The sequence below is a fragment of the Megascapheus bottae genome, chromosome 13 (genome assembly GCF_031878675.1).
Source record: "Megascapheus bottae isolate mThoBot1 chromosome 13, mThoBot2.hap1, whole genome shotgun sequence".
In the NCBI taxonomy this organism is placed as follows: domain Eukaryota; kingdom Metazoa; phylum Chordata; class Mammalia; order Rodentia; family Geomyidae; genus Megascapheus; species Megascapheus bottae.
In genome coordinates, this window is record NC_143521.1 from 59,264,467 (window position 1) to 59,546,060 (window position 281,594).

The window sequence follows — 281,594 nt, forward strand, 5'->3', positions numbered from 1 at the left end:
AATTCCATTACTACATGACACAAGAGCAAAAAGATACCGGAGTGAATGCCTAACTGGGTAGAGAAGGCTTTCCCGAAAAACAACACAAGACACCAAGCGAGTGCGAGAGGGTGGTGCTGTAACGCGGTGAGCCCATGTCCTGCAGGCTGTTCCTTGCACAGATGTTCCTGACAATGTGTTAGACTACAGGCTTGTTTTATTTATTTTCTCTGGTAAAACCAGTTTCCTCAGCTCAGAGCAGTCAGGGTAGCACCACTGATACGCTCCTTCAGCCTAAAGGACAATGCAGGAGTAGCTGCCAGGCAGGCTTCAATGCCTGTGAAGGTCCCTGCAGAGTTCTGGAAGCATCTACAGCATGGCAGATGGGTCAGGGGCATGATGAAAAAGTAACTTCAATGGGGAGTGCCACCTTTATTCACTTTGATGATGTAGGACTGAGTCAAACATCTCCAGAGGTCCCTGCCCCTTCCCCTGCAAGCCCCCCTGTCAGGTACAGGGAATGGCACATGTAGGCAGGAATTTGCAGGATGTACAAAGCACTCAGAGACCCACTGTGGACTTCCCTCTCCCCCTCTCCTCTTGAGACACATGCATTGACTAAGTATGGTCTATATCATTCCCCTCCAGGGCCTGGGTCACACTCAACATCCTTTGCCCTTCTGTTTCTGTGTGGCCAAGAGCTGTCTCTGTTCATAGCATCCCAGGAAGATGCCTTATTGGAGCTGGAGCTGCAGTGCGGAGCCCTGTTGGGAGCCAGAGTGGAATCAAACTGTACCTTGATTTGCATCAGACAATTGCTTTATTGTCTTATTGGTTTCTGGCCTTATTCTGTTTAAATGACCTGAGATTCACCATATGAATGTAACACCTGGAAGTTCCCTGGTTTCAAGAAGGGATATAAGCCTGGAGTTAAGAATAAACGGGGCTGCAGTTTTTACCTGGGCTGCAGACCTCCCGGACCCCATGTGTTTGTCTCTCTTCTATTTTTTCCAGTCCCTGCCCCCTATTTCAGGAACCCCAATTTGCTGCCGGTAGGCTCTGGCACAGCCCAACCATTAGTGGTGTTCTCCATCATGACCCAGAGCTGCAGTGAGTTACAGTGCAGTACATGGCAACACTGGGGTTCTTTGAGCCCCAGTTGTCTTCCTGTAAAAATGGGACTAAAAAGCTGCTTCTGGCCGGGAGTTTGGCCTAGTGGTAGGGTGCTTGCCTAGCGTGCACGAAGGCCCGGGTTCGATTCCTCGGTATCACATACATAGAAAAAAAAGCCAGAAGTGGTGCTGAGGCTCCAGTGGTAGAGCTCTAGCCTTGAGAAAGTCCAAGGACAGTGCTCAGGCCCTGAACTCACGCCCAGGACTGGGGGAAAAAATAAAAAATAAAAAGCTGCTTCTGAGCCAGGAGCGTGGCCTAGGAGTAGAGTGCTCGCCTAGCATGCATGAAGACCCGAATTTGATTCCTCAGTACCATAGACATAGAAAAAGCTGGAAGACGGGGCCGGGAGTTTGGCCTAGTGTTTAAAGTGCTTGCCTAGCATGCACGAAGACCTGGGTTTGATTCCTTGGTACCACGTACATAGAAAAAAAGCCGGAAGTGGTGCTTAGGCTCAAGTGGTAGAGCTCTAACCTTGAGAAAGTCCAAGGACAGTGCTCAGGCCCTGAGCTCAAGCCCAGGACTGGCAAAAAAAAAAAAAAAAAAAAAAAAAAAAGCTGGAAGAGGTGCTGTGGCTCAAGTGGTAGAGCTCTAGCATTGAGAAAGCCCAAGAACAGTGCTCAGGCCCTGTGCTCAAGGCCAGAAGTGGTTAAAAAAAAGTCAAACTGTTCTCCAAGCAAATTAACTCCAATGCTCAGCTCAGCACCTCAAATACGAGAAGCGCTTCGTCAATGGTACCGCTACCTCTGCCTGCCAGCCTGAGGTGTGCCTGGCGAGCACGGCGGAAGCTCTGGGCCTTCTCTATGCCTGGAATTAACCTACCACCTCCAATCATGGTTTTGCAACCCGGCTGCTGAGAGAGGTGGGCAGCTGTGCCAGCAGGCCCCGAGTCTGTGAGGGAGGTTGGGCTTTGAACAGGCATCAGTATTGGCTATCCATTCAGCCAGAAGGACTCATCACCCAGGATCCCACCATCCAGCTCAGGTGCCCCAACACACGTTAGCCACTAAAGTGGTTCCAAAAACAAAGTTCTATATTATTCCACCAGACACTAGAATACCATTTTCTCACACAGCTCCCTACTTTCCACTTCCCAGGCAGGAGAGACATGCTTCTCCCTCCACCCCCAGGTCCCTAGGTCAGGGGGACAGGTGGAAGAATTCCAGCCACAGGCAGCAGGGTAGCACGTTCTGCGGGATGGCTGAGAGCCCCAGAGGCGCTGCATGCCAAGCCCAACTGAAATGCACTGACCCCATGCCCCAGGTGCACCCAAAAGGAAGGACCTGCCCAGCCAGCTGCAGACACCTGGCTTCTGACACCCACAGGGCCTGCTGTCCCAGTGTTCCCCACTGTCCCCTGGGGTCACAGCCTCCCAGTCTGTAAACCCCACTCACTTGGTAAACCACAGACCCCAGGACGTGACAGGGGCGAGAGGCCCCAGAGGCTCTCCCTCCTTGAACAGGAGCTCACTGCTGTGCACAGGGGCCGCCCTGGATCTGGGCCTCACTTAAAAAATCTTCTTCCTCAGTATGTGCAGGAGGGTTAGAGACACAGTCCTGCTGGCCCTGACACCCAGCTGCAATTGTTGGCACAAAAACACCCAGCGTGGCCTAGTAGTAGCGCGCTAACTAGCACGCATAAAGCCCGGGGTTCAATTCCTTGGTACCACATACATGGAAAAGGTTGGACTTGGCACTGTGGCTCAAGTAGCAGAGTGCTAGCCTTGAGCAAAATGTTTCCAAGGACAGTGCCCAGGCCCTGAGTTCAAGCCCTAGGACTGGCAAAAAAAAAAGGAAAACAAAAAAACAATAAAAAAATGCAGGCTGATGGCTTTGCCACACAACACGACCAACTGCAATTCTCTCACAGAAACTGGGGAACAGGGAAGACTACAGCTGAGCTGGGCATTGCCCAGGCCTTGGGCATGTAGGTGGCACATCTCCACCCCATAGCCTCGCTTTCTCAGAGCCCTCTCATCCCTTTCCTTTGTGGTATCATAAGAAGCTCCCGGGCCCAAGCTCCAGGGCCCAATTGCCTCGGATGCTGCACTGCCAGCATGCCAACTCGAGTGTCTCCATACTAGATCGTATGCCCACCGGGGGCAGGTTCACAGCATGCCCTTAGCTCTGGCCCCCGCTGGCTCAATAACCATTTGTGAACTGGGACTCTGGAATAGGGGCTCTGAACCAAGATGGCCTGGGTTGGGTCCCGATGTGACTCTGATGTGAGCCCTGGCAAGTCCCTTGGTGGCCTGAGGCCTAGAAGAGGGGAAGACTAGCTCTTTACGGTTCCTGTGAGCCGCTCCCCACCTGGCCACTGGCATAAAGGTCACCTGATTTATTCGGAGGCAAGTAGCCTCTCTTGGAGCCTGTGTGTTCGCATTCCTGTGAGGTCTGGGGCCAGCCCAGCCCCTATCCAATAACCCCAGGTTAGTCTGTTCCCAGTCCACTGCAGTGTAGATATAGTACGGACCAGACCGTGTGTCCCTAGAGCCCAAGCCGGGCTCAGTCCTGGATCTTGGGTTCCTAGGAAGTATCCCAGGGCAGTCAACCAGTCCATGGAGTCTATGGCCAAGTCCAGCCTGCTGGGTGGGGCTGCTGTCTGTGGGGGAGGCCCGGTGTTGGGGGGCCTGCCTCCTGCTGACCCGCACACAGGCCCAGCTCCATCTGCCTGGCCTGGGGCTCTGGTCCCGCTGGCTGCTTCTGTTCTTCAGCTCTGTGGGGCAGCTGTCACCTGGGCCCGGCGTAGCCGTATGGCAGCTTCAGCAACAGGCTCTGGTGGCTGGGCAGCACGTGCGTGTGGTAGTGCTCCACCAGGCTGCCCACGCTCGTGAACAGGACCTCGGCCTCCAGGTAGAACTTGGAGTCCTACAGAGGCAGAAGACAGCACAGTCAGGCTCCCTGCGGCGGGCACGCCAGAGTCTCCCTACTCCAGGCCCCGTTTGTAAGAAGAGACAGTCAGCAGTGACAGTGGCATAGGTGACCCTGCCTGCTCCTCCCACAAATACCCGCACAAGCCCCAGCTCCTCAGGCTCCAACACAGAGCCAGGGGCCCGCGCCAGCCACTTTGCCCCTCTAGGGTCACAGAGAAAAGGGAGAGGCAGGGGTGGGAGAGGGGCAGCATGGGGCTGGCGTGCATTCTGGAGATGCCAGCGTCAGCCACCCATCGCTCACATCCTACTAAGGAATCTGGCCTGGCCCCTTGCGAAGCGCAGAGACTCCGTCAACCCTCACCTTCTCAAAGATTCGGTAGTTCCTCACTTTGTTAGAAGATTCATCCCACACAACCAGGACCTGCAGGGAGGGAAGTGTGGGCCAGACGGGAGGCTGGGTGAAGGAGCTCAGAGGCGGGAGGCAGAAGGGGCTGAGTGCTGGGGCCCTCGGGGGCAGGCAAGGCTCCAGAACCCCAGCCAGCATGACCTGAAGGGAAACCCTTGGCCCTGGGGCTCCCGGCCCTCTGCCTCCAATGAGACATAAACAGCAGAAGCAGGTGCCAGGGCCACCTGGAACCGCCACAAACACACGTGGCAGAGTGTGACCGGTGAGATCACACGCTGCACGCTCAGAAGGACCTGGCAGCGCCAGTGGGTCTCTTGCTGCTCCCACTGCTGGGCCCCTCTGAGAGGGGCCTCCTGGTCCCCACCTTGCGGATGACACCCCGCTCTGAGACTAGGCCGGGGTGTGTGGAAAGCCCAGATCACAGCGGCGCCGGCACCTACCTTCCCGGACTTGGTGGACGAGTTTCGGATGCAGTAGAGCCCATCCTGGGGCTCTCCCCGGGGACTCGTGGCTTTGAACAACCTAAAATAAAACAGCCATGCTGCATGGTCCAAAAAGAAATGTACTCTTTACCTGACTTACACAACTGTAACTCCTCAGTACATCACAGTAGTGAGAACAATGACAATGCCATGACTGCATCCAGGCCACGAGCCACTCTGGGTCTCAGGCTGGCTGTCCTGATGCCAGATGGCCCGTGGGAGCAGACAGCTGGACCACTGCTCTTAGGTTTCCTGCTGCAGTTAGAGCCGTGTGCTTGAGCCAGCAACTGCCCAACACCAAAGCAAGTAAAGGGGACAGAGGGGCAAAGAACTCAGCAGCCCATCTCTGCTGGTCCAAGAGGACTTTACTGACCTTTCCACTTCGCAGGATTCTGTAGTGTTGACAAACACAGAGTTGGGCAGCGGCACCTGGGAAGTCAACCGTGATCAGAGCCAAGGCCTGAGGGACCTGACGGGCCCGCCACACACCGCCGCCGCCCAGCCAGCCACTATGCACTCTGGGGTCCTGAGCTCTGAATGTCTTGGCCCCCTCAGCTCTAGGCTTCTGGGGGCTCCTTGCTCAGGTTGGCCACCACGGGCCACCCTGTGGCTCTCCCACTCCCCGGATGTGGTCTGGCCCTCCACTCAGCCTTGCCTTCTCATAATCCTCGTCCGAGTCCTCATTGCCAGTGTTAGCCTGTGAGGGCTGTCGAGGTTTCTCAAAGGAGAAACTCCTGAAACTCTGCCCATCAGGAGGTGATCGCCTGGCATGGGGGAAAAAAGAGGAAGGTAAGACCACGTCACCCCATGCCAACCTCCACTCCCTCTGAGCATCATGGAGCCGTGCCAGGTTCAGCCTCAGCACCCATGGGGGTTTGCAGCTCTGGTTACTGTGACTGTACAGGCTCTGCACAGTGCTCACTGTTCTGGGGCAGGAATCAAGTAACACCAGAACCAAGTAGGAAGTCAGGGGCACCATACTGGCATGGGAGACACAGGGCACCTGAGCCCAGGTGTTATCACATAGTGGACAAATGTACTAGACTCTGCTGCTGACCAGCCTGGAGGGTCTGGTCAAGCCACACGCCTTCCTGAGCCATTGGAGTAGTCACAAACAGAGGCTGAACAGTGCACTCCACTCAGGGACACCCCTTGAGAGCACTGCACTACCACTGGGCGGGGGTGGAGGGGACTTCCCCAGATCCAAGAGCTTCCAAGAAGCCTGAGGACCGGGAAGCTCTGCCAGGATGGGTGTAGGTGAGGCTAGACCCAGGTTTGGCAGAATGGCTGCGGGCAACTTTCAGCTCCTCTGTGGCCCCTCATGAAACAAAAACACAAGTGTTTCCCCAGACGCTTCCCAGCCAGCGGCAGTGAGTTCCCAGCAGTGGGTTCCAAGATGCCACCAGAAGAGGAGGTGCTGTAGCCACCATTGGGATGCATTGGTCAGCACACCACAGGAGGCTGATCCTGTGGCTCACCTGCCACTCAAGCCACGCAGCTCCCCGTGGGGTGCCGTGTCAGGAGGAGCCATGGGGGAAACGCCCCTCCCCCTCCCCCCGCAGCTCTTGGAATAAGGGAAACGTGCTTGGAGCAGCCTCAGGCCTGAGTCACAGACATGTCCACATTCCAACCCAGAAGGACACAAAGGCAGCCTTGCTGGTCCTGGAGACAAGGCAAGACGGGTCCTCAGATGCATGCTGGCTCAGTGACTCACCACCCCCATGCCCTCACCACAAGGGCTCTAGGGCCCCGTGTGACCCTGGAGGCGCTTAGCCTGCCAAGTAGTGGCTCCAGAGGGTCAGATCCCGGAACACCGTGGCCAGGGCCTCTGAAGTAGCTACTGACTCTGGTCCTCTGCCCACAGGCCTCACCAGACGTCGCCTGCAGCCCTGGTTCAGTCCAGGGACGGGAGACTATCCCCGAGGCAGGTGCTGAGGCAGCACCTGATGGAATGACACAGCTCAGAATGCATAGGGTACTATTTGTCGTGGGGTGGGGGGCGGTGGAGGCTGGGTTTGCACCAGGCTCTGTGGCCAGACTCACTGGAGATGGGGGAGCGGTGGCTTCTCTGGTCTGGGCAGCACTGCAGGCCTGGGTGAGGCCTCAACCATGGGCAACTTCAGCACAGGGGGTCTTGGGGCCACCGGGGGTGGCAAGAGTCCAGGCTTGGCTGCTTCCTTCTGGGGGAGCTCTTCCACCATCTTCAGGAACTTGGGCTTGCTGGCAGGCACGGGTGGGGGCTCAGATGTTGGTGGTCCCCGGGGAGACAGGTGGAAAGACTTGAGCTTGTCACAATTCCTGGTGGCAGTGGCAGTGGTCACAGAGCTGGCTGCGTGGCTGGAGGTCCAGGGCTCTGGGCTGGAGCTTACACTCTCCCGGAAGCAAGGGGGTTTTCGGGGACCAGGCCCCATTGGAACACTGTTCAGTGGGGGGTCACTCATCCTTCTTGAGGTAGCAGGCCCCCGGAGGGCAGGCTCGGCCCGCCACAGGCACAGTGGGTCCCTCTTCATGTTCTCAGGGGCAAGGCTAGCATCTGGGAGGCCATGCTTAGGAGGTGGGGGTGGCAGCAGGGGGTCTGGGCCCTTGGAGGTGAAGGAGTGGGCACGCGGCAAGTCTGAGAAGGCTGGCTTCCTGGGTGTGGGCACTGGAGGGGGAGGGTAGGCCGGCGGGTGGGTCAGGGAGTCTGCAGAGCACAGAGAAGTCAGTGTCATCAGGAGGCTGGAGCCACAGTACCCACCACAGGCAGCGGTCTGCAGATGCCAACCCAGAGCGCAGGGTACAGCACCCTCCGCCTGCTCCCCATCCGCTTCTCTGGGCCTAGAACACCCCTGCCATCTGGTACCGCCCCGCCCCACACCACAGAGCATGCTGGGCCACATTCCCCTACCCTCAGGCTCCGGGGAGTCGGGCTCCAGGTATGAGTCGTCCTCGTCTTCGTGTTCATAATCTGTGGGGAGCGGGCAGAAGGTGAGCGCCAAGATGGCCAGGCCAGCTGAGCACAGGACAGGTGACCCAGCCACTGTGCCTCGGCACAATGGCAGGGCATGCAGTGCTCAGGAGACAGAGCGGGAGGAGGAGGCAGCAGGACTTGAAAACAGAGCTGTCAGGCGGGAAGAAGGGCGCACTGCTGGACCCACGCGGGCCTTACCTTCATTGTCCGTGGGGTATGGAGATAGGCTGATGTCCACAGGCCGCTCAACTGAACCGTAGAAGCTGTCTGTGTCTGAGCTCGAGTCGCTGGAACAGAGAAGGTGACAAAGGACAGGTGGTGAGCTCCAGAGCTGGGATGCCCCCAGCACTTGTGTAAAGACCTAGGCACACATGGGACACTCCAGCAGACACACACGTGTGAAGCACAGACAGACAACCTCAGACACGAGGGTAAGCCCAGGACACACATAAGACACAACTGGACTGACATGCCAACTAGAATGTGTGGACATGGATAAACACAGATGACCAAGTACACAAACACCTGTGCACACGCATAGTAACACACCAACACCTACATGTGGAGGAACAGGACAAGGCCACCCTCCCTGCTCCTGGTGTTTTCTTTTTTCCCCAGTCCTGGGCTTGAGCTCAGGGCCTGAGCACTGTCCTTGGACTTTCTCAAGACTAGAGCTCTACCACTTGAGCCACAGCACCACTTCCGGCTTTTTCTGTGTATGGGGTACCCAGGAATCGAACCTGGGTCTTTGTGCATGCTAGGCAAGCACTCTAGTCCTAGGCCACACTCCCAGCCCCAGTGGTTCTTCTAACTCATCCCTCCTGGACCTGTCCCCCTGACGGAGAGGACGGGATGGTTTACGAGCCCTCCTAGAGGGCCCCGGTGCTAAGACACCTCACAGGTGAGCATCTGGGCCATTCTTCCGAGTGGCTCATTCTGCTCTCGGCCCTAAAACACAGGCTGGGTGCCAGCAACACAGAGGCAGAGCCCTGAGCTACTCCCTGAAGCACATGTGAACCTGAAGCAGGAGCTAGAAGAAAGGCGAGGGGCGGAGGGAGAGAGCAGTGCACACAGACGCACGCATCACTGCACGCACACGCACAGCCCCGGAGCCGTGAGGTGCTCACAGAGCAAGCCAGAAGCCCCGGGCTCACCTGGTGTCCAGGGGCAGCTCCTTCTTCTCGTGGAGGTAGCTGATCTCCCTGCGCAGCAAGGCCATCCAGCTCTGGGGGTCATCGGGGGCCTCAGTGGGCATGGGGCTGCCGGGGCAACCTCCTCCCTCACGTCCCCCCCGCCCTCCGTGGCCAGCGCGGGGGGGCCCCCAGCGGGGCTGGGCCCAGCCTGCCTCCGCTATGGCCTCACCCTGACAGAGCCTTCTGGTGGGTGTAAGGCGCCAGTCTCTGGGTGGCATCCACACAGCTGCCACCCCAGCCACATCACCTCCGGGCCTAGCTGTGACAGCATCAGCCATGGCCTAGAGCTGACAGAGGCCTGAGCCTGGGCCCGGGGACCCCACGGCAGCCACGGCCCTGTGGAGCCTGGATTACCTTGCGCTCGTCCTCAGAGGAGGCAGAGAAGAACCATGTTCGATGCTTCTTGCTGATATGGACAATTTTGAAGGGAAAGACATTGTTGGACGTGGTCTCCTCAGCTGCCCGCATCACCCTGAGGGTATGAGGCCCGTGGTCACACCCGGTGCGTGCCCACAGGCCCGTGTCCTGGGTGCTCTGGGAAACACCTGCTGATGCTCCAGCAGGGGGCGTGGGTGCTCCAGGCAGCTGGCAGCGGGGGCAGGGCAGGGGCGAGCAGTATGCGGGGTGAAGAGAGATCACGCCCCCACCCCCACTGCTCCATGTGGGCCCACATCTGCCTCTGTGCCAACCACACGTGTGTTCAGAGGAATGCCTGACTGCTCTATGGGCTGCAGCCCAGCCAGAATTCACAGCTGGCAGAGAGGTTTCACTGGAGAAGAGCCCTGCTGGCCAGATACTTAGGCAGGTGTGTCTACCTGGCCCATCAGAGTCATCTGCAGTGCCGAGGGCCAGCTGGCCTGCTGGACCGTCCTGGGGCACAGCCCTTTGTCACCACCAGACAAGCGCATGCATTGGCTGGCACATATTGAGGGCCATGTATCCAGGGAAAGGGAGCACCTCTCCACAAGAGATGCCAGAACTCTCACCAGCTAGCCTAACACAGGACCTTCAAGTCTGCTCCCAACCTCAACCAGTGATTTCACTAGCCTGGGAGCCCAGAGTCTGGGGAGGGCCAGAGTAAGAGCCTGAGCTGGCTGGGCTCTGAGAGTGCCCAAGAAAGAGGACGTGGTAGGTGAAGGAGCAGGGTGGGAAGGGAAGAGGAGCTCAGAGCTCCCTAGGTAGTAGCTGAATGGGGATTCTGGAAGCACATTCCTAGACTTTGGAGAAGCCCCAGGAAGAGCCTAGCGAGAACTTCACCACAGCTCTGGAGGCAGAGCATGCAGTAAGGCTAGGCAGGAGAGGCCAAGCATGGGAGGGCAGAGGCTGGACACACCTGTGCTGGAGCGCCAGGAGCTGGGCAGCCTGGCCCAGCCACGAGGTGCGGGAGGCAGCAAGTGCTGGCAGGCGGGCGGGACACTCACCGGTTGTATCCACTGAGCGAGAAGGCGCCCTGTGGGGAGGCGGACGTACTGCTCTTGAAGTAGTAGATGCAGCGCTTGTGGATGATCACAAACCGTAGGGGCCCTGCGGCAGGCGGCATGGCAGGGGTTAGCCACAGGCAGGGCAAGGCAGACCCCATCTGGCGACCCTCCTCCGAGGACCTGGACAACTGGGCCCCAGGACTTCTGTCCATGAGAAAGGCTTGTGTGGAAGAGCAGGCTGCCAACTGCTGCCCCTCCCCAGAGGTTGACGGCAGAGCCAGAGCACATGAACTCTACATCACGGCAGGCCTGGCCACTCAGAGGGAACAGACAGATTTGGGGCACTGTGGAGCCACGGTGGCTTGCTGGATACTTTCAGGAGGCTTCTTCCACCCAGGCCCGCACAGCAGGGCAAAGAGGACTGAGATGCCAGAGCTGGCACATGACAGCCATGGAGGTGAAGCCCTCCCAGGCCTGGGGGCACCCGGGAAGCTTTGTATCCCAGCCCAGTAGAGTCCAGACCCAGGCAAAAGCCCACAGTGCAGCTGAAGGCCTCTCAGCGACACAGCTCAGGGCTGGAGTAGTCTGCTAGCTTGATATGCAGGCATGCAGGGTCCCCTCCTCTCTCCAGCTGGTCCTGCACCATCACAGCCTGTGTCTTATGTGTCTCCAGAGGCCCAGCAGGCTCCCGGCTGGTCACAGAATTTCACCTAGTACATACGACCACTCACTGACCACTCACAGGTCAGGCGAGGGCTGCACTAGACAGCGACCTTGAGGTACAGGATGAAGCTTCCACAGACAGCTGGTCGACACTGTGTCCATCCTGTCCCTACCTAGCTACACTAGCCAGGACCTTGAAGCTGTCCTGTGGGCTAGAGAGGGTGGCCTCCGGTCCCAGGTGTGACAGCTACCAGAGTCAGAAGGGGAACTAAAGAGGGCCCACCCCAGGAGAACAGAGGCTCAGAGCTGATGCAACAGCCAGGAAGGCCGGGCAGAGCGGTGGAGCGGTGGAGACGTGGGCCCAGAGCTCGCCCCTCTGCCCCCTCCGTGGCCGCTTTGTGATCACCATAGCCCGAAGACTCACATTTGAGCAGCTGCAGCTGGGTGCCACCCTTCTTGTGCAGATAGCCAGACTTGGCCACGCCCCCAGGCATGGTCAGCAGGTTCTGAGCGCCGATGGCCTTCATGGGGACAGGCCAGTGCATCTCCTCGGCCGCCATGAAGCTGCAATCAAAGAGGAGATACAGCTGAGCCTGGGGTGGGGATGGGAAGAGTTGAACTGGGGACTTCAGGGGATAATGCCAAGGTCCAGAGGAGCACACAGAGGGCCAGGGCAGAAGAGGGTGAGGAGACCCCTTTCTAGACATCTTCGAGGACAGACCCCACAGGCCGCTTGCTCCACTCCTGGTCCCTCAGCAACACGGCTGGCCCCCAGGATGCTGAGTGCCTCCCCATCCAGCAGGCCTGGGGATGGTAATCAGTGAACCCAAGAACTCCAGCCTGGTGCCTGTCTTTTTGCTGTAACTATTCCACGTCTCAAGGCCAGGCAAGCCCAGGAGGGGGGGCTTCCGGAAGGTGGCAGGCCCTGGGCCCCTTCCGGCCCACTCCGACCCTCAGTGCAGAATAAGGGGCACAGTTCCTAGGTGCCTGTCCTCAGCGGCCTCTGTCACCCACTCAGGTCCTGCACCAAGGCAGCAGGAGAGCAGAAAGCCAAGAGCCCCAGCTCCCAGGGCCGGCCTTTTGGAGGCTTCCCAGGCTCCAGAGCTGCAGAATGGAGGACAGAGAAGCCCCAGCCTGGCCCACCAGGACCCTTGTCAAGGGGCCACAGGGACCATCTGGCAGGTTTCCTGCCGTCCACCTCATAAGCCTAGACCATCGCTGTAAGAGCTGGGCAGACCCACAGCGCATTGTTCCTGGGGAAGAGAGAGGACCCTGTGCCAGGCCTGCAGTCAGCTGGCCCCATCAGCTCCAGCCTGGTGTCCACCAGGCCCTCACTCTCCTGGCATCTGAGTGACATCGCCCCTGCCCACACTAAGATCCCCCCGCCACATCCCTCTTTCAGGATCCAGGGTAAGAGCCCCTTCCGTGAGGCCCCCACGGCCCAGGCACATCTGCCCCCCCCAGGATGTTAAGCCCCACATCTGTGCCTCTTCCCACCCCATGCTGGCCAGGTCCATGCTGCATCCTGAGCTCCAGGCCAGCCAGAACTACACAGTGAGAACAAGGCTCAAAGCAAAGAGAAAAAAAAAAAAGCCACTCCCTCTGGACAAGCAGCACTCAGCACTCCACAGTGCTGGGCTAAGTCACCCACCCAGGATGCTGCGGCTGCCCCCTGGCCGGGTCATCACCTAGCAGGTCCACACTGGGGAGGGTGGGGTGGAGATAGGCCACAGGTCCCCAACCACAGACACAGGTTTGGAACAAAGGCTGGGCCCGGCCCCTCCCTGGAGAGAGGCCAGGGAGAGTCTGGAGGGGGTGGGCTGGGCAGAGGGTCAGGAGGAGGGCGCCCATGCCCAGGACCTCTGGTGGGAGGGGACAAAAAAGGGCCCCCACCGGCCCGCAGCCCCCTCCACGGGTCCGCAGCCCCCCACACGGGCCTGTAGACGCCCCCACCGGCCCGCAGCCCCCTCCACCCGCCCGCAGCCCCCTCCACGGGCCCGCAGCCCCCTCCACGGATCCGCAGCCCCCTCCACGGGCCCGCAGCCCCCTCCACGGGTCCGCAGCCCCCTCCACGGGTCCGCAGCCCCCTCCACGGGTCCGCAACCCCCTCCACCGGCCCGCAGCCCCCTCCACGGGTCCGCAGCCCCCCACACGGGCCTGTAGATGCCCCCACCGGCCCGCAGCCCCCTCCACCGGCCCGCAGCCCCCTCCACGGGTCCGCAGCCCCCCACACGGGCCTGTAGATGCCCCCACCGGCCCGCAGCCCCCTCCACCGGCCCGCAGCCCCCTCCACGGGTCCGCAGCCCCCTCCACCGGCCCGCAGCCCCCTCCACGGGTCCGCAGCCCCCTCCACGGGCCCGCAGCCCCCTCCACGGGTCCGCAGCGCCCTCCACCGGCCCGCAGCCCCCCACCGGCCCCCGGCCCACGCCCGCCTTTGTTCCGGTGGCCGGAGCCGAGGCTCGGGACTTGGTCCGGGCGGCCCCGGGAGCGGGTCTGGCCGGAGGCCGGGCCGGGGGCGGGGGCTCCAGGGCGGTACTCACGGCGTCCAGGCGGCAGGCACGGCCGGCTTCCGGGAGGCGGCCAGCGCCCTCCGCCCCTGCGGGCAGCGGCACGGCCCCGCGCCCGCCAACGCCGCCGCCTCGTCCCGGGCGGCCCCGTCCCGCCGGCCCCAGCTCCGGGGCCGGGGACCCGCGCCCGCCTTGCCCGCCATGCCCGCCCGGCCGCCTCGCCTGCCCCGCCTGCCCCGGCCCGCCGAGCCCGCCCCGGCCACCGGCTCCGCCCCTCGGGCGGGGCGCCTGGCTCTCACCTGCCCCAGACAGCCTCCCCGGGCCCCGACAGCCTCCCCGGGTCCAGACAGCCTCCCCGGGTCCAGACAGCCTCCCCCTGCCCCAGACAGCCTCCCCGGGTCCAGACAGCCTCCCCTGCCCCAGACAGCCTCCCCTGCCCCAGACAGCCTCCCCAGGTCCAGACAGCCTCCCCTGCCGCAGACAGCCTCCCAGGGTCCAGACAGCCTCCCCTGCCCCAGACAGCCTCCCCAGGTCCAGACAGCATCCCCCTGCCCCAGACAGCCTCCCCGGGTCCAGACAGCCTCTCTGGGTCCAGACAGCCTCCCCTGCCCCAGACAGCCTCCCCGGGTCCAGACAGCCTCCCCAGGTCCAGACAGCCTCCCCAGGTCCAGACAGCCTCCCCTGCCCCAGACAGCCTCCCCAGGTCCAGACAGCCTCCCCCTGCCCCAGACAGCCTCCCCGGGTCCAGACAGCCTCCCCTGCCCCAGACAGCCTCCCCAGGTCCAGACAGCATCCCCCTGCCCCAGACAGCCTCCCCGGGTCCAGACAGCCTCTCTGGGTCCAGACAGCCTCCCCTGCCCCAGACAGCCTCCCCGGGTCCAGACAGCCTCCCCAGGTCCAGACAGCCTCCCCGGGTCCAGACAGCCTCCCCCTGCCCCAGACAGCCTCCCCGGGTCCAGACAGCCTCCCCGGGTCCAGACAGCCTCCCCTGCCCCAGACAGCCTCCCCAGGTCCAGACAGCCTCCCCTGCCCCAGACAGCCTCCCCGGGTCCAGACAGCCTCCCCGGGTCCAGACAGCCTCCCCGGGTCCAGACAGCCTCCCCAGGTCCAGACAGCCTCCTCAGGTCCAGACAGCACCCCCCTGCCTCAGACAGCCTCCCCGGGTCCAGACAGCCTCCCCTGCCCCAGACAGCACCCCCCTGCCCCAGACAGCCTCCCCGGGTCCAGACAGCCTCCCCGGGTCCAGACAGCCTCCCCTGCCCCAGACAGCCTCCCCAGGTCCAGACAGCCTCCCCTGCCCCAGACAGCCTCCCCAGGTCCAGACAGCCTCCCTAGGTCCAGACAGCCTCCCCGGGTCCAGACAGCCTCCCCAGGTCCAGACAGCCTCCCTCTGCCCCAGACAGGCTCCCCAGGTCCAGACAGCCTCCCCTGCCCCAGACAGCCTCCCCTGCCCCAGACAGCCTCCCCAGGTCCAGACAGTCTCCCCCTGCCCCAGACAGCCTTCCCGGGTCCAGACAGCCTCCCCTGCCCCAGACAGCCTCCCCAGGTCCAGACAGCATCCCCCTGCCCCAGACAGCCTCCCCGGGTCCAGACAGCCTCCCCCTGCCCCAGACAGCCTCCCCGGGTCCAGACAGCCTCTGCAGGTCCAGACAGCCTCCCCAGGTCCAGACAGCTTCCCCAGGCCCAGACAGCCTCCCCAGGTCCAGACAGACTCCCCAGGCCCAGACAGGCTCCCCAGGTCCAGACAGGCTCCCCAGGTCCAGACAGACTCCCCCGCCTACCTCTAGGTCCCAGACCTGGCACACCCCTGTCAAGGAGAAGCCCCCAGGCTGGATGGCAAGGGAACCAACCTTCCGGGCTAGGCTGAGCTGCGGGGCCAGGGGGCAGGAGGCAGGGGCCTTGCCATGGCTCTGACTGTCAGTTAGGTGGCACCCAGCCGCTCCAGCTGGAGGCTGGTGGGGAAGACTTGGGCTAAGACCTCCAGCACAGGCCAGCTGTCTGGGTGCCTTGCATCTTGTTTCTCCGCAGCTCTGGCCACCTGTGTGCCTCTGTGCCTCTGTCTCCAGCGCACTGTGCTGGCCCTCTCCTGGAATCCTTCCAGCCCCCAGGAGCCTCCATCCCTCCTCTTCTCACACCTTCCAGCCATCACCCTCCAGCTGAGTCATCCTCTACCAGGATGACCCTCGGAGCTCCCACCCTGTTCTAATCTCTTGGCCTCCTATGCAGATCTAACCCAGGCCTTCATGTCTTCTCTTTTGTTGAAACAGGGTCTAGCTATGGAGCTCAGGCTGCCCTCTACCCTCCATCCTCCTACCTCAGCCTCCCCAGTGGTGGGATTACACGCATGTGCCAGCCCACCTGGCAACAGCCTTTATTGGCTTGGACCCCTGGATTTTTCTCTCCTCCTGCGTTTCACTGTGTACCAGCCAGACTCATTGCCCCAAACCTACCAAGCACCTTTGGCATAGGCTGTGCCAGCAGTGAACCAGCTACTGCTACAAGCTCCAGAAAACATAAAAGACATCACGAGCAGTAAAAACTAAACAATAAGCTGGGCGCAATGGCTCATGCTAGCTACTCAGAAGGCTGAGGACTGAGGATCCCGGTTCAAAGCCAGCCCCAGCACAAAAGGAACTGAGATTCTTATCTCCAATTCTCCAATTAACCTCTAGAAAATGGGAAGTGGGGCTGTGGCTCGAGGATAGGGTGTTAGCCTTGAGCTGAAGAGTTCAGGGACAGTGCCCAGGCCAAGTTCAAGCCCCATGTCCCACCAAAAAACAAACAATAGATTGAAACCAATATCCTAGCAAACTGACTCCAGCTATATCAAGACTAGGATTTATCTGAGCATTTAAATGCAATTATTGCAATATACCATCCTGATAAAATAAAAACAAAACCCTTATGATCATCTCAATAGATAGCAGGAAAGCGGCTGAGAAATTCCTTCAGTCCTTCATGAGGCTCCATAAACAAGGAAACTTTCTATGCCCAGTGTGGTGGTAACCCCACCAGGACAGGACACCGCGAATGAGAGGATGATGGTTCAAGGCCAGTCATGGAAAAGGACTTTAACCAGCACTTACCTTTCCCTGACAGCCATCTCTGCCCACCTCTCCCAATCATCTCCCATCCCCTTCCTCCATGCCCCAAACACACCTTGCTGAGGTAAGGAAGAGAGGACCTGTGACCTAGATGCTGTTAAAACCACTCTTGCCTCAGCCAAAAATAAGATTGTGCTCCCACCCCCATCTCTGCACAAAGAGCCCCTCCCCTGTTCCCATGCCACCCTCTGCCCTGATGGCCCTGCTCAGGTTTCAGTGGGATAGAGCTTACCCTTCCGCTCTTTCCTTTACTCATACTCCCAGTACTTGAAATATGTCCTTACACCTAGACCAGGCAAAAAAATGTTGCAGCCCCTTCTCTGACGACAGCGAGTGGTGCAGATCTGCCATCTCTGCTGTGGCACCAGGCATGAAATGAGATGGAGGCCAGGGGAGAGCCCTGCGGGAGGGGGCCCCTGCTGGCCCCTGCACCAGGAGGTAAGGCGAGGTGCCACCGCCTAGGTCCCTAGTGTTGGGCCAGGCTGGAGTTGGCACCTGAGGGTTAGGGGATGCTGGGTCGTGATGACCACAGAGCTCCTGGGAAATTTCTGCCAGGCTCATTGACTCCTGGGCTGCCTGTGCCCACGAAAACCAAAGGGAACCTTCAGGGTCTTCTGGCTGGGCTGCATCCATGGCTCTTCCCTAGGCTATGATTAAAGTCTATCCTTTCACTCTGGGGAACTGTGCAATCCTCCAACCAGTTCCCTGGGTAGCCTCAAGTCTCCTTCCTGGAAGGCAGCATCTTAATCTGTGAGGCCACGGTGGCAGGAGCCTGGAGGAGGAGGGAGCTGAGAGTGAATCTCACCAACTTTTCTTTTCTTTTTTTTTTTTTTGCCAATCCTTAGGCTTGAACTCAGGGCCTGAGCCCTGCTCTTGGGCTTTCTCAAGGCTAGAGCTCTATCACTTGAGCCACAGCTCCACTCATACACTTTCTGTGTATGAGTATGAGTGCTGAGGAATTGAACCTGGGTCTTCATACATGCTAGGCAAGCTCTCTACCACTAGGCCACACTCCTGGCCCCGACCCACTTTTCATTGTCAAGTCCACTCCTCAGAGTGCCCAGCTCCCACAACAATGCAGCCCTTCCCGGGACCCGGGGAACTCTGCCCTGCAGCTGGGAGTCTGCACCTCGCCTGGGGCTTTGAACTCACAGGGGTCTGCAGCAGGGTGAGTGGATCTGGCGATGACCCTCCCAGAAGCCTGTGCTCACTGTGCTGCTCACATGTGGACCTGCATTTGCATACATGTGCTTACACATGAGTGCACACGCTAGGGAAAGCACACCCGCACCCAGCATTCAGCTCTGCCTCCGCGTGCACCTCCTCTCAGGGTTGACATTGAGTCAAGGAACCCCCGGGTCAGAAGCTACAGGTAGCCCAGTCAGCTTCCACCGACGCAAGCTCTGCAGCTTTTGCATGCCCTGGCTTCACCCATGCATGAGCGCCTAATGCCACTGCCTGTGCACACCAGCAGGACACACGTGGGAACACGGGGCTGGCCTGAGCACCCCCAGATGTGTGTGCTGTGAGCGCCTACAAGTGCAAGCAAGGGCAGGGGGTGCCAGTGCTGTCCACAGGGCCCTGGCTGTGGGGAGGAAGTGGTGCCTGGGTGACCACAGCGTCACACAGGGACTGGCCTGAACTCTGGCCAGGCTGGCCCTGTGTGGCTATGGGCAAGGGAGGGCGGGAAGGCACAGTACAAAGTGCAAGAAGGCTCTGTCCCTACACACACACACACGCTTCCTCATGACACCCTCTCCTGAATGTACAGTACTATATACACACGTGAACTCACGGACATGCACGTTACATGCGTGTGCATGGACGTTCACACCTTATACCTCCATGTGCATCCGTGTATATATGTGTACTCACATAACCACACATACACTCACACCACTTGCACATGCTCACGCCCTCCACGGCCTCTAAGTGGCCCCACAGTGCTGGCTGCAATCCTGCACAGCCCACTGCCAAGCTCTGCCTGCAGGGCCCACGTGAGCAAAGAACTCCACTTGACACAGGCCAGGAGAGACAGGGCCAGCCCAGGCCACTGCCCCAGGCCCTAGCTTCAGATCCTCACCCACATCACAGAGGAAGGCATCAAGGGACGAGGACATAGAACAAGTCCCCCGAGACCACGCAGCAGCCAATGTCCAGGACTATGGAGCACTTCCCGCTGCCCCGCCCAGCCCAGCAGCCCCTTCCCCACCTGGGCACAGGCTGGCGAAGGGGAGGAAACACCCCGCAGTGCCACCGGGGCTGCTGGCCCCCAGCGGCACAGATGCTCCTGTGCTAGTTTCCTTTCCCCTCCGTCTTCTTCCCAGAATCGTTCTCTGTAGAGAATCAAAACCAAGTTCTCCTAGAAAGGCCCAGTGACCGGCCACGCCAGAGGCCTCCCGAGGGCCGCTCACCTGACAGTCTGGGAACTGAGGTCATCCATTCTGTGCCAGGCAGCAGGGACCACACTCGCCCCCCCCACACACACTCATACACACTCACACACACTCATATACAGCGTGTGCACACAGGACCCAACTCAAGACTGTCCCAGGCAAAGCACGGAAAAGAAAGGGCTCAGCACCCTGGGGCCCCTCCCCGCAGCCCCCCCTCCCCCGTCGGCTGGACTCCCTCCCCACAGCCCCCCTCTGCTGGGCTCCCTCCCTCTGGAGCCAGAGTCCACGCACAAGCCCAGGCCCAGGTCCTGTAAAGCCCCACTGCCAGCTCTGCTGGAACCAGGCTAGTACCACCTCCAGCTTGTCGCCCAGCTGCCCCCACTGACCTGATAGCACTGACCCAACACATGGCTCTCCTGTCTGGTGACCCACTGGGGACAGGTGTCCAGGGACCCGGGGAAGCCATACAGCTCAGACGCTGTCAGGAGGGGCTGCCGTCGGCATGTCTTGAGGCCGGTGAGCCCCAGGCCCTGCTGCCCGCGCTGCTGCCCTGTCCTGCTGCTGCTGCAGGGGGGCGGGGGGGGGCCTTGGCCTTCTACAGCTTCCTCCCTGTCGGAGACTTCCTGTTGCCCGGAGCCCTGGGCCGCCCTAAGGAGCAAAGGCTTCCTGCTTCTTCCTGCTTCTGGCCAGAAAGGGCTTGAAGGCTGCACCTGGCAGATTCAGCTGCTGGGTTTTGACACCCCCCACCACTCCTGTCCCCTATGGGGTCAGAGATCATGATGCTTCTGGCTCCAGGGCTCTCTGCTGGCCCGCCATGGTCACCTCTGCATCTGTAGCCTTGTGCCAGCAAACCACAAAGGCCCTCACAGCCTTTGAGAGGCGGAGGCCAGCTGAAGGCAGGATGGCCACAGGGAGCTCCTCAGGGCTCTGCCTACTGCTCGGGGCCCAGTGGGTTTCAAGGTGGCCACCTCTTGGTGCTCTGACACCCAGGGAACAGGGCCAGGGTCCAGTGCGAACAGCGGCTCTCCCGCCTACCCCAGCGCCTTTGCCAGAAGCCACTGTGAGGCCTCGTTGACAAGACATAACTGCCACCCCAGTCCCTCCCTGGGCTTCTCCAACCCTCAAGCCTAGCCCTTCCCACCCCGGGGCCCCTGCCAGGCACCTGGGGAAGGAGGACTGAGGACTCCAACCAGCCGCCTGGCCTTGCCTCTGCCTCTCCCGAGGGCCAGGAGGAGCCGACGGGACCCTCAGGGAGAGGCAGCTGGGGAGTCAGCCCCTGAGGGTGGCAGAGACCACACACCACAGAGCTGTGGGAGCCACGAGACTACACCAGCCAGCCCTACTCCCTAGAGGTGGAAGTAGGGAGAGGGGTAGACTCCTGTGCCCACCACTGTGCCAGGGAGCGGGGGTGCCAGGGTGAAGGGCTCATGGCCTAGAGGAGAGGAATGGCTGCCCATGCAGGAAAGGCCATGCTCACCCTCGGCGTAGGGAGTCTTGGGCTGCTCTGTGCCCTGGGCAGGCTCCAGCTCCAAATGCCTTTGCCCTCCCTCTCCAGACACACCTTCCACCCCTGCCAGTAACCATGGCAACGACAGGAGCCAGCTCCCGAGGAGGGAGCGTGCACGGTCCACTGTTTCCGCACTCCTGGACACCGCTCGGGGGCCCCAGGTAGACACCAGGCAGCGGGTACTTACCAGGTGCTGGGCGCCGGACAGAGAGCCAAGGGTCAGCCTGAAAAAGGAGGAAGCGCTTTGGTGTGGGGTGGGAAGGCAGCCCGCCCAGGATGAATCAGACTCCGGCCTGTGTGGCCGCTGCAGAGGGCCTCAGGCTGGCCAGGCCCAGCGCCTCTGCCACTGCAGCCAGCAGCATCTCTGTGCCCACAGCCCACGAGCCTGGCCCTGCTGTTACCTACACCCAACTCAGGGAGGGACGGAGGCTTAGAGCCAGCGGCAGTGTGGGACCAGGACCTGCCTCCCAGCACCCAGGACCCCTCAAGCACTCAAGGACTAGGTGCCAAGGGGAACCCTCCAGACCCAGAGAGGGTGCAGAGCTCACAGAAGGGTGGAGCACCCCCACTGGGGAACTCTGAGGCTCTCAAAACAAGATGTTTTACAGCAGCCCCACCCACAGGGCCATGAATGAGAAGGCCCGTGTGCCAGGAAGGCCCTGACACTTTCCCGCCTCATAGGAAGGGCTGAGAGGTTCCAGAGCTCGGTCTGGGCAATGTACTGGTAGCCTGGAGACAGGGGCATGTGACTGTCACCTCCCAAGAGATGTCATTCTAGCTACTCAGGAGGCTGAGATCTGAGGATCAGGGTTCAAAGCCATCCTGCGCACTAAAGACCTTAAAACTCTCATCTCCAATCAACCACTGGAAAACTGGAAGTGGCGCTGTGGCTCAAGGGTAGGATGGCAGCCTGGAGCTGAAGAGCTCAGGGACAACGCCCAGGCCCAGAGCCCAAACCCCATGACCAATAACAACAAAAAAGATTCACCAGTGTCCAGGAGACATGACCTTATTTAGAAAAGAGATTCTAGCAGATTTAGTTTCATCCTGGATTAGCCAGATGGACCCGAAGCACATGACAAGCAGCCCTGTAAGACAACAGCATAGAAAAGACCATACAAGGGGCCGGGAGTGTGGCCTAGTGGTAGAGTGCTTGCCTAGCATGCACGAAGACCCGTGTTCGATTCCTCGGTACCACATACATAGAAAAAAGCTGGAAGTGGTGCTGAGGCTCAAGTGGTAGAGCTGTAGCCTTGAGAAAGTCCAAGGACAGTGCTCAGGTCCTGAGTTCAAACTCACACCCACACCCACCCACCCACCCACACACACCCAAAGAAATGTTGGCACACAAAAATCAGCCAGGGTCCGTAGAAGATGTGGTGTGTTGGGGCTCAGAGGCCACGTCACGCAGTCACGTCCAGTCATGCAGTGTCAAGGACAAAGGGAATCAAGAGGTTCAGGAAGAGGTCTCACAGGCATGCCCACGTGGCGCTGGCTGTCCAGGGCAGCGCCCATGCTGAGGTGTGGGGTAGGTTTTGAGGTCTGGGACACTCCATCGCCACAGGGCATTCACAATGCCCACACCGTCCTGGGTGCCCCACCAGGGCCTTCCTCACTCCTCCTGGCTTCTCCATCCCCAGTGAGTGGGTCTGACCTGGGTGGTCAGCTGGGGGTGAGGCTGGGCTATCAGAAGCCCCCTCCCCCACAGAACTCTGTCTGCTCAGGAAGGGGCAGTCTACTGCCTGCAGCAATCAGATGGGTGGTGTCCAGCTAGTGGTCAGCCTGGAGAGGGGGTGGGGCTAGGACAGGGAGGGGCCAGACGGCAGGGCAGGGCAGGCTGGCATGGGGCCTACCGCAGCCACAGCCAGCAGAGGTGGCTCAGGATTCACACTTCAGTTCATCATAAACACTGACAAGTTTCCACCCTGAGAGCAAGTTCTACAGATCACGAGTGTGGCAGGGTCCAGCGCAGGCCCCAGCAGCGGTCCGCCCAGCCCCTGTCCACAGCAGGCGCTGCACAGGGCACCGGGCTTGGCTGGGATGAGACCTGGGCCATGCCAACCCCTCACTCTCGCACATGGCTGTTGTCATATAGGTGAGGAGGGTGCACCAGAGGGCTTCCCCGCCAGGTCACATCCCCCCAATGCTGGAGTTCCACTGACTGCACCAGGCTTTCCCCCACCCCTGTGTCTCTGCCCTCCCCCACCCAGACTCCTGGCCTTCCTGCAAGACCCTCCTGCCCCCAGTGCCAGCTCCGGGGACAGGGACCTCTGTGAGTCCAGTGCCTGGTGCGGGCACAGGTCCTGTTCCCCCAGGACCTCAGTTCACAGAGTGCATTCGCCAATGAAGCAATGTTCCTCACCAGACGCCCGTGGCTCACAGCCAGCCATCCTGGCTGCTGAGGGGCTGGGATCTGAGGGTCGAGGCTAAAGCTAGCCATGGAAGAAAAGTCTGTAAGGCCCACACCAATTAACCAGCAAAAAGCCAGAGGGGGAGGGAGGCTCACGTGGTAGAGTGCCAGCGTTAAGCAAAAGAGCCAAGTGAGAAAGCAAGACTCGGAGTTCAAGTCCCAGTACTAGCACACACAAAAAAAAAGAAAAGCAAAAACTTACGGCCTTCCTCACCCCAAGTACGCCCTCTTGTTTATCCCAGGGGCGCTGTCTTTACCTGGGAGAGGCCTGTGGGGGGTGCAGAAGCCATGGCGCAGGCCCAGTGCTCACTCCGGGCCCAGGCTTTTGGAGCTGCACACCTCTGACCCGACGTGAGGAGGGGTACAGGCGGCTTCCGTCACGGTCAGGGCCCAGCTGACCCACGGCCACACAAGGAAGCACAGGGAGCTGGATGTCCCCAATCCAGCCCCTGGGCCACGCATGCGTATAGGTGCCCACGGGGTCGTGAAGGACATCGGCCCCCGGTGGCCAGGCCGGGGCCCCTGCAACCTCTCCATGTGGAAGCCTGCAGACCTGGGCCTGCGAGTGTGAGGATGCTGACCCCGGCCCCAACTGGGACCAGCCAGGCTCTTCCTGCCAAGCCTGGCTTTGAGGGGTGAAGGACACAGGACGGAGAAGGTCTAGGGTGCTCCTCAAGCCTCAGTTTCCCTTGGGAGCAAGGGAAGTCTCAGGAGCAGGAGGTCAGCACTGCAGCAGAGACCCGAGTGACTGGAGGCATGCAGCGTCCTGGAAGAGGAGCCGCCTCTCCTCTCCTGATCCCCAAGACCTGGGGTGCAGGGAGGTGGACACAGCACTGCCACCTACAGACCAATACTGCATCCTGCACCCCAGTGTGACTCCTGTCACCCTCCACCTGGGGTTCCAGTCTAGAAGGAAGCAGCCACAGTCACAGCCATGTGACATCCGCTCTACCACACGCAGTGACACGTCAGTTGGTGTCCATGGGAATGAGCCCCGCAGGGGGTTACACGGGGAGTGTCTTACACAGCAAACATAGCTTGTACAAAGGCACTGGGGTTAGGGGCACGATGACACTCACCTTCAGACACAGGGATAGAGTGGGGTCCTGGGAGCGCAGGAATGGTGTCACGCCCAGCTAAGGGGGACGGGGCCTCAGACCCGCCAGGATCTGGGCCTGGCTGAGCACCTGCTGCGTCCCGGCACCAGGCTGGCTACACGAGCCCTCCCTACAGCAGCCACTGAGGACACGGCCACGTCCCGTGGCTGGCTGTGGCACCCAGCATATCAGTATTTATAAACTGTCCTCAAACATGGTGCTGTTGATGAATGTGTAACATGCGTGCGTTGTGTTCTGTTATTTTGCTCCATTGCCTTTGGTTACGTTGGTGGGGGCAGTTTTGGGGGTTGAGCTAGAAACCTGCAATTCCACTTACACCTCCCTTGTAACTGGGACGACAGGCATAAACCACTAGGCCTGGGTCTAAGACTGGGTCTTGCTGGGTGCTGGTGGCTCACACTTATAATCTCAGCTACTCAGGAGACTGAGATCTGAAGCCAGCCTGGGTAGGGAAGTCCATGTGACTCTAATAATCACCTGAGAACTGGAGGTGGAGCTGTGGTTCAAAGCAGGAGTATGCAGCCCTGCAAAAGAGCTCCAAGACAGTCCCCAGGCCCCAAGTTCAAGCCCCACAGCTAACGATAACACCACCAAAGATTGGGTTTTGCCAGGTACTGGTGGTACACGCCTGTAATCCTAGCTTCTCAGGAGGCTGAGAATCTGAGGAGCATAGTTCAAAGCCGGCCCAGGCACGAAAGACCATGAGAGTCTTAACTCCAATGAACCACAGAAAACTGGAACTGGCACTGTGGTTCAACGTGATAAAGCACTAGCCTTGAGATCAAGAGCTCAGGGACAGTGCCCAGGCCTACAGTTCAAGTCCCATGACCCCCTCAAAAAAAAGACTGGGTGTTGGAGTGCCAGTGGCTCATGCCTAAATCCTGAGTACTCAGGGTCTCTGTTCAAAGCCCCTGGTAGACAAATATAAGAAGCTCTTTTTTTTTTTTTTCCAGTCCTGGACTTGAGCTCAGGGCCTGAGCGCTGTCCTTGGACTTTTCTCAAGGCTAGAGCTCTACCACTTGAGCCTCAGCACCATTCCGGCTTTTTTTTTTTTTTTTTTTTGTGTATGTATGTGGTACCGAGGAATCGAACCCTGGCCTTTGTGCATGCTAGGCAAGCACTCTACCACTAGGCCAAACTCCTGGCCCTAAGAAGCTCTTATCTCCAGTTAGCTAGCAAAAAGACAAGCCAAAGTGCAGGTGTGGCTCAAGCGGTAGAATGTTAGCCTTGAGTTAAAAAACTAAGGAAGGCTGGGAGTTTGACCTAGTGGTAGAGTGCCTGCCTAGCATGCACAAAGACCCGGGTTCGATTCCTCGGTACCACATACATAGAAAAAAGCCAGAAGTGGTGCTGAGGCTCAAGTGGTAGAGCTCTAGCCTTGAGAAAGTCCAAGGACAGTGCTCAGGCCCTGAGCTCAAGCCCAGGACTGGAGAAAACAAAAACAAAAACTAAGGGAGAGCACAAGGCTCTACGTTCAAGCTCCAGTGCCAGTAATAATTGAACCTATTTTAATGTGGGGTCTCAGGCATCTCTCCCACCCACCTTGGCCTGGCCTCAAACCTGGGGCCTTCCAATTTCTGCCTCCTGAGCAGATAGGGTCCTAGACGTGAACCACTGCACCTGGCCTCTTGGTCACTCCGCCAGTACTAGAGGCCCAGTCTAAGGACGTGCGCGCGCTAAGCAGATGCCCCACTCTGAGCTGCATCCACAGGCTCTTTTGATTGGGTTTCAGTCTGCTGCCCAGGCTGGCCCCACACTCCTGGGCTCAAGCGAGCCTCTCACTTCACCACAGGCACTGCCACCCAGGGACTCCTGGGTACCTCTCAGCTTTTTGTTTTGGCCCATCCCGGGTCTTGAACTCGAGGCCTGGCACTGCCCTGGAGCCTTCTCAAGGATAGCGCTCAATCACCTGGTCCACAGAACCTCTGCCTTGGGCACCTCTTAGGTGTCCCTTCTAGGTTACCTCCTGCCTGTCACCAATTTGCCCCTGGAGGTACCCACAGGCCTCGAGAGGCCACAGGTGACAGGCCAGCCCCTCTGACCTGCTCAGGCCCGGGAAGCCGGCAGAGGACTTCCCCAGAGAGGACGGAGGGAGGGAGAGAAAGCGGCCCAGGAGGAAGCTGGGGCAGTACAGGAAGAGGTGCAGGAAAGGGGCGTAGGCCAGACCCCGAGATGAGGAAACGAGAGCAGCCTGGGCACCCCAGGATTGCCCAGGCCTGGGCTGGACTTGATGACTCGTGCTGGCCGCTGGCCCGGCCCGGCCCCTCACACAGCTCCACTGTTCCAGGTCCAGCTACCCAGGGTCTGGCCGTGAGCCCTGTGGGCGGTGGGCAGGCAAGAAGGGAGCCCAGTTCCTGCCTCCCAGCTGGGCCCTCTGCACCCACTCCCTGCCCGCCCCTCTGCGCACACCTTCTCCTCCCAGACAATCCCTCTCCACCCTGCACCAGGCCTAAGCCCCGGGACTGATGCTGCCCCTGGCCTGCTGTGCTTGCCCTGCCTCCCACCTCCCCACACCCATCCCAAGGCCCAGGCCACTTGTCTGAGTGCCAGGGATGTCAGGCGGTGCCGGGTGGGTGCACAGCTCATTTCCAGGGCCAGCCCTTCCTCAGCCGGGCCCTGAGCAGCTGCCAAGGGCTTCAGGGAGGGCTCAGCCCTACATCCAGTGGCCCTCAGGCCACAGTGCTCGGAGCAGGACCCGCCCCTCCTCACAACTGGGGGACCAGCTCAGTTCCCAAGTCCCCAGACCAGGTGTGGCAAGGCCCCCGTGCTCCCGTGAGGACCGCTGACGCCTCACTGGTGCCACTGGAGAGGCAAGGAGCAGTGGCCAGGGAGCCATTCACAGGGAGTGGTGGCCCTCTGGGGACCAAAGTTCCAAGGAAAGGTGGGTGGGAGGCAGCTGGCCAGAGGCTGAGGCGGCCCAGACGCAGAGACACGAGGCCCACCGTGGACACCCCTGACCGCCACTGTGGACATGGAGCCCCTCGCCTGTCCCCACACACAGGTGGAGGAGCACCCCACGTGATCCCCACACAGGTGGAGGAGCACCCCACGTGATCCCCACACAGGTGGAGGAGCACCCCACGTGATCCCCACACAGGCGGAGGAGCACCCCACGTGATCACCACACAGGTGGAGCACCCCACATGATCACCACACAGGTGGAGGAGCACCCCACGTGATCCCCACACAGGCGGATGAGCATCCCACGTGATCACCACACAGGTGGAGGAGCACCCCACGTGATCCCCACACAGGTGGAGGAGCACCCCACGTGATCCCCACACAGGAGGAGGAGCACCCCACGTGATCCCCACACAGGTGGAGGAGCACCCCACGTGATCCCCACACAGGAGGAGGAGCATCCCACGTGATCCCCACACAGGTGGAGGAGCACCCCACGTGATCCCCACACAGGTGGAGGAGCACCCCACGTGATCCCCACACAGGTGGAGGAGCACCCCACGTGATCCCCACACAGGTGGAGGAGCACCCCACGTGATCCCCACACAGGTGGAGGAGCACCCCACGTGATCCCCACACAGGTGGAGGAGCACCCCACGTGATCCCCACACAGGTGGAGGAGCACCCCACGTGATCCCCACACAGGAGGAGGAGCACCCCACGTGATCCCCACACAGGTGGAGGAGCACCCCACGTGATCCACACACAGGTGGAGGAGCACCCCACGTGATCCCCACACAGGAGGAGGAGCATCCCACGTGATCCCCACACAGGTGGAGGAGCACCCCACGTGATCACCACACAGGCGGAGGAGCACCCCACGTGATCCCCACACAGGAGGAGGAGCACCCCACGTGACCACCACATAGGTGGAGGAGCACCCCACGTGATCCCCACGCAGGTGGAGGAGCACCCCACGTGATCCCCACACAGGTGGAGGAGCACCCCACGTGATCCCCACACAGGTGGAGGAGCACCCCACGTGATCCCCACACAGGTGGAGGAGCACCCCACGTGATCCCCACACAGGTGGAGGAGCACCCCACGTGATCCCCACACAGGAGGAGGAGCACCCCACGTGATCCCCACACAGGTGGAGGAGCACCCCACGTGATCCCCACACAGGTGGAGGAGCACCCCACGTGATCCCCACACAGGAGGAGGAGCATCCCACGTGATCCCCACACAGGTGGAGGAGCACCCCACGTGATCACCACACAGGCGGAGGAGCACCCCACGTGATCCCCACACAGGCGGAGGAGCACCCCACGTGATCCCCACACAGGCGGAGGAGCACCCCACGTGATCCCCACACAGGTGGAGGAGCACCCCACATGATCCCCACACAGGAGGAGGAGCACCCCACGTGACCACCACATAGGTGGAGGAGCACCCCACGTGATCCCCACACAGGAGGAGGAGCACCCCACGTGATCCCCACACAGGCGGAGGAGCACCCCACGTGACCCCCACACAGGCGGAGCACCCCACATGATCCCCACACAGGAGGAGGAGCACCCCACGTGATCCCCACACAGGTGGAGGAGCACCCCACGTGATCCCCACACAGGTGGAGGAGCACCCCACGTGACCCCCACACAGGTGGAGGAGCACCCCACGTGATCACCACACAGGCGGAGGAGCACCCCACGTGACCCCCACACAGGCGGAGGAACACCCCACGTGATCACCACACAGGCGGAGCACCCCACATGATCCCCACACAGGAGGAGGAGCACCCCACGTGACCACCACATAGGTGGAGGAGCACCCCACGTGATCCCCACGCAGGTGGAGGAGCACCCCACGTGATCCCCACACAGGTGGAGGAGCACCCCACGTGATCCCCACACAGGTGGAGGAGCACCCCACGTGATCCCCACACAGGTGGAGGAGCACCCCACGTGATCCCCACACAGGTGGAGGAGCACCCCACGTGATCCCCACACAGGAGGAGGAGCACCCCACGTGATCCCCACACAGGTGGAGGAGCACCCCACGTGATCCCCACACAGGTGGAGGAGCACCCCACGTGATCCCCACACAGGAGGAGGAGCATCCCACGTGATCCCCACACAGGTGGAGGAGCACCCCACGTGATCCCCACACAGGTGGAGGAGCACCCCACGTGATCCCCACACAGGAGGAGGAGCATCCCACGTGATCCCCACACAGGTGGAGGAGCACCCCACGTGATCACCACACAGGCGGAGGAGCACCCCACGTGATCCCCACACAGGAGGAGGAGCACCCCACGTGACCACCACATAGGTGGAGGAGCACCCCACGTGATCCCCACGCAGGTGGAGGAGCACCCCACGTGATCACCACACAGGTGGAGGAGCACCCCACGTGATCCCCACACAGGTGGAGGAGCACCCCACGTGATCCCCACACAGGAGGAGGAGCACCCCACGTGATCCCCACACAGGAGGAGGAGCACCCCACGTGATCCCCACACAGGCGGAGGAGCACCCCACGTGACCCCCACACAGGCGGAGCACCCCACATGATCCCCACACAGGAGGAGGAGCACCCCACGTGATCCCCACACAGGTGGAGGAGCACCCCACGTGATCCCCACACAGGTGGAGGAGCACCCCACGTGACCCCCACACAGGTGGAGGAGCACCCCACGTGATCACCACACAGGCGGAGGAGCACCCCACGTGACCCCCACACAGGCGGAGGAACACCCCACGTGATCACCACACAGGCGGAGCACCCCACATGATCCCCACACAGGAGGAGGAGCACCCCACGTGACCACCACATAGGTGGAGGAGCACCCCACGTGATCCCCACGCAGGTGGAGCACCCCCACGTACAGTACACACATGTGCTGACCCTCCTGTGCCCTGACACAAATGCTGAGCACCCCTCACGTGCCCTGCTCTGTATGGAGAGCGCCCTGACATGCCTATGACGCTGGACCGCTGTCCTGTCCTGCCCAGCATGGCCTAGTGGAGCCTACTGGGCTCCGGCACCCCCCTGGCTTCAGAGGTGGCAACAGAGGCGCATTACTGCCTCCCCTGAGGGGCTCTGTCCAGTCCTCCCGCCTGGCTGACTGCCACTGGTCACGGCCAGAGCCAGGCTCAGGTGCCTCCTATCTACGAGGAGCTGGGCGCTGAGCTCCTCCAGAAAGGGGCTTCCCTTCCTGGCCTTGAATAGGAGGGGAGGAAGCAGCCGGGCTAGGCCAGAAGAGCTCCCGGAGGGGCCCTGGCTGCCTCCCCTGCAGGGCACCTGGTCCTGTGCAGGCAGCTTCCTCCCCTCTCGTCCACAAGAGCCCCCCCCCCCCCCCCCCGCCAGCTCTCCCAGAACCCCAACCCCACCCCCACCGGGGCTGCCTCAGATGCCGGCTCCTGGGCACTCAAGCCGTAGTAGCCAGGAGCATCCTGTGGCAGGTGGCTGGGAGAAGCCAGGAATCCAGGTCCACCACACATCTGTGTGTGTGTGCGTGCGTGTGTGTCTGTGCGTGTGTGTGTGCACGCACACATGTGCCAGTCCTGGGTCTGGGTGCCGTCCTTGAGTTTTAGAGCGCAAGGTTAGCATTCTACCACTTTGAGCTATAGTTCCACCTCAGGCTTTTGGCAGATAATTGGAGGGTAAGAGTCTCCAGGGCTTTCCTGCCTGGGCTGGCTTTGAATGGAGAGCCTCAGCTCTCAGGCTTCTGATAGGGTTACAGGCGTGAGCCATGGCCAACTAACACACTCTCTTTTTCTTTGTCTTTTTCTTCTTCTTTTTTTTTTTTTTTTGGGTCGGTTGTGTGCTTGAACTCTGGGCCTGGGCATTGTCCTGCGTTCCTCAGCTCAAGGCTAGCACTCCACCACTTGAGCCACAGTGCCACTTGTGGTTTGCTGGTGGTTAACTGGAGATAAAAGTCTCATGAAGTGGGGCCGGGAGTTTGGCCTAGTGGTTAAAGTGCTTGCCTAGCATGCATGAAGACCCGGGTTCAATTCCTCAGTACGACATACATAGAAAAAAAGCCAGAAATGGTGCTGAGGCTCAAGTGGTAGAGCTCTAGCCTTGAGAAAGTCCAAGGACAGTGCTCAGGCCCTGAGCTCAAGCCCAGGACTGGCAAAAAAAAAAAAAAAGTCTCATGAAGTTTATGCACCCAGGCTGGCTTTGAACCTTGATCCTCAGGTCTCAGCCTCCTGAGTAGCTAGCATTCCAGGTAACACACATCTTCTGCAAAGAGCCACCACCTTCCCTTTAGGGTGTGGCCACATAGACACCTAAGTGCTCAGCAGTTCTTCCTCCCACCAGAAGAGAATCCCCATCTGTGTCACTGCACCCCTGCAGGCCCAGGGGGGGCAGCCACCCTGGTAGATGGGTTGTGTCGGGGTCCTTCGTCCCCGGTCCCTCTCGACTAGCAGGAGGGATGGGGAAAAGCACGCCCCGACCAGGCCGAGCCACGAGAGGAGCGGCCCACTGTCCTCCCGCACTCAGCCTTCCTTCCCCGGAGCACGAACAGAGACGCCACGCAGCTTCATCAAGGCAGGAAAATCTCTCTCCAAAAACCCCCTCCTGAGGAAGTCCCTCCAGCTGATATCCCCTCACTCCAGGTCCCAGCAGAGAGGGATCAACAATAACACATCTGTAACCAATCGTAATCAAGACTTGGCCCTGCCTGGTGTGCCTACCTTGTCTCAGCAGAAAGTGGTTAGACACGGCGTGACTCGGCCCCCGACAGGGTTGTGAGGGGGGGACGACTCCACACGAGACTCCAGCTTGACAACTGCTATCCCATGGCTGGAGGCTCGCCAGCCTGGCAGGCAGCTTCCAGGACGATACTGAGAGTGCAGTGTGCCAACATCAAAGTGCCGGGCAGTGTCTGCCAGGAAGGCCCTTTCAGCTTGTAGGAATGGCCTGGCCCTCCCACCCAGTGCATGGCCTCTGGCACTGCCAGGTGGGTACCCACACAAGGGCCTCTGCATCCTGAGCCCAGAGGTCTGTGTGTATATCAAGGAGCAAGCCAGCCAGGGCTTCGTGGAGACACGGCCAGGAGAGGAGGGGGTCAGGAGTGGCCCAAGGGGGCCCCCAGAACTCTAAGGGGGTGGCCGCTTTTGTCTATTGTAAAAATCGCTCTGTGACCTGTGGCCTGGCCTCTCCTGCAGCCAAGGCCTGGTTCTGGGCCCGGCACACAGCTCCAGCATGTATGGGTTTATGAAGAGAGGTCCACCACTGTCCCATAGGCAGAAGCAAAGGTGAGCAATCAAACCCTGGTCAGGCCCCAAGGGCACTGTGGACACTGCCCACAGGGAGGCAAAGCCAGGGCCCACTTGGGGCTCCAGGACCTGAGTGGGGGAGGGGAGGGAAGTGGGGAGAGGAGAGTGGGAAGGAGAGGGGAAGGGAAGAGAGGAGTAGGAGAGGGAGGAAGCTTTGTCCTCCTCTCACCTTGGTGGCAGCCCATACCTGACTCAAGGGCTGTGGGGGCAGTGGCATCTCGACACCTCCACAGTGGTGACACAATGAGTTACAACATTGGAGAGAGAAACTCTGAAATATGGAGCCACTGACCATGCAGGGCCAGGGGCGGGGGGCAGGGGGGGCATCCAGGGCTAGGTCCTGAGGTCACAGCCTTGAGAGGCCCTGCAAGGCCGGGATGCCCACAACCAGGGCTTTTTGACACTTGACATTGCCATTAACCCGGAGCAGATCCAATTCCATCTTACAATGAGGGCGCCGCAGCTGGGACAGGCAGCTCCCCTCTGGCTCCTCAGAGACACCAGCTGCTGGAGTCCTGGAGTACAGGCAGCTCCCTCTGGAAAGCCTGGGCCACAAAGCCTGTCCACGCTGGCTAGTAATGAGAGCAGACCCCACCACAGGTCATAGCATGAATACAGCCCACCTGGCCTGAACCCCAGGCCAAGGACCTGGCTTCTTCTGCAGGCCCAAGCAGGCAGAATCCCCAGGCCCCAGCCAGAGCCTGGGGCAGGCAGGCTTGCACCCGGCGGCCCCACCCAGGCTCAGCAGGTACATAGTAAACATCTGATTCACAGGAAGCAGAGGACACTTCTTGGAATTAGAGTCTGGCCAGAGGGGATGGGAGCAGGGAGGCCACAGGGTCCTCTACTGGCCCCTTGGAGCCCGCTGACCTCCTAGCCAGTGTCTCAGGTGCCCACCCCACGCTTCTCCCAGAGGCCAATTGGCAGGGGTCAGTCGGGTATGCCTAGAACCCGCCGTGATCACCCATGTGGGCTGCAGGGCAATGAGACAGGGGTGGGGTCACAGTGCCTGGGGAGAAGGAAAGAGGTGGGAAGGGAGAGCAGATACCCCACTGCCCTCACCCCGAATCCCTGCTGGCCCTGGCTGTCCTTCTGTGTCATGCATATTGTCCTTGGGCTTCCTGGTCCCCGGCCTGGGGCCTGCGATCCCTGGCTCACGAGTGTCAGGACATCGCTAACCGGAGGTGAGCATCCAGCACCAGGAGGGAGGCGTTGCTTGGGGCTTCATCCCATCTGCCCTCTGGGCATGAGCAATGAAGTGAAAAGGAAGGGGAAGGTGAGCCCCTGGATACTCAGATAGGGCCGAGAAGGACCTGTGAGGAGGCCACATCCTCAGGAGAGTCGCCAGGAACTGAAGGGCCCCTTTCCTCGGGACCCGAGCCCCTCTGTGCCTTTACCACACCTGGCACATAGGCCACGCTGGTCACCGGATGGCCATTCTTCCCTGCCAGCCTTTGGCTCAGCTTGTCTCTACCTCGTGGCCATCAGCCCCTCTCACAGATTACTTCTGACTGCAAAGTACACCTTTCTTTTTTTTTTTTTTTTGCCAGTGCAGGGACTTGAACTCAGGGTAAGAGCAGTGTCCTTGAGCCTCTTTGTACTCAAGGCTAGCACTCTACCATTTGAGCCACAGCACCACTTCTGGCTTTTTCTGAGTAATATATTGGAGAGTCTCAGGACTTTCCTGCCTGGGCTGGCTTTGAACCAGGATCCCACACCTCAGTCTCCTCAGTAGCTAGGATGACAGGCGTGAGGCACCGTGCCCGGTGCAGAGGGCACTTTCCCAATCTCCTAGGCAACCCACCCCCTGTCGCTTTGCCCTGATGCCAGTCAAACCACCTGGGTTATAAAAGAGCCATCTCTGCACATGCCCAGGGCCACCAGCCAGCTACGCAGTGAGGAGAGCAGGGGCCGCCTCCGTCACTGCCCTTTGGCGTCCTCGGATGCCTTTGAGAAAAGTCTCAGGGAATCCCAGCTGCTCTTGATGGGCACAGGCCTTTGCCCAGGAGACCAATTTTGGCAGGAACTTGGACAACTGCCCTTTGCCCCTGGCCTCTCCGGGTCTGGCCCTGCCCCCACCACAACCCCAAGCAGAGGCAGCCCAGCAGACTTTGTCTGCCCAGGACACTCAGCCCTCCTGAGGACCAGAACAGCACCCCCGAAGCCCGAGTGGCTGCGGTCCATGCGACCAGCACCCCTCGAAGCAGTGCCCATGCCAAGAAGAAGGCAGCTCACTCCTCTCTCACCTCAGGCTCCCAGGCTGCCGGGAGGGGGAGACTCCGGCCAGGGTCACGCAGCTAGGAGGTGGTGGCCACCACATCTGACCCCGGGACCCCAGCCTAGGCTATGTTCTTCCTTTGGTCCCAGTTGTAACCACGGCTGGCCGTTTCAACCGTCTGGACCTACAAGTGTGTGAGCCTCGGTGTGGGGGTGTCGGATGTGTGGGGTTGACTCAGCACCCCACTTCCTCAGGCGGGCCTGGAATACACCTCCCGCGCCTCCCCGCCTTCCCAGGCCAGCCCTGGGGCCCTTCCTTGACGGGGGAGTCTGGGGCGGCCCCCATCCATGAGGATGGACCCACCTGTCGGCGCTGGTCCGTCCCGGGCCGTCCAGGCCACAGGGCAGGAGGAGCTAGTCCAGGAAGACGACCCCGCGCCCGGTCCTGCCCGCCAGCCGGACTCCGCCCGCCCGGGACGCCCACGTCACCGCTGCGTGAAGGCTCGGGCGGCGGCGAGCCTGAGCCCGAGGACGGAGCCGGCGGCGGGCCGGCCAGCCCAGGACGTGGCCCTGCGGCTCGCTCCGCCCCGCCCGCCGCGCGGCCGCTTCCGAGCCCCTGCAGGCCCCCATCCAGGAGAGCCTCCCGCGGTGCCAGGCTGGGCGCCGGCGCGCGAGGTGGCGGCAGGCAGCGGCCCTGAGCTCTGCCCTCGGGCCTCCAGGCGCCGCACACCGCCCGCCCCGGCCCGGCGTCCCCCCCACACGCGGGGTGAGTGAATCAGCACCGCAGGTGGCTTTCCTCACAGCCCCGCGCGGTGCGGAGGTCGGGGGAGAGGGCGGGCCCCAGCGGGAGACCCCGCCTGGCCGGGGCTCGCGAGGGAGCCGCGCACGGCCGCGTCCCGCCCGAGAGCCGGGACGGTGCCTACCTGCGCACGTTCGCCGCGCAGCGGGTCCCGCGTCCCGCAGGGAGCTCCGGGTCCAGACGCCAGCCCTGGCCGCCTCCGCTGCGGCTCGGGGACCGGCTCCCCGGCCCCGCTCCTTTCCCCGCGCCCGGCCCCGCCCACACGGCGCGGGCCAGGCCCCCGTGAAACCACGCCCCTTCTTACGCCCCGCGGAGCCTGGCCCCGCCCACACGGCAGGGGCCCGCCCCCTGCCCCGTGCCGGCCCAGCCCCGGTCACGAACGCCACGTGCCAGGCCCCGCCCACACGGCGCGGGCCTCGCTCTCGTGAGACCACGCCCCTTCGCACCGCACCGCCCCCGCGGCCCCTGGCCCCGCCCACAGGCCAGGGGCCCGCCCCTCCCCCGTGCCGGCCCAGCCCGTGCCACGCCCCTTTACCGCACCCGGCCCCGCCCATACGGCGCGGGCCCCGCCCCCGTGAGACCACGCCCTTTCCACCACCTCCTGCGCCCTCCTGGACCTCACCGAGCGGCCACGCTCCTCCGCCCACGCCGGCCCCGCCCCTCCGCCCACGCCGGCTCCTCCCTGTCAGCCCCGCCCCTTCCTGCCGCCCCGCCCCCGCGGAGCCCGCCACGCCCCCACACTGGCCCTTTCCCTTCCCACCCCGCTCCCTCTCCCTCTCTGGCCACGGCCTCCCCTGACCCCGCCGGGCCCCTTCCAGCCCCGGCTCCCTGGATGAGTCACCCGCCCCGCCCCGCCGCGCCCCGCGAGCTCGCGGTTCTCGCAGGTTGGCCGGGGAAGGCCGGACTTCCCCGGGAGGGGGAGGAAGGCTGGCGCGCCCAGGCGCAGGAAGCTCCTGGCACTCGGGTGCCCACGCAGGTAAGCGCGAGTGAATGACACCCCGAGGCGCCTAGCAGGTTCTCACCTCATCCAAGAGCGTGCCTCCTCGGTGCCTGCTCGGTTGAACAAGCGTCCAGCTGAGGGCAGGAGGCCCCAAACCCCGTCCTCGCAGGCGGGGACTAGGACGATCGGGGCCGCGTGGGCAGACGAGCCAGCAAGACTCATCTCCAGCGAGCCAGAGGAAAGTCGAGAGACTGAGCTCCCACTGCGAGCAAGAAGCTGGGTGGAGCTCGGGCGGGCGCGTCACCACGGCCGCCCGGGCCCTCCACGGCGTGCGGAGTGCCTTCCCTCATGGACAGAGCAGCGGTGTGGGTGCAGGGCCCGGAGGAGGAATCGTGAGCACCTGCGCGCTGAGCTAGGGGTGGGGAATGAGGCCAGCACCCCCTGGGTCCACACCCATCAAACCACCCCCCGAGGAGGCTGGCCTCGCCCTGTGGGCTCCAGCCCTGCTGCAGGCTCCTGGGAGAGCCAGCTGAGCATGCCCCCCCCCGTACCCCCTCACCCGCATCAGCTAGGGCCCCATCTCCTGCACACAGGCAGGGCCCTGCTGGCTGCCTGGCCTCGGGAAGTGGCCCTGGCTGATGAACCTGTAGCCTCACTTGCTAGGCCATAGCTTCCTGGCCAGCCTGAGATTGGAAAGCTGGAATAGGCTCTCTGGGGATGGCGGGAGCAAGCTGGCCCCTGTGACGGGAAGACTGTGCTAGCTGGAGCGCCACAGCCAAAAGGTGGGGAAGGGACTGGGCCAGAGCTTAGCCACACTCCAAGGCCAGCTGACACCCCCAAGCCTCCTTCCCTTAGTGCATCTGGGCTTGCTTGCCTTGCCTGGTCCCCCAGCTCAACCTGGCTGCGGGCATTGCCCTCTGGGAGGTCGTTTGGGCCGTTCAGCAGGCATCGCTAAGAAGCTGCTGGGGGACCCCGCCCTGTGAGTGGAGGGCGGCCCACGCACACACTGGGTTTCTATTTTTGGATCCAAACACGCCAGCTCTCAGCCCACGGAGCCCGATTTGGAACTCGAAAGCAGCCCGTTCTATTCTGGGTGGCACTTCCCATCCTCCAGGTGTGGAGGAGGCAGTGTTTGTTTGCTCTGAGGTTCACCCTGCAACCCCTCGTCCAGGCAACTCCTGCCCCACCAGCCTGCCACCTCCAGAGCACCAGGATCTGGGAGGAGAAGCCAGCCCTCAGCGACATCAAGCTCCACGTCACACCAGCAGGGGGTACCTCCCCCCAGCCCAGTGCCAGGACCAGCCAGCCTTGTCCCCAGCCACCCTAAGGTACAGGTGGCCCTTGGACTCATGCCCTCCAAGACCAACGATGGGAGCATGTGGGGAGCAGGTGTGCCAGCGGGCTCTTTGAGGGACGCCAGGACACCCCCTCAAACACCTCCACGGGTCCCAGCAGACTTTCAGTCACGTGTGCAGCCTGGACCAACAGAGGACTGTCCCCCGTCCCGTTCCACTCTTTCAGGCCATGCCTTGGGTACTCCCCGAAGGCCCACCCTGCGCGTGCCAGGGGTGGTGGCTCATACCTATAATCCTAGCTGCTCAGGAGGCTCGGATCTAAGGGATCACGGTTCAAACCCAGTCAAGCAGCCAAGTCCATCGCCCGCTTCTCCCCCCTCCCATCTCTCTCTTTCTGCCAGTCCTAGGGCTAGAACTCAGACGTCTTCAGAAGATGGAGAGGGACTGGGTCAGTGCTCAGACAAGTCTAGCCTTGGGCCGGGGCCGAGGGGCTCGGGGACCCCAGGCCCCGCGTGTGGGGCGGACGGGGCGTGGAGAGGCCGCGGGGCGCCGCCCTGACTCGCCCGCAGGGACGAGCGGGGCCTCCGCTGGGGCGCTGCTGGCGCAGGCCGGGCTGCGCCCCGCCGCTCCCGGAGGCCGCCTCACCCTCCGGTCACTCCGCGGCCACTCGCCGCGCCCGGCCGCCCGGGGACCGGGTCCGCGCGGGGAGGGGGGACGGGAACCGCGGCGGCGGAGCGGCGCCGGGGGCGGCGCCAGGGCAGGCGGCGCGCGGGAGGCGGGGCCCGCGGGCGTGGCCACCGGCCGGCCGGGAAGAGCCCGGGAAGGGCCGCCGGCCGCCGCCCGGCCCCGCCGCCATGTCCCGGGACGGGGCCCCGCGCGCGGCCGCCACGCTCTGCGGCCTGTACCACGAGGCCGGCCAGCAGCTGCGGCGGCTGCAGGACCAGCTGGCCGCCCGCGACGCCCTCATCGCGCGCCTCCGCGCCCGCCTGGCGGCGCTGGAAGGACACGCGGCGCCGTCGCTGGTGGACGCGCTGCTGGAGCAGGTGGCGCGCTTCCGGGAACAGCTGCGGCGGCGGGAGGGCGGGGCCCGCGAGGCCGGGCTGCGCCAGGTGCGGGGCGGGGCCTTCCGGGCGGGGGCGGGGCCTGGGGGCAGCGGAGGGGGCGGGGGCTGGGCGGGGCCCAGAAGGGGCGTGGCCCGCGGAGGGGACGGAGAGTGGGCGGGGCCTGGAGGGGGCGGGGCAGACCGGGGCGGGGCTCTGGGGCGCCTGAGGGTGGCTTGTGCGAGTCCTGGGGTTTGAACTCAGGTCTGGGCTCCGTCCCGGTCTCTGAGCCACTTGAGCCACAGCACCACTTCTGGCTTTTTCTGTATATGTGATACTGAGGAATCGAACCTGGGGCTTCACACATGCTAGGCGAGCACTCCACCACACACTCCCAGCCCCAGGCATTGCATTTTTTGTTTTTTTCTTAAGCCAGTCCTGGGCCTTGAACTCAGAGCCTGGGCCCTGTCCTTGGGCTTTCTCAGAGCTAGAGCTCTGCCACTTGAGCCACAGCACCACTTCCAGCTTTTTCTGTGTATGTGGTAGTGAGTGCACGCTAGGCAAGCACTCTACCACTAGGCCACACTCCAGGTCCCCAATACTGCATATTTAAGAGTGTCTGCAGCGTTGTGTTGGTTGTGGGTGTTCACGTCCTGAGGCTGTGACCACAGTATGCGCGTTCTGGGTACCTGCTGCCCTCCCATGGGAATATGTCTGCCAGTACCCCCTGGCCCTGCAGGTAGTGAAGAGGAAGGCAGCACCCACTAGTGACCCGTTAGCCTCCTTGTCATAACTGCCCTAGCACAGGAGCCACAGAGGCAGTGCAGATGCAGGGGGAACTAGAGGATCCCTTCCAGTAACCACATCTGCATGGCATTTGGGTAGCCATAAGTGATTGCCTTGGACCTTTGATCTGGCAGAACTCCAGTGGAGACCAGCTCTAGGGGTGGCATCAAGGGTGGCATCAAGCTGTCCAGACAAGGAGTTAGCTGTCAAAGCGCCCTGTAGGCACACCCTGCAGTGGTGGGCACCTTCTGTGGTGGAGAGGGTGTGCTGAGAAGACAGCTGCTTCCTCAGTGGCATCTGGATTCCTTCAGCCCAAGGCCCCATCAGCCTGGAGCCCATCTGGTCCTTCCCTATGTCCCGTAGAACAGACACTGTTGAATCACATGTAATCCTTCCGTGCAGTAAATGACAGCATGGCCCTGCAAACAGTACATACGTCTCAGCTTTTCCACTTTTGGTGCTGGTCCTAGGGCTTGAACTCAGGGCTCATGTGCTATCCTTCAGCTTGTTTTGCGCAAGGCCGGCCCCACTCTCAGTTTTTTGTTGATTTCTTGGAGATACAGTTTCAGGGCTTTCCTCAGCCCTCAGATCTCAGCCTCCTGAGTACCTGTGATTAGAGGCAGGAACCATGGGCACCCAGCCTGAAAACAGAATTTTAGATGAAGTTTCGGAGCAGAACATTATAAAAACCTGAAGGACCACAAGGTTAATTATTGGCGGGAGCCCGTCTTCCTGTGTGCGGTCTAGTGAGGACAGAGCCTTGCCAGATCCGGCAGGCCGTCCTGGTTTGTTTCTAGTGCACTTCTATAACCAAGCAAACTGTGCTGTTATTTATTTTTAAAACATTTTAAAAGATGGGAATCACACTGATTTGTCTGGCCTGACCTTGAACCATCCTGATCTTTGGCTCCCAGGTAGTAGATTTTCAAGGGCAAGCCACACCATGCCCTGACTTTAGGTTTTCAGTCATGATCTCACATGCTGGCCCCGGCTGGCCTCGGATCTAGACCCTCCCATGCCTCCAGTGCAGTTAGAATGACAGATCTGTATCATGGTGCCTACTTTATTTGTTGAAATGAGTTTGGCTTTTTTTTTTTTTTCCCTGTCCTGGGTTTAGTCTCAGGGCCTGAGCTCTGTCATTGGGTTTTCTCAAGGCTAGAGCTCTACCACTTGAGCCACAGCACCATTTCTTTTTTTTCCCCCCTATGTATGTGGTACCGAGGAATTGAACTTGGGTCTTCGTGCACGTTAGGCAAGCACTCTACCACTAGGCCACACTCCCGGCCCCGGTCTTGCTCCTTTTTGCCTTGAACCATAATCCTTGTCATCTCTACACCTAAGTGGCGGGGATTACAGACATAAGCCCTTGTACCCAGCTATGTTTTATTTTTTTAAACTACTCACTTCCAAGTGCTGAGCTTTCGGATGTGATCTGCCATGTCTGGTTAAGCTGTGCTTTTCAATCTCTTAGGAAATTGAGAGACTGACTGAGCGACTGGAAGAGAGGGAGCAGGAGGTGCAGCGGCTGCTGAGCCAGCCTCAGCACGCGGGGGCCAGGGAAGCGGTCCTGCTGCGGACGAGCTTGGAGAAGAAGGAACGGGCTCAGGCCACCAGCCGTGTCCTGTGCCACTCCCTGGCTGCCGAGACCCACCAGCTGCGCCGGACACTGGCTGCCACCACCCACATGTGCCAGCACCTGGCGGCACGTCTGGACGAGCAGCAGCCCTCCCAGGGGGAGGTAGGCCTGCAGAGCCAGGGGGAGCACTGGTGGGCGAGGAGGGCCCCACACAGCATTGTGAGGGCTCCCTGACCTCAGGGAGGGGAGACATGGGGAAGCCCAAGGCCGCCTGTGTCCTGTGGGCTCCGTGTGCCCCACGTCAGTGGTCGGGGCCAGCCAGGCCCAGCCGGACCTGCTGAGGAGGCAGCAGCCTGGCAGGCCACAAGCTAGTCGGTGTCATCTCTGGAGCAGCTCTGTGTCTCTGTGACTGCAAACCAGGTGCCAGTGGTTCACGCTGTCATCACAGCCACTCAGGCTGTGATCTGAGGATCAAGGTTTGAAGCCAGCCCAGGCAGGAAAGCCTCCGAAATGCTTATCTCCAGTTAATCACCAAGAGGGCAAAATGGAGCTGCAGCTCAGGTGCTAGAGCTCTGGCCTTGAACACAAAAGCTCAGGGACAGCACCAGACCCCAGAGTTCAAGCCCAGGACGAGTGTGCACACACATACACATGTACCTACACACACAAATTAGTGGCCCAGCCAGGGCCAGTGGCTCATATCTAGAAACCTGGCTACTGAGAAGGCTGAGATCTGGAGCTAACCTGGGCAGGAAGGTCCATGTGGATAGCCAATTACCCAGCAAAAAGCTGGAAATGGAGGTGTAGTTTGAGTGGTAGAGCACTGACCTTGAGTGAAAAAGCTGAGTGAGAGTGCAAGGCCAAGTTCAAGCCTCAGTTCCAGCATAAAAGCAGCAGCAGCAGCCCATCCACATCCACACACAACACCATGAAAGTGGGGGGAGCAGTAGACATGCAAAGCAGCAGCCAGGAGCTGGGGTGGACAGCACCCGGGCCTGAGAAGGACAGTGTGCCCCTAGGTCAGGCCCTGCTGGGCCGAGGATGGGAGGGTCTGGGTTTCACCATCTGTGAGGCCTCCCTCCGTGCAGGGCTCTGGTCAGGAAGACAGCGGGCTCTGCAGGCACGGCACTGCCCCGCCCCCAGCAGAGGGTGTGGAAACAGGAAGAGGAGCGCAGGTCCCTGCAGGCCATTCTCAAGGCTTCTACCCACTCAGGCCCGTGCAGATGGCACCGACGGCCTCAGTAAGGCCGAGCACCTCTCACCTCCGTGGGGTCTGTTCCAGCCTGTCACTCTCACTTCCCCTGGGGGTTTGGAGGTAGCCATACAGTGGTCAGCCAGAGGCGGGCACAGCCAGGGTTGGTGTCATTTCTCAGCCGGGGCTCAGCTGAGTCACCAGGAGCTTCCTGCACTTCCTGTCGTTGTAGGGGAATTCTCGAGGCGTGTGGCTGACACACAGCCTCTTGGCAGCCAAGCACACGCGTTACTTCTGGGCTACACACCGGTGTGGGATGATTCTTCCCACAGGTCTGGGCCACTGTCACGCTGCTCTGTGACTCAGTCCCCAGCCTGCATGAGGCACAGCTTTGGGGTTGAGCTCCAGGCAGCCGATTGCCCAACAGGGCCCAGGAGGAGAAACAGCCAGGCCGGCCAGGGCAGCGGGCGGGGAGACATAGAATTAGCTTCCTCTGCCTGGCTGCGTCATTTCTTCTCCGTGTCGGGATATTTCCCTACGTGCCCCGGCACCCATGAAGGCAGCCTGGTAGACAGTGAGGCCCAGAGGCCTGGCACCATAGCGGGGAGGAGACGGGCTTGGGCCTGGCCCAGGCCGCGGCGGCTTCTTCATTTCTGGGTGGCTTCTCTCGGGAGTGGGCCCCTCCCTGCGTGACTGAGGCAGTGGTCCTCTCGTCTTGCTGCACACACGTGCCTATCTCAGGTGGTGACACGGCTTCCCTCTGTCCTTCCGGATGTAGCCGGAGTGTGCAGGTGAGGACACCTCCAGACAGTCTGTCATTGACAAGTTACAGGAAGAAAACCGGCTGTTGAAGCAGAAGGTGATTCACGTGAGTATCTTCAAGTTTCCACTCGAGAGGGACCTGCACGCTGCCGGGCCGTTCAGTGGCCTTTCCTCCCCTGCGTTTTGTGTGGGAGGTGGAGGGCTGACTGGGGTTTGAACTCAGGGCTTTATACTCCCAGGCAGGTGATCCGTCACTTGAGCCACTTTCTCAGCCCTTTTTGCTGTATGGCCTTGTGCTTTTGCCTGTCAATCAATCCTCCCACTCCACCTCCCGCCTGGCTGGGATGTTACAGGTGTGGACCTCAGACCTGGGTCACTGTGCTGGTTTTGGGTCTTGAACTCAACTCAGACCTGGGCACTATCCTTGAAGTCTTGTGCTAGCATTCTACCACGTGAGCCACAGCTCCACTGGTTATTTGTACTTAAGAGTCTCACAGACTTTCCCGTCCAGGCTGGCTTCAAACCACAATCCTTGGGTTGCAGCCTCCTGAGCGGCTAGGTGACAGGTGTGAGCCAGCGGCACCCACTGGCTTGGACACTTTTGAAACAGGAGAGTAGCACAGAGTCTACCTCAGCGCGAGCCGGCAGCGCGGCTGTGTGGTGTCTCTGGCGGGCACAGCTGCCATGTCAGGTGCTGCCGTGAGCAGCTCCACGGTAGACTGCGCTGCGTCTGGCCACATGTCCTGACGCCAGAGCGAGTCTGCCAGGAGCTTCCTGTCTGTGGGCCCCTCAGGTGGAAGATCTCAATGCAAAGTGGCAGCGCTACGATGCCAGCCGGGACGAGTATGTGAGGGGGCTGCAGGCGCCCCCTGGGCCCGGCCTGCTGAGGAAGGAGATCTCCCGTCTCAACACGCAGCTGGCGGAGACGGGGAAGGCCTGCAGCCACCTGCAGCAGGAGCGGGCCGCCGCCCTGGAGCGCGTGCAGATGCTGGAGCAGCAGGTGCAGCAGGGCAGGGCTGGGGCCTCGGGCGCCAGGGCAGGGGGCTGGGCCAGGCCAGGCCTCTCCCCTTGGGAGAGCAGACATGAGCCCTCTCCTCACAGATCCTGGCTTACAAGGAGGACTTCGAGTCAGAAAGGGCAGATCGGGAGCGGGCTCACTGTCGGATTCAAGAGCTGGAGGAGAAGGTCTCCTCCTTGCTGTACCAGGTGTCTCAGACAGAGGTAAGGTTGCAGCTTCTCCCCCTTCGCAAGTGTTTTGGATTTTCTTTGCAAGAATGGTGAGCTCTGCATGTCTGCCAACACCCTGGTTTCCAGGCAGCAAGGTTGCCAAGGGGGCCACAGCCTGGTGCAGAGCCCCCTGCTGTGTGGCGAGGGGCGGAGGCTGGCAGGTTGCCCTGCTCCTCACCCCCACCCCGGGCTGGTGGTGACAGAGACCAGAATTGGACCGGAGTTAGAACTCCTGCTCACATCTGTGACTCAAACTGCTCTGGAGCTGAGACCTGAAGAGTATCTGCAGGCAGCCCAGGCGGGGCAGTCAGTGACCCGCTCATCTCCAATGAACCACCAGCAAGCCAGAAGTGGAGCTGTGGCTCCCGCGGTAGCCAGCCTTGAGTAAAAACGCTCAGGGGCAGTGCCAGCCCTGAAGCAGATGGCAGACCTGGTTCTTCTGGGAGTCAGAGGAGCCAGGGGTGGCTTCAGGCCGAGGTGGCGTCAGGCGGGCCCTTGCTGGGTGAGAGGGGCTGAGTGTGCCAGGCAGCCGGTGGCCCTCTGCTGTCACCTCTGCTGGCTTCACCAGCCTGAGGCATGGCTCACAGATGATGCTCTCTCATCAGCACCTTTGGCCCAGGCAGGGAACCAGAGGTGTGGTGGGGACAGAATCCTTTTCATGGCCTCTGAGCACGGGGGACCATTTCTGACATGACTGGCGTGGGAATTTGCTCCCACCCTTAGCAGGGGCCACTGCAGTGCCCAGAACCAGGTCCAGGCCTGGGTTATCCCCCACCCTGCACTAGGGGGGGGCCCTCCTGTGGGGGTGGGCTCTCAGTGTTGACCACTGTCTGCCGGCCTGAGGAGGGACACCCTGAGTGCTGCAGGCCTCAAACCCCCCCCCCCCCAGAAAGGACCAAGTTCAGACACAAGTGGAAGCTGCAGGGCGTCTGGGGGTGCGGCTGCAGGGCGTCTGGGGGTGCGGTTGCAGGTGGCAGGACAGGTGTTTGGAACTCATGTGCTACAAGCCTCAGCCACGCTCCTGTGAGGACAGGACTGGGCGCTCCTGCCCAGGCCTGGGCCCGCAGTGCAGGGGAGGAGCTGGGTGCAGCTCTCGGCCACCTCTGCTCTGGGGGATGCGGTCGGCGCCAAGGCTCTGGACGCAGTGAGGCTGCAGCGTCTCCGTCTTTCCCACAGGACTCCCGGGAGCCAGGCCCCCGCAGGATTCCTCCTCCCAGCAACACCGCCAAGTTCGTGGAGACCGAGGCGCTGGGGTCTGCAGCACCCGCTGGCCGGGGGCCTGGGCCTGGGTCTCAGCGGCCGGAACCCCCCGCAGAGGGCAGGGACCCCAGCACAGGCCGGAGAGGCCAGGGCCGCCTTCAGTGTCCTCGCTGCCTGCGCTTCTTTGGGGAGGACCAGGGGGAGGAGCTGCTCAGGCACACTTCCCTGTGCTGCCAGTGAGCTGCTGGGCCCTGCCCAGGGTGGCTGCGGGGATGCGGGGGTCCCCAGAATGCGGTGGGGCCTGACAGTTCACTGTGGGTCACACCGGGAGCCTCGGGGGCGGGCAGCCGAGGAGTTGCCCACACGCATCGGGTCTCCCAGGCTGTCAGGCAGAGGCAGCATGCCATGGGGTTCCGGCAGCCCCCTTCCCACCAGCAGGCCAGCACCCAGCGTGCCGGGCACACCACTGCACTGAACACAGTTGCCAAGCTTTCATCGCCAGGAGTTGTCACAGCGCGCTTGTCTTCTCCTCATCTTGAGAATAAATGCACTCGCCCTAGCCATGGCGTCCTTCTCGGGGCAGCGCCCAGGCCAGCTGGCCAGGAGACCAGGAGACAGGACCCTGCCTGGAGAGGCTGTCCCAGGCTGGCAGATGGCGGGGCAGAGGCCCTGGCTCAGGAGGGGAAGGGGCCGTGGGCAGCTCTGGCGCCCACGATGGCCTCCAGGCCTTCCACACGCTGGCTTTTGTCAGTTGGGGGGCTTGAACTGGGGGCCTGGGCACTATCCCTGAGCCTCAAGGCTAGTGCTCTACCACTCGTGCAACAAGGCCACTTCCAGTTTTTAAGTGGTTTATTGGAGTTTTCTGCCTGGGCCAACTTTGACCCTTGATCCTGAGACCTCAGCCTCCTGAGTAGCTGGGATCGCAGGCTGAGCCCTCGGCACTCAGCTGCACTGGCCTTGCGTGGACTCCTCTTACTCTACGTTGGGCCAGGTCTGCTGTGCCCCCATCTTGCTAAGTTCATGGCCTGGAAGAGTCTCATGTGCGGGCCGGGGAGGGCGTCCCACCATGCCTACTCTACCTGACCTGAACACCAGAGAGCTGGAGGCATCCCAGGGAGAAGGGAATAAGAGAGCCCCCCCCCAAGCTGGGTGATCCCCAAAATGTTAATGCACTGGGTGAGGCTTGGAGGAGCCCAGGGAGGAAGCGGCTGCCAGAAGCTGGACCAGGGCCAAGATTTTGGTGGCCATGCTCTACAAGTCCGGGGGGGCCGGCACTCCCCACAGACTCCCCCTGGGCCCAGACGGGCTGTATCTCAGGGGTAAAGTCAATACCCAGGGCAGAATGCACCAGTCCTGCCCCACAAAGCCCAACAAGCTCCAGGCAGGCAACCTGCCAGCTAACACAACTCGTCCGCTACCTCTGAAAAACACCCAACCCAGACACTTACACTACAAGTCCAACAGACAGCTGCGTGAACACCGACAGCCGAAGAAAGATGACTGTTCCTCATGGGTGGAGGGAGGGAGTCCAGCAGACGCTCCTGTGAGAAATACTGTTGTTCAAGGAAAATGATCCTGAGGGAGCATCAGAGGGTTTAGTTTTATCACTCGTTTTTCTGTGTTTATTAGAGCTGGAACTTAGGGCTTTGTGCCTTTGCTTGGCTTTTTGCTCATTGCTAGTGCAGCACAGCTTGAGCCACAGCTCCACGTGGCTCATTGTTGGTTAATTGGGGGTGAGCTCCTGCTGGGTGAGACTCCCCCCCCCCCCCTCCCGCCACCTCCGCCTCCAGAGCAGCAGGGATTACAGGTGTGAGCCGCCAGCACCCAGCTAGGGAGTTTTAAAACATTTGCAGACACCTGACCTTGGCATCTTATTACACTGGAGAGTGTTCCATGGAGTTGTAGAATTACCAGGTGTTAACCGTGACTTCAGTGGACTTTAATAAGAAACATGGTCCTTAAGCCAACACTAAAATAGTAGTGTTTGAAAAATACAACAGAAAAAACCTTTTTGTCAGCCATGGGGTTTGAACTTAGAGCCTGGGCGCTGAACCTGAGCTCTTTCTGCTGAGGGCTGGCACTCTACCACTTTGAGAGCCACAGCACCATTTCTGGAGGTTAACTGGAGACGAGTCTCAAACTCTCCTCTAGGCTGGCTTTGAACCGTGGTCCTCAGCCTCAGCCTCCTGAGTGAAGATTATAGGCGTGAGCCACCGGCACTCGGCCTTCGTCGCTCTCTTATGGCAGCCTGAACAAACTAAGGCACAGCCCTGTTTACAAGGCAGTGCAGAATGCTTGGAAAAAAACAAATTGCTCAAACCTGTGCAAGGGCCAGGTGCAGGACTGAACACCACTCAGGAAGCCTAGATAGGTCTGTGGCCCGAGGCTGGCCCCAGGCAAAAGCAGGTTCCTACCTGAAAAATAGGCACTTGCCTAACGTGTGAGGTGGAGTCCGTGTGTGTGTGTAACACTGGAATGGAAGTCTAGGACACGACTTGCGTGTGGTCCTGTCCCAGGCACCCTGGCTTCCAGACCTCTTTTCGGAGGTGGAATTCCCGGGGTCTAGCAGTCACCACACCCCATGGCAGAAGAACTCTGTACCACTCACCTATCTCCCCCATCCCTGCCGTCTTCCGCCCAGCTCCCAGCAACCCAGAATGTACTTTCCGTGGCTGCTCTCTTCCCTGAGCAGAGCGCTGCCCGGCCCTCCATACTCCAGCAGGAGTCTGTGTTTATGGCCGTGGGTTGTGCCATCGTGTGGGCCTTCTGGTCCTGTGTACGGATCCGCCAGCCGGTTCTGGGGTATGGCTGGCGGTGGTTGCTCTGTCACACACAGGGGCTGTGCGCTGTGCTCACCTTCTGAGGCCGTGGCTGTCTTTCCAGGGGGCTGCCTCATCCTACCTCCCCACCAGCAGCGTGGGGTCCTCTCCTCTCCCCATAACTGCTACCTCCCCTGGCTCCAGCCGTCCAAGGGGGGCCATGAAGGATCAAGTTGTCACTTTTTTGTGGGGGAGGGGGTGGGTCATGGGGCTTGAACTGGGCCTGGGCGCTGTCCCTGCGCTCTTCAGCTCAAAGCTACTGCCTTACCCTTCAGCCAAGCCCCACTTCCCCTTTTCTAGAGGGTAATTGGAGATAAGAGTCTCAGGTCCTTTTGTGCCCGAGCTGGCTTTGAACCTCTATCCTCAGATCTCCACCTCCTGAGCAGCTAGGGTGACAGGTGTGAGCCTCCCCGTCCGGCTTGTCCCTGAACTTCTTTTGCTGACGGCAGCACTCTAGCACTTCCGGCCTTATCTGTGTGTGGTGGCAAGGAATGGAACCCAGAGTTTCAGGCACGCTGGGTGACCACTCTACCACTAAGCCACACTACTAGCCTCTTGTTGCCAGTTGCAAATCCCCTAGAACTAGAGTGTTGACTCTCTTTCCATGTGCTTACCCATGTGTATAAACTCCTTGAGGAAACGTCTCTTCAGAGCCATTGCTCATTTGAACTTGGAATATCTTCCCTTCAGAAATACAAACCTTATCCAATCTGCTTTTTTTTTTGGTGGGTAAGAGTACTGGGGATTGAATTCAGGGACTCAAAGTTACTAGGGGGTGTTCAGCCACTCGAATCATGACTCCAGCTCACTTTTTTGCTGTTTCTGATGAAGCTCCTTTTTTCCTCGGTCCTGGGGGGCTTAAACTTATCTTGCTTGGCTTTTTGCTCAAAACTGGCATTCTACCTATTGAGCTACTCCTCCACTTCTGACTTTTTGCTGGTTAACTGGAGATCAGTCTTGGATTTGTCTGCTGGGTTAGTGTTGAACTTTAGTCTTCGGTTCTTAGCTTCCTGAGTAGACAGACCAGTTCTGGTAATTTTATCCCTCCAGTCCTGGGTCTTGAACTCAGGGCCTGGGCACGGTCCTTGGGTTTTCTCAGGCTAGAGCTCTACCACTTGAGTCACAGCACACTTCTGGCTTTTTCTATGTATGTGGTACTGAGGAGTCGAACCCTGGTCTTCATGCATGCTAGGCAGGCACTCTACCACTAGGCCAAACTCGTGGCTCCTCTGGTCATGTTTTTTGAGCCATATTTGCTGTTGAAACCCTGGCAACTGCTTTCTTCTGTATTTGCATAGACTTCTTACATTTTTGTCTCTAGTCTACTCAGCCTAAAGTGAGGGGCCAACCTTATTTTTTTTTTTCCCACTTGGATATTCAGCTGTCCTATTAGTTGAAAAGATTTCTATTAGGATAGACAGAGGACTGGGAATATGGCTTAGTGGGAGAGTGCTTATCTTGTATATGAGGCCCTGGGTTCAATTCTTCAGTACCACCTACAGAGAAAAAACCTGAACTGGACAAAAACAAACAAAAGCTTAGGATGGGCTGACCCATACTTCAATATATGCCAGTCATAAGTCCATCCTCGTACCAATACAGTACTGTCTAGAATTACTCTGTCGCCTACATCTTCAGGACTGAGTGCCAAGCTCTTCACAATTCCACATCACCTTCAAAATCAGTCAACTCTCACACGTAGTGGTCTTGTGGGTTACAATGAGGTCTGTTCAGTTTGGGAAGTTCTGGCATCTTCCTTAACAACCTCACATGTCAAAGTTTAGGTCTGGCTTTTTTCTATGTATGTGGTACCGAGGAATTGAACCCAGGGCTTTGTGCATGCTAGGCGAGCACGCTACCACTAGGCCAAACTCCCGGCCCCTGTGAACACGTTTCTAATGGCTGATAACGCTGACACGTCTTATGTGTTGGCACACGGGTATGAGGGTGTGCTTTCGTGCATGCTTCATACTTTCTGGTTGTTGGAAGCTTGGTTCTTGAAAAGGATACTATTTTCCCTTTCTCCTCCATTTTTGGTCATCCGTGGTCAGCCACAGTACCATTTGATTACTATCTGGAGATAAGGAAGCTGAGTCCCGAGAAGGAGCCTCCTGCTCAGGACCCAGGCCTGGGTGGATGTCCGCCAGCTGCCAGTCAGCGCTGTCCTTGGATTTGAATGCGGTGACGTGAAGCTGCCCAGTGTCTCCTTTAGGAGAAAATCCGAGTTCTCAAAGAGGACAGGAAAGACACTGTTCCCATCTCTGGTAAGGTTATGAAGAACGAGAACAGTGGCTTGGCTGTGACGTGTCAAATGGAAAGCTGCAGCCCCGTGTGGGGCACACCCAGGATGAGGGGACTGTGGGTGCATCCACTGGCGGTCTCAGATGTACCCCAAGGGCTGAGGGGCCACAGTCTATCACTCGCCTAGTTCAGTCATGTCTAACCTCCCGCTCCCAGAGGGCACACGTGGCCTGCGCCAGAACGGTCGGCCAAGCCAGGGCTCTGGCCATGCTCACACGCTTGCCTACCTGTCAGGGCCTCCCGGCTCAGCTCTGCCCTGTCCCAGGGCTTGGGCTCAGGGCCTGAGTGCTGACCTTGGACTTTCTCAAGGCGAGGGCTCTACCACTTGAGCCTCAGCACCGCTTGCGGCTTCTTGTGTGTGCGCGCTGGGCAGGCACTCTACCGCTAGGCCACCCTGGTGTGGGCTGCGCGGGCGTGTTTACTGAGGCCAGGACTGACGAGCACCGCTCCACTTCGTTCTTGGCAGGGAATGGCAGGAGGGGCAGGAGCACGCAGGGCTCCACTTGTGGTCCTCACAGTTCCTGCTGACATGAGCACCAGCTACAAATGCGAGGTGCGCAGACGGACCTGGCAGGGAAGGCTGAGGTGGGCCTGGACGGAGAAGAGGCCTTGGACCCACGGGCCCTAGGTACTGGCAGAAGGGTCCCTGCCCTCTCTGGAGCAGCTTCTCCCCATGGAAAAAGAGGTCTGCTATTCTTCCTTCCACCTGTGAGAGGACAACTCCCTTGACTACCAATTCACTTCCTGTCCCTACAGGCTCTGGAGCCAGCAGGGCCAGCCTGAGCCCCTCCGAAGTCCTACTGCAGGCACACGTCACTGCTCCAGCCAGCATGCCACAGGCCCTCCTGGGGACCCTGTGCACTCTCGGGGGGCTGTACTGTGCCTGACCTTCAGCCTCTAGAGAGCACAGGGTCCGCGGGAGTACAGGCAGAGCCTCCCAGAATTCGTGGGGTTCCCAGGGGTGTGCACAGCCCCCACAGGACTGCATGTGGCAAACACGGGAGGCTCCCCTGCAAGTTCCTCAGAGGGCACAGCGGCCAGCAAGCCGGCCTCTTTTTTCCTGATTGCAGATGCCAGTCCTGGGCACTGTCCCTGAGCTTCTTTTGTCAAGGCCAGGGCTCTGCCACTTGAGCCACAGCACCACTTCTGGCTTTTTCTGTGTATGGGGTACTGAGGAATCGAACCCAGGGTTTCATGCATGCTAGGCAAGCACTCTACTACTAAGCCACATTCCCAGCCCCTTTCCTCTTAATTTTAAGTACTATTCGGTTTCTTATTTGCACCCAGTCATGTACAACTTGTTCCATATATATATATAGATATATATGTATATATATATATCTATATCTATCTATCTATATATCTCCAAACTATATCTTAACTATCGACCCTAATTGCCCCATACAGACCCCTGCCACAAGCCAAAGGAGACCCCAGCCTACTTCCTCTGCTGGCACCACACACAGGCCACAGTCCTCCTCTGGTGTCCCTGTGGGACAACCCCCCCCCCCATGTCCTGTCCTAACTGCTGCCACCCTGACAATGGCTGCTTTGGGCCACTGGGAACTGCTCCAGGGAGGTGGTTCTGTCTCCCTGGGGGTGACGGAATCACTGTCCTCGCTGTCCCCCCTCCTGTGCCCACTGCTCCCAGCAGAAAGCAACCAGACTGGGTTTCCTGCTGTACTAATGTATTCCATCTTTCAAAAAGAAAGACATGATTTTAATATTACTTAACAATATGTTAAAAAGGCAGCCAGGCAGGCCTCTGTGTTAATGCGGCCGTACGCTCTACAACACACTGGGTGGTGTGAGTACTGGGTGGGTTTTTGATTTGAACGTTCTCATTCTTCAAGGGGTCTTACACGAGCTGGCTACAAGTCAGGGGGTCAAACACGAACACTCAGAAACAGTAGACTGGAGAACCAAGGAGGCCGGCCCGCCCAGCCTGCCGAGGGTGGGACACGGTGCACAGGAGCTGAGGGGACAGATGACAGGACTGGGCGGGGTGCAGAGGCCACAAAGCCACATGGATGAGGCCGGCCCGGCCCTGAGGTGGTGGTGGAGGGCTTTCCAATCCAACAGCACAGAGCTCCAGTCGAGTGCGTCTCACTCACGCCGCCGCGCACACAGCCGGCACCGCGGGCGCTGCAGCCAGCTCTGGGCCCAGGTCTCAGGCTGCACACCCTGCCCGGCACAGCCCGGCGGGCACTGCAGCTCCGGGGGCCTGGCACAGCCTGGCTGCTTCCCATACGTCCCTCTCTCCAGGCAGTCCCTGCTCAGTGGGCAGCAAAGGTTGCTTTCTTCAAGCTGAAGTTGGACCAGTTGATGGACAGCCTCTGTCGGGTCTGTCTAGCGGAGTCCAAGCAGAACCTGCGGAGACACAAAGCCGTCAGCAGAGCGCGCTCACAGCGGGGCTGGCAGCAGCTCACCGGGTAGATAGCCTGGCCCCTCGAGAGGACGCTCGTCCTCCAGAGGTGAACTCCACAAGCTACCTGTCAGCACCATCCACCTTCCAAGAGCAATCGAAGCTCCACAGAAAGGCAGTTCTAAGTTGGGGGGTGGGGGAGGGGCGCCAGGAGGGAGGGAGAGACACTGGGAGGCTAAGACCAGTGCCACGGCCACCCACTCCTGTCCTGTCCTGTCCTGTCCTGACTCAGGGCCTCTCATGAAGGCCCCACGACCTGAGCCGCCCCCTGGGCCTGTTAGCTTTATTTTGAGATAGGCTCTTGTGTTGTGGCCTGGGGCCAGCCTCAGGCCCCAAGCCTCCTGCCTATTCTGCCCACACAGCCGAGATTACAGGTGTGTGTGTGTGTGTGCTACCACGCATGACCCCTTGGCTTTTTGTTTTGTGCAGGTCCTAGGACTTGAACAAAGAGCCTGGGTGCTGGTCCCTGAGCTTTTGTGCTGAAAACAAAAACAAAACAAAAATAAAAAATGAAAAAACCTCCATCAGACTCTTACTGCCTATTAACTACCAAAGAGGCAGAGGTGATGCGGTGGCTCAGGTGGAGGAGCACAGCCTTGGGAGTAAATGAACTTGGAGGAGATAGGGAGGACTGTTTGAGGCCAACACAAGCAATAGGCAAACTATCTGAAGAGCAACGAGTGACAGAGGCCTGCCGAGCAAGCATGAGGCAAGAGAAATCTCTGCCTCCTCCAGACCAGAAACACGCTCACCTCCATGAAAAGCATCACTTTCCTGAGTTCGAGTTGGTGTGGGAACCAAATCTAGGCCCTCAAATCAAATCCCACACTTCGCCACATAGCCAAAAGGTTGGTTTTTACCATTTAAAACCTTTCTTTTGGGGGGGGGGTGAGGGGGTGCTTGCCTAGCATGCATGAAGACCCAGGTACCACATACATAGAAAAAGCCGGAAGTGGTGCTGTGGCTCAAGTGGTAGAGCGCTAGCCTTGAGAAAGCCCAAGGACAGTGCCCAGGCTCTGAGTTCAAGCCCAGGACTGGCAAAAAATTAAAAGAAACAAACAAACAACTTTTTTAGGAGGGTGGGGTGAGAGAGCAGGTGAGGAGAGAGTGGGGCAGCCCTGGGCCTTCTGCTTGTTGCAAGGCAGGTGCTCTTTCGTGGAGCCATGCTTCCAGTCCTGGCCTTGGGCTCTTCACCATTCGTCCAGCTTTAACCTCCCAGTGGCTGAGGAATTCAGGTGTGTGTACAAACGTGCATACACACATCCATGAATAACAGAATTTCAATCCTCACCTGAGGAAGGGAGCGTGCACAGCTGGCACAGAGTCTGCCAGCACGGACTAGAAAGCTACTGTCAGAGGTGAGCTGTGCTCATGCCATCGGCCTTGCCACTGGGCGCCCTCGGGAGATTGAGATCTGAGAGCTGAACTTTACCCAGCCAGGCTACACAAACAAATCCCAGAGACTCTTATCTTCAATTAATGGGGGGGAGGAAGCTGGAAGTGGATCTAGTGGTAGAGTGAAGAAGCAGGAGGCGGAGGCGCCTTAGTTCAAGCCCTAGTACCAGCAAAGGGGGCAGGGGAGGTTTTCAAGTGGGACCCTCAGACCTCAGTCTCCTGAATAGCTAGGATTATAGGTGGGAGCCACTGCATCCGGCTCTCCCTTTGCTTTCTTTTGTGTGGTACGAGGGACTGAATTCAGGGCTTTGTGTATACTACCACTAACTACAACTCCAGCCTATGCATTTTGTTCTTCTTCTGAAGAATACATTTTTTTCCTTCCTGATAGCTACACAGCCCATCCTGGCCTTGGAATCGAGATCCTCCTGCCTCAGCTTCCCTGAGCATGCGACATTTCAAGTATGGGGAATGTGTTTACACAGTAGAAAAAACTGGGTTGTCAAGTTTTCCTCCAGGAATACCGAGTGGCCACCTAAATGTTACTTCTCTCCTTAAAAGCAGGCTGGCCCTAGCAGTGTGTGCAGGCATTGCTCTGGAGAGCATGGCAGTGCTGGGAGGGGCCTGAGTCTTGGGAGACTCCCTGGGAACAACCTGTCAAATGTGTGGGGAGAAGTGAGTGAGTGTGCAAGGATGGGGGATGCCTAGTGGGTGCTGCTGGGAGTGGAAGGGGAACACAGGCGGCTGGGAGGCCCCAGACACAGAAAGCTGGGTATGCTTAGCATCCAACACACAGGCCTCAGGTTACCTTTTGAAATACTCCACTTCCCTCTCAGTCTCATCCATGTCCACACTGTCTAGGTCAATATCTTTAGGCAGAAAGACATCATCTGTAAAACGAAGCAAAAGGAGCACATCACATTACCACAGGGGCCTCGTGACTGGGCAGGGCAAGCCCTCCGCCGTGGCTCCAACACCTCCGCGTGCGGGGGAAAGGCTGGAAATGAGGTTTCGCAGAAGGCAAAGCGAGAGGATGTCCGGGTTCCGTGAATGCGTCTGCTGAGCGACGAGGCTGGAACCAGACTGGCTTGGTCACTACTGATGGGAGGACTATCAGAAGCCTTCGAAGAAGACCCAGAGATCCAGGACCGGGGCTCCCGAGTCTCTGAAGGGAGGAGGAGGGAGGCCGAGCACGACTGCCGGGAGACACAGCTCCAGCAGCAGCTCGGCACACTCATCTCATAGTCGCCATCCACACGGAGGCCAGCACAAGCATCTGACCGGCAGTGCGGCTGGGGCCACTGGCTTTCCAGGACCTCAGCCAAGTCGGAGAAGCCTTCCCTGCCTTAAGTGACTGGTGCGCAGATCCCACCTGAGTCCAGGGCTCCTGGGGACCTGAGGAGTCGCACGGGCAGTCACCCACCGTGAAGGTACACACTCTCCTCGAGGCATCGACTGCCAGTGTGCTCCTTTCCTCACATGCCTGGAGACTCTCCTCTTACCTACCGTCAGCACTCGAGCACTCGGGAACATTCTTCCTAACCACCTCCTCCTCCTGCCTGACCTGGACTCAGACACATCACACAGATAGTGTACAGGCTCCCGTCCTAGCCTCTTTCTCACGACTAGCGCACCGCTCTTCCTCTCTGTGCAGGACCACAGGCATTCCCTCCATGCCACTTCCTCCCAGGGACCCCTGCTCTGTGGCCAGGCTCACTTGGGTCTCATGCATGTCCCCAAGGACACACAGCTGGTGTGAGCATGGTCTCTGCAAAAAGACCCAGACATCTTTCCTGCAGGATAGGTGTAGCAAGAAGAGCAACAGAAGATGGAAGAGGCATCTTCTAGACTCAAGAAGGACACTATGCAGAAAGGACAGGTGTAAAGGGAGGGCAGACACACTGCCCGATCCTAGGGCCTCTGCCCACCACCTCCATAGAGCTCAGCGGCAGGGACAGAAGGCGATGCAGAGCCTTGGCCCCAACCACAGGGCAGTGGAGGCGGGTGCAGCTGTGAGAAGGAAGGTGGAGGAGGAGGGCTGAGGGGGTAAAAAGCGCAGCTCAACCGTCATCCCCTAGCCCCACACCTGAGCCCACTCTTGACTGCACAGGGGAACCCCGCCAAAGGACGTGCCCCACTCACCAAAGACCTAGCCGGAGATGACTAAGTTCACCCAAAGCAGAAGCCACGGAGATGAGACGCAGAGGAGAAGAGACAGGAAGAACAAGGCTCAAGATGGAAGCTCACTGGTGGCCTCACGGCTGGGAGTGGGACAGAGGTTTACTGCACCAGTGGACCCAGCCCTTCTTGAAGGAGCGAGAGCTCACCCTGAGGAGCTGCCTTATTCACAGGGTGAGAGTCAGGAGGACTAGCCCCATCGATCTGGAGGAGCTGGGTTATTACAGCTGGGTCGCTATAAAGCCTGTCCATCAGCAGGTTCGCCCTTCCACTTTTCATCTTGCACTGAAGCGGCACGAGGCTACTTCCTAGCCTACAAAACTATGAATAAAAATAAACTCTACCACTAGGCCAAACTCCTAGCCCAAACCTATTTTCTTTTCTTTTTTTTTTTTTTTTTTGCCAATCCTGGCTTTGAGCTCAGGGCCTGAGCACTGTCCTTGAACTTTCTCAAGGCTAGAGCTCTACCACTTGAGCCTCAGCACCACTTCTGGCTTTTTTCTATGTATGTGGTACTGAGGAACAGAACCCAGGTCTTCATACATGCTAGGCAAGCACTCTACCACTAGGCTAAACTCCTAGCCCCCAAACCTATTTTCTTAATGGATGGCTCAATTTCAGGTGTTCTGTACAACAATAGGAAAACAGACCAAGACAAATACACTAGCATGAAGTCATAATTTTTTTTATTAAGTACTAAATATTTTTAGGTATAAAGGTGCAAAGAAAATGCACAGAAAAAGAATCAGCACATGAAGGATACAGAAAATATCAATGTCAATAATCCTAGCTACTCAGGAGACTGAGATCTGAGGGTGGCAGTTCAAAGCCAGCCAGAGAAAGACTCTTATTTCCAACTAACTACCAGAAAACCAGAAATGGAACTGTTCAGAGTACTAACCTTGAGCAAAAAAAGCTCAGGGACAGTGGCCCAGGCCCCGAGTTCAAGTCTCAAGACCAGGGGGAAAAAAGGTGAATGAGCTAAAAAAAAGTCTGTGTATAGGCATGAATGTATGAATGTATGTATGCATGTAGTATACTTATTTGCTTTTAGAAAAGAGGCTTGGCATGCAGCCCAGGCTGGCTCTGAACTTGTTGTCTTCCTGTATCTGCCAACTGCTGGGATTATAAGTGTGTGCCCTCACACCCTCCTAAAGCATAGCAATAATAGAAATACAGCATAACTATTAAAAAAATGACAAGAGGAAAATATTATAAAGAAATTTAAAATAAGCTATGAGTCTACTTAAGTTGTGAGTCTACTTTGTAGACACGTATCTAAATAGTTTTAATTTAAAATTATAGGTGAAAAGGAAATTAGGCTGGGAATTTGGCCTAGTGGTAGAGTGCTTGCCTAGCATGCACAAAGACCGGATTCAATTCCTCGGTGCCACATACACAGAAAAAAGCTGGAAGAGGTGCTGTGGCTCAAGTGGTAGAGCTCTAGCCTTGAGAAAGTCCAAAGACATTGCTTAGGCCCTGAGTTCAAGCCCCACAACTGATTTAAATAAATAAATAAATAAATAAATAAATAAGGAAAGTGTCCCATGGAAAGGCAGTTTTCTGAAATGAATCTTTACATAAAAATATTGTACTAGGGCCGGGAGTTTCGCCTAGTGGTAGAGTGCTTTCCTAGCATGTACGAAGACCTGGGTTCGATTCCTTGGTACTACATGCCTAGTAAAAAGCCAGAAATGATGCTGTGGCTAAAGTGGTAGAGCTCTAGCCTTGAGAAAATCTAAGGACAGTGCCGAGTCCCTGAGCTCAAGGTCCAGGACTGGCAAAAAAACAAAAAACAAAAAACAAAAAACCACCATATTGTACCAGTTTCCACTAGGGAACAGTATTAAGGAACTACTATGTAAAACCACCAGAGCCTGGACGACTCACCTTGTGGTCACCAAACTTGCACAGCTAAGAGTTCAAGGAAGCTCAAGTTGTTCCTCAACACTGAACATGAAAACATTAAAAACTTCCTAATTCTTTTCATGAAGAGAAGTGTAATATTAACACACAGGCCTAGACAAGTAGCAAAAAGCAAAAGGAAGTTACAGACCTATGTCCATCATGAATTTAAGCAAAGTAACATTACTAGCCGGAGGAGCTGGGCACGGTGGCTCACGTCTGTAGCCCTAGGTACTCAGGAGGCTGTGATCTGAGGATCGTGGTTCAGAGGCGGCCTGGGCACTAAAATCTATGAGACTCTTACCTCTAACTAACCACCAGAAAACCAGAAGTGGTGCTATGCCTCAAGGGGTAGAGTGGCAGCCTTGAGCTGAGGAGTTCAGGGACAGCAACCAGGCCCACAGTTCAAGCCCCACGACCAACAAAAAAACAAAAACAAAAGCAAAAAAATAGGCTTGAGAAGAAAAACCACAAGTAATCCCTACAGATGCTAGAAAACCCGGTAATATTCAACACACACTCCTTATGAACACATTCAAGAAATGGAAGGGGAGTCAGCAGGGCGAGGTGGCTCACGCTGGTAATCCTAGCTAGTCAAGAGGCCATCTGGGTATGAAAATCCGAGAGCCTCTTATCGCCAACTAACCAGCAGAAAAGTAGAAGTGCTGTGGCTCAAGTGGTAGAGAGATAGGCTTGAGTTGAAGAGCTCAGAGATGGGGCCCAGGCCCAGAGTTCAAGCCTCACGACTAACCAAAAAAAAGAAAAGAGAAAAAGAGATGTAAGGAGTCACTGGATATCTTCCTGCACACCAGAAGAAACCAACCTGAGCCCAAATCCCACATTGCTGAATGTGGAGACAGAAGTGGTTCTATCTGATCAGGCCGGGTAAAGGCTCCATGGTCTACAGACACAGATGGACCAGGAAACCCACAGGCCTTCAACAACTACTTCAGTAATAAAGTGGGGTGCCATGTTCAGTAGGCTAGTCACAGCCAAAGAAGATTTTTACTAGTCTTCTTCTTCTTATTATTATTATTACATTAATTTTGGCCAGTCCTGGGGCTTGAACTCAGTGCCTGAGCTCTGTTCTTGGGCTTTTTCCCTCAAGGCTAGCACTTTGCCTCTTGAGCTACAGCACCAATTCTGGCTTTTTTCTATGTATACGGCACCGAGGAATCCAACCTGGGTCTTTGTGCATGCTCGGCAAGCACTCTACTACTAGGCCAAACTCCTGGCCCTAGTCATATTTTTTTAAGAAATAAAAAGTAATGTTACTACTTAAAATGCGATTTCAATATGCAATCAATGTAACATTACATTAAGCTGGGTGTCAGTGGTTCACACTTAGAATCCTTTCAAGATAGGGGCTGGGAGCATATTCTGCTGGTAAGAGTGCTTGCCTAGCATGCATGAAGTCCTGGGTTTGACTCCTCAGTACCACATACATAAAAAGCCAGAAGTGATGCTGTGGTTCAAGCGGTAGAGTGCTAGCCTTGAGAAAGCCCAAGGACAGTGCCCAGGCCCTGAGTTCAAACCCCAGGACTGGAAAACATCCACAACAAAAAAGACAAGAGGCTAAGATCTGAGGATCAAGGTTTGAAGCTAGCTCAGGCAGGAAAGTCTGTGCTTATCTCTCATCAGCAAAAAGCCAGAAGAGAAACTAGCTCAAGTGGTAGCGTTCCAGTCTTGAGTGAAAAAAAGCAAGGGGAAAGCAGCAAGGTCCTGAGTTCAAGTCCCATAACAAAGGTGAAGTGTTTGCCTAGCATGTAGAAGAGTTCTGAGCTCCATCTCCAGCACCAGAGACACACCAGCAAAAGAATAACAAGGCTGACAGCTGCCGGCTCATGCCTACAAGCCTAGCTATTCAGTAGGCTGAGATCTAAAGATCAGGATTTGAAGCCAGCCCAGGCAGAAAAGTCTAAGAGATTCTTATTTCCAAAAAATACAAAAAAGCCAAAAGCAGAGCTATGGCTCTTGTGGTAGAGCACTAGCCTTCAGTGCAAAACCCCAGGGACAGTGCCTAGGTACTGAGTTCAAGGCTGGGAATAAAAGAAAAAAAAAGATTAAAAGAAGATAAAACTGGATCCAATTTATGTCATATCAATACCCAAGAAATATCCCAAATGTACCAGGGTCTAGATGAAATGAACGCATTCCTCTTCGTTAGGGCAAAGCTTTCCAACTCTAAAGCAAGTCGTGTGTCTTCAACAGCATTTGTTTATTCACTTAGCACTTGGGTCCATATTCGGGTTCTTTGTGCTCTACTTATAGATAAAGTCCCCCCCCAGCTAGCCTGGACCACAATCTTCATAATTACTCCTCCTCTTGTAGCAGGGAGGGCAGGTGTGCATTACCACACCCAACTATTGGCTGAAATGTGATCTCCCAGACTTTTTGCCAGGATCAGCCTAGAATCATGATCCTTCTCATCTCAGTCTCCCGAGTACCTGGGATTATAGGTATGAAACATTGGCATCTGGACTTGTTGCTGTTATTGCTTGTGGGGCTTCAACTCTGGGCCTGGGCGCTGTCCCTGAGCTCTTCAGCTCACAGCTACTGCCCTACCCTTGAGCAGAAAACCCTTCTGGTTTTCTGGTGGTTATTGGAGGTAAGAGTCTCACGGACTTTTTCGTGTTTGGGCTGGCTTTGAACTGCGATCCTCAGATCTCAGCCTCCTCAACAGCTAGGATTACAGGTGTGAGCCTCCAGGCCTGGCTGGACTTTTTGACACATCTAAAATTGTTTTAAAATAACTGAACGGGACAAGCGTTACTGTCTCACTGCTGAGTAAAGAAGTTACAGTGCATGGCCGGAGCGCCCAGCAGTCCTCAGGAGCCAAGGGCTGCCCTTCTAGGGGTCCCACACAGAAGACAGGCACGGGCAGCACACGCCCCACCTTGTACTCACCAATCGAACTGTTGGCTCTGTCTCCTTTCTTCTTCTTACTTTTCTTGCTCTTGCCCTTGGGCTGAGGAGAATCTGCCAGGGTCAGCCGGCCGTTCAGCTGAGGCTGGCTAGGAGAGGGTGATTCGGGGGGGGCTGGGTTCGACCGCTCTTCCCTCAGGTGGCTCAGCTGCTTTTTGTTGTTATTATTACTGTTGATTTTCCTCTCCTCTCTCTTCTGCTCCATTAGAGACAGATCAAACGCCTTAGCCTTTGACTCAGTCTGGGTCCGAGGCTTGGGGTGCCCGTCTGTAACTTTGGGGGGCTCGGTGGGCTTCCCAGTAGGTTCGCTGCTGGCTTTACTGGTCGGCTTGAGCTTCTGTTTACCATTTCCCTCTTTATGGTGATGCATCATGTCCAAGAGGAAAGCAAGAGGCTCAGGCTGCTTCCCACTGACTTCCTGGGTGAGCAGAAGCGTGGAGTCTCTAGGGCCCAGGGGGTCTGTAGGCTCGCCATCAGCTCCTGGCCCCGGAATGGGCTCTGAGTGGTTCACCTGTCTGGAAGGGGAGTGAGATGAGGATTCTGGTTCTTCAGTTTGCTCTAGTGAGCCATTGTGGATGTTTTCAGAGTTAGGGACAGACTCTGTCACTACCTGGAAATTTCTAGCAAGCATGTCTAACTTGGGACAGTCTTTACTTGGCCTCTCCTTCTTCTTCTTCTTTACAGCTCTTAGCTTCTGAAGTTCCTGAAGCCGCTGTAATTCCTCCTTGAAATGCTGTTCCTCCTCCTCCTCTTCCTCCTCCTCCTCCTCCTCCTCCCCACGCCGCCTCTGCTCCTCTTGCAGGTGCACGTGTTCCCTGGCCCGGGCCTCAGCTTCCATGCGTGCCTTTTCCTCTAGCTGCCCATGTGAAAAGAACGGAAGGGGCTAAGACCATGTAGGAATTCCATAGACACAGAGAGACAGAGAGAAAACTAAGACTGTTATTATTATTATTTTCTTTTTTTTTGCCAGTCCTGGGCTTGAACTCAGGGCCTGAGCACTGTCCTTGGACTTTCTCAAGGCTAGAGCTCTACCACTTGAGCCTCAGCATCACTTCCAGCTTTTTTCTATGTATGTGGTACTGAGGAATCGAACCCCGGTCTTCGTGTATGCTAGGCAAGCACTCTACCACTAGACCAAACTCCCGGCCCAATTTTTAAAATGATTCAATGATTCCATAATAACACATACTTTTTTTTTTTTGGTGGTTAGTTATGGGACTTGAATTTTGGGCCTGGGCGTTGTCCCTGGGCTCTTCAGCTCAAGGCTACTGCTGTACTCCTTGAGCTACAGCACCACTTTCCAGTTTTCTGGTAGTTAACTGGAGATAAAAGTCTCATGGAGGGGCCGGGAGTTTGGCCTAGTGGTTAAAGTGCTTGCCTAGCATGCATGAAGACCCGGGTTCGATTCCTGGGTACCACATAGAGAAAAAAGCCAGAAGTGGTGCTGAGGCTCAAGTGGTAGAGCTCTAGCCTTGAGAAACTCCAAGGACAGTGCTCAGGCCCTGAGCTCAAGCCCAGGACTGGCAAAAAAAAAAAAAAAAAAAAAAAAAGTCTCATGGATTTTAGTGTCCAGGCTGGCTCTGAACCTCGATTCTCAGAGCTCGGCCTCCCGAGTAGCTAGTATTGTTCCTGTGGGTCACCAGCACCCGGCAACACATACATTTTGAGAGGCAATAAACTGAAAACTTAAAACACCCCCACTTCCCATGGTTTCTCCTGCATACTGTTAGATCTCACCTATCTACAAGGCAATGGCTTTCCTTACATGAGGAAGGGGAGGAGAAGGGAGGGGAGGGCTCAGTCGCTCAGCGATGTGGAGATGTGTGCTGTGCCCTGCTGGGTATGCAACAGGGAAACGGCGGGTAGCACAGAGTCCCCGTGGCAGCCACGTTGCTGGAGTCCCAGCAAGCTGACCTGCAGTGACGGATGAGGTTAGCGCACGTACCTGCATCCTCTCCTGGGAGGTAAAGTCCCAATGTCTTTAACTAGTGTGACAGAACAAACGGCTTTCACAAATATTTGGTATTAATGGCACATAAGACACCAGTGTATTTCTGTTGTCTAACTTGGTAATCAGTAATTTTCTTTTTTTTTTTTTCTTTTTTTGCCAGTCCTGGGCTTGAGCTCAGGGCCTGAGCACTGTCCTTGGATTTTCTCAAGGCTAGAGTTCTACCACTTGAGCCTCAGCACCACTTCCGGCTTTTTTCTATGTATGTGGTACCGAGGACTCGAACCCGGGTCTTCATGCATGCTAGGCAAGCACTTTAACCACTAGGCCAAACTCCCGGCCGGTAATCAGTAATTTTCATGCCAAGTGAAGACTTACTTTCACTAGTTATACATGTTTCAAAGGTATGTACAGAAGATAGTCCTTCTGTTTAAAAGTAAAGGCCATTAAGAATAAGATTCTCCCAGCATTTCAAAGATCACAAATTTAGGGCTGGCCATCCAGCAAGACTGTCTCAAAAAAAAACAAAAAACAAAAAACTGTAATCCTAGCTATTAGGAGACTGAGGTCTGAGGACAATGGTTCAAAGCCAGCCAGGACAGCAAAGTTCCTAAAACTCTCATCTCCAAGTAAAACCACCAAAAAGTTGGAAGTGGAGCTGTAGCTCAAGTGGTACAATAGTAGCTTTGAGGAAAAAAAGCTCAGGGACGGTATCCAGATACCGAGGTCAAGCCCAGTACTGCTGACCTCCCCACCTCAACGAACAAGCAGTTAGCACCACTCCCCAGTCACCATCACTGAGCTATATCCTCAGCTCCTATAATCATTAAAAAAAAATTTGGTGGGGGTTGGGGGGAGGGAAATGGGGACCAAGACATGTGAAAGGGTATCAATGTATGGGAATTAATGCATCTATCTATCTGTCATGTAACCCTTCTATTAATTACAATAAAAAATATAAAAAAAAATTTGGGAGGGGGAGGCAGTACTAAGGATTAAATTCAGGGCCTCATGCTATTTAGCAAGTGTTCTACCACCACAGCCACATCTCCAGTCTTGCTTTTTGATGACTGCTTGGGAGATGAGGGCCCAACAAACTTTCCTGCCTGGATTGGCCTCTAACCATGAATTTCTCGATCTTAGTCTCCTGAGTGGCTAAGATTACAGAACCACATCCCTGACACTTAGTCCATTTGCTTCTGAGATTGGGTCTTGGTCAATACTTTTGCTCTATCTCCTAGTGCTGGATCACCACACCCAGCTTGTTTATTAGACAGGATGTGGCAAACTTTTCACCTGGACTGATCATGAACCATGCTCCTTCTGGTTACCAAGTCGTTGGGATTACAACTTGCCACGCCTGGTTTTTGTTTGTTTGTTTTTTGCTGGTCCTGGGGCTTGAACTCTGGGGCTTGGGCACTATTCCTGAATTCTTTTTTGCTCAAGGCTAGAGCTTTACCACTTGAACCACAGCTCCATTTCCAGCTTCTTTGGCAATCAGTTGTGGAGACAAGAATCTCATCCACTTTCCTGCCTGGCCTGCTCTCGGGACTGACTCGTCTCCTCCGTGGTAAGCCTACCGACTGGACCTAACCTCTCACGGGGTCTTGGATAGAGGGGCCTCTATAAACACTCGAAGAGTTCCAGGATGCCACCAGTGACCTCAGCAGAAGGTCTCCAGAGGCAGGGACCATCCAGGCTTGAGAAGCACTTTGTTTTCCCCTGCCTGGGCAAGCTCAGAGCTTCAAGACCAGTCAAGGCTCCCAAACCTCCAGCTGGAAAGGAGGACCACAGTGGTTCACCTACCACCCCAGAATCCTGGATAGGTCAGGAGCAAAGGTATGGGATAAGTGGACCCAACATGGGGCTAGTCTCCTCCCATCCTCTGACCATGCCAAAAGCAGAGGGGAGAGGGCAAGGCCACTTAAAGAACAGTGCCATCCCCATCTCCCTCCACATAGGCACCGAGAACACAACCCTGGCAAGCCGTACTGGCTGCCAGCACAGCCTCTGAACATCCCTGCTTACTATCCGCGCCACACGGAGCTTCTTCACAACCCACCCTCGGGCAAACAGACACTTGCTTCTCTGACGTGCCAAACCCCTGGGGAGTGGAAGCTGCCTGGGTCCCACCAAGGCGGGTCACTCCACCCTTCCGTCTTCATGTTGACCGCGTCCTCATCTGGACTGTCCAGTGAGTGGGTCAGGATCAGAGGGGGTTTTGAGGGGCTTCTCAGACCTAGGTCTGAAGGCTCCACTGGCCAGGGTGCTGCATGTTTCCTAACACAGGGGCCCCAACTCACTGTCCACCGCTGAGGGCACCCACGGGAAGGTGCCTATGGACAGAAGTACAAGTACAAAGTCTACTGTCCTATGATAGCTGGCACAGGATCTACAGCCAGAGTGAGGGCTCAAAGGGAAGGGGTTTCTTAAGGGTGACTGAGTAAGGTTCTAGCCCGCTTCCAGTCGGGCCACGAGGGATGGACAGGAAGGTAAGCAACAGGGCAGACACGTTTCTAGGCTCCAGAGCCCCAGCCCGCTGCCAGTGTGGAGCAGAGTTGGGCCACGGCGTAGGGTATCACTTGCCTTTCTCTGCTTATGCCTGGCTCGCTTGGCTGCCCGAGTACTGCTGACTGGCTTGGTCTCTGAGCTATTTATGAACTGCAGCAAATCCTCCACCCTTCGATGGTCAACCACACTCTCCCGTTCGGAGATCTGATCCATTTTTTTAGGTTGTTCTTCTTTCCTCTTGGTCAGCCGTAAGCGAAGCTTCTCCCTCATTTCTGCGTAATTTCTACTTGTTGGTGCAGCTGGAGGCTGTGATAAGTAAGAAAACAATTGATTTAGGTTTCAAGTTTCTTTTCTGTCAGTGTGGGAACTGTCCTTGAGTTCTTTTTGCCCAAGATACGATCATATGGACTTTCCTGCCCAGGTTGGTTTTGAACCTCGATCCTCAGATCTCAGCCTCCTAAGCAGTTAAGACTACAGTCTGTGAGCCCCCAATGTCCAGCAAGTTTTTTTGGGAGGGCTTGAACTTGGCCTAGGCGCTGTCACTGAGCTCTTCAGCTCAGGGCTATGGCCCTACCCTTGAGCCAAGCCCAATTTCCCATTTTCTAGAGGTTAATTGGAGATAAGAGTCTCCAGTCTTAAGTAGATGAATCTAGAGCGAATCATGTTGAGAGAGATAAGTCAAGACCAAAGAAACAAAAGGCGCATGGTACCCTTAATATGTGGCTATGAGATCCACACGGTACAAGAGCGAGGACTCAGTATTTGCGTACCCAATGCTATGGACATGGTACTGGAAATATAAAACACAACTACACAGACATAAAAACTTATGACTCTCTTGGACCAGGAGTTTGGCCTAGTGGTTAAAGTGCTTGCCTAGCATGCATGAAGACCCGGGTTCGATTCCTCAGTACCACATACATAGAAAAAAGCCAAAAGTGGTGTGAGGCTCAAGTGGTAGAGCTCTAGCCTTGAGAAAGTCCAAGGACAGTGCTCAGGCCCTGAGCTCAAGCCCAGGACTGGCAAAAAAAAAAAAAAAAAAAACTTATGACTCTGTAGACATAATGTTTTATTACATAGATTAATAGGTATCTATGACATACAAACCCTCAGCCTAATTTTAATTATGTTCTAAAATCTAAGTACCAGTGATTGCATATAGAGATTTCCTTCCTGAACACTTGTTTGTTAAACACGTCATTTGAAATATGATGTAAAAATCAATGTTAATAACTGACAATTTCCTAATGCTGAGTATTTAGAAAAGTCCCGACTTCATCAACCATTCGTTTATTTACTTACACTTTAGCTACGCTCCCAGCCCTGTTTTTCATTGGTTATTTTAAAACATGGTCTGGCTTCTTGTTCAGGCACATGTCTGAACTGCAACCCCACCACTTATTTTAGGGTCCCATCACTGCTGGGGTCACAGGCGCACCACGATACGCGCTCAGACTTTTCTACCACGGTTGGCCTGAAACGAGGTTCTGTCCATCTCAGCCCCCCACACAGCTGGCTGGGGTGGCCACTAGGCCAGCTGCAGGTTGGAAGGGCTCCCTCCTCCAGATGTCAGCCTCCAAGGGCTGAGCTCACACATACCAGGTTCAACCAGGAGCCACAGGCGGCTCACACCCATCGTCAGCTTGGAGGCTGAGACAGAGCACTGTGATGTGAAGCCAGAGAGGCAACAAAGTCTTTAAGACTCCATCTTGAATTACCAAGAAAAACACAGGCTGAAGGTATGGCTCAAATGGCAAAGCTCTAGAAAACAAAGCGGAGAGACTCCCGAGTTCAAGCCTCAGTACACACACACACACACACACACACACACACACACACACACACACACACACACACACAGCATACTTCTCAGAAGTAGGATCTGGAAAGGCAGGTGTTATGTCACACTGTACCTTGATTCTAGGTGTGGTATAACTAATACTTTACACGCTGTGCACTGGCACAGCACGCCTCCTCTGAATCGAGAGCTTCCGATCGCATGCACTTACCCCGCCATGTCCGAAGAACTCACAGTAGCAGCAGTCACAGTATTTGCCTTCTTTCTGGTTGGTGGAGGTGGAGGTGGAGGAGCTGTGCTCCGAGCAGCTGTCCTCCTCGGCACTCTCGTCCCCGTCGTCCTGCTGCGGGTCGTAGAGGCCGTTCTCGCAGCGGTGCCCTTCGCAGTCGGGGTCACTAGGAAATCACACGCAGCCCGTGAGCAAGCAGCCCGCCCTGAAGCTCAGACTGAGTTCTGTTCCTCTGGCCTTGCAGCTCATCTGCACAGCTCACAGGCTGAGTGTGGAGACGAGGCGCAGGCAGAGGCCCCGCACACGTCAGCGGTTATGCATTCACATAGTGCCACCAGGCAGGCAGCTTCCCCCTGTCCCCCTCCACTGCCCTGTGTGACCTAGCCACCATGCTTCCACACTGGAGCAGGGGACAGGGAGCAGATGACTTCAAGTCCAAAGGTAACCGTTTTCTTTTGTGTGCGCGTCCTGGGCTTGAACTCAGGGCTGGACACTGCCCCTGAGCTCCTCTGCTCAAGGCTAGCTAGCACTCTACCACTTGAGCCGCAGCTCTACGTCTGACTTTTCGGCTAGTTAACTGGAGATAAGAGTCTCGTGGACTTTCCTGCCTGGGCCAGATCTCAGCCTCCTGAGTATCTAGAACGTGCCCAGCTGGTCGTCTTCTATAGAAACCCTGACGAGAGGGGGGGGGTATGCTTCACCACACCTTCTTCTAATTCCACCCACTGCGTAACAAGTACAGTGACGAAGGAGGCAAACCCCCATGGCACCGGTCCTGCAAGTGGGTGGGCCTACCAGGCCATGGAGGACAGGGCTTCTGCGCCTTGCCCTGTGTGACTAGAGGCTGGGACGGGAGATGGGCCTTTCCCTATGGCCCCTGCCGAGGAGGTTCTTGTGCTCCTTTTGTAATTCACTAAAATCTTTCTTTCCATCCTGGGGCTTGAACTCAGGGCCTCCCATTTGTCAGGCAGGTGGCTCTACTGTTGGGCCATGCCTCCAGTTCCTCACAGGACTTTTCAGAGGCTGTGAAAAGGCTCCAGTAGCTGTCAGTGCAGCACGGCATGCAGTTTCCACATGGTTCCAGCCCTCCACACGGGATCTGGGTGTCCAGAGCTCACCTGCAGACGCTGGGTGGGGCACTGACCGAGCCATCTGTGGTGGAGGGCGGGGGAGCCACAGGGGTGGGACAGAAGTTCTTCCGGGTATCCACAAATGCAGGAGCTGTGCTTGTAGTTTTGGGGAATGAAGGGGCTGCAAGGTTTGTAAGGTGAGGTGCAGAGGCCGGGGAAAGTGCAGCAGGGGAGAGGGCTGGAAGTGGAGCTAGGCCTGTGGGGCTGTTCCTCGGGGCAACAGGCGCTGGATGTCTGTGGTCCTCCTTGTTGAGACCATGAAAGACGTCACCTGCACGTAGAGATGTAAGACAATGGCTGAAGAAAACACAGGCACTCAGGCTTCATCACATCTTTTCCACCACAGTTTTGTTTTGCAAATGCTTACAGCTAGAGAAGATCTGTGGGAACAGCACAAAGAACACCCATTCGTTCCTCAACGCGACTCATCACAGTGTTCTCTGGTGTGTCTGTGTTTCTCACATAGCATCTGGTGTTGGCTGTGGTTGCCTGATGTTCCAGCCTGGGTTCTACACCACAGGCACAGCACAGTGCTCTCACCCCATGCGAACCCTAATCTGACTCTACTTTCCCCAATATCTTCACAGCTTCCCACCATCAGGTCTCTGAACTTTTTCTCTGACCAGGGGATTGTTTTTGGCAGTACGGTAGTTTGAACTCATGCCCCTGCACTTGTTACAATGGCATTCTACCTCAAGTCATAACTCCAGCTGGTTTCACTCATTTATTTATTTATTTACTGCCAGCCCTGCAGTGTTTTTATTTTTGTTTGTTTGTTTTTTAAATCAAGGCTAGCACTCTACTTCGTGGGCCACAGTGTCAATTTCGGCGTTTTCTTTTCTTTCTTTTTCTTTTTTTGCCAGTCCTGGGGTTTGTTTTTGTTCAAGTGTTTTGCTACTTGAGCCACAGCACCACTTCTGGCTTTTTCTGTGTATGCAGTACCACGGAATTGAACCCAGGGCTTCATGCATCCCAGGCAAGCACTCTACCACTAAGCCATATTCCCAGCCCCCAGTCATTATGTTTCAGATAGTCTCATTCCTTGCATGAGCACATGCCTGACCCACGATTTCCTCCTTTGGGCTTCCTGTTGTTGCTAGGATCACAGGTACAGCTCAAGGGCCCAGCCTCCCCCGACAGAGACCGCCGAGCTCCTCTGACTTATGCCTGGGCTGGCCTAGAACGGCAATCCTCCAGATCTCAGCCGCCCCTCGAGGTGGGATGACAGACATGTGGCATATGTGGCTAGGATTAGGGGGTAGACCACTGGAGCCTAGCTGACACAGACTTTTTTGAGAGGACAGCTGTCAACCTGGATTTACTTTATCTTTTCAGGTTTGTATGAAACGTTTTGGATATAAATCCTGTGAATCTTATCTAATGTGTCAAGATGCAGAGCGCAGCGTCTTCTAAGGATGAGGGAGTGCCTGCATCTTTCCATGATGGCTTAGTCCCTATAGACACTACTTCTGGACCATGGAACACCCAATGTTGTTAGCATCTCCTGTGGAATGTGCCCTGCCTCCGCTCTCAATGCCGGTGCAGCACGGTGGCTTTTCCCTTCCGTCTTTTCTATGACGACTGTGCAATCTGCCTTACTAAATGCTTTATGCTCTACACTTTTTTATTTCTTTGGGCGCAGGTCCTGGGGCTATGACACAGGGCTTGAGCACTGTCCTTGAGCTTCTTTTGCTCAGGATTAGCATGATGCCACTTCGGCCACAGTTCCACTTCCAACTTGATAGTTTAGTGGAGACAAGAGTCTCACACTGTGAGGGCTGGCTTTGAACATCAACCCTCAGATCTCAGCCTCTTGAGTAGTTAGGATTACAGACGCGAGCATGGCATCCGTCTGATTGACTTTTATTTTGTATTATTATTATCATTTTATTTATTTATTTATTTATTTTGCCAGTCCTGGGCCTGAACTCAGGGCCTGAGCACTTCTTTCTGCCCTCTTCAGGCTAGAACTCTACCATTTGAGCCATAGCACCACTTCCGGCCTTTTCTGTGTATGTGGTATCGAGGAACTGATCCTGGGTCCTTGTGCATTCTAGGCAAGCCCTCTACCTCTAGGCCACACTCCCAGTCTGATTCCTGAGCCTTTAGCCTACTAGAATCCATCACATTCTCCCCTAGCCCCACCATCAATAAGTGGGGCAAATATTTCAGTATAACAGGGTTAAAGTATGAAAAAAGGAACAAGGGAGAGCATTTCCTCCTTATTCATTGTGATGCTCCGATGGTCTCATCTGCAGCTGGCGATGCCCTCACCAGCCCCTCCCACTGGTGGCAGCAGGCTGAGGAGCAGGTAGTGCTACTGGCTACATTTGTTTTCTTTAAATACACAGTAGCTTCTGGAGAAATCCGGCCCCATGCTTCCTGTCAAGGAATAACAGGTATGGAGGCGGAGCAGCCACCCCGGCGCTTTGGGTTAAGTGGAGGGAGGTGATCGGGCAGCGGCAGGAGCTGAGTGCAGGGTGGCCAAGGCCTTACCTAGGGAGGGTGGCCTCCTGGACGACACCTTGAACTGGCTGCTGCTGGACTGCACCGTCGTGGCGGTACACGACACCGAGGACGTGGCCGAGGAGGTGGCCATGGCCACCGTGCTGGCCACGGCCACTTCATTTGCCTCCAGAAAAGCGTCTTGGAAACTGTACAAGCACTTCTTTTTTGCAGCATGCTTTTTCTCTTTGCTGTCTGGAGCTTCATTGCTAGGTAGAGGTGGAAGGGGTTCAGGCCTTGCTTCTGAGAGTGCGGGCCCTAATACATCACTTCCTGTGGAGAAGGGTGGGAACGGTAAGGCTTGCCAGGGAAGAGCACTCACTTAACAAAGCCTAAGGACATGTCGAGGACTGAGGTCTCCAAGGTGGGGTTACCAGCAAAGTTGGGACTCCTCTGGGACCATGTTTTCATTTTAAGGGAAAACATTTATTGAGTACCTACAATGTGCCAATTCCTGTGCTAGGACTGTCCAGTATCTCATGTCTTACCACCACTTTCTGAGGTTGGTACCATGAATTCCATCCTAAAGGTGGCTCAGAGAGGCTAAGCAACTTGCGGAAGGTCACCCAGCTGGAAACCCTTTCCAGGCACAGATCAGGGTGTGGGGTCTATCTTCTGTTCTGAGCACATGTAGGGTTGGGTATGGGGGAGAGAGAGAGGAGGGGTGGGTATTAGTTCCTCTCAGGTGTCCCCCAGCCCTGCAATGAGGTGGCATCTGGAAAGAAGAGACCGTGTAGGGTAGATAAGGACATCAGAGATGAAGAAGTGAATCAGCATCTGAGCATGTGGTAGCACTGTCTCCTTGTCCCTGTGCAGCAGCCGTGGACTCTGCTCCCCGAGAACTAGGGGGCAGTCAGGGACTCTGGAGACCAGACTCTCAGCAGCAAGGGGGGAGGCAGTGTGGGACCCTGGGTGAGCGGGGGAGTGGAGGAAGCACCTGGGCTTCCACGGGACTGCAACGTGGCTCTGGGTATTTAAAACCTCACCAAACATGAACAAGTTCCTTACCAGAAATTGTATCTGGCAAGAAAGTGCCAGGATTCCAGTTCTTATCATTCATCACTTCTGATCCCCAAAGACTTATAAACTTGGAACTAGTCCACTCCGGAGCACTCCCAAAGCAGCTCGGATAGATATGGTCTTGCAGAGATGCATTGAACACTTGATGCTTGTTTGTGTGATTCTGAACAGGTGCTGGGGGTAAAGCCTGCAAAACAACATTTCTAATCACATATCAGAATTAATATTCTGTTCACCTAAGAAGCTAAACCACAACAGACAAACTGACTGAAAACTTGTGGAACGGCTCTGGCAAGCTGGCGTCTTACGAAGCATTTGTGTGAGCACATTTCAACCAGAGGTAGACTTTAAAGCAACTGATGTCTTTAGACAGCTCCGTAACTTCCACCACTTCTAGTCACATTTTAAAGGCCATGTACCTAGGGCTTATTCTCAGACACTGTAATGACCATGGCAGCACTGATGAAGATGGTGGAAACGCCTGTGCTGAACTCAGGCCTGGGGAAAGAACAGCTCAGTGTGCACAGATGAAGTTCTATGCCACGCAGAGTCCACACCGCTAGCCGGGCCTGTAGAGTGGATCCTCTGGGAGGAAGACCAGGGCCCAGTCAGGGCAGCAGTGAGCGCCCACAGACGTCCTGAATGCCAAGCCAGGTGACACGGATCACGCACACCCTGGCACACCTGAGCCTTCCCCGCCGCTATCCCACATCCAGGTAACAGGCCCTCCTGCTGACTCTTGCTTATTTTTGTTTCCTTGTCTTTGGAGTTTCTATAAGCATGAAGAGGCGGCTTAGGCACTGAACCCTTGCGATGGTCTCCTAAGAGTACCCTCTTTCCGTCTCACTGTGGGTAAGTACCAAGAATCTTGCCAGCTATTAAGGGAAGCTGTGGGAAGATGGTGGCGGCCTCATAGCTCTCGGTTGCGCTGCCCTCCAAACCTGTACAAGGGCCTGCCACCAGGCCCATTCCCCACAGCAGCCTAAGTCTTCTCTGAAGGCAACTTCTCCGCTATGGATGTCAAAATGTCTTCCTACTGCTTTCAGGATAAAACTAAAGTCTTTACAACATGGCTGGTAGCACCCCAGAGAACCAAGCCTTCTCACTAAACCCTCCCCCCCTCTGGTCTCCAAACTCCCAAGCTCCTCCTCAGTCGGTTAGCTGCCTATGTTGTGCTGGCCTTGTGGTCACCCGGCCTCAGCCTGATGTCGCTTTCAGAGCAGCTACCGCTGCTTTGCTCTCACTGGCCCTGCTGCCCCAGCCCTGGTCAACGCTGACCTACGATCTTCCCTCAACAGGCTCGGGTACCGCTGGAACGAGAGCATCCGCTGTGGGCCTTGCCCTGGGAAGGTGGAGGCTTCGGTCTGAAGCCACCTGCGCTCCACCTTTTGGTATGTGGATAGTCGTGTGAGGGCTTTGGGAAGGCTTTCTGATGACAGGCAAAAGCTTGAGGGCCTGGCTGGACGGGGTGAGGGAAGGGGTGAGAACGTAGTGAGGACAGGGTGAGGAAGGGGTAAAGATGGAGTGAGGATGCGGTGAGGGACTGGGTGGGGACAGGGTGAGGGGTAGGGACGGGGTAAGGATGGAGTGAGGACGGGGTGAGGATGGGGTGGGGATGGGATGAGGACGGGGTGAGAGACGGGGGAGAGAGCCACAGAGGGTCTTAAGCAACACAGGTGAACAGGCACCACTGAAGCCATTAGGGAATGACAAGTGAAGCAAACATGGTGAGGAAAGGGGGATTTTGGGGGCGGTGAGACAACAGCTTGGACTGACCCAGGAGCCAGGGATAAGCATTCCTGACTCCACTGTGAGGACAGGCATGGTAAAGCTGCATTTGAACTCCAGTTCCATTTCTCAGCCTCCCTTACGAGCTGTGTGACCTCAGGCAAATCACTGCATTTTTTTTTAAGGGGGGGTCTTAGTTTCCTGTCTGCAATGAAGACATAATAACTACCTGCAGGGGCTGCTGCCTCACAGTGGGCCTCCTGACTGACTGGCTGGCCCCACCTGCTCAAAGCTCAGAGCAAACAAATGGTTCTTGCCAGGGCCTCCAGTGCAGCCGAGTGTGTCCGCGGACCTGGAGGGACCTGGAGGGACCTGGAGGGGGAAGAGAACCAGAGCAATGACAGTACCCAGCTCCTTTGGCAGGGGCACTTCAGGGAAACTATACAGCAGACATCAGCTGCTTTACAAAGTAGTGGAAAGCTAAGAGCTGCTTTGCTGAGGAGGAAAAGAAACAGTATTAGAGCCCCTTCTGTGAAGAGAGAACACTACCTGCCTGGCACAAACCAGACTTTTCCTGTGTGTACTGGGTGGCAGAATCGCCAGCCTGGCTGGCTGGGAGTGAGCAGGGACACACCTGCAGGGTGCTACTGAGACTCCTCAGCCACCCCTGCCAGTTTGATGTCCCCCTCTGCAGACTCCTCAGCCACCCCGCTAGCGTGACATCACCGCTAGCCAACGTTAGCAGCCATCTGAACTCTCCATGCTGTGTCCAGACTGCTCAGACAGCCTTCAGAACGTAACCTAGGATCCTGTCCTCTTTGAAAACACCCTAGAGTTGTTTGTTTTCCCTTCTCCAGTGTTACTTTCCTGCCTGGAACCCAGGAGCTACAGAATCCCCTGGAGCTGCTTTTGGCAGTCCCGGGCGTGCTAGGCACACGGCCCGTCACCAGCTGTGTTCTCAGCTATCCCATTGCTTTTTAGTGTTTTCATTACATTTTTTTCTTCTCTTTAGACTGCAAACTCCTTGAAAATAGGGATTAAGTGATTTTGGTTTTCCTAGAACGTAATACAGGGCCTGGCACATACTGTGTGTTCAATAAATGTTTAAAGGAGTAAGGGACACATGCAGAAAACAAATGCAGGCGGCACACAGGAAGAGTCCTGCACACCACATTTGCACACACACCTCTTTCAGAAGCCCGTCTACTCAGAGGGAGGCCCTATGGTAGAGGCTGAACACAAAAGCGAGGAGGGCCAGTAACCAAAAAGGCGTGAGTTTGTTTTTTGTTTTGTTTCATGTTTTCGTGCATGCTGTCCACTTACCCTAACAATTTATGGGATTCCTCTAAGAAAAACAATAGCTGTGTGTTGACGACACCAAGGCGGCCATTCCTCAATAAGTACACAAGGACCAGCTAACGAATCAGCATCTCAAATGCAGATAATATTCTGAACACCGGTTTTGTTCTTTATGCATATCCACAAGCTTCAGTTCACTAATTCAAATTGTTCTCGCTTGTGGCAAAACAAAGTAATGCAGAGGAAAAAACACTTTCCGTGTCAAGTGACAGGGCAAACTCTCACTACAGTGACGCCTTCCGACGCAGCTTGGTGAGGTCCCACTGGAGGATGTGACCAGGACACCCCTCGAGAGTGCACACAGACAATGACAGTCCAAGGCAGCGCCGCCGAGATCCTAATTCTAGAGAAGGCGAGTGACGCTTCTGTCTGTGCACATCTGGGTTCTCAGTACTCCTTTCGGAGATGGAAAGGATGCAGAAGGACCTACTGCCTAGCTAGGGCTGAAAGACTCAACACAATCTCTAACATAAAATATATACGAGAGGAACAACGTAATCTCCAAAGGACACTCTATCCACTTATCTTCCACATAGCATTCCCCTCCAGTCCCAACCTGCAGGCCAAATGTTGCATCGTCAATGTTTCTGCAGTGGCTGGACTTGTCTCAAGTCACTTGGAGAGGCCTACCTCAAGCTAACAAGGGATTAAGACTTCATGGCCCAGCCCTAGGCAGCCATGCCCAGCTCATGCTACCAGGCCTCAGCTGATACAAGAAGCGCGTTCTTAAGATTCTCCAGACCCCAGTTGAGAACTCAGGACACCCCTCCACTTCATTCCAGGCCCTTTCCTAGTTCAGTGAGCATTTCAGGAAACAGTTCCTGAGTTGTACATCATAATCAGGGGCTGAGGTTAGGAGTCTCGGACACCTCTCACCTGCCATGCTCACTCTTCTCTCCAAGGTGACTGCGACTCTGCTGCACCTTACACAGTGTCAGGTAAGAGAGCTCATCAATTCTGTGCTCTACCTGAGTAATAAACTGCTTGACTCACCCCAAGGACACAGAGGTTGTGAGAGGACAAACAGGGTAAAGGGAAGGTGAAGGGAAAGAGGAGTGTGCTTGCACACACGCCACACACACACACACACACACACACACACACACACACACACACACACACACACACACACACACACACGCTACAGCTCACTGAGAGATGCTGAACTCAGGGTCTGAGTACTACTTTCCTTGAGCATCTTTGCTCAAGGCTGGGGCTTTACTAGAGCCACAGCTCCACTTCCAGCTTTTTGGTATTAGTTGAAGATAAGAGTCTCATGACATTCCTGCTTGGGTTATTTTTGAACTAGAAGACTCAGATCAAAGCCTCCTGAGTTACTCAGGAATCCCCCTTTTAAAGGAAGGCTTTATTATTTTATTTATTGCCAGTCCTGGTACTTGAACTCAGGGCCTGAGCACTGTTCCTGAGTTTTTTCACTCAAGGCTGGCACTCTATCACTTGTGCTAGAACTAGTGGCTTTTAGCTAGTTAACTGAAGATCCCAGGCTGGCTTCAAAGTATGATTCTCAGATCTCACCCTCTTGAGTAATTAGGATTATAAGCGTAAGCCATCTCTAAGAAAGGCTTTTCAAAGGCCTAGTGTGGGCTGGGAGTTTGGCCTAGTGGTGGAGTGCTTCACCAACATGCACAAAGACCTAGGTTCAATTCCTCAGTACTACATACTTAGAAAAAGCTTGAAGTAGTGCTCAAGTGGCTCAAGCCTAGCCTTGAGAAAGGTCAAGGATAGTGTTCAGACCCTGAGTTCAAGCCCCATGACTGGCAAAAACAAAAACCTACCTACCTAGATGAGGAAGTGTTTGGCTGAAGCCAGTAGAAACAACAAACCTTGAGGAATTTGATCCTCCAGGTTTCACTGAAGTTTAGCAAGTGTCTGTCAAACAGAAAAAAAAGACAAACAGAAAACAAAAAAACCCCACAAGAAATGGCCATCCATAATTGAGTTTTAAAAAGTGAATTATAGCTTACAAATAAGCATGACACTGTAATTAAATTTCAATGGCAGTTCAGGTGTCATTAGACAGTCACTGAGTTCTGAGGCAGCATATTCTCATGATGGGAGAGGAGAGGAGAGGAGCCCTTAGCTGCTTCACACAGGAAGAACTAGTGAAGTCACACCAGTCCTGTCAGGGGCTGAGAGACAACACTGAGAGGAAATGATCCAGGAATCCAAACTGATGAGCATGCAAAGGAGCGATGGGACAAGCAGACAGGTCGGAAAAGCCAGGTTATGTGAGCAGAAATGGGAAATACGGGCAAAAAAGTCACTCCAAAATGTCTTTGAGGCTCATCAGCAAGCCTGACAAAGCCTGACAGACCAGGAAAGTCTTTGTGAACTCTAAAACATGCCACACGGACGTGTAAAGAGAAACAAGAATTGTGTTTCTTTCAGCAGCACATATACTAAAATTAGAACAACACAGAGAAGATAATATGCCCAATGTGTGGGGATTATACATAATTCATGAAGCAGATAAAATTAGGTAATTAGGAGCCAGGCATGGCAGCTTATGCCTGTAGTTCTAGCAACACAGGACGCTGAGATCTGAGGATTACGGTTCAAAGCCAGTCTGGGCACTAAAGTCCGTGAGACTCATATCTCCAACCAATTAACCACCAGAAAATGGGAAGTGGTGCTGTGGCTCAAGGGTAGGGTAGTAGCCTTGAGCCAAAGAGCTCAGGGAAGGGCCCAAGTCCAATGATCCACCAAAGGAAAAAAAAATTAAGGGACCGGGAGTTTGGCCTAGTGGTAGAGTGCTTGCCAAGCACACACAAAGACGCTGGGGTTTGATTTCTTGGTACCACATACATTTTTTAAAAAAGGCGGAAGTGGTGCAGAGGCTCAAGTGGTAGAGCTTGAACTTTAAGAAAGGCCAAGGACAGTGCTCAGGCCCTGAGCTCAAGCCCAGGACTAACTAGCCAAAAAAAAAAAAAAAAGAAAAAAATTAATTAGGGAATTAGGAACAGAAGGAATGTACCTGAATTTATAGGGAAAACCCAAAATCATTTCCTCAGAAGTCAGGAATGAGATAAGGATGTGCCCTCTTCCCACTTAATTCAACATAGCGCTAGAATTCCTAGGCAAAGCAGTAAGGCAGAAGAAAGAAAGAAAAAGGATTCAAAAAGGGAAGGAAGAAGTCATATTATCTCTAGTTGCTAATGGTATGATTTTATTCTTAGCCATCCTACAGTCTCCACCAACAATCTTCTAGAACTGATAATTATCTTTGGAAACAAAGCAGGATAGGTACATAATTAACACTGTATTACTCTTCTATATACCAACAATGAACAGGGTTAAGAAAGAAATCAGGAAAGTAATTTCATTCACACTAATCTACAAAACAGTAACTTATATAACATCAACAAAACAAAGAAAAAAACACCAACATAATTATCTCAACTGATGCAGAAAAGCACCTGACAAAATCCACCTAAACTTAAAGCCACCATGGGTGACAGGCGTGGAGTCACAGGCTGATAATCCCAGGATCTGGAGTAGGCAGAGGCAAAAGAAGTAGGAGTTTGAGCTTAGCTTGGGTTTCAAGGCAAGACCTTGTATAGCTTTTGTCTTGCTTCTCAAGACAACAAAAACAAAACCCACCACAGCAAACATTACACTCCTGTTAAACAATAGGAACGAGATATGGATGGCTGCTTCCATCATTCCCATTCAATGTAGTACCAGAAAACACCGCAGGGATAGATAAGCAAGGAAAACAATACCTACATTACAAAGAGAGAATAAAATAAATCTTTTTGAAGATTACATACTATGTAGAAACCTTAAAGATTCCACAGATAATCAAAAAAGAATCCTGAGGCTTAGAAAACTTTTTTAGCTGAGTATTAAGGTACAAAGTCCTTACTTAGAAGATCAGATATGTCTCTGTATACTAACAATAAGCAATCTGGAAAACAATACAAAAACAGTTCCATTCACATGACCTTAAAATATCCAACAATTTCCAGGAGTGGTGGCTCACACTCTGTAATCCCAGCTACTTAGGAAGCTAAGAACTGAGGATCGAGGTTCAAACCCAGCCCAGGCACTAAAGTGCATGAAAAGTGGAGCTGTGGTTCCAGGGGTAGTGTAGTAGCCTGGAGCTGAAGAGCTCAGGGACAGCGCCAAGGCCCAGAGTTCAAGCCCCACCACTGACCAAAAAAAAAAAAAAAAGTAAGAATTAACAGAAGAATTCAAGAATCAAACCAAATACTGCCAAGAGACAGGAAACATAAGCAAATGGAAATACATAGTATTTGGACTATAATGTCCAAATAACCCCAAAATTTCTATAGATTGCATGTTGACTTTTTTCAAATATAAAAAAACCCATCCTAAAATTTATATGGAATCCCAAAGGGCCTAAGCATCACCCTCCCCCTGCCCCCAAGCTATCTTAAAAGAGGATTTACACTTGCTAATTTACTAATATAGTATTTATCATTGCTAAAAATGTGTGGCGTGTCGGATGCCAGTGGCTCCTGCCTGTAATCCTAGCTACTCAAGAGGCTGAGATGTGAGTATCGCAGTTCAAAGTCAGCCTGGGCATAGAAGTCCACGAGAGTCTGTATCTCCAGCTAACCAGCAGAAAACTGGAGATGGTGCTGTGGCTCAAATGGTAAAGTGCTAGCCTTGAGCTGAAGAACTCAGGGACAAAGCCCAGGCCCAGAGGTCAAGTCCCATGACTGACAACCCCCTGCCCCCCACCCCAAAGTGTGGTCCTAGTAATCAAGATGAACATAAAAATGAAAGAAAAGTCATGGAGGAAAAGGGAAGGCCACTGAATTTATGAAACGATGTTTAAGATTACTACACATTAGAGGAATGCAAATGACAGTAACAATGCTATACCCCTTCTACTCACTGGGGTGGCACTGCCAAAAGACACAGGAACTAACAGGCTAATGGGGAAAACTTGACAGCAAAATGACCATCACATCCAGAAATTCCACTTCTAAGACCATACACAGACAGAGGAACGGAAAGGGACTGTCCAAGAGATCTGTGCACATCTACATGCAGAGCAGCACTGGTCACAAGAGGGAGCAGTGACAACACAGCAAACACTCACGGGTAGTGAAAGAACAGGAAAATGTGCTGTATCCACACCAAGGAATGCTGTTCTAGGAAGGGAATTCTGTATTGTGCCAGAGACACTACGTTAATATAAAATAACCTCCATAAGGAGCTAATCACAATATGATTCAGTTTATGTGAGGATTTTAGAGTAGTCACAATGCTAGAGACACAATGTAGAACACACTGTGGTTATCTGCACAGTTGAGGAAAAGGAAATTGTGTTTAAAGGGTTAAAAGTTTCACTCTTACAGAATGAAAAGCTTGCAGAGATGCATGGTTGTGACAGTTTTACAATATTATAAGTGTACTTTTTAATTCCACTGACTGTACCCTCAAAAGTAGTTAAGAGGGCTGGGAGTTGGGCCTAGTGGTAGAGTGCTTGCCTAGCATGCATGAAGACCCAGGTTTGATTCCTTGGTACCACATGCATAGAAAAAGCCGGAGGTGGTGCAATGACTTAAGTGGTAGAGCTCTAGCCTGGAGAAAGCCCAACCCTGAATTTAAGCCCTGGGATTAGAAAAACAAAAACAACAACAACAACAACAACAAAAAGGTTAAGATACTACTACATTTCATGTAAAGCTACTTCACAATAAGAAAACAGGTAAAAAGATAGAAAAAAATATACACTATGAAAAAGCTAATATTTCTTTTTCTTTTTATTTTTTTGCCAGTCCTGGGCTTGAACTCAGGGCCTGAGCCCTGTCCTTGGGCTTTCTCAAGGCTAGAGCTCTACCACTTGAACCACAGCACCACCGGTGGCTTTTTCTATGTATGTGATACCGAGGAAATGAACCCAGGTCTTCCTACATGCTAGATAACCTTGCGCCAAAATAACTGGCACAGCAAAAACTTTAAACAAGCAAAAATTATAGTCAACAAAGAATAAAGCAGCTAGAAAAGCAATGATAAATAGGTGCAAAGATTGATATCAACTAAAAATTCCAATTCAAAGTCTAAGATATTAAATATATGAACAGGGTTCAAGAGTAAATGCATAAAAACCAACCATTTTCTAGACCTTGAAGGCCCAACCTGTCTGCCCTTCAGCTACCTCTCCACAACTTCAAAATACAATTTTGTTTCTGCATCAGTTCTAGGGCTTGAACTCAGAGCCTGGGGCACTATACTTGAGCATTTTTCGATTAAGGATAGCACGTTACCCAGCTGAACACAGCTCCACTTTTGGCCTCTGACTGGACTGCCCAGGCTGACTCTGAACTTTGACCCTTAGATCTTGAGCTCCTGAGTAGCTAAGATTACAGGTATGAGCCACTGGTGCCTGACCAAGACAGGATTTTTAAGGCACTGTAATTTGGGCTCTTATCGTTTCGATCTTTCTTCCTTCCTTCCTTTTCTTTTTTTTTTTTGCCAGTCCTGGAGCTTGACAACAAGGCCTGGGCACTGTCCTTGGACACTCTTTGCTCAAGGCTAGTGTTCTGCACTTGAACCACAGCACCACTTCCGGCCTCTTCTGTTTATGTGGTTCTGGGAAATCGAATCGCAGGGCTTCATGCCTGCTAGGCGAGCAGGCTACATACACTAGGCCATGCTCCCAGCCCTAGCTTCTGTGTTTCTATAAAGCCTCAGATTTCAAGCTGAAGTGATTCTCAGATGTTTCCTAGCAAGTTAAGGAAAAGAACTTGGTCTCAGAGGCCATAAGGAGAGAAGTGGATCAACATCATCATCTGAAATCTCTCTTAAGATCTAGGTAATTCTGAGTGAAATAAACTATGACCTTCCCAATTGGTTTTCCAATTGTAAAGGCTCGGAATTTTAAGCACTTGAAAGACGGAAGGCCAGTGTCTGCATGCTGTCCTATGAGGGCTTCTGTCTTGGCTTACCTTGCTGTGAGTGAAAGGGGGCGCCGTATACAAGGTAGGGTGGATAAGTGGCCGAGGCAGGTGGGGTACGGTGTGCAAGGGGACGTGTCCATGGATGTGGGGGTACAGGTGAAGGGCAGGGTGCGTGGGCTTTTCTGGGCTCAGGAACTGATGGCCGGGAGGCAGGGCTGTAGCTGTCACTGCCGCTGCCGTCAGTCCAGACGCTTCTTGCTTACAAACATGACATTCACAAGCATTTGGAGTTTGTTCAGCCTAAAAGTAAAGAAAAAGAGGTGCTTGTTCAATGTAGACTGAAGAGTTAAATTAGTCGCTTTTTTTTTTTTTTTTTTTTTTTTTTGATTGCTGTGGGGCTTGAACTCTGGGCCTGGACACTGTCTCTAAGCTCTTGAGCTCAAGGCTAGCATTCTACCACTTGAGGCACAGCACCGCTTCTGGTTTTCTGGGGGTTAATTGGAGACGAGAGCCTCGTGGACTTTCATGCATGCCCCTGCAGGCTTTGAACCATGATCTTCAGATCTCCTCAGCCTCCTGAGCAGCTAGGATGACAGGCGTGAGCCCCACACTGGTGTCCAGCTTAAGTTAAAGTTCATCACACGAGTGGTAGGGTGGTAGCTTTGAGCTGAAGAGCTCAGGGCAGTGCCCAGGCCCAGAGTTCAAAACCCCACAACCAAAAAAAAAAAAAAGGAAGTTAACCACACACTCTGCTTAGCAGTCACAAAGCAAATACAAAGCTATTGGCTCATCTAAGCTCCCTGATTTGGCCAGGGCCAACTATGCAGGGGAAAAGAGGAACTAGTTTGAGTCTGAGAAAGGTTGAAAAGAGATCACTTCACTCCCAGCTGAGTATCTGCTGAGGTACCATCATCCATCTGTGTTCTATGCCACTCAAGCAGGTACAAGGAGCCTGGCACTGGGGCTCACACCTTTAGTCCCAGCTGCTTTGGCGGCTGAGACAAGGAAGACTGTGGTTTGAGACAGACCTAGCCAAAACATGTATCCCCTTTCCACTAAATGTTGGACACAATAGCATATGCGGGTCATCTTAAATATGTGCATAATGCAACAGGCAGTGAGCAGTCTAAGTGGTGCCTGGGCAGAAATCAAGACCCTATCTCAAAAATTACCAGCACAGGGGCCGGGAGTTTGCCCTATCGGTAGGGTAGTTGCCTAACATGCACAAAGACCTGGGTTTGATTCCTCGGTACTACACAGAAAAAAGGTGGAAGTGGTACTGTGGCTTAAGTGGCAAACCACTGGTCTTAAGAAGTTTAAAAAAAAAAACAAAAAACCAAAACCCAAGGACAGTGCTCAGGCCCTGAGTTCAGGCCCCAGGACTGGCAAAAATAAAAAAATAAATAAAAATAAAAATTGCACCAGAAGACTGGCTCAAGTGGGAGGTGTCGAGCTAAAAAAAAAACAAGAAAAACACCTCCTGAGCTGGGCATAATTATAGCTACCACACCGGAGGGGGGAAGAAGAAATATAATAAATTTAAAACTATCCTGGAATTTAAAGCTAGCCTTGGCTACATAGTGAGACCTTGATTCAAAACAAAAAACATAGAACATTTTCCTTGCTTCTGCACAGTGAACTAAAAAATAAAAACTTTCTAACACTTAAATATGGAATGCCATAGTGTTACGGAATCAAGACAGATCTTTACAGATTTAAATGAGAGAAAGAAAATTAAGCCAGGCGCGGTGGCTCATTCCTGTAATCGTAGCTAATCAGGAGGCTGAGATCGGGGGATCATGGTTCAAAGCCAGCCCAGGTAGGAGAGTTGGTGAGATTCTCACCTCCAATTAACCCCCAGAAAACTGATAGTGGTATATGGCTCAAAGTGACAGAGTGCTAGCCTTGAGTGCTAAAGCTCAGGGGCAGTGCCTAAGCTCTGAGTTCAAGCTCCACTACCTATCAGAAAAAAACAACCACAAAAAAAACTCAGTAATTTTGTGTTCAATTACGTTTATAGAAAATACACAAAGGGGCTGGGAGTGTGGCCTAGTGGTAGAGTGCCTGCCTAGCATGCACGAAGACCCGGGTTCAATTCCTCAGTACCACATACATAGAAAAAGCCAGAAATGGTACAGTGGCTCAGAGTAGAACACTAGCCTTGAGGAAAGCCCAAGGACAGTGCTCAGGCCCTGAGCTCAAGCCCAGGACTGGCAAAAAAAAAAAAAAATACACAAAGAGCCAGGCGCTGGTAGCTCATTGGTAGCTCATGCCTGTCATCCTGTCATCCTAGCTACTCAGGAGGCTGAGAGCTGAGAATCATGGTTCAAAGCCAGCGCAGGCAGAAAAGTCCCGGGGAGACTCTTCATTTCAAATTAGCCATTCAAAAACCAGAAGTGGCCTTGTGGCTTAAGTGGTAAAGTGCTAGCCTTGAGTACATGAGGCTCAGAGATAGTGCCTAGGCCCTGAGTTCAAGCCCCACAACTCACGCACACACACACACACACACACACACACACACACACACACACACACACACACACACACACAGAAGTATACAAAGAAAATACACACAGAAACTCAAGGAAAACAGTCAACTGGAAACATGAACGCCTACCTGCTGAGCTGGGTAGGATGGGGGTGGAGTGTCCACGTTTCCTTCCTCCGCCCTGGGGCTTCCGCTTCCGAGGGTCCCATCTTCCTCGGGGACTCCTGGAGGCTCCCCACTACTCTCGCCATCTGCTTCTTCATCATCCGCTTCTGAAGAGCTACTGCTGGTGCTGCTTACCTGAGGAGACTTTAAAGACAGCCATTTGTAGCTAACACTTCAAAGCCAAGGACCCGACCACCTCGGTGGCTGGGAAGCTGTGTCCTACCTCATCCTTCAGGGCCAGGTTCCCCCCTCCGCCATTCATCTCGCTGTGGGCCCCATTCATGCTGGCCACCACCTCAGTGTCGTCGTAGTTGCTCAATGGATAGATGTCAGCAAACTTTGCCGACAATGGTGCCACGTCTTCATCATCACTACAACTGAGGCAGAAGAGATGTCACCATGAAGCCCTGGGCTTAGGGAGGACAGGAAGGAAACGCTTAAGGTACTGGATAAAGAGCCACTCCCAGTACTTAACACCTCTGAGACTCTAAGCGAGAATAACCAAGAGTATCCAAACCAAACAAAAAATAAACCTGAAGGAGAAATGTACTCTCATTACCTTATTCCTGCAGCTGTAACATCACCCTTAGAATAAAATAAAAAGAACTGGCGCAATCAAAATGAATAGCAATTTATTCAAACAAATACCTGGAGACTTCTATGTTAAAATAAAAATACCAAGAAAACATGACCACACAATCAGATCTGATACTCTTACCTGTAATGTCCTGGCACATGGCCATTCTACCACTCTGGAGGTAAGACATAATCTTAAAAAGTAAAGTTAGGGGCCGGGAGTTTGGCCTAGTAGTAGAGTGCTTGCCTAGCATGCAGGAAGACCCAGATTCGATTCATCAGTACCACATACATACAAAAAGCCAAAGTGGTGCTGTGGTTCAAGTAGTAGAACATTAGCCTTGAGAAAAAAGCACAAGAACAGTGGTTAGGCCCTGAGTTCAAGCCCCAAGACTGGCCAAACAAAAAAAAAAGAAGAAAAGAAAAAAGTAAAGTTAAAAGGGAATAACCTCACGTCTCTCTAGAGTTTGATTTTTACAACTACTGAACTTTCAGAGAATACCCAGTTGAACAAACCTTCAAATGCACTTATGCTATAAAGCGTTTCATGAATATGTGTGCATAGGTATATGTTTATTTATTAACTTGCTAACTACAAGGCCAGTTAAGGTCAGCTATGGTCAAGTCACTTAAGATCTGAAGTACTGTCTTCAGCAGGATATCTGAGCAGTAAGAAAAGGAAATATTTAATTTTATTATTACTATTTTTGTTGTTGTTGCCAGTCCTAGGATTTGAACCCAGTGCCTGGGTACTGTCCCTGAGTTTTTGTTGCTCAACACTAGTGCTCTACCACTTGAACCACAGCTCTACTTTCAGCATTTTTTGGGGGGGGAGGAGGTGGAGGAGAGAGGTATATAAGGCAAGAGTCTACAGACTTTTCTGCCCAGCCTGACTTCAAATTATGATCTTCAGACCTCAGTCTGAGTATCTAGGATTACAGGCGTGAGCTATCAGAGACTGGTGAAATATTTAATTTTAAAAGAATCAAACTCGGGGCCAGGAGTTTGGCCTAGTTGTAGAGTGCTTGCCTAGCATGCGCGAAGACCTGTGTTCAATTCCTCAGCACCACATACATAGAAAAAAAGCCAGAAGTGGTGCTGAGGCTCAAGTGGTAGAGCTCTAGCCTTGAGAACGTCCAAGGATAGTGCTTAGGCCCTGAGTTCAAGCCCAGGACAAGAAAGAAAGAAAGAAAGAAAGAAAGAAAGAAAGAAAGGAAGGAAGGAAGGAAGGAAGGAAGGAAGGAAGGAAGGAAGGAAGGAAGGAAGGAAGGAAGGAAGGAGGGAAGGAAGGAAGGAAGGAAGGAAAAGAAAAGAATCAAATTCATGGTTTTCACTTAATAATGTGATTTCTTAGCCAAGTCCCACTTCCCCTTTTTTTTCTAGAAGTTAATTGGAGATAAAGAGACGCAGGTCCTTTTGTACCTGGCTGGCTTTGAAACTTGATCCTCAGATCTCAGCCTCCTGCCTGAGTAGCTAGGATTACAGGCGGAGCCACAGTGCCCAGTTTTTTGTTTTTGGGTCAGTTGTGGGGCTTGAAATCTGGGCTTGCGCCCTGTCTCTGAGTTCTTCAGCTCAAGGCTAGGACTCTACCATTTGAACCACAGCACAACTTCCAGTTTTCTGGTGGTTACTTGGAGATAAGAGTCTCACAAACTTTTTGTGCCAGGGCTGGCTTTGAACCTGGATCCTCAGATCTCAGCCTCCTGAGTAGCTAGGATTATAGGCATGAGCCACTGCGCCCAGCAGAAGCTGAGGGTTTAAGGGTACAGGGCAGGTTGATGTCCTTCAATGAAGAGTCATAGGATTTGGACTACCCCTTTATAGTATGATTCTGGGTTTGGAGTTTGGGGTATGCAGTAGTGTTTTCCTCTTGTGTACAAGTCTCTGAACTCTACCGACAGCACCTCAAATTAATTTAAAAAATTGGGGTTTGAAAAGAAGTCCAAAGACAGGGTTATCCAACCTCTCCTATTTGGGCACTTCTGCAGGCTCCAATGGCTGTCTGTGCAATACATCACACGTGCAACAGAAACTGAAGTCTGTTTAGGAAACCACACACATCTATGCGTGACACAGCCAAGTTAGCACACCAAGTCTCTGCCAATGGTAAGGTCACAATGCTGAAGGACCCCAGAACAGGCACCTGCAGTGTGTAACACTGAGAGGTTCACAACCTCCACCCCCAGCCCCACGCCAATGAGAATACACCCTCAGTCACTGGCTACAGCAGCCATCTGAGTTCTCAGCAAGGCCTGGAGTGAGCATGAGCCCAGGGCTGACAGTGAGGCGATGATAGCTGGCCGCCCTCCCGCAGCATGAGGAGACACCTCCCTGCATGCCAACATGGTTTCCTTTGCAGACTGGCATTTAATAATTTATCTTTTTTTTTTTTTTTGCCAGTCCTGGGCTTGAGCTGAGGGCCTGAGCACTGTCCTTGGACTTTTCTCAAGGATAGAGCTCTACCACTTGAGCCTCAGCACCACTTCCGGCTTTTTTCTATGTCTGTGGTACCAAGGAATCGAACCTGGGTCTTCATGCATGCTAGGCAAGCACTCTACCACTAGGCCAAACTCCCGGCCCTAATTTATCATTTTTTAAGGTAATAAAACATTGTCAAGTTTAGGTTTACTATTTCATGTTTGAGAAGATACTTAGGCCATTGAAAGGTCTTTTTTTTTTTTTTAATGAAAAGTACGACAATGATGCTCATACTTCTACAGATATTACTGAGTCAATATTTCTTATTATTGGATACTTAAAAATTTCTGAAAGTTTATTACAGAGCCACAACTTACAAAGTTGGTGCAGATCCATTGTCTGTGAGGATGAGTCTGGGATGCTGCTGAATCGTGATGGGAGAGCTGGAGCCTGACCCTGAGCTTGCTGAGGACACACTAGGTGGGTGCATCTCAGAGAGATAGTCGGGAGCAGAGTCCACTTGGAGTGGCAGCTGGTGAATGTGGATGTCATCAGTGGCGGGGGGGTCCATGATACCACAAGTGAGGATGTGTGACAGGCTGCAGTCATCACAAGCACATCTGAGTGGGAATTAAGGACAGTTACTGAGAAAGCTGTGCCCCGGTCACCGTGCCCTCTGCCGGGGTGGGCAGCACCCTAGCTCACCTCCTCCTGTAGTTGCAGTTGGGGCAGTCGGGCATGCTCAGCCGGGACGACAACATGTGCCTCATGGTGTCTGTGAAGTTGTTCTCGCCAGTAACCATTTTCTTATTAGTTAACTAGAGGAGATTATTAAACAATGGCTTGTTTGTGGATAGCAATGGTAACAGGAGCTATGCTCATGTAGAACCCAATCCTCGGGCACAGAGGAGTCTGAAGCCAGGGCTGAGTCACCCAGCCCTGGAGCGCCAACCAGCATGTTGTATGCCTCGCCACAGACATCCAAAAGGAACAGTGTTGCACATACCCAATCTGAATTCCCGGATGTGTGCTCCGGACTTGTAAAGTTCCAGGAAGGGAGCTATGGGAATGGAGATGTACAAATGGAGGAAAGGGACGGGCCTAGAAAGTGACATCCCTTCCAACTGACGAGGCAGCAGCTACATTGCAAAGGAGAAGGAAATCTGAGGCAGTTTTGGCGTTGAGACCAGCAGTAAGTGGAAGTGCTGACATTCAATGGGACAGAACAAGCTCAGGACACAGTTTAGAGGCAGAGAAAATGCCGAATGCAAGCAAGGCCCTGGGATTTGATCCCTAATAATAATATGAAACACAAAAGAAAGGGACAGAGGAAGGGAGAAAGGAAGGAGAAAAATAAGAGCACAAAATGAACAGGGGAGGAAAGCAGAAAACTACCAATATTTAAGAAACAACCAGGGACCGGAACTCATAAAGTAGACCAAAAGAGGAAGAGAGATCAAGTAAAAGGTGAGGACCATGATACCAGTCACGTGAGGGTTACTGGTGAGTTCGAGCAAAAGCTTGGTGTAGAAGAGCGGGGCTGCCGAGATGAGGAGAGTGGACAGGCCAGATGTGAGAGCCGTCATGCTGGAGGAAAGCCCTTGGGTGCTGTCTGAGAAGCCGAGCTAAACCCCAGTTCTGGTATCTTAGGAACATCCTTAGCTTGACCTGCTTGACCTAGAGGGGCACCTGTCAAGCCCAAGGGCACTTCGAACTAATGAGTAAGGGGAGACCAGGATGTCAGATTAAAAAATCACTTTTTTTCAGAGCTTAAACACTGGCAAAAAAAAAAAGCAAGCCAATGTGGTCCTCCAAACCTGTGTGTTACACAGACTACCCTACGTGCAAAGGGCCACCTGCGTGCTGCTGTGTGCAGAATAACGTCCTTTCCTTTCACTGCCCGTCCTGCTGACAATCTTACCTGTTCTTCAATAAATCGCCTTTGCTTAAATATCTCCCAGTCTTCTGTTAACGTACGCTGCTTGGTTTTCATTGTCATCTAGAAAAAGAATATAAAAAACAGAACATATGGGCAGCGAGTTTGGCCTAGTGTAGAGTGCCTGCCCAGCATGCATGAAGACCCGGGTTCAATTCCTCTGTACCACATACATAGAAAAAGCCAGGAGTGTGCTGTGGCTCAAGTGGTAGAGCTCTAGTCTTGAGAAAGCCAAAGGACAGTGCTCAGGCCCTGAGGTCAAGACCCAGCACTGGTAAAACAACAAGAACAACAACAACAACAACAAACCAAACCACCACCACTAACTGCAACAAAACACACACCCACACCCACACAAAAACCCCAAACCATCATCAACAAGAAATCCAGAACATGTCAGTAACAGCAACTAGAACATTGTCAAGATTTTCTTTACATGGAAGAAATGATCTATGTAAGAAATACCATCTTCCAATCAAACACAAGCACAATACTACAAACACACTGCCAAGTGTTCCCTTTCACAGCTTACTCCTCTTCTCAAGCTTGCAGCTAAGACTTTCTCACATGAAAGGCAAGCTCTACACTGGGCATGGTGACCCGCAAGTACTCCTAGCTCCTGGGAGGATCTTGAGTTTGAGGTCAGCTAGAGTAAAATACAATGCAAGGGCTAGAAGGAGGGTTTAAGTAGTAGAGTGCTTGCCTAACAAGCACAGGGTCCTAGGCTTAATCCTCATTATTGTGAAATCAAACAACACTGGCTCTGTGCGACTGGACTACTGGCTACCTGGAGGCTTGAGGCCTTCTGCACCAGGCTGGAGGCAGCTGCCGATGGATGGACCATCTAAATCCTGCCTGTACTTTCTGGCCATTCTCACCCAGACAAGCCACAAGCAGAGCTTTCCCACCACCTGACTTGCACCCATATGTGTTGTACTGGTATCTGTTGAAGAGCTTGCAAAATGTCCTCTTCACACAGCAGCTGAGTCAAGGAGTCATGATCAATGACAGGTGGAAGCTAGGGAACAAGTCTCTGGTTCCACGGCCAGACAAAACGTGATTCAGGGACACACTCAGTCTGAAGAAAACATCAAGCACCGTATGGAAGGGAGCCACAGAGGCAAGCAGCCCCAAATCTTTAGTCCTGGCGTGCTGCAGGCACAGGAGTTAGGAAGAGGGAGGTGTGGACCAGGGGTATCTCAAGTCTCTGGAGGCCACTGGTCCTATGTAGGCTCAACAGCACCCAATTCCAGAATGTGACAATGGTTAAAGGCTATAGATAGACTCTCCCAAGTTCTAAAGGGGCCATCTGTCGCTACAGTGCCTGTGGACACATTGAGACAACTGCTGTAGAAAGCGGTTACCAGGGGACAGGAGTATGGCCTAGTGGTAGAGTGCTTGCCTAGCATGCATGAAGACCTGGGTTAGATTCCTTGGTACCACATACACAGCAAAAAGCTGAAAGTGGTGCCGAGGCTCAAGTGGTAGAGCTCTAGCCTTGAGAAAGGCCAAGGACAGCGCTCAAGCCCAGAGCCCAAGCCCAGGACTGGCCAAAAAAACCCCTCCATATATGTGGTTACGTACTGTGATAACGAAACCTGTGGCTACTTCAGATGAGGCAGGCACAAGTGTCAGTCCCTTCCTTCCTAGTTGGCAGCACTCTGGCAGGTGACAGCAACATTCAAGAGGAGCCAATGAGCTGGGTGGGGTGACTCACACCTGTCATCCTAGCTACTCAGGAGGCTGAGATCTGAGGATCAAGGTTCAAAACCAGCCCAGGCACTAAAGGACCTCAAGAACGTGAGACTCCTATCTCCAATGAATCAATAGAAAACGGGAAGTGGTGCTATGGCTCAAGCAGGAGGGCGGTGGCCTCGAGCTGAAGAGCTCAAGACAGCGCCCAGGCCGAGAGTTCAAGCCCCATGACCCACCAAAAAAAAAAGGGGGGGGGGAGCCAATGATCAGTCACACAGGACACACACAGGACCAGCACACATCAGAACCTTCTAACCTTGTAGTCTCATAAGCACAATACTCAACCCTGGCACTTCTCCTTTTTAGTCCTCGTACCACCATGACCTTTAAATACAGCCGCACTAAGTGCTGTTCTAGAAAGGCAGAAGACCAGGGTAGGTGGCAGGGCAAGTCTGACCAGAGACCAACCTGGTGTCAATCTAAGAGGCTGTAGCCACCTCACCACCAACCCTTCATGTCCACCTCTACAGCCTGTCCCTGCTCTCAGGCCTCCATTTCTAGACAGTTCTGGAGGGTGAAAACGTCTGATGGCTTGTCAATGTCTCCAAGTTTCCCATGTGAGGACATAAAGCCCATGCAAGTGGCAGCGAGTGTCCTCCAGACAAGGTGGCCCTGAGGTACTAACTGTGTGCTGTGTTTTCCCAACTGGGTCAGCCAGGCTCCATCTCTGCTGGGCTTTGCTTCCCTCAGGCAGAGGCCCATCCCTCACCTGCTCATCCACATAGGCGTCTATCCTCTTCTGGCACTCCAGCCATTCCTCGGCAACTCTGTGCAGTTCTTCCTCAGAGCGCTGGTACCGCTGCAGCAAGGTGCTGTATGTGTCCTCATGGCAGGTGTCGTGTGTGGTGGTCCCTAGCCTAGGAGAGAAAGGATCTGTCACAAAGGCTCCCTCCCACGCTGAAAGCACAGAGATGCTTCCTGCTGCTATGTCTACATCTGTCGGCTCACCTCCCAACGCCAAAGACGAGCGTGTCCTTACGCACCACGGCAGAGTTGCTGTACCCCAAACCATTTCACATCATTTATGCTGCGGGGGGTGGGGGAGTTGGAAGGAGGGAAGGAAACAGAGGACAGACAGACGGAAAGAAAGTAAGTTGGCTGCTGGTCACGCCAGCTATGCAGGAAGCTTCAATAGGAGAATTGCAGTCCAGGCTAGACCACACAAAATGTGAGACCCTCTTGAAGAAACAGTGAAAGCAGAAAGGGCTAGAGTGTGGCTCAAGTGGTAGAGGACCTGTCCAGCCACCCCATGGGCCTGAGTTCAACCATGCGTACATCCAAAAAACAACAAAAAAGAAAAAGATGGTAAGACAGAGAGTGAGACAACAAGAGAAACTAGAGACACATAAGCTGGGTGTCATAAAATCCCACTTCCTTGGAAGGTGGGGAGAAAGACTGCGAGTTCAAGATCAGTCCATTAAAAAGCTAGGGAGACCCTATATAGAAAATCAAACAAGCCAACAACAAAAATCCCAAAAGAGCTAGGGACATAGCTCAAGTGGTAGAGCACTTGCCTAGCATGCATGAAGCCCTGGGTTTGGTTCCTCAGTACCACATACACAGAAAACATCGCAAGTGGCACTGTGACTCAGTGGTAAGAGCACTAGCCTTGAGAAAGCTCAAGAACAGTGCTCAAGCCCTGCATTTAAGCCCCAGGACTAGGCGGGGGGGAGACACTCAGGGTTCAATCTCAGTACAATAAGATGAAAATAAAAGAATTAGAACTTTAAACTTATTTGTTGTATCATATATAACAATATAAAGATAACTATACACTTAAAAAGAAAAAAATGTACATTTGAGAAAACATATAAACAAAGGTTTTGAAAAAGAGGATAAAGGGTAAGATAGTAACTTAGGAAAGTGAAGCCTAGGACATAGGTAGAAGCTCAAAGGAAGGTTTGGAGAGATGATAATACTTCATGCATTAGCAGAAGAAAACTCACTTCTTTAATGTGTCAACACATTATAAATAAATTACAAAATAACTATAATAAAGTTATCTGGACAAAGAGTATTCAGAATCAAAGATAACATTTATAAAGAGCACAAAGATTATGTGCAGGGTTACAAATTAACACTTACAAATGTTACAATTACATCTACATACGCACAAAACACAAGTGTGTGCGCACATATACGTAAAGAAATGCTCAAGGTAAGAAATTTATGACTGCCGGGAATGGTAGCTCACACCTGTAATCCTAGCTACTCAGGAGGCTGAGATCTGAGGTTCACGGTTCAAAGCCAGCTCAGGCACCAAAGCCCATGAGACTCCTGCATGAGATTTGTCTCCAATTAGCCACCAAAAAACTGAAAATGGCATTGGCTCAAGGGGCAGGGCAGTAGCCTTGAGCTGTAGAGCTCAGGGACAATGCCCAGGCTCAGAGTTCAAATCGCATGACCAAAAAAACAATGCATAAGAAATATCAAATGTGTTTACAGTGTCCTTACCACTCTCTTGTTTCATTTTCAGTATCTTCTTTGCAATAATAACCAAACGGCTTTATAATATAAATAAGTGAGAAATCCACTTAAACTGAACCCTTGTCATAAATGCAAATGGAGAGAAATGGCTCTTTTCCTTTACCCCGTTTTACCCTGGGATAGATCAGGCTTGCGAACAACAAATGAAGGGGGAATTCAAACTCCTGGTTGCTAATGTTACCAACACATGTGGCAGAGGTTGTTAGGGAAACTGCCCAGAACATGGAAACACCATGTGAGAGCACAGTGACGAGGACCAGGCCCATTCAGAGGCAGCCAAGACACGTGTTCTCCTAATGTTGACGCAAAGCTCAGTTTCTATATAGTTCACAAAGTCTCTCTTTCCATGTGCTCCTCCCCCTACTCCTACCACAAGCAAACACGCAAGCACACCTTTGTTCCAAGTTACAAAACACAGATTATTTCAGGCCACAGGAAAGTAGACGCGATAGGGGTCCTGGAGACCACTTTGGTACTTAGTAAACGTGCCAGCTGCAGGACCCGTACCAAGTATGGCACTTCCAAAAGACAAATACTCTAATGCCTTAATAAACAGTCAGAAAAAAATGGGGTAGTGATGACAACACAAAAGCACAGATTAAACATTCCCAGAAGACGGGGTGGGTGATAGGAGTTACTATTCAGCGATTACAGAGCTTCTATTTGGAGTGGTAAGAAAGCTCCAGAGCTAGGCTTGTGTATATAACCCTAGTTACTCAGGAAGTCAAAATTACAAGGATCTGAGAAATGGGAAGTTTGAGGATGGTCCAGGCAAAAGTTAGTGTGACTCCCGCTCAACTACAAAGAAAGTGTAAATACAAGGATCACAATCCAGGCCAACTTCAACAAAAAGCAAGAACCTACTACAAAACAATAATAATCATGAAAATAGGGGCCGGGAGTTTGGCCTGGTGGTAGAGTGCTTGCCTAGCATGCACAAAGACCGGGGTTTGATTCCTCCGTACCACATACACAGAAAAAAGTCGGAAGTGGTGTAGTGGTTCAAGTGATATGGCTCAAGCCCTGAGTTCAATCCCAGGAATGGCCAAATAAATAAATAAATAAATAAAGGAAAGAAAGTAAAAAAGAGCCAGGGCATGGGTAGATTGGTAGAGCATCTGCCTAGCAAACACAAGGCTCTGAATTCAAACCCTAGTACCACCAAAAAGAAAAGGTTTAGAAATATATGATGGTGGCTGTGCATGTAATTAATGATATTGAATTATATATTTAAAATGGCAACTTCTGGGGGCCGGGAGTTTGGCCTAGTGGTAGAGTGCTTGCCAAGCATGCACGAAGACCCGGGTTCGATTCCTCAGTACCACATATATAGAAAAAAAGCTGGAAGTGGTGCTGAAGTTCAAGTGGTAGAGCTCTAGCCTTGAGAAAGTCCAAGGACAGTGCTCAGGCCCTGAGCTCAAGCCCAGACTGGCGCCTAAATAAATAAATAAATAGAGGCAACTTCTGTTATCCTTTACCCCCCAAATTACAATGTAATGTGTTGCAAATTTAAGTGATTTGTCAGTATGTTAGTTATATCTCAGTAAATTCACTCAGGTTATCCTAGGGAGCCTGGGGTTTGACCTCGGGGCTTCACACTTGCTCAAGCAGGTACCCACCACACGTGAACTGTATTCCCAAGCCCTCCGTGCTTGTCGTTGTTGTGTGTGTGTGTGTGTGTGTGTATTTTTTGCCAGTCCTGGGCGTGCTCACCTCATCAGGTGTCTACCACTTCCTCAGTCTCTGGAGCCGTGATGATTATGATGTGCGGTGGGGCCTGAACAGTTTCCCTCACCCCAGCTCACCCTCTGCAAATTCCCACCCACTGGCTGTGCACTTGTACACTAGTCTTGTACACTAGTTCCAGGAGGAACAACATGAGGGTGAATAGAGACAAGCAGAGGAGGCACTGGGGGACACTGGTGACAGAGCCACTGCACAGGGCAGCCTTCAGGGAGCCTGCTCACACTCGGACCTGGGTTCTCTCCCTCTCCTACCTCCCATGAGCACCCAGGATCATCACCTGACCAAGAGAGACACTAGGCACAGTAAAGCACTATGCAGTGATCCCTGCCTGACCTATCTCGGGGGTTATATTCCAGAGGAACCCCACCCCCCACCAGTGGGTGGAAATTCGAGGAGAAGCAGCAGTGTCGCACTTGTCACTTATTTTTCCTGCACATGCAGATCCTGCAGTGGGTGAGGGGTCACTATGGATGGTTTTGACCCGAGATCCAGTGAAGCTGCAGTTAAGTGAGCCACAGTGTGACAGGCTCAGTCGTGCTCGCGATAACTCTCCTGTACGCACGGGTCGTTCAAGTCTAGTAGCATTTACATTCATTATTTAAAAGTTCAACTGTGTCACTCCTCAGGTCTTGAGCTTTCTGCCCAACTGTTTTCCCACAGGCCCTATTTTATTTCTGAAGAAACTTCCACATCAGCAGTTTCTGGTCACACACACGGTAGGAAAGACCGTTTTGCCACGCTCAGGACACACACAGGTCAACCCCGAATACCTGATCTGTGACACCAGTGCTGGCAAGCTGCTTTGGAGAAGTGGCTCTGAAAAGACCAGATTTTCAAACAGATGCTTATTATGCAGTTCCCATGTCACCTGGAACTTTTTCAAGTGTTCATTTTCCTAGTTTAAGGGGACAAGAGATAAACAAAAGATGAACTAGTAAAGATGAGAAATTACCAGGCAGGACCCCCCACGCTGCCTTGGCACAGTCCCAGAACATTCTGCCAGTGAGGAGTCACTGCAATCTCAAGGACCAGAGTGCAGAGCAACCCAGACCTGACCTCAGGGACGTGGGCCTCTACCTCCCCGCTTCCCACAGGACCCACACACAAAGGAGGTAAAGGCAGACACACTGAAGAAGGGACTGAGGAGAAAAGGAAACAATGCATCTGACTACCATTTCTTTGCAGTGAGGTTATAAAAATCTAATAGAAGCTCTAACATGAAATAATAATTTTCTTGCCTAAGCTGAGAAACTGCATTCTGATAGCTGCAGGGAAATAGTGGCACTAGTCAGTTATGCCTTCCACGAGTGGCATTCTGGCAATGGCAGAATTTCCTGAGGAAGGTAAGTGACTGCATCAGGATGGCGCCTTGTGAATGCAGTGGTCACGACAGCAGGCTCCATGTTTTCTGGACCCCGGGACATTGATGCCTCTGCCATCTTCTCTATCATCAGTCCAATTTACTTTTCTTTAGTACCAATCCGGGGCTTGAACTCAGGGCCTATGTGTTGTCCCTGAGCTTTTTTTCCTCAAGGATAGATAGCACTCTATCACTTGAACCTAAGCTCCATTTCTGGCTTTTCTGGTTTTTAATTGGAGATGAGTCCCCCAGACTTTCCCGCCCAGGTTAGCTTTGAGCTGCTATCCTTAGATTTCAGCCTTCTGAATACCTAGGATTACAGCTATGAGCATCCGCTCTCTAATTCCCTTCTTAAAATCTCACCTAGTGAGAGACCACTTCACTTTATATCTCAACTCTCTATTTTATAACAACCCTTCCGTCTAAAAACAACAACAAAACCTTTTTCGTTGGTGCTGAAGATTGTACCCAAGGCGCTGGCATGCCAGGCAAGCACTCTACCACTGGAGCTACTACCCCTGCTCCTTTCCATTTTCTTTCTTTCTTTTTTTTTTATTTGGCTGGTCATGGAGCTTGAACTCTGGGCCTGGGCACTGTCTCTGAGCTCTATAGCTCAAGGCTACCCCTCTACCACTTTGAGCCACAGCATCATTTCAGGTTTTCTGGTGGTTAATTGGAGATAAGAGTTTCATAGATTTCCATGCCATGGTTGGCCTTCAACTGAAATCCTCAGAACTCAGTCTCCTAAGGAGCTGAGATTACAGGCGTGAACCACCAACACCTGGCTTTGCTTTTGTTTTTGAGGCAGTGTCTTTGCCACAATTTTTGCTTAGGAAATTATGAAAGCTTCCAAAGGGCAGATGCTATTATTTCCATGCCTTCTCCATCAAGGTATGATTTACTTTCTTTTCTTTTCTTTTTTTTCTTGCCAGTCCTGGGGCGGCTTGAACTCAGGGCCTGGGCACTGTCCCTGAGATTCTTTTGCTCAAGACTAGCACTCTATCACTTGAGCTACAGCGCCAATTCTGGCTTCTTCTGTTATGTGGTACTAAAGAATCGAACCCAGAGCTTCACACATTCTAGGCAAGCACTCAACCACTTCACCACACTGCCAACCCTGACTTACTTTCTGTGGAGCTCCAAGACTTATCTATGACCTTAGTTAGAATGGGGTGGCCCCCGTTCCTGTGTGGGCTGTGGGTGCACACTCGGAGGAGCTCAGGCCGCTTCCTCATCTGCCCAACAGCAGCAACATCACTATCAACAACATTACACAGGACTTTTCTTCAGTCTCCCTAGTCAGCTACCTTCACTTCTATTTGGCCCCGTGGACTCAGGTCATCCCTACAGGAGCAACTCTAATTCATCCTTGAGCAGTCCTGTGGAGCGTGCAGAGAACATGCCAATGCAATCTCCCCATAGCTTTCTCTACCACACGGGGTATGGTCTCTTACCAGAGTGCCAAGGAAGGTGCTGATGGAGCGTGCTGCCTGGCAGAGGGCGCCATACTCCTCCAAGAGGAGGGAGACGAAGTGATGTGCCTGTGGTGGACCTTGCAGGCCAGATGGGGCCTTGGCCTTTGCAGCAGCCGACAACTGCCGAAGCAGACGCACCTTCATCTCTAACACGTACTCCCGGGCCTGCTGCTCCAACCGCTGATACAGCTGGTAGGGGTCCCGCTCACAGAGCCTGCACAGAGAGCCAGCACTCAGATTTGGCCTGTTTACGTAAGGAGCTGTGTCTGATGGTCTTCCTGTCAGTCACTTCTAGCAGGGTCACCTCTTGTCACTGTCATGACTACCTGCAAGGTCCCCATTACCCCCCTCCCCATCAGATGAAGAATACACTGCCAGGGAGTTCACACAGTCTACTTTGTCTGGAGCAAGTCCGCCGTGCGACACTGTTTATGCAGGCAAGAATCAGCCTGGGCCTCACCCACACACCGGCAGTGACCCGAGGACTGGGAGGATTCTTTGTGAAGTGACTGACAAGCGCCAACCCCAGCAGAGGTGGGCTGCAGTCACAGACAGACTGCGCTTTCCTTCTTTCTGGGAATTTAGGATACAGTACAAATGGACTTCTGTTATTTTTATAATCGGAGGAACCTTCAGACATAATTTATGCTGTTGTTGTCATTAATCTCTTTCCAAGCTGATTTCTCCCCCGTCCCCACTCCCCTACACCCCTCAAGACAGGACCTCAAACTTTACATCCTCCTATGTTGCTCAGCCTTCTATGACGATGTGATTAGGGTGTGCACTCCCACACCCAGGGAGATGATCCATTCTTAAACAAATAAGTAAATGGGGCTGGGAGTCTGGCCTAGTGTAGAGTGCTTTCTAGCATGCATGAAGACCCAGGTTCCTAGGTACCACACACACAGAAAAGCCAGAAGTGGTGCTGTGGCTCAAGAGACTAGCCTTGAGGAAAAAGCCCAAGGACAGTGCTGGGGCCCTGAGGTCAAGCCCCAGGACTGACAAAACAAAGGAACAAACAAAACCCACCTTTGTCTCAGTATTCAGCAGTACTGTGGCTAAAGTCATCACCACTGCTTTTAACTACTGACTTCTGAGAACCTCTAGATGGAAGCCTAGGACCACTGAGAACCCTGAAGCAACTGCCCTAACGCGCCACGAGGTCAGAAACAAGCTATACAACGAATTAAGCTTAGAAATGGATCTATGGCTCAAAAGTCATCCAGTGCTAGCTTTGAGCAAGAGAGCCCAGGGGCAGCAACCAGGCCTGGAATTCAAGCCCCACCAACTGACAGGATTTTTCTTTTGGGGGGGGGGGGGGGCGCGGTCACAGGGTTTGAACTTGGCCTGGACGCTGTCCCTGAGCTCTTCAGCTCCAGGATACCGCCCTACCCTTGAGCCAAGCCCCACTTCCCATTTTCTAGATGTTAATTGGAGGTAAGAGTCAGGGGTCCTTTTGTGCCCAGGTTCAGTACCACACATACACAGAAAAAGCTAGATAATGGTGCTGTGGCTCAAGTGGTAGAGCTCTAGCCTTAAGAAAGCCCCAGGACAGTGCTCAGGCCCCGAGTTCAAGCCCCAGGACTGGCAAAAATAGAATAAAAAGTAATGAAATTGGCGAGATTCCCACTATGGGTGGTACTTATGACCAAAGGCACTCAGGGTCAAGTGCAACTGGGGCAAGAGCTACATTATTCCCACCCTTGGTATAATTCAGATCCTTCGTGTATATAGCTTAATCTGGTCTTCAACTCACTATATATCCAAGCTGGCCTTGAACTCATCATCCACCTGCCTCCACTCCCCAAGTGCTGTTACTACAGACATGCTCACCATGCCTAGTAACACTACCACAGAATGTCTCCTATTTGACGTGGAAACAACCAAATGCACAGGACCAAGAGAAATTCCAGGAGGAAGAGAGAGGGGAGGAGGGTAAACGGCCAAGGGATGGGGGTGGGGTGGTGTGCTGAGTTTGATCAAGGTACAGTATATGAATACACAGACAAATATAAATGAAATCTCTTATGCATTAAAAACCCATTGGATAACTCATCCTCAGTTCTTAGTCGGGGAGGTCAGACACAATTCTTACTATCTTTGCCCGTTTTTGCATTTTATAAATTATGAAAATCTGTGTGGCGCTTTTGCAAACATGAAATGAGCCAGGAGTATGTAGAAGATATTGCAGAAGTTCAGTCAAACACTCATCCATGCGTACACTCAGCATATCCTGGGACATCGATATTGCGCTACATGCTATTTTATGGCATTGTAGAATGTGAGAAGTTAAGGGTGTGGCTGCTTCCTGCAGTCCTTAGGAAACCTATGCACTAAAACTGGCGCATCACACACAGCGCCAGTGTATCAGGCCCAATCCTGAAAGATACTAAATATAACCAATCACCTTTGATGCCTAAAAAAAGTCTGTACAGTTGAACATGAGTTTAAACATAAACATAAGATCCCCAAAGAAATGCAATCAAACCTGAGACAGAAAGAAACCAAAATGAAAATCAACCCATGAAATGTCCAGCTCAAATCTGTTATTTTATTTGGAACATTTCAAACATCTGGGGGGAGGGATGGGGAGAGAAATGTTACAAGCTGTAAAGAAGAGAAGGGATGCCCAATTCACTTTCTTTTCTTTTGCTAAACCTGGACTTTGAACTCAGGACCTGAGCACTGTCGTTGGGCTTTCTCAAGGCTCATGCTCTACCACTTGAGCCACAGCCCCACTTCTGGCTTTTTCTATGTATGTGGTACCGAGGAATCTGAGCCAGGGCTTTGTGCGTGTGAGGAGAGCACTCTACAAGCAGTCCAGGCTCCCAGCCCAACCCACTTCACTTTCCACAGCACCTTCACTGTGAGCAGCTGTTCAAGTAAGCCTAACTCACCTCCCCAGCCGTCACCCCACCCGCAGGCACCTTCCCAAGCTGCCAGGGCTTAACACATTGCAGCAATGGGGCACTCAGCCTTTCTCCTGGGCTGATAAAAATCAAGAATGCTTATGTAAGCTGGGTTCCGGGACTCACACCTGTCATCCTAGCCACTCAGGAGGCTGAGATCTGAGGATCAAGGTTCAAAGCCAGCCCAGGCACAAAAGGACCTGAGACTCTTATCTCCAATTAACCTCTAGACTCTAGAAAATGGGAAGTGGGGCTTGGCTCAAGGGTAGGGCGGGTAGCCTTGAGCTGAAGAGCTCAGGCACCATGCCCAGGCCAAGTTCAAGACCCAAGACCAGAAAGAAAGAAAGAAAGAAAGAAAGAAAGAAAGAAAGAAAGAAAGAAAGAAAGAAAGAAAGAAAGAAAGAAAGAAAGGAAGAAAGGAAGGAAGGAAGGAAGGAAGGAAGGAAGGAAGGAAGGAAGGAAGGAAGGAAGGAAGACAGAAAGACAGACAGACAGACAGACATACACAGTACTGGGTGCACCCTCTCTGTAGAGCAGAGGCCTCCAGGAGGCCGTTGTTAGCTTTAACACAATGCAATGACAGAAACCTTTTGTGCTTCATCAAAGGGAGGAGAACGTGCTATGTTTCACCCCACTGAGCCCAGCTGAGCTTTACTCAGGACCTAAAAGGAAACCCACGTGCTGGGCCTCCATGGGCAGCAGAGGAGGCAAGGATGTGGACGGGAAAACACACAGGGGTCACGTGTACCTATCCACAAGCTCCTTCACGCCCTCCTTGTCAGGGACCAGGGTCTGGTCCTGGTCATCTGCTAGCGGGGTCCCTGCCTGGCGATATATGCAGCGGACCATGTAGCGTACTTCTGACCAGTAGTTCTGCAGCTGCTGGGGTTCCCGGTCCGTCTCTGCCGAGATGTCTCTGTGACACACAAAACAGAAACCAGCAGTTAGGGCAAGCCGTCTACCAGACAGCGACAGCAAGGCGCTCCAGAGTCTGAGATTTCCATCTTGTGCACCCATCTGCACCCACTGGTTTCATGCCCAGGTCTGCTTCCCTCCTCTCCCCTCTCAGTGGTTGCCATCACTACTTCCCTGTTCGCCTTACATTCGAATGAGACTCCTCTCACCTTCGCTAAGGACCAGTTCCCTTGTGACAGCCAGCCCTCATCTTACCCGCAGGGTGGTATCCCATCCCAACCTGACATGCTCTGCAGATCCCCTTGGCTAAGCCTGGGTGGCGTGACCTGCCCAGCACATACCTGCGCTCGTTGCAGGCTTCGCATGAACAGGCAGTGTCCGGAGGCATGGTGCCCAGCCCAGTCGAGGGCAACGTCTGTGCACCCAGGGTCAGCCTACTGGAACCACTGGCCTCTGCCTGTGAGCCCCCCAGTGGTGAGTGAAGAAGAAAATCTTGACTCTGCTTCAAAAACAGAATAGACCAGTCACATCCAATGTTCAGGCACCCATCTTGTCTTGACTACTTAGAAAAATGCCTATAGACGAAGTTTGTAAAATGAGACATTAAAAAATACTTTAGCTGACATTAAATGTGAGACTTGTTCCCTCAAGATTTTTTTTTTAACTATTCCGATGGTTTGTATCATCACATGAGAAATCTCAAAAAATTAACTTTATTCTTTAAAAAAAAAAAAAAAAAAAAGGCGCTGTGACTCACACCTGTAATCCTAGCTACTCAGGAGGCTAAAATCTGAGGATCAAGGTTCAAAGTCAGCCCGGGCACTAAAAAGTCTGTGAGACTCTTATTTCCAATTAATTACCAGGAAACCGGAAGTGGCGCTGTGGCTCAAGGGGTAGAGCAGCAGCCTTGAGCTGAAGAGCTCAGGGACAGCGCCTGTGCCCAGAGTTCAAGTCCCACAACTGCCCACCCCCCAAGAGAGAACAGCTCTATTCCTGGTGTCCCAAGCAGAACATAAGAGGACCAGCTCAGCTGGAACCTCGGGTGTGGTGATGACCAACAGGGACCACAGGGTATTATGGGTCCAGCATTGGCACGCAGCTGGACAGTGCCTCTCAGTCCCAGGGGAATCCTAACATGGTCACCTTCTTTGATGGAGAAGGGCAGAGGCTTAGATGAATGTTCTGAACAAATCCAAATGAAGCTGGTGGAATAGTGTCATCAACCGCACTCACATACCCAGAGGATTGCAACCAACCAGTACCTGTAGAGATCAGAACCTCAGCTAATCCTTACCTAATCCTTTGTCTCTCTCCCATACCGACCCAGCCAGCCCCTGGGGCCTCGAGTGACGCCTTGTCAGGTGGACTGAGGCACTGCAGAATCCCCTTCAGGGTTCACACAAGAGGAAGCTAGTTCTAACGCATCCCCAGTAGCCTGTCTGGAACAGGCTCCCGCAGAGAACTCTGAAGGAGCCATGCGCCCTGACCTGGATTCCCAAACATATTGTTACACCACCACTCTGTCTACTACTGGACTGGCAGCCCCTTCCAGGGTCTGTCTTGTCCCAGGAGTCAAGCACACGGTTTTGAACTTGAAGCACCCAGGTGGACCCCTGCCAGGTGGACCAGGAGCAAGGAGTTGTGTCACCCCTGACTGGTAGGAAGTGGGAGATGTCCTTAGAAAGAACTCTTTGGAAAAGGTGGCTGGCAAGGCAGAAGGTAGCAGCCACACACCACAACACTGGTGTCTTGACTTGCACTCTCCAATCATCTAGCTTGTGGTACTGTCCCCAAAGACCAGACACTGCCAGCTTCTCACGATCAGCAGCCACAACTGTCAGAACTACAGGCCTGATTAGCCAAAGAACCTGAGAGAGCCTTACAAAAAATGAAGGCCCACCCAACTTCTCTCCACAGCTTTCTCCACTGTGGATGCCCAAAGAAAGCTTGAGGGCACAGGGCACAGCTTCTGCCCTGGTGACTCCTGACTTCCTACACCTATGTGGAAAGCATTAAGCCAAGATAGTTGGGGTTTTTTGCACATTGGATTTAAGGCCTAAAAATGAGACAAATCCAATAGCAAAAGTAACTGCCAAGGACATGAGGTCTGATGAAGTTCAGTGTGGGCATGACGGGCAGTCAGACAAGCCAGGCTTGACATGGGGAGTGGAAGCAGAGCTGCTGGGTGTGAGCGGGGAGAGGCCAGCACTTCAGGACACAGGCTTCCTCCTTCAACCTCAACTGTGAACGGCACAGTGACCCTCAGCCCCGCCTTCCTGGAGAGTCCACAGGCTCACCACTGCCCTGGTCCATGTTTGCTTACTTGGGTGTTTCCTCAGGAGGTGACCAGATCCAGTTCATGTCCCACATAAAACCTGTTCACCTCTGAGCACTCTGGATTAACTGCGAATTTCTTATTTACACAGCCCTCACAGTTTCACAGGAGGGGGCTGTACCTTCGTGTCACTACACTTACTCCTTTGCCTAGAGCACACATCCACTCGCTGTGGCTTCTGATGAATTTTAGGGGGACTTCTCCACCAGTCAAGCCTTGGCAAGGAGACCTCCTACCCTGAGAGGTTAGATGAGCCACTCTTTGTCCCTGTGTTCCAAATCTACCTGTGCCATCCCTGTGATGCAGGAACTCATCTGACCTGTGGGCAGAAGGAACTGGAGGGACCACACTGACACCACAAGGCAGGCGGCAGCCTGGCCCTTTCTCTGTGGCTAGGGGTTGGCATCACACCCTCTGCACAGTCCACTCCCGCAGCCACGACTGTGCTCTCCAGCTCACCCAGCAGATCCTCCTTAATATTTCCTTATTTTAACTGCGGTTTCATTTCGTTTCTTTTTCGATACTGGGGATGGAACCCAGGACGCTGCACCTACTAGGCAAGCGCTTTTCCACTGAGCTACACCTCAGCCCATGTTTCTTTCTTTTAGAAAGTGCCAGTACTGGTGGGGTTGTAGAGGAGGAACCCATTGCATTGCTGATGGGAATGTAAACTAAACACAGATCCTCCCTACGACCCAGCCACACCACTCCTGGGCATCTACCCTGAGCATCATAACCCAGGACATGATAAGGACACCTGATCAGTCATGTTCATCTCTGCACTGTTCACAATAGCCAAGCAATGGAAACAACCCAGATGCCTCACTGCAGATGAATGGATACAGAAAATGTGGTATATATATATACACAATGGAATTCTACATCGTCACCAGACAAGATAAAGTAATGGCATTCACTGGGAAGTGGATGGAACTAGAGCAAATCGTGTTGAGTAAGATAAGTCAGGACCAAAGGAACAAAAAGCCCATGGTCTCCTTGATATGTGGATATTAGATCCAACACTCGGGTACTCAAGGTCACTGACATGAACTTGGAGATATATAATTATATAGACATATAAGTCTATGATGGGATAAATATGCTATAGACATATTAATTTATTATATAGATCAGTATGTATCCATAGCATACAAAGACTCAGCTTAATTTTAATCTCAAATTTATGTGCCAGTGATTGCATACAGAGATTCCATTCTTGAATACTTGTTTGTTAAGCCTGCTATTTGAAATATGTAAAAAAATCAGTGTTAATAAAATCTTTTAATTAAAAAAAATGTTAAAAAAAAACAGTACCACTATACTACTTGCAAGTTCCACTTGACAACTTAGCTTAGTCATCCCAGTTCAGTTCTTTTCTCACAAACTGCTATCTGAAATCCTGGATCTTCTGACTTTTACTTGCAAAGTTCTTGTGAGTGGGAGCTAGGCATGTCACTATGTACCAGAAGCTACAAACTATGTAAGTGACACTGTCCACTGACAGAGATGAAGTCTTTTAAAGTAAGGCACAAGAGAACACAAAGAAGCTTAGGGACAGAACCCAGGACCTGAGTTCAAGTCCCAGGATTGGGGGAGGGACAAGGGAGGAGGAAGAAATGTAAACAGGTAGGCCTAGTCATATGGTAAGACCCTATGTGAAAAATAATGGAAGCAAAAAGAGCTGGGAGAGCATGGTTCAAGTGGTAAAAGCACCTGCCTGGTAAGCTTTAGGCCTTGAATTCAAAACTGTGATTAAACACTTCGCAACAATATGAAAGCCACTGGAACTCACACGTGACTGAAAAATAATACAAGCACTTTGAAAAACAGAATGAGCTTTCTTTATTCTTAATCATGTTAATCACACACTTACAGTAAGATCATAAGTGTCTTTTAAAGGAAAACAAACCATATCCACATAAAGACCCAGCTTTGCATATTATCCAGGCAAATAAAAAGCTTATTTATACAATGGAGTACTACTCAGAAGTAAAGAGGAATTAAATGCAACTACCCGTAAGATAGAAGATTCTAAAAAGCACTGACAAAAAAAGCCAGTCAGGGGCTGGGAGTTTTGCTAGTGGTAGAGTGCTTGCCTAGCATGCATGAAGACCCAGGTTCGAATCCTCGGTTCCACATACATAGAAAAAAGCCAGAAGTGGTGCTGAAGCTCAAGTGGTAGAGCTCTAGCCTTGAGAAAGTCCAAGGACAGTGCTCAGGCCCTGAGCTCAAGCCCAGGACAGGCCAAAAAAAAAAAGACAACCTCTCATCTGATTTCCTTTTTGAATCTATTTAATTTCTGTCCTCTCTGTTGTATACTGGTAACACATTCTACCATCAACCATGGTAAATGAGGTTCATACTACAGGCATGTTGTTTTTACAATGGTTAAGACTGAGCGGGACAAGGAGACAAGATAAGGTCAAATGCTAGAAAACTGAACTGCCTGGTTAAAAGCTTCTCAAAAACAAAGAAAAACAGCATACAGTAGATAACACAAGCATGTGTCATTTTCAAAAAGATTAAAAGTAAACAAAATACTTGAGATACACATGTAGATGTGCTCAAAATTGTTTTATTCCCTTTTTTCCCTTGCTAGTCCTGGGGACTGAATTCAGGGCCTGAACCCTGTTCTTGGGCTTTCTCAAGCTCTACCACTTGATCCACAGCACCACTTCCAGCCTTTTCTATGTCTGTGGTACTGAGGAATCAACTTGGGTCTTTGTGCAAGCTAGGCAAGCACTCCACCACTAGGTCCTATAATTCTTTGAAGGGATAAAAAAATAATGATGGGGGTATAAAATTTAAGAACAGTGCTATGAAGGGGAATCAGACCGACAAGCAAGACAGGTGGGCTTGAGCATGGAGAAACGCTAGTCCTTGCACTGGGTCATTATCCCAAGCTTCATGACAGGAATGAACAGCACACATCCACACAGAAGTAGATGAGCGGCTGCACTAGCACAGCCACACGGGGGGCTCCAGCTACGTGGCTCCCCTGCTGGTCCGCTCTCAGCCGGGCACACGGGAGGGAGGGGCGGCTCCCCACTGCCAGCTCAGTTCTTGGATACTTCACTAGTCTTCTGCTCACCCCCTGCCTCCAATGCCAATCTCTCCAGGATCCACCACATGTAACACGCACAGCTCTGCTTCAAGAGTTTTTAAGGTCTTTGGAGGAAGAGCTGAGCGTCCTCCGCCACGGTCCTCTGTCCTTTTCTTCCTTTTGAGACGAGGTACTCCAACCTCTGCCTCCTAAGTAATGGGATTTCAGCTGTGTACCATAATACTTTCTGGGGTTTTTTTGGCTTACTCTCCCATAACACTTAAAGCTCTCTTAGGTTCTGAAATGCAGTTAACTAAAAATTTTGAAATTACTTAAATGGCTTGCATTTGTGGTTCATATTACATTTCCTTTGGTCAATTCTGGTAAAATAAAAATACATACTAAAATGTTAATGACCCCAAGATAAGAAAGAATTACAAACAGAACTAGGTAAAACAGTAGGAACAAGCAAATATTTGACTAGAATAAAAGTAAACCTATGTTCCTACAAAGACACTCTAACTGTAGTAAAAAACTTAAAACGGCAGGTATTTCCAATGGAGACCATGAATAAAGAACGTATTGCAATTATGACTGGTCTAAGTATGTACACTACATCTACATGCCAGTACACACGAGAACAGTGATTATTCTCAGTGTGGGCACGAGCATAGGATCATTTCTGGCAGGCCAACTAGTCAAAACTACTTCCTTCTGGGCATCCAAGGTCCTCTCTTCTCCCAGTGCTGCCGGGTGCAGGAGGAGAGCACAAAGCTCCATGGGCGGGGCTGTCTGCAGTGCAGCCCCCAGCCAGGAGCTGCAGAGGCGTGGAGAGCCATCTGACCAGAGAGGAGGAGAACTGGCAGGGACTGGAGGCCTGCCTCATGTGGCAGACCCCATCAATGAGGAAAAGTGTCTGATACAGAGTGCAAGTCCTAGTCCTGGATGAAATAAAAAGAAAAAAAGAAGAACTCACACACTAAACTATGGTGATCTGCCCTTTCAACTTATATTCTAAGTATGAAGAAAATGAGTCACTTTATGAAAAACAAAACTGACACTATTTGTAGTTGTAAGCTTTTCTCAGAATTAGAATTCTCAGGTTAGAATTAAAAAAAACAAAAAACAACAAACTGCACCTGCCACTGTGGGCTTAATTATGTTTCCAAAGACTGATGTGCTCAGATCAGTGGTGATATCAATAAAGGGAATATTTTTTTTTGGGGGGGGGCGGGGTGTCAGTCATGGGGATTGAACTCTGGGCCTGGGCGCTGTCCCTGAGCTCTTCAGCACAAGGCTACCACCCTACCCCTTTAAGCCTCAGCGCCTCTTTCAGAGTTTTGGCGGTAAATTGGAGATGAGAATCTCTGGACTTTTGTGCCTGTGCTGGCTTTGAATCACGATCCTCAGATTTCAGCCTCCCGAGATGCTAGGATGACAGGCATAAGCCACTGCACTAGGCTAACAAAGGTAATTTTTGTTTGATGGATTTTTTTGTTGTTGGTGGTGGTGGTTGTGTGCCTTGAACTCTGGATCTAGGCACTGTCCCTAAGCATTTCAGCACAGGTAGCATTCTATCTGTTGAGCCACAGCACCACTTCCAGTCTTTTGGTGGTTAACTGGAGATAAGAATCTCACAGACTTCCATGCCCAGGCTGGCTTTGAACCTTGATCCTCAGATCTCAGCCTCCTGAGTTGCTAGGATGACAGGCATAAGCCACTGGTGCCTGGCTTCTAATAATTTTTTTTCTTTTCTTTCTTTTGCCAGTCCTGGGGCTTTCTCAAGGATAGCACTCTACTGTTGGAGACATTGTTTTCAGCCTCCGGAGGAAGTAAGATTATAAGATGGCACCTGGGATATAAATAGTGTAGGGTTTCCGGGGAAGAGAGAAGGAAAAAGGCAGAGAGAGAGAAGAAAGGAGAGAGAAATAAAAAACCTCTGCTTGCAGCTATTGAGTCTGTGATCATTCCCAGTCCGCCTCTGAAGAGACGCGTCGTTGCAGCAGGCAGCGACACTACCACTTGAGCCACAGTACCAGTTCTGGCTTTTTCTATGTATGTGGTAACAAGGAATCAAACCCAGAGCTTCATGAATGCTAGGCAAGCGCTCTACCACTAGGCCATGCTCCCTGTTCGATGGATTGCTGTTGTTTTGTTTTCTGGTAGCCTAAGGTGCCTTCAAACTTGAGATCTTTCTTCTTCAGCACTCCACACACTAGGATTACAGATGAGTAGCCACCATGCATGACACAGAAGCGCACGCACGGGGCATGTGCATGTGTGCATGCCTTGAGCTTGAACTCAGGGCCTAGGTGTTGTTCCTGAGCTTTTTGGTTGAAGGTAGCAATCTACCACTTGAACCACAGCCCTTGCTTGCTTTTAACTACAATCCTCAGATCTCAGCTTCCTGAGTAGCTAGGATTATAATCATGAGCTACCAGTGCACAGATTAAGTGAGATTTCTTAATACTGATAATAAAAAGTGTCCATTTTAGGGCCAGGAGTTTGGCCTAGTGATAGAGTACTCGCCCTAGCATGCACGAACCCCTGGGTTCGATTCCTCAGAAGCACATACACAGAAAAAGCCAGAAGTGGTACTGTAGTAAAAGTGGCAGGGTGCTACCTTTGAGCAAAACGTGTGTCCAAGGACAGTGCCCCAGCCCTCAGTTCAAGCCCCAGGACGGGCCAAAAAAAAAAAAAAAAAAAAACCTAACCAAACCAAACCAAACCAACCAACCAACCAACCAACCAGCCAAACAAACAAACAAACAAAGTGTTCACATTAAATCACTAGTCTACGTATGACCTACAAGTGAGACTATAAAACTAAAGCATCTCTGTATGTGGTTTGGACAGTTTCTTTCCATGTTCCCCTGGCTCCAGAGGCAGCCTCAGAGCTAATTGCCCAATGTGAGGCTCAATGAAGTGGGAAGAGGCACTTTTACTCACAATGATTTTACCTCAAATGTCTTTCTATCATACTGAGTCAGACTTGACCACTAGAGATGCTCTGTTTTTGTGATTGATTCAATGACTCAAAACAGGTAAATAAGCACACAAAATAAAAGAGAGAAGTAGGAAGGTAAGGAGAGAGAGAGAGAGAGAATGAGAGAGAAAGGGAGGAGGAAGGAAAGGAGGGAGAGAGGGACAACCATTTTTGTGGTCATTATAGCATGGAAGAATATTCAGTCATTTGCAAAAGCCTAGAGCATTTTTTCATATACTCCAATCAAGCAACCTAACACAAGAGAATCCTGCTTTTTTCTTTTATCCAGAAATTATTGAAGAGATCTGAAAAAATACAAAATACTACCCTACTAAGTTTTTGCTTGAAAAATAGTTTTCATTTGGAAACACGCTATGGACCTATGCTAACAGGCAATCGGTGGGCTGTGATGACCTAATCCCCATGACTCAGCGACTCCTTCCCAGTATTTATACACAAACAGCTGACAGCGCCGCCAGGCCCATGATTCCTAAACACACACCGGGGAAGCTAAAATGCATCCTATCCGAACAACAATGAAAACGAAGCAACTGCAGCATTCAAGACCCTAAGATACAACAGTGCCTACTAGATTACCACAGCTACGTAAAATTCAAGAGAACAGGAACAGGAAACTGTGAGCACCTAGCTTTAGAAAGCGAAGTGACATCAACCGAGGGAGGCAAGACAACGGAGGGCAGTACTCATGTAGGTAGGTGTGGTAGGGGCAGTACTCATGCAGTACTCATGCAGGTGTGGTCGCAGAAGCAGTAAGGGACAGGGACCGAGGAGCAGCACACTACGGCGCACGGCTGAGACAACTCAGTACGACGTCTCCCATGAAACTGCCCCTGAGAAGAAAGGCAGCAAGTAGGCTCCAAAGCAGGAAAGGAGGGGTGCAGGGGGTTCCTTAACTTACACCTGTGGTCACCCAGCAAGAAGAGAAACATTTATGAGGAAAAGAGGACAAAGATACAAGAACAGGAGAGTCAAACCAATTCCGCTCAGAAACTGGCAGGGTAAACACAGAAAACCAAGAAGAGATCTAAGAACACATTCGGAAGGACGACACTGACACTCCTTCAGGCCAAGAGACGGTTCTGTCTGCAGGCAGGCAGGGTACGGTTTACCAAACTTTCACCAGGTGTCAGAATGAAGTACAACGCACGAGGAACCACTACCAGCTCACTCCACAATGCTAGCTAGCTATTACTCCGCAGGGTAGGAAAAGCCAGGAGACTTATCTCCATCTCCTAGCAGAAAAAGCTGCAAATGGCTCCGAGGCTCACCTTGAGCAGGCTCAGAGCTCAAGCCCAAAACCTGCAAAAAAAAAACCCAAACCCAAACAACCACCACAAAAACAAGTATCACTATCACACTGACCCAGACTTTCTACTTTGGTTATAAAGGTCACTACAGGTAGAGGATACCTGGTCTCAGGCAGGGTGACAGAAACACAAGATTACAAAAGCCAAAGAAAGGATTTTGAAAGAAATTGTAAATGCTTGAGGGAAGAGACATATTGGACAGGACTTAAATATTATATAGTGATTACAGTCACAGGCCTACAATCCCAGCACCTGGGAGGCAGAGGTAGAAGGATCTCAAATTTGAGGCCTGCTCAAATATAAATATAAAAAACCAAATAGCTAGAAGGTAGAGCTGTTTGCAAGTATATACAGACCCTGATATCAATTCCCAGTATTGAAAACAAAAAAAGTACGTTGCATGAATACATATAACACTGATATTTTATGCACTATTTAGAAAATAAACTTAGAGCAGCTGAGTATGGTGGGATGGATAGGTAATCCCGGCAGCAGGAGGCGGGGACACTGCATGGATGTTAAACAGCTGGAGTTACTCAGGAGACAGATCAGCAGGCAAAGTCAGTGAGACATCGATCTCAACGAAAAACCGGGTGTGGTGACACGACCTACCACTCCAATGACTTCAGAGGAAGAAATCCACAGATGCCAGCCCAGGTAAAAAACAAAAAAAACAACAAAAAAAAAAACCTATCAAGACTATCTCAACAAAACAAGGTGGGCATGGTGGTTCATAGAAGGCAAAGACAGGAGGATTAAAATCAAAGGGGCTGAGGGCACATGAGGAAAAGAGCCACGACAGAGCAGGAAGCCCAGTTCAAGCTCTAGGACTGACACCAAAATAAGTAAATTTTTATTGGTTGATCTACTTTTTTTTCTTTTTTGCCAGTCCTGCGGCTTGAACTCAGGGTCTGAGCATGTCCTTGAGCCTTCTCTAGGCTAGAGCTCTACCACTTGAACCATAGCATTTCCTCTGGCTTTTTCTATGTATGCAGTACTGAGGAACTGAACCTGGGTCTTTGTGCATGCTAGGTAAGCACTCTACCCATTAGGCCCAACTCCTAGCCCCAAAATAAATTTTAAAAAGAAAAAGAGGTGGCTGGGAAAGCAGCAGTTCCCCGTCTGCCACACACTGATCAGACAGAATGACAACAGCAAAGAGCAAGAGCAATATTTAGGAGAAATGAGAGGACAAACTTATACAAAAACAAATGGGAAAACATCTCAACTCACTCTAAGAAGTCCTTCAAGGCACTGCAAGATTAAACAAACTACCCTAAGTTATCTTTCACAAGGGTAGATATAAAATCTTTAACAAATGTGAGCAAATCAATGTGGTAACATGCCAAAGAATATGCGCAAAAAAAAAGTGTGTGCAAAAACATTCCCAGCAAGCTTCTTTGCAAATGCGTCTATCCTGGTGCTGGCGTGTAGGGCTCCAGTGGTAGAGTACTTACCTAGCACAGACAACACTGGACCCAATCCCCAGTACCACCAAAATTAAAATGGAACAGAATGACAAAACCCAGATCACACACTTAAACAATGCAAAAATCTAGTCACTAGGGCCGGGAGTTTGGCCTAGTGGTTAAAGTGCTTGCCTAGCATGCATGAAGACCCGGGTTCGATTCCTCGGTACCACATACATAGAAAAAAGCCGGAAGTGGTGCTGAGGCTCAAGTGGTAGAGCTCTAGCCTTGAGAAAGTCCAAGGACAGTGCTCAAGCTCTGAGCTCAAGCCCAGGATTGGCAAAAAAAAAAAAAAAATCTAGTCACTAACAGGGAGATGGGTGACCTGACAGAGCAAGCTCCTGCTGCTGTGGCAGTGACATACTACAGGAGCATTATAACAGATGACAGAAGCTCACACAGAAGCTCTCTAGAAAAATAGAATCATACAGGAAAGAAACAGATCTGCAGCCAGGCATTGAAGTCCATGCCTATTGTAGTCCCTGAACCTGGGAACTGAGGTCTACCTAGTCTACCTAATGAAATCTCGCCTTAAAAAAAGAGAGCTTTAATTTTAAAAATTAAAAAAAAAAATCAGTTCTGTGATAACAAGGACTAGGGGAAGGGTGGATCTGACCACTAAGGGGAGATAATGGATGCAAATGCTCATTAACTGTGGAGAATCTTTACTGGCTACAAATTAGCACTATTTAAAAAATCAGCAATCTGATGTTGATATTAATAAGGAGGATGGCCTGGGAATGTGGCTTAGTGGTAGAGGGTTTACCTACCATGCATGAAGCCCTGGGTTCAATTTCTCAGTACACATAGAAAAAGCTAGAAGTGGTGCTGTGGCCCAAGTGGTAGAGCACCAGCCTTGAGCAAAAGAAGCTCAGGGTCAGTGCCCAGGCCCTGAGTTCAAGCCCCAGGACAGGCAAAAAAAAAAAAAAATAATAAGAGGGTGACAAATTTTCAGTGAGGGAATAAGAACTCTCAGGGCATAGCCAATGGGGTTTGCATCAAAAGAACAAAAATGGCCCAGCTAAATACCAGGGCAATCTAGACTATATAACAAGACGTGTTTCAAAAAATACAAGAGGGGAGCTGGGAGTTTGGCCTAGTGGTAGAGCGCCTGCCTAGCATGCATGAAGACCTAGATTCGATTCCTCTGTACCACATATGTAGAAAAAGCTGAAAATGGTGCTGAGGCTCAAGTGGTAGAGTGCTTGCCTTGAGAATGCCCAAAGACAGTGCTCAGGCCCTGAGCTCAAGCCCCAAGACTGGCAAAAAAAAAAAAAAAAAAATCCAAGAGGGAAGGGACAGATGGGATTAGGGAGAATGGTGGAAGAAGGAACTCTGATCAAGAAGTATTTAACACTTAAATGGAAATGTTAAAATTGTCACCAACCCCCCTTGTACAACCTTTTGAAATTTAGAAAATTAACACAGATGTATGTACACATAATCTAAGGGTAATAAAGAATCAGACTATGTTCTTCTTTAAGTTTCTAGTGAGAAAATAACATCTTTCACTTCTTTGTCTAGTCCTTAATTTACTCATTAAGCATTTTAGGCATTTACTATGTTAGGCCAGACAGTTCTTGGTTAAAAAAAAAAAAAAAAGTAAATACATGAAAACAGCTGCCTTCATGGGGCTTAGATCCTAACAAAGAACGAAGACAAAACTGAAGCAAATATATATGTTAGGAGGAGGCTTAAGGAAGAGAAATAAAGCAGAAAATGGGGGTCTGTGGAAAGAGGTCAAGACTGAAGTTGATCTCTACTTTGACTGACAAACACTGAGGCCCCAGGGTTAACTGTAAAACTGACGTGAGTGCATGAGCTGCCTTTAAGGAGCCGCTGTCTGAGTGAGGAGCGGGCTGACTGGTAGCAGCAGGGAATTGAAAGCAAGGCCTGGGAAGTGAGCAGCTACTCTCACCAGCTACCAAACACTGCCACTAGGATTAACCCAAGAAAGAAGGGCAGTGGCTGCTGGGAATTACTGTCTGCATGTAGTGACGAACTGGAAGAAGAAAAACAGCAACCAAACAATCAGAGGAAAGAGAAGACCCTAGAATGTGGGTGTTCCAACGACTGCAGAAGCCAACAACGCAGCACACAGCTTGGAGAGGCCTATTTGGGAATAGTGTCCTCCATTACTCCCCCTGTCAAGTTATCAGGTCAAGGTGGCATCCACTAACCCATGGCCTGCAATCAAGGGTAGGGAGAACAGGCCCAAGAATTGCCTCTGGGAAAGAGTTTCAGGTAGTTACCAGCCCACAGAACTGTGTAGAACTCAACACACAAAATCCTGCAAGTTTTCAGGAAACTGCATCACCAAGAAAGTCCCAAGTCCAGAGTAAAAAGCCCAAAACAGCTGGAGGGCCACTGGCATGCCGGCCCTAGTGGGCCAAGGCAGGTAGACGCACTCCACCAACGGTGGACATGGACAGCCGAGGACAGGGAGGGCCTCCCAAAGGATGGACGTGGCAACAAGACGGTGTGGGATGGAGCACCCAGAGAACTGACGCAAACTGCCAGTTGGCTTAAACTCCACAAAAGAGGCGTAATTAGCCTGCACCCGCTGGCAGCCACTCACCGGCTGGTCAAGGCTGCCGTGCCTTTCCTCCTTCTCCACGGTCCTCCGGCAGTCTGGGCACACCCACAGCGGCAGGTGCAGCACACCACTGCCCTTGGGAGCCACGGACAGGGCCAATTTGCTCGTAGTCTTAACTCCACTCTCTAAGAAGGAAGCGTCTTTCCGTTCACTTCTGCACAGAAGACAATAATCCCCAGCGGGGTAGGGTGGTGTCCTATGATTCATGCCAAAACTAAAAGGAGTCTGGAATAGAAAAAAAAACATTCTATTTTCAAAACCCGATCCACAAAAACCGAGATTGTTCAAAGATATATATATAGTTCCAAAATAAAATGCACATGTATGTCTATATAGTAAAACATCAGAGAGGAAACTTGTTGAATAAAACTGAACTCAGCGTTATAAAACAGTAACTCCACACAGAAAATCTTAGGAAATTACCTCTACACTCTTCACCAGCACTACTGTCACTTCTGCCAAGACCATGAGAAAGCACTAGAAGGTCCCTCCCCAGGCTGCTGTGCTGTGAAGCTATAGTGCCAGAGGGCTTGGGCTGGGTGGGCAGGTTAAAGCCATGGTGAGGGGCTGCTCACCTACATTCTACCTAAACAACAAAGTAAGACGGCAGTGCACACTCTACCCGCACAGACTGCCTTCCAGTATTAGTACGGAACAGTTATCTGATACCCAGGACTTGCTTTTACAAACTGTTCCCTATTGTGGGGTGAAGGTGGAGGTAAGGTCTGAGGAGGAGGCAAGATTACTACCCCGAACCCTCCCCGAAAAGTCACTCTTTGGGAAAAGTAAAACTAGCCTTGGAAACAAAGGAAAAGAAGCCAGCGCTCGGGGCTAAAGTCTCAACACCAGTATGTATGGGACGCTGATTTTAACGCCATCAGACAGCCCCAACAACACCTGCAGGCTCTGGCGAGGACGTGCAGACAGTGGGCAGCAGGACCAGCACGCCTCTGGCCCTGCACGGAGATTTGGCATAGCATGAGGGGGCACACAGAAAAATACTCCAAGGTCCCTGCTGCTGCAGAAGTGTCCCTGACTTAGCCAAATTAGTAGAGAGAGGAACACAGACGAGGCTGCTGCTTCAGGACTACTGTGATCTTGTACAAAGTCTCTTTTACTAGTCCTGTCCTGGGCTGTGCTGGCCCCACAGGCCATGGCTCTTTAGGGAGAACCCTGTCCTATCACAAATGCTCAAGCAGACTTGGGGTGAGCTGACGTGACTTGCACCACATTAAACCAAGGACTCCCTAACACAGGGCTGAAAAGAATGAATGGAGAAGCGAAGCAATGACAAGGCTTCTTGAATCAACAGGCTTTCGTGTACATTACCTATACTTTTTTTTTCTTTTTGGGGGGGGGTACAGGGGTTGGCTGCAAGGCTTGAACTCTATGCCTGGGCACGTTCCCTGAGCTGTTCAGCTCAAGGCTATTGCTCTACCCATTGAGCCCCAGCACCACTTCAGTCTTCTGGTGGTTAACTAGAGATCAGTCTCACAGACTTTGGTGCCTGGGCTGGCTTTGAACCAAGGTCCTCAAATCTCAGTCTCCTGAATAGCTAGGATTACAGGCATGAGCCACCGGCACCCTATATCTTTTTATATAGATATCAGAGCTTGAATTCAGAGGCTCTCACCCTCACTTGGCTTGCGTGCTCACACCTTCATATATGTACATGTATATATATATATATATATATGTATGTATGTATATATAATGCAGGTTTTTAAAGTCAGTGTTCTAAATTGCATATGCCACAGTCATGTCCACAAGGCTCGGTAGGTTAACCAGGCGGCTCAGCAGCTACCTAAGCATCTAAAGGACAAGGAGAAGAGTGAGCAGCATCCACAGCAGCATCCTAGCAGGTGTAGAGCTCACAACCCAAACCAGAGTAAAAGACAGGAGTGTCTTCTGTGCCAGCAATCTCAGCAATCTATTTCATAACTCCCAAGCACATCAGTTCAGGCCCCTGTACTGCAGGTACACTCTCCCAACACCAGACCTTCCCAGGCGCTCACCCCGGAGCATACTGCGCTCCACAGCTGCCCGAGTCCAGGATGGAAATCTTAGTGCGGTGGTCAGACGGACACTCAACATCCCTCCAGTGCACGGATGTGTCCCTAATTGAAAATGCTTATGTTTCGGAATGTTTCAGATTTTGAATAGCAAAATATAGGATAACTTACAGATGGGGTCCAATACTTATGATTATGAAAAAAATTATTTCCCAAACACATAGGCAGAAACAATGTTACAAAGAACTTTTCAGGGTGCTGGAAGTATAGCCTAGTAGTACAGTGCTTGCCTAGCACGCACAAACACCTGAGTTTGGTTCCTGGGTACCACATACATAGAAAAAGCCAGAAGTGATGCTGTGGCTCAAGTGGTAGAGCTCTAGCCTGGAGAAAGCTCAAGGACAGTGCTCAGGCCCAGGACTAGTCTCCCCCCCCAAAAAAAGCAGCTGATGGCTCACACCTGTCATACTAGGTGCTCAGGAGGCTGAGATCTGAGGATCACAGTTTGAAGCCAGCACTGGCAGAAAAGTCTATGAGACTTGTCTTAGCTAGTATGTGTTTAAGGCCTTGGATTCACTCCCTAGCAATAGAAAAAAAAAAGTGCATTTATAGCCAAACAATTAATTAATGTGTTTATTCTGTTTCCCATGAGAAGTTTGCAGTTTGGTCTTGTTTTCTAAACCACTATCTGCAGCAATATACCTCTGGTGACTAGAAAATTTTTTAGCTATTACTTTCCTTTTTTTTTTTTTTTTTTTTTTTAATCGCTCCTATATCCACATGATATACCATTAGGGACTGTTCACAAAGCACTGTTTTGTTGTTGTTGTTGTTGTTGTTGTCACTGTCAGTCGTGGGGCTTGAACTCTGGGCCTGGGAGCTGTCCCTGTGCTCTTCAGCTCAATGCTACCATCCTGCCCCTTGAACCACAGCTCCACTTCCGGTTTTCTGGTGATTAACTAGGAATTAGAGTCTCACAGACTTTAGTGTCCAGGCTGGCTTTGAACCTTAGTCCTCAGATCTCAACCTCCTGAGTAGCTAGAATTACAGGTGTGAGCCCCCATGCCCAGCACAAAGCACTGTTTTGATAGCATATAAAAAAGGCTTCTGAAAAAAATTACTATCTGCTCATTATGAAAGTATTCCTAACAAACAGCGACTTACTACCACCCCCACCACAAATATGAACTCAGAATTGCTCACTGTGCTGGAAAACCACCTGCACCCTGGACACAGATGTTTCCACAGGACGTGAGGCCTGAAGCACATCTGCTCACTCTTCTTTCCTCCATCTCCTCCCCCTCTGCACACACACCCCACAACCAAAACCAACCCACAAACTTGTTTCCACTTCTCCGATTTTTTTTTTTTGGCCAGTCCTGGAGCTTGAACTCAGGGTGTGAGCACTGTCCTTGGTCTTTCTCAAGGCTAGAGCTCTACCACTTGACCACTTGAGCCACACCACCACTTGGGGCTTTTTCTGTGTATGTGGTACAGAGGAATGAACCCAGGGCTTCATGAATGCTAGGTAAGCACTCTACTACTAGGCCATGCTCCTGGCTTCCAAATTTGTTTTGATAAACAGTACTGTAACTGTTCAGGGGATAAACATCTGGGTTTTTCTTCAATCAGTTCATCATGTTAAGTTGTATTTTATATCTAGTTTCCACATGAGAGAAAACATGCACTGTTTGTCTCTTTGAGCTTGGCTTACCTCACGTAACATGATTTATTCTAGGTCCATCTATTTCCCTGCAAATGTAACATTATTAAGATGGATGAGTACAATTCCATTGTGTATATGTACCACATTTTTGTCATTCATCTACTGTAGGGTATATGGACTGTTTCTATAAACATGATATAAATGAGGATAACAATTCAAAGCCAGCTGGGGCAGGAAAAGCCTTGAGACTCTTATTTCCAATAAACTACTCAGAAAAAAACAGAAGTGGTGTTGTGGCTCAAATGGTTAGAGTACTACTAGCCTTGAGCAAAAGACTCAGAACAGCACCTAGGGCCTGTGTTCAAGCCCACAAGTGACAGGAAGAAAAAAAAAAGCTCCTGTCTGTGTCCCTAAGTTCTAATGTTTTCCTACTCCATCTTGCAGATTTCAAAGCTTCAGGTCTTTGTGTTGATATTAATATAAGGTGACAGGGATACAATTTTAGTCTTCCACATATGGACATCCAGTTTTCCCAACCCCAATTATTAAAGGGTCTTTTTGCTACTGTGTATTTTTGGCTCTCCTGTCAAATATCAGATAACTTGTAAGTATGGGGGTTTATTTTTGGGTCTTACAGTCTATTTCACTGGTATTTGAGCTGTTTTTGTGCCAGTTACAAGCTGTGTTTGTTATTATAGATCTTTTCAGTGAGTGTGTGTGTGTGTGTGTGTGTGTGTGTGTGTGTGTGTGTGTGTGTGTGTGTTGGTTATAGGGATTAAACTCTGGACCTGGGTGATGTCCTTGAGCTTTTATGCCCTGCCACTTTGAGCCACAGCACCACTTTTCTGGTGGTTAATTGAAGATAAGAATCGTACAGGCCGGGAGTTTGGCCTAGTGGTTAAAGTGCTTGCCTAGCATGCATGAAGACCCGGGTTCGATTCCTCGGTACCACATGCATAGATAAAAGCCGGAAGTGATGCTGAGGCTCAAGTGGTAGAGCTCTAGCCTTGAGAAAGTCCAAGGACAGTGCTCAGGCCCTGAGCTCAAGCCCAGGACTGGCAAAAAAAAAAAAAAGAATTGTACAAACTTCCTGTCCCGGCTCGGTTTAAACATGGATTCTCAGATCTCAGCCTCCAGCTAAGATTATAGGTATAAGTCACCAGCACCCAGTTAGTAAAACTTGACCTTGGAATTATGATATCACTAAAACTGCACGTGCACACACACCATTCCTGGGATTTGAACTTACGGCTTAGGTGCGGGCTCTCAACTTTTCTGCTCAAAGCTAGCCATTCTACCACTTAAGCCACAGCTCCACTTGCAGCTCTTTCGTAGTTATTGAAGATAAAAGAATCTGCTAGATTTTCCTGCCTGGGTTGGCTTTGAACTGTGGTAATCAGATCTCAGCCTCTCAAGGTTTTTTGGTTAGCTGTTGAATTCTGTTAGCAAGTATTTTTTATTAAGGAGCACTGGTTTTATATTCATCCAAGAGACTGGTCTATAGTTCTCTTTATCACTGGGTCCTTACCTGGCTTGGGTTTGAGAGTACTGTTGGTTTCCTAAAATGAGTTTGGTAGTGATCCTTCCATTTCTATTTGTGGAAAAGTCTAAGGCATATTGGTATTAGTTTGTCTTTAAAGGCTTTACAGAATTCAGCTGTGAATTCATCTACACCCGGACGTTTCCTTGCTGGGAGACTCGATTACTGTACTTTTTCAATTTTACTGCTTCTTACAGGTCTAAGTGCTTTGTGTCTTCTTGATTCAACATAGACATACATCTCTTGTGTTGCTAGGAATTTATCCAACTTTGCTATGTTTTTCATTTTACTTGAGTATAGTTTTGAAAGTAGTATCTCATCTTTTGGATTTTTTAGATGTTTGTTGTGATGTTTTATCATCTGGAATTTTTTCATTTGAGACTTGTGTGTCAGTTAGCTAGGAGTATGTCAATCATATTGAATTCTTCAAAGAAGCAGTTTTTGTTCGGTTGATTCCATGAACAGTTGGTTTCAGTCTTTAATTCACTGGTTTCTGCTCTAATCTTTTCACTTTCTCGCCCCTCACCCCCATCTAGTAGTTTGGGGTCTGGCTTGTTGTTGTATTTCTACTTTAGTAGCATCATGAGGTCATTGGCTTGAGCAGTTTGTTTATGTAGACATAGTACTTTGGTTGTATCCCACATCTGGCATGATGTATTTTCATTGGATTGCAGGAGTTTTCTGAGTTAATTCCTCAGAAACCCACCTGTTATTCAACAGTGTGTTGTTTAGTCTCCATGTGTGTGTTTTCTTCTTTTCTTTCTTTCTTTTTTTTTTTAATTGCCAGTCCTGGGCTTGAGCTCAGGGCCTGAGCACTGTCCTTGGACTTGCTTTTTTTCTAGGTATTTGGTACGCTGAACCCCGGTCTTTGTGCATGCTAGGCAAGCACTCTGCCATTAGGCCAAACTCCCAGCCCCCATTTGTGTGTTTTCTGTAAGTTCTTTTTTTTCTTTGTTTCTGTGCCAATCTTAGGACTTGAACTCAGAGCCTAGGTTCTGTCCCTGAGCTTTTGTGCTCAAGGCTAGAACTCTACCACTTTAGCCACAGCTCCACTTCTAGCTTTTGGGTGATTAACTGGAGTCTCAAGATCTTAGCCAGCAGTAGCTCACACCTGTAATCCTAGCTACTCAGGAGGCTGAGATCTGAGGATCAAGGTTCAAAGCCAGCCCAGGGCACAAAAGGACCTGAGACTCTTACCTCCCATTAACCTCTAGAAAATGGGAAGTGGGGCTTGGCTGAAGAGCTCGGGACAGAGCCCAGGCAGAGTGCAAGCCCCATGATCCACAGGAAAAAAAAAAAAAAAAAGTCTTGAGATCTTTTCTGCCCAAGGTGAACTGGAACCATGATCCTCAGGAGGTTAAGACTATAGATGTAACCACCAACGCCAACTTTCTGTTACCTCTTTTGCTCCTGAGATCTAGGTTAATTCCATTGTGATGAAATAGGATACAAGGAGTTACCTCAGTTCTTTTATATCGGCTCAGGTTGGCAGAGTGTCCTAGGATGTGATCAGTTTTGGACAAGGTTATATGGGCTGCTAAGAAGGATGTGAATTATGTCACTGTGGAATGAAATACTCTGTAGATGTCTGTTAAGCCCGTTTGGGTTAGGATGCCATTTAATCCAGAGACTTCTTTGCTGATCTTCTGTTTAGTTGATCTGTCCATTGTTGAAATTGGGGTGTTAAAGCTACCCAATATTAGCCAAGCACGGTGGCTCACACTTGTAATCCTAGCTACTCAGGAGGCTGAGATCTGAGGACCTTGGTTCAAAGCCAGCTCAGGCACTAAAGTCTGTGAGAGTCTTATCTCCAATTAACCACCAGAAAACTGGAAGTGGTGCTGTGGCTCAAGGAGCAGGGCAGTAGCCTTGAGCTGAAGAGCTCAGAGACAGCCAGCACCAGGCCCAGAGTTCAAGTCCCACAACTGACCAAAAAAAAAGTCTCACAATTTTCTTGTGTTGGAGGAGTCTACCAGTTTTTGTAAGTCTAAGAATATGTGTTTAATTTAGGTGCTGCATTGTTTGTGCATTCTCTGGATCACTGTGATCTCTTAACTGATCATTCCATTTATTAATATCGAATCATCTTCTTTTGTCTCTTCTCACTGATTTTAACAGTTGATCTTGTTGCAGGATCTTGTTTCATGATCACTCTTGATATGTGGGTTGCTGCTCTATGTTTTTTTATTGAAATTTAACATTACAATGGAGAGAGATATGACATATTTCTGCCATTTTGATCTTTTCCTATAGTTTCCTTCCTCTTCTTGTTTTACTAAACCAGTCCTCTATTGATTTTTATTTATTGCTCTACTTCTTTGACTTTTTCATTTAGCGTTTCCCTTTTGTATCCTTGTAGTGCTGGCTCAGTGTTCTTGAATTTCTTCAGTTTTTATTTTGGAAGGTTTTAGTTTCTCCATCAACTGTGAATGGTAGTTTAGGTTGGTAATTGTCATTCCGGGCTTGAATTATGTCTCTCCAAGCTCTCCTTGCATTCAGTTTATGTGGAACATCTTCCCTCTGCAATGAAGTTCCCTCTTTGATTTTGCGACCCTTGAGATTAATTCCTCTAGGGAGAGGAAGTAAGATGGAGCTGAAACACTAGGGATCAATCCTATCTCTCTCCCACAAAATAGAGAGTTGGGGGGGTCCCAGTAACTAACACCACTGAGAAATCCACAACTACAAAATTAAGAAGCAGCAATTCTTATGAACTGAAAAGAAAAAAAAAAACACATACACACCGTGCATTGAAAGCAAAAGAATGGCAAAAACTGCTCCTCCAACCTTCACTGCAGAGCCCCAGAACTGCAAAAGGGACCCCATGGGGCCAGTGGCCAAGAACCCCAAGATTCCAACAGGCTACAGAACCCAGACCACCCAGAAAACTCATGCAGCTCTGGACCTGGACAGCACAGACAGTGGCTGAGACCACAGGGGAAGCACACAGACCAGGAAAGAGTCCATAGCACGGCTGGCCAGCCCACAGTCAGCTCCAGGACCCCTACTCACACACACAGGGAGACCAGAGCTGGAGGTGGCTCACAGAACCTGACCTAGACTCTGCTCAAGAAGGAACAGGCTCTAAGGGGATAAAGAGGCCAGAGCCCGTACCCATCCCCCCTTGCCCCACTCCCTCCCACTGGAGGCCACAGGACTAAGGGGCACAATCACCAACCTGTATTCACGTCATAACGGGAGCTCCTAATTGCATCAAACACACAGAGCTACAGGGCAAGACTGACTCAAAGCAGCTGTAGTGGGGAACTTTAATACTCTATTCTCACCAAAGGCTAGATCAGCCAAGCAGAGGATAAGCAAAGAAACCACTGAATTAAATGACACTATAGCCCAGCTGGGCTTAACAGACATCTACAGTTTTCCACCCAATAGCAACACATTATACATTTTTCTCAGTGGCCCATGGAACATTCTCTAAAATAGATTATATCATAGTTTATACAAAGAACCTAAGCAGAGGGGCCGGGAGTTTGGCCTAGTGGTTAAAGTGCTTGCCTAGCATGCATGAAGACCTGGGTTCGATTCCTCGGTACCACATACATAGAAAAAAGCCGGAAGTGGTGCTGAGGCTCAAGTGGTAGAGCTCTAGCCTTGAGAAAGTCCAAGGACAGTGCTCAGGCCCTGAGCTCAAGCCCAGGACTGGCAAAAAAAAAAAAAAAAAAAGAACCTAAGCAGATATAAGAGAGTTGATATAATCCCTTGCATTCTATCTCACATCCCACTATGGAATCAAACTAGTTTCAAGTAACACAACATATTGAAAAAACTGCTCAGATACATGGAGGCTGAACAGTATGCCACTTGGGCCACTGTTCACAATAGCCAAGCGATGGAAACAACCCAGATGCCCACTGCAGATGAATGGATAAAAAAACTGTGGTACCTATATACAATGGAATTCTACATAGCCACCAGACAAGAGAAAATAATGGAGGCCGGGAGTTTGGCCTAGTGGTTAAAGTGCTTGCCTAGCATGCATGAAGACCTGGGTTCGATTCCTCGGTACCACATACATAGAAAAAAGCTGGAAGTGGTGCTGAGGCTCAAGTGGTAGAGCTCTAGCCTTGAGAAAGTCCAAGGACAGTGCTCAGGCCCTGAGCTCAAGCCCAGGACTGGCAAAAAAAATAAAAAAAAAAAAAAAAAGAAAAGAATGGCATTAGCTGGGAAGTGGATGAAACTACAGGGAATCATTTTAAGTCAGACAAGCCATGACCAAAGAGACAAACAGCATGGTCACTCTTGATATGTGTGTGTTAGATCTAGAACTGGACAAGAGAAGACAAACAGGACTTGAGATGCCCGTTCCCAATGAAGCCACAGGAAGAGCGAACAACCCATACCCTAGCAAAGGGAAGAAAGATACATAACACCCAATTCGGAAGAAATGGGTTTTTTTTGTTAATGTTCAAAGAGTTAACTGTTGTTCTATGTAAGGCTAGAGGATTTTGTATATCTAATAATGCTGCACACTAGAAAGATGGTGCTTAGTATTAGGAAAGTGAAAAAATGATTGTGACATTAGATTGTTATAACTATCCCGCAGTACCGTAAACTTTTTGTAACTACCTAACCTCAATTTTAAAAAGTTAACCCTTTCGGATGAAGGCATGGCTCCGGTGGTGTAGCATCAGCCAATGAGCGAAAGCAAGATCTCAAGGGCGCAAATCCTAGTTTTGGGGGGAGAAATAACCAACTCTCAGTGGAAAAAGTAGATTCTTTGTTTTTTTAAGTCCAAAGTTTTCTTCTTTGGTCCTATCTGCCAGGAGTTCTGCATGCCTCTGTCAGGCAAGATTCTCTTTCTTAAGGTTGGGAAAGTTGACTGTCATTTTGTTAAATAAGTTTTTTTTAAAGCCTTTAGTTTTGAATTCTTCCTCATCTATCCCAAATATGCATAGATTTGATCTTCTGGCTGACTGTGCTAGTTCTTGAATATAATTGGTATGTTGTGATTGATTTTTTTCCTTGTCTAGCTTTTTCTAATTCCTCTATTTTATCTTCAACTTCTTTTGTTCCATTACATAGCTTTCAACTATGCTTTCTAATAGGCAGACAGAAGTCTTTATGCTTGAGTTCTTTCTTGAATAGCCTTCTGTCTTTCCTTTTGCTTTTTGTTCATCTTTTCTTATAGTTCTTTTAGCTGTTCAAAGATCTGTTCTTTTGTTTGTTCTTCTATCTCACTGACCATCAGTCATTCTTTAATAATTTTTTGGGGGGGGGGTTGGTCATGGGACTTGAACTCTGGGCCTGGGCCCTGTCCCTGAGCTTTTCAGCTCAAGACTAGTGTTCTACCACTTGAGCCACAGTGCCACTTCCCATTTTCTGGTGGTTAATTGGAGATAAGAGTCTCCCACTTTCATTCCCCACACTGGTTTTGAACCATGATCCCCAGATCTCAGCCTCCTCAGTAGTTAGGATTATAGGTGTGAGTCACTGGTACCTGGCTGCTTTAATAATTCTTTTATTTAGCTCTTCTTATTCTTCATTTTCACTTAGGTCCTCCCTGCCCTACGTTGTGAGTTTGTGAGAGTGCCATGTTGCTTTGTTTGTCCGTGAAATTTTGTGGTCCTTTTCTGAGACCAATCAGTGTAGTATAGTCTAGAGTTCAGTCATGATGGGGAGCTATAAGGTCATCAGTTGAAATAATTAGATCTTTAAGGCAAGGAAAGGGTGGAGAGGAATAGTTTCTCAGAGAGATCAAGCCTGGTGTTGGATCTGATTCCAGCAGCTGTCATGGCCAAGTACGGCAGTCCTTGGGGTAGGCTCCTGTGCTTAAGTTTTCTAATTTCAGACCTTCATCTCAGAGATGAAGGTATGTTATTGCCTGTTGGAGAGTCAGGTCTATGGTACGTTACTGCCACATCCTTGCTACTTACATAGGAATTTGAGCAGGGACAGTTTAGCTTTTTGTGTGTATATGTATGCTGGTTCTGGGGCTTGAAGTCAGGGCCTTGGCACTGTTCTTGAGATTCTTTTCACGGCTAGAGCTCTGCGAGTACCACTTTTAGCTTTATCTGAGTAGCTAATTGGAGACAAGAGTCTCACAGACTTTCCTGCCTGGGCTGGCTTTGAATCACGATCCTCAGATTTCAGCCTCCTGAATAGCTAGGATGATAGGTGTGAGCCACAGGCGTGGGGACAGTTTGGCATTAAAAATATATATATATATTAATAGAGCTCTAACCTTGAGAAAAGTCCAAGGACAGTGCTCAGGCCCTGAGTTCAAATCCCATGACTGCCAAAAAATTAATTAGTAACTATCAGTGGGAAAGAAGAGAGTTAACAGACACAAGAATAGTTGCTACCTCCAGGCTCAGAACAGAATGATCGCAGAATAAGTCAGTGTGAAAGGTTTCCTTCACCCCAGACCTTGCCACAGTGGAGATTCACTGGGAGAAGTGAGGGCAGGTCCAGGATGGGAATGTGCTGCAGTACCTCAGGGGAGTCTGCAGTAAGACTGGGACACTGATGAAACATCACCAGCACACTGGTGTTCCAGCACTCAGAGAGTTGAGTCCAGAGGACCTGAGAGTTCAAGACCAGCCTGGGCTGCAAAAATAGATAACACATCAAAAAATGTTTAAAAAGTAAGCTACTTCTGAGGTATACCTTAGAAAGCTCTTGTATAAGTGCCACTGCACTCCAGTTGTCTGTAAACATGCCATGGTAAGCACCTCTGATACCCTGCAGGCCAACTGAGCCCAACAGGATCATGGAGGAAGACACACCAGCATCAGGATGAGAAGCACTTACTCTTGCAGTCCTCCACACAGCACCCCTCACTGCCAAAATTCACTTCCATAGCTAGCATGAGAAATGTATGCAGACAGCAGCTCATGTCACATGTGGGACAAAGAAGTGGCAAGGCATCGCTAACCAGAATGCGCTTCCACTCGCCTCTACACTGGAAAGGACATGATGCCTCTTGGCTTCCTATGTACTCTTTTTGCTTACTTAGTAAAAATGGAGTTAACAAAAATTCATTTAGCACACCCAACTTCTAAATATCCTCATGTGTCAGTACAGACACTGCAGAGTGCAGACTGTTCCTCCAGTGCTTTCAGGAAAGCCTGGGGGCTACGGGTCTCTGTGACTCCCCAGGCCTGATGAGACCATCACACTAAGTTAGAAATTCAAATTCCAAGCTATGGTTTGTATTGAGTGTTGTAAGCACGGCCAGCAGGGGGAGCTCGAGGGGCAGCTCAGGAAGAAAAGGGTTCCCTTTCAGGGTCTGCAGTGACCTGTGTCCCTGTTGCCCAGCTAGACGACAGCTCTGGACCCTGGATGAAGTGGTGCATTCAGGAGTCGCAGGGAGCACAAACCTGTGCCTTGTTCCCTGCCCCGCTCTCTTCTTCAGACCTAACCATTTTCCATGACCAGGGTCAAGCAGTGAGTCTGCTTCCCAAACGTCACCTCACCCCAGCCACCTACAGCTGCCCTGGTCCAGGTCACACACAGGAGCCCTGCAGATGAGTCTGCAGCCAGCAGCTGCGTCTTGCACTGGCGCCTGGCCATCAGGTCTTCATTTACTGTAACCATGCCTTGTTTCCCACAGCCTTCCCCGTAGATCCCAGGCCTCACACCCCCAGGCAGGCTCAGCTCACCCACTCATGCCGGCCTGAGGACCGTGGAAAGAGAGCCCCTTCCACATGTCATTTGTTTTGTATGAGATGGTCTCTCTAAGTAACCTATGCTAACTTTGAATGATAAGATTATAGGAAAATACCACCTCAACAGGCTTAAAATGTATCCTTTCTTGGGTACTATCCAGCAGCCTTTAGCATTCTCTTTTGTGCTGGGTTACCCTCTGGGTATACATTAACAACTCTCTAATATAGCTAAGCATGGGGGCATATATCCGTAATTCCAGCCACTTAGATTAAGGCAGAAAGAGGGGTACATTTAAGGCCAATCTGGAAAGAATACTTGTTTCAAAAGTAAAATATTGCTGGGCACAGTGGCTCACACCTGTCATCCTGGCTACTCAGGAGGCTGAGATCTGAGGATCAAGATTCAAAGCCAGCCTGGGCACAAAAGGACCTGAGACTCTTACCTCTAATTAACCTCCAGAAAACAAAGGCTCAAGGGTAGGGCGGTAGCCTTGAGCTGAAGAACTCAGGGACAATGTCCAGACTCAGGGGTAGGGCCCAGGCCGAGTTCAAACCCCACAACCTACCAATAAAGAAAAAAAAAAAGAAGGGTCGGGAGTTTGGCCTAGTGGTTAAAGTGCTTGCCTAGCATGCATGAAGACCTGGGTTCGATTCCTAGGTACCACATACATAGAAAAAAGCCAGAAGTGGTGCTGAGGCTCACGTGGTAGAGCTCTAGCCTTGAGAAACACAAGGACAGTGCTCAGGCCCTGAGTTCAAGCCCAGGACTAGTAAAAAAAAAAAAAAAAAGTAAAATATACGGGGCTGGGAGTTTGATCTACTGGCAAATGCTTACCTAGCATGCATGAAGACCTGGGTTGATTCCTCGGTACCAAATATATAGAACTGGTGCTCTGGCTCAAGTGGTAGAGCATTAACCTTGAGGAAAGCCCAAGGACAGTGCTCAGGCCCTGAGTTCAGTTCCCAGGACTGGCAAAAGAAAAAAAAAGAAAAAGTAAAATATAGTATTAAATATGTTAAACTTCCCTGTTTAAATGACTGTGGTTTCTTTCTCCTTTGCTGATCAGTCCATACTGTCTACTATATTTTTTAGCATCATCATCTATGTGACTTCCTGAAAGACTATTTTGACACAACAGACCAAAGAGCAATTTTATGATAAACATAAGGTGATGATTATGGGATTCACTCATTCTGTCACGCATTCATCCTGAAGTGATTGGTTCTAAAAATAGTGGAATGGCTGGGCATTGTGATTGCACATCTATAATCTCAGGACTCAGATGGTAAGAGGATGGGCACAGAAGTTTGAGAACAGGTTTGGGTACCTTAGAAAGATCTCATATCAGTACCAGTAAGAAGCAGTACGCATGCATATACACACGTACACGTACGTACATACACACGTACACACAGCAGTAGCAGCAGCACACAAACCTATACAAATGACCAATGTGTGGTACCCTTCTCTTACAGTCTATTAAGACAGATTTGGGAAAGAAGGATTAAGAACAGAGCAATAACTGTCACTATTACACCTATCAAGCAACTCAAGAAAATTCTTCTTGCCAGGCCCACAAGAGCTAACAGTTTGTAAGTACTAATATCCAAGAGATGAATGGTTGTACAAGATGACAGCAGTTCCATAGATCAAAGTTAAGCCTGACCATCTGCACTCCTTATGCCTCTGAACCAAGTGGCTGAAGTAAGTAAGAGTCACAGTGTATCAACTGGAATGGATCAAGCTTGTTACAACAACCCTAGAAGAGGCAGAATCACTAAGAACTAGGAGTCTGGGAAAAACCCAAAGGAGACAAGAGAGCATAAACCAGGTAGCAGAATCCTGAAAACTATGTTTGCAAAAGCTATGTATTTCTAAATTAAACTTCCTTCCAAAATGTTGACATCCCTTCCAAGAATAGTAACATTAATGCTGATACATTTTCCAGCCATCTGAATCATCTGAATTTGTCATAAAACACAATGAAGAAAAGAGTAACAAAACAAGCTGGGCACGGTGGCTCACAAATGTCATCCTAGCTACTCAGGAGGCTGAGATCTCAGGATCTCGGTTCAAAGCCAGCCCAAGCATGAAAGTCTGTGAGACTCTTCAATTAAGCACTAGAAAACTGCAAGAGTGGTGCTGTGGCTAAAGGGGTAGGGCAGCAGCCTTGAGCTGAAGAGCTTAGGGACAGCGCCCAGGCCCAGAGTTCAAGTCCTACAACCAAAAACTAAAAAAATTACTTCAACACCCTATATCACTCCCAAAAATGTCATCAGCAAGATGCTTGTTTTTATATCCATATATGTCTAGATAAAATGTCTGTGAAATCAAGAATATACAGGGAAGGGGGGAAAAGGTAGTGAAGGGGTAATAAACTTGAACAACATACATATAGGCACATATGGAAATAACACAATGAAACTTCTTTATACAATTAACTTTTTTTTTTTTTTTTTGCTCAGTGGTAGGGCTTGAACTCTGGGTCTGGGTGCTGTCCCTGAGCTCTTCAGCTCAAGGCTAGTGCTCTACCACTTGAACCACAGCACCACTTCCGGTTTTCTAGGGTTAACTAGAGATGGATCAGCTCATGCCAGTAATCCTAGCTACTCAGGAGGCTGAGATCTGAGGATCACAGGTCAAAGCCGGTCAAGAAACTAAAGACCAAGAGACTCTCATCTCCAATTAACCACCAGAAAACCAGAAGTGGTGCTGTGGCTCAAGGGGTAAGGCGGTAGCCTTGATCTTTGAACCTCGATCCTCAGATCTTAGCCTATTAATAATTGTCAGCCAGGAACATAGTTACAGGGCTTGAACTCAGGGCCTGAGTGCTGTTCCTGAGCTTTTTGGTCAAGGCCTTTTTTTTTTTTTAAGAGCTGTCTCATCTCTGTCAGCTGTCATCAGGGGGAGACTGACAACTAGCCTCAGTCTCTGCAGTTGAGGAAGCTACAGAAAAGCAGTACTGTGAGAAGCTGGAACTCTACAGCTAGAATGCTGGAGGATCCACCTCCAAGAAGTCACTGTACTCCACAGAATTCAAGGATTTGGGGGACAAGGAGATACTTCAGAAGGTTTTGGAAACATTGTTTTTTTCTTTCTTTTTTTTTTTTTGGGGGGGGGGGTCAGTTGTGAAACTTGAACTCTGGGCCTGGCCGTTGTCCCTGAGCTCTTCAGCTCAAGACTACAACCCTACTCCTTGAGCCACAGCACCACTTCCGGTTTTCTGGAGGTAAATTAGAGATAAGACTCTCACAGTCTTTAGTTCCTGGACTGGCTTTGAACTGGGATCCTCAGATTTCAGCCTCCTGAGTAGCTAGGATTATAGGCCACAGTGCCTGGCCAATAATAATTTTTTTTAAAAGCTGGAGTAACTTTGTTGTGTGATCATGGGACTTGAACTCTGGACCTGGGGGCTTTCTCTGAGCTCTTCAGTTCAAGGCCAGGGCCCCACCAGCTTATCCACAGCGACACTTCTGGTTTCCTGGTGGTTATTTGGAGGTAAGAGTCTCATGGTCATTAGTGCCTGGGCTGGCTTTCAATCTTGATCCTCAGATCTCATCCTCTTGAGTGGCTAAGAGTACAGGTGTGAGCCACCAAGCCCGGCATTAATTTTATTTTTTTTTTGGCCAGTCCTGGGTTTGAGCTCAGGGCCTGAACACTGTCCTTGGACTTTCTCAAGGCTAGAGCTACCACTTGAGCCTCAGCACCATTTCTGGCTTTTTTTTTTTTTTTGCTATATATGTGGTACCAAGGAATTGAACCCAGGTCTTTGTGCATGTTAGGCAAGCACTCTACCACTAGGCCAAACTCCCAGCCCCCAGAATTAAAATTGTTTTAACTGCATTTTTTTTTTTTGTCTTTCCCTTTTTGGTACTAGAGACCAAACCCAGGATGTTGCACTCACAAGGTAAGCACTTTGCCACTGAGCTATATGCAGCCCAACATTGTTCTGTAAGTGAAATTTACAAAAATTATTTTAAAATTGAATGACAGAAAAAAAGAATGCATGTGTGCACACGTGCACTGGCTGGTATTTGTGTTTGAACTTGGGACCTCACATTACTGCTTAGCTTTTCTGTTTCAAGATGATGCTCTATCACTTGAGCCACACTTCAACTTCTGGCTTTTTGCTGCTAGAGATAAGGGTCTCTCAGTTCATCTGATTAAACTCCCTGAATATCTAGGATTCTAGTCATGAACCACTGCAACCAAGGATTGTTTGGGCTCAGTGTGGAAAGTTTAAGGCTATGACAGCACTGTGCCCTGTGCTGGGAATGTGGAGTAGAGGATACTTGCTCCCTTCCTGACACTAGTGGGAAGCAAAGACAGAAAGACACACCAAAAGCCCAATACAGGGCAAAGTGGCAGAGTACTTCCTTATCCCTGGGTTCCCGCACTGTTACCTACTCCATGCACAAGGGAAAAGAGAAAAAAGAAAAACAGGTAAAAAAGTTGACACATGGCAAATTTTACAATGGTTAAAATAACCAATCTTACATTATATGTTTTATCAAAACTTTGAAAATGATTTAAACATGGGAAATCTAAACATGATAGACAAGCGATAAGATGACATCAAAAACAAAAACAATACGAGTCGGGTGCCCCCATTAATCACCTGCCCCCATGCCTGCTTAAGCCCTGACTTTGAAGCACCAGGTCATTCCTTTAGAATCAAACCTGCTCAACGAATTCCTATCTGCACACAATAAAATCCAATGTTTTAGAATGGCTGACAAGGCTCCATATTGGCCTCTCGACCTGACCTCATTCTGTTCCAGCTACACATCAAGGATGCTCTGGGCATGCCTTTGTGCTGCTTTTCTCCCTCTGCCTAGAAGCTTCCATCCCTAGATTAAAAAAAAAAAAAAAATACAGCATACTCCTGAGAGCTTGTTCAAGTATCAACCACTCTACTGGTGAAGCCCAGCCCCTCTGACTCCCACCTCTGACTACCTTGCATACGAGTTATCAATCTCCTTAACGGAAGATCAGACCTGTGCACACAGGGTGTCCACTGCAGTTTCTGTCAGGCAAGGCTCACCAGCCACTCACAGAATGAATGAATAAGCAAGGTAAGACAAGCTGCACAGATGGAGCTGGACACATCTGCAGAAGAAAGGCAGAGCTGGGCCAGGCACAGTGGTTCACACCTGTAATCCTAGCTACTCAGGAGGCTGAAATCTGACGATCACAGTTCAAAGCTAGCCTGGGCATTATAATGCTCTTTTTTCCAATTAACCACTAGAAACCCAGAATTGGGGCTGTGGTTCAATGGGTAGAGCTGTAGCCGTAAGCTGAAGAGCTCAGGGACAGTACCCAGGCATAGCAATGAAGATGTACAAACACAACTTTTCGAGAAAAGCTACATGCACACACAAATACAAGGAGGGCGAAGAAATGAATGTAAGAGCAAAGTAGGGCCCAAAAGGAGAACTAGACTGGCATGCAATGAAAAAAAAAAGATGAAGGAGACTCATAACTACCTGGGGTGGAGTAAGCCATGAACCCAGGAGCAGGTAAAATAAAATGTTCAAGCGTCCCTCCAAGTCTCGTCTACACATGGAGGATGTGTAAAGTCAGAATTGGCTCTGGCCCTCCATGTCCTATTCCCCTAGCTCTGATGGCCTGTCTACCTGGACTGCTAAAGAGCTTTCTCCATGTCCACTGCTGTCACAAACCACACCTTCTGCAGCCAGGTCTCTAAGCCCTTACCTTCACCTCTGGTCCCATTCCTCCAACCCCAGCACAGGCACCATACTCCCCACTCCTCACTCCATCACCAGAGCCAGGACACTGCATCTCTCAGGCCCAGAATGGCTACCTCACCCCCAAGCAGCCCAGCTCGGTCTGCAGCCTCCTTTTATTCTTCATACTCAAAGCATAATAGTATTTCTGAGCTGACAAGACTTCTATCTGCACTGCTTTCTTAGTCACTGTTTGGATCGTCTTCAAGTTCCTCCTCCTTCACCGAGCTGTGCTTACAGACCACCTCCACCACAGTTAGCCTATACACTGAGATGGGCATCTTCTTAACTTTCTGCCTAGGCTGATCTCCAACTACAATCCTCATTTCTACCACTCAAGGAGCTAGAGTTACAGGCGTGTGCCACACTTAGCAAAAATGAACAACTTTTATTATTATTACATGCGACACAATGTCTGTCTCTCTAACAAAATTGAGAGCAGGTAATTGTTATGAACAGAGGTTTACTGGCTTCTGTGTGTAGAGAATGGCCTAGGCTGGCATGCTGTAAGGCCCTCTTGCTACAGCATCACCTGGTAAGACAGTACAAGTGCTCAGGCCGCGGCTTGTGCCCACCCCATCAATGCCCATGTCCCCAATGCAGCTGGTGCTGGCAAGTCACAACTTTAATCTGGTTTCCATGAGGCAACATACAGACATTGTTAGGGAAAAAGGAATTCGAAGGCTTGATATTACTTTTCTGCTGTTTGGTTTATTCTGGTTCTTCATGAGTCACCTAAGCTCAATGTACAGATTGCTTCTTCAGAGAGTCTTCTGAGAGCTATAAAAAAATCCAGATGAGGCCAGGAGTTTGGCCTACTGGTAGAGTGCTTGCCTAGCAAGCACAAAGACCCGACCCAGGTTCGATTCCTCGATATCACATACATAGAAAAAAGCCGGAAGTGGTGCTGAGGCTCAAGTGGTAGAGCTCTAGCCTTGAGAAAGTCCAAGGACAGTGCTCAGGCCCTGAGCTCAAGCCCAGGACTGGCAAAAAAAAAAAAAAATGACAAGCCAGGAATAGTGATAAACTCATGTAATCCTTGCACTCAAGAGGCTGAGACAGGAGGATCCACATACCTTGTCCTCAAAACAAATAATATTTAAAGAAGAAACAAAACCAGATCTTGGGAATATGTTAAATTCAATTATTACAATACTTGGTTACTGGCAGTCTTTGCTGAAATGTCCTTCTCAAAGCCATATAGAGCCAAATGAAGACATACACCAGTGGCCCAACTTCATAAGTCAGGACAACCCATTTTCAATTCCATTCATCATTAAGGCCAAGGTTTTGACTAAAAATCAATTTACACATTCCTCACATTTTGCATTTGTTTTTGTTGTTGTTGTTGTTTTGGCCTATCCTGGGGCTTGAACTCAGGGCTGGGGATAGTCTCTAAGCTTCTTTTGCTCAAGGTGAGCACTCCACCACTTGAGATACAGCACCACTGCCAGCTTTTTCTGTTTATGTAGTACTGAGGAACTGAAACTGAGGAATCAAACCCAGGGCTTCATGAATGGTAGGCAAGCACTCTACCATTAAGCCACAGTCCTAAGTCAAGAGGAAGCTTTTAAACAGCAGGCTAAAAAAATCTCACTTCCAAGTTTAAATGTGCAGTATAATGACTATTTACACTTATTTCAGCAAACAGATAACATACAATGAATGCAATTCTAAATATCTGTTTTAAAATACTCACTGCAGAAAACTTTCTTCAAAGCCTGCATGGTGGCTCACGCCTGTCATCCTAGCTACTCAGGAGGCTGAGATCTGAGGATCAAAGTTCAAAACCAGCCCTGGCACAAAAGGACCAGAGACTCCAATGAACGTCTAGAAAATGGGAAGTGAGGCTTGGCTCAAGGGTAGGGTGGTTAGCCTTGAGCTGAGGAGCTCAGAGGCAGCACCCAGGCTGAGTTCAAGCCCCAAGACACACCAAAAACAAAAAGAGAAAACTTTTGTCAAAAAGCAATTTCCTACTCATTGTTAAAATATCAACTTTACTTGGAGGGGGTAGATGTTAGTTTGTTTTTCTCAGAAATACTTTCACAACAGCTACTTCTTACAGAAAAGGACAACAGAATTTGACCATTTGTCTTTATGTAAAAGACACCCACTCAACCCCCAGAATAGGCAACATTTCACTCTGCCACAAGATCATCAGCAAACCTATCTTTCCAAGTATTTTCACGGTCACTCCCCTTTCACAGGAGAGTAGTAATAGGATTATCACCTTCTACATTCTCACCTCTTGATGCCTCAGATAAGATGCTCTTTCAATATCCTACCTACCCAAAACTCCTACCTTATTTTTGTATTACTAAGTTGCTGCTCCATCACCATTAGTTTTCCTAAGAAATCACTTCAGAGACATACCCTATCACACAAAAAGGTATTCAATCAAAATCTAGCAGAAAGCACAAACTGACTTTTCACAAAACTAATCTTTTATTAATATTGTCGGGATAATACCCTTTCTTGTGTTTTTGCACAAAACTAATCTTTAAACATACCACAGCAACCCCCTCCCCGTGGATTTATTCTAATTATTTATTTTACCAGTCCTGGGCCTTGAACTCCGGACCTAAGCACTGTCCTTGGACTTTCTCAAGGCTAGAGTCCTACCACTTGGGTCACAGCACCATTTCCAGCTTTTTTTCTATATATGTGGTACTGAGGAAATTAGTGCATGCTAAACTAGCACTCTTACACTAGTCCAAACTTCAGGCCCTGATTTTTTCCAAATCTTCTGCAGCTGTTTGTATAAATACTCTGAAAGTATTCCCTGACAAAGCAATGTATTCTTTTGTTGCTACATTGTTTCCCATGTAATATTATTTCTGCTGTTTTGTCCACTCCCTCCCCCAACCTCCCCAATCACCTCTTGCTTAGGAGGGAAAAACAGTCTTTCAGTATTGGACAACAGTGGCAATGTTGTAGAGTTGTTACTCTACACTTCTGGAAGTCATTTTTTTTTTGGGGGGGGGGGGGCAGTGCTGGGACATGAGCCTGGGCACTCTCCTTGGACACTTTTTGCTCAAGGCTAGCACTCTGCCACTTGAGCCACAGCACCACTTCTGATTTTTCTGATTATGTATGTGGTACTGAGGATCTGAACCCAGTGCTTTGTGAATGCTAGGTGAGCAGTCTACCACCAGGCCACACTCTGGCCCCTGAGAGTCATTCTTAGAAGTGAAGATCTTGAGTGCCTGTAATCCAAGCTAGCTACTCAGGAGGAGGTGTGAGGATCCCAGTTCAAGCCAGCCTGAGCACTAAAGAATGAAAGACTCTTATCTCTAATTAATCCACTAGAAAATGGGAAGTGGCGCTGTGGCTCCACAGATAGGATGGTAGCCTTGAGCTAAAGAGCTCAGGGAGAGCACCCAGGCCCAGAGTTCAAGCACAATGACCTACCCCCCCCCCCAAAAAAATAATAGATAAAAGATCATGTCACACTAGACCTTTCAAAAATGTTGAATGGCACACACCCGGTGGCTCACGCTAGCTACTCAGGAGGCTGAGATGTGAGGATCGAGGTTCAAAGCCAGCCTGGGCACTGAAGTCCATGAAACTCTTATCTCCAAGTAACCACTAGAAAACAGGAAGTGGCACTGTGTCTCAAGGGGTAGGGTGGTAGCCTTGAGCTGAATAGCTCAGGGAGAGCATGCAGGCCCACAGTTCAAGCCCCATGACCCACGAAAGAAAGAAAGAAAGAAAGAAAGAAAGAAAGAAAGAAAGAAAGAAAGAAAGAAAGAAAGAAAGAAAGAAAGAAAGAAAGAAAGAAAGAAAGAAAGAAAGAAAGGAAGGAAGGAAGGAAGGAAGGAAGGAAGGAAGGAAAGAAAGAGAAAGAAAGAAAGAAAGAAAGAAAGAAAGAAAGAAAGGAAAGAAAGAAAAGAAAAAGAGAAAGAAAGAAAGAGAAAGAGAGAAAGAAAGAGAAAAAGACTCAAAACCTTCAAAGGAGTTTAACCTTAAGTTTAAAGAAACTTTATAAAACACTACACTGAGTGATGCATGATTTTAAATTCAACAGTAAAATTTTGTTGTTTTTTGGTTTAGTTTTTGTTTTGCCAGTCCTAGGGCTTTAACTCAGGGTCTGGTCACTGTCCTTGAGCTTTCTGAAGGCTAGTGCTCTACCACTTGAGCCACAGCACCACTTCCGGCTTTTTCTGTGTATGTGGTACCAAGGAATGAAACCCAGGGCTTCATGTGTGCTAAGCAAGCACTCTACCACTAGGCCAAACTTCCAGTCCCTCAGCAGCAAAATTTATGATAGGTGGTTCTTTTCTGCATATTTGGGTTGTTTTTGGCAACTTAAAGGGTGATATTTTCTTTCTTTGTCTAACCTCTAAAGTCAACAGAAATGCTCTGGATATGGCCAGTTATTAATAAAATAGATAATTCAATCTCAAATTATCTTTGGGAGTTGAGTCTTGATTCTGCTGAGATCATTTCCTACCCTCCATGCGTGATAAATGAGCAGTCTGCACAGAGGTAAACTGTGCAGGTCCTGCCATGCACACTCTCTGGTCCACGTGCTTGCCCCAGGTTTCTATAACGATGGTTCTGGGACTGGTGGGGACTAATCTAACCAAAACCAGCAGAATTCACGAGTGTCCTGCATGAGCACTCCTTCACTGCCAGGGGTCCACAGCAGTACACGCCCAATCACAAATCCCTCCCCTGCCTCACTCAGGTCAGCTCAAGATTCACAGAAGACCCTTAGCAGTTTAAAATACAGATCAAGCAGTGTGCCAGCTTAAGGGTTTCATGTCTTATTTAGAAACACAAGCACTAACAAGTTTTCTTCTGTGGTCTAAAGAATGACACCTATTCCCTGCATGCATTTGGGGTATGCCACTTCCCCTTCAGAAAACTGAAGGTCATTACTAAAACCCAGAGGTGATGATCACAGAGTTATCACAAAGTTGTCAAAAACCTTCAACATTACCCAACACATAACTTCATAAGCGGAACCAATGCTCTGCCCAGTGTACAACCACATACAGCTGACTTCAGATCTTCACACAAACAATAACAGCTAGCAAACCAGTAATGCCTATGCATTATTCCATAATATAGAAAGAAGACTCAACCAGATAAGCTGTGGGCCATGCTCAGGTGTGAATTGAAATAACAGGCCTCAAATGATTATCTGGGTAAGTAAAACTCCAGTATGAGAGAATCACCTCTCACCTGTGTTTCTAGCCATCTTCAGAAACCTCTACCACTATATGCTAAAAATGGCATATTTATATCTGAACTTGAAGATAAAAAAAGAAATGAGGGCCGGGAGTTTGGCCTAGTGATTGAAGTGTTTGCCCAGCATGCATGAAGACCCGGGTTCGATTCCTCGGTACCACATACATAGAAAAAACCCAGAAGTGGTGCTGAGGCTAAAGTGGTAGAGCTCTAGCCTTAAGAAAGTCCAAGGACAGTGCTCAGGCCCTGAGCTCAAGCTTAGCACTGGCAAAAAAAAAAAAAAAACCACCGCAAAATCAACTGCTATATTGCTACTATAGTACTAACACTATATTCTGACAATAAAATACAATTAAAAAGAAAAATCAGCGTTTAGGACTAAAACATAGCTACAGGACTTGGCATACTTACCTAATAGCCCCTAGGAAGGCTGGTGATACAGGCAGGCACAGGGCTTAGAAGGAGTAAACCATACAATGAGGGTGAAGAAAGCAGAAGTGTCATTAACCAATATTTCAAATCATTTGGTGGCCACAGGAGAAATCTCATCAGATAAAAGAGTACCTTGTAAGGTCAAGCAAGGTCAAGAGAAAAGAGTCAGGAGGGGAAAGAGAAGATGGGAAGATGCAAGATGCAGGAGAGAAAAGGATAAAGTGGTATGCAGAAGCCTCGATATAACTTACTTTAAATAAGTTTTGCACTGAGTTTCCAAGGGTTAAAGCCAACAGCTGAGAAACCGTGTAGTACTGGATCAACTTTGGAAACAGGACAAATGCTTTCTTCCATATCAGAGAGCAAAGAAGACAGGTTTCAGAAAAAAAGGAGAGAAGGGAGAATCTGTAGCTTCTGCTCAGTGGTCTAGGCTTCTGAGCTCAGTTGCCAGATCTGCTAAGTGTGAAGGATGTTATGTGCTGAGCCAGCGCAGCACAGTCTTGAAGAAATGGTCAAAGCAATCTATGTGCTATCGTCCTTCTAAGGACAGTTACCAAGGATGCAGAAGGTAAAGACCTGTCCTGAAGGCTGCTCTCCACTGGTGCAGTGCAGAAACTCTACAGAAAAACAGCAGTTACCGGTGTGAGAAGAATCATCTTTCCTATCAAAGGAGTTTGCTTCCTTTCTGTCTGGTTTTTCTGAAGGGTTCCTGCTTTGGCCAGGTGGCTGAGTACTTGTTATTTACATTGTAGTTGCATATATCCTTTTCCTAAGCACTTCAACTAAGATATCTTGTTAGAAGCTCTTTGAATTTTAATTGCATCCTGTTAGTTAAGCCATGACCTTTTGCAGATTATGAGCCTGAGCTCAGCCAATATGGGCAGAGGTTGGGGCCTACTGGGTTAGGGATAAAGATGAAGCAGCCTGAATGCTCTGAGTGCCAGATTTTGGGCCAATAATGTGACCTTTGGCAGAAGTAAACTTTTCCTTGCTGAATTCCTTTTGAGGTGGTGTCTTTATTCCTACATGGCAACCCAAAATCCTGAGCTATTTCTTGTAAAAAATTGTATAGGTGGTTTTTTAAAATATATTTTATTGTAATTAATAGAAGGGTTATATTATATTCTCCAGATAGAAGGTGCATTACTTCACATACCTTGATACTCTTTCTCATGTCTTGGTCCCCATTTCCCTCCCTATAGGTGGTTTTTTTATTTGTTTTGTTGTTGTCAGTCATGGGGCTTGAACTCTAGGCCTCATCTATTTTAGGGGAATCTGGGCTGTTTTCACAACTTGGCTATTGTGAATAGTGCAGCAATGAACATGGGTGTGCAGGTGTCTTTACAGAATTTTGCCTTGTGATGATCTGGGTATCTACCCAGGAACAGTATGGCCGGATTGCAGGGAGATCTATGTTTAGTTTTGTGAGGAACCTCCAGACTGCTGTTCAGAGTGACTACTAGTTTACATTCCCTCTGACAATGCAATAGGGTTCCTTTTCCTTCTCATCTCCACACTATTTGTGATTGGAATTTATGATGCTGGCCAATCCCGGGCTACTTCTAACACCAGAAAAAGGAAAAAGGACATACTGAGCAAGACTGCCAGCAAAGGCAGAGGCAAGAAAAACACAGCCTATTCATGCTGAGCAGGCTGTACCCATGAGCAAGGCACAGTCTGCTCCATCCACCAACACACAGCAGCAGCAGTGGAGGTGAACAGCCCTCTCTTCACCACAGAATGTGGTAGGTAGCAGTAGAGGAGGAGCAGGGGAAGGTGTCGCCAGGGGAAAGTGAAGGCACTATACACTCAGGCCAGAGAACAGACAAAACCGGGATGGGGGGAGGTAACAACAGCTGTGTGTTCCAAAGACTACCTCAAGGATCAGGAAAGTTAACAGGCTGCATGCAGCTAAGAAAGCTAGAAGACCAAGAAAGTTGTGAGAAAAGTTGTCTTTTCTATCAAAGTGGGGTGCTTCCTTTCTGTCAATATTCTATGAGTAGTTATTCTGAGAAGTCTCTGCCTTGGTCAGGTAGCTTTAGTCCCTATTGATTACATTTCCGTTACATCTTTTTCCTGACACACTTTAACCACACCCTTAGAAGCTCCCTGAATTGTAGTTATATCCTAATTCCTGTTCATTAAGTCACATCTTTTTGCAGACTGCAAGTCTGTGATGAGCCAATGCAAATAGAGCAGGAGAGCAGAAGGGTTAGGATTCAAAAAGGAGCAGCCTACCTGCTCTGTGTGCTTATTGCCAGATTTCTGGCTGATAGCGCACACTCCCTTCTGCAGAAGCAAACTCTGCCTAGTAGGATCTGTTCAAGGTGGTGTCCTATTCCCTGTGACATCCTGAGGCTTACCTAGCAGGTTTTTTAGTGGACTGAAGCAGTTTAGTGATAAGTGCCACTAGAAACTGGAAGGAAAGAGTGGAGACACTGATGAGGACAGAAGAATGTTTCAAACCCAACAACAAATACTGACTGTGCAGTGGTATCAGCATCATATATCTATCGTCCTAATGAGTCTGGGATTTGCCAATGCCAGCATTTCTACTGCAGAACTGGGATGGCATCTACATGTAAACAAACATCAAAAGGACAGTTCAAACAACAAATGTTGGCAGGATCTTGGTAAAAAGGGACTCTACTGCACAACTGGTGGGACTGTAAAGTACTACAACCACTCTGGATAGCAGTCTGGAGGTCCTTCAAAAAGCTAAACATAGATCTTCCATGACCCAGACCTACTGCTCATGGAAATCTATCCAGAACATCACAAGCCAGGATATCGTAAAGATACCTGCACATCCATGTTCACTACTGCATTATTCACAACAGAAAAGTTGTGGAAACAACCCAGATGCCCCACAATACATGAGTAGATCCAAAAATGTGGTACATATACACAATGCAGTCAATTTTACACAGTCATTAGAAAGAATAATATGCCACTTACAGGGCCGGGAGTTTGGCCTAGTGGTAGAGTGCTTGCCTAGCATGCACGAAGACCTGGGTTCGATTCCTCGGTACCACATACATAGAAAAAAGCCACAAATGGTGCTGAGGCTTAAATGGTAGAGCTCTAACCTTGAGAAAGTCCAAGGACAGTGCTCAGGCCCTGAGCTCAAGCCCACGATTGGCAAAAAAAAAAATAATAATAAAAAAATATGCCATTTACAGGGAAATGGATGGCACTAACAAATCATGTTAAGTGAGGTAAGCCAAACTCTCTGAGTTTGGTCTCTCTAGACCAGCAGTGCATGTTTTCTCTCATATGTGGAAGCTAGATAAAAAATATAACTGGACATGATAAATTATACAGGACTCAAGGTATTCACAAATAGTGAAACCAAAGGATATACTCTTAGGAGAGGAACATAAAGGCACCATGTCTATGTGCACCTCATCATATAAAATAGTATTTAACAACTGGGACGCTGGTGGCTCACGCCTGTCATCCTAGTTACTCAGGAGGCTGAGGTCTAAGGATCTCGGTTCAAAGCCATCCCGGCCACTAAAGAACATGAGACTCTTATCTCAAATTAACCACCCAGAAAACCAGAAGTAGCACTATGGCTCAAGTGGTACAGTGGTAGCCTTGAGCTGAAGAGCACAGGGACAGGGCCCAGGCCCACAGTTCAAGAAAATGACCTCCAGGAAATAGAAACAAAAGTTTTTTTTGTTGTTGCCATTTTCAATTTTTCTTTTCCTTTTGTCTTGTTTGTTCAGTTATATGTCTATGGGAGAGTAAGGGAAAACACAGAAATGGAGGGACAAGGAATAAATAAATGCAATGGTGGTACTCACTCCACACTATTTTAAAAAAAAAAATGAGCTATACAACTTGCACGGGGCGGGGGATGCAAGGGAAAAACTAGAAGAGGCTGCAGGAAGGAGTGACATAGTCTGAAAAGAAATGTATGCTTTACCTGACTTAAGGAACTGTAACCCCACTGTAATCACCTTTACAATTATATTCCCCTGATCCTTTTGCTTTGTTGCTGAGATAAGATCTCACTAAGTTTGCCTAGGCTAGATTATCCTGCACCAGCAGGCCTACCTCCTCTATTCTTTAAGAAAAGAGGAAACATTAATAGTGACTTCAATTTAGAACAGCTAACCTGTAATGCTGCTTTTTTTTTCTTCTTTTTTTGCCAGTCCTGAGGCTTGAACTCTGGGCCTACGCACTGTCCTTGGGCTTTCTCAAGGCTAAAGCTCAACCACTTGAGCCTCAGCACCACTTCCGGCCTTTTCTATGTATGTGGCACCAAGGAATCAACTCGGGTCTTGGTGCATGCTACGCAAGCGCTCTAACACTAAGCCAAACTTCCAGCCCCTGTAATGCTGCTTTCTTTGCATTCAAAAAGACAAAGCAGGCCAGGAAGGTGGCCTAGTGGTAGAGTGCTTGCTTAGTACGTATAAAGCCCTGGTTTCAATTCTTAGGTACTACAAACATAGAAAAAGCTGGAAGTGGAACTGTGGCTCAAGTGGTAGAGAGCTAGCCTTGAAAAAGCCCAAGGACAGTGTCCTTCCTAGCCCTGAGTTCAAGACCCAAGACTGGCCAAAAAAAAAAAAAAGTCTTCTTTGCCCATGAGATGTATGTGCACTTGTTTGTTTTGTACCAGTATTAGGGCCTTGTGCTTTCCTTGGCTCTGGGCCAGCCACACCTCTCGTTTGGCATGTTCCTGGCTACATGTACAGGTAGTCGTGAAGACTTTTTGACCTGTGCTGAGTCCTACAGGTCTCAGCCTCTTCCTGAGCTGCTAGGATTAGAGATAGGAGCCACTGGGACCCAGCAGAGACTTAAGTCATTTGATTTCAATACATGCATGTTGAACGACTGAAGATGGCCATGTTTTCCTGTCAAAAGAGTCGGCAAATCAGTTTACAAAGGCTATAGTACCAAAACAAAAAAAGAGCATATGACATAACAGCATCAAACACTCAATTACTATTAAGCCACAAAACAACTCAACTTAGATTTCATACATATTACAACTAAAATCACAAAAATAAATGAATACTTAGGAGAGGAACACAAAGACACAAGACCTATGAGCCTGTACTCATATAAAATAGTATTTATCAAAAGGAATTCTAGGAAATAGAAAGAAGCAGCTTTTTCTTGTTGCTTTATTTATTTATTTTTGTCTTATCTGTTCATTTATCTTCTCTGGGAGGTTAAGAGAGAGTACAGAATTGGAGAGACTAGACATTATGTTGAAAATGAACTATGCAATCTGTGGGGATGGGAGGAAGAACTGGGAGAGAGTGAAGGGAGGGGTGACACTGCCCACAAAGACATGCAAGACATGCATGCATGGGCTGGGAGTGGGGCTCAGGGGTGGAGTGGGGCTCAGGGGTGGAGTGGGGCTCAGTGGTGGAGTGGGGCTCAGGGGTGGAGTGGGGCTCAGGGGTGGAGTGGGGCTCAGGGGTGGAGTGGGGCTCAGTGGTGGAGTGAAGCTCAGTGGTGGAGTGAAGCTCAGGGGTGGAGTGAAGCTCAGGGGTGGAGTGGGGCTCAGGGGTGGAGTGGGGCTCAGGGGTGGAGTGGGGCTCAGGGGTGGAGTGAAGCTCAGTGGTGGAGTGAAGCTCAGGGGTGGAGTGGGGCTCAGGGGTGGAGTGGGGCTCAGTGGTGGAGTGGGGCTCAGGGGTGGAGTGGGGCTCAGTGGTGGAGTGGGGCTCAGGGGTGGAGTGGGGCTCAGTGGTGGAGTGAAGCTCAGTGGTGGAGTGAAGCTCAGGGGTGGAGTGGGGCTCAGGGGTGGAGTGGGGCTCAGTGGTAGAGTGCTGGTGTAGGATGCAGGAGGCCCTATGTTTGATTTCTCAGTACCACATTTTTTAAAAAAGGAAGAAAAAGAAATGGACTCATTCCCTGGCTTATGAAACTAACCTTTTTGTATATCACCTTTATAATAACAAAAACTAAAAATTAAAAGAACGGGGCTGGGAGCCAGGCACAGTGGCTCATGTCTGTCATCCTAGCTACTCTGGAGGCTGACATCTGAGAATCAAGTTCAAAGCCAGCTCAGGCACAAAAGGACCTGAGACTCTTATCTCCAATTTTAAACTCTAGAAAACAGGAAGAGAGGCTTGGCCCACCAAAAAAAAGAGGGGCTGGAATGTAACTAAAACAACAAAAAAACTTTAATAAATATGTATAATTAGTGAAAACTAAGCAACTCATCAAAAGAGACTAACTTCAACAAATGAAAAGTAGATTAAGAGAATGAAAGAAGCTCTACTACACCAACACTGAAGACAGCTGGAGGGTGGTATGCGTTCCTCGGGGACACAGGACTCTGCCCCACCTCTCCTACTTAAGGGCTGCCCTGGGGGATGCCCGTCAACATGCCTTCCACCCATGAACAAGGAAAAGGTCTTCCAGCCCAACACCCCTGCAGCCCCCCCCCCCCCATGGCTGCACTTCCTTTGCAGCTAAAGGCCTCCAATGGGCTGAGGATGTCCTGGGGGTAGAGCGCCTGCCTGGCAGGCAAAGACTGCGGGTTCCACCTGTAATATTACAATAATCATAATGTAACCTACAGTATCAATAGCTACGCACCAAACACTGGAACACCTGAATACGTGAAACAAGTATTTTCAGACTTCCAGAACAAGACAGACCTAAACACAGTAATAGTAGCGAAGCTCACCAAAGGACAGGTCAATCAAACAAAAGAAAAGCAAAGAAGCCTCTCAACTAAATGACACCATAACCCAAATGGACTCAGCAGACAGCTACAGAGTATTCCATCCAACAATGACCCAATTCACATTCTTCTCAGCAGCCCATGGAACAGTCTCCAATAGATCATATCATACACAGTACAGACAAAGAACCTAAGCAAATACAAAAGGATTGGCATAATTCTGTGCATCCTATCCAACCACAGTGGATGGAGGGAATGGGAGAATGAGGAAACAGATGATTCTCTGTGAAAAGAAACGTACTTGTTATCTAACACAAGTAAATGTAACCCTGCTGTTTAACAATAAGGAAAATTAGAAAAATAATAACATAAATAAGTAGAGTGGCTATATGACCACTGGACAACATAAATGTTATGAGAGCCAAGAAAACTACCAAATACGATGTAACTCAGCTAGTGTCAGTGGCTTATGCCTTTAATCCTAGCTACTCAGAAGGATGAAATCAAAGGACTGTGGTTCAAAGCCAGTGGCGGAGCACTAGCCTGGAGCTGAGGAGCTCAGGGACAGTGCCCAGGCCAAGTTCAAGCCCCACATCTGACAAAAATATCTCCATCCAATAGCAGGAGACAATTTTTAAGTATACATATACATTCACTTACATCATCAAAATCTTAACGTTTCTGAGAATAAACATCATAAAAAAGCGTCCTCTCCCCCACCCCCTCTCATGGGAATGTGGCCTAGGGGTAGAGTACAAGCCCCATAATGGACAAAAATATCTCCATCCAATAGCAGAAGGCAATTTTTTCTATTGGACTTTTGAAATCTACATATGAAGATAAAAACATTGATATTCTTTTTTTCTTTTTCTTTTTTATTGTTGGGGTAATATATAGAGGGATTACAGTTACATTCACCAAATAGTACGTGCATTACTTCTCACACATTGATACTCCTGCAGAAGACAATTTTTAAGTATACATGTACATTCACTTAAATCAAAGTCTTAAAGTTTGAGAATAAAATCATAAAAAGGATCCTCTCTCTCTCCTCCTTTCCTCCTCTTCCCCTCCCCCCTTCTCTCCTGGGTGTGTGGTCCAGGGATAGGGTGCTTGCCTAGCATGCATGAATCCCTGGGTTCAGGTCCTTGGTACCACATACACAGAAAAAGCTAGAAGTGGTGCTGTGGGTCAAGAGGCAGAATGCTAGCCTTGAGAAAAAAGTGTCCAAGGACAGTGCTCAAGCCCTGAGTTCAAGACCCAGGAATAGCAAAAAAAAAAAAAAAAAAAGACAAAGTTAAAAACAGAGGGGCCAGGAGTTTGGCCTAGCAGTAAAATGCTTGCCTAGCATGCACGAAGACCCAGGTTCGATTCCTCAGTATCACATACACAGAAAAAAGCTGCAAGTGATTCTGTATCTCAAGTGGCAGAGGTCTAGCATTGAGAAAAACCAAAGACAGCACTCAGGCCCTGAGTTCAAGCCCCACAACTGGCAAAAAAAAAAAAACAACAACAACAAACAAACAAACAGAAAAGCAATCTATGACATACAAACCCTTAGCTTAATTTTAATTATGTTCTAAAATCTATGTGCCAGTGATTGTACATAGATTCCCTTGTTGAATACTTGTTTGTTAAACATGACATTTGAAATATGATGTAAAAAAATCAATGCTAATAAATTGTTTAATAAAAAAAGAAAACAGAAAACCAACAGAAAAATTACTAAGTACACTTAAAGCTGATTCCTTTTCAAAAAGTATAAAAAATTTCAAAAACATATAGCAAAACTGGTGGACATTACAAAAAGTGAAAACAAATTAATAGAGAATCCTCAATTTGCTGTTGGTTCAACTTACAATTCTTTTCAACTACCTTAGGCTACTGTGAAAGTGAATTCTGAATATTGATCTCTGCCAATACCAGTAGTGTGCAGTGAGACACTGGAAACACGGGGCTGCAGGGAATCTCAAGATCCAAAGTAAACATCCCAAACTGAACTCCACATTGTTGCTAATCCATGACGCTCAGCAGTTTGATTGCATTAAATGCACTGTGTCATCTATGTTTACTTTATCATAGTTTCTTAGAACACAACCTCATCAAAACTAGAAAAGCATCAATACAATCACGACTTGAGAAAGATATCACTGCGCAACATCAGAGACTAAAAGGATAGGCTCATGCCCATAATCCCTGATACTCAAGAGGCTGAGGTCTGAAAATGTTGGCACGTGGCCAGCCAGGGCAGAAAAATTCATGAGATTTTTATCTCCCGTTAACAACCAATAATCCCGGAAGTGGAGCTGTGGCTCAAGTGGTAGGTGCAGCATCAGCCTTAGAGCACAAAAGCAAAGGAACACGCCCAGGCCTGGAAGTTAATCCCCTTAGTGCTAGCACACACAAAAAGAGACAACAATGCACACACACAATCAACTACATGGGTGAACCAGGCTAATTTCTTGGAAACCATAAACTACTAAAACACACAAAAGAGCTGGGTGCTGGTAACTCACACTTGTAAGCCTAAAAACTTAGAAGGCAGAGATCTGAGGATCATGACTTGAAGCCAGCCTGGACAGAAAGTCTATGAGACTTTTATCTCCAATTAATCAGCAAAAAGCCAGAAATGGAGTGTAGTTCATGTGGTAGAGCTCCGGCCTCAAGTTGAGAAAGCTAAGGGAAGAGTGGGAAGCCCTCAATTCAAGTCCCGGTCCCAGCGCTGGCGCGCGCACGCACACACACGCGCACACACGCACACACACACACACACGCACGCGCGCACACACACACACACACACACACACACACACACACACACACACACACACACACACACACACACACACACACACACACACACAAAACCAGGGGGCTCAGAGTGTGGCCTAGTGGTAGAGTGCTTGCCTAGCATGCACCAAGACCAAGGTTCAATTCCCCAGTACCATATACACAGGAAAAAAAAAAGCTCGAAGTGGTGCTGAGGCTCACGTAGTAGAGCTCTAGCCTTGAGAAAGCTCAAGAAGAGTGCTCAGGCCCTGAGCTCAAGCCCAAGACTGGCAAAAAAAAAAAAAATCACACAACTTACAAGAAATGAACAATGTCAAATTTACTTTATGAGACTAGCATTATACCGACACTCAAACCAGGGAAAGACAATATAAATTTATAAATTAAAACAAAGACAACTAATGAAAAAAAAATATTCAACAACTCTCCCCTAATAGCTGCAAATATGAGATTCCCTCCCCAAATGAGTATTAGTAATTATACAATAAGAATATGCCATAATCACAAAAGATGTATTCCAGGAATGCAAACTCAGTTCAAGATCCAAAAACAGTATATCTATACATAGTCTAATGATGATATGATCATAATGTATTCAAAAAGCACTTGACAAGATTCAATGTGCGCAAAAACAAAATATCTTAGCAAACAAAATAAGACCACTTTCAATATGATAATGGACATTGACCAAAATATTCACACACACACACACACACACACACACACACCATCCATTATACTTAATGGTGAAAACCTGAATGTTTTCCCCCTAAGATCAGAAAAAAAGACAGTAACATCCTTCCTCAGTGCTCCTGCTGCTATTGCATTAACACAGGTTGCCAGTACTTAATACGTGATTGCTTATGCACAGAATCCCAAGGTCCATGTAGATCTAACCTAGGGCCTTACACATGATGGGCCCCCCTTACCATTATCAATTACTGTCATTAATTAAGAATTACTCATTATTTTGCCAGCAGCAAATAAAGTATAAACATTTTTTTTAACTTTTTTTGGCCTGTCCTGGGCTTGAGCTCAGGGCCTGAGCCCTGTCCTTGGACTTTCTCAAGGCTAGAGCGCTACCACTTGAGCCTCAGCACCACTTCTGGCTTTTTTCTGTGTATGTGGTACCAAAGAACTGAACTTGGGTCTTCCTGCATGCTAGGCAAGCACTCTACCACTAGGCCAAACTCCTGGACACTTAAACTTTTTTTGTTTGTTTGTTTGTTTGCCAGTCCTAGGCTTGAGCTCAGGGCCTGAGCACTGTCCTTGGACTTTCTCAAGGACAGAGCTCTACCACTTGAGCCTCAGCACCACTTCCGGCTTTTTTCTATGTATGTGGTATCGAGGAATCGAACACGGGTCTTCATGCATGCTAGGCAAGCACTTTAACCACTAGGCCAAACTCCTGGTCCCACACTTAAACTTTTTTAACAAAAAAAAAAAAAACACCATTTCTGGGGTGCAGTAGCTCATACCTGTAATCCTGGCTACTCAGGAGGCTGAGATCTGAGAATGGCAGTTCAAAGACAGCACAGGCACTAAATGGGAAGTGACAATATGGCTCCAGGGGTAGGGTGGTAGCCTTGATCTGAAGAGCTCAGGGACAGCACCCAGAACCAGAGTTCAAGCCCCATGATTGACCAAACACAAAACAAAAACAAAAACCATCATTTCCAACAAATGAAATATAAAATTCTTAAAGCTTGAAGTATAGTTCAGTGAGTGGCACACAAGTGATCCTGTGTTCAATGCCTAGCATCAAAAGGGTGAGGGGAGCCAGGAATTTGGCCTAGTGGTAGAGTGCTTGCCTAACATGCGCAAAGACCCAGGTTCGATTCTTTGGTACCACACACATAGAAAAAGCCAGAGGTGGTGCTATGGCTCAAATGGTAGAGTTCTAGCCTTGAGAAGCCCAAGGTCAGTGCTCAGGCCCTGAGTTCAAGCCCCAGGACTGGCAAAAAAAAAAGGGGGGGGGTGTAGAGGAGTCTTATTTAAAAAAAAAAAAAAAAAAAAACCAACAAAGCCAGGTGCAGTGGCTCATGCCCACAATCCCAGCTACTCAGGAGGCTGAGATCTGAGGACCCTGGTTCAAAGCCAGCCCACGCACTAAAGACCAAGAGACTCTTATCCCCAATTAACAACTAGAAAACCAGAAGTGGCACTGTGGCTCAAGGGGTAGGACGATAGCCTTGAGCTGAGGAGCTCAGGGACAGTGCCCAGGCCCCAGAGTTCAAGTTCCTCAACTGACTGACTGAGTGACACTGACTGAGTCACACACACACACACACAATTCTTGAAATAGTTAAGAAAAATAGCCGAGCACCAATGATTCACACCTTCAATCCTAGCTACTCTGCAGACTGATCTACGGATTGTGGTTCAAAACCAGTCAGAAATTCCATGAGACTCTTATCTCCAATTAACCATCAAAAAAGCCAGGAGCAGAGATATCACAAGTGGTAGAGCACTAACCTTGAACAAAAAAGGCTCAGGTACAGTGCCCATGTCTTGAGTTCAAGTATGAGGACCAACAACTCCCTTCTCCACAAAAAAAATACCATATTTGAAAAATAACAGGAAGCCTGGATATGCAGGTCAAGCGGTAGGGCACTGGCTCATAAGGTAACGAGTTCAACTCCCACCCAACAAAAAAGGGCAGCCTGTCTACATCTCATACTTTTTGGGAACTTACTCAAAATGAATCAAAGAGCTACATGTAATACTATAAATTGTTTAGAATGTGGCTGGCAGTGTGGCCTAGTGGTAGAGTGCTCGCCTCGCCTGGCATGCACGAAGACCAGGGTTGGGTTTCTCAGTACCACATACAGAGAAAAATCTGGAAGTGGTGCTGTGGCTCCAGTAGCTCTAGCCTTGTTTTTGTTTCATTTTGTTTTTTTGGCCAGTCCTGGGGCTTGAACTCTGGGCTTGGAGCCATACCCGGCTCCAGCTTTCTTCTATATGTATGTGGTACCAAGGAATCTAACCTGGGTCTTCATGCATGCCAGGCAAATGCTGGTAGAGCTCTAGCCTTAAGAGAGCCCAAGACAGTGCTCAGGCCCTGAGTTCAAGTTAAAAAAAAAAAATTAAGAAAAAAAATTCACACACTGAGGCCAGTACAAAAATTTCTTAGATGTGACACCAAACTCATGATCTGTAAAAGAGAAAAATTGATAAGCTGAACTTCAGCTAAGTTAAATCTCCTTACCACTGGAAAGAAAGTTTAAAACCAGGACAGTCATCAATGGTTTTCAACTGTAATTCTAGCTACTAAGGAGACTGTGATCAAATGATCACAATTTGAAGCCAATCCAGGCAGAAAGGTCCATAAGGCTCCGTCTCTAATACCACCAGCAAAAGCTGTACTGAAGGCATGGCTTAGGTGATAGAGCACCATGCCCTGAGTTCAATTTTTTTCCCCAGTTCTGGGGCTTGAGCCCAGGTCCTGGGCACTGTTCCTGAGCTCGCTCTTTAGCTCAAGGCTACTTCTTTACCCCCTGAGCCAAAGCACCACTTCAGGCTTTTTCTGTCTATGAGGTACTGAAGAATCGAATCCAGCACTCTACCACTCTACACCCACTGTGTTCAAATTTAAGTACCACCAAATCATCATCACCATCATCACCATCATCACCATCACCACCACCAAAACCTATACTGTACCAAAATGTTTTCAAATCATCTATCTAGCAAGGGACTTGTACCCCAATTCTTTTTTCCTTCGTTTTCATTGTCGATCACTGGGCTTGAACTCAGGGCCTGGGCTACTTCTGAGCTCTTTTTGCTGAAGGCTAGCACTCCACCACTTGGGGCCAGAGCAACACTTCCAGTTTTTTAGAGATAACAGTCTCACAAACTTTACAGCCTGGCCTGGCTTTGAACTGCAATCCTCAGATCTCAGCCTCCTGTGTAGCCAGGATTACAGGCGTGAGACACCGGCATCCAGTACCCAAAATCTTTAAGAACTGTCCTATCTAGTCAAAAGAAGATGCAGAAACTGCAAATAAACACATGAAAATTATTTACTATCAGTCAAAGGGAAATACAAATTGACACTATAATGAAACTAATTTGTTTAACTGGTTATAACAGAAACTACGAATAACACCATATGCTAGGCAGTAAGGACACTCACAGACTGCTAGTAAGTAGGTAATATCTACTCCAGAAAAGGTTTGTAACTTCTCATGTTGCCATATAACCCAGTTACCTACTCTTTGGCAGCATACAGAAATGAGAATTTTCACTCACACAAAAACTGACATACAAACCTTTATAACAACTTCATAATCAACGAACCCTGGAATAATGCCAGTGCCCACTAACAGAATACTGCTCAGTAATGTAAAGGAACAAACTAATGAAACATGTAACCTGGATCAAGCCCAGTGATTATGTTAAGTGAAATAAACTAGCTTCAAAAAATTCCATGCTCTATTATTCCATTTATATGATTTCTTCTAAAAACAGAATTTTTTGTTAAGAGAGCAGTGATTACTAGAGTGTGAAGGAGAGAACATGAACACATAAGAATCTCATCTGGGAGTTTTTGTGGATAATAAACTGCTCTGTATCCTGTCACAGTGATTCTATGAGCCTACCACTTGTGTTAAAATTCAAACCGAGTGAGGTGTGTAGAGGAGTTGCCTAAAATGTGTATACAGGCTCTGGGTTTAATCCTCAACACTGCCCGTCAGCCCCTCCAAACAAACAACAGTGCATTAAAAAAAAGGGGGGGGGGCCGGGAGTTTGGCCTAGCGGTTAAAGTGCTTGCCTAGCATGCACAAAGACCCGGGTTCGATTCCTCAGTATCCCACATACACAACCAAGCCGGAAGTGGCAGAGACGAGACTGCAACAAGCGACAGAGAGCGAAAGCAAGCAAGCGGGGCCGGAGCGAGCGGGGGCCGGAGCGAGAAGGGGCCGGAGCGTGCGGGAACGAGCCGAGCCAGAGCCAGCGGGGCCAGAGCGAGAAGGGGCCGGAGCAGGGCCGGAGCGAGCGGGGCCAGGAGCGAGCGGAGCCGGAAAGAGAAGGGGGCCAAAAAATAAATAAATAAATAAATTAAAAATAAAAAAAGGGGGGGGAGTTAAGCCTAGCATGCACGAAGACCTGGGTTCAATTCCTCAGTACCACATACATAGAAAAAAGCTGGAAGTGGTGCTGAGGCTCAAGTGGTAGAGCTCTAGCCTTGAGAAAGTCCAAGGACAGTGCTCAGGCCCTGAGCCCAAGCCCAGGACTGGCAAAAAAAAAACAGAGAGAGAGAGAGAGAGAGAGAGAGAGAGGAAGGAAAGAAGGAAGGGAGGGAGGGAGGGAGGGAGAAGAATAAAGAGCTGGGCTCACACCTGTAATCCTAGCTACTCAGAAGGCTGAGATAGGAGGATCAAGGTTCAAAGCCAGTCCGGGCACCATCAGACTCTTACCTCCAATTAACCTCTAGAAAGCTGGATGTGAGGCTGTGGCTCAAGGATAGAGCGCTAGCCTTGAGGTGAAGAGCTCTGGGACAGCACCCAAGGCCCAGAACTTAAATCCCATGCCTGATGTTAAAATAATAATAATAATAAAAAGATGGGCACGGTGGAACAATGTCTGTAGTTCCCAGTACTGCGGAGGCTGCACTGAAACTAACTTAACACCACAAGTCTAGGACCAGCCTAAGAAACAAAACAAGACCCTGTTGGCATGGTGGTGGGTTTTTCTCTTTTTTCAAGGGGAGAGTATTAGGAAAGTATGAGGTTGATTGTAATATAGTGTAAATTATGTATGGACACGTAACAATGAAATCACCTCATATAATTAACATAAGTTAATTTAAAAATGCAAGAAAGAAAGAAAGAAAGAAAGGAAAGAGAGAGGCTGCCTGCCTCCATCACTGGGTTAAGTAGAAAAAAATTTATATCATTTTGTTATATGTTAATTTCTGAAATAATCACATAACTAATAGCACTAGATCTTCTCAAGTTATGCCATACACAAACTCAGCAATTTCATACCCAGGTTTACACCCAATCCAGTGTCCATGCCCACCCAAAGACACATGTACAAAAATATACCTAGCAACAAAACTGAAATCATTCCCCCCAAAACCCCAATAAGAATAAGTCCATCACAGTCTGTAATCCTAGCTACTGAGGAGCCTGAGATCTGAAGATCAAGGTTCAAAGCCAGCCCAGGCACAAAGGGACCTGAGACTCTTTATCTCCAATTAACCTCTAGAAAAATGGGAAGTGGGGCTTGGCTCGAGGGTAGGGCAGTAGTCTAGATCTGAGGAGCTCAGGGACAGCGCTCAGGCCCAGTTCAAGCCCCATGACCCAGGATAAAAACAACAACAACAACAACAACAAAAACCCCAAAAAACAAAGAATAAGCCCATCACTGTGGGGGGAAAAAATGCTCTATCAGCTTAGATTCAACTCAAATACAAGTCCTGATACAAAAGGAGCCTTTTACCTGAAAGCCAAATACAAGTGAGCCGCACTGACAGGTCCTGGATGGGACCAGTACCGGGAACAAGGAGGACAGCCATCTGTGGGCCTGGGAACTCCCGCCCTCTGTCTTCATGCTCCTTCACACAGCACTACGTGCATACTTCAAAACCATCAGAGAGCCCTGCGGCTGAACCTTTCCTAGAGCTGTTCTAAGTGAAAGCACTCAAGTTCTAGATTTTTATGAAAGCTACTCTATATAATCTCAGGTCACTAGCACATATGTGAGCTACAGAATTAAGACTGACACTCATTTCACCATGGCCACAATTTCTGCGATCCATGGAAGACAATTAAGGTACTCTGATCTGTACTCACACCAGGGTTGCTCTTACAGCAAGATCCCATGTAACCTCAGGATACGCATTATTAACAAGACTCCTCTTCCATCCCTCTTCACATTGCTATAAATGCCCTCCACTCTGATAAGTACATCTTCCAATTTTGATGTTTGAAAACTAACTTTGACCTCTACCCTAAATGACATCCTTTTATAAATTACTGTTACAAAAACAGCCCTAAATTCCCATAGAAGCATTCTATGAGCACACATCATAGATTATACATAATCTGATATTCCAACAGCTAGGTAGATGGCTTAATTCTGGATACTGTGCAGAAAACAGAAACCTGCTTACATAAATTACTTTTATTCTGTGCATCATATCTATATGTTTAACTGCCAAAAGATAAGAAAAACCTAAATTCAATTTGAAAACAAAAAGTATTCTTCTATCAGTTGTAAAGTGTCCTTCATTTTTCTGCTCCATAAGCAGTGCTAGCTGTAGATACATCTTAAAAGACTGAAGCAGCAAGTGGAGCTGTGGCTCATGGGATAGAGTAGTAGCTTTGAGCTGAAGAGCTCAGGGACAATACCCAGGCCCAGAGTTCAAGTCCCACAACCCACCAAAAAAAAAAAAAAAAAAAAAAAAAAGACTAAAGCATGTACAAAATTCAAAGCCTCAAATGTCCACCGCAAAGTATTTGTGTGTATGGGGCCAGGAGTTTGGCCTAGTGGTAGAGTGCTTCCCTAGCATGCACAAAGACCAGGGTTCAATTCCCCGGTACCACATACATAGAAAAGCCAGAAATGGTGCTGTAGCTCAAGTGGCAGAGTGCTAGCCTTGGGAAAAAAGCCCAAGGACAGTGCTCAGGCCCTGAGTTCAAGCCCCAAGACTGGCAAAAATAAATAAATAAATGAAAGTATGTGTGTATACAAATGTATACACAATATGTTTTAGAAAAATAGATCTATGCTACAAAAAGTATTTTGTAAGATTTATACTTAATACACTACAATAGTATAATTAATACATCAATAATCATGAACATTATTAAAATTCTGTTTTAAAAAAGAAATGTGGGCCGGGAGTTTGGCCTAGTGGTAGAGTGCTTGCCTAACATGGAGGAAGACCTGGGTTTGATTCCTCAGTACCACATACATAGAAAAAACTAGAAGTGATGCTCAAGTGGTAGAGCTCTAGCCTTGAGAAAGTCCAAGGACAGTGCTCAGGCCCTGAGTTCAAGCCCCAGGACTGGCAAAATATCTATCTATCTATCTATCTATCTATATATATATATATATGTGTGTGTGTAATAATAATAAAGTACCACTTGCGAAGAAAGTTTTAAAATCAAGGATTGCTCAAGAACTGGAGGTGTGGCCCAAGTGATAGAATGTTGGCCTTGGGTGAAATAGCTACACAAGAGTGCAAGGCCCTGAGTTTAAGACCCACTATCGGCATCTTAAAAAAGAAAAAAAAAAGCTAAAATACAGTAAAAGTTGCTCAAAGTGCAGGTCAACACTCAACAGCACAAAGTGAAATCTGTGAACGCCAACAAAACTGGGCGGGACAGAAGAAGAAAAGAAAGAGGTATTGGAACACCATCATTCTGTAAAAGCAGTTTCCCCCGCATGGAGGACGCACCAAACACTTGACGGCTAGAAGGCTAACAGAGTGAATGTTCCCACCGAAAAGACCACCACGGAAAAGGGACGATCTGGACCCGCTTTTGTGGTGGAAACGCAAACCAACCTGGCATGGCCTCAGAGGACGGAGCAAGGGTTGTGGCCAGCAAGCCTCCCACCGCTCCCGAGGGGGCCCAAAGCCGGGTGCGGGAAATGCCACCACCCCGCCTCCGTCGACCAGTTTCCCGGGGAGACCTTCCGCCCAGGCGGCCGACACTGCCCCGAGCGAAGGCACCCGAGACGCCGCCCGGGGACGCAGGCCGGGCGGGAGCCGCCTCTGCATTCGCTGTCCACGGTGGTAGACAAAGGCGGGCGCGCCTCCGGGGCCGGGGCACCCACGGATCCACGGGGAAACGTGGCCGACCACAAAGTTCTCCCGCCGCACCCGCCCGGCGGGCGTCTCCGCGGTCCGCGCCCGAGCCCCGGCGGGCGGACGACGGGGACGGCCCGTGCGTCCCGGGGTCCGCCGGCGCCCCGCGCGGGGACACCCACGCGGGACGTCCGGGCTCGGAGGCCGCGGCCCCGGGGGGACCCGCCACCCCGCGGGCGCACGCGACTACTTCTGGGGCGCTCGGCGGGCGCGGGGGGCGCGCGGCGACCGCACCCCGCCCCGGGCGCGGATCTCCGGGGAGCCCTGCCCGCCCCGCCGGGCCGCGGCCGTGGAGCTCGAGCCCGGCCGGGCCGCGACCCCCGCCGGCGCCGCCCTCCGCGCCGCGCTCGCGCCCGCGCCCGGGGAGGAGCTGTCAGAGCGGGCCCGGCCGCCCGCGCCGGCCCGTTATCCGCCGGCGCCCGCCGCTCGCGAGGGGGCGGCGGCCGCGCCCGCCCGGCCGGACCCCCGCCCTCCGCCCGCCCGCCCGCCCCGCTTACCTCGAAGTAGCCGCCGGCGGCGCCGCCCGCGCCCGCGCCCAGGGCCCCGTGAGCCGCCGCCGCCGCCGCCGCCGCCGCCGCGCCGCCCAGCAGGCCGGCCGCGCCGCCCGAGCCCGGGGCCTGGGGGCCGCGCAGCGCCGCCGCCGGCCCGGCCTTGCCGCCGCTCGCGCCGCCGCCCGAGCCGCCGCCGCCGCCGCCGCCGCCGCCGCGCTTGTTCTTCCGACGCTTGGCCCCGCGCTTGGCGTCGGCCGGGCTCATGGCGGGCGGGGAAGGGGCGCGGGCGGCGGCGCAGGGGCGCGGGCGGGCGGGCCGGGGGGGGGCCGCGGGCGGCGGCGGCGGCGGAGCGAGGGCCGGCCGGGCGGGGGGCGCGGCGCGGGGGGTCGCCTCCCGGGCGGCGAGGGTGGGGCTGGCGGGAGCTGCGCGGCGGCCGCTGGCGAGCGCGACGGCGAGTGCACCGGGCCCGGCGCCGCTGCTGACCAGAGTTAGAGTCCAATATGGCGGACACAAGGGGAAAGGGATCCCAGTTTACGTCGGGGGAGGGGGAAGCGGCGGCGGGGGGGAGGGGCGCGGGCGCCCTCCCCCGCCGCACTCCGCCCTCCCGGGCGCCGCCGCCCCGCGTCCGGCCTCGCCCCCCCGCCCGCCGCCGCCGCCGCCGGCGCGCGGGGCCTGCCGGGAGCTGAAGTCCTCCGCGCCCGCGCCGCCACCCGGGCGCCCGGGGCGGGACCACGAGTCCCGTAGGGCCGTGCAGCGCCGGGCCGCGGAGGGGCGGGGCCGGTCGTGACGTTACGACGCGCGCGCCGCCGAGCGCGCCGCGGGGCCTTGTGGGCGCTGTAGTCCGCGCGCCGGCGGGGCCGCGGCCGGCAGCCGAGAGGGTTCGAGAGGGAGCGGCCTACCCGGCGGCCGCCGCGAGCCCTCGCGCGCCGGCCCCGCGCTGCGCGGACCGCCGCCCGGAGCCCGGCCCGGGTGACGCGCGCCCCGCCCCACCTGCCGCCGTGTGACCTTGGGCCCACGCAGGGCCCGCACCGCCGTGCGCCGCCCGCCGGCCCCGCGAGCCCCGCGCCCCCCTGCAGAGCGGGGCTCGGCTCGGGGCCGGCCAGGCGTCCGCCCGCCCGCCCCGCCCGCCGACCCGGCGCTGCAGGCCCTCCGCAGCGAGCCCAGGTACGCCGGGCCCCGGGCGGGCGCGGAGTCCGGGCCGCCCTCCAGGGGCGCCCTGCTGGCTGCCCTGACGCGGCCCCCACCCGCGTTAACCCGGACCAGCGCGCGGGAGAGCCCGCCCGCCCCTCCTCCGCCAGCTCCTGCTGCCCAGCCCGGCGCCCTCCTCCGATCCCCACGCCAGACGGCTTGCTTTCTTTTTGGCTAGGCCTGGGGCTTGAACTCGGGGCCTGAGCACTGTCCTGGCAAGGCCAGCGCTCTACCAACCACAAGGGAAGAGCTTGACACCCTCCTCTTTCACGAGTACTGCGCCGGGCCAGGAGCGTGGCCTAGTGGTTAACGTGCTTGCCTAGCATGCTCAAAGGCCCGGAGGTGGTGCTGAGGCTCAAGTGGTAGAGCTCTAGCCTTGAGAAAGCCCAAGGACAGTGCTCAGGCCCTGAGCTCAAGCCCAGGACTGGCAATAAATAAGATTGTTTAGCTGCCTTGAGGAGCAGAAGACATGGGAGTGACTGTATCCTGTATCTGAATCCCAACTCTTTCCAATCAAGGGCAACCCAGCATTTGCTGAATGAATGACACGGCGACGACCATTCCACAGTTATGCAGGAGTCACTTCACCTGCTGCAGCGTCATCTCACTATTCACACAATCTCTCTCCAGTTAATGTTAAAACATTTGCCCCAAGTCACTCCAGCAGTCAAGAGGAAAGGCCACAGATTCCAGCCCATGTACGACTTTTGGTTTCCAACAAAGCACCAGATGACACACTTGAATTTCTCTGGTTACTGGGGAAAGAGAAGCCTTTGAAGACCATGACAGTTCTACCTTTAATCTCAGAACAGAAGACTGAGCAATCAATGCAAGGCTCTGAGCAAAGACCCTCGTATACCAGATCGCTTCAAAGCCAAAGTAAGCAAGTGGACTCTGCAGACCTCATGAAACTGGATTTTAATCCACACTCCTCTGGAGACTCATGCAAGTCTTAAAGTAGGTTAATTATGGAAAGTAAACTCACAACTGTGGCTTCTGCATACAGAGCAATGGCAGAAGAGCAAGAACAGAGGCCAGGAGATCAGTGAGACCAGAACTTCAGGGAAGAAACTGCTATGGCAGAAAGTACTGGCTTTCAACCTTATCACCCACCTGCTGTGTCCAAGAAAATTCACAAATTAGAGAATAATTAATCGCCAATGTAGTGGTATCAGGAGATACTAAAAGGTCTGGATGGTGGTCAGGTCGTGTAGGCAGAATTCTCCTAAATGAAACTGCTGACTATAATATAGAAGGGGCCAAATAAGTCAGGAGCTGGTGGCTCGTTATAATCCTAGCTACTCAGCAGGCTGAGTACTAAGGATCGAGGTTCAAAGTCAGCCTTGGAAGAAGCAACCACATGAGAGTTTTATCTCCAATTACCTAGCAAAAAGCTGGAAGTGGTGAGGCAACTCAAGTGAACATATAAATATAATCATTACCTAGAACTCTTACTTTTCAAATTTGTAGCTCTATTAGGTCTGTAAAAATAAAACACAGCTGGCTCATGCCAATTCCTTGCCCCAAGCAAAATGATGGCAGCAGAGGTAGCGACATACAAGGCATACAAAATTCTCTGCAGCATCTGCAAGATGTGACAAGGACATATAAACACTTGAGTATCCCAAAGAATCAAGCAGCTCTTGGTGCTTGCCCAGATTGAAGCAGGCAGTTCAATAAGCTGGCAATGTGAAGTTTCTAAACTTTGAAATAATGTCATACATTTAGCAGCCATTTAGGAAATGCCTTATCCAGGCAATGTGAATGAACACCTGTCATCCTACCACAAGAGTGGATAAGGCTGGAGGATGTCAAATTCAAGCCAACCTGAGCTACTTCACAAGACTTCATGTCACATTAAAAACTAAAAAAAAAAAAAAGGGGGTAGGGGACAGGAGTTTGGCCTAGTGGTAGAGGGTAGAGTGCTTGCCTAGCACACACAAAGACCCAGGTTCGATTCCTTGGTACCACATACATAGAAAAAAGCCAGAAGTGGTGTTGAGGCTCAAGTGGTAGAGCCCTAGTCTTGAGAAAGTCCAAGGACAGTGCTCAGGCCCTGAGCTCAAGCCCAGGACTGGCAAAATAATTTTTAAAAATGGGGGGCCGGGAGTTTGGCCTAATGGTAGAGTGCTTGTCTAGCATGCACAAAGACCCAGATTCAATTCTTCGGTACCACATACATAGAAAAGCCAGAACTGGTGCTGTGGCACAGTGGTAGAGCTGTAGCCTTGAAGAAAGCCCAAGGACAGTGCTCAGGCCCTGAGTTCTGTCCCCAGGATGGGGACAGGACGGGGGCAGGGGCAGGGAAGAACCAAGCAAGGATGGCTACTCAGGAAGCTAAAATCTAGGGATCACGGCTCTGCCAGCCTGGGCAGAATATTCCCTGTAAGACTCCTGTCTCCAATAAACCTCTCAAAAACCCAAAGTGGCACTGTGGCTCAAATGGTAGAGCACTAGTCTTGAGCATAAAGAGACTCAGGGACAGTGCACAGGCCCTAAGTTCAATCCCCACAACCGATGGAATAAATAAATGACAAAACAAAGGCAAAACAACAGCTCAATTGGAACAGCACCGGCGGCTGGCGCCTCTAACGCTACCTACCTGGAGGCTGACAACTGGGTAGAGGAAGGTCCATCTAGGTCCTCAAACCTGTCTCCACAAAGGAACACGTCAGGGGTCCAGTAAAAGTAGACGGACCATGCACCAGGTACATACCTTATATCTAATAAAAACAACAGAAGGGCACAGAAGAGCTGGGGGGGGACTCATAGAAAAAGTGCTGGCCTCACAAGTCCCGACTACTTCAAAGGAAGACAGAGGAAAGGAGGGGAGCATAAGCAAATTCCACAAATCTGTTTGAAAAGTTTAAAAGTGAAAACATGAGGATGTAGCTAAGCCATTGAATGCTTACCTAGCATGCATGAGGCCCTGTGTTCAATCTCTGTCTAGTACAAAAACAAAAATGCTGATGAGTCACACCTGTAATCCTAGCTACTCAGTAGACTGAGATCTGAGAACTGTGGTCAAAGCCAGCCAGGCTAACAAATTCAGGAGACTTTTATCTCCAGTTAACCAGCAAAACTCCAGAAGTGAGTGGAGACATGGCTCAAGTGCCACAGAACCAGCCTTGAGTGAAAAAGCCAAGCAAGAACCTAAGGCCCTAAATTTGAACCCCAGTAGAAGTGACTGCCTACCTCCAAAATGAAGAGTTCAGAAGCAAGTCTACAGGTGATTCCTTCACAAAGTGGGGTTATTAGGTTAAGAATGGTAAAATAAACAGGCTGAAGAAAACAGAAAAGCAGATTGAAATATGTAAAACATGAATACCAGAAGAATAAATTGAGAAGTGAAATATAATAGGATTTAAATAAATTAGAGGATAGGATGATGGGATCAAGATGTATTTACATGGAAACAAACATGTTAAACTAAAACCCCTTTTTACAACTATTTAATGATGAAAATGGATTAATAAAAGAATTGGATAGGTAAGTAGTGACTCAGAGACAGCATGTGAGAAAGGAAGTAGTCAATACAAAGCACTGAGTTGGGTGCAAGTAGCTCAGCCTGTAATCCTAACTACTTAGGAATGCTGGGATCAGAAGACAGGGGTTCAAGGCCAGACCAGGCAGTAGTCAACATTATGTCACTAAAATAACCAGCATAATACTGCTGGAATGAACCATACAATTTGTTGATGGGGATGGGAAGGGAAAACCCAGAGAGATGGCATCCAAAAAGAAATGTACTCTGAAACTGTATCATCTCCTAATCACCTTTATAATAACAATAAAAGTTAAGGGGCTGGGAGTTTGGCCTAGTGGTAGTTTGCCTAGCACGCAAGAAGACCCGTGTTCAATTCCTTGGTACCACATACATAGCTGAAGTGGTAGAGCTCTAGCCTTGAGAAAGTCTAAGACAGTGCTCAGGCCGAGCTCAAACCCAGGACTGACAAAAAAAAGAAGTTAAGAAACAACCATAGAGGGGTGGATGGTAAAGTGCCAGATAAGTGGGCAAGCAAGCTGAGCAAGCAGGAGGCTGAGTTCAAACCCCGGCATTATTTTAAAATAATGATAAAAACCAAACTGCACAACAGAAAGGAGACACTTTTTTTTTTTTTCCTGTGCTAGAAATCAAAGCCAGGGCCTCACAAGTGCTTGTAGGCAAACACTATTACTGCCTCCCCCTCCCCCCCCAAAAAAAATGTGAGGCCAGGGGTAAGTGAGGGATAATCAGTTCCAGTCCCACTACCACCCTTAAAGAAAATCAACCTGGGGCTGGGTGTTTGGCCTAGTGGTAAGAGTGCTCGCCTAGCATTCAGAAGACTCAGGTTCAAGTCCTTGGTACCACATACATAGATAAAGCCTGAAGTGGTGCTGTGGCTCAAGTGGCAGAGCTCTAGCCCTGAGGAAAGCCAAAGGACAGTGCTTAGGCCCTGAGTTCAAGCTCCAGGACTGGCAAAAAAAAAAAAAAGAAACGTGGCCAAGCGTGGTGGCTCACACCTGTAATCCTAGCCACTCAGGAGGCTGAGATCTGAGGATCAAGGTTGAAAGCCAGCCTGGACACTAAAGTCTGTGAGACTCTTACCTCCACTTAACCTACAGACAACTGGGGAAGTGTCACTGTGGCTCAAGGGGTAGGGTGGTAGCCTTGACAGCACCCAGGCCCAGAGTTCAAGTGCTGTCCCCTGAGCTTTCATGCTTAAGGCTTGTGTTCTACCACTGGGCCTGAGAATGGACAGAATATGACACATCTATTAACACTGTTCTTTCAGAACTTTCCATGAGTATTTTCCTTTACTCCAGATTCTGTGAATCCCTATTATACTTTTTCTCTGAGAATTTGCCTATTATATACCCCACGTTTTTTTCACCTTCCTAACTGATGTCCAGTGCTTGGCTGTTGGGAATACTCTGAACACTCGTGTGCAATTATCTGCTTTAAATCCGTTCAGGTATGTATCACTGACCTGTCTAGCCTTATGTCGAACATAAATCCTTGCAGAAGCATTTAACTTTTCCAGAATAGATTCACAATGAATGCAGATATTTACACAATTTATAGGCATCCCCACCAGCATTCCCTCCCCCTCTCCAAGGCTCTCTCAAAGCTACCACTCTACCACTTGAGCTGCCGTACCACTTCCAGCTTTTTATTTTTTTTAATGTTACTTTTTGTGAGCCATGGGCACTTGATCCTGGGCACTGTCCCTGAGCTCTTCAGCTCAAGGCTACCACGCTACCCCAGAGCCACAGCCTCACTTTGTTTTCTAGAGATTAGAGATAAGCCTCTCTCTTAAGGCCCAGGTTGGCTTTGAACCTCAATCCTCAAATCTCAGTATTCTGAATAGCTATAGCTAGGATTACAGCTGTGAGCCACTTTGGCTATTTCCAGCTTTTTCTACATATGTGGAATCGAACCTGTGTTTTCATGCACGTTAGGAAAGCACTCTACCACTAGGCCAAATTCCTGGCTCCACTTGTTTCTTTCTGATCCACTGCCATCTGGATGGGTATGAGGAATCTCACGGTAGGTTGGTTTGAATTTCACTAGTGACTAACGTGCCAAGCAATTTATATCTAAGTCCTTTGTTTTTACTGTGTTGGAGATGAAACATGGAGCTATACCCAAACCCTTCACTGCAGCCATTACTAAGACTCACTCCTGAGCTTGGGAAGAAATGAATTTGTTCCATACATACATCATACCCATGGCCTGAAGATAATTCTGTAGTAGTTTTATGACCCATTCTATGAAGTCAGGTGTGGAATTTTCCAGTTACATGAGTGCTCAAAAAGAGTCAAAGTTTGTCAGGTGCCCTTGGAACCTGAGAGCTGGACAGTGGCTGGAGGAAGCCCCAGGCAGAAAGCCCATAGCACTTACTAATAAACCCATGCCTACCACAGCACCAGCCCCTCACACTTTGACCTTGCCCCTCAGAACAGTCTGCTTTCAAAGACTCCCAGGCTTGACCTATAGCTCTGCTTAACACATGCTAACAACTCCTGCAGTGTTCCACCACAAGGTTGACACCCCCCACCCCCGTCCCACAACATGAGGCAGCTGTGAATTATATACCTTGGCATCAAGTAGACTCAGGTTCCAAAATCAAATGAATGCAAGAAAAGATTTTTGGTTCAAATTAATGGTTTATTTCCATCTTTAACACTAGCAGAGCAGTCCAAAACAGACTGATGTCCTGTTAAATGTAACAAAGAGTTGAACTATGTACACTGATTGAGGAAAAGAAAAAGATTCTTTTATACCAATCTTTTCCTAGCTTGCACTCTGATTAATAGAATTAAACACCTTTTCCCCAACTTAATTTAGGATGAATACAACTTCTATGATCAACCACATAAGCTGTTTAAAAGGATTAAACATAAAGTGAAGTTTTGAACAGATGCTGCCATACTGATAGGTCAGCTGGCTGCAGAGTTCCCTTGGCTCCTGAAGTCTGGGCATCATTAGGACACAACAAAGCATTTCACGAAGCCGAGAGAACACAAGAGCCACGACGACCAAACTGAAGGCAGACCTGCACTGTCACACCAGGAGCAGGCCCTCCTCACTGCTCTCACTCAAACTGCAAAGATGTCAAACAGTTAAAAAGTGAGGGTAAAAAGAGACTTTTTTTCACAGAGGAGGGACACTCCTTCAGCCCCATTTAAAGTGAATTCTGTGCTGAGTCCCTGCTCCTTCAGAAAGGTAACCTGAAGGTCAGTTATTGCTAACAAAGCCCCAAGTGGCCCCTTTCCCCCCCGTAATGTTACATACCCGAAGGCTGTTGGTTTGGTTTGCTTTCTGAAGGAGAGGTATGGAGGTGTGGAAGACCAGCCTAGCTCGCCCTTAAGTCCTCTCCCCTATAAGCTAGCCCATGCCTGGTGCTCTTGGAGGGAGCATGATTATCTTTCTGCCTTCCATAGAACCCCAAGTTCCTACACCTGTAGAGCGGAGCAAAGGTTTATGTGGCCTGGTGAGGAGAAAAAATCCACCGTGCGTTGACCAAAATATATGGTGCAGCCTAAAGCCCAAAGGATCAAAACCCAATTGGTCAGAAGAGCAGCTTCTAAAGCGTCAACTGGGAGGAAGGAAGTGTAAGAAACGGGGAGTAAGAGAGCCAGTGAAGTGTCAGGTCAGGTGGGCCAACATCTATTGATGGCACAATGCGTGGAAAGTGAGCGGCTGGCTGATAGGGCCACAATTACTGCCACCAACTCCTGCTACCGACATTTAGGCAGATACTAGGAAGTGGGAAGTGAGGACTCAAGGGCGTGGGCCCACACAGGGCCTATTTTTACAAGGGAGGACATCCAATCCCATGACTGCCCTACTGGCCTTGCATGTCCCGTGCCAGGTGAAGAACTTTGGAACATGGTTAAGGTTCCTGAGAACAGTTGGTGAATCGAGATGGGTGAGACGGGCACTGCTCCACAGGCGACGCTGGGTTGTGAGGACATTAGCAGTGCTACATCTCCTGGGCTGCAAAAGAGCAGGTGAAGAACGGGCTTTATTGCACTTTCTTGTTCTTAGAAAACAGGTGGCCCTGCAGAGGTTCTCTTGATTGGCAGAAAACACTGCACATCACAGGTAGGGGTGCAGGCAGAATCACAGGCCACCTCTGGCTCTCAAAGGAAGAAAAATGTCCAGTGGTTACTTTGGACCGCATGGCCCACGTCTGGTGGTGCCAAATGGCAGGTGTCTGGGAGGGCCTTGCAACCCAGGAGAGTCGGGACAGGCATTCCCATGGGGGAAACGTCTTGGCAAATATGCAGGCTCCAGAAGGAGACTGGAGTCACAAAGCTCACCTCAGCTATGTCTTGTCTCCTTTTCTCCCACTCCAGAGGAGCAGTGATGTGGAGGAGGCTGGGAGCCCCCGGATCCAGCTCCAAAAGCATCAAACAGTTAAGTATAGCAAAAGGATCTAAGGAGGGTGGAAACCAAAGAGCAGTTTCCCAATCGGTTGTTGGTTTTGAAACAGTCTTTTTGAGCCCAGGAAATTGGAGGCAGATACCATGTGGCAGTCTGTCTGTCCACTGCTCTCTCCTGAGCAGCTCTGACCATTTCATATGTATATGGGGTGGTACCGTTTGTGGCTGATCTTTTTCCTACAAGTTGGGCAAGTACTAGCATTCTTAAGGGAATCTCGGAGGCACTGGCTACAGAAGACGTGGCCACATTCTGTAGAAACAATCAGACGACCATTCTGCACAATCTAGAAGACATTAAAAAGAAGGAACAGACTTCACGCTTCTTTCCCTACTAGAGGCTTCCACCCAAACCCACTGCCAAGGAGACCAGTGATGGAGGAGAAAGGGAGCAGGGTTGCTGCTGGAAGAGCAGGAGTGGTCCACACAAAGCAGGCTCAGTCAGATGAACCACAAGTGGCGGAACGGAGTCTTCAGGCAATGAATGGCAGTACAAAAGGGACCATTACAGGGGACATAAAAAACTGGTGCACTTGCGAGGCAGCTCAGGGCACACAGGCTAAAACCGAAGTTACAGGACCAATGTGAACCTGGCATACACTTCTCACAGACAGGATCACAGTAAGCAGCCGTACTCTAATTCAAGCAAGACTAGAAGTAAGTTGGAGCCAGGCACAGTGGCTCACGCCTGTCATCCTAGCTGCTCAGGAGACTGAGACCTGAGGATCAAGGGTGAAAGCCAGCCTGGGCACGAGTCTGTGAGACTCTTCTCTCCAACTGACCACCAGAAAACTGGAAGTGGCGCTGCAGCTCAAGTGGCAGATGCTAGCCATGAGCTGAACAGCTCAGGGACAGTGCCCAGGCCCAGAGTTTAAGCACATGGCCGACAAAAAGTAAAAATAAATTTTTTAATCCCAACTTAGGTGCAGATCTTGCCTTGTCTAAATTTTTTATTTTTTAATTCAGTGAAATAGGGTTACTTACCTCAGAGTATCCATCCATGCAGATTGGACAACTGACAGTACCAGAGGGCCTAAAATCACAGTGCTTTACTTCAGTTTCTCAGTAAATTGACACATTTGATTCCACCCTGTAAGTGGCCTGCATCTAAGCCCCTTAACTTCCACCAAGTCCCTCCTCCGGCAAGAGGAGGACAGCCAGCCAGAGATGCCTTGTCCTCCCCCCGCATCCCTGCACTCCTGCTACAGGTTCACGTCACACCCAACCCATCAGTGAATACATGCCTAGGTCACAGACAGAAAACAGGCCCAACCCTGTCTGGACAAGGCAAGAGCTCACATATTTGCCGTACTTTTCTAAAGCCTGGCTCCCTACCCAATATAGCAATAGAGTAAGCTTGGTACCTGGGTCCTGTGGGGCCCTCATCTCTGGCGCTTCCGGGAGTGTGCGTGGTCACATACACATCTCTATCCCTGGAAAGTTCCTCATCGTCGCTGCTCACCACACAGCTATCAGCATGGTCTTGGCGCAGCCTTCTCGCGTTCCTCCTTGGCCGCCTCCTCTCTGTGGTGAGGGGCGCATTTTCAGGGTACAAGCCCTCCACTCTTGCCATCTTACCAGTCCACATGCTATCTCTAGGACCTTCCCCGCTCCCCCACCCCGGGAGCCCCGCTCCCCCACCCATGCTCTATCCCAGAAGGTCCCGCCCAGCTCCACAAGATGCAAGCTTGTCTTTCAAGTGCTCCAAGCTGGTGCCTGAGCTGGTGGGTCTCAAGACGGGACTGCAGCTGGACAGGGGAGATTTTCTTCACAAGGGCCCAGGGAACTGGCTGGACGGGTCTGACCACAGGCATCTTCCTGCCCAGAGATCCTGGACCACGCTGGGCCTGTGGTATGTGGCCTTCACTCAGGCCAGTTCTCTTGAACCCAGGGAAAAACGGAGATGAGTCACTCACCATCAACGATCTTTTAAAAAGGAGAAAAACAAGAGAAACAAATCAGTTGACTAAGTAATAGACATATTTCTTACTTCTAATCCTCTACAGAATTCTCTTATTGATCCCTGGTCTAGCCAAAGCTTGCTTACAGTTTTATAGTCTTAGTGGTAGAGTGCTTGCCTAGTATGCACGAAACTCTTGGTTCAATTCCTCAGTACCACATAAACAGAATAAGATGAAAGTGGTACCGTGGCTCAAGTGGTATAGCACTAGTTTTGAGCACAAAAAGGGTTAGGAAGAGAACCCAGGCCCTGAGTCTAAACCCCAGCAAAAAAAAAGTGTTCAGGAATATTGTGAAAGCTGCTCCTGGATCTGGGTAGAGATAGGAGGGCTACGCTCAGGCTAAATCAGTACATTTCACCTATGGGTTTAATCAGTAGGTTCTAAAATAAAACCACCTGTCCTGCAAAGAAATTTATCCATCTCTTTCCCAAAGGTAGTCTAAGATCACCATGGGCATAACCCATCTGAGATTTCCCTCCTACCAGGCTTCTTTAGTTAACTGAGCTTAGAGAAGCGTAATGTTAGACTTAGGGTTATTTCTATGAAAAGAATGAATACTGTCAATCACCATCACCATTATTATTGTTGTTGTTGTTAGGATAATCAACAAGTACAGAATGAGCACAAAAGCTCTAGAATCCCAAGGATGGCCCCAGGAGCTACACTCAACTCAAAGCACAGTTATCTACATGGAAGTTCTAGTACAGCCCACCTTCAGGGAAACTACTGGCCAAGTGGGAGCCAATGTCCCCTGAATTTTCAATCTCAGTTTGCTCAATGGCAACGAGGGAGCCTAAAAGCTTTCTTTTGTCTTGTTTTTAATGGGGTAGGGGTGGGGGGATGAGACAGAGTCTCACTATGTAGCCCAGGCTATTCATGAACTTGTGAGCCTCCTGACTCCCCATATGCCAAGATAATTAAGTATACACTACCATACCTGGCTGAGTATAGTGAATCCTACTTAACCAAGACCAGATCCCTTACCTGCAAAGACCCTCACTACCCTTATCTGTTCCATTTTCTCCTCCCTCCCTTCTCTGGTGCCAGTACAACAGCCTCAACCAAGGACCTCACGCCCTACTTACTCTTGTCTTTCTTAAAATATGATCGTGCTATGTCACCGACTGACCTCAAGATCTTCCTGCCTTAGCCTCCCAGATATTAGAATTACAGATGGGTGCCACCGGTTATTTCTTCTTTTATGGGCTATGGGGCTTGAAATACACCTGGACGCTGTCCCTGAGGCAGGCTAACACACTACCCTTGAGTCAAGCCCCACTTCCCATATTCTAGAGGTTAATTGGAGATAAGAGTCCTTTTGTGCACGGGCTGGCTTTGAACCTTGATCCTCAGATCTCAGCCTCCTGAGTAGCTAGGATTACAGGCGTGAGCTACTGCACCTGGCTCCACCACAGCTATTTCTACCCATTTCTTCCTTCTACATCTCGAAGCTTCACAATCTAACCCTACTCTATAATTCTAAGTCGTGGGTAAGCTCTATTTGTGGTTTGTCCTTTTTTTTGACAGCCTAGTGTCAGCCACTCATGAAAATATCAAACCACTGAACATCCAATATATACCTGGGTACTAATCCTCTACCCCCAGGACCAGTCCTTTTAGAAACACCTGCCATACTCTGAGCCAGCTGTGCCCAATGTGCCCTAGCTTCCATTCAACAGACCAGGGAAATGGCATACTAGAGCAGAAACTGCCGAAGCCGGGTGCAGTGGCTCACACCTCTAATCCTAGCTGCTTTGGAGGCTCAGATCTGAGGCTCATGGGTTGAAGTCAGCCCGGGTAGGAAGTCTTCGAGACCAGGAAACTTAAGTGGCACTATGGAATCAAGTGGTAGAGTGCTAACCTTGAGCAAGAAGAGCTGTGGCTCAAGGGCTAGGGTAGTAGTCTTGAGCTAAAAAGCTCTGGGACAACACCCCAGGCCCAGAGTTCAAACCCCATGACAGATGCACCCCCACTCAAAAAAAAAAAAGCTCAAGTGGAACCTTCAAGATTCAAACTTGCTCTAGATACCAGTAATCAATGGAGCTACCCAGATCTGGAGATTCACACTGAGATGGGCAAGTCACTCTGTGTACATCACTGCACCTAACTTCTACATTCCTCTGACCATGTGAGGCCTCATCACCCCAGCAGGTGTATAGAGGACACACACTGCTTGCCAGAGCAGCGACTGCAGCTAAAGAAAAGGGACACAGCCACCTAGACTCCATATCCCCCCATAGCCAGGACACAGCCAAGGCAGCAGGTGGTAAAGCACAGCACCTGCTTCCCCTGGGGTCAGGTGAAGTGGCTTCTGAACCTAAGACATCCAATGGTATCTCAGGGCTCAGGTGGCCCAGACTTTTGATCACAGCTACACGGGAGGCTGCTATCTGAGGGTCAGAGATCAAAGCCAGCCTGGGCAGGAAAGTCTTTGAGACCTTGGTTCAAGGTCTGGAGTCGAGTGCCACCCTTCACCAAAAAATCGCATGTGTCGTGGGGACAACAGGCACAAAAAGAAAAAAGGAGCAAATACGCCCAATACACCCACTTCCTTCAGCTGGGAGCAGCCAGCCACTGGGGATGTGAGGCAGTCTGTAAGTGAATGAGGGGTTTCTTTCATTTCTCACAAGATACCACCGACACTGGCAGCTTATCACTTGGTTTTAAGTTGTAGAACCAGCGACTAAAATGAAGTGGGCTTGCGAGTTTGTGCCCCTTGGTGAAAAGGGAGCCACAAGTATCTACCCCACAGGCAACAAGGCTACAATGTCCCTGAAACTGTTCCCATTGTGAGCTTCTCCGGGCATGAAGGCAGTAACCCTGACTGGAAACCTGTCATCAAGTCTGCAGATGCGGGTGCTGGCCAGGGACCCACAATCAAATGCTTACCACCACAGAGTCATTGTGAGTCAGGTCAACCACCACTGGTTCTAAAGATTCACAGGTGAGGTCCACGATCTCATCTCCAGCTTCAAAATAAAGCATTTCAACAAGTCTTAGGAGAGGAAAAGGACATTTCCCTAAGTTTAATTGCAATCCCCCTTTCAGGAGTGATATCCCCAACAGGCTCTTCCAATATTCTTCCAAGTGTTGTTTTTCACACATGTGCTAGGGGTGTAGAGCATGCATGGGGCAGCAATTTCATGAGTTGAGAAAAAACTTCAGAGACTAGCTTACCCTCCCTCCCCTGATTTCTCAAAGAGAAATCCTGCAGAGAACAAGAGCAATTAATTTATGGGTCCCCTAGAATCCCAGCATGCCAAAACAGGTTGGGCCAGTATGGACACAGACGGGAAGATGTACACTCAACAACAGTTGTTAGTTATTTGTGACAAGTAAGGATGGAGTGAGTGCTCTTGGCATTTTTTGTTTCTGCCATTAAAAATGTGTGACTTATTAGGAATTGTTGGGGGCTGACTGTGGGGTCAATGACGTTGGACCCACACAATTGTGCACAAGGAATTAAGTTCTTATCAGGATAACTTTAGGCAATGTCAATCACTTCTTATCAGGATAACTTTGGCCAATGGTAATCGCTTCTCATTTATCCTATTTGAGACTTGATTACTGTTTTGTAGGAATGCAGACCCTGGCAGTACCCTAGTTTTAAGAAGAGTATTTAAGGTTGGAACTTGAAATAAACTATACTACAGTCTTAAGCGACAGTCTTGAGCTCACTGCCACAAACCGTCTTAGGCTGGAGACTTGGGGTGCTGACTTAGGCTGTAGTCCTCCAGAACCCCATCTGTTTGTCTCTTTTCTATTTTCTTAGTCCCAACCCCCATTTCAGGAATCCTGATTCACTGCCGGCTGGCTCTGGCAAGGAACACTAATAATCTATCATTTGGGAAAAGTGACTTTTAAAGCATTTATACTAAGAAGTTTCACACAAATAAATGACATCATGGAAATTTTACTTTTTTTTGTTTGTTTCAGAACTGAGGATTGAACCTAGACACCAGTCACGCTGCATAAGCTAGATCTGAATGTTTTTTCTTTCTTCGTTCTGGGAGTCTCACTAATTTTACCCAGGCTGGCTTTGACTTCAAAATCTTCCTGCCTCTGCCAAATAGCCTGGACTAAGAGCACATACCGCCACGTCTGCTTCCTTCATGAAGAGTGGCTGCCTGCTGAGATGGGGTCATTTACTGAGCTACTCTTTTCCCATAGATAGAACTCTCACGTGCTCCTTCACTTGAAGGTGTCCAGACTTCTGCTCCTGCTGTACACACCTCTTCTTACAACAGTGCTGAAGTCACACCAGAACATGCTGACCAATTGCTCGCAACCACTTCACTACATCTAGCCCCACTATTTCTCTTTAAGACATCAGGTCTGTCATAATAGTCACAAAAACAGAAGACTCTGAACACATGCAGAGCAAAGTGACTAGATGCAAGCTGTTTGGCTGTGTTCCTAGGCCAGAGAAAGGGGAAAGAAGGCCTAATCTGGCTTCCACCTAAACCAAACTGAACACTGGCAACTACTGACACACCTGCCGCCTTCTTGGGGAGGTTTTTTTGTCTTCATGAAACCAGAAGAGAGCTGGTTGCCGTGGCTCACGCCCTGTAATCCTAGCTACTCAGGAGGCTGGAATCAGACGATCAAGGTTCAAAAGCCAGCCCATGGAACAAAAGTACCCAAGACTCTTATCTCCAAAAAACCTCCAGAAAATGGGAAGTGGTACTAGGTTTAAGGGTAGGGTGGTAGCGTTGAGCTGAAGAGCTCAGGGACAGCACCCAGGCCTAATTCAAGCTCCTTGACTCACCAAAAAAAAAAAAAAAAAAAAAAAAGGAACACCAGAAGAGAAAAGCAAAGCACTTCATGAAGCTAAGGATAATGGAAATACAATTTGAAAAATTACCAGAAGGTTAAAAAGTTAACCTAGACAATTAGCTGTTTCAAAACCCATGAAGGTGCTATGGTGCGGATGGGAACAGCTACACTCAATGTAGCTTTAAGCTGTTGAGTCTACGATTTCACAGGTTATAGAGGAGCTGGAGTGCTAATAGCTAACTTTCTTACGGGGCATCGCCTGCCCCACCTACTGCTACGTGGTCAACTTTATGCTGTGGCACTACACTCATCCTCCACTACAGGGTCCGCACATGCAGGCCTGCCAAGCAGCTGGTGAGGGGAAAGCCATTAATGAGCACCACCCAAGCCCCTGCATGCTGCCCTACTGTACCACGGCACTGTCAGCCTTACCAGTTTCCACAAGTTCTATGGGTTCTGCTTCCAAGGAAATCTCAGGGTTGGCAGCTGCTTCTCGAGTTCGCTTCTGGGCTTGTCTTGAATTTACTGTTCCACCACGACGTTTTCTCTGAATCAAAGGGAAAAGAAACTTACAAAAGCTCCAGAACTACAGTGCATCAGTAACATTAGAATCGAGATAGAAATGGCTCAACTACCATCTTAATAACAATAACATTTTTTTAAAAGAGGTCAGTAAACCAACTGCAAGATGGGATCCTTTAGAGGGAAAAGAAAAAATATTGAGGGGTACACAGAAAAAGGTGAAGTGGCACTGTGACTCTAGTGCTAGCTTTGAGCAAGAAGCTCAGGTACAATGCTCAGGCCATGAGGTCAAGCCCCAGGACTTATTGCCACCCACCACCACCCCCCCCAAAAAAATTGAGATGTCAGGCCAAATGGTACATGGCTATAATCCTAGCACGCAGGAGGCCAAAGCAAAAGGATCCTGAACTCAAGGCCAGTCTGAAGTTCATAATAAGACCATGCGTTGAAACAAAGCAAGCCTTGAAGTTTATTTAAGCCCACTGAGGTGTGACATCTATCCTATCCTATCCTATCATTTGGAAGGCTGATCAGGAGACTCAAGGGCAACCTAGCAAGACATTGTCTCAAACCTATAAATATAGGGCCAGAGCGGGCATCGTGTCTCAAGCCTGTCATCCTAGCTACTCAGGAGGCTACTGAGGTTCAAAGTCAGTCCAGGCACTTAAGAACTTGAGACACTTATCTTCAATTAGTCAGTTCAAGGGCGGTAGCCTTGAACTGAGTGGAAGCTCAGGGACAGCACCTAGGCCCAGAGTTCAAGCCCCATGACTGACGAAAAAGGGGGAAAAAAAGAAAAAAGAAAATTAAGGCCTAGGGGCCGGGAGTTTAGCTTAGTGGTAGAGTGCTTGCCTAGCATGCATGAAGACCCAGGTTCGTTTCCTCAGTACCACATACATAGAAAAAGCTGGAAGTGCTGCTGTGGCTCAAGTGGTAGAGCTCTAGCCTTGAGAAAGCCCAAGGACAGTGCCCAGGCCCTGAGTTTAAGGCCCAGGACTGGCAAAAAAAAAAAAAAAAAAAAAAAAAAAAAATCAAAAAACAGAAAATTAAGGCCTAGTGGTAGAGCGCTTGCCTAACATGCACCAAGATAGGAGTTCAATTCCTTGGTACCACATACATAGAAAAGTAGTGCTGTGGCTCAAGTGGTAGAGTGCTAAGCCTTGAGAAAGCCCAAGGACAGGAGGCCCTGGATACAAGTCTCAAGACTGGCAAAAATAAATAAATTAGTAAAGGGGGGGCGCACGGTGCTGCACAGATATAACTCCATGGTAGAACATTTACCTAGCATGTGTGAGATCCTGATTTCATCTTCAGTATCACAAAAAGCTTTAGCCTTGCCAGAAGTTTGGCCTAGTGGTAGAGCTCTAGCCTTGAGAAAGTCCAAGGACAGTGTTTAGGCCCTGAGCCCAACCTGAGGACTGGCAAAAAAAACTTTAGCCTTGAGATTTAACAATACTTACAGGGCTGGGAGTTTGGCCTAGTGTTTTGTTAAAGTGCTTGCCTGGCATGCATGAAGACCAGGGTTCAATTCCCTCGGTACCACATACATAGAAAAAAGCCAGAAGTGGCGCTGAGGCTCAAGTGGTAGAGCTCTAGCCTTGAGAAAGTCCAAGGACAGTGCTCAGGCCCTGAGCTCAAGCCCAGGACTGGCAAAAAAAATAAAATACTTACAGAAGGAAATCCACAACACAGTGCGATTCTAGTGAAAATCATGTATTCAACTCTCACTTTGTCTAAAGTGTGTGCCATATCCTCTATAGATAAGGATTTGGCCTTGGCAGTACATGTTCTGACAGATAAACACTGCAAACATCTCCTTCTAACCTATTTGTTTATAGCCTTGAACTCGCTCAGTCTTACTGAGCAGCATTCCTTCCTATCTATGGTACTGGCTGGAATTGAATTTGTGGCCTTATGGAAGCTAGGCTGACACTCTCCAAGCCACGTTTCCGGCCCCGTTGATTTCTTAGCTTATAGCTTTACTCGAAAGGACAAGAGGCCAGTGTGACCTGCACCCCCAGTCACCTCCACCCACCAGTTTCTATCCACTATGGAAAGTTGGTCTTTCTTTAGGAAGTATGCCCTCTAATGTTTTAAATAATATTAATACTGAAGTGTGATACACTCTCTCTCTTAGCAAAATGCCTTGCAGAACCCAACTATGTGCATGTTCTCCAATCCCTACTAAAGAAGTCAGCCACAGAAACCAGGTGCCACTGGCTCACACCTGTAATCCTAGCTACTCAGAAGGCTGAGATCTGAGGATCAAATCCAGCCTGGGCTGCAAGGAGACTCTTATCTCCAATTAATCACCAGAAAACTAGAAGCGGCACTGTGGCTCAAAGTGGTAGAGTGACAGCCTTGAGCTGAAAAGCTCAGGAACAGCGCCTAGGCCCAGTTCAAGCCAGCCATTGGTCTTGAATGCCCAGCACTCCTGTGAGGCTGCTGAATTCTGGATGCTCTATCAGGGTCTTCCGGCCTCCTCCTGCCTCAGGTTAGAAGAGGTCAGGGTCTAGTGGACTCTCTTGCCCAGATTAGCAGAACCTCAGAATTCAGCATCCCAAATAGCTAGGATTAAAGACATGAGATTGGCTTTCTCCATGCCCTTTAATACGTGTTTACTTCCAGCTTGATGCACTATCTCTTCCCTTTGACAATCCCTCCATAGTTTTAAAAAAACTACTTGAAGATTTCCTCCATCTTGAGGTCACTGGACCTCCTCAGGATTCTCTTCTTCACCAACTTGTTGATAGACCTCCATCATTTTCTGTGATAATAGCCCATCTAGCCATAATCATGGAAAATTACACTATGACTTTTAAGAATTATTGACCAATTTTCCCACATAATCTCGTAGAGACCATATTGATGTGCTTATTCTGATCCTGGCTAGACAGATCTGGACTTCAGAAGGCAGGCTAGGGAAGCAATCTGCAGATAAAGGACCTTGCCCTCTAAAGTGGCTTGCAGATGTAAATGTCCAGGAAGAAATTGAAGAGGCTGAGGACCGAAAGTCAGAACCTACAGAACCCCCATCCTGTTCACATGGAAGTTGTCTGTTTAGCCTCAGCCTGGCTCTACCTTTTCCATCTTTGTAAGTCCATCTGGAGCATGGGAAGAGATGAAGACGCTTTTTTTTTGGGTGGATAACAGGGCTTGAACTCAGCCTGGGCGCTGTTCCTGAGTGCTTCAGCTCGAGGCTACCATCCTACTCTTGAGCCAAGCCCCACTTCCCATTTTCTAGATGTTAATTAGAGGTAAGAGTCCCAGGTCCTTTTGTGCCCGGGCTGGTTTTGAACCTTGATCCTCAGATCTCAGCCTCTTGAGTAGTTAGGATTACAAGTGCAAGCCAACAATGATGCTTTTTCAAGTTAGTTTTCCTGTTGAGGCCAGTATGTCTCAGAAAACCTGTCTAAGTTGAGGTCACATGCATAACCTTGAGAGGAGGGCTTTGCAGTGAAGTAGTCAACAAGGCTGGAAATCTTCAGGCACTCTTTTTTAAACTTCATTTTACAGGGCCTAGGCTGTAATAGCACTGTCCCTCAAGGCTAGAGCTCTACCACTCAAGCCACAACAAGGCTTCCAGATTTTTCCTGTTATGTGGTTCCAAACCTGGGTCTCCTTGCATACTAGGTGAGCACTCTACCACTAGGCCAAACTTCCAGCCCCTCTTTAGACCCTAGAGTTCAACAGACTCTAGTCCACATTTGCTTTGCTGGGCAGCCAGTCCTAGGACTTGAACTCAGGGCCTAGACACTGTCCTTTGGCTTTCTCAAGGCTAGCACTCTACCACTTGAGCCACAACAGCACTTGCAGCCTTTTCTGTATATGTGGTAACAAGGAATTGAACTTAGGGTTTCATGAATGCTAAGACAAGCACGCTACCACTAGGCCACAATTCTGTCGCTCTAGTCCACACTTGTGTTACACCGAACTAGAGCTGTCCCTTAGGTGTGATGAAAGTAGAGAGTAATCACTTATCAACTTTAGTCACTACATGGAATCTCATATAGTATAGACTGGTTGATCCTCCTGTCTTAGCTTGAATCACAAGACCTTGTTTATAATCCTCTGCCTTAATGGGCTTTAAAACTTACCGTACTCATTGTGCTCTTTGGTTCCAACTTACAGAAAAGGAAGGGAGTTAGACCAGGGTTTACAATCAAGTCAAATGTCTTCAACCTTGTGTCCACTGATTACTCATCTTCTGGCTTTAAAACATTTACAGCCAGATCGATTTCCAGTATCTCCAACTCCTGAAAAAAGAAAAGTATCAATTTGATAAAAATGCTTCACCTGTGTTCTTAAAAACAATGCACAGGCCGGGTGAGGAGGCTCAGGCCTGTTATCCTAGCTACACAGGAGGCTGAGAGCTGAGGACTGGTGTTCAAAGCCAACCCGGGCACTAAAGACCGTGAGACTCTAACCTCGAATTAACTACTAGAAAACCGGAAGTGATAAAGTGGCACTGTGGCTCAGTGTAAAGTGCAGGCTTGAGCTCTGGGACAACACCCAGGCCCAGAGTTCAAGCTGCGCAACTGACATCCCACCCAAAACAAAACACAATGTTCAGTTTAAATTTTTACCAGTCCAGCCGGGAGTTTGGCCTAGTGGTAGAGTGCTTGCCTAGCACGCACGAATACCTGGGTTGATTCCTCGGTTCCACATACATAGAAAAAAGCCAGAAGTGGTGCTGAGCCTCAAGTAGTAGAGCTCTAGCCTTGAGAAAGTCCAAGGACAGTGCTCAGGCCCTGAGCTCAAGCCCAGGACTGGCCATACAAACAAATAAAAGTATCTTACATTTGGGTACACTTTACGTAAAATTGTGCTTCTGTTCTCCTACACAATTATCTACCTCAAGAGGTGAGTGCATTCTTGTCGGAGCAGCATAACCCCCATTCTCCTACCTATGATTTCCATGTTGCTGAGGTTACCCATGTGAAACCATTTCTGGCTTGTTTGTTGAGATGGGTCTCATTGACCTTTCACCCAGGCTGTTCTGAAACCTCAATCCTCCCACCTCCATCCAGCCAGCAGCTAGAATTACAATATCCATTCTGTTCCCGTCAAGAGCTCTTGTTTGTTTTTTTCCAACAAAGTGAAGAGTATAAAGCCTCACACTGTCTATCCACTCGAAGTTAACACATACGCTACACGGGCATGGCAAGTGATCTGTGTGCACACCACACAAGTTAGAAAGTGTCAGACAAGCCCAAGACAGTGAGTGTTGGTTAGGCTAGAGTCCCACCTCTTGCCACATTACCAAGAGCAAAAGAGGGAAGAGTTAGAAAAAAGGGTGGAGGAGGGCACAAAAGATACAAACTAAAGACTAAGGAAATGTTTGGATGAACTTTGGTTTAGTCCTCAAACCACATCAGGGCAGGCCTGATGAAACTATATGCTGAAATCAAGAGACTGAACTCCGCCTCCCCCAGCTCTAATTCCACCCAAGACACCAAGCACCCAGGTCTCCTTGTTCATCTTCCCAAGAGAAGATGCACAGGCCAGAGGCTATTCTTTGAGGCAATTATAAAGCAGCATTCTGGAGTTCAGGGTGGCAAATGAAGAATATCCTAAAGAGCTAATTACACACAGCCCCCAAGACGGAGGCCACATGCACTACAAAACAAGGGCCTGTCTCAAAAGGTGTGGTTCAGTGTGTGAAGCCCTAAGTTCAACAGGGGATAAAAACTGTCCATGAAATTTCATTCAAAGCTTCTTAAACTCAATGTTGAATAACCATACCTTTGTACTCAAGAATACAAGGTTCTTGCTGGTTATAGGGTAGGAGAATTAGCTGTTACAGAGAACCAGGAGAGTTCTGCGTGCCTCAGCGTTTTCTTCTTTAATGTAGGAAAAACACCTCTTACTTTGAGCTACTCTGGAACAGGGAGGCTGAGTCAAAGTGCCCATGCCAAAGGCAATTCCCACAGCTGATGAATTCCATAACCATATGCAGGTGCCCAGCCAAGTGCAGTTGCTGCTCCAGAACGAACCCCTGTGACACCACGGGGGTTCACATACTCTCTACTGATCTATTCAAAATATCGAGTACAATGCAAATTCCACATAAATAGCCGCTCTGCCATGTTCCAAGAAACAATGACAAGGAAATAAAGTCCGTAGGTGTTCAACATAGACACATGACCCCCCCAACACACACACACACACACACACACACACACACACTTTCAGCTCTTGGTTCTACAGGCACGGAACCCACAAATATAAAGTACAAACTGTAGTTCTTACCAGTATGAATAATACTTGTAAGACCTTCAATCCCAGAAGGAATTGGGGCTCTATTTATTTCCAGAAACAACCTGGCAAGATGCAGCTAATCACAACTGTTTCCATTTTACAGAATTCCAGGAGCCTGGAGAAAATGGACACAGATGTAATGCCAAGACAGCCTGCACCATCACTTTCTCCTGAAGAACAGTGTGGGGAAGCTTCAACAGTGATCTACCCACAAGTTTTGAGTTTGTGTTCCCCCCATACCTTTTTTTTGGTACTGAGGACCAAACCCAGAACATTGCACTTAATAGAGAAGCACTATATATACTACTGAACTACACTGGCAACCCCACCCTGAAGTTTTTTTTTGGGGGGGGGGCCTAAGGATTATCCCAAAGATTTTATGTGCAAGCCTACCTAGCACTCTAGCACTTGAGCCACAGTTTCATTCCTTTTGGGCAGTTAATTGGAGATAACTAGTACACAGAATGCATTCACCAACTCTCCTGTAGTGGTTGGCTTTCAACTGTGATCCTCATATTTTAGCCTTCTGTATAGCTTGGATTACGAGCATGAGCCACAAGTTCCTGGTTTGTCCTGAAGTTTTTGCAGGGACTAGCTGACTTTGTCAAAGCAGAAAATGGCACACTATGTAGTGTGCACAGAGGAAATGGTGCATGTTATATGCAAAGTAGCTGGACCTTTCATTAACGTATAAAGCTTAATGAAACCTCAATAAGCAAACAGGCCTCATCTAAAATCTCTAGAGGCTGGAAGGACCACATGGCAACTCAGAGCCTGATACAAACAATTCCCTGGAGCCAGGACAAAGGATAACATAAGGAGAAAACCCTAAAGATCCACTCCTCCTTAAACAAAAACAAAAAGGCACAGAGGCCAAGAGGCAAACCTACCTCAAGGGCTGGAGGACATCCTCCCTGCAGAACCCAAGGCCACTTGATCCCCTGGCCACAACAGGCGAACAGCACCAACCATGAAACCTGCCAGGGACAGTCTACTAGGAAGCCTGGCCTGAACCAACAACTGGGGTGGAGGGACACACGGAGTGGTGATCAGAAGCCTCCAGAGCAGGTTCTTCAACCCACACCAGCAGCACTGTTCCACAGGAACCCTTCAAGTCGATGTGGGGAGTGAGAAGAGGCTTCTCCAACAGCACAGCCTCAGAACTCCTCAACTCAGAGCTGCTCTCAGACTGTTAGATCCATCTGTGAGCTGTCAACAAACATTTTCATAGCCACCCCCTCCTCCCCAACCTAAACTTGTCTGCAGCTATAGCCAAACATTCCTTACAAAACTAAATTCTCAGGACTTGAGAGAAAATGGAATTCAGGGGCAAGATACTCAAAAACTGGGTCAATCTCAGTCACAGTCACACACACACTTACACACACACTACAACCTATCCTGTCTTCTATAAGTAAGACAATTATGACAACAGTATGCTTGCTGCGGGCCCTGGAAAGTGAGTGATTGTGGAGGTACCAAACACGTGTGGTATGGCTCTCACTCAATAGTCCAGTGAGCAGGGAGTGGATATCCAGGGAAAATGAAGGAAGTTTGTGGACTGGTTCATCTGAGTCTAATTTTCTGTTGTTGCCTAATATTTGTTACAGATCAAACAGCACAGTTAACCCCACTTCTCATTCTATTCCAATTATTCTGTATTACATCAATCCTACCAGAACAAACTCATGCCTTCAGGCATTCCAAATCAACCAACTGTCCTTTCCTCCTCATATACTGGATGTCAGTCACCCATTCCAGATTCTTCCCTCCTGCAATGCCATAAAATGAAACATGGAAAAGTCCTACCATTCTCACCCCACTTCCATACTTCAAGGCCTACCTCAAAGGTCACTCTATACTCAAACCAGTCACTGAAATATTTCTCAATAAACATAAAGTGTAAATCATAGCCTACTTTCCCCTTAACAGCACTTGACAAAATATGTAAATAAACAAGGACTTTTTTTCATTAAAATTGTAATCAAATTTTCATGTGTAAGATATTTGGGGGGAGGCAGATATATTCCTGGAAAAAAATGGCTAGGTGTTCTAAAGGGGGAGCAAAGGAATCTCAAAAATGAAGAAGAAAAATGGCTACTATCAGGACACAAAGAGAAGCAAACCCAGAAGTTCAGACTCAAGGTATTGTACCAGTAAGCAGGCAAGCAAAATTATCTTGAGAACACCTACCAAAAGCACTTTCAGGATTAAAAAACTAGAACAAAGAGATATCCAAAAGGTAGCAGAGGTGGCTCCACTGGTCCACCTTACCACTCTAGCTGCTCTCAAGGCTGAGACAATATTGGTATCAAAATTCAAAGCCAGCAGGGGTAGAGGATCTCAGAAATTCTTGTCTTTAATAAACTAGTAAGACCGGAAATAGAGGCATGGCTCCTGTGGTAGAAGACTAGCAGAAGCTAGTGCTCTCGAAAGCACTTATAATTAGACCCCTGGAGGGTGCAAATAAGGTCAAGAATAAAATGCTAATCTGAGGACAATAAAGATGCAAATTAGGCCGAGAGGTGGCTGATGCCTACAAATCCTAGCTACAAGGCCGAAATTTGAGGACAATGGTTCAAGCCAGCCCAGGCAGGCAAAGTCCATGAGACTCATATCCCTAATCACCCAGGAAAGCTGAACACGGACCTGGGACTAAAGTGACGGAGCCCTTGTGCTGGAGAGGAAAAACAAAAAGCGAGCGAGCGAGCGCGCGCGCGCGCTCCGGGGTAAGAACGTGGACGCAGACCCCGCACACGTACCGCCTCAGTGGTTCCAGGCGACGCTCCGCTTGGCGGAACCTTTCAAGGGCAGGGCACACCAAAGCAGTTGCTCTCACGTCCGACGCTGGGCTGCTTCTCCATCCACCTTACCCCCTCCGTGTCTTCGCCGGGACTTTGGGGCCTTCTCTCCGCGGACCTCAGGATGGACACAAAATCGGAAACAAAGAATCCCTTCAACTGCGTCCCCGCGGACTCGGCCTTCCCAGCCCGCCCCGTGGCGCGCTCCCCCGTCCGGCGCCCGCCCGGGACGCGAGGCGAGGCTGCAGAGGCTGGGGCCGAATCGGAATGGACGTGACTGCGAAGCGCAGGAATCCCCACCAAGTCCCCTCGCCCTCCCGGCCCCCAGCCCGGGCACCCGCGCAGGCCTCACGATGGCGGGGCGGGGACGCGCGCACACAAAGGATGCCGCGGGGAACAAAAAGCAGTCGATCCCCGAACGACGCCCGCCGCCGCCCCGGCCTCAGTTTCCCTTCCCGGCCCCCTCCCCCCCCCCCGCCGAGGCCACGCGGCTCACCCCGCGGGGCGAGCCGGGTCCCGGCCGCAGCCTCCCCACTTCCGCCGCCTGGGCCGGGTTCGGGCCCCGCGCGGGCGCCGCGGCTGCGCGAGCCGAGCTGGCCCGAGGCCCCGGGGAGGCGCGGCCCGGCCGGCGGCCCCGACAGCCCCGGCGGACGCCCGGGCCTCGCTGGCCGCCAAACCCCCTGCACCTCGCGTCCCCGGCCCTAGCTTGCGTTTCCTTGCTTCCTCGAAGCCCGGCCTTACTCGGGGCTACTCGGGACCCGCAGAGGCGGCTGCCGACCGAGGGGAAGGAGGACCGCGCCGGAGAGAAGCGCTCAAGCAGGACTCCTCCGCCTCGGAGCGCCTACTTCCGCTCTGCAGGCGCGGGCCCCGCCCACCGCGCGCGTCCCCATTGGCCGCCGCTGCCGCCACGCCCACGGACGGCCTCCCCCAGCCTCACTCCTATTGGACCAGGGAACCATCCATTACCATTTTGAAATGCGCCCCCTTCCGGTCTCGCCCGCACGCACTCGCCGATTCCCTACTTCTCGCGAGAGCGGCCGCCGTGCGACTCGGCGCTCGTGGCTCCGGGCCCCGAGCTCGGGGCGGGCCGGGGGCCGGGCGGCCTGGGGCCCAGCGCCGGCCGACGGCGCGCGGCGGCCCTTCTCGGGCCTCCGCTTTGAGGCGAACAGGCCGGGTCGGCACCGGGCCGCTCTCGGCCCACTTCCGGGCGGGCCGGGGCCGGACGCGCGCGCCGGAGCTTCGGTGTCTTGGACGCCGACGCAGCAGGAAGGGGGGCTTGACCTGGGACTACCTCCATCGCTGCAGGAGGGCCGTTTCCGGGAGGCTTTCACCCGGGAGGTTGAGGCCCGGGCGGGAGGAGCACAGCCAGTCTGAACCCGGGCCTCCTGCGGGCCAGCTGGCCAGCCTCTCCACTGCAGCCGCGCTCTCAGCCTCGCGGCCGCCCTGTGCCGCCAGGTGACAAATGGAGCCCTGAGTTCAAACCCCGGTGAGAAATGTAGACGATTAGCAATAAATCCGTGAGCAGAGGACTGAAATAAATTAACTTGCATGTATATAAATGCCATTTTAAGTATTTGGGGGGGGGGAAGCTGGGCCCTGGCTCACACCTGTTATCCTAGCTACTCAGAAGGCAGAGATCTAAGGATTGAAGTTCAAGACTGAGACGCTTACTTCCAATTAACTTCCAGAAGACCGGAAGTGTCAAAGTGGCTCAAGGGGGAGGGCAGTAGCCTTGAGCCGAAGAGGTGGGGGACAGCACCCAGGCCCAGAGTCCTAGCCCGAGGACTGACCAAAAAAAATTGTTTTGAAAGTCATTTCCACACTATAGATAACCCACTTTCGCCTGTTGAAAGTACTCCTACCAAACTTCTCACTTTCACTTAAAAGAAAGCTCCAGGGCTGGCAATAAAAAGTAGAATCAGTTGGGAGGTTGACATCTGAGGATCAAGTTTCAAAGCCAGCCCGGGGATCTTAGGGCTTGAACTCTGGCCTGGGCAGCCTGGGTGTTATCCCCGAGCTCTTCAGCTCAAGGCTACCACCCTACCCCTGGGCCTGGGCCCTGTCCCTGAGCTCTTCAGCTCAAAGCTACCACCCTAGCCGTGAGCCACAGCCCCACTTCCTATTTTCTACTGATTAATCAGAGATGAGTCATCTTTGTATTCCCGGGCTGGCTTTGAACCTTGATCCTCAGATCTCAGCCTCCTGAGTAGCTAGGATGACAGGTGTGAACCACCACACCAGGCAAAGACCTGAAACTCTTATCTCCAATTAACCTCTAGAAAAGGGGGAAGTAGGGCTTGGCTCAAGGGCTAGCCTTGAGCTAGCTCGGGAACAAAGCCGAGGCCCAGGGGTAGGGTGGTATCTTTGAGCTTCCAGATAGCACCCAAACTGAGTTCAGTGCCCTGTGAGGCCCATGCCCTGACTGTGCACAGGCCACTTCTGCACCTACTAACATAGAAAGGCTCGACGCCAGGCCAGAGTCAGAGGCTGGGGACATAGGTAACGTTTCTTTTAAAAACTGAAACTGGGGCCAGAAGTTTGGCGTAGTGGTAGAGTGCTTGCTTAGCATGCATGAAGACCCAGGTTGGACTCCTCAGTATCACATACATAGAACAAGCCAGAAGTCGCACTGAGGCTCAAGTGGTAGAACGCTAGCCTTGAGAAAGTGTGGGGAGCCGGAGCAGCCAAGACGGCGCCTGTCCCCTGCCTCGCTCATTGTATACAAATTTCTTAGTTCCCCTTAGTGGGTGTGTGAGTGCAGAGCCTTTGCTCGCTCTGCTGCGTCTGCGCGTATGACGTCTGCGCGTATGACGTCAGAGGCCTGACCAATCCCGAGTTTTAAAAAGACCTTAGCAGCACAGCAGCCAATGGAAAAAGTCCCGCGTTCTTTGATTGTATATAAGCAGCTGCACTTCCCTGCCCCGCGCCCCTCTGCTTCAAGCCTTCCCTTCAAACGAGTTGCTCTTCATTAATAAAGCGTGATCGAGAAGGATCCTCGTGTGGTGTCCGTTCTTCCCTGCTGGTCAGGGGTGCCGGGCGCCGCAAGAAAGTCCAAGGAGAGTGCTCAGGCCCTGAGCTCAAGGGCCAGAACTGGCAAAAAAAAAAAAAAAAAATTGAGACTGGTGGGAGGGAAATTGGAAGGAAAAACATGAGAAGGGGTATCAAATGTTCAAGAAGTACCCACTACCTGACAAACATAACTGTAACCGCTCTATATGTTGCCGTTACAATAAGGTAATTTTTAAATATTGAGTCTGGGACTTGTAGCCCAGTTTGGCCTCAAAAACTCGCAAGTGCTGGGACTGCACGTGTGCACTACCAGAACTGGCAAGATTCCAGGTGTTGACGTACGTGTGTGTGATCTCGGAGCTTGAACTCTGGACCTGGGGACTTTCCCTGAGCTCTTCAGCTCAAGGATAAGGCTCTACCACTTGAGCCACAGCACCACTTCTGTTTTTCTGGTGGTTAATTAGAAGTAAGACTCTCATGGTCTTTAGTGCCTGGGCTGGCTTTGAACCGCGAGCCTCAGATCTCAGCCTCCTGGGTAGGTAGGATTACAGGGTGAGCCACCACACCCAGCCACTCAGGGCTTTGTGCTTGCTAGGTGTGCACTCTACCACCACCAGGCCACACTCCCTGCTCCTTTTTGTCATTTATGTTCCAGTTACTGAGGGCTGAACTCAAGAACTCACACTCATGGTGACCACTTTCGCTCAAAGCTGACACTCCACCATTTTCTAGATTTTTGCAAGCTGAGAAGATAAACCTTGAAGATTGTCTGCTCAGCTGGCTCTGAACAGAGATTCTCAGGTCTACTGAGATCTGAGAAGGATTTTAGGAGGATTGTAGTCTCCTGAGGATTATAGGCACGAGCCTCCAGTTATTGATGGGAAGTATGATGTCACAAGGCAAGGAGTGAAGACACAGGTAATTTGCCATCTGTCTGTTATATGTTACCAACATAGGCCATAATTTCATGGAATAACCCAGTCAGGTTTGTGTGGACCTGGTGCTCCTGAGCTAGCTCTCAGCAGCCACTCAATCCCGGAGAACTGGATGGGGAAGGGAACCTTGTTAACTGCCAGTGAGTCTGGTGGCCAAGAGTATCCAAGGCCTCCTGGGATGTCTGGTGAAAGGTAACTTGTGCTTGCTGCAAGCAACCCTCCAGACCGCATCCATTGTAGAAGCTGGGAAAAGGCACATGTTCAACCTAGCCAGTGACTCTGGGCACCGTCCCTGAGGCTGTGAAGTGAACGCACTCCCGGAGGGAGGGCTCACACATTGGGCAGGTCCCGAGGTCGCACTATTGCCCTGCCAGTGGGGAGCTCACCCCTCTGAAGGACTTTCTTTGGACCCATCATTATCTGCCCTATTCCTCTACAGCCAATACAGTGGGCTTGAATCACACAACGCAAGATGTAAGAAATTATTGTTTATTTCCTTAAATGCAGTTGAATCTACTCCCAACCTTCCTTCCCCACTTGGTTTGTGGGAGGGTTCTGTAATTGAGGCTGCGCCGGCCGCAGGAGGCCGCCGGGGAGGAGCGCTGCTGTGCGGGGACCTTCGCCCCAGCGGGAAGAATCACGCGCTTTCATCTCACCAGCAGGCCCACGGCGGGCCCTGCCCGGGGCCAGCGGGCCCCACCGGCGCCCGGGCTCCGCTCCGGATTCGGCTGCGCGGGGCGCGGCACAGGGGGGCGGGGGACGCCCTGGGTCGTGAGGAGGGCGGGGCCCCGGGCCAGGGAGGCTCCAGGCCGTGCTGCCACGCCACGTGGGAGGAATCGCGAGCGCTCCATCGAGCACACACACACCAGGGCCTGGCCTGCGCTGTCCCTGTCCAGCCTAGTCTAAGGCAGCCCGGAGGATCGGGGGTGGGGGGGTTCGGGGGCCAGGGGCTGGGGCTGTCCGGGCGAGGGGCGCTCAGGCGGCCTCCAGGCCCCGCGCCCCCGGGAGGTCGTAGCTCTGCTGCCGCGCCCGCAGCCGGCGCTCGCGGCTCCGCTCCAGCTCCTCCAAGTACTGCGCCTCGTGCTGCGCGTCCAGCTGCGCCTGCGGGCGGGAGGGCGCGCGGTGCTCCAAGGCCGCCTCCCGCCTCGTGGCCGCCACTCCACGTGCACCCCGCGGCCTCCCGGGCGCCCCGCGGCCCCGCCCCCCGCCTTCGCCCGCCCCGCGGCCCCGCCCCCGGCCTCCGCCCCGCCCCGCGGCCCCGCCCATCCGGCCCCGCCCCGAGGCCCCGCCCCACACCGAGGCCCCGCCCCGCGGCCCCCCAGCCCCGCCGCTCACCCGGAGACGGGGGCGGCCCGCTCGCGGCGGGGATCGGGGCAGCTGCGCCATCCGCCTCCGGCGCTCGGCCGCCCGCTCCTCGACCCGGCGCCGCAGCTCCAGCACGCGCTCGTCCTGGCAAGGCGGCCCCGCGGCCCGGGCCTTCTTCTCCTCCCACCTGCACCGCACAGCCCCGCTCAGGACCGGCCGCCGGCCGCCGCCCGTCCCGCCCGCCGGCAAGCCGGCCCGCCAGCCTCCTTCCCGTCCTCCTCCGTGGCTCATTTACGTGGACACCAGTCCTGGGTGGAGCGGAGGGCTGCGCGCCGCCCTGAGCGGACTTTGGGGTGGGGGCTGCGGTTGCCCAAGGCTGGCACCCTGCCCGGGAGGGGGGGGGCTCCAGCCCTTCCGGATAGGGCGGAGCGTGTGTGCGTGTGAGAGTGAGTGTGCGCGTGAGAGTGTGTGTGCGCGCGTGCGTGTGTGTTGGACATAAAAGTGTCATGATTTTCCAGCTCAGATCCACTGACTCCCACCCCATGCTTCAAAAAGGCTGTTTGTTTTGTTTTTTGTTTGTTGTTGGTTTGTTGTTGGTTTGTAGCATCCCTGTATCGCCTGCTCCCCTGGCTACGCCCAGGCTGAGGGTACAGGCTCAGCTGCAGGAAGATGCTGCAGCGGCTGGTTGCCTGCGGGCTCGGGAGGCGGCCCTCAAAGCCAGGACAGCACTGGACACCCTGCCGGAGGAGAGGAAGGCTTCGGGGATGTGTGCCCCAGTGGAAGCCACCTGCGGCAGCCTGCCCTCGCACACAGCTGTAGTGCATGCGGCAGAGCAGCAGGTGTCCGGGGTGCCGGCAGGCAGAGTCCACTCCGTCATCCACCCCTCTCCAGTTCCACTCAGACACTTTCTCTGGTGCCGGTGTACTAGTCCTGAGTAGCACTTTCCCCGAGCAGCTGGGCTTCTTGAGTTCTCTGGCCAGGGTCAAAGGCCAGCAAGACCCTGGGTGGCATGGGAGGGCAACCTGTGCACTGGGTTAGCAGGGACACCACATTAGGTTGGAACAGTCACCACAGTGTCTACCCCAGAGCCGTTAACGAAAGTGGGGTGTGTGTGTGCTTGTATGTAACCTAAATTCTGGGTTTAAAAAAGCTTGGGAGTAGGCCGGGTGTTTGGCCTAGTGGTAGAGTGCTTGCCTAGCATGCACGAAGACCCGGGTTTGATTCCTCAGTACCACATACATAGAAAAAAGCCAGAAGTGGTGCTGTGGCTCAAGTGGTAGAGCTCTAGCCTAGAGAAAGTCCAAGGACAGTGCTCAAGCCCTGAGCCCAAGCCCAGGACTGGCAAAAAAAAAAAAAAAGCTTGGGAGAAAAAAAAAAGTTTGGGCGTTTGGCCTCATGCTTGTTTAGCATACATAAAGATCCAAGTTTGATTCCTCAGTACCCCATACATAGAAAAAAAAATGGAAGTGGTGCTGTGGCTCAAGTGGTAGAGCTCTAGCCTTGAGGGAAGAAAAGCCCAAGGAGAGTGCTCAGGCTCTGAATTCAAACCCCAGAACTGCCCCCCAAAAAATGTATATATATATATATATGTATATATATATATATATGAAAAAATGTAACAGTCCAGCAGTCTGGACACTGGTGGCTCACACCTGTAATCCTAGCTACTCAGGAGGCTGAGATTTGAAGATCACAATTTAAGGCTAGTCTGGGCACAAAACTCTGTGAACCTTATCTCTAATAAACCAAAAATCCAGAACTGGAGCTGTGGCTCAGAGTTTAAAAAAAGAAAAAGCTCAAGGATAGTACCTGAGCCCTAGGACCAACACACACGCACGTGCGTGTGCACACACACACACACACACACACACACACACACACAGGTTTTCACAGTCTTGAGTGGCCTGAAGAAATGTGAACAGGATATGCAGACAGTGTTGGGGCTTTTCATGACCATTCCTGGCTGTGTTGCGGTGTTATAGCTATGTGGGACAAGCTGTTTTTAGAAGATTCCTGCTATAGCAGCAATAAAGCAGCAGATGCCTTAAGCTACCTCCAAATGGCTCTGCACACAGACAGCTGGCAACTCATGAAGCACATCTTTGACCTTTGCACCACATCTGTAACCATCACGTAATTTCCTGCCATTTCTAGAATGCCTGAAAATCAACTCATCAAATATGAGGGCACGGGGTCTGCAATCGCCTGTGGCCAGGGTGGGGTGCTGCAATCGCCTGTGGCTCGGGTACGCACCTCAGGGCTGCCGTTCTCCCCATGGCTGCTCGGCACAGGGAGATCTGTTCCACCGTGTTCTGCAGCTCCTGGCTCTTGGCACACTTGCTCTCTAGGATCTGATCTCGCTTCTCTTCCTCCCGGCACCTCTGGGCCTCTTTCAGCAGAACCAGTCGCTCTTGAAGCTCCACAAAAGACATCTCTCCCTCTAGGCCATGGCCAGGGATCTGTGGGGACGGGGGTGGGGGGAGGGACAGTCTGAGGCGGGCAAGCCCAGCTGTGGACGTGGTGAGGGCCTCCCCCCCACCCCCGGCGTGGTGGCCGGGCTGCCCTCCGGGGCTCTGCACTCCACCTCCTCACCTGGGTCAGGTCCACCAGCTTGCTCTTGCGCGTGGGCTGTGTCTCCAGCGTGCGCAGCTGGGAGATGAGCTCACAGCGCTGCCTCTGCTCCTTCTTGGCCTCCGCTGCACTGCGCTGCAGCAGCTCCCGGCTCTCCTCCATCACCTCCTGAACTTGGGGACCAAGCAAGGTGCTGCCAGGGCTAGAGAGGACTTGGGAGGAGCTGCCCCCTGCCAGCCCACCCGCCAACAACATGGGCCTTGATGGCTACAGCAGCTTGCCAGCCAAGGCCCCCAGCAGGGAGGAATGGAGCCAGGAGACACCCCCCCCCCCCCCCCCGCCATACCTATCTGCCGCCGGCACTTTACAAGCTTCATCTGAGCCACCCTGGCATTCTTCTGCGACTCTATCACCTGCTCCACCAGCTCCTTCAGGCACCTGTCTTCCTGCAGACGCCTCTTAGCACACTGCAACATCAGCTTTGCCGTCTGCTCAGACAGAAGACCTGCTACCGTGAGAGCTGGCGGGGTCCCACGTGCCGCCCAGTCCAGTCTCTAGCCACTCCAGGGGCAGGGACCTCCCAGGGGAAGTTCCACCTCACATCCTCCTTCCTTCCTCCTTTTTGTTCTTTTAAGCTGTGCAATATGTGGTGTTGTGGCAGCCCTAGAGACCTACGTACATAGTGATGTAAAATGAAGGGGCGGGAAAGGATGTAGGAACTTGGTACTGTACTGTATTTTGTACTGTGATCTTTTTTAAATTTTTTTTTCCAGTCTTGGGCTTGAGCTCAGGGCCTGAGCACTGTCCTTCGGCTTCCTCAAGGCTAGCGCTCTACCACTTGAGCCACAGCACCACTTCCAGCTTTTTCTATGTATGTGATACCGAGGAATGTAACCAGGTCTTCATGCATGCTAGGCAAGCACTTTTCCCACTAGGCCAAACTCCTGGCCCTATATTGTAATCTCAAAGCTGTCCTAAAATATATGATTTAAGAAGTTACTTTTGGGCTGGGAGTTCAAGCCCCAAGATTGGCAAAAAAAAAAAAAAAAAAAAAAAGAAGCTAAGGGACAGTGCCAAGGTCCTGAGTTCAAGCCCTTCTTCCACCAGCACACATAAAAAAAGAATGAGCAAAGACAGAAAGATGTCTAAACAATCTTGGCCCCTTCCTGAGCTGAGCTCTAGGAATCCTGGCCTGCCACACTCTCTGGAACCAGGGCACAAAGGGTCGGGGCCCTGGGCGTGAGAAGAGGCCCACCAGAACCGCTAAGCTTTGCCAAGGCAGGGTCTGGAAGTGTCACAGAGGAGGCATCAGCTTGGGAGCTAGGCATGATGCCAATTAAGAGGCCATCTTTCCTCTGGGCCTGCAGAGGTCTGATAGGTAAATAAACTCAAGGTAAAGCTGGCAATCTCCGCCTCCTTTGCAACCCTTCTACATGAGGTCATCTTTGGCCGACTGGGTTCCAGCCTTGCTCAGTGCTGCCTGCAGGCCTGTCAGTCACTTAATGTTCGTAATTGCCCCTTTGAGGCTGAGGGCAAGGATAGATGCCAAGACTTTGGGGACATCACCGCCTGCTTCCACACCCTGCTGCAGTGCCTGCAACCTGAAGGAACTGACCCCACCTGGCCTTTCTGTCGTCTCCTGCAGCTACCCAGGATTTCCACAGCCACAGGTCTGAGAGACAAGCATCTGGAGACATGGGTGCTGCGAAAGCCTTCCAGAATCAGCTTGTTCTCTAACACCAGTTCCTCAAAAGAAGGCAACCAACTCCTGCTTCTCCTGCTTCCCCAGTACCGTGCTGAGTGAATCCCTGCCCTGCTTTCTACCGTTACTTTTTCCAGTTGGTTTTCAGGTGAGTGGCTAAGCTGGTCTGCTAGGACTCTAGGCAGCCAGGCCCTTCTGGCCTAGAACTCTAGTAACAAGATCTGTGGACTGTAAGTTCTTCCTCCGTTACCCTGTCCAGCCATTATCTGGGCAACCCTGGCTTCCTCTTTTTTATGACTTTTTTTTTTGGTATTAGTTAGTATTTTGGTATTAGATAGTCTTGCCATATCTTCGGTGAGACTGGGTGGGTGTGATGAGGGGGCAAGGGCACAGAAAGGGAGGTGACCTCGGTAGCAGCCCAGTGTCACAGGTCAGCTGAGGGAGGAAAGGGGCACATGGTAGAAGTGGGGGACAAGCACCGGTGTTCGGTGAGCCATGAGCGTGTACCTGCCCTGTGGTAAGGTTGGCATCGCCAGGGAAGTGAGTGGCAGAACCGCCAGGTGGCCTGAGTTTAGGGTCACAAGCTTAGTATTTCTTCTGATGGAAACCTCAGACCCGAGTCCCTCCTGAAATGGCTTAGGAGCCAGAGATGACTAACGTATGGCTGAGCTCACTTCTGGGGCGGGGGTCCACCATGTTCCCAGGACAAGGTATCACCCACACCAGGCCTACTGCTGGGCCTGGCTCCATGGTCAAGTTTAGTGTGTGTGAGGCCCTGAGTTTGATCCCCCATGCGTGCAAGCACACTGCACACACATGGCATGCTGTAGGATAATAGTTTGTGACAGGAGCCAGAAGGAAAACTTCAAGAAATCAGACCCAACACCTTGGTGGATGAACTCAAGGGAGGGTTCCCATGGCAACCGGCCCGGCTGCTAGAGCTGGGGCTGAACTTGGCTGGCTGCTCTGCACAGCTCTCTTTGTGACAACAGGCGGAAAAGAGTTTTAGGGATGGCACTGATGACTCGCGCCCGAGATCCTCTACCCAGAAGGTTGAGATCAAAGTCAGCCAGGCACAAAAGACCATGAAACTTTATCTCCAATTAACCACAGAAAACCACTGTGCTCCAGGGGTAGAGTGGTAGCCTTGAGCTGAAGAGCTCAGGGACAGCACCCAGGCCCAGAGTCAAAGCCCCACGACGGACCCACCAAAAAAAAAAAAAAAAAAAGCTGGAAGTGGTGCTGTGACTCAAGAGGTAGAGTGCCAGTCTTGAGCAAAAAATAAATTCAGGGACAGTGTCCAGGTCCTGAGTTCAAGTCCCAGGACTGACCAAAGAACCAAAAAATTTTACTCAATAGAACTACTTATTTACGTACATAGTTTATCAAATTATTTTAAAAGCATAGGGGCCGGGAGTTTGGCCAAGTGGTAGAGTGCTTGGCTAGCATGCATGAAGGCCTGGGTTTGATTCCTCAGTACCACGTACATAAAAAAAAAAGTTGGAAGTGGTGTGTGGTTCAAGTGGTAGAGCTCTAGCCTTGAGATAACTCAAGGACAGTGCTCGGGACTAGCAAAAAAGAAAAGAAAAGAAAAGGATAAAATTAGTTCAGTGAAAAATATAATCAAATAGTTTCAGATACAGTTCAATGTATTGATTGATTCAAGGTATTAGAGAAGGAAAAACTGCCACTAATCCACAGATGCTAACAAGTGACATCAAAACCCAGCACCTGGGCCTGGATGCGTGGCCTAGAGGTGGAGTGCTTGTCTAGCATGCACAGAGACCGGATTCCATTCCTCAGTACCACATACATAGAAAAAAGCTAGAAGTGGTGCTGAGGCTCAAGTGGTAGAGTTCTAGCCTTGAGAAAGTCCAAGGACAGTGCTCAGGTCCTGAGCTCAAGCCCAGGACTGGCAAAAAAACAAAACAAAACAAAACAAACAAAAACCCCACAGCACCTGGGGCTGGGAATGTGGCTTAGTGTTAGAATGCTTCATGAAGCCCTGGGTTTGATTCTTCAGTACCATATAAACAGAAAAAGGTAGAAGTAGCTCTTTGGCTCAAGTGGTAGGGCGCTAGCCTTGAGCACAGAGAGGGTGAGGGGTAGAGCCCAGGCCCTGAGTTCGGACTGTCAAACAAACAAAACCACCCTTACATTCGACTAGGACCTCAGGTAAACTCCAGTACCACCAACCAACCAGCAACCATCGCAACCCTTGCTGCAGTGAGGACAGCGAGACGCGGTCCTCGTGTGGCGCTAGGAGGGGACAGCTCAGGGTCACCCGGGAAGCAGTGGCCGCAGGAGCTGCCCTGGCACAGGCCCTCGGCTTCTCTGTGGCCGTGGCTTGTCACACCCGCCTGCCATGCCGTCACCTCTTCCCTCTTCTGGTCGGCTTCCTGCTTCTTCGACAGGGTGAGGTTCTGCCGTGCCAGGATGGCCTCCTCGCGGCTGAGCTTGCCCTGCAGCCGCCGGCACTCGCTCACAGCCTGCTGTTCCTCCCGGTCCTGTGCCTGCATCTTCTTCTGCCATTCCAGGAACTCCGAGAAGTCCCCACACCCGTCCATCAGCTTGTCCACCCTGAGAGAGAGGGGGAGAGGCCCCGAGGGCTCCTCCTCCGGTCCCGGGTACCCAGAGACCACAGGCTCCCCTTGGGGGTCCTCTCCTGGGCGGGCTTCCGTGACTCGTGCCAGGAACAGCGCTTGCCTCCACCCCACAAGCCACCCAGTCCTTCCGGGCCTCTATCCACCGGCTGCCTTCTTCTCTCCACCCGTCTGTCCGTCCCCTCACCCCCTGCCCGGCCTCTTGCTCCGGCACCTGGTAAGCCACCTAAGTGCTCACCCACAGCCCAACTCACAGACACAGAAGGGCGAAGTAGTGGGTGGCAGGTGAAGTCCCCTCCCCCGGCCCCCATGCCGTCCAGCTCTGGCAAGGCCAGCAGCAAGGAGTCCAGGGCATCTCCCCCTAGTCTCCAAGTCTTGCTAAGTCTTTTCCTGCACTGAGCTGGGATTATTTCTGTAAAATGTGGCCCTGAGCTGGCACAGGCTGTCAGCCACTCCAACCTCGTAGGCCACGGGCCTGGACAGGACAGGACCCCGCTGACACTGTGACGTCCCCACTCCTGCATGCTATGGGCATCTTCTTTTTCTATGCTGATCGCTTGACTCTGGGTGGCCGCCCCTTCCTACCCCACCTACCCTCCTAGGAGGGACAGAGCAGGGCTGAGTTCTCCCATGTCAGCGATTGCACTAGCCATGTCTCTGTGGTGAGGCCTCCAAGCAACCCAAGGCAGCAGGCCCGCAGGAGCCTGGGCACTGCTCCAACAACTGCGGCTTTTCTTTCTTCTCCACGTCCTCACCCTGTTTCTCCCCTCCTTGGCCACGGGACCAGGGCTGAGCCACAGGGCTGGACTCGAGCGATTCCAAGCAAGAAAGCCAGAACAGTGGTCTCAACCTGTGTTCAGAATTCCAGCGGTCCTCCTGGGGCAGAGACACTGGCACCACCCGGAATGTCAGGGGTCCCCTGAGGCCCCAAGCTGCAGTCCTGACTCCAACGTCTTCCCAAGGGTGGGAAGGTGTGGGTGTGGTTGAAGGCAAAGGAATGGAATCTCTGTCTGTCTGTCTGTCTGTCTATCATCTACTGGTGGTACAGGGATGGAGCTCAGGCTCTTGCGCTTGCTAGGCCAAGGCTTCATCTCAACTATGAAGGCTTGCTGCACAGGCAGGATTGTATCAGTGTCTGGAAGGGTGAGGCCCCTGTGACCGGAGACCCTGTGCTCTGGGAGCTGTCTACACAAAACGGAGGCCGGAGTGGCTGCCCGGGGCGAGCAGGCTGGGCCAAAGAAAGGCTGACTACGCAATGGAAGTTTAGGAACGTGGGAGCAGCAGCCCCTTTTGAGTTGTAGGTCCTTTTCCCATAGGGGATCCGAGCTTGAGGACTGGGAGCGGACCCAGACATTGTGGGCTATGTACTCGGTCTCCATCTGCTGCTCTGGGCCATCTCTCAGCCCCAGGGAGGGGAGAAGTAAGGGTTGGGCCATTGTCCCCAGTCGGAGGTCCTGCCTGCACACAAAGCCTCAAAGAAGCCACTGGAATGCGGCTGAGGGTCCCGGCTGCCTGGCAGGGGACGATGCTGGAACTCGTGGCTCTGCCTCGCAGCCCTGTGTGTCTTTTTATTTATGTTCTTGAGTATGTCCCGGAGTTCCACGAGCCTCTGGCAAGAACCCAGGGGCGGGCTCATGGAAACCACGGCTTCTAGTCCACTGATGTGTTGCACAGGTAAAAACAATTGGGAGGGCAGCTGGCACTGCACACTTGCTGATAGAAGGAACACACACACACACACACACACACACACACACGCACACACACACACGCACCTGTTGTCAGAGCTGTGTTATTGAAGAAGAATGTAGGAGAAACTGAGTTTGGTTTTCCCTTTAACATCCTGGGACCTTCCCCTGCTGGTGGGTGGGGCCGGAGGGAGGTGAAGATGCCTGTGCTGCCCCTGCCCGCCCCCACTCACCTCTGCAGCTCCTTCTCCACCTGCCCACCCCCACTTACCTCTGCAGCTCCTTCTCCACTTGCCGCTGGTATAAAGCGCCTTCCCGGAGAATGGTAGCTGTGTTCAGCTTCACAGGGATGTTGTCAGGCTGTGAGGGAAGGGAATGGGAAGCAAGGGCCCCGCCATCTTGCCCTCCCTGCTTGCCCCGCACTTCTGTGGGGTCCCAAGCCCCTCAGTTTCCACTCTGAGAGGTGGGGAGCCCAGGGCTCCTCACTTACCTTGTAGAAGGTCAGCTTTGGAGTTCTGCGGATACGGGGTGCAGATTGAAACTGTGGCTGCTTCTTGGAGTCCTGAGGAAGTTAAGCAGAGACGCCTGGCATCTGTGCCCACTAGGTGCCGCCAAGCCTGGCTCAGCACCCTGGGAAGCCACCCCCGCCCCTCCATCTTCACGCCAGTGTCTCCTTTTGGACTCCCAGGTCAGCACGGCCTGGCCGTAGGGCTCCTTCCCTCAGCTGCCCATCAGGGCTAGCCCCAGGCCTGGGACTAGGCTTCTCCCTGGCTTCCCTTTCTTCTTCCCCTTGACACATGGGGACACCGCACACCCCTGTGGGGGACTAGCTGCTTAAAGGTGCCAGCCCTCCCCTGGTGTTCAGAACAGCTCGTCTCCAGGCAGCTGGGCAGCGGGGGCGCCATAGAGGCCCTCTGAGGATGCCTACTGCCCAAGTGGCAGCCTTCTTGTCCTGCTCCCTGGCTCTTCCTGGCTGGCTTCCCTTGCTTTTAGAAATATATAGACTGCTCAGTGTGAGGCGTCACGCACGCACACAGCTTGGTTCGTCTGCTCCAGAATCACTCCCAGCCTTATTCCAGGATGCATACAAGCTGTGTATTGTGTCTCCATTGCAAGGGTTTTGAGAAGGACTTCTTTTGAGTTCAGAGAGGGACTGGCTGCTACGCCTGAGCTTTTCTGCTCGAGGACAGTGCTCTGCGACACTCCTGGTTTTCTGGTTGTTAACTGGAGATAAGAGTCTCATAGACTTTCCTGCCCAGGCAACTTTAAACGGGGATCCTCAGATCGCAGCCGCCGGTGTAGCTAGGATTACATGGGTAAGCCACCAGCGTCCAACAGAAGAACTTTTTTTTTTTTAGTACTGGCGTTTGTATTCAGTGCCTTGTACTTGCTAGTCTAGAGCTTTATCGCTTGAGCCATGACTCTAGCCTGGCTTTTTGCTGGTTCTTTTTAGAGATGGAGTCTAGTGAGCTCTTCTTTCCAGGCTAGCCTTGAATCTCAATCCTCTAGATCTTAGCCTCCTCAGTAGCTAGGACTACAGGCATGAGCCACCTGCACTCAGCTTAGGGGGAACATTTTTATAATGGAAGAAGCTCTCACTTTCAAGATTGGCTTTGACTTGGCAACCGGGCCTTACCTGTGTTGGCAGCTCCTTGTGGGCCCTGGGCATGGCACACTGCAGCTCCTTCATGTTTGCACTCAGCAGCAGCTCCTGCCAGGACATCGCAAAGCTCATCCCGCTGGCTTCCACCCAGTGACCTTGGGTGCCCCACCTTCTCTCTTCCCGTCCCCCCACTCTGCCTGCTGGGACTCAGGGGAAGCAGGCTCAGGGTACCCACCTCAGCCTTCCTGCGGTTGCTTCTCTTGGTCATCTGCAGCAGCTCCAGCTCCTTGGGCTCCTTGTAGGTGCTCTGAGGGATCTGGTGGGGCAGAGGGAAGAAGGCATTGTGGGCAGTACCTGGAGGGTCAGGCCAGCAGCTGCCTTGTGGCCTGGAACAGAGGTGCATATGGGCAGGGTAGGCAGAGGGAGATGTGAGTCCAGTGCCACATGGGCATGTCACCAGCCAGATGGGATGGCTGGTTCCCCTGCGGAGGGAACGCAGGACCACGTAGGACTGCAGCTCTTCTCAGGAGGCTTTTCCTGGGACGTCTGCAGAACCCTGACTTGGCTTCTTATCACCTTTATTTGCACTACTTTTTCTACTTTTTTTTTTTTGCCAGTTCTGCAGTTAGAACTCAGGGCCTGAGCACTGTCCTTGGACTTTCTCAAGGCTAGCACTCTACCACTTGAGCCACAGTACCATTTCTGGCTTTTTTCTATGTATGTGGTACCGAGGAATTGAATCCAGGTCTTCGTGCATGCTAGGCAAGCACTCTACCACTAGGCCAAACTCCCGGCCCCTGCACTACTTTTTCTTAGCAGCATTTTACTTACCTCTTTTTTGTTTTTTTGTCTGAATCTCCCCTAGAAAGCAAGTCCTGTGCAGACCAAGTGCCTGACACATCTTAGGCACTCAGGAACAATGAATGGGTAAGTGGGGTAAGGGAGCCCTGGAAATGGGTCAGGCTAGGGAGGTAGAGAGTTTCAATCTCTGGTTACAGCACTGTCATTCTGGACCTCAGGGAAAGAGGACATTCACCAATGTCCCACAGTGAGGGGACGATGGCTGTGCCAGGCTGAGTCAAGAGAGGCAGGGGCGGCTGGCAAATGGATGGGAAAAGGATAATGGTCACTGAGAAGTTGTATGTCTGACATGCTAAAGATCCTGAAGTTAGGGCAACTGTGGGGTACCTAACCACTCATGCATTTATTCTTCCATCCACCCACCTACCTATCTACCACCCACCCACCCATCCGCCCACCCCCCCATATACCCAGCTGTCCACCACCCATCCACCTACCTGTCCCCCACCCACCCAGCTATCCACCTAACCTTCCACCAACCAACCTGTCTTCCTTACCATCCACCCATCTACTCGCCCACTCATCTACGTACCCACCCACCCACGCATCTATCCACCCATCTACCCATCACTCACCCATTATCCATCCATCCATCCATCCATCCATCCATCATCTACTTATTCACCCATTACTCACTCTCATCTACCCAATCTCCTATCCATATATCTTCCTATCCACCCACACACCCACACACCATTCCAGCTACCTACCCATCACCCTTACGTCTTACCATTGGTCAATCTAACAAGTATTTACAAAAGCTCTGTTCTGAGTCAGGACTATTCCAGCAGCATTATGAACAAATAAAAGAGACAGTGTCTGGTATAGGAAACAAATAGTACCAATAGTAGGCAGATGTACAAAATAGATCTCTCTCTCTCTCTCTCTCTCTTTCTCTCTCTCTCTCTCTCTCTCTCTCTCTCTCTCTCTCTCTCTCTCTCTCTCTCTCTCTCTCTCTCTCTCTCTCTCTCTCTCTCGTCAGTTGTGGGCCTAGGAGCTGTCTCTGAACTCTTCAGCTCAAGGCTACCATCTTATCCCTTGAGCCACAGTGCCACTTCTGGTTTTCTGGTGGTTAACTGGAGATAAGAGTCTCATGGAGGGCCGGGAGTTTGGCCTAGTGGTTAAAGTGCTTGCCTAGCATGCATGAAGACCTGGGTTCGATTCCTCGGTACCACATACATAGAAAAAAGCTGGAAGTGGTGCTGAGGCTCAAGTGGTAGAGCTCTAGCCTTGAGAAAGTCCAAGGACAGTGCTCAGGCTCTGAGCTCAAGCCCAGGACTGGCAAAAAAAAAAAAAAAGAAAAAAAGAGTCTCATGGACACCTGTGCCCTGGCTGGCTTTGAACCACGATCCTCAGATCTTAGCCTCCTGAGTAGCTAGGATTCCAGGTGTGAGCCTGGCTCCCAGGTGCCCTTTCTAAGGTGGGCAGTCAGTCATTAAATGTTCCTGGGCTGGACCCATGTGCCCTTGGCCCTCCCCACAGCTTATTCTCCCAGCTTGGACATCCTGGGCTCTGAGCAGGTGCCTGGTTTACCTGTTTGGGCTTGGCCATAGCAGGGATGGGCTCAGGTACTGGAATAGCACGGGGCTTGGGAAGGGTCAGGTTGAACTCCTTGGGGGTGGTGACCTTGATCTTAGTCTTGGAGGGAAAGGAGGAGGTGGCTGACTCCCCTTCCAGCCGGTGGACCAGCTCCTGTATCTCTGGCTGCCATCTTGAAAGTAAAAGTAGAGAAGGCCCTGGAGGTCACTAAAGGGGGTCTCTCTGAGGGATGGATGGCCACTCTCCTCTAACCACCATAACCTCAGGACCCCCATTCACAGGTGAGTGAACTAAAGGCCAGAGGCCCTGTCCAGGGGAGCTCAGAGGCCAGGACTCTGCAGGATGCTGCAGGAATCTGGAGTGCTCTGATGATCAGCAGCTGCTGGGGGCTGCAGCTCATCTAGGCAGAGCAGCTGGCACCAGTGCAGGGAGCTGGGGGCTGGGGTGGGGAAGCATGCTCTGGAGCTGAGCTGTTGGGAACAGGTGGAGGGGCTGTGGGAGTTGGGTGAGGGAAGGGGAAGGTCTTGGCCCTGCAGAGCCCTGTTATCCTCCCACATAGCCTCCTGTGGCAGGCTGTGGAGCACGAGTCTAGGGAGGGCCTTGCTAGACCAGCTCTCCAGCCTGTCCCCGTTCCCTCAGGCCCTGCATCATCTAGAGACCTGGGGTACACAGGGAAGGGAAACTGGAGCGCAGGCAAAACCAAGGCTCTGTCTTTAAGGGAGGGGGTTGTGGTAGGTCTGGTTCCAGAGCTGGCTGGAGAGGCTGGGGGCAGGCAGGGGGTTTGGGGGCAGGGTCTGTCTGTCTCCTCAATCTGCTGGAGGCCTCAGGGGTCCACTGGTACACAGGACCTCCCCTCAAAAAAGTAGCTGCTCCAGGGACCGCACTCGGAGCTGCCTCACATGGCTGTCATGTAGGAAGTCATCCCTGGGTCTGTCCCCAGGGAGACAGGGGATCCAGATACCTTCAGAGGGGGACTAGCAAGCCCAGCTGCGGCTGAGGACAGCTGGGGCTTGCGACCTCGCTGAGCCTCCCAGCCTGACAGAGGTCCTGAGAGGGGAAGATGGAAGGGGGCCCGATGCCCAGCGAGGTGCCCAGCCAGCAAGGTGCCTGAAGTGGGGTGGTGACACCTGCCTACCTCATCAGGGGCTCGATCCAGTTCTCCTTCACATGGGTTGTCTCATACACGAGGCTCCACTCGTCCTTGATCCATGAGCACAGGTTTAAAGGGCTGAAGAAGAATCTGAGGAACTGAGCAGGGGAATCCTGAGGGGCGGAAGATGGGCCCCGGTGCCCCACGGGTGAGTCAGGGCAGAGCGTGTCCATCCGGGTCCTAGACTCACAGCTCAAGATGGCCACCGTCAGGACCGTCCCTCCCCCACAGCACCCTGGCAGAGAGGGGGCCAGGCCCCTGCCCACCTCTGCCAGCTGCATGGGTGACCCTATGTTCTCCCCTCACTCCCAGTGTCTGGAGACACACCTCCAGACACACGCATCAGAGCACATGGGGCGGGGAGACGATGGGAATCCACCTGTCTCTCCAGTTGGGCTCTGGAATTCTGAGACCGAAACTACCATTTTTCTGCAGCCCTGGCCTGTTGCCACGTATCGCAGAAAGAGGGTCTGGAAAGCCCCCTGCCACCTCAGGAAGCCAGGGGGACCCCGCTTTCCCTGGCCCTGTGCGGCCCTGGATGCTGGATGGCTTGGGGCCAGTCTTGTGGGCATCTGCAGACTTCCTTCCAGCTCTTGTTCCCAAGTCTCCCCCTTCTGACTCGGGAAGGCACAGGCCTGGTTTAGCTCCCCAGGGAGAAGCCAGCACCTTGGGCACTAGAAGATGACCTTGCCAGAGCGAGGCAGACTGTCAGCTGGCCGGGAGGGATGCAGTCCTGCACAGCCAGGGCAAAGGCTCAGCCCCCAGCCTTTGCATGAGGGGCAGTTAAGTCTGGGGTCCCCTGAGGGCTGCCTGGAGGGTCACCAGGAAGCTGAGGTATCCCGGTCTGAGGGACCCATCCAACTGAGGGAAACCCCTCAGCAGGCAGCCTGGGGACTGTCACACTGACCACCAGCGCGCCTGGAGGGCAGGGAGCACACCTGGAAGAGCTGGGCTGCTGCCTGGCCAGGCCTCGGGTCGCTGTGGGCTCCTCTGTCCCCAGCCTCCTGCCTCCTCTTGGCCTCCACACCCTCAGTACACAAAGTCCCTTGGGGAGCTTTCACAACAACCCCGAGCTGCTGCCCCCACCCGAGACCCCCATCAGGGTCCCCAGGACCCTGCAGACTGTCCCCACTGCCTTCTCAGCTGGGCTGTGGCCCCCAGCCCCTAGAGCAACTCAACAAAGCCACTTTCTCACCCCGGCCCCTGCTGGAGTGGAGGTAGGTCTGGAAACGTTCCCTGGCTGCCTGGGGGGGTTCCTTCACCAGTGGGTAAGGAGTGGGGGTCCTGGCTGGCAGCAGGACTGTCACCCTCTGTCCCACGACCATACCTCCCACAATGGCGGGCTGTGTTCTCTGTGTTCCTCATGATGTCACCTCTGCGAGATCCCTGCTCCCTCCTCACCTGCCCTGCCCTCCCTGCAGTCATGAACGAGGGACACCCCCTCAGTGCCACAGGCATGGCGGTGCCAGCCAGATGTTACACAGGCCTGCATGGCAGGACTCTCTGGGCCTGATCCTCAGCCCCCATGGGGGGGGAGTCAGAGATGACTCACCTTGCACATCTTGCTCACTGACTGGGACTTGATGATGTTGCAGAAGAGCTGAAAGCCGAGCTCCTCCAGCTGGAAGGTGGCCAGGTAGCAGATCACTGAGGGAAGAGGGAGGGGTGAAGGTTTCCGTCCTGCAGGGGGCTCTGGCATGTTACCCTGGGGGACTCTGCCCAAGGCTGAAGGCCTTAGGGTGTGGAGGACCAGCAAAACCTCCTGCCTGGAGGCTGGGTGCTGGTGGCTCACACCTGTAATCCTAGCTACCTAGCCACTCAGGAGGCTGAGATCTGAGGGTCAAGTTGCAAAACTATCCTTGGGAAGAAAAACCCAGTTAACCAACCAAAAAACAAAAACAAAAAGCAGCAATGAGGAGCTGCGGGTGGTTTGTGTGGTAGAGTACAGCCTAGAGTGGAAAGGCCAAGTGAGTTTCAGGCTCTGAGTGCAAACAAACTGATACAAACAAACAACCAAACAGAAAAACTCCTGACCCAGGCTAGCTATGGGTTTTCTAGCACACATGATCTCATTTGAGCAGCTTTCAGAAACCGCAAGGGCTCTTGGGTGAAAAGTACAATAATTTTCTGACTAGTTGCTTAATGCTGAGAAGTTAGATGGCCGCAGCCCAGGGCCAGGAGCTCTGGGTCTCTCGGAGGGGTAGCCAGGCCCAAGCTGGATCTGACCTTGGCCGTCCAGGGCACCCTCCCTGCAGCTCTTGCTGCCCCTTCCCCCCCAGGGTGGACAACACGTCCCAGGGCAGGCCGGGGTCTGGGTAACCCTGCTGCCCCCACGGTAGCGCTGTCCCTTATGAATATGCCACTCAGAGGCAGCTCTCCTAGTCTCCCAAAGGGACAGAGCAGGGTGGGGGTGGAAGTGGGCAGAAAAGCCTGCAAAAGAGGTATTACCCCCACAACTGGCCTCAGGGGCATTCTTTCTCTGCCAGGCCAAAGGTAGGCTTGCATGGAGCAGAGCAGAGCTTCCCAGGAGCCTGAAGGTTCCTCCCTCCTCCTCCTCTCTCCTCCTTCCCCCTCCTCTTCCTCCCCCCCCCCCCCCCGAGTGAGGAGACGCTCCCAGCATGGCCACTGAGGGTAAAGCTGAGTGAAGCTGAGTGAAAGTGCCAGGGACAGCTGCCAGCTTGTTGTGCCTAGCGAGCATAGGGACACCCACCCTGGAACAGGTTGTAGTCAGCCCACAGGTAGAACCGGCCATCCCGCACATAGAAGGCGTCTACCACAATGGTCAGGAGCTTCCGATACTCCAGGCAGCCAGACAGAACTTCCATGATGAAGGACCGCTTCTGCACACTCAGGTCCTGGAACGGAAATAAATGGCAGGACAAGAGCAAGGTTGAGGTGAGGTCCAGAGGCCCCCAGCCTTCGGAACTCAGGCCCCCAGGTCAGGGCCGGGTGAGGGCAAGGTGGGCGTGAGGGGGAAACAAACCCGGAAAACGGAGAGAGGGCCACGATAAGAGGGATATGAGGTAGATACACACGTGTTAGGTACGCGTTCTGGCTGGAGGAGGAGAACAGGCGCAGCGCGCGCTGCTGGTGGATCTTCAGTTGGGAAGGTGAAAATGAGAGGAGCACAGTGACAGTCACACAGCGTCACCTCCTCCTAACGTTACTGAACCGGACGTTTGGAAATGGCTAAAAGGAGCCAGTCCCCGATGGTCCACGAGTGTAAACCGAGCTACTCATGATTTGAAGGTCAGGGTCAAAACTCAGCCTAGCCAGACACATCTTCAAGAACCTTATCTCCAATTAGCCAGCAAAAGGCCGCAACTAATAGCTCAAGTGAGGGAGCAGAAAACTGAGCTCTCAGCAGAAAACTGAGCAGAGTGCAAGGCCTCCAGGTACAGCTTAGTATTGGCTCAGAGCAATAAAGAAAAAAAAATGGATCAAAGGTAAAGACTTACGTCATACATATTTTGTCACAATTTAAAAAGTGAGCGCATATAAAAGTTTTCTAGCGAAAACTTTTTGTTCATTCAAAGCAAATGAATGAACAGAGAGTTACTCTGAAGAATGGTGTACCAACAAGGAGAATCTGCGAGCGCTTGTTTCGTGTAACAAGCTGGGTGTGCAAGAGAGGTTTCAGGAGGATTAGGGCAAGGCTGGACTGTGGCAGAAGGGCATTTCAGAGGAAAGCTGCTCCCATTATGAGGGTCAGGAAGCAGACGTGGGGGGAGGGGGGAGAGGGAGGGGAGGGAGGGAGGGAGACTCCTCTCCTGATCCAGTTGCTTCCTGGAGCCCTGCCTCAGAAAGGTACCCTGGGGATCATGATTCTAACACACAAATCTTCCGGGGACAGCATGACCTGTGTGTGACATCCATTAATCATTTTAAAAAGCAGTGAGGCCTTCAAATAGGGTTTTACCAAGTAATTCAGTTTGAAGGAGAGAGAAAATGAGGAGAGACCTGCCACTAGCAGCGCGGCCATAAGAACTGGGGGAAGACCGTGCTGCCGAGCCGCTCCAGAGAGCAAGCAGCAAGCAGGTGTTCAGAGTCGTGTTTTCCACACCTTTCAATCCCATGATTACACTTGTGGGAACCTAAGAAAATACCCTGCCAGCCTTCGGAGCACTGGTTGTGCAGCTGTGGGGCGGAAGAGCCTGAAAGAGAGTCCACAGGCGTGTCAAGCTCCATGCCACAGGGAGTACAATACAGCCATTGAAAAGAAACCACTGGAGACGTTTCAAGGAGAGACAAGGAAGTTAACCCAAGTGGGAGTATGGAGCAGTGTGTGGGGAAGGCCTCTGCCCTGGCCATAGCCCTGCACTCAGCCACCTCCTTCACAGCCTGCCGTGCCAAATCACCTCCCCCACGGAAAGGCTGCAACAGAAAAGCTCAGAGCAACCAAGCTCTTGGGCATTCGCTTCTGAACATTCCTCTCAGAGAACTGCTTATTTCAAAAATGTCTTTCTGCAGTCCAAGCATGAAGCCAGGGCCTTGTGCACCCTTGGCGAGTGGGGCTACAACCGAGCTGCATCCTCCCGACTCATCTGACGGAATCAGTGGGCATGCCCACAACCCCAGCTATACAAGAGGCAGAAACCAGCCTAGGCAGGAAACTCTGGGAGACCTTACCTCACACAGGGCCGCTGCCACGGGCCTTCTCGCCTGCCTGGGTTTACAGACACAACCCATTTCTAGCCCAAACAACACTTCCATTACCTCACATCCAGATGGCCAGAGGACTTGGCGCTCTCCTGGTGCTCCTCTCACTCTCCCTGGTCTGTCTGCAATTCTATACCTAGAGGACTCCTTTCTCAAGGAGGGGCAGGGAGGAGTCATGGGTCTTGGACTCGGGCCTAGGCACTATCTCTGAGCTTTTTTGCTCAAGACTAGCATTCCACCACTTTGAGCCACAGTGCCACGTCTGATTTTCTGATGGTTATTAATTAGGGATTAGAAACTCATGGGTTTTCCTGCCCAGGCTGGCTTTGAACCGTGACCCTTGGATCTCAGTCTCCTGAGTAGCTAGGATCACAGGTGTGAGCCACCAGTGCCTGGCTCTGGGGTATTCTTCCATGTGGCAAATCCTATCATGTCTGCTATTCCTAGAACCTTCCAGTATAGGCGGTCTCAGAGTGATCAGAGCCTGTGATGGTGCTGGCCAGCTCCCTATGAGTCCCTACACCCTGCTCTGGTCCAGTCACACCAGCCCCTTCCATTTCCTATGTGTGCTGGTGTCCCCTGGCCGTGCTGGTGTCCCTGGCTGTGCTGGTGTCCCCTGGGTGTCATGGCGCCCCCTGCTTGTGCTGGGACCCCCTAGATATGCGGGCATTCCCCCAAATGTGCAGGCACCCAGTTGGTCTGCACACCGGTGGGGTCCTGCCTGCAGAGCTGCCTCGCTCAGCTGCTCCCTTCCAGTCCCGGAAGGGCTGTCCTGGCCACTCTAGTGTCAGCAAGCCTGTCCCATTGTATATCTGGTCATTTATTGACTTTGCCCTGCTAGAAAGTCACGTGAGTGGCCAGGAGAAAGGACCAGTGCCATCTTGTCAGTGCCAACTGCTGGGACCCTGGGGGCTGCCGGGACCCTGGGGCCCAGGCTGGTGCCCATGTTTCCACAACTCTGGCTTCTCCTTTGGGTGATGTTCTCGGCAGGGTGTTTTTGCTTCTCACCCCTTGGCCCAGAGTTCTCCATTCTAAAGAAAATGCTCTCCTACGTGATTCGGATGGCAGCCGGCAGCTGGTATGTCCTAGGCTCACAGTACAGGGCACACCAGAACCTGCCATGCCCACTCTGTCCTGTGTTGAGAAGGTGACACACGTACTGGCTGACACGTGCCCTTTCTGCTCCCCCTCACTGATATCCTTCCTGCCAGAAAGCCCTTATGCGTTTGAGTTACCCAGGGTCGTGTCTTGAGGACCAACAACTGTCTGCTCGGGGACAGCCCTGAGCAAGCCTGACTTCCTTCCTACTAGCCTGGCATCTGGGCCTGTGTCTGGCCCAGCAGCCACTGGTGCGGGCAGGCTCCAGGCATGGGTTTCCTTTGAAAAGATGCGGCAAGGATGGAGCTAGCAGGGTAAGGGTGGTGGGGACTGGGAGCTGACCAAGCACTACACTGCCGTTCATTTGACCAATGCCTGTAGTTGGCAATCTGAGGACAGACGTCAGAAACCTGGGGCGGCTAGATAGCCATTTCTCACCCCCCAAAGAGTGCTGTCTAGTGCCCCCTGCTGGTGAGAAGCCAGAGCAAATGGCTGGGGAAGGCAGAACCACGAAGCAGCGGTCTTGAACCGTTTTCTCCCCTGATCCCTCACTTGGTATGAGAAAACAATGCCCGAAGGAAGGCAACTGTTCTGAGGCTATGAGACAGGGGCATGTTCTAAGGATGGTTGAGTGGACAGAAAAGAGAAATGAGGGTTTTTTGTTTGTTTTGTTTTCGTTTGATTGTGAGGCTTGAACTCAGGGCCTGGGCCCTTTCTCAGAGCTTTTTTGCTCCAGGCTAGCACTATACCACATTAAGGTGCAGTGCTACTTCCAATGTTTGAGTGGCTCGTTGGAAATAAAAGTCTCTTGGGGACTTTGATCTTCAGATCTCAGCTTCCTGAGTAGTCAGGATCAGAGGCGTGAGCCACCAGCGAATGCTGAGGAATGAGTTTTAAGTGGCACCACTGAGCTACTAAATCTGTCCTACACTGCTTTGTGGGTGGCATCTTCTAATACAAAGATGCTTCCCATTTCGTTAGCTTGTCAGACTTCTGGATTTCGTTACAGAGAAGCCCAGATCTGACAGCACCAGTACAAGCAGATGATGTGGAACTCATGCAAGTGTAACAGGAGAATAAAGCACCTTATCTCACTTATTTCATTGGCAAAGATAAAAAAATGTTTGCAGCCAGCCGCCAGGGTCTCCGGCTTGTAATCATAGCTACTCAGGAGGCTGAGATCTGAGGATTATAGTTCAAAGCCAGCCTGGGCAGGAAAGTTGGTGAGACTCCCCCACTAATCACTCAGAATAAGTCAGAAGTGGCACTGTGGCTCAAGTGGTAGAGCGCTAGCTCTGAGCAAAAGAGCTCAGGGACAGTGCCCTGGCCCTGAGTTCAAGCCCATGATTACCTCCACCAACAACAAAAAGTTTGCATCCTAGCTTGGCAGAATGCCAGGACAGCTGCAGTCACAGGCCTCACAGGACCTGAGGAATCACACGGAGACGTCGAGTTTTCTGGGACTTGACCATGGCACACTGGTCCAGTAGGAAGGACAGGTGGGCTACTGAGCCCCACAGTGGTTTGCAGAGCACAAACAGAAAGAAGCAGAGGACAGGTGTGCAATGCACATCAGCCACTCCAGCACATGGGAGGCTAGGGGAGGAGGGTCCCAAGTTCAAGGCCAGCCTGGGATGCATAGTAAGGTCTGTCTCAGGGCCCTGTGGGGCAGCCTACCAACAGGGGGTGGTCATAGCCACAGGTGACGGCGCAGCCTGGAACATCTACGAGCAGACAGGACCACTTTCCACCATCCCTTGACAGGAGGAAAGGGAAGAAGAAATGTACACAGAACTATTTTCTTATAGAAGCTCTTTCTCCCCAGATGTACATCTCTTTTCTGTTTGAGCATCTTTTCTAGGGCTGAGACTAGGAGGTTTATAAAGAATAGAGGTGTATTTATCTCACAGGTCTTGAAGGCCAAGAGAATGGAGCTGGCCCCTGCTGGGCATCTGGTCAGAGTCTCAGTCTGTTCCCTGCATGGCAGAAAAGTGAAGGCTGCAGGCTTTTGCAAAGCGAGGAGATACAGGGAGCGAGGCTGCCAAAATGCACACATGCGGAGAGAGCAAGAGCGCATGCAGCCTTTCTCCAGGCTCTGCTGATGGTCTCCTGCCACCCACTCCTGCCAAGGCTGCGTGAGGGCACAAGGGCGTGGTGCAGTCTGCATGGGCACATCATGTTCAGGCCACAGCAAAGCTTTGTGTCTTCACATGTATGCCCTGGCACGTCTCTCTACCTGGAAAGCATACATGTATATCCAGCTACAAGCTGGGCCTGGAGGATCGAGATAGCTGGCCAGTCAAGGTCATCTGAGCCATGTCAGTGTATCTGGTATTTTAATAATTCCTTAACCTTGGGTTTCCCTTCAGACAAGGGACAGGACAGGAGGCTTTACCTCTTATTCTCCCTGCCCAGGGGGTTGGAAGTATGGCTCCCTCCTTGGCCTGCTCTATCTTTTTTTCTTTTCTTTTTTTTTATCAGTCCTGGGGCTTGGACTCAGGGCCTGAGCCCTGTTCTTGGGTTTTCTCAAGGCTAGAGCTCTATCACTTGAGCCTCAGTACCACTTCCGGCTTTTTCTATGTATGTGGTACCAAGGAATCAAACCCGGGTCTTCGTGCACAGTAGGCAAACACTCTACCACTAGGCCAACTTCCCGGCCCGGCCTGCTCTATCTTAAGCTGTTTGACAAGCACCCCCTTTCTATTTCTCCAGCCCCACTAACCACTGCCCCCCCCCTTCAGGGCCTGCCTCTTCCTGCCAGCTTCTTGGAGTTTTCCACCCTGCTCTAATAGCACCCAGCCACTTTTCTGGGTTTGTAGATGGAAGCTGGGTCCCTGCCACCCTCCCAGACTGTGCCTTCCTGGGTCTGTGGATGGGGCTGAGTCCCTGTCACCCTCCAGCCTGTGCCTTCCTGGGTCTGTGGAGGGGGGCTGGGTCCCTGACTTCTGTCCTAGCCCTTAGCCCTATTTTCCTCAGTCCTAGTGTGGCCTTCTTTCCAGCTCTGGTCCAGGCACAGGGTCCTCTGCTCTCTGCATACCTTCTCCAAACGTCCCTCTTCTCCTACAGACATATCACTGGGTTTGAGACTATGCGACACTGGGTTCTTTGATCCCCAGCTCTTCATCTTGATTTCCTCTCACAGAGTGTATGTAAGGGGCCTGGGCTGCCCTGTGCTTTGGGGGCACACAGTCTAACTGGTCCCTGCCCCCACAGCCTGCTGTCCACACTGCCCAATAGTTAATGTTGCCTACTTTGCTGGCCGTGGACTCTCAAGCCTTGACCTAACCCATCTGGTGTGTTCCGGCGATTTCCTGCCACTTAGAGCTGGGTCTTGTAAACTGGGTCAGCACCTGTGCTGGTTCTGGGCTGGCATGGGTGGGACTTCTGAAGGCCTGGAAGGATGAGGGCTCCCAGCAGGGTCTGCACTGAGCAGGGCAGCTCCCCTGGGTACATCGGCTCTACACTGCACCCAATTTGCCCAGTGGATTTGGGGTGCTGGGCTCCCCATGTAAGGACACTGTCCCTGGTCACAACATTGTGACTCACCAAAAAAAAAATAGGACATTTACCATGAATAATGTGCAGATTTGTTAAAATAATCTCAAATAACGTTTGGCAGCAGTCTTCATACTACATGAAGACCCCTCAACTGCATGACAACCCTCTTCCCACCTGAGCGCTGTGTGGGTACTGTGTGGGTACTGTGTAGTGCTGTGTGGATGCTGTGTGGGTGCTGTGTAGGTACTAGGTGGGTACTGTGTAGGTATTGTGTATGTGGGGGTATGGCCCCCTTCTGGGCAGATGCAAATGGCTTGGGGCGGAGGAGGGGAGGTGGTGGTGAGGACCCCATCTGGGTGCAGTGGGAACCCCTCTGGCACACTCTAGTACATTCTCACTGCCACCCTAGGCATAGCCATGGCTCCGCCAATGTGGGTGTGAGGGGTTGAGGGGCTCAGGGCTGCTGTTCTTCAGGACAGAACCTGCAGAGGTATGCGGGAGGCCCCGTAGCTTCCCCTCGAAGCCTGCACAGCCTGGAGCCCAGGGGCAGCTCCTATAACAGAGAGATGTGCAGAGGAACCAAGGGATGTCTGGATGGCACTGTGGGTCCCTCTCTCAGTCTCAGGCCTTCTCCAGGGAAGGAAGGAACGGGAAAAAAGAGCAACCGGACGTAGTCAGGAGCCCAGGCCTACCTGCAGGGCAAGGAAGGTTGCCTCCAGGAACTGCTCAGGGATGTCCCGCTCGGGCTGGAACTTGTCCAGTTGCTCAATCACCATGTCAATGCACTTTCCATAGTAGGTCATCTTCCTGGCAGGAGCCTAAAAACAAATCATGACAGGTCACCTTCTCCGTGACACTCAGGTTACCAGCTTGGCAGAACTGGCGGCCACACCCTCACTGCTGGCAACCTGGCCTTCCCTAATCCAGTGGCTGGGAGCTGGCACTGGACAGGCAACAAGGTGAGGGTGGCAGGAAGGCGCCTGGATCCCGAGCCAAACACCTCCACTTTAGAGCAGAGGGAACTAAGGCCAGAGAGGACTGATACTGCTGAGTGGTCAGGGCTTGTCCAGGCCCTGAACGTTTTGGAAACATGCCAGAGAAGACTGGCTTACCCCAGCTCCTGCAGGGGAGACCTTGGAGAAACTACCAGTGCCCAAGGACCAGCTGTCCCATCACAGGTGGTCCCAATTGCCCTCCAAGCTGGCAGAGGCCCCATCTGCTGTGCAGCAAGCCAGCTTGGGCCCCGGTCAGACTGTTCTGTTCAGCTGCCCTGAACAGTGGCCAGTGTCCACCTGAGCTCCTGACTCCTCCCACTCTCCTGTTCATGCCTGAGCAGTCCAGCGGGCCCAGCCAGGGCACACAGGGCCCCCACCAGCTGGCAAAGCGGGGTACTGGTGCTCTGTGGGCAGTGGATAAGCCTCTCCTCCATCAGGCACAGAATGGGACCCAGGCCCTCTAAGCTGGGGACTGACAAGGGACACCGTGTTGGAAGGTCCCCAGAGCAGCGACCAATCCAGACCAGGTCCTTTGGTGGGTCTTCAAAATGAGACAGATGTTCCCAAAGGCCGAAGTCCAGTGAGCAGCAGCTCCAGAAAGGTGGGAAAGAGAAATAAAGCAAGCACAAGCCTGGGACTGAAGGCCAGTCTTCCAGGAGGAGCCTGCATGCTCAGCATGACAAAGGTGTTATCAAGTTTCTCAGTGGGCATGTCCACTGCTGCATTGACAAGAGATTCCAGAGAGACAACTGCCAGCCCCAGGGTCCCCTCCAGCCCCAGGGCCCCCTGCAGCCCCCAGAGCCCTACAGGTCCTAAAGACCAGGGCCAGAGTAGGCTAGATGTAGATCTGGGAAGCTGAGGTTGTGGAGGAGATACCAGTGACCCCTGGGTGACAGGGGCTCTAGGACAAGGGTGTTGAGGGCAGGAGGAAGGGGCTCCTGGGCCATCTCCAAGAAAAGCCTCTAGCTCCTGCAGACTTCAGCCAGCAGATGCAGAAGAGGTACGGGATGCCCTGCTGTGAAACTCCAAGCTGAGGGGCTGAGGGAGAGTGGGCAGGGGAGAGACTGATTTGGATGATGATTCACGGAGGGCCCTTCCCTGCCCCTTTCTTTGCTGGCTCTGGGGGATGGACTCTGCAGCAGCTTCATTTCACCCTTCTCCCCCACCTTTTTTTTTTTTTTTTTCCTGTGCCACTCGTGCGGCTTGTACTGAGGGCCTGGGTGCTGACGCTGAGCTTTTATACTCAAGGCTAGCACGCTACCACTTGAACCACAGCTCCAAGTCTGACTTTTTGGTCGCTAGAGATAAGGTTCTCATGGACTTCGCTGCCTGAGCTCTTTAAACTGTAATTCTCAGATCTCAGTCTCTGGAGCAGCTAGGATTTCAGGCGTGACCACTGGTGTCTGGCTCCACCCCAGCTCGGAGGGTCTCTCTGTTGTTAGACGGCTGGGTGGTGTTAGAAGGCTGGCTGTTCACCTGTCCACTCCTTTGGCCACTGGGGTCACCTCTAGCAAGTCTCCTGGGATAGGAGTCCAGATGCTGTGAGCAGAGTCCTCGTGGATATCTTCTGGAACCACTGCCCCTTCTCTGCTCCCCAGTGCCTGGACAAGTACGAGGCATTGGCCATGGGGCCTCTCCTTGGGCTGGGCTGTGGAGCAGGGGTACTTTTCTGGGACATTACTCAGTCGAGAGCAGCAGCTGGTGTGCTCTCCCCATCTCTCCGGCACCCCTTCTGCCTGACTGGGGCTTGGGGGAACCGTGTGTGGAGTGGGTGGGGGAGACATGTGGGAGGCCTGGACTTGGCACTGTGTTCTCGGGTTGCTTCCTTGGGCTGTGTGGGCAGCATCAGTGTACCCTCCACACAGGCAGGAGAGGTTCTTGTCCGTAGCTTCCCTGCCTCCAGCTTCTCCTTCTCTGCTGGACCATGAAGGACCTGTGGCTTGGCTTCTCTGTGCCTTGGCTCTGCAAGGTGGCCTGTGGCTGGGGGGCTGAGGACGATGAAGTCGGAGGGAAGGAGGGTGGGCACCAGGTTGGCTGAGGCCTCCATAGTGGTGAGTCAGGCCAGCTAGTGCTGGGATGGGGGGCTGAGCTGTTTACAGTCCTAGTCCCCTCCTGCCCTGCTGCCCCTCCCCTTCCTGGGCCCCAGTGCCACTGGCTGTGCGGGGGGCCTGTGTCTCATGAGCTGGCAGTGCTGTAGAGGCCTTTGTTCCCTTCCAGCTCTCTCCTCAGTGGAAAGCAATCCCAGACACTCCAGGAATTTCAGGCTGGACAGCGCTGTGGGGTGGGAGGTTCTCCCTCCTGGCTGTGGGGGGCTGTACCCTGGAGAGCTTAATTTTCCCCTGGTCCCCAGTCCTGCTTCTTCCTGCCTTGAGGACAAGTGGTAACATCAGTAAAGGCCCAGGAAGTCAGGGCTGGTCTGGAGCACCTCTGGGCAGACTCCATTCCTGTGGTCTGTGCCCAGTCAAGCCTCATCACAGTTTTGTCACAGTGTCACCATGGGCAAAAGCACACTTGCAGTAGACAGCAGGTGCCGAGCCTTTTGCTTCAGTGCAGGGTGCAGGCCTTACTGGGTGGGGGAGAGCCGGTCCAGAGCCCCCAGGCTCACATCTAGGATGGTCCACGCAGGTCCAGTGCAACCTCAAGTCCATTCATCAGGTCTCCCATCCCTGGCCCCTCCCCTGCCACATGTGGCCTGTGTCTGCATGCCTGCTGTGGCATCAGCTCAGGTGGCAGACCACTGTGAGCACCAAGGCAGGACAGAGCTTCAAACCTTGGAATCCCGGCCCCTGCCTTGGTTGCCATCTCACCAGTACCTAGGCAGTCCCGTGCAGGCTGTGTGGAAAGGCACAAAGAGGACTAAGTACCCTAAACCACTCGGACTGTCACAGGGACTTTTCATTTTCTCAGTAGTAGAGTTTGAACTCAGTGCTTCGAGCTTGCAGGGTTCCATTACTTGAGCCATGCTCACAGCTCCCTTAGCTTTCAGTTTGTTTCTCAAAGAGGGTTTGCTGTATTTGACGGGCTGGCCTAGAGTACAGTCCTCAGACCTTGTCCTCTGGGCAGGCGTGAGGGCAGATGTGTGTCATCATGCCACCTGTTATGTTTATAAACCACCTCTAAGGCCTTAACTCAGGTCCTTGCCTGTGCTTGCCAGGTGGCATTCTACCACTTGAACCACGCCTCCAACCCGAGGTCTCTGCTGGTTAATTTGGAGATGGAGTCTTGTGGATTGTTTTCATTTCCAGGCTGGCGTTGAGTAGCTGGGATTCCAGGCTGAGACATATCCCCCTGCCCAGGCATGTGTGCATGCCCTCCTGTGGCTCCCCCACATCCTAGCAGCTCTGAGGGAGAGGAGACCCCAGAATTCCTCTGGGAATGACACGAGTGAACCAGGAGCGTCCCCATCTCCAAGTGGGTCCAGATGGAAGGAACGGACAAACCAGCCTCAAGGTGGGATAGGGAAAGAGGGGTCTCAGGCCATCCTTCTGGGTTGCCCTGCTGGCAGCTGGGACAGGGGCTCTGCATCCACAGCTGGCACAGAGCAGGTGCAGTGCCAGGAGGATGGGCATCATGGAAACTGCCAAAAGAAGCACACATGGGGGTAGGAAACGGCGTCTCATCCATGTCTTAAGCATGATTCCGGTACCTCAGCATTTTTATGTAGTTATTTGTTCACATCTATTTTTAGCTTTTAAAAATTCAATGCAATGTTTACTTTTAAGCATATATTGGTCATATTCATACTCCATTGTCCTCTTTCCTCCTCCTCTTACCCCTTCAGCTCAGTGAGCTCTTTTCTAATTGTCTCTATAGTATTTTTTTTTTTCTGGTCCTAGGGCTTGAATTCTACCACTTGGCCTCAGCACCACTTCTGGCTTTTTTCTATGTATGTGGTACTGAGGAATCGAACCCAGGTCTTCATGCATGCTAGGCAAGCACTTTAACCAGTAGGCCAAACTCCCGGCCCTGTCCAGGTTTCTTATTTTTCTCAAGGCTAGTGCTCTACCACTTGAGCCAGAACTCCACCTCTGGCTGTTTTTGGTAGTTAATTGGAGGTAAGAGTCTCATGGGCTTTCCTGCCTGGGCTGTCTTGGAACTGCAGTCCTCAGATCTCAGTCTCCTAAGTAGCTAGGATTACAGGCATGCACCTCTGGCACCTGGCTTCTCTCTCTTCTATGTACTACTTATGAGACAAAACACATGGTACCAGTTTGAGTCTGGTTTGTTTCACTTAGCACTTTGATTTTAGGGTTTTTTTTAAAAACAAATTAGTATTATTATTGGCAGAGCTGAAGATGGAACTCAGGCAAGTGCTTCCCAACCCCCTTGAACAATTTTGTTTTGTTCTGGTACTGGGGCTTGAACTCAGGGCCTCACAGTCTTGTTTGGCTTTTTTAGCTGAAGGCTGGCATGCTATCACTTGAGCCACAGCTCCATTTCTACTTTTTTGATGGTTAATTGGAGACAAGCATCTCAGGGTCTTTCCTGCCGGAGCTGGCTTACGCTGTGCTGCTCAGATCTCGTTCTCCTGTATGATTAGGGTAACACATGGGATCCAGTAGTGCCCAGCTTCAGCTTGATTTTGAAATTTTACTTTGATCATAACTCAGGATATGATAAGGACCCCTGCTCAGCCATGTTCATCTCTGCATTATTCACAATAGCCAAGTGATGGAAACAACCAGATGCCCCACATCTGTATCAGATGGATACAAAAAAAATGTGGCATATATATATATATATATATTCAATTGAATTCTACATAGCCACCAGACAAGATAAAATAATGGCATTCGCTGGGAAGTGGATGGATCTAGAGCAAATCATGCTGAGTAAGATAAGTCAGGACCAAAGGAGCAAAAGGTACATGGTCTCCATGATATGTGGATATTAGATCCAAACAGTACAAGAGTACTCAATATTTGGGCACCCAAGGTTATGGACATGGTCTTGGAGATATAAATGTAACTACAGAGACATAAAAATATATGATAGGCTATATACTCCATAGACATAATATTATATAGATTGATAATGTATCTATGACATACAAACCCTTAGCTTAATTTTAGCTATGTTCTAAAATCTATGTGCCAATGATTGTACATAGATTCCCTTCTTGAATAATTGTTTGTTAAACATGACATTTGAAATATGATGTAAAAATCGATGTTAATAAAATCTTAAAAAACTTTTTACTTTGTGAGCCGGTGCAGTGGCTCAGGCCTGTAATCCTAACTACTCAAGAGGCTGAGATCTGAGGATCAAAGTTCAAAGCCAGCCTGGGCACAAAAGAACCTGAGACTCTTATCTCTAACCTCTAGAAAACAGGAAGTGGGGCTTGGCTGAAGGGTAGGGATGGAGTCTTGAGCTGAAGAGCTCAGGGACAGCGCCCAGGCCCAGGGGTAGGGCAGTAGCCTTAAGTTGAAGAGCTTAGGGACAGCGCCCAGGCCAGAGTTCAAGCCCCATGACCCACTGTTGTGAGCATTTAATAAGGTGAAAATATTAACATGATGGATATAATAAATGTAATATGAAAATAATATATGATGAATATATTGTGGAATGCTAAGTGACTATGATATAAAATAGTGATATAATAATATGAGAAGACTAGAGTAATTAAATGAAATACAGTAATGAAATGAAACTAAGAAATATATTGCTAATACAAAATTATACCTAAAGGCTTATGGACATGGGAGATAAAAATGATGTAAGGAGCTGGGGATGTAGCTCAGTGGCAAAGCGCTTGCCTAGCAAGTGCGACGTCCTGGGTTCAATCCCCAGTACCAAAAAAGAAAAGACCAAAAAAAATGATGTAAGGACACATACGACTGTAACCATAGGAATGGTCAGGAGCCTGGCTTACAAGATGTAGTATCATAGGAGCCTAGACACCTGGGCAGAATAGATAGAGCAATAGCTAGACAACCAGACATCTCTGGGCACCACTGACCAAAGGCACAACCAATCCAGACCAAGCAAGGACCAAGGCGTAACCAATCCAAATCAGGCATGAAGGAGTTTGGGCCAGAGAGGAACAAGCCAAGGACCAATATAAACAAAGGACCCAGAATGAGGGACAGCACTTCTGCTAGACTTAACTGAGACTGCGGTTCTAGGATCTTTGGCCTGCAGAAGATGGTCCTAGCCTGAGAGGACTGATGAGGCCTGAGACTTGTCGAGCAGCCCAGAGCCTACACCCCGCCAGGACTGTTGGCTGTCCCTCAAGATCGGCAGGCCCTGTTCGACTCCACGACTTAGAAGAGTTCAGAGAGGTGAGCCCAGTGGGTATGCTGGATAGGCAGAATAGGATTAGATAGGTTAGGATTAGAACACAGGAATTGTGTGATGTGATGATCTCAGTATAACCCAATAAATTATGTTACATCATATTACCTGCCTACTGGTGAATTACTTTGCCTGCTCAGACACCCATGCCCCCCCCCACAGAAATTTACTTTGTGGTACCAGAGATTGAACCTAGGACCTCACACATGCTGGGCATGTGCTCTACCATTTGAACCATGTCTCTAGCCTCCAGCTTTATTTGGAAGATGAGAAATCATCTACACAGGAAGTGGAATTTCCCAAGCTTATTAACTTTGTTTCTCATATTGATTTTTAGCTCCAGGAATCAAGACTGGACTGTCTCATATTTAGGGCTACTTTCTTAGCCATGCATTCTGGACAGAAACAGTATGTGAAGAGGCCTAATTTTCTTAGATACAAACCAGTTCCACACTCTACCACTACTGAGGCATCATTTGCACAGGAACCCAATTGTATGTTAATGGAAAGATGTTTCAGAAATTAAAGCCATTCTTCTAAACACTGCTGTCCAAAGGTGCCCAGCTCCAAGGGCTAGAATTTTCTGTTTTCTTCTCCATCTCCACTCTTCCTTCATAAGGGTACAGGTTTGCCTACTGCTGACCAAAGAAAAGATGATGTTTGTGAGCTCACCTGGAAGTAGGATGAGCTTCTGTGTCTAAGGCCTGCTGGCAATTCAATTTTTTTTTTTTTTTGTGGGTCATGGGGCTTGAACTGGCCTGGGTGCTATCATGGAGCTCTTCAGCTCAAGGCTATTGCCCTCCCGCTGGGCATTGTCATTGTCTCTGAGCTCCTCAGCTCAAGGCTTCTGCCCTGCCCTTGAGGCAAGCCCTACTTCCCATTTTCTAGAGGTTAATTGGAGATAAGTCTCAGGTCATTTTGTGCTTGGGCTGGCTTTGAACCCTGATTCTCAGATCTCAGCCTCCTGAGTAGCTGGGATTACAGGCATGAGCCACCGTGCCCCACTCTTGCTTGCAATTCTGCCTGAACCATTTTCTCATTTTCATTTGGTGCCTGGGCTCAGGAGGTGAAGACACCAACTTGGGCAGCCATTCTGGATCGTGATGAAACATGGGACTGCTGTACCCCAGGACGGCCTCCAAGGACTTCTATGGCAATGGTGAACAGCTATGATGAGGGGATTCTATTTTATTGTGTGCAGTTGTACCTACTCTTGCTTGTTTCCCCATGTCCTTGACATCAGTCTTTATCCTGAGCACAGTTCCAGACTATGAGAAGCTCAGCCCCAGACCTCAGGGCTGGACAAGCACAGGCACACAGAGAAAAGCCATAGTCACTGGGCAGTGGACACCAAATGCCTGCTCTTAGTTCTCCACGCGTGGACCGCAGCTTCAGAAGGAGCAGATTTCAAGGGAGAAGACTGAGGGCAGTTGGGAACATGTTCAATTTCACGTCCAGCTGGGGGTGGGGGTGAACTCCACCGCTCAGCCTGGAGACCTCCGTTTGGATGCACCAGAGAAACCCCGGTGGCTGCAGGCATAGCTCAGGATGAAGAGTGGCTTCTGAGTCCCTGGGCCACTGCCTTGAGTAGAGCGTGGGCCGAGGGCCCCGGGGAAGGGGGCCCAGGAGGCGCCTAGGGTGGAATCACCTGCCACGGCCGCTGGTAGAGGGAGGAGAGCCAGTCCTGATGCTGGGTGTAGCAGCCTCAAGGCCAGGGTGACTTGACAAAGAACTTCCCCGCTGCGGACGCGTGGAACTCAGACTGGAAAGGAGTTGGGGTGAGAGGCATCTTTGGAAAGTTTTGCTCTCCAGGGGTGCAGAGGAGCGTGGACCAGACTCATGTTCAGCTTCGTGCAACACAGGCCGGGGATCTGAACCCGGGCAGATGACCAGGGGCTTGGGCAGCTTCTGACTTCCGAGCGGAGGAAGGCCCCACCTCCCTGCGCTTTGAGCGGCGCCTTCCAGACCAGGGGTCGAAGAAGGGGGGTGGGGGGGGCGGGGACGGGCGGGGAAGGCCAGGGCGCGGCCGAGGCCGGGGCCGGGGAGGAGCCGGGAGGCGGGGCGCTGAGGGCGCGGCTGGGGCCGGGGAGGAGCCGGGAGGTGGGGCGGGGAGGGCGCGGAGGGCGCGGCCGGGGCGGGGAGGAGCCGGGAGGCGGGGCGGGGAGGGCGCGGCCGGGGCCGGGGAGGAGCCGGGAGGCGGGGCGCGGAGGGCGCGGCCGGGGCCGGGGAGGAGCCGGGAGGCGGGGCGGGGACGGGCGGGAGGCCCGGGCCCTCTTGGGCAGCGGGAGGCCCTGTCACCCGGGCCTCACAGGTGAGGGTGCCCAGCACGGAGCTGGTGCTCCGAGGGCGGAGGCGCCCCCGGGCGAGTGTCTGAGGGGTAGACATTAGGAAAAGAGCTTTAGAAGGCCGGGCGGACCTTCGTCAGGGAGCCGGGGAGGAGACGCACGGCGGTCGGCCCCAGCCAAACGCTGACGGGCGCGGAGGACCGCGCCTCCGGGGCCCGCCCGGCCCGCCCGCGCCTGGGCCCGCCCGCGTACCTGTCGGCGGGGTCCCCTCCGCCTCCTGCTGTCCGTGGGAGCGAGGGCCGCGGAGGGTCCTGGCCGGCTCTCCCTCCCCGCCGGCGGGGAGTCGTTTGGGCGTCGTCGCCTAGCAACGCCGCGGCGCTGGCGGCCGCCGAGGTGCGCGCCGGGATTTGTAGTCCGGGGAGCGCGCTGGCCGTGCGGAGCGCGCTTCGGGAGGGCGGGGCGCGGCGCGGCGCGGCGCGGCGCGGTGATTGGCCGCCCCTCCCGGACGGGCCCCTCCCGCGCCTCGCGCCGGGCTGGGGGGGCTCGGGCGCCCTCGGCGCATGTGCGGCGCGGGGCGGCGGTGACCAGAGCAGGCGCGGGGTTCCCGTGAGCGGCGAGGCGCCGCGCGCCCCCGTGCCCGCGCCGGTCCCGGGGCCCTCCCGCCCGTCCGCCCGCCCGCCCGTCCGCCCGCGGTTCCGGGCCCGCCCGGCGCGCAGCTCGCCGAGCATCCTCCGGGCTGCGCACCTGCCCCTCTCGCCCGCCGTCCCGCGGTCCGCTGCGCTCGGGGCTCCGGCGCGCGCGCCGCCAGCCCCGGCCCGCACGGGGGCCCCGGTCCGGCCTGGGCCCTGCCTCCCTGTCCTCCCCGCGCCGCGGCCGGGCCGAGCGCAGCGCTGCGGCGGGCGGGTCCGTCCGGAGCCCGGCTTGGGCGGGCGCGGCGATGATGAACAGGTTCCGAAAGTGGCTGTACAAACCCAAGGTGAGCGACCCCGCCGGCGCCGCTTCTCCCCGGGACCCGCGTCCCGCCCTGCCCGCGAGGCGGCCTCTCCCGACCTCCTCAGCCCGCCGGCCGTCGTGGCGCGGACCCGGCCGCCCTGCCTCCGCCCGGGGCGCAGGCCGGCCGCGCGCGGCTCTCGGCCCGGGGTGCGCGCCGCGACGGCCGCTGCCTTCTCCTTGGTGCTCGGACCCCGCCGCCACCCCGCGCCTGTCCCCGGGCAGACCCCGCTCGTCCTGCTCATTCCTCCCCCGGCCCTTCCGCCTGGTTATTCCGGGCCCCCCTTCTGAACGGACCCTCTCTCCCCTCACCCCACTTCTGAATCGCAGGCTCCCCTCGGACCAGAGGGTCCTCACGCCCCTCTCCGGGTCCTTGGGGTTCGCATCCCGGTCCTCCGGGACCAGGACGGGGCCCCCGCCCGGCTGGCCGGAGGCGCGGCTGTCTGGCTGGCGCCGGCGCCTCCCAGCGTCGCGGGGTCCGGGGCTGCGCCGCGGCGGCTGCTCCCGTCGCACTGCGGGCGCTGCGTCCCCGCCGCCGGCCCGGGACTCGTCTCCGTCGCGGCCCCAGCGGGCCGCGTGCGCTCAGCTCTCCGGCCGGGCTCGGCGGTGCTGGGACCCGCGAGGGAGGATCCGGGGCGCACGCCGCGCGCGGGGGCCCTGGGTGGGTCACCGCGACGCCCGAGTCCGCCCGGAAGGCTCGCATGCCCGGGACGTCCTCGTGGCCCCCCGACCTAAGCGACTGAGCACTTTTCTGTCCAGGTCCCCGCCTCGCCTCCCTCTTCCCGTTCGGGGAGACCCCTCCGCGCCTGGTTCTCCCCGGGGCGCAGCGCGGCCCGCCCCCGCCCGGATGGCGGCTGTGGTTGAGGGCCTCCATCGCCCTCGGCCACGCCCTGGGTGCCCTGCCTTCGCCTCGGTCCGCTGCGGCCTCGGGGTCTGACAGGGAAGGCCAGGGCCCCGGGCACTGGATATGGGTCATGGCTTCCACCGGAGCGACTTAAGCAAAGGCTCTGGGGTGGACAGCAGCCCCTTCACTGACAAGTGACCGGCAGGCAGGGAAGGTGACCCCTTCCTGACTCGTTTGTAGGTCACTTCAAACCAGCCCGTTTCTGTTTACGGAGAAGAGACTTTAACAGTGGGAATTGTAAGCCGGGCTCACCCATCATCCTAGCTACTCAGGAGGCTGAGATCCGAGGATCGAGGTTCAAAGCCAGCCCGTGAGACTCTTATCTTCAGTTAATCTCTAGAAAATGGGGATGGGGCTGTGGCTCAAGAGGTGGGGACAGCGCCCAGGCCCAGAGTTCAAGCCCCACGACGCCCTCCCCCTCCCCCAAAAGGAAGTGGGAGTGGTTACTGCCCTTGAGGTTGTGATCTGCAATAAAAGCCAAGGGAAAGCTTGAGGCAGAGTTCAAAACCCAGTAGGGGTGGGGGGGAAGGGGGAAAGAGGAGAAGGGGGGGAGGGAGGAGAGTCCTCACAGCTCTCTTCCAATAGTCAGCTGCCCTTCCATTCCCTCCCGAGCTTGATCAGGAAAGGCCTGGTCCCTTTCCTCCTTGTCACTTCTTGGCAGCCAGCAGGTATTTGTCCCTGACCTCTGGATTTGAGCCACATCTTGGTCTCAGATCTCCGCCTCTGGCTGTGACCATCTCTGGAACTGCTGCCCAGCGGTCAGTCTAAACTTGGGCTGGCTCTTATTTGGGATCCACCACTGGAGTTAAGTACCTTGCTTGTTTGAAGGGTTGGACTATGTCATGTTGCAGCATTAGCCTTTCATTTTCCAAATGGAGGCTGGGACGTTTGCCTCAGGTTATGAGCTGATTGTATGCTTTTCCTTCCAGTGCAGTGGAGTGCATTTTGGCCGAAAGGAGGGCAAAGTCAGTTCTGGGATGGTTCCCAGCCTGGAAAAGTGGGAGTGTTAAGTGTGAGCTGGGGGAAAGATTGTTGCCGACAATGAAGATTTCTTTTCCACTTTTGTACTTTAGATGCACAACCTAAACTGCATTTATTTAATCTGCTCTGAACTCTGACCTGTTCCTTACAGTGCAGTGGAGAAGATTCTGAAGCAAACATTTTCTTCATTACTCCTGTACTTACAAAAAGTGATTTAAGGTGCTGGGAGCATGGCCTAGTGATAGAGTGCTTTTCCCTAGCACGCATGAAGCCTCGATTCCTCGGTATCACGTACTCAGATAAAGCCAGAAGTGGTGCTGTGGCTCAAGTGGTAGAGCTCTAGCCTTAAGAAAGCCAAAGACAGTGCCCACGCCCTGAGTTCAAGCCCCAGGACTGGCAAAATAAATAAAAAGTGAAAGTATTTTTATATGACACAATTTCTTATATGTGAAACATCAGCAACTGCTTAAGTTGGTAAAAAGTATGCAATGAATAATAGAATGGTTTAACATTTAAATGACATTTGCAAGTATATTTTCACTCATTTCTCTAAGATCAGCCTGAGGAGTGCCAATGTGATTTTTCCTGATGGAACTGTTGAGGGCTGTGCCTGTGTGACCTGGCTCTCAAGACAGCCTGCAAGGGCAAGTGTGGGGACCTGCTGGGCTGTCTTCTCTGGTGATGCTTTCCTCTTCCTCAGGAACCAACCTTTCTGAGAACTGATGCTTTAGAAAGTCTTTTGGAAATCCCGGTAGCTCTGAATGGACATCTCTGGTCAGAAGGAGGGAGGAATGCTGGCATGGGGGGTGCACACTGGCGTATGTTCCACCTCTGAGGAAGAGCTGACCTGTGTGGGGGTGATGCTGGTGTGGCTGATTACCACACTCAGCTGCTCAGCTGTGTACCCCACAAAGACGTCCTCATCTGTACCCACCGACCACTTTCAGGACAGGCATTATTAACCTTTCTGGCCCCCCCTTTTTTTTTTTGCAAGGGAATTCCTTGGAACACTACTGAGTGATGTGTAGATGCTATGTGGATAGTCTTAGGTTCAGATGAGAGATGAGATGGCCTTTACAAGGGAAGGCTCTGAGACTTGCTGGGCGTGTGCTTTTTAGGAGAATCCATAAGCTGTGGATAGTCTGGCAAATAAGCATGGGGCCTCCTGCCAGAGGCCATTATGTGAACCTCCAACACAGAGAGCTGGGGTCCAGATCCACCCCAGGGCCTCTTAAGGTCCATAGCCCCTTCCTCCCTGCTCCCACAGAGGCCTGCTCACCGGTGGTTGTCCCTGACCACCCTGCTGAAGTACAGATGCTGGTGGGCAAGGCCTGGGGCAGGGGCCAGGAAGCAGTAGTGTTGGAGCGAATGTACGTGGCCCTGGTGCTTCCTGGGCGGGGTGTTCCCTTTCAGGAGTCCGGAGACTGTCGGGGACATGGGTGATGACACAGGTGACAGCCAACACCAAAACCACCACCTGGGTTCCAGGGGACCCTGAGAAGCAGAACATCGTGGGAGGGGCCGGGTGGAGGTGGGTGACAAGGTCTTCCCCAGCTGGGCCAGCTGCCCTGATGTCTGAATAGGAGAGTGGACCATGAGAGCAGCCACCAGCATCCTTGACTCCCTGTGATGCCTCATACTGCTGCCCTTCTGCACCGCCCCTCCAGTGCGCCCTCCCAGTAAACCCTCCCTGCCCCACTGCACCTCCCCAGTGCGCCCTCCCAGTAAACCCTCCCTGCCCCCCTACACCCCCCCAGTGCGCTCTCCCTGCGCCGCTGCACCCTCCAGTGCACCCTCCCTGTACCACTGCCCCCCCAGGGCGCCGCCCCCCCGTGCCACCCCCCATGCACCTTCCCTGCACCACCGCCCCCCCAGTGCGCCCTCCCTGCACCTCCGCGCCCTCCCAATGTGCCCTCCCTGTACCACCGCCCCCCCCAGTGGGCCCTCCCTGCACCTCCGCGCCCTCCCAGTGGGCCCTCCCTGTACCACCGCCCCCCCCAGTGCGCCCTCCCTGCACCTCCGCGCCCTCCCAGTGGGCCCTCCCTGTACCACCGCCCCCCCCAGTGCGCCCTCCCTGCGCCTCTGTGCCCTCCCAATGTGCCCTCCCTGCACCACCGCCCCCCCCAGTGCGCCCTCCCTGCACCTCCGCGCCCTCCCAGTGGGCCCTCCCTGTACCACCGCCCCCCCCAGTGCGCCCTCCCTGCGCCTCCGCACCCTCCCAATGTGCCCTCCCTGCGCTGCCGCGCCCCGCTAGTGCACCCTCCCTGTGCCTCAGAGCCCTCCAGTGCGCCCTCCCTGCGCTGTGCCCTCCCAGGGTGCCCCGCCAGTGCAGCCATGCCCATGGGCCATGATGAGGATTTTTGAGTGTTATCACTTCCTCACCTAATAGCTAACTGACCCAGACAGACTGCAGCTGCTGCGGCAGGGTCTCATGGGTAGAACCACTGGAAAGCCAGTGTCCAGGCATGTCCAAGGCCTCACCAGGGTCAGCTCCCCCTCCCTGCAAATGCCTGGCACAGAGCCCAGTGCTGAGTCAGGCAGGTTGGTCAGCTTTGCACACTTTTTTTTTTTTGGTTGGTCTAGTACTTGAACTCTGGGCCTGGGTGCTGTCCCTGGACTCTTGACCCAAGGCTACCACCCTACCCCTTGAGCCACAGCACCGCTTCAGGGCTGGCTTAGAACCGTGATCCTCAGATCTCAGCCTTTTGAGGAGCTAGGATGACAGGTGTGAGCCACCGTGCTAGGCTCTTTGCACACTCTTAACCATGTCTCAGTGTTCCCTGAGTTCACAAGGTTGGGGTCCCTCCCTCTGGCCTCCACCCTGGTACCCCCAGAGCCTTCCTTCAGGCTGGGCACTCATTGAAGGTGGCTTTGTAGCTGTCCTCTCTGAGTGCAGGGTGGATGCTCAGTGCGAAGCAGCGGTCTGTTCCCAGACTTTGCTGTGGTTTCTGGGTGGTGGGGAGTGTGGGGTGCATGGGCAGCTCCCCACAAGCACATCTTCAAGGCCAGGGAGAAGTGGAGCCACAGGAAGGGCCAGGATGGGTCTTGATGGGCTCTGGGTCAGGTTCCCAGTGTGCAGGTCATGCTGATTGGACGAGTGCAGTGAGCATTTGTTAGGGGGAGGCACGAGCGTGTGTGGACGGGTGGGGTGTGGGAAGGCCGGGTGGCACACTGCCTCAGCACGCCAAACAGGGGTGTTTAGGTAATGGCTTTGGACCTCCAGGGGAGATGGATAATTTGGGAGGTTTTCGCGCCCAGAATAGCATCTGCGCTTGCTGCAGACATGCAGAACTCACACCCGAGAGCACACCTGTGCGCTCCATGGCTGTAAATGTGTGTGCTGTGCCTTGCAGAGGGGATGGTGCCAGCCCAGTGCCCTTGCAGGGGCGTGGATGTATAGAATGCCGCAAATCGCCCTGGGGCTGCGGATAGGGCAGGGGGCTTTGTGTCAGCGTCTGGATGGGGACTTCTGCCCTGTTGCTCTCAGGCTTGTGCCCCAGTTTCCCTAGCTGTCAGGTGTCCATGATGGGACCTGCCTGATGGAGTTGCAGGAGGGACTGCGCAGTCGTGAGGACATAGCAGAGCTGGTGGCTGAGGGCAACGTTTGGTGCTTCGGCTTCAGGCTCAGTGTTAGGAGGTCATGCAGACCCACAAACCAACCTTGCCTCAGCTACTTCTCCCATATCCTTTTGGGGGTGAGAGGGTCTTCACTGCCCCAGCTCCCCATTTTTTCTCCTGGAGGCCTGTGAGGTGCATGTTTACTGAGAGCAGACCCTAACACAGGCCACCTGTCAGAAACATAGTCAAGTGGGGGCTCCAGTATCCTGTTCTACTCCCTCCCTGGGGTGACACTGGGCTGTCTGGGTGCCAGCTTTCCTGCTGCTTCCAGTCAGCATGGGCCACAATTGACCACCGTGCCAGGCCTGGCCTCCCCCCACCATGCCCCATGCCAGGCCTGGCCTCCCCCCATCCGGCCCCATGCCAGGCCTAGCCTCCCCCCAACTTGGTGCTAGGCCTGGCTTCCTCCCCCCGCCCAGTGCTAGGCCTGGCCTCCCCTCATCCCACCCCGTGCCAGGCCTGGCCTCCCATCAGCCCCATGCTAGGCCTGGCTTCCCCCTCCCCACCTGGTGCCAGGCCTGGCCACCCCGGGCCCGTGCCAGGCTTGGTCCCCAGCCCTTGAGCTCACTGTGCCTACAGCCCACATTCTGCTTGTTGGCTGGGCGCTGAGGATCCCGAAGAGGACCCCCAGTTCATCTGGTGGCGGCAGCCAGGGATGGAGGTGCCAAGTACAAGTGGCAGTTTGGATGTATCCCGTTTCCTTGGCAGTCTGTGAAGGGGGGGTGAACTTGTTTTGGTCAGCATGGGATGTTTGGGGCTGTTATTATCTGGACTATGGGATGTGGCCTGTTCTGTAAATGGGGTCTCAGGGAGATGTGTTAACTTCTAGACTTCAGAGCTGGACTCTTATCACCACTGTCCTTTGTGCCTCGTCTGTTGGAGGAAATTTTTGCATGGGCTCCATGGGGTTAAACAATTACTTTTGTGCTTTCACCGTTGGGTCACACAGGAACTTAGAGGCAGAGAGGCAGTTCAGATCTTTGGAGGAGTCATTTTTCTTGACTGGTCTGAATAGATGAGGCAGAATTGACTAGAATGTGTGTATTATGGTAATTTATGTGACGTCACTGGGTAAGGTGGAGGGAATGGCTTTTCTTTCCGACAGTATTGCAGTTCTTCCATAGGTCGTGTTTCTGTGCTGGTGGAGGCGGGGAGTGCTGGCAACACTGGCCTGGAGCCGAGGTCCTCTGGGCTCTGCCTGGCTGAGTGGGCTGTGCAGAAACCCTCCCCCCATCAGGCAGGGTGGAGCAGTGGCTTTCCAGAGAGAATGGGCATGAACACCCAATTTGGATAAAGTGACTTTCAGGCACTAATTATTCTTTTCAGTTTTTGAAGATGTCTAGGAATATTGGGACTGAAAATATCCAGAAACAATTATCAACTGCATAAATGTCAAAAGCTTTAAAAATTGTTTATAATAGCACTAGGATTAATAGCCAAAAGCAGAAGCACCCCAGATGTCTGTCAGCAGATGTGTGGACAATATGGCATGGTACCTCGTGTGATAGACCCTCACCTTGCCTTCTCAGAGGAGCAAGACTGCATGTGGTGGTACACATTTGCAGGCCCGGCCCAGGGAGGCAGCAGCAGGAGGACTGCATGCTCTAGGCCCTCCTGGAATATGCACAGGGAGACCTTATCTAAACCACGATGACAAGACAACAAACCACAGAAACACCAACAAAAATTAAATGGGGAAAAATGAAAAAAAAGTGTCCTGAAGCCCAGGAATAAGACAAGAGTAGGTAATCTCCCTACTCTAGTACGCAATATGGTACTAGAATTTCTACTCAGAGTAATAAGGCAGGAGAAGGAAATAAAAGGGATTCAAATAGGGAAGGAAGAAGTCAAAATTATCCATATTTGTTGATGATATGATTCTACAGTCCCAGCCAACAAACTTGTAGAATCTAATAAATGAACAGGTTAAGAAAGAAATCAGAAAACAGTTCCATTCACAGTAGCCTCAGAAACAATAAAATATTTAGGGCGGGGGGGGGGGGGAGGGACAGTGGAAGAAAAACATGGACAGGGCTCTCAGTGTTTAAGAAGTAATGTACCTACTACCTGATGAATATAACCCCTCTATACATCACCCCAACAATAAAAACAAAACAAAACAATAAAATACTTAGAAATTAACCAAGGAAGTGAAGGATGTTTACGATGGTAACTATAAAACCTCAGAAAGAAACTGAAGAAGATATCAGAAGATGGAAAGACCTCCCATGCTCAAGGATTGGCAGAATTACTTTCATAAAAAGGGCCATACTGCCAAAAGCAGATTCAGTGTAATACCCATTCAAGTCCCAATGTCATTCTTCACAGAAATAGAAAAATCAATGCAAAAACTCATATGGAAGCGTAAAGGACTCTGAATGGCAAACACAGTCTTGAGTTATAAAGAACACTGCTGGAGGTATTGCAATGCCAGACTTCAAATTATACCACAGAACCATACATAGTAACAAAGTACTGGCATAAAACCCAAAAACCAGTGCAACAGTATAGGTGACCTAGGAGTAAGACCACACAGCTACAGCCACCTAAGTTTTGACAAACAGAGAAAACAAACAAAAAAACCAAAAAAATCCCCTGGAGAAACAGAGTCTCTTCAACAAATGGTACTGGGCTCCATCTGTAGGAGGCTGAAACTGGACCCCTAGCCGTCACCCTGGACTGAAGAACTCCAAGCAAGACTTGGAACTGCAAATTCATGCAGCAATCCACACAGGTAATTCTTTTCTGAATAAAACTCTAGCTGCCCAGAAAGCAAGAACAAGAAGTAACAAATAAAAGTGCATCCAATAAAAAAGTTTCTGCAGGGGCCGGGAGTTTGGCCTAGTGGTTAAAGTGCTTGCCTAGCATGCATGAAGACCCGGGTTCGATTCCTTGCTACCACATACATAGAAAAAAAGCCGGAAGTGGTGCTCAGGCTCAAGTGGTAGAGCTCTAGCCTTGAGAAAGTCCAAGGACAGTGCTCAGGCCTTGAGCTCAAGCCCAGGACTGGGGAAAAAAAAAGTCTCCAAAAGAAAAAAATTACCCAAGAGGCAGCCCATAACATGGGAGAAAAATCTTCCTCGGTATTTGGCAGATAAAGGATTAGTATTCAGAATATATAAAGAGCTCAAAAAATTTAAATGAAAATAGAACAAATAATCATACTAATAAGTGGGCAAATGAGTTGAGTTAGTTTTCAGAAATACAAATAGCTGACACATGAAGAAACTTTCAACATCTTTAGCTACAAGGAAATGCAAGTCAGAACAGCACTAGAAAGCCAGGGGTTTGGCCTAGTGGTAGAGTGCTTGCCTAGCATGCACGAAGACCCAGGTTCATTTCCTGGGTACCACATACATAGAAAAAAAAGCTGGAAATGGTGCTGTGGCTCAAGTGGTAGAACTCTAGTCTTGAGAAAGTCCAAGGACAGTGCTCAGGCCCTGAGCTCAAGCCCAGGACTGGCAAAAAAAAAAAAAAAAAAGAACCCAAACCAAACAACAACAACAAAACAGCACTAGGACACTAGGATTCTATTTCACCTCAGTCAGAATGGGAGCCATCAAGAAAAGAAGCCACTGTGAATGCTGATGGGGTTGTGGGGAGTGGGAAAGGAACCTCACACGTGGTTGGGTGACTGTAAACTAGTGCCGCACTCTGGAAATCAGTGTGGAGAGGCCTTAGAAGGCTCAATTCTAAAGGGGAAAGAATCAGTGCACCAGAAAGACACTTACACACTTACGTTTCCTGCGGAATTGTTCACAACAGACAAGCAGTAGAATCAGCTGAGGGGCCCAACACCAGATGAGTGGATAAAGAAGTGTGATAGGGCTGGGTGCTGCTGGCTCACACTTGCAATCCTAGCACCTCAGGAGGCTGAGATCTGAGGATCAAGGTTCAAAGCCAGCTCGGGCATGAAAGTTCCTGAGACTCATCTCCAGTTAACTGTCAGAAAACCAGAAGTGGCCCTGTGGCTCAAAAGGGTGTAATTGGTCCAGGAGCGTGGCTTCTGTGTTTCAGAGGGAATTCCGTGATGTTCTGTTTACAGAAAATGTAGCCCACTACTCTCCATTCCATTGGTTACACCTTGACCTAACTTTTTTATTAGTCCATAATGATTATGCTTACTAATGTGGTAGAGAGCTTGCCTAGTATGCTCAAAGCCCTGGGTTTGATTTCTTGATACAGAAAAAGCCGGAAGTGGTGCTGTGGCTTAAAGTGATAGAGTTCTAGCCTTGAAAAGCTCAGCTGGGTTGGGTGGTCCACCTGGGTTTCACAGATTCATAGAAGCTGGCTAGACAGCACTCCAGGGCCTCTACTGGAGACTGAGTGGAGGGCCTCCCTCCCTTTTTGTACTGTTTGAACTCAGGACTTCCTGTTTCTTAGGGAGACCCCGAGTCTCCTTTGACTGTTTTGAAGACAGTGCATTCCTTTTCCTGTGGGCGTGGGCCATGGTCCCTTCCTAGTTACACCCTCTGCTCTAGGGACGATGAGCACATGCCACCATCCCAAGCAGTGACACTGCAGGAAAGAGCCAGCTGCTTGTCATCATAGTGAGATGCTGGAAGCAGCCAACTTTGCAAAGAAAAGGGTCTTGTATCTCACAGGTGTAGACGTTCAGGCCCAAGACCAGGGGCTCCCACTGGTTTGTCCTCTATTGAGGGTGGCAGATGGTGGCTGACCTTCTGTCATCAAATGGGAAGCCAGACAGAGGCTCCCATGGTCTCTTTGAGAGCACAGCCCTCCGGGTAGCCCCCACCCGCTCCACCCGCTCCCCCAGCACCACCGTGGACCAAGCCTTCCATCATAACAACACCACCCAAGCATTCGAGCGGCTGGAGGGAAGGCTGAGGTCTGGATGACAGTGGGGCCTGCTGAAGACTCCACGCCTGGAGGTCCGGGGAGCCGGTCTCTCCAGGACTACTGCAGGTAGCTTCAGTGTGCAGTGAAATGAAAGACAGCTTTAGGAGACAAAAAAGCAACCGCCCCCAAATCCTTGCTGAAGAAGTACTGGAAAATGTACTCCAAAAGAAAATCAAAGTCAGGAGGAAGGAGTGGGAGGCTCAGGCAGTGGTGGGAGACGAAGCCGCTGAGCGTGTGGGTGCTGGCTGTGCCAAATGAAGAGGATGAAGAGAATCGGACTTCAGCAAGAACGGCTGGAAAAACAAGGTGGGTGGGAGAGTGGACTGGAATGCAGGGACAAACCCAGGCTGGTTTGGGCTAAAGCTTAAGATGTGTCTGACTGATTCTTGCTGGGTGCAGTGGCCCCGGTCTGTGGTCTCAGCTTCTCTCAGGAGATGGAGAGACAGGAAGACCATGGTTAGGGCCAGCCCTGGTGGGGTGGAGAAAACATCTGCTAGGGAGACCATGGTCTGGGCAAAAGTATGAGAACTTACCAACCCCATTACTGAAGTAGGGCTGAGGATATGGCTCAAATAAGTAGAGAATCTACCTGGCAAAGCACAAGCCTTGAGTTCAAATCCAGGTGCTTCAAAAAAAAGTTTTTCTTAAAAAGGAAAACGACATGCCTAACTCCTGCCCGCAAATTCAGCGTGTGGATTAACACAGGGCAGACACGTAAGAGGAGAAGAGTGAACACATAACTCCAGGAGACGAGAGGGCCAGGGGAGAACAGCAAAGATGTCTTCAGTCCATTTGAGGCGCCAAGGAGAGGAGAGAAGAGCAAGGCAACACCCCAGCAAGTGTGCACAGCACTGGAAAGAACAGAACGGCCGCCACCTAAACGCAGGGGCGAGCCCGCCCGGCCAGACTGACGTCGGTGGTGTCCAGGTGTCCCATAGTGAGGGTGGGCAAATGTGCCCAGGCAGCTTCTGCAGGACAGTGGGCTGCCATGCCAACCAAGCAGGGCCCCACAGCAAGGATGCCACCTACGTCTGCATGGCAGCAGGCTGCCTTGCTGAAGACCCCCGGGCAGGGCCAAACAGTCCACTCGTAGAGGTCAGCCCCGTGTGAGGGAGGCATGGACTCATCAACGTCTGTCACGGGGCTCTCAGGTTGGACCTTCACATGACTCCTAAGGACAGACCTGGGACATTTTTAACTCTGCCAGGTGCTGGTGAGCACTGTGGTATTGACATTGTTAGACCTTTCTCTCAGCTGTGGTAGAGGCAGAATTCTACGCATGCAGCCTTATCACTGTTGGATTCCTAAGCCATGAACCCCCAGATGGGGCTGGAACTCTGGGCCTGGGTGCTGTCCTGAGCTCTTCAGGTCGGTGCTCATGCCCTACCACTTGAGCCACTGCCAAGTGGTTGTGATGGTTGCTTGCCATAGGCTGAGCTGAGGCTCCTGCTCGGTGCTGGCCGAGCTGAGGCCTTGTGTGTGGAGACCCAGGAACCTGCCCAGGTTCCCGTCCCCTCCTTCAGGGGTCCGGTCAGGTTCCCTCGCCTGACGTCCTTGGACGACCTGAGGCGGCTCTCTTGCTCTGGCCTCAGGAGTGGATAGCTTCACTCTGAAGTTCCCTCCACATCAAGTCTGCCAGGACAAGGGCCTTGGGGTCCACTGTGGCCCCTCTCTTGGTCACTCTGCTGTTTGCATGCTCCTGCTGTGTCACTGGCTGAACACACGTGCCCTGGCTAATTTTCCATTAATAAATGCTGCCAGACTGAGAATTCCTGGTCCTAGTGACCCCCGAGAATCCCGGCTCCACACTTCCCTGCAGCCCCAAACTCAGACAGGCTTGGGCTCCAGCAGCATCTGGCCCCGTCTTGGTGATGCCATATGCAGGCCTTGCCATAAGAGCCTCTTGAGGTAAGGGTGGCAACCTCAGGGAGACAGAGCTCCTGCACGTAAGTGCTGGGGTCTGCTGAGCCCACGAGGGGCCTCCAGGAAGGAGCAGTGAGGAAAAACCCCAAATGTGGGCTGAGCACACTTCACCCATGGGTGCCGGTTGGTGCCTGTCTCCCTTCATTAGAGATAATTTAAAATGTGGTGTGCAAGACACAGAGAGCACTAGCAGGAGTCCACGACCCTGTCACATGGAAGGCTGGGAAGGCTTGTTGAGACTTAGAAAATGCCACCCGTTTCTAACAGCTAGGAAGGCCTGTATGCAGCAGACGAGGCTGCAGACGAGGTGGGGACCGAGCATGCCCCACCTTCACAGTTGGAAGGGCTAAGCCCAGTGTGACTGGCCAGGGGTGACGGTGAGGGTCCACAGGTCGGCAGGCTTGTGCTGTCTTGGCTGGCATTGGTGTCACGCAGCCATAAGCAGGACAGTGTCACATTGCTGTGATTTAGCACATCATAGGCTCATGTGGGGAGCCGGCACGTCCAGAGCTGGTCCCCGTCTCTCAGGACAGCCAGGCCTTTCCCTCCACAGGCCCGCCATTCTCAGCAGCCTGGACCCGCATCCTCATGCCTCTCAGCTGGGGTCCCAGGAAGGGAAGCCAGGAGACTCTAGACTGGAAAGTGTTCGGTCCATCTAAGCAAGTCAGCTACCAGTCGAGACCCACAGAGAGAAAAAAGGGACCCACATGTTGATGGAAAGGAAAGGGAGCCCCCTCAGGTCAGCACCAGCACCGGGTTGGTTACCAGAACTAGCTCCATGCTGTCTGTATCTCACAAATAAGTGCTCTAGGCCTCACTCCGTGGGCTCTGGGTCCCCCTTCCAGATGCTCTGATCTCACCTCCGAGGGTGTGCAAGTTACCTCCACTTCTGTAAGTGCCAGGATTTTACTTCAGTGTTCTAGATCTCACCCACCCCTCGATGTGCTCTGCACCTCAGTCTGTGAGATCAGGACCTCACCCAGGGCACTCTGGATCTCACACCCGCGTGCTCTGCATCTCACCACATGTGCTTTGGATTGCACACTCACCTGCTCTGGATCTCACACTCACGTGCTCTGGATCTCCTGGATCTCACATCCCGCGTGCTCTGGATCTCACACCGCGTGCTCTGGATCTCACACCCACGTGCTCTGGATCGCACAATTACGTGCTCTGCATCTCACACCCACGTGCTCTGCATCTCACCTACAAGTGCTCTGCATCTCACCACATGTGCTCTGGATCTCACACCCACGTGCTCTGGATCTCACACCCCCATGCTCTGGATCTCACACTCACGTGCTCTGGATCTCCTGGATCTCACATCCCGCATGCTTTGGATCTCACACCCGCGTGCTCTGGATCTCACACTCGTGCTCTGGATCGCACAATCATGTGCTCTGGATCTCACACCCACGTGCTCTGCATCTCACCTACAAGTGCTCTGCATCTCACCACATGTGCTCTGAATCGCACAATCATGTGCTCTGGATCTCACACCCATGTGCTCTGGATCTCCACTCATGTGCTCTGGATCTCACACCCACGTGCTCTGGATCTCCTGGATCTCACATCTCGCGTGCTCTGGATCTCCCACCCGCATGCTCTGGATCTCACACTCATGTGCTCTGGATCTCACACCCGCGTGCTCTGGATCTCACACTCATGTGCTCTGGATCTCACACCCACGAGCTCTGGATCTCACATAGCCTCTGGACATCACACCTATGTGCTCTGGATCTCACACTCACGTGCTCTGGATCTCACACCCGCGTGCTCTGGATCTCACACCCGCGTGCTCTGGATCTCACACTCGCGTGCTCTGGATCTCACACTCACGAGCTCTGGATCTCACATAGCCTCTGGACATCACACCCATGTGCTCTGGATCTCACATCTACGTGCTCTGGATCTCACACCCGCGTGCTCTGGATCTCACATAGCCTCTGGACATCACACCCATGTGCTCTGGATCTCACATCTACGTGCTCTGGATCTCACACCCACGTGCTCTGGATCTCACACCCGCGTGCTCTGGATCTCACACCCATGTGCTCTGGATCTCACACCCACGAGCTCTGGATCTCACACCCACGTGCTCTGGACATCACACCCACGTGCTCTGGACATCACACCCACGTGCTCTGGATCTCACACCCGCGTGCTCTGGATCTCACACTCATGTGCTCTGGATCTCACACCCACGAGCTCTGGATCTCACACCCACGTGCTCTTGATCTCACACCCATGTGCTCTGGATCTCACACTCATGTGCTCTGGATCTCCTGGATCTCACATCCCGCGTGCTCTGGATCTCACACCCACGAGCTCTGGATCTCACACCCACAAGCTCTAGATCTCACACCCGCGTGCTCTGGATCTCACACCCACGTGCTCTGGATCTCACACTCATGTGCTCTGGATCTCACACCCACGAGCTCTAGATCTCACACCCACGTGCTCTGGATCTCACACTCATGTGCTCTGGATCTCACACCCACGAGCTCTGGATCTCACACTCATGTGCTCTGGTTCTCACACCCATGTGCTCTGGATCTCACACTCATGTGCTCTGGATCTCCTGGATCTCACATCCCGCGTGCTCTGGATCTCACACCCACGAGCTCTGGATCTCACACCCACAAGCTCTGGATCTCACACCCACATGCTCTGGATCTTACACCCACGAGCTCTAGATCTCACACCCGCGTGCTCTGGATCTCACATAGCCTCTGGACATCACTCCCACGTGCTCTGAATCTCACACCCGCGTGCTGTGGATCTCACACTCATGTGCTCTGGATCTCACACCTACATGCTCTGGATCTCACACCTACGTGCTCTGGTTCTCACACCCATGTGCTCTGGATCTCACAAATCTCTTAGAAAAAGAGAAACGCGGAGGGGACATGGCCCACGGCCATTCTGACCATTAGTGCTGGGCTTGTGGGACGTGACAGGAAATACGGTGCAGCCTCTGGGCCTCCTCCATCCAGAGGCTTAGGCTTCCTGGCCCTTGTGGCCGCTGAGAGCTGCCATCGCATCTGCATCCCGGGATTCTTCATCTCCATGTCTTCATTTGGCTAGAACCTAATCTCAAGGCCGTGTCCAGCTGAAGGTGGTCTCGGAAGTACCAGCCACATAAGCACTGAAAGTCAGGTGTCTTGCTGCAGCGAAGAGATCTGAATGGCCATGCGTCAAGATCAGTCTGTTACAGACACAGGTACTAGAATAACTGTGCAAAGGGTTTACCCCTAGCACCCACAGATGATTCTGGAAGTGAAGCCCCGATTTCTCTTGGTGACCCATGGTCGCGGGTCCTGTGTCCTGAGGCCATTCCTGCCCCCCCACCCCTGACACTTGCCTGGCTTGGCACTCAAGCCAAGTGTTTGGGCGCCTGTGTTGTCCACGTCTCTGGGCTCAGCCAGGGGGAGGCCGGTGGGAAGCTGGGGGACGACAGGAAGCGGGGCACATGGGCCCTGTCTCTGGCATCCCCTTCAGCAGCAACAGTGCCTGCTGGCTTCTCTGCAGCACCACGTCTGCCTCCGTCCTTCAGCCTGGGCTGCAGCCACTTTTCTTAGGTAAATCTCGCTGGTTTTTTAGCTGATTCCCCTCATTGCACACTCTGCATCAGGACCTAGTAGCATTTCTGTTTTCTCTTTGGGATCTTATTTGTGTTAGTTTTCTGTGACTGTAACAAAATAACAGATGATCAGCTTATTTCTTGTTATTGCATACATCAGCATCATTTCCCTGCCACTCTACCATGTATTCAGAAGGCTGAGATGACGGACTTAGGAAGAAAGTTCATTTGCCTGTTTTGGAGGTCCAGGCTGTGACTGGTTGGTCTGTTTTGGAGGTCCAGGATGTGACTGTGACTGGTTGGTCTGTTTTGGAGGTCCAGGCCGTGACTGTGACTGGTTGGTCTGTTTTGGAGGTCCAGGCTGTGACTGTGACTGGTTGGTCTGTTGTGAAGGTCCAGGATGTGACTGGTTGGTCTGTTGTGGAGGTCTAGGATGTGACTGTGACTGGTTGGTCTGTTTTGGAGGTCCAGGATGTGACTGGTTGGTCTGTTGTGGAGGTCTAGGATGTGACTGTGACTGGTTGGTCTGTTTTGGAGGTCCAGGATATGACTGGTTGGTCTGTTTTGGAGGTCCAGATTGTGACTGTGACAGGTTTGTCTGTTTTGGAGGTCCAGGCCGTGACTGTGATTGATTGGTCTGTTTTGGAGGTCCAGGCTGTGACTGTGACTGGTTGGTCTGTTTTGGAGGTCCAGGATGTGACTGGTTGGTCTGTTGTGGAGGTCTAGGATGTGACTGTGACTGGTTGGTCTGTTTTGGAGGTCCAGGATGTGACTGGTTGGTCTGTTGTGGAGGTCTAGGATGTGACTGTGACTGGTTGGTCTGTTGTGGAGGTCCAGGATGTGACTGGTTGGTCTGTTGTGGACGTCCAGGATGTGACTGTGACTGGTTGGTCTGTTTTGGAGGTCCAGGATATGACTGGTTGGTCTGTTTTGGAGGTCCAGGCCGTGACTGGTTCGTATGGCTGCTTCCATACTGTGGTTCAGCTGCCTAATGTATTAGAGCAGGTCTTCTCCCTTCAGCATCCAGAAATCCACAAAGCAGGCTGGGGATGTGGGCAGGGGGGACACCCACCCTCCCCTCCAAGGTTACAGCCCCAGTGTCCTGCTCGCTGCCCTGCAGGCCCCTCATCCTAAGGGTTCTGCCCTCTCCCCGTAAGCACAGTCCTGGCATCAAGCCTTTGGAGGGAGGGTCGGGGAAATCATCACAAATGTGCGGAGCCATCAAGGCCTGGTGGGCTGGGCCCTGCTCAGCTCTTCCAGCCTTTGTGGAAGCTAATGTTTGTCATCCTTGTGCAAGAAAAGGCAGAATTGTGTCATCACTAGGAGACAGTTCAGCGGGTGCCGGGGGACACAGACTGGCTGCTTCATGTAGTGGGTCTGTGGTATGGAAAGGCTGGTATGGCTTTACCTTTGAAAGCCCCGCTCGTGGTGCAGTTGAAAAGGTCACTGAAACTCATCTGCTTAGCCAAGCACTGCACAGACACAGTGTACAGTGTAGAGAACAGATGAGAAATTTACTGTACAATTCGGTTTTATTTTAAAAAATAATAATGGGAGCTGAGTGTGGTGGCTCATTCCTGTAATCCTAGCTACTCAGGAGGCTGAGATCTGAGGATCGAGGTTCTAGGCCAGCCCAGGCACTAAAATTGGTGAAACTCTCATCTCTAATTAACCACTAGAAAATAGGAAGTAGTGCTGTGGCTCAAGTGGTAGAAAAGTAAAAAGAATGGGGCCAGGAGTTTGACCTAGTGGTAGAGGGCTTGCCTAGCATGCTTGAAGCCCTGGGTTCATTCCTCAGTACCACATACACAGAAAAAGCCTGAAGTGGTGCGGTGGCTCAAGTGGTAGAGCTTTAGCCTTGAGGCAACCCAAGGACAGTGCTCAAGCCTTAAGTTCAAGCCCCAGGACTGGCAAAAAAAAATAAGAAATAAAACAAATAAATGCAGGACTGGACATGGCAGTGCATATCTGTACTGTTGAAGTGATTTGTAAGACTCTGAGGGCAGTGATAGGAGGCCTGATCTTTGAAGCCAGAATAGGCAGAAAGTTAATGAGACCCTGTTTATGAAAACAGAAACAATCCAGCCGTGCCGATAGGGGATTGTGATCAGGACTGGCTGTAGGCAAAAGCCCTGAGACCCCATCTGAATGTAAACTAAAGCAAACTGGCTAGGGGAGTGGTTCCAGAAGCACCTGGTAGGGCAGCTAGGAGGCTCATGGCTCATGTGAAACCACAGGTTCAGTTACATGCTGAAGGTGTGTGCTTGATCTTTGCCCCGAGTTCTCTGGGCTTTCTGCAGAAGTGGACCAGAAAAAATTCATTCCCTGTGTCAGTCAGGAGGTGCTGTGTCACCATATCAGTCAGGAGGCAGTGGTCCCCGTGTCAGTCAGAGGCCGTGTGTCCCTGTGTCAGTCAGGAAGCAGTGGTCCCCGTGTCAGTCAGGAGGCGGTGGTCCCCGTGTCAGTCAGGAGGCGGTGTGTCCCCGTGTCAGTCAGGAAGCGGTGGTCCACGTGTCAGTCAGGAGGCGGTGTGTCCCCGTGTCAGTCAGGAGGCGGTGTGTCCCCGTGTCAGTCAGGAAGCGGTGGTCCACGTGTCAGTCAGGAGGCGGTGGTCCCCGTGTCAGTCAGGAGGCGGTGGTCCCCGTGTCAGTCAGGAGGCGGTGTGTCCCCGTGTCAGTCAGGAGGTGGTGTGTCCCCGTGTCAGTCAGGAGGCGGTGTGTTACCATGTCAGTCAGGAGGTGGTGTGTCCCTGTGTCAGTCAGGAGGCGGTGGTCCCCGTGTCAGTCAGGAGGCGGTGTGTCCCCGTGTCAGTCAGGAGGCGGTGGTCCCCGTGTCAGTCAGGAGGCGGTGTGTCCCCGTGTCAGTCAGGAGGTGGTTTGTCCCTGTGTCAGTCAGGAGGTGGGTGTGTCCCCGTGTCAGTCAGGAGGCGGTGTGTTACCATGTCAGTCAGGAGGTGGTGTGTCCCTGTGTCAGTCAGGAGGTGGGTGTGTCCCCGTGTCAGTCAGGAGGCCGTGGTCCCCGTGTCAGTCAGGAGGTGGTTTATCCCTGTGTCAGTCAGGAGGTGGTGGTCCCTGTGTCAGGAGGCGGTGGGGGGCCTGTGGCCATGAGGTGGGTGTTGGGTCTGGGGTGCTGGTGAGTGGTCTCCAGAAGGAGCCGTGGGGACAGGGACCAGGTGCAGGAGGTGGGTGGGCAGTTTCCCAGTCCACCCCCTGCGGCCTGCCCTGAGAGCCCTGGGTGTCTGGAATCAGGGTGTTCTGAAAAGATGGCACACCTTCCTCCCTGATGGGAGGGTGCTACTCCGAAGGGCGGGGCCTTTAGGCAGAGGCCTGAGGGAGGCTGCAGGCGAGAGAGCCGAGGGCAAGGGCCTTGTCCGGGGCCGGGAGGGAGGAAGGGCTCAGGCTGAGGGCCAGTGCCAGGTGCGGGTGCTGCAGTGATGACGGTGGTGTGGGGAGCTGCTGTGAGGGACACAGGTCTGGGGTGGACACCTCTGTGCCCCGGGCGGGGGTTTGACCGCCCCTTGCCTGTTTGGTGGTGTGGGGTTTGAACCCCGGGCCCCCACTGACAAGGCTGGTGCCATACAGAAGCTTTCACTTTTTGTTTTCCGATGGCCGCCCTCTTAACCCTGCTCAAAACAGCAGAGGTTAGAGCTGTGTGCCTCCACGCCTGGGCTGCCTCTGGTTTGGACTGTTACAAACAAAGTGGTGGTGAGCGTTGGTGCACAAGTCTGTGCACCCTCGTGGGGACTGTGTGGGCAAATTATCCAAGTCACAGGAGCTGTCGATTTTTGCCTCTAAACATGCCTAAAACTGTGAAGTCTTCTTTCCTAGTGTCCCTGCCACCCTGGGGGTGCCTTGCAGGCATTTGGCGAGTACCTGGTCTGTGGCTAGACTTTCCCTTCCGAGCAGGATCTTTGGAAAAACAAACTTTGTGCAGATGAGATCTCAGTTTCTTTTTTCTCTTTCCTAGCTCATAAATTTTATTGTGCATGTGTGAGCTATTTAGGAAATCCCCAAACAGTAAGATTTTTAGAGCTTAGTTTTGTGTATGGTAAGAAGGAAGGTTCAGAGGATCTTGGATGTGCATTAGTTTTAACGTGACTTTCCCTCACTGTTCATTGAAAAGAACTTTCTTTGTCCAATGGCTGTGGCTCAAGTGGTAGAGCTCAGGCCTTGAGAGAGCCCAGGGACAGTGCGCAGGCCCTGCTCACATGGGTCTCCTTGTGGATTTTATTCTGTGATATTCTCCACGCATCCTGAGTCCCACCACATGCCTCTGTCCCCCTCAGCATCCCGGGGGCCAGCGGCCAGGCGTCAGGGCTGGCTGTGAGGGCGAGCCTGCCAGGCCGTGGGGCTGGGTAGATAGACAGGCAGCGCGCTCGCCTGCAGTAGCCCTCCAGCACAAAGGCAGAGCCTCCTCCACACTGCTCATGTGGGCTGGGGTTCGCCTGTGCCCACTCTCTGCTCTTAGCCATCTTCTTACCAGCACCCATCCGTAGACACGGGCTGAGAGTGGCCCCAGACCTTCTCCCTGTCTGGCTCTTCGGGTCTCCACACTCAGCCCACACCCGGGCCTTTACCAGGCACCTACTTAGTAGCCAGCTGGAGGCGGAGGTGGTTGGTAACAAATGGCCAGGCCCCAGCCACTTCCCAGGTCTGTCCCCCGGAACAGACGGCAGAAGAGGAACGTGACCTCCTGGGAAGCAGAGGGTTAGAGAGGTGGAGTGGGCACAAGAGAGTCAAGTGTTCAGTCATTCATGCTCCTCCCCCCGCCCGTTATTATCTCATTATATAGCCCAGGCTGTCCCCAAACCCACAGTCCTTCTACGTGCTGAGATTACAGATGCCTGTGTGCTTCCAGCCCAGAGAGCATGGGAAGTGTTCATGATTTCCCCCCTGTTGGTAAGGGAGTCATTTTACTCCTTTTTATGTTTTTATTTTTCCTCCCTGACTTGAGCGTCTGTTCTGAATTAGTTACCCACAGCTCCTCCCGGGCAGACACCCATTTCATTCTCTGCTGCCATATGTTGAGCCTCCAGAATACCCTCCTCTATTTTCTCCTCTAAGAATGCATTACAACCAAACACAGAAGCCTGGCTCAGACTGGGAATCCTAGCTACTTGGGAGGTGAGATCGTTGGGCTGGGATCTAGGGAGAAAAACGTTTGCAAGACCCGTTCTCAGTGGAGAGCCTGGACCCGGTGCTGTGTTCCTGAAACCCTAGCTACCAATCTGTCCAGGCACATCATTCTGTCTCAATATAGCCAGCAGAGATGGTGTGAGTGGCTTTACTCCGAGCTACCCAGGGGGCTGAGAGCTGAGGATCACGGTTCGAAGCCAGCTTGGGCAGGAAAGTCTGTAAGACTCTCATTTCCAGTTAACTACTAAAAGCTAAAAGTGGAGTTGTGCCTCAAGTGGTAGAGTGCCAGCCTTGAGCAAAAAGCCAAAGGGACAGTGCCCAGGTCCTGCAATCAAGCTCCAGTACTGGCTTGTGCGTGTATGTCTGCGTGAGCACGTGTGCAGGTACAAATGCACACATAGAGAGCACAAAGCAGGGCTGGAGGCCTGGTTCAGTGGTCAAATTATTTGCCTAGTAAGATCAAGGACCAAATTTTGAACTCCACTACTGAAAACAATCACAAGCCGAGGCACTTGCTGCACTGTTGTGCACAAGGGTTCTGTCCTCTCCCGGGACAGCTGGTTTTAAGGATTTAGGGTCATCTCTCCCACTGAGGCTAGCACTGGTGGCCTCTCTGTTTTATTTCCTTCATTTGAATGATACCACAGCATGAAAGGATGGGAGGCAGGGGCAGACGTGGCCACGGCTAGCCTGAGGGGCTGGGAGGCAGCCAGGCCTCTGTTTAGGAGCTGCTTGACATTCTCGGGACTCCTCTGCCCTCTCCCCATCCTCTCACTCCCTGACCAAGAGGTCACTGATACTCCACGTATCCCCAGGACTCAGACTGGCGGGGGCCCCCTGCCCGCCCTCACGTACCGGACAGGTCTCCTCCACCCCAGCCCCGTGGGGCTGCTCAGTGAAGAGGGAGGGACGAGTGAGCCACCAGGCCTGGGCTCACCAGGCAGAAACCAGTACAGTGGGGCTGGGAGGGCCACGTGTGGTTCCCTCAGCTAGATCTGGCCGCCGTGCCCTCTTCGTGCGTCAGTGGATTAAAGGAGCAAGCTCAGTTCTACGCCCTCTGGAGTCACCCCAGTTCGTCCCTGCCTCCGGGGTGCTGCCTGCCGAGCAGGGCCAGACCTGTGGTTGTGTGGGCTCAGGGGGTGGGGCAGCCTGGGTCATCCGCTGTTATCCTCGCAGCTTTGCTGTGGAGTAGCTCACGAAGCCTTTTGAAAGCATCTGCACGCCTGTTGGAGCTCAGAGATGACATTGCCTGCAGCTTGCTCGCCCGGCTGTCAGGTTTCTTCTGGTTGGTGATGCAGCATTTTCCTCTGGACCTGTCGCTGCCCCCAGTGCTCTCTACCGTCACGGAATCCCCAGCAGGAAAGGAAGAGAAATGCTTTCTTATATATTCTGGGTGCCCCAAGGCCCAGGCCCTCCACACCCCTGAAGGGGCTTCCTGCAGAAAAGGAGACACTCTTCCTGTCCCAGGACTGGGACTGGCTTCTCTGCAGTCTCTTTCCTGGGTGGGTTCTGTCTCCACACAAGAGATGATGTCCAGTGCCAGGGCTCTTCTTCACCACGTCCCGGGAGTGGGCTGGAAACGGGACTCTGCGCTTAGAGCCACCCAGCCCTGCCGAGCACTGCGGACCTCAAGTGGGTGCTGGTTCTTCCAGGCTTTGGCTGCTGCTCTGAGCTGCCTGCACCCTCTCTACTGGGAGAGATGCCGGGTTGCGAGAGGGGATGCCTTGGCACGGCAGCGGTACAGGAGTTGTTTTACTGCAGTGTCTAAAATCGACGACCGCCCAGCATTCCTTCCCCAGACTGTGGGGCCCGGGGGCGGGGCGCCTCGTGCAGGGTTGCTCGAGTGTGTGTGTCCTTGGCAAGTGTAATTCTGGGCAACAAGGAAAACTTAGTGAGGGGAGAGAGTGAGGGAAGGGGTGACATCGTCCACAAAGAAGTGTACAGAAAAAACTAAAAACAAGAACTCTAGCCTTGAGAAAACCCAAGGACAGTGTTCAGGCCCTGAGCTCGCAGAGGACTGGAAAAAACAAACAAAAAGAAACATGAGCTGGGTGTGGTGGCTCACACCTGTACTCCTATCTACTCAAGAGGCTGAGATCTGAGGATCAAGGTTCAAAGCCAGCCCAGGCAATACAAAACTGGTGAGACTCTTCTCTCTAATTAGCCACTAGAAAACCGGAAGTGGTGTTGTAGCTCAAGGGGTAGGGTGGTAGCCTTGAGCTGAAGAGCTCCGGGACAGCGCCCAGACCTAGAGTTCAAGTCCCACAACTTACCAAAAAAAAAAAAAACTTAGTGAGACTCATAATTTCTCAGAATTATGAGAGTGTACAGTGTGAATAAGGTTGTATGACTATTTTTAAAAAAAAATCAGAGTAACTGGATATTATAATTAAATGTTGCTCTTTCAGAGGGGGGCTGCGTCTTTTGTGGATGTCCCTGTCTGGGTTGGACTCAAGGTTGGAGCCTGGGTTCCAGACTGGTGTGAAGCAGGAGGGGCCTGACAGCACTAGGGATGTTGCTGCAGGAGGGAGACCCTCGGGGGTCCAGCAGGTCCCTGCCACAGGGCAGGGGGTGGAAGGACGCAGAGGCCCTGTCGCAAGCCCCTGGACACTCACAGGTGCTGGAGTGCCGGCTCCTTCCTGCTTAGTCCTCCAGCACCATGGTCGTCTGTCTCCCCCACATCACTCCTGTGTTCCTAGATGCCACAGCCCACGCATCTCCTCAGTCGGCTCAAGCCCCTGGGTGCCCTGGCCCTGCCTGTCACCACTCTTGCTCAGCTCTTCCAGGCAGTGGGGCTGCTGCTGAACAAGTTGGGGTGATCTCCCTGGGACAGCCGGTGGCTGCCCTCCGTAGGCCCTGCTCGGGCCTGCCTTGCTGTCCGCTGGTGGAGTTGGGGCCAGTAGCAGATAAGGACCAGGGGAGAGGGGAGGAGGAGGAAGGGGAGGGGCGGGAGCCCGGGTTCCTGACCAGGCCACTTCGGGGGGACAGTGTGGTCAGGTAGAGGCCTTTGGCAGCCGCTGCCTGCACTGCTGTGCCACGGTCAAGGGTTTTGTGGGCCCATGTGTGTTTCAAGGCCCCTGTGCAGAGGGTGGTCTGAGGGGAGTGTGTGAGGGCAGGGGCCTGGGCCCACCTGGACCCCGCAGACCCTTTTTCCTTAGGTCTGAGACCAAACTTGAACTCGGCACCAGAGGCTTTCATTCATTGGCTAGTGTTCTACCAAACTGGGCCATGCCTTCAACCCCATAAAAGATTATTTTCTTCCTTCTTCCCTTCCTTTTCTTTTTTCTTTTCCCTTTTCCTTTTAATGCCCACACATCCTGCAGGGCTTTGATTTCTCTAAACACGCCGAGGAGGGTTCATTCCTGTCCCACCACAGGAGCAGCAGTTTCTGATGGGAGCAGCATGAAGTCCTCAGCCTGTCCTGGCGAGGGATGCAGCTTTGAGAATGCTTTGAGAGGGGAGGCTGTGTCTTTGGGGCAGGTGAGGCTCCTGCTGGGCTGGCTGGCCAGGCACCAGCAAGACGGGCCAGCTGTGTCCCCAGCGCAGGCTGGAGGCAGGTGCAGGTGCTTCGTGGGTGAGTGGGGCAGGGCTGAGCCCCGGGCCCTGGCCTGCAGTCTGGGATAGACAGGCACTGCCTGTGCTCAGAATTGACATGTGGTGTCCATGCAGGCTGACCTGGGGCATGTGCGACTTCCAGGAGCAGCTCAGGGACCCCACACAGCAGAGCCTGGTCCTGGAGCTGCCGAGCCCCAGGGCAAGGAGACTGCGTTGCCTTCCTCGGCCTCCTTTTTTAGACAAGGTCTCACTGTGTAGCCCAGGGTGGTCTTGAACTTGTGGTCCTCCACAACTCCAGCGAGCTCTGCCAGGCAGACCGAGTTTCCACTGTGTGGCCCCATTTCATACCACAGCTGAGGAGCTGACGAAGCTTCCGGGACAGAGGCACAAGGCCAGGGCCTTCCGGAATGTCCCTTCCTGGGAGGAACAGCCAGTGCCGGGCTGTCCTGGACTCTCTCTCCCCGTCCTTCCCTGCAGGCCTGAAGGAAGGGGACGGAGACTGTGGGGCTGAGTGTGGGATCTGCAGGGCTTACCTGAGCCAGATGACAAGGACTGCTCTCGGGGTTGTGGCCAGGCTGACTGTCCAGTTTCTGTACTGGATGGACTCGGGCGCCTTGCTGAGTTGTTCTGGGAGGGAGCAGCTGGCACTCTTGGTGGCTCCAGGATGGAGGGGTATGGCAGGGTGGAGGAGAGCATGGGGTTGGTGGCAGATGCAGAGCACAGCTCCCTATTTCGCCCAGAGGACATAGGGAGCTGATCCTTGCATACGAATGCGCGTGAAAGGGGCCTGGCAGAAGCTGTGGATTGTGAGGGGGGGTGGGGGGGCACCTCAGTAAGAGCTAAGATAGGAAGTTGCCACGAAGGCGCCCACCTGTGCCGAGGACTGGCATGCCCTCTCCAGCCCCCACATCCCAAGAGCAGGATGAAGAAGGTAGGTGGAAGGGCAGGGTCCAGCCGCCTGTCCACCAAGGGACCAGAGGGGCAGCAGGGCTGTCTCTGGGTGGTGACAGGAGTGGGCTCCTGCCCAGTGCTCCAGGTCTGTGTGTGGGAGGCGGGTGGCTGATATGCTTTTGGGGTCAGTGGTCTTGGGGAGTCCTGAGGCCCAAGTTGGGGATACGGCTACTAGGCCTGAGAGGCACAGGCCACGATAGGCCCCGCAGGAGGGCCTGGCTGGCACATGGGGATGGTGGGCATGTTTGATTGCCCTTTAGTGCTTAGGCTCCTTGCTGGGCTGGTGTGGCCTGGCAGCTGCAGTTCTGAGCTATGGAGCAGCCAAGCCCACCGCCACCAGAGCTTTCCTGGGCTGCTTACAGTGCTCTTGGATTTCTGGCACTGAGTGTGAAGTCCGGGGCCTTACTAGAGGGCAGGTCCAGGATTGGCTGGGGCCCAGGGGGCCAGCGTATCGCTGAGATCAGGAGAGCAAGCTCATGGGGCCCTATCCCTGGGTGGAGGGGTGACAGCTCAGGGCACATCGGGTGTCTGTCCTGGAAAACGCTGTTTAGAGTGCAGCTGTGCCTTGGGCAGCTGCTGAGGATGTGAGCTTAACCCTGAGGTGCAGGCTGTCCTACGACCTGCCCACTGTGGTTCTGCTCCCCCCCAGAGCCTGGCCAGGCCGCCACTGCTGCTGCCCTGGGCAACAAGGTGTCCTTTAGGGTCCTTAGCTGCAGCATTCGAGGCCTGGTGTGGAGGATGCAGACCGCACTGACACACCCTTCCCCGAGAGACCCCTGGTCACCTGTGTGAGCCTGTGGGGAGCAGGGGTCTGCCGCGGGTCTGGGGTTCCAGTCCCTCTGAGATGGCTCCTGGTGGCCCGGACCTGTCCACACCAATGTGTGGCCTGGAGCCTCAGCACTGCCAGGAAATGAGCGCCATCCTGTGTCCACTCAGCAGGCCTGCGGGTGACCAGCCGCCCACCACGTCCACAGCTGCCACCCCGTGCCAGGACTTGTAATAAATGGACAATCCAGTAGCTGTGCAGTTCGGTCTATATCGGCCCATTTGCCTTGTTTCTGAGCTCTAGCTGCCTCCTGATTGCCTTTATCAAAGACCCTATTTGTTCAGTTAAGTATTCTGATTAAATGCTTTCTTCGTGGCTACCACCCTACCCCTAGAGCCATAGCACCACTTCCAGTTTTTGGGTGGTTAACTGGAGATAAGAGTCTCATGGACTTTCGTGCCCCAGCTGACTTTGAACCTCGATCCTCAGATCTCAGCCTCCTGAGTAGCCAGCACCCACCCTGACAAACTGATTTAAAATGTGTTTCTTTGGCTTTTAATTTCTTGTTTTACACTGTGTATTGTATACCGTTTAGAAAGGTCATCCTGACTTAATGCCATTTGGTCCCTATGTGTTGTGGACATTTTACTTAGGGATATTAAAATGAAAGTTTAGGGTTAATTTAGCCAGGCACTGGTGGCTCACTCCTGTAATTCTAGCTACTCAGGAATTTGAGGTCTCAGGATTGCAAACCACAATTAAGCAGGAAAGCCGGGGAAACTCTTAGTGGAAGTAGAGCTGAGGCTCAAGAGGTGGAGCACTAGCCTTGAGCAAAAATTTCCAGGAACAGGGCGTAGGCCCTGAGTTCAAGCCCTAGGACCTACTGGCTGCACCCATTTGTTACTGATGTTGGGGCTCCTGTGTGAGCTGGGACTAGCTCACCAGTCCAGCCCTGCGTGGTGGTGGTAATCGCTGGTTTCCTGCCTGTGTACTTATTCATTTGGGGCCCCAATTTTTCTTCTGGGTCCTGTTAATCAGAACAGATTGAATCTTATCAGTTGTATGAATTTACTTCCAGGACCCCTGCCTGGAGGCTTCCTCTCACACTGTGTTTGAGGTCTTGGGGTTATGACTGACATAGGAGAAAGACCTCGTTCTGGCTTCTACCTCCTCCCACCCAAGGGCATTGCAAGAGGCATACAAGAACTTTGAATTCTGTCTGAAATACCAGTCAGTCCTGCGGGGGCTGAGAGCTAGCTCAGTGTATAACGGAAAGTTTAAAATAGCATGGGCCTTTTGTATTTTCGTAACTTTTTCCCTGAATGCTCTTCGTTTCTTCTTCTCGTGGAGTGTGTGGGGTAGGGTGGAGGGAGAAACAGAGGGCTGTGTATAACCCTTTCCCATTAGTGCACACATTTATTGGCCTGGTTTTCAGAGCTTCAGTTTACTGAAATCAAAGCCAGGTAAAACCAGTGTTTGTCTCTTGGCCCTCGCTGGGTCTGCCTTCTCAACCAGAGATTTCGCTTTTTGGAGGCATCGTGTCTTTCCCGGTGCCCTGCAGTCAGCGGCCTGGCTGCGGGACCAGATGCTGTCCGGTGGGAGAGCAGCAGCTGGGCATGCAGAGGCCTGTGTGCTGCCTGGGTGCCTGCCATTCAGTCCAGCTCTGAGGGAGGCACTGGGCCACGGAGACACCACCTGCGGACTGTTACCGCCGGTCCCTGCCTCCCCGCTTCCCCACCCCTGCTCTGGGAGGTGGTGACTGGTGACCTGAGTGACAGCCTCAGGGTCAGTGTCCTGGGCCTCACACTCACCCCATGCCAGTCTGCCCGGCGGCATTTGGGGTCCTGGCTGATTGGGAAGGCCGGGCTGGACCGTGACCACCCCTTGGCACCATCTGCGGGACCAGGCCATGTACAAGGGAGTGGAGCAGAGCTAAGTGAGAGTGAGGCCAGGGCAGGCCCGACTGGGAGGGGAGTGTGGAGACAGAAACCCTTCCACTTAATGCAGCCACAAACCCCAGCGCAGGCTCAGCCTGAACAGTGAGTCAGCAGTTACTTTTGTGCTCTTTGCACACAGATAAGGAGGCTGCAGAGTGGCTCTCGTGGGCCTTAGCTTTCTTCTTCTTCTTTTTTTTTTTCTCTAGTCCTGGGCTTGAGCTCAGGGCCTGAACACTGTCCTTGGATTTTTCTCAAGGCTAGAGCTCTACCACTTGAGCCTCAGTACCACTTCTGGCTTTTTCTATGTATGTGGTACCAAGGAATCTAACCCAGGCCTTCGTGAATCTCAGGAGACCCGCCAGGGGGGCAGGGGCAAGCCAGCCAGGGCCTGAACTTTGCTGAAAGAGCAGTGGAGGCAGAACACTGCTGGGCCCATTTGGTGGGAGGGAGCCTGTGCTGCCATCCTGAGCACTGAGCTTCCTGGAATCTGGGGACTGGGCAGAAAGGATGAGAATTTTCTCCAGAGCAAAGTCACTGCCAGTCACTTGAACAGAGGAAAATCTGCAGCTCACATCTGTAAGTGGCTGCCATTACTATGTCTTCTACACTTGTGACTAGAAACATCTTTCCTGTAGGAGTGATTCCACCATCCGACAGGTCCTGGAGCCCTCCCTTGTCAAAGCTCCTTGGCTTTGGGTCTGGGGAGGACCAGTCTGTCCTCAGATCCAGGGTTGAGTCCTGAGCCTCAGGCAGCCGCAGCCAGAGCTCCACAGGCTGTGGTGACCTTCCTATAAGGTCTTTAAAGAAAACTTAAAAGAAGAGTTGTGCACAAGTGTTTCAACTCAACACGTCAGTATATACGCATAGTGCATTTTGATCGCGGGCATCTGATGGAGGAGCCTGGTACTGTGTAGGCGGGGTTCCCGACAGCCCTGGCAGCTGTTCTGTGCTCAGCCTGAGGTCCAGGCACAGGCCTGCAAGCTACCATGTCTGCTCCAGCTGTTAGCATCCACCTGACACTCCTGATGCCCTGTTCCCTGCAGAGGTCGGACCCGCAGCTGTTGGCCCAGTTCTACTATGCTGATGAGGAGCTGAACCAGGTGGCCGCGGAGCTGGACAGCCTCGACGGGCGCAAGGACCCACAGCGGTGCACGCTGCTCGTCAGCCAGTTTCGCTCCTGCCAAGTGAGCAGCAGGCCTGGGGCTGTCACCCTGCGGGGAGGGTGATGCTACTCTGGCCTGAGTGGGCGTCTAGATCAAGGACAGACTTTTTCACCCCCTCGTGTACCATAGGGACTGCCTCAGGGTCACCTGGCAATGCTGGAGAAACGGAGTCTAGGTCTTGGGCCGAGCAGGGTGGGCAGAGTAGGTTGGCAAGTAGTGCTAGCAGGACCCCAGTGTGGGCAGAGCTCGGGGGAGGTGGCCCCTGAGTGGGAATGGCTGGCTGGCTGGGATTTGCCTGTCCCTGGAGCCGTGGCGGGAGCTGCTGGGTGCTGGGGCCTTGCCTTGCTGCTGACTCATGGTGCTGCAAGCTTCTGCCGCATAATTTGGAGACAGCTCTGCAGGCAGCGACTAAAAATACCTCACCACCACAGCCACGCGCTCCCCAGCAGAGCAGCCACAGGTGTCCCCGGCAGGAGCGCCAAGCAGGGCGCCCTTCGCCAGGTGGCAGTCAGGCCCTTTCATGTGGTCAGGACAGGGCCCGGTGTTTTGCCCACAGGGTCCAGTGGGCTGATGGGCCAACCCAGGGTGAAGCCATGGCTCTGTCGCTGGTCCTCTGGTTCCTACCCACAGCCCTGGGCCAAGCTGGGGGCACCCGGGTTGGCTCTGACCTGTGGTGGGCCAGCCCCCATCAGTCAGGTCACTTCCTGCACGGCCTGGTGCTGGGTCTCACTCTAGCAGGGCGCCTGTGGGGCGCTCTCATCATCTCTGCCCTTTTTCCTTTGGGTTCTGTGACTTTGCGTTGTTTGGTGACAGCCTCCGTTCAGGAAGCTGTTCGGCCCCCTTCGCCCCCCCCCTCGCCTGAGCTGCTGTCTCCAGCCTCACGTTAAAGACTGCTGGTCAGGGCCCAGGAGCCAGGGGGCACCTGCTGGAGGAGCTCCAGAGAGGAGAGGCCGGAGACCGCCCTCTCTGCAGCCCACCCCGGGGCAGAGGGGCAGTCCTGTCTCTATTAGGGATGAGTGTTGTCCCCCCTCGTCCTCTCAACCAACTGGGCACATTGTTTGACTGTGGTCTGAAGCACCACGCGGAGGGATTGGAGAGGTGGTTGGTGGCAGAGCTGTGGCCCCTTTTCAGGCTGGTGTCACAGTGAGACCTGCCTGATGGGGATGCGCCAGGCCAGACCACATTTCCTCCCTGTCTGGGGGTCTGTGACAGAATCACTGGTGAGGAAGGAGTCGGTCCTCACCACGATCACCCCGCACCCCTGGGGCATTCCTTCTCCTCGCCAGCTCTTAGGGGTCGGGCACAGCCATTGGCCTCCTCCCTGTTCTGTGTGTCCACACTGCCTGCGCCTCAGCCCCTCCTCCCCAGATCCCTGCGTAGACCCTGCTCCTCCCGCTCCCCTGGGACCTGGCATGCTCTGAGGACGGGGACAGTCCCCCCTTCCTGCCCACACGCTGCCCTTTCTCACCTCCTCCCGCTCTTGTTGTGGGTACCTTGTACAACATTGCCCAGTTAATCTAGAATTCTGCATTTTTCAGGGTGTTCTGCATGGTACTGCTTTTGAAAATTCACTTTTTGATTGCTTCAATGTTTTGATGCTCATCTGTTGAACAACAGTGGGTGTTTGTATGTTGATCAGTCCTGATGTCCTCGCAAAGGAGAATCCCGCACTCACCCAGGCACTCAGCACACCTGACCCCAGGTCTGTGGGGTTCCCCACATCCACCATGCCACTCTCTGGCGTTAGGTACCAGCCATCGGGTGTTTCAGCACGTTCTGCTCTAACACCACCTTCAGTGTCCAGTGACGGGCAGAGTGTCCACAGGGCCCAGGAAAACGTTGATCCGACCGTTACTATTTATTCATGATGGGTATGATGAATATCTGCCAGAGGTAAGCTTGGGGATGGCTGCAGATTGCCAGATTCTGCCCTGGATTGCTGATAGATTTACCAGTGTGCACGTCCTTGAAAGTCTACATCTGTGGAGTCTTTGTACATAGACGTGATCCTGGGAGATCAGGATCTTGATCCTGAGTTCAAGCCAGGACTGCCCCCCCCCCCCAAGAGAGAAAGAAAGAAAGAAAGAAATGTCCTGTGCTAGGCTCCTGGAAGTTATGCTGTAATCCCAGCTGCTTTGATCCTGAGATCAGCAGGGTGGTGATTCGAGGCCAGTCCCAGGCAGAGAAGTCTGCCAGTCTCCATCTCAGAGGGAGAAGCTGTATGTGGCATGCATGCCTACCACCCCTAAAATAGACAAATGTTCAGTTTTGCTCCTGGGGCGGACGTAAAAGCCTATTGCAAAACTAAAAGGTGGGGTGGAGACGTGGCTCAGTAGTAAAGCACCTGCCTAGCACGTGAGAGGCCCAGGGTGCAAATGGCAGTAGTGCAAAAAAAGCCTTACAAATGATTATTCCTATTGGCACACACAGTTCCCATTTCCTAACTACCCTTCGCTCCCCTGGCCTTGTTGTTTAAGTCCTAGGCAGGTGACACTGTGCCCATCAGGGGTGACTTCTCTGGCCTCTTCTTTTCCATGTTGCACAGCAGGGATTTCCTGTCTCAGCCAGCACCAGGGAGGCCTCTTCCGTCCTGGTCCCCTGCGTGCCATCTCTCTGTGCTCTGCCGTGAAGCTTCCCTCTGTGCCACAAGCTGACCCTGCCTTGCTCTCCCTGACTCAGCTTCATTGCCCTCCTTTTTGCTGTTCAGTGTCCGGAGGGCTGTGGCTGTGACAGGTGATGTTGGCTCCTGCCACTCATCTTGGCTAGAATTAGAAACCCCAGGCAGGGATGGGTGACACTAGGCTGACCGTTGTTCTTACTGGACCATAGCATGGACTTTCCTATCCAGAAAGGCTTTGAGGAAGAAATGACAGCAGTACCACTCAACGTTGGCTAGATGCTGTTTCTTCTTCTTTTCCCCCTGTAAGTAATTGTACAAAGGGATTACCGTTCAGCATGTCAGTTTACAGGTTCAATGCATCTTGATCAGTATTTTCCTTCAGCTCTTTTGTATCATTAAGGTGTAGCATTTTCCTTACACTGCCTTAGAGCTGTGTCTCAGATGTTCCCCATGGCGATTTTTCCGTATCTGTTTTCTAAAAAAAAAAAATGAAATGTAAGCCTCAGAGAGCAGAAGGGAATTACATCTAGATCCAAAGTCGCAGAGCGTGAGAATCAATTAATTCGATCTTCCTGAGAAGCAACTTGGCAGAATCTAATCAGAGCCTGCGGTGCACTGCACACTCTTGGCTCTGTAATTCCATTTCTAGAGATGCACGTCCTACAGAAATTACCCCACATCTGCAGGTCCCCAGTGTCAGATGTTTTGGAGAACCCAAAACATTGTCCCTGTGCTGCAGGAGAGAAAGGGGGAAGGCCACATGCCTCCATTTATGCCGGACCATGGCATGTCCCCACAGGAAGTGGCAGCAGCAGAAAGCAGGACCAGGAACGCAGGGGGATCCGTGCTGTCAGGAGCTGGAAGGAAATGGCCCGGCCCACAACGTGTCACTAAGCGAGCAAGGCTTCCCTGTGTGAAGAAGGAAAAATTTAGATGTAATTCCCTGGGTGCTTAAAGAACAGGACAGTTTTAAATGGAAGTGTAAGATACAATTCAAAACACAACAGGCCTGGTTTTCTCAAAAAAACACAAAGTATTCACTCTGTATACTTTGCATTTTGAGCATGAGGAAGTAAACAATTTTGTTTTTAAACAAACATGGTTCATTAAGGTTAGCTCTGTGTGTGTGTGTGTGTGCGCGCGCGCGTGTGCACGTGCGCACACGCATGCGCGTGCCCTAGGCTTGAACTCAGAGCTCTTGCTTTTGCTCAGAGCTGGTACTCTACCACCTGAGCCATGTCTCCAGCTCAGCATATGCTGCTTAATTGAGATGGAGTCTCATAGACTTTTTGCTCAGACTGGCTTTAAACCGTAATTCTACACCTTCCAAGTAGCTAGGATAACAGGTGTGAATCCTTGGAGCCTAGCTGGGAAAAGCCCTTTAATTCCCACAGGATGCTAATTCTGCTGTATGCTGTCCCCTCTGTGTGGGCAGGAGACCGCTTTCACAGCGTTCCCTCAGCCAGCTCCTGACTGCAGTGCCTGATGCACCTAGCCAGGCCCAGGCCAGGGCTGAGAGCAGGAGCCACCCAGAAATGTGGCAGAGAGAAGCTAATTCATACCTTGGCCTGTTGACCTAGCAGCTCCATTTACTAGCTGGTCCTCGGAGAATCTGGGGGGCAGATGTGCAGTGCGGGGCTCAGGACGGACACGGCTCCACTCACAGGGAACCAGGGAGCCCAGCAGGGCAGGCATGGCTCCGCCATTCACCAGCACCAGTCCAGAGGCCACACCGGCCTCCTCCGACCTGAGGAAGGGTTGAGTGCCAGAGTTCCCATCCTCTCTGGGAAAGTCCTTTCATAGCAGGTGCACAGCAGACGAAGGCGTGCTCCTGGACGGCTTCTGGATCCCGGAGCAGCCACCTGCACGGTGCAGTGCTGCGTGGCGTGGCACACTCGCTCCTCTCTGTTTCAGGACAACGTGCTAAGCATCATTAACCAGATCATGGAAGAGTGCATCCCCCAGCACCGTGCCCCCCGCGATTTCTGCGTCAAGTTCCCCGAGGAGATCCGGCACGACAACCTGGCCGGCCAGCTGTGGTTTGGTGCTGAGGTAGAGCGGCTATCTGGTTTTCCGGGTGTTAACTTGAATGACCTTGTCCAGTCATGGCCACTGCAGGGCCCTGAGGGAAGCCGCCCCAGGGCTGCCAAGGCAGATACCGGTTCCCATTTAGTTCCTTTTTTTCTTTTTCCAGTCCTGGAACTTGAGCTCAGGGCCTGAGCACTGTCCTTGACCTTTCTCAAGGCTAGCGCGCTACCACTTGAACCACAGCACCACTTCTAGCTTTTTTTTTTTTTTAATGTATGTGGTACTAAGAAATTGAACCCAGGACTTTGGGCATGCCAGGCAAGAACTTTACCATTAGGCCGAACTCTCAGTCCCCCACTTGTTTTTTGCTGTTGTTAGTGGTGGTTATGGGTCTTGAACTCAGCCTGGGCACTGTCCCTGAGCTCTTCAGCTCAAGGCCACCACCCTACCACTGGGCCTGGGTGCTGTCCCTGAGCTCTTCAGCTCAAGGCCACCACCTTACCACTGAGCCTGGACTCTGTCCCTGAGCTCTTCAGCTCAAGGCTGCTGCCCTACCCTTGAGCCACAGCCCCACTTCCAGTTTTCTAGTGGTTAGTTGAAGGTAAGAGTCTCCTGTTCTTTAGTGCCCAGGCTGGCTTTGAACTTCGATCCTCAGATCTCAGCCTCCTGAGTAGTGAGGATTATAAGCGTGAGCCACCACACCCAGCCCCACTTGGTTTTTAATGAGATTCACAGGACTCCAGACACCCAGGACCCCCCAGCAAAAGCATTCAATAGTGTATTAGTAATGATTCAGTCTCCCACAGAGGCAGGAAGGGGTCTTGACTTTTGTATCAAAGTAGTCCATCAGATGTTTATATTTATTTCCCATTGAGGAAATGGGGGCATCAAGAAGAAAATGGCTGCCCAGTGGGGTGCAGGACCAGTGTCCCCACAGCCCACATGCGTCCTTCACCCTCACTGCTGGGCACCCAGGCACCTCTCATTGGCTATGCCCAGCAGACCTTGAAGTCCCTGGGGTCTGACTGCAGCCTGTTGTCTGACACCCCTCTCTGCTGTTACATCATCTATGAAGCCCCCTCAGCCTGTGCCTCACTCATCCTTCCGTCCTCTCCATCTCAGACCCCTCATTCCTCGGGACCACTGGCCAGGCAATCCTCCAGAGCTTCTGTGGTTGTGGTGGCCGGAAGGCACTGTGCCCACTTCCAGCCTGAGCGAGCAGCCCCGCACAGGGCCCCTCTGCAGAAGTCCTGCCACTGCCCTGTTGGGCACGTATTCCTCTCGGCCTTCCAGGTGTGGTCCTGGCTCCCCCAGCTCCATGTTCAACACGGGGTTGGCTGCAAGCTGGAGCTGGGACCTCTTGCTGTGCCACTCATTGGTCATTGTAGATGGCTGGTGAAGACCAAGAAGGCCCCCTGGGGGTGGCCAGGATGCAGAGTCAATTCTGGAGGCCCAGGCAGATGTGGAGGTTGTGTGATCGGGGGCTCCTGACTGGCCAGGAGCCTGGCACTCTCTGGGTTCCAGGACAGTGGGGTTCCTCCAGCCCTGAGGGGCTGCACGGGGTACCTGGGGTCCCCTTAGAGGTCGTTGTGTTTGGGGTCCCTCAGCCCTGATACGTCACTCTGGGGCACGGCCCTGAGTGTGCCTTCTGAGAAGTCCCGGCCCCCACCACAGCGCACCTGTGTGCTGGACTGGGGTGGCAGGAGCTGGGGACGCTGTGCGAAGGCCCCTCCTCAGCCCCCCGGCCCTGCCTGCCTCCCGGGCCACGTGGAGGCCATGCCCATCTCAGTAAGAGACACCTGCCATGGTGGTGGTGTTGCTCTGAAGTGAACGGAAGCCTCCGGAGAGAGGGCCAGTTAGGAGCAGGCGCCTAGTCCTGGTCCAGACAGCACACAGGAGCTCAGGTCCCCGCACTTCAGACTGGGTGGCCCCACGCCTGTGCTCTGCCTCCTCCACAGTGCCTGGCCGCTGGCTCCATCATCATGAACCGAGAGCTGGAGAGCCTGGCCATGCGGCCCCTGGCCAAGGAACTGACCCGCAGCCTGGAGGACGTGCGCGGCGCCCTCCGAGACCAGGCCCTGCGCGACCTCAGCACCTACCCCGAGAAGATGCGGGAGGCCCTGAGGCACTTTGACCTCCTGTTCGCAGAGTTTGAGCTCAGGTGACACAGGCCTTCACCCTCCCTGTCTGGAGGGCCAGCAGGTGGGGGCTGGCGTTCCGACCAGGAAGCGGAGGTTGGGGAGTAGGGTGCTGTTTGTGGGGTCCACACATGGAGGCGAGTGGGGAGGTGACGGGAGGATCTCTGGGGGAGACGCCTGCGTGAGAGGACGAGGGCCACGGGCACACCCAGACACACCGCGGGAGACGGTCGCCGTGACCTGCGTGGGCGAGAGGCAAAACCCACGCCCCACGGTCACAGTAATACAGACCGTGAACGTGACGAGTGGAGCTCTGCAAGGAGATTGCTCGGGTTGAGGCTTCTCCCCAGAATCCAGAGTGCAGACCATTGTGTTACTTCCTTCTCTCATTGCTTGATTTTCTAAGTAAGCGTCCATAGCAAGAAAAAGTCAGCCAGGGTTCTTGTGGGGCGGAGGGGAGGGCCTTCGCCATCCACTGCCCCTGGGCGGCCCCGTGACTGCTGCCAGCGCGCTGAGAGGCCTGTGGCCTGCCCCTGTCCCAGTGGGCATGTGGCTGGCCATGCTCCCATGCCCCCTTGCCTGCCAGAGCCAGTGTAAAGAGGTCATGTGAGGGACAGTAGTGGTTTCTGGGTGGCCAGGGCTGGCGTGGTGTGGACCGTGGGCCCCTCAGGGCTGCCCTGGCAGGTGCTGATGAGAAGTGTCACTAGAGCTGGGAGCTGTACGTCCAGGGCAGCATGGAGGGTCAGGCGTCTGAGGTGGTAGCTGGCAGGAGGCCCCGGGCGAGCCCAGCTGACCTGCCATGCTGTCTGCAGCTACGTCTCGGCCATGGTACCTGTGAAGTCTCCCAGGGAGTACTACGTCCAGCAGGAGGTCATCGTGCTGTTCTGCGAGACCGTGGAGAGGTGAGGGCAGCTGCTCCCCTTCCCCACCTAGCCTTCCTGTGGTGCAGCCCCAGGCTCCAGGTCTAGAGGGTGGATGGTACTGCGGGATTGGGATGCAGCGCAGCACAGAAGGCTGGCTTTGATGCCTTCATCCAGAGCTCTGTCCTCTCTTCTCCTCTCCCTCCCTCCTCCCTCCTCCTCTCCCTCCCTCCTCCCTCCTCCTCTTCTTCCCTTCCCTCCTCTCCACGCTCCTCCTCTCCCTCCTCCCCTGGCACGGGGCCTGCAGGGGGCCCTTGCTGTCCTCAGGCCATGGTGCAGTCATCTGAACTCCGATTTTTCCATTTGGACCTTAGAGCCAAGATTTTTCCTGGAGTTTTTCTCCTAATTTGTAATAGTGCTGTTAGCACTAAGTGATATAAAATGCACTAAATCACACCATCAGTTTGTGTGTGTGTGTGTGTGTGTGTGTGTGTGTGTGTGTGTGTGTTTTGCCAGTTGTGGGGCTTGAGCTCAGGACCTGAGCACTGTCCTTGGACTTTCTCAAGGCTAGAGCTCTACCACTTGAGCCTCAGCACCACTTCCAGCTTTTTTCTATGTATGTGGTACGGAGGAATCAAACCCGGGTCTTTGTTCATGTTAGGCAAGCACTCTACCACTAGGCCAAACTCCCGGCCCCATAAGTTCGTATTTTTAAAAAAGACTGTTTTTGTGAGAGCTGTTTCAGGTTGCCAGAAAACAAGGTGACAGAAAATACCTGTTATTTTGAGGTCCTGACGACAGCTGTGCCTGCCCACACGTGGCCGGGAGCGGGGTGGGCTGGCTCCTCGGGAAGCATCACATTGCTTGGGGACATTTTTGTCCCATGTTTATTCTTGGCACCAGAGTTATTTCATTTTCCTAGTTCAGCAGAGCAAGAACTGTTCTGTTGGACATCACAACAGAAACTCCCTGACACAAAATGTGTTTTCTGGGCTGAAGGAAGCTGGAGAAGGTGCTGCATCCCCTCTGCCTTCACTCGGAGTGGGGCTGCTGTGGTGGAGCGTGGACCGGCCCAGGCCCAGCCTGCTTTCTCCCCAGAGCTCTGGGACTGGCGGTGGACGCCCCTCTCTCTCTGTGTCCCTTGGCCAGGGCCCTGGACTTGGGGTACCTGACACAGGACATGATCGACGACTACGAGCCGGCCCTCATGTTCACCATTCCCAGGCTGGCCATCGTGTGGTGAGTGCCCTCTCCCGGCTGGCCGGGAGCAGAATCCTGGCGGCCACCCCTGCTGATGCTGCCAAGGCTTCCTATTAATTATGGCCCCAGCGCCGTCCCCCGGGCTGTCCCCTGCGCTGTCCCCTTGGCAGGTGAGCAGCCAGGGGTCCTGTGCACTTCCTGCTTCAGTGATGAGGAGAGTGCCTTGCCACTGGCCCCGGGGGGACAGCAGCTGCCTGCACAGCACAGGTGCAGCCCCAGGGAGGTGGGCCATGCTCCACAGAGGTCCCCAGGGACCAGAGTGACGCAGGGCCAGGTGTTCCCCAGGTTTCTGCCGCAGGACCACAGTGGTTTGCTTGTGTACTTCCCCTGCCAGCAGAGCCTGCTGGGCAGAAGAGCAGGTGGATGGCAGTCAGAAGGCAGACAGGGTGCCTGGGGAGCCCGGCCTTCCTGGTGGGGTGGGCTGGACCAGCGAGAGCCAGCTCTTGGGGTGGCACTCAGGGCCTTGCCACCCAAGGTGTGGATTTGCACCGAGAACATGGAGGCAGGTGCTCTGTGTCGGGGCTGAAGGTCGAGCCCGTGTTTGGCTGTCCATCCACACTCGACTCCAGAGACGCCCCAGGAGCCCAGAGCACATACACGGGGGACATGGGGCATGGAGTGGAAACGGGGTGCTGCTGGAGAGTCAGGGCGGGGCCACAGCTCTCCTTGAGCCCAGCGTGAATCCTGCATCACCGGGGCAGGCTGTGTGCACTCAGCCTCAGGCTCCTCACTGTCTGGCCCTGGAGGCTTTTCCAGAAGGTCATCTGACACCTGAGAGCCAGCACTTTATTACTTTTGTTTTCTTTTTGAAATTGGAGTTTATATCCCAGGCTGGCCTTGAACTCATGGTCCTTCTGCCTCAGCCTCTGGATTGGTGATGGGAGGCAGGTATTCCCATACCCAGTGGGGTGCAGCTTGAAGCCCCATCATCACTTGAATTTCCCATCACCCGAGGGGTGGTGGCTGGTCAGGACACAGTGGGGTGGAGTGACATGCTCCTGGAGAGGAGGGGGGTCTCGCCTGGTCACCCAGGGCCCCATTGGAGGAGGGGCTCTGCCCAGCCACACACACAGTCCCTTCCAGGGGCCTGGCACATTCTCCGCCCAGCCTCGATTTGGTGAAGATGATGAGCTTGTTAGGTGTTCACACACAAAGCAGCAAGGTGCCTTGGGCCAAGGGTCCTCAGCTCCTCCTCCGACCCAGCCCAGCAGGAGAGAACGTGTCTCCTTCATTCCAGGGGACCCTGTTATGTTCTGGAAGGCACACCTTCCAGAAACACAGACACACACACACAGACACACACACACACACACACACACACACACACACACACACACACACACGGGGCGCTGGCCAGAGCCCTCCTGAGGGCTTGTGTGCACCCCAGGCCCCCTGCACGGCCTGCAGCCTGCCTGCCACACAGGGCAGAAGCCTCCCGGAAGCGCCTGAAGCTCTCTTGGGCCGCACATCCACTTAAAGTAAGTGGAGGCCTTCGACAGCCCACCCACCTTTCAAGGCTCCACACTGGAGTCTCTGCCTGGGTCCCATTACCATCTGCGCCTGAGTACTTGACCCTTCTTCCTGCCCAGGTTGTTGGTACTGTGTGCTCAGTGTCCGCCCTGCTGGCACTGGTCAGCGGATCCACAGCCAAGCTGGGTTGTTGTGAGCAGGGGTGGGGGGTTCCCCGGGGATCCCCAGGAGGCCCTCAGCTCTGGGCTCAGATTAGAGGGAAAGCCTGGGAAGTTGCCCAGGGAGCCCCAGGAAATGAAGGGCTGTGCTCACAGGGAGCGGGCAGGGCCCAGAGCCCAGGGGAAGCAGGCGGTGCCTGACCCACTGACAGAGCTCCCTGGATCAGGTTTATGCAGCAAGGCTGTGTCCCTGAGGAATGGGGCCCAAAGTCAGCTTTGGGGCGGTCTTTCGCTCACTGTTGTCGCAGGGCTGGCAGACTAGCGCTCTGTCTTCATCGCTACAGAGCCATTCGGGCCAGACTCACCGGGCAGCAGCCACTCAGCTCGAGGCCTCCGGCCTGTAGATCCAGTGAGCATGAGTACCACTGTGTCTCTGGACTCCACTTGGGGAGACCCAGCCACCCCTGAAGGGGGAAACCAGCTCTGGAGACACTGAGCCTTCCTGTGGCCCAGCCAGGCTGGGACAAACTAGTTGTTTTTTTTTTTGTTTGTTTTTGTTTTTGTTTTTTCTTTTTATTAAGCTCATTAACATTGATTTTTTACATCGTATTTCAAATGTCATGTTTTAACAAACAAGTATTCAGGAAGGGAATCTCTATATGCAATCACTGGCACTTAGAACATAATTAAAATTAGGCTAAGGGTTTGTATGTCATAGATACATATTAATCTCTATAATAAAACATTATGTCTATAGAGTCATAAATTTTTATGTCTAAAACTAGTTTTAAGGGATTTATTTTAGGACTGTTCTTTTTACTATTATTATTTTCATTATCATAAAGGTGATGTACAGAGGGGTTACTTGTGAGGAAAAGAATACATTTCTTTTTTGGTAATACAGTTCCTTTAAATGAATAAAGAAGCACTTGGAATGTGGCTTAGTAGTAGAATGCTTGCCTAGCATACATGAAGCCCTGGATTTGAATCTGCAGTACCACATAAACAGAAAGAAAAAGCCGTAAGTGGCACTGTGGCTCAAGTGGTAGAACATTGGCCTTGAGCACATAGAGACTTACAGAGCCCAGAACCTGAGTTTAAGCCCCAGGACTAGAAGGAAAAAAAGAAGGAAGAAAGGAAGAAAGAGGGGTAGGGAGTTTGGCCTAGTGGTTAAAGTGCTTGCCTAGCATGCATGAAGACCTGGGTTCGATTCCTCGGTACCACATACATAGAAAAAAGCCAGAAGTGATGCTTAGGCTCAAGTGGTAGAGCTCTAGCCTTGAGAAAGTCCAAGGACAGTGCTCAGGCCCTGAGCTCAAGGCCAGGACTGGCAAAAAAAAAAAAAAGAAAGAAAGAAAGAAAAGAGAAACTGAAATCGTGACCCAGTGACTGACTAGCATGGATCTGGCCAAGGACGAGCTCAGCGAGGTCTGAAGGAGGAAATAATCCAAAGAGCATCTGAGGATAAGTGGGTAACAAATTACACGTGCACACAGTCAGATGTGATTTCTCCAGAAGACAAACAGAACACTGACACATCACAGTGAGGATGACCTTGACCTTGACCCTAAGTGAAAGAACAGTTGCAGGTCACACAGTTTACATGAGATGTCCCGCATGGGCTTGATGGCATGCGTGTAGAGGGGGCGAGAGAGAAGGGAGATGGTATTTGAAGGGTGCTCTTCCAGGGTGATGAAAGGAGAGGATTACACAGTATTATGTATTTACCTGTAGTACCACACTTTAAAGATTCCCACCCAGCCTCTTCCAGCTGGGTTCCTATGTAGGCTGTACCCCAGTATGCATGGCCTCGGGGCCCCAGGCATGCACGGCCTCGCCCCCCCCCCCCCCGGCATGCACGGCCTTGTGGCCTCGGGGCCGCGCCATGTCCCACACTTGGAACCCAAGACCAGCCCGCCTTGCCCTTGTTCAGGGGAGCACAGGCAGCTAGTCTGCCTTGTGCCTTCCCTGCTCCTGGGAGTGGCAGTGCCTCCCTGGCTCGCTGAGCAGAGCGCATGCCTGGCTCAGAGTAAGCACGTGTGGCGTGAATGCTCCAGTGTGTGGAAGCTGAATCACCGCCAGGCCCTCGGCACAGCAGAGGACACACCTGTGGGGCTTCTCGCTACCAAAGATGGGGTGGCCTGGCAGCTCAGTGGTTGACACGCCGAGTCACACCAATTAGTGGGCTCTCCTGAGATCCCAGGTGATCCTAGCACAGGACAGCAGCCTTCTTCTACTCTTACAGAGCTGCTGGCATTACCTCTACCCTGACCGTATCCTGCAGGCTGACTCCGAGCACAGTGGGCAGGGAGCAGTACCCAGTCAGCTGCGGTGAGAAGGGATTGCCAAGTTGAGGAGTTGGCCTGTCCTCCCTCAGCTTCCTGACAGGACTGTGGGCCACATCTCAACACCCGCTCCCTACAGCCAACACAGGCGCTCTGGCAGCCTGGCAGCTTCTCTGCCTCTTCCCACTCTGACCCCAGGCTGCCTGATTTACCTACAGATGTTAAGACCCTGTTCTGAACATTTGCACCTGAATTATGTTCATTAGACCACAATTATCCGCTGTCCTGCAATCCCCTGCTCCCCGCTCACAGCCTGGGGCTTCTGCAGGCAGACCAGCAAGGGCTCTCCTTATAGCTGAATGAATCTAGGTGTCCAGTTCAAAAAATACAAAAACAGGGACAAATGGGCTTCACAGAGCCCCTGAGACATGCCGAGACACAGTCGTCGGGTTCCTAGAGGCCCTCAGGAAGCCGGGGGAAGGGTCACGTGGTGAGGCTCCAGGAGAGCTGGGCCAGCGTGGGGGGATGGTCCGGGCGATTCTCTAGGCACTTGGGCAAGGCAGGCCTTCAGTAGGCCTTGAGCTGGACAGCATGTCCCCTCCTGGAGAGGGACCAGTTCTCTCCTGTCTGGGCAGTGCTGAAGTGTCAGGCAGGGCACCGGTAGCGAGGCTGCCATCTCCACTTCCCTCCTATCCATGAGCGTGGCGAAGAGCCTTGGTGCCCAGCTCCACCCTGAGGGCTGGCAGGTGGCACGCAGGGCCTGAGTTCTCCGGCGTGGGTCAGGGCGTGAGATGGTTTCAGGCCTCATTCCCATGAGCCTTCACAGCTCCGTCTTCATTGTCAGGGGAAGAGCTTAGTAACAAGTCTCCATGCTATCCTTGATTACAGCACTGATACATGCAGACATCGTCCAGGATTGTCTTATGAGTGCCCCTCATCTGCTCCAAGAGGTGACAAAGCCTGGGTGATGCTTCTCCTTGCTTTTTCCCTAAATTTACTAGATTCAGTGGGACTCTGGGTGTCACTTGAAGATGGGTTCTGGGCTCAGGGCCACAGGGCCACACCGCCCTGACTTACGTGTCTGAAATGCAGCGGCCTCGTGGTCTATGCAGATGGACCCCTGAACCTGGACCGCAAGGTGGAGGATATGTCTGAGCTGTTCCGGCCCTTCCACACCCTGCTGAGGAAGATAAGGTGAGGCCTGGGTGGTGGGGTGGGGAGGGGGAGGGGCTGAGGCCAGGTGTCGGGGAGGGGGAGAGAGGGCAGGGTGGGGGGAGGGCAGGGAGGGGAGGGGGAGAGAGGGCAGGGGGGGAGAGGGCAGGGAGGAGAGGAGCTGAGCTCAGGTAGGCAGGGAGGGGGGGAGACGGGAGGGTGTGGGGGTAGAGAGGCCAGATGGAGAGGGGCTTGGCCCCTCCAGTGTGGCAGCACTCCTTGTGGGCTGGCCGTGACCCCAGGCAGATTCACCTTGTGTTTGCTTGCACTCCCCTTGGTTTTCAGGAAGGGAAAGCATGGCTCTTCCTTAGGGTGGGTGCACTGAACAGCCAAGTCTGCCCTTTACTCACCAACTGCCCCAGTCCCAGGGTCTTTATGATTTGTGAGAGTCCTGCAGATTTGTGAGAGTTTGTGCAGCCACACAGCCTTCTGTCATGCTGTGGCCTCGCTGCGCTGGCAGAGCCCAGGGGTGGCCACCCTCCAGAGGCTGATGGCCACTTGGCCTCTGGGCGCCTCCTGGTCTTGTGGCCTTGGACCCATGGCCCTGGTCTCTGCAGAAGCCCCTGCCCGGGGTGGGGGGCCATGCGGGCAGTGGAGCAATGGTGACCCCACAGGGCTTGCAGCACCATCCGTGGGTCCACTCCAACATCTTGTGGCCTGCTTAGAGTGGCGGCAGCACAGGATGGCCTCCAAAGTAGCCAGCGAGAGCCAGAGCTCATGGAGTACACTGAGCATGAAGTCCAGCCCTGGATAGCGCCGGAGGTGCTGTGATCCCAGTCAGAAACGACCAGCTGGGCTGTGGGCCGTGCCCATGGGGCCTGGAGTCCTGGGGCCTCGATTCCAAGGGAAGGCCCAGGAACACTTTACCTCACCACACCTACCGTGGCAGGTCCAGGAACCTGCCACCGCTGTGCCTGCTGCCCCTGCCACCACGGCCACAGCACCTACTGCGGTCTGTGTTTATGGAGCTTACACACTGCAGCCTTCAGGATTACGTGCCACCCTGGAGAGAAAAATGGAGGGAGATTGCTAAAAGAGTGCTGAAAAATGAACTTGGAGTCCGGGAGAATGGCCTTAGTGGTACAGTGTTTGCTTGGCATGCACAAAGACCCGGGTTTGATTCCTCGGTACCACAGACATGAAAAAATCAGAAGTGGTGCTGTGGCTCAAGTGGTAGAGCGCTAGCCTTGAGAAAGCTCAAGGACAGTGCTCAGGCCCTGAGCTCAAGCCCTGAATTGGAAAAAAAAATAATTATAATGAACTTGGAGTCCAACAGAAGGCAGGTGGTGAACAAGATGTGGCTTTGTGAGTTGATGTCTTCATAAGCACCCAAGCAGAAGCCATGGCCAGCCATCCGCATGTCTTCTTAAAAAAGTTGAACACTGAACACTGCTTCGGGACACTTGGCCTCAGGTTGGAACGTGCCAGTTTTCCAGCCTCAACAACTAGAAAAGGCTGGACGGTTTTGAAAATTTTTGTTTGTAAAAAGCACTGAGCTGTACACATGAGGACTGGCCAAGCTAAAATCAAGAGGAGGTAGAATGCCATCCCACGGGCTTCTATCCCCTGAGCATTTGTTGGTCCCAGGCTCAGGTCTCTGCCAAAGAAGCCCCCCGCCCCGCCCCCCGCCCCGGGATGGGGAGAAGGGAGCAGGTTCAAGGGTCAGTGCATACCCAGGGAAACGAGGACTTTGGGTATTGTCCTGCACATCTGTCCAATTTCTCCTCTACAGCTGTTCTGATATGTGTGGGAAAGAGAAGCCATAACCTCCCCTGGGGACATTTGCCAGATTTCAAAGCACATGAAGTGGGGCATAGAGGCTGAGCTGCACCGCTGAAGGGCCGGTGAGTCTCTGGCAGACTCTGATGTCTCTTCTGGGTGGAGAGACCCACCAGGCTCAGAGCCCAGGCCTTGAGTTCAAGCCCCAGGACCACCCAAGAAACAAAGCATTGAAATGTATTTTTTAAAATAACATTCTAAGCCGGGCGCAGTGGCAAGAAGATGACTATGAACAACTTGATATCAATAAATTTGACAGTCTGATTGAAAAGGACAAACCACACCAAAAAAAAAAAAGTAATCGAGGCTACCAGAAGAACAGAAAATCCTGTGGTCCAATATATATTAAGAAAGTATAATCTGGGGCCAGGAGTGTAGCCTAGTGGTAGAGTGCTTGCCTGGGATGCACGAAGACCAGGGTTCGAATCCTTGGTACCACATACATAGAAAAAGCCAGAAATGGTGCTGTGGCTCAAGTGGCTAGCCTTGAGCAGAAAGTGGCCAAAGACCCTGAGTTCGAACCCCAGAACTGGCCAAAAAAAGTGTAACTATTGCTTAAAATTCTTCCCACAAGTAAGATATTAACAGAACAGAGACTGTAGACCAACATGCATTCAGCTTCCTGTGGTGGTGTAGGCACTGTAGAGTGGAGGGGAGTGGTGGTGATTTCCTAACAGGTGGACTGGGCCAGCAGGCATCCCCGTGAGAACCAAGCCTCCCAAAGGTCTCTGGGGCTTCTTGTTTGATGGTACTGGGTACTGGATTTGAGGCCTCATGTTTTCCAGGAAGGCAGTCTATCCCTTGAGCTATCCCTAGTCCTTTTCCTCCCCCCGCTTCTGACCCCCACTTTAGGTCCCCTACTTCTGCCTGGTCTGGTCTTGGACTCTGATCATCCCTCGTCTTGCCTCCTGAGTAATTGGCAGAGGCCAGGCCCAGCCTCTCTCGGCTACCCAGTGCCCAGTGCCTGACGTGTGCCAGTTGCTTGGATATATTTGTTGCATAAAATGATAAAATATCATTGGGTACCAGTGGCTCACGCCTGTCATCCTAGCTACTCAGGAGGCTGAGATCTGAGGATCAAGGTTCAAAGCCAGTCAGGGCATGAAAGTCCAAGTCTGTGAGACTCTTTATCTCCAGGTAACCAGCAAAAAAACTGAAGTGGCGCTGTAGCTCAACTAGCCTGGAGCGGAAGAGCTCAGAGACAGCGCCTAGACCCAGCGCTCAAGCCCCACGACTGCCAAAGAAAAAGATAAAATCTACATTTAGACCAGTGCTTTTTACTTTCTAAATAGCTTAGCCAGATGCAGTGGCTTATACCTAAAATTCCAGCTACTCAGAAGATATTGAGAAGACCATGGTTTAAGGTCCACTGGGCAAAAGTTAAAGATAGGCTAGCTGTGGTAGTGTATCCCTCTCATCCCAACAAATGGACCTGGGGCAGGACTTCCAGACTGTATCTCAAAACAAAACAAAACTCAAGCCCACAGGGCTGGGGGATGTGGCATAAGTGGGAGAACACCTGCTTATCAAACCCCAGTGCTGTGGGGAAAAAATAAGATTTCATTAACACAAGCAACATATTACTAAAGATTTTTCCTGTTCCAACAAGTGACTGGAATGTCAGTTTTAAAAGAAGAAAATGAAACAGAACTCCCTACAACCCAGCCATCATCTCTCCAGAACATCACAAGTCAGGACAGGTAAAGACACCTGCACATCCACGTTCACTGCTGCACTGGTACAGAAGCCACGTTGTGGAAACATCCCAGATGCCTCACACCAGATGAGTGGATCAAGAAAATGTATAGATACACCATGGAATGTGCCTCCTCTAGCAGAAAGAATACTGTCATGTTTAGGGAAATGTAGAGACCTAGAACAAATCACGTCAAGTGAGGTAAGCTAGGCTCAGACAGGCTTGACAGCACATTCTTGGGTTTTGTTTTTACATACGTGGAAGTTAGATCTTAAAACTCCTTTATACAACCGCTTAATACAAATAAAAATAATGCAAAGAAGCCGGGCGCAGTGGCTCACGCCTGTTTATCCCATCTACTCAGGAGGCTGAGATCTAAGGATCCAGGTTCAAAGCCAGCCTGGGCACTAAAGTCCGTGATACTCATCTCCAATGAATCACCAGAAAACCAGAAGTGGTGCTGTGGCTTCAGGGTGGGCCAGTAGCCTTGAGCTGAGGAGCTCAGGGACAGCACCCAGGCCTAGAGTTCAAGTCCCACAACAGAATAATAATAATGATAATACTGAAAGGGATCGGGAGGCCGAGGAGGAAGGAGAAAGTCTTCAAATGGCCATGCCCTGGCCCTGTGTCCAGGAGGAACCAGGAGAGGCTGCCATGGTGAATGCACACTGAGGGTCCAGGGCGAGTGCTTTCTGCTGCAGCCGACGGCAGGGTGGCAACCACTCTAGACCAAGGAGGCACGTGCAGCCTTGGGGACGCTCATGTGTCTTTGTGTTGACCGCAGGGACCTGCTTCAGGCGCTGACCGAGGAGGAGCTGCACCGGCTAGAGCGGAGCCTCTGCATCTCCCAGGATGTGGAGCTCCCGATGCAGGCTGACGCCCAGGCACCCGCCGCCCTGCCACCCACCTTCCCGACGCCCCTGCCCCACGAAGAGCTGCTCTCAGCCAAGGCCAAAGACCCGGAGGGGGAGCTGGCCTGCTCCATGCAGTACGACGACCAGGAGCTGGAGGAGCTCAGCCGGATGGTCCACAGGGCTGGGGACGAGATGTCTTCTCTGCTGTCGCCGCCCAGTGCCTGCCAGTCCCCTGCACGCAGGCTGGGGGCAGAGGGCAGCCCCTGCAGGGAGGGGTCTCCTGGCAGAGCGCCGCTGCGGGCAGGCAGCTTTGAGGAGGAGAGGGTGTTCTTCATGGATGACCTGGAGGGGGCAGAGGGCCCCGCCAGGCCCGAGGTCCCCAGTGGCCCATTGGAGTGGGCAGACGACCCCTCAGCCGCTGCCCAGGAGAGCTCGCAAAGCAGCGATGATGACGGGACGGGGGTCGGAGCCCCTGCAGTGGAAAAGGCGGAGGACTGGAGCAACAACAATAATGAGGAGCAGGGCGAGGAGCGGCTGGCCAGCCTGGCGGGCTCCACCTCCTGCAGCTGCCTGGACTCCCAGCTCTCCCTGGACACCCGGGCCGCCGAGATCATCGCCCACCGCACGGGAGGCATGAAGCTCTCCGCCACGGTCATCTTCCACCCCAAATCGTCAAGCTCCCTGGCCACGGCACCCCAGGAGACCCCTGCCCACGCCGCTTCCCCGCTGGAGCCCCGGGGCGAGGGGACAGGGGACAGCTCCCACACGCTGGGCCCTGCAGCCACCAGCTGCCTCCTCCATTCCTGCGTGTGCTGCCGCAGCTGCCAGGACAGCAGGGAGGATCCAGTGGAGCCCCTGCAGGGCCTCCTGGACGCCGCTCACTCCACAACCGACCTGGCCAAGGCCTGCCACAAGGGTCCTGAGAGACAGGGTGAGACCCTGCCAGCCCCCAAGTCCTCCCCGCCTGCAGAAGATGCCTCTGACCGGCAGGAGCCCAAAGGCCCTGCCATCACCAAGTGCCTGGCACACACCTCAGGGCCTCAGAGGGACACAGCCAGCGGGTGGAGAGGAGAGGACCAGGTGGCCAGCCAGCAGAAGGAGCCCGAGGCCAAAGAGCAGAGCCGTGGGGAACCATCCACCGGTGAGGGGCAGAGTCCCGGAGGAGACCCCGCCCCGGCGCTCCCTCCCCACCCACCAGGCTGCAGGTAAGGACCTTGGCCCTGGGTCCGTGGAGCTGGCTGCATCTCTGGGCACCGGGTGAGACCTGCTGAGATTTCTTGCCGTAGGCAAGTGCTGGGCTCTGCCCAGGTATGTGGCCAGTGTGACTGGGGAGGTGGGCTGGCCCTGGAGGCGTCCACCACACAGGAAGTCAAACAGCCAAGGAATGACCCCCCCACTCTGTCCCCCAGTGCTCCCTGGAGGCAGGACGTGGAGGTGGCAGGGCAGGGCCTAGGGCCTGCAGGATCCTACACCGCATGCCTCTCTAGGCCAAGGCTGTCTCCTTCCTCGAACCCAGCAGCCCATCAGCAACATCCTGGGCCTGCTTCGTCTTTAACCTCTAGTCTAGCCAGCGTGTCTTTGGGATGTGACCTCTTCCCTGGGCCTTGCCCTCGAGGGCTCAGCTGGGTTAGGCAGAAGACAGGCTTAGCCTGGAGCTGAAAGTGGACTCTCCAGGCTGAGCTTGGGCAGCAGGAGGGGCCCAGTAGGCCTGGGAGGAGGAGGGGGCCTCGGGGGCTCGGGGCAGATGACTCCTTTCTGGGTTTCCTCCCCAGGCATCCCTGGTCAGTGTCCTCTCTCAGTGCAGGAGGAGCCCTTCAGAGCCCTCAGGTCTCTGCTGCCTGGTCAGGCTGGGCTTCAGCTCCTGGCATCAACTGTAGCCACTTGTGTAGCAACCACACAGCTGTACCACCCCCGACCCACCCCGCCCCGCCCTGCCCCGCCCTTGGCGGCGCCTGCGCTCTGCCTCAGAGGGTCTGCTGCCGCTGGATGTGGCGAATGGATCCGTGGGAGATGTGACCTTTTGCGTCCTGCTCCTGCTTTGCAGTGCAGTCAGGGCCTTCCACTCCATGGCCGAGGACTACTCTCTTGTTTGTGGTGCTGTGGTGGAGTCTGGGTGCAGGGTTTTGTGTGGACTTGTGGATCATATGCAGACTTTGTGTTTAAACTGCTGAGGAAGCTGCCAAAAAGCTTTGCAAGATGGCGCCGTTCTGTGTGCCATCAACTGGCCACAGACAAGGGTTTTGTTTCTCGGCACCCACCACCAGGGGTGGCCGTCCAGATAATCCATGGGGGTGTACAGTCAGCTGGTTGCTTTGGTCACTCCAAATTGTTCCTCCCTCTGAGCTTCTGCCACAGTTTTATTCCCAGCAGGTTAACTGCGTGAGATATGTAGAGACTGCTGTTCATATTTAATCCAACTTTATATAAAATATTGGCATGGTTTCCAGCCAAATCTACAAAAGAAGATATACCCAGAGAAGTCTGTCTGAGGGGATTTTATTTTCTCCCGCTACTAAGGGGAACAGGCTTCAAAGTGTGTACTGTTCATTTTCCATACTTATTTTTGGTATTCCTGCATTTGCTTAGTAGGTGCTCTGTCTCTGAGCCACGCCACCAGCCTCTTTTGTTGCTTTGTCATATTTTGTTGCCACTTGAGCTGGCATGGACCACGGTCTGTGTGCGTGTGTGTGTGCGCGTGTGTGTGCGTGTGTGCATGTGCTTCCTGTCATAGCTGAGACAACAGGCTGAGCCATCTCACCAGACTTTGTTGTAGAGATTTGATTTCACAAGCTTCTTGCTCACGTTAGTCTCAACCCATAGCCCATAGACCTCGTGACCCCCGTCCCCTCAGTGGGTGCTTGACAGGCATGAGCCACCATGCCTGGCCATTCTTCCATTCTCAGGAGTCTAAGCAAAGACAAGTGGACGCGTGGCTCCACACATTCCCACTGGAGAAGCAGGGCGCCTCCTGCCCCAGCCCCCCCGCCCCGAGCCCTGCACCTTCCGGAGGTCTCCTCACTTTCACTACAGCCAAACAGAGCCAGGGCGGCAAGGCCATGCGCCTGCCAGCCCATGCTGGTGGTGGCTGTGGTCACAGTCCTGCTGAGGGGACCCCTGTCCAGGGGCCATGCAGGCCTCACCCTGTCAGTTGGGACAAAACTTCTCAAAGGCTGCTGCAGGCCTGTGTGCAGTTGGTGGGTGAGTGAGGCCCTTTTCTGTACGATTGACATGTACCACCACAGTTTTGGACAGGTGATGGGTTTGGGACCTGGACCTGCTTGTTTTGTCCAGGTGACAGCCAGAGGACATCAACCCCATCTGGAAGCTTCTCTACTGACACCATTCTTTTTTCCCCCGCCTAGTTCTGGGGCTTGAGCTCAGGGCCTGAGCACTGTCCTTGACCTTTCTCAAGGCTAGAGCTCTACCACTGGAGCCTCAGCACCACTTCTGGCTTTTTCTGTGTATGTGGTACTGAGGAATCGAACCCAGGGCTTCATACACGTGAGGCAAGCACTCCACACTAGGCCACGCTCCTGGCCCCCCACACGACTCTTCACTACTCTACCACTAGGCCACACTACTCCAGGCCCTGTCCAGCTCAGCACTGACGCCTCAGCCCAGCCCAGCCCAGATCAGGAAAGGCAGCTCACGAGGCGCCCGTCTTCTGGGAAGCCTTCCCGGGAGTGTGGTGGAGGGGCTGTGAGGCGGGGCTGGCTGCAGGTCCTGGGAGCGAGGATCGCCGTGCATTTTGTGCAGGACCTTGGACAGCACCTTGGAGCCTGGCACTGAGCTGGAGGGAGCAGAACCAGCCTAGTGCTGTGGAGGGAACATAGCCCTGCAGGGGGGGCGCCTGCCAGGGGCCTCCTCTGCTCCCAGCTTCCTGTGTGCCCAGAACGTTGTTCCACAGAGCCAGGCTCTGTGCCCAACAAGGAACCTGACAGGTGGGCCCCTCTCCTGCCCTCTGAGGCAAAGGTGTGTGTCATCAGACAGATGGACAGGCGGGCTGCACGCCACAGGAAGTGCGCTGACACAGCCGTGGGAGGCCTGGCTGGTGTCAGAGGTGGGAGGTGCTCTTGTGGTCCTCTCTGACAACCATGTGGCCGTTGCCCATTTTTCTTCCCGCTGGAGACCAAGAGGCCTAGCCGAGCCTGGGGTGCTGCTTTCCAGCACCATGTCCTGGCCCTGTGGTGTGTGGCATCAGGGGCTCAGGTAAACCGTGCTTTGGTCCCCGAGTGCTTCAAATGAGGGAAGTGCAGGGAGCTATGACAGGGACCTGTCTCAAGTCAGAGGCTCCCTGGAGACCTGGTCAGAGGATGGGAATGTGGTTCTGTTCAGGTAGAACAGCTGAGGCGGCCCTGCCAGGGAACTGACTAACCCAGGGGGGCACTGGCCAGGCTGCCCTTGTCAGGGGTACTGACCCAAGAGGGGACTGGCCATGCTGCCCTTGTCAGGGGACTGACCCAGGGAGGGACTAGCCAGGCTGCCCTTGTCAGGGGACTGACCCAGGGAGGGACTAGCCAGGCTGCCCTCGTCAGGGGACTGACCCAGGGGGGACTGGCCAGGCTGCCCTCATCAGGGGACTGACCCAGGGAGGGACTGGCCAGGCTGCCCTCGTCAGGGGACTGACCCAGGGGGGACTGGCCATGCTGCCCTTGTCAGGGGACTGACCCAGGGAGGGACTAGCCAGGCTGCCCTCGTCAGGGGACTGACCCAGGGGGGACTGGCCAGGCTGCCCTTGTTGGGCAGGCCCTGAGGCGGAAGACCGGCCCTCTGTCCTTTAGCGCTTTGCTTTCTGCTGGCCTCTTTCCTGCCTTGGCAGTGAAAGGTGGACCTTTTTGGGGAAACACGTTTTTTTCGAAGCTTGTTTTGTCTAGCCTCATCTTCCTGATCTAGAACATCCCATGCTTGAGAGAATGACCTCTATCAACTCCATGTCAGAAGGAGCTCTGCCAAGCCTGTCGTCTGCCCTTCCCCTGGATGTGCTGAAAAGTGACTGTGTAGGAAAGGTGGCTGCTTCCTCCCTGCTAATGATGAGTACCACACTGGTTCTGAGAAACTTCAGGAAACAAAGAACTGAAGAGCAGAATTTAAAAATCTTCCCCGTCGGGCCAGGGGTTTGGTGTAGTGGTAGAGTGCTTGCCTAGCATGCACAAAGACCCGGGTTCGATTCCTTAGTACCCCACATACATAGCAAAAAGCTGGAAGTGGTGCTGAGGCTCAAGTGGTAGAGCTCTAGCCTTGAGAAAGTCCAAGGACAGTGCTCTTCCCCGTCGTAGGAGCAGTTTTTAGCGGTTCATTGAAAATGATGGTAGAACATTTTCCCACAAGGTTCTTTGAAGGCAGTTTTCCTTGAATATTGTTCAATCATAAGGACTCTGGAGGAGTTATCCTCTCCTCCATTCCTGTGCTAAATTACCCTTGTGGGCAGGTTTCCTGGGGATTCTTTAGGATTGACCACAGAAGGCCGGTGTCTTACCCCTGTCATCCCGCTACTCGGGAGGTGGAGACTGGAGAGGCTCCTGCTGGGAAGCCAGCCCGGCAGGAAAGTCCAGGAGCTCTTATCTCCAATGAACCACCCAAAAGCCAAAGCGGAGCTGTGGTTCAAGTGGTAGAGTGCCGATCTCCAGCAAAAAAAGCAGGATAACACCCAGGCCCTGAGTTCAAACCCTGGAATTAACACACAGAAAAGTAACCAACCATTGTTTAGAATCATCACGAGGAGGGCAGAGCTTTCCAGAAGAGCCCTCCTTTCACCGCCCCCCCTACACACCCAGGAACTCACACCCTCACCTCCCCCAGGAGCTCACACCCTCACCACCCCTGCACACCCAGGAGCTCACACCCTCACCACCCCTTGCACACCTGGAGCTCACACCCTCACCAACTCCTGCACACCAAGAGTTCACACCCTCACCATCCCCTGCACACCAAGAGTTCATACCCTCACCACCCCCTGCACACCTGGAGCTCACACCCTCACCACCCCCTGCACACCAAGAGTTCATACCCTCACCACCCCCTGCACACCAAGAGCTCACACCCTCACCACCCCCTGCACACCTGGAGCTCACACCCTCACCACCCCCTGCACACCTGGAGCTCACACCCTCACCAACTCCTGCACACCAGGAGTTCACACCCTCACCACCCCCTGCACACCTGGAGCTCACACCCTCACCACCCCCTGCACACCTGGAGCTCACACCCTCACCACCCCCTGCACACCTGGAGCTCACACCCTCACCACCCCCTGCACACCAAGAGTTCACACCCTCACCATCCCCTGCACACCAAGAGTTCACACCCTCACCACCCCCTGCACACCTGGAGCTCACACCCTCACCACCCCCTGCACACCAAGAGTTCATACCCTCACCACCCCCTGCACACCAAGAGCTCACACCCTCACCACCCCCTGCACACCTGGAGCTCACACCCTCACCACCCCCTGCACACCTGGAGCTCACACCCTCACCACCCCCTGCACACCTGGAGCTCACACCCTCACCACCCCCTGCACACCTGGAGCTCACACCCTCACCAACTCCTGCACACCAGGAGTTCACACCCTCACCACCCCCTGCACACCTGGAGCTCACACCCTCACCACCCCCCTGCACACTCAGAACTCATACCCTCACCACCCCCTGCACACTCAGGAGCTCACACCCTCACCACCCCCTGCACACCTGGAGCTCACACCCTCACCACCCCTGCACACCTGGAGCTCACACCCTCACCACCCCCTGCACACCTGGAGCTCACACCCTCACCACCCCCTGCACACCTGGAGCTCACACCCTCACCACCCCTGCACACCTGGAGCTCACACCCTCACCACCCCCTGCACACTCAGGAGCTCGCACCCTCACCACCCCCTGCACACCAAGAGTTCACACCCTCACCACCGCGTCTACTCCCGGACCTCACACCCTCACCACCCCTGCACACCCAGGAGCTCACACCCTCACCACCCCTTGCACACCTGGAGCTCACACCCTCACCAACTCCTGCACACCAAGAGTTCACACCCTCACCATCCCCTGCACACCTGGAGCTCACACCCTCACCACCCCCTGCACACCTGGAGCTCACACCCTCACCACCCCCTGCACACCAAGAGCTCACACCCTCACCACCCCCTGCTGTCGAGTCCCTGTTTGCCATGCTTGTGGGTGAGGCTGTCAGTGAGGCTGGAGATGATTCCATGGAAGCTGACACCCTGGATAGTGAAGGCGCCTCTCTCCCTCTCTCCCTCCTTCCCTCCCTCCCTCCTTCCCTTCCTCCCTCCCTCCCTCCCTTACTTCCTTCTTCAGCTCGCCTGTCCCAGGGCCAGTGTGAGGCCTTGCCTCTGTGAACAGGCGGCCCAGGTGTGTGGCAGGGGCCTGTAATCACCTCTGGGGCCCCTCAGAAGATTGGGTTCCGTGACCTTGCATGCCAGGCTTTCATCACCACCCTCATCTGCCACATCTTTCTCTGTGTTCTAGGGAACGTCCATTGCTTTTGGTCAGAGCAGCGTGAGCTCCATTAAAGGAAGGAACCCACGGGGCTCCAGGGCTTCTCTGGGCCACATGTCTCCTGTGGGGTCCTGAAGAGGGCTTTGTGTCCTGTCTTTGTGCTCTGGATGGCTCTGCACCTCCAGGGAGAGTGTATCCCAGTGCAGTCCTGTGTGCCCTCCACTGTGTCTGGGGTCCCACGTGGGTCACTCCACCCACAGCCCCAGCAGTGGGTGGTCGGATCCCTTGACTCCACCCATAGCTTGCAGGCTTGGGCTCCTTTCCAGCTTTCTTCTGGAACAGCCTCAAGGACTGAGCCAGGTCCGTGGGTCTGAGGCAGTTCCCTGCAGGTGCACCCGCACAGGCCCCATCCATGAGCTGGTGGCGGTCTCCTGGGCTGCAGAAGCAGGGTCAAGTCCAGTATTCCTGAGATGGCACCAGATCACTCTTTCCAAAGAGGCTGTAATCCTAGCTACTCAGGAGACTGACATGTGAGGATCAAGGTTCAAAGCCAGCCCAGGCACAAAAGGACCTGAGGCTCTTATCTCCAATTATCCCCTAGAAAATGGGAAGTGGGGCTTGGCTCAAGGATAGGGTGGTAGCCTGGAGCTAAAGAGCTCAGGGACAGCACCCAGGCTCAGGGGTAGCCTGGAGCTGAAGAGCTCAGGGACAGCGCTCAGGAAGAGTTCAAGCCCCATGACCCACAAAAAGAGAAAAAGGAAAAAATAAATGAAAAAGAAGATGTCACTGGGCACTGGTGGCTCACGCCTGTAATCCTAGTTACTCAGGAGGCTGAGATCTAAGGATCACAGTTCAAAGCCAGCCTGGGCACCCAAAACTCCATGAGACTCTTATCTCCTATTGACCACCAGAAGTGGCATTGTGGCTCAAGGGTAGGGCGGTCGCCTTGAGCTGAAGGGCCAGGCCCAGAGTTCAAGTTCCACAACTGACCAAAAAAAAAAAAGAAGAAAGAGAAAAAATGTCAAGGATAAAAATGCAAGGCAGGTTTTAAGAAAGTGGGATAAAAACTAGACAGGAAGTAGCGCATACGTGATCTTTGTGTTGGTGGACCGGCTGGGCGAGGCGCAGCCGCAAAGGCCCCTTGCACAGTTGCAGTAACTTCTGAAGAACTACTGGGTAGGACTAGAATTCCACGGCGAGGGAGCTGCAGGCGGAAGAGAGGGCCCAACGACTGTGGCTGCTGTCATCGGGAGAGCCCACATCAACAGAGAGTGCCCTCCCGCTGTCTGGAGCCCAGTAGTCCACGCTGGTAGGACCATTCTCCAGAGACCGGGGGTGGGGGGATCCTCCCTTGCCCTCCAGCTCTGGGGGCTCTTCAGGGCCCCTTGTGTCCAGGACTGTGGCCACGGCACTCTGGTCTCTGGTTCCGTAGTCCTGTGACTCCCTCCTCCCCTCTGTGCCCCCGTCTCTGCTTCTCTGTCTTCTAAGAACACTGGTGAGTGGATTTGAGGAGTGCAGAATAATATGATCCCTTGCTGTGGGCACAGCTGTGAACACCCCTTCTCAGTGCAGTCACACCCACCCAGGCTGCTTGCAACCCCCACAGGGGGGCATTAAGCCCCCACGGAAGGCGTGGAGACCCCCAGGGAGGGCGGCCGACTCTCACAGAGGGCATGGCTGCTGAGTTCCACAAGAGGAAGGAAGTATCGGATGCTGGATAAGGACACAAAGGGCGTGGCCTGAGCTCCTGAGTCAGACCCAGGAGGTTCTGCACTGGAAAGGTCCAGAGGGCTTACCTCCTGTCATGGTGGTCCCAGGCCCCGATGAGGACAGGCGCCGGTGGGTGTGAGTGCAGCCAGGCCAGCTGGCTCTTCGGTGGGACACCTGAATCGCCCTGATGACACCTTTCCCCACACTGGTGCCGTTCTGAAGCCCTGGCTTGGGGGCCATTGTGAGGAGGTTTTGTCTTGTCTTGCTGACCTTTGGGCTCCAGCAGCCCCTAGCTCTGCCCCCACCCATCTTGCGTCCCCTTCTCTGCAGCGGCTCTGCCACTGGCTTCTGCTCCTCCTTGGACAAGACGGGGCCGGAGGCCGCCCCAGCTGTGCCTGTCACCCCCACGGCCACCAGAGAGAAGATCCGGGCCAGGTTCCACGGCAGCCACGACCTGATCCACCGCCTGTTTGTCTGCATTTCAGGTGTGAGGTCTGGGCAGGGGTGGCCGGCCTCACGGGCCGGGCCTCGTCTCGGGCCAGGCCTCGCCTGGCAGAGCGGTGGGCAGGTCAGACTCAGTGGCTCCTCTCCCCTGTGGTGCTGCAGACAGAGTATTCCCTCTGTCCCCTCTTCAGGAAGGGCTGATCTGCCTTCTAGGTATGCAGGCAAGGGAGGAGGTCCCGGGCCCAGTGTGATGTGGGGACACTGAGCGGCTGTGCTCCTGGACACCCAGGCTGCCCTCAGAGCTGGGGAAGGCTAAGAGTCCCTTGCTGAGCAGCCAGGATGGCTCCGGGACAGCGCTGTGAGGTGGGGATGAGCTGTGGCAGTGACTGGCGTGGAGGGGCCGTGCAGGAAGCCCACGTCCCTTCCTCCACGGCTCCTGGGTTGGTTCGTGCTGAGCTCTGGGGGGCCCTGCCTGGCCCATGGCACTGGCCTCCCACTGCCTTCCCGCCCTTCCTTCTGCCCCTCAGGTGTGGCTGACCAGCTGCAGACCAACTATGCTAGTGACCTGAGAAGTATTCTCAAAACACTCTT

At 52.4% G+C, this 281,594-nt stretch overlaps 6 protein-coding genes across 10 annotated transcripts in view; 2 read left to right on the top strand and 4 right to left on the bottom strand.

Moving 5' to 3' along the window:
- Positions 1–2,164: 2,164 nt before the first annotated feature.
- Sh3bp2 (SH3 domain binding protein 2) lies at positions 2,165–11,737 on the bottom strand. The gene is made up of 12 exons (XM_090343911.1): positions 11,561–11,737; positions 10,474–10,576; positions 9,407–9,524; positions 9,014–9,084; positions 8,058–8,146; positions 7,797–7,856; positions 6,953–7,592; positions 5,565–5,673; positions 5,283–5,338; positions 4,868–4,949; positions 4,383–4,442; positions 2,165–4,016 (listed from the first exon to the last, which is right to left on the bottom strand). Exons 1-12 carry the CDS (start codon positions 11,694–11,696, stop codon positions 3,879–3,881), a joined length of 1,662 nt encoding a protein of 553 aa, XP_090200037.1. The 5' UTR covers positions 11,697–11,737; the 3' UTR covers positions 2,165–3,878.
- Positions 11,738–38,017: 26,280 nt separating this feature from the next.
- Tnip2 (TNFAIP3 interacting protein 2) lies at positions 38,018–45,952 on the top strand. 2 transcript variants are annotated; one of them, XM_090344132.1, is made up of 6 exons: positions 38,018–38,066; positions 40,916–41,182; positions 42,991–43,080; positions 43,768–43,974; positions 44,076–44,195; positions 45,378–45,952. In XM_090344132.1, exons 1-6 carry the CDS (start codon positions 38,052–38,054, stop codon positions 45,639–45,641), a joined length of 963 nt encoding a protein of 320 aa, XP_090200258.1. In that variant the 5' UTR covers positions 38,018–38,051; the 3' UTR covers positions 45,642–45,952. The 2 variants fall into 2 exon arrangements, with proteins under 2 accessions (XP_090200258.1, XP_090200257.1); XM_090344131.1 differs by lacking the exon at positions 38,018–38,066 and adding an exon at positions 38,428–38,727.
- Positions 45,953–51,915: 5,963 nt separating this feature from the next.
- On the bottom strand, positions 51,916–159,492 carry Fam193a (family with sequence similarity 193 member A). Of its 2 annotated transcripts, none has more exons than XM_090343913.1 (21): positions 159,440–159,492; positions 116,443–116,685; positions 103,045–103,202; positions 102,537–102,704; positions 98,859–99,093; positions 96,815–96,939; positions 92,521–92,668; positions 90,042–90,119; positions 88,826–88,938; positions 88,498–88,740; positions 85,350–85,503; positions 85,091–85,270; positions 82,522–82,773; positions 72,479–72,677; positions 71,462–71,743; positions 68,954–69,236; positions 67,818–68,001; positions 65,884–66,114; positions 61,332–62,205; positions 55,150–55,231; positions 51,916–52,891 (listed from the first exon to the last, which is right to left on the bottom strand). In XM_090343913.1, the coding sequence occupies exons 2-21, from the start codon at positions 116,665–116,667 to the stop codon at positions 52,798–52,800; spliced, it is 4,308 nt and encodes a 1,435-aa protein (XP_090200039.1). In that variant the 5' UTR covers positions 116,668–116,685; positions 159,440–159,492; the 3' UTR covers positions 51,916–52,797. The 2 variants fall into 2 exon arrangements, with proteins under 2 accessions (XP_090200039.1, XP_090200038.1); XM_090343912.1 differs by having other exon boundaries at positions 103,045–103,205.
- Positions 159,493–166,763: 7,271 nt separating this feature from the next.
- Rnf4 (ring finger protein 4) lies at positions 166,764–185,708 on the bottom strand. Its single transcript, XM_090343914.1, has 9 exons — positions 185,613–185,708; positions 184,833–184,989; positions 179,907–180,065; positions 175,720–175,834; positions 173,401–173,480; positions 170,467–170,476; positions 169,915–170,074; positions 169,535–169,583; positions 166,764–168,837 (listed from the first exon to the last, which is right to left on the bottom strand). The coding sequence occupies exons 3-9, from the start codon at positions 179,913–179,915 to the stop codon at positions 168,688–168,690; spliced, it is 573 nt and encodes a 190-aa protein (XP_090200040.1). The 5' UTR covers positions 179,916–180,065; positions 184,833–184,989; positions 185,613–185,708; the 3' UTR covers positions 166,764–168,687.
- Positions 185,709–189,313: 3,605 nt separating this feature from the next.
- Cfap99 (cilia and flagella associated protein 99) lies at positions 189,314–223,016 on the bottom strand. Of its 3 annotated transcripts, XM_090343916.1 has the most exons (17): positions 222,919–223,016; positions 222,030–222,143; positions 213,785–213,910; positions 206,548–206,692; positions 205,390–205,484; positions 203,823–203,950; positions 202,682–202,859; positions 200,523–200,603; positions 200,321–200,395; positions 199,175–199,246; positions 198,956–199,044; positions 196,769–196,973; positions 193,038–193,179; positions 192,713–192,864; positions 192,374–192,579; positions 190,151–190,307; positions 189,314–189,916 (listed from the first exon to the last, which is right to left on the bottom strand). In XM_090343916.1, the coding sequence occupies exons 3-17, from the start codon at positions 213,893–213,895 to the stop codon at positions 189,791–189,793; spliced, it is 1,962 nt and encodes a 653-aa protein (XP_090200042.1). In that variant the 5' UTR covers positions 213,896–213,910; positions 222,030–222,143; positions 222,919–223,016; the 3' UTR covers positions 189,314–189,790. The 3 variants fall into 3 exon arrangements, with proteins under 3 accessions (XP_090200042.1, XP_090200043.1, XP_090200041.1); XM_090343917.1 differs by lacking the exon at positions 222,030–222,143 and having other exon boundaries at positions 203,823–203,935; XM_090343915.1 differs by lacking the exon at positions 222,030–222,143.
- A 34,550-nt stretch (positions 223,017–257,566) lies between these two features.
- Positions 257,567–281,594, top strand: part of Zfyve28 (zinc finger FYVE-type containing 28) — a 27,128-nt gene continuing 3,100 nt past the window's right edge. The window contains exons 1-8 of the mRNA XM_090343918.1: positions 257,567–257,704; positions 259,639–259,841; positions 260,631–260,720; positions 261,828–261,917; positions 266,944–267,045; positions 271,323–272,597; positions 280,890–281,044; positions 281,531–281,594. The exon at positions 281,531–281,594 is cut by the window's right edge and continues 53 nt beyond it. Coding sequence (XP_090200044.1) covers positions 257,597–257,704; positions 259,639–259,841; positions 260,631–260,720; positions 261,828–261,917; positions 266,944–267,045; positions 271,323–272,597; positions 280,890–281,044; positions 281,531–281,594 — 2,087 coding nt within the window. The 5' untranslated portion in view covers positions 257,567–257,596. The remainder of the gene's footprint in view (positions 257,705–259,638; positions 259,842–260,630; positions 260,721–261,827; positions 261,918–266,943; positions 267,046–271,322; positions 272,598–280,889; positions 281,045–281,530) is intronic.

What these genes read in the sequence shown, in the direction of transcription:
- Cfap99 (XM_090343915.1), bottom strand. Translation starts at nt 213,895, where the DNA reads ATGACCTACTATGGAAAGTGCATTGACATGGTGATTGAGCAACTGGAC. An exon ending in TGGATCGAGCCCCTGATGAG is followed by an intron (nt 202,860 to 203,822) that starts GTAGGCAGGTGT and finishes TTTACTTTCAAG; the next exon opens with ATGGCAGCCAGAGATACAGG. An exon ending in GCAACCGCAGGAAGGCTGAG is followed by an intron (nt 200,396 to 200,522) that starts GTGGGTACCCTG and finishes ATGTCCTGGCAG; the next exon opens with GAGCTGCTGCTGAGTGCAAA.
- Rnf4 (XM_090343914.1), bottom strand. An exon ending in CATAGAACTTGTGGAAACTG is followed by an intron (nt 173,481 to 175,719) that starts GTAAGGCTGACA and finishes TTTATTTTGAAG; the next exon opens with CTGGAGATGAGATCGTGGAC. An exon ending in GAGGGCCCCACAGGACCCAG is followed by an intron (nt 169,584 to 169,914) that starts GTACCAAGCTTA and finishes CTGTGATTTTAG; the next exon opens with GCCCTCTGGTACTGTCAGTT.
- Sh3bp2 (XM_090343911.1), bottom strand. Translation starts at nt 11,696, where the DNA reads ATGGCGGCCGAGGAGATGCACTGGCCTGTCCCCATGAAGGCCATCGGC. An exon ending in CCAGCTGCAGCTGCTCAAAT is followed by an intron (nt 10,577 to 11,560) that starts GTGAGTCTTCGG and finishes CGCCTGCCGCAG; the next exon opens with GGCCCCTACGGTTTGTGATC. An exon ending in GAGCTGCCCCTGGACACCAG is followed by an intron (nt 8,147 to 9,013) that starts GTGAGCCCGGGG and finishes TCTCTGTTCCAG; the next exon opens with CGACTCGAGCTCAGACACAG.
- Tnip2 (XM_090344131.1), top strand. Translation starts at nt 38,473, where the DNA reads ATGTCCCGGGACGGGGCCCCGCGCGCGGCCGCCACGCTCTGCGGCCTG. An exon ending in GCGAGGCCGGGCTGCGCCAG is followed by an intron (nt 38,728 to 40,915) that starts GTGCGGGGCGGG and finishes TCAATCTCTTAG; the next exon opens with GAAATTGAGAGACTGACTGA. An exon ending in ACCAGGTGTCTCAGACAGAG is followed by an intron (nt 44,196 to 45,377) that starts GTAAGGTTGCAG and finishes TCTTTCCCACAG; the next exon opens with GACTCCCGGGAGCCAGGCCC.
- Fam193a (XM_090343912.1), bottom strand. Translation starts at nt 116,667, where the DNA reads ATGAATCATAGGACACCACCCTACCCCGCTGGGGATTATTGTCTTCTG. An exon ending in AACTGCAACTACAGGAGGAG is followed by an intron (nt 88,741 to 88,825) that starts GTGAGCTAGGGT and finishes ATTCCCACTCAG; the next exon opens with ATGTGCTTGTGATGACTGCA. An exon ending in CAGAGCCAACAGTTCGATTG is followed by an intron (nt 55,232 to 61,331) that starts GTGAGTACAAGG and finishes TTCGTTTTACAG; the next exon opens with ATGATGTCTTTCTGCCTAAA.